At 43.0% G+C, this 245,257-nt stretch overlaps 10 protein-coding genes, 1 non-coding gene and 1 pseudogene across 32 annotated transcripts; 7 read left to right on the top strand and 5 right to left on the bottom strand.

The window, feature by feature from the left end:
- Positions 1-3,661: 3,661 nt before the first annotated feature.
- Cd79b (CD79b molecule) lies at positions 3,662-6,928 on the top strand. Its single transcript, XM_020185728.2, has 6 exons — positions 3,662-3,818; positions 4,446-4,496; positions 5,313-5,633; positions 5,814-5,932; positions 6,232-6,273; positions 6,350-6,928. Exons 1-6 carry the CDS (start codon positions 3,752-3,754, stop codon positions 6,446-6,448), a joined length of 699 nt encoding a protein of 232 aa, XP_020041317.1. The 5' UTR covers positions 3,662-3,751; the 3' UTR covers positions 6,449-6,928.
- Positions 6,929-13,347: 6,419 nt separating this feature from the next.
- On the top strand, positions 13,348-15,158 carry LOC109700526 (somatotropin). Its single transcript, XM_020185726.2, has 5 exons — positions 13,348-13,601; positions 13,801-13,961; positions 14,159-14,275; positions 14,441-14,602; positions 14,866-15,158. The coding sequence occupies exons 1-5, from the start codon at positions 13,592-13,594 to the stop codon at positions 15,064-15,066; spliced, it is 651 nt and encodes a 216-aa protein (XP_020041315.1). The 5' UTR covers positions 13,348-13,591; the 3' UTR covers positions 15,067-15,158.
- Positions 15,159-28,690: 13,532 nt separating this feature from the next.
- Positions 28,691-29,456, bottom strand: LOC109700530 (intercellular adhesion molecule 5-like; annotated as a pseudogene).
- Positions 29,457-50,283: 20,827 nt separating this feature from the next.
- On the top strand, positions 50,284-60,017 carry Smarcd2 (SWI/SNF related BAF chromatin remodeling complex subunit D2). Of its 2 annotated transcripts, XM_020185721.2 has the most exons (13): positions 50,288-50,849; positions 55,189-55,373; positions 55,532-55,574; positions 55,714-55,836; positions 56,712-56,867; positions 57,299-57,394; positions 57,531-57,632; positions 57,783-57,944; positions 58,116-58,213; positions 58,371-58,506; positions 58,678-58,800; positions 58,910-59,011; positions 59,085-60,017. In XM_020185721.2, the coding sequence occupies exons 1-13, from the start codon at positions 50,634-50,636 to the stop codon at positions 59,136-59,138; spliced, it is 1,596 nt and encodes a 531-aa protein (XP_020041310.1). In that variant the 5' UTR covers positions 50,288-50,633; the 3' UTR covers positions 59,139-60,017. The 2 variants fall into 2 exon arrangements, with proteins under 2 accessions (XP_073901509.1, XP_020041310.1); XM_074045408.1 differs by lacking the exon at positions 56,712-56,867 and having other exon boundaries at positions 50,284-50,849.
- Positions 60,018-60,074: 57 nt separating this feature from the next.
- Positions 60,075-64,524, bottom strand: Psmc5 (proteasome 26S subunit, ATPase 5). The gene is made up of 12 exons (XM_020185722.2): positions 64,378-64,524; positions 63,785-63,856; positions 62,476-62,545; positions 62,082-62,179; positions 61,862-61,918; positions 61,559-61,789; positions 61,148-61,274; positions 60,867-61,057; positions 60,687-60,785; positions 60,495-60,605; positions 60,296-60,382; positions 60,075-60,186 (listed from the first exon to the last, which is right to left on the bottom strand). The coding sequence occupies exons 1-12, from the start codon at positions 64,399-64,401 to the stop codon at positions 60,133-60,135; spliced, it is 1,221 nt and encodes a 406-aa protein (XP_020041311.1). The 5' UTR covers positions 64,402-64,524; the 3' UTR covers positions 60,075-60,132.
- An 87-nt stretch (positions 64,525-64,611) lies between these two features.
- Ftsj3 (FtsJ RNA 2'-O-methyltransferase 3) lies at positions 64,612-71,478 on the top strand. Of its 2 annotated transcripts, XM_020185724.2 has the most exons (21): positions 64,612-64,823; positions 64,913-65,000; positions 65,185-65,290; positions 65,618-65,664; positions 65,786-65,865; positions 66,282-66,381; positions 66,476-66,670; positions 66,748-66,863; positions 66,981-67,085; positions 67,174-67,274; positions 67,474-67,554; positions 67,641-67,781; positions 67,919-68,054; positions 69,055-69,236; positions 69,343-69,463; positions 69,540-69,808; positions 69,994-70,079; positions 70,165-70,264; positions 70,440-70,623; positions 70,705-70,799; positions 70,892-71,478. In XM_020185724.2, exons 2-21 carry the CDS (start codon positions 64,934-64,936, stop codon positions 71,082-71,084), a joined length of 2,505 nt encoding a protein of 834 aa, XP_020041313.1. In that variant the 5' UTR covers positions 64,612-64,823; positions 64,913-64,933; the 3' UTR covers positions 71,085-71,478. The 2 variants fall into 2 exon arrangements, with proteins under 2 accessions (XP_020041313.1, XP_073901508.1); XM_074045407.1 differs by lacking the exons at positions 64,612-64,823; positions 64,913-65,000; positions 65,185-65,290; positions 66,282-66,381 and having other exon boundaries at positions 65,617-65,664.
- A 6-nt stretch (positions 71,479-71,484) lies between these two features.
- Positions 71,485-108,687, bottom strand: Ddx42 (DEAD-box helicase 42). Its single transcript, XM_020185723.2, has 18 exons — positions 108,517-108,687; positions 98,035-98,271; positions 95,839-95,989; positions 93,072-93,133; positions 91,716-91,752; positions 90,738-90,887; positions 86,924-87,028; positions 85,147-85,266; positions 83,706-83,882; positions 83,088-83,216; positions 82,354-82,453; positions 81,732-81,779; positions 81,143-81,240; positions 79,364-79,640; positions 78,426-78,652; positions 76,580-76,690; positions 74,211-74,306; positions 71,485-73,148 (listed from the first exon to the last, which is right to left on the bottom strand). Exons 2-18 carry the CDS (start codon positions 98,253-98,255, stop codon positions 72,462-72,464), a joined length of 2,796 nt encoding a protein of 931 aa, XP_020041312.1. The 5' UTR covers positions 98,256-98,271; positions 108,517-108,687; the 3' UTR covers positions 71,485-72,461.
- A 565-nt stretch (positions 108,688-109,252) lies between these two features.
- Ccdc47 (coiled-coil domain containing 47) lies at positions 109,253-134,316 on the top strand. Its single transcript, XM_020185727.2, has 13 exons — positions 109,253-109,456; positions 112,992-113,260; positions 114,323-114,430; positions 114,856-115,030; positions 116,692-116,813; positions 117,060-117,125; positions 119,614-119,715; positions 119,925-120,035; positions 121,655-121,740; positions 123,601-123,659; positions 123,961-124,070; positions 124,284-124,451; positions 132,593-134,316. The coding sequence occupies exons 2-13, from the start codon at positions 112,997-112,999 to the stop codon at positions 132,671-132,673; spliced, it is 1,452 nt and encodes a 483-aa protein (XP_020041316.1). The 5' UTR covers positions 109,253-109,456; positions 112,992-112,996; the 3' UTR covers positions 132,674-134,316.
- A 4,182-nt stretch (positions 134,317-138,498) lies between these two features.
- Positions 138,499-178,913, top strand: Strada (STE20 related adaptor alpha). Of its 16 annotated transcripts, none has more exons than XM_074045396.1 (14): positions 138,523-138,624; positions 148,333-148,375; positions 148,851-148,906; positions 150,583-150,640; positions 154,292-154,341; positions 161,002-161,104; positions 161,491-161,612; positions 163,387-163,495; positions 163,598-163,721; positions 172,816-172,987; positions 173,516-173,620; positions 175,576-175,817; positions 176,103-176,145; positions 176,368-178,913. In XM_074045396.1, the coding sequence occupies exons 3-14, from the start codon at positions 148,895-148,897 to the stop codon at positions 176,518-176,520; spliced, it is 1,293 nt and encodes a 430-aa protein (XP_073901497.1). In that variant the 5' UTR covers positions 138,523-138,624; positions 148,333-148,375; positions 148,851-148,894; the 3' UTR covers positions 176,521-178,913. The 16 variants fall into 16 exon arrangements, with proteins under 16 accessions (XP_073901496.1, XP_073901498.1, XP_073901491.1 ...); XM_074045391.1 differs by having other exon boundaries at positions 148,851-148,930; XM_074045392.1 differs by lacking the exon at positions 148,333-148,375 and adding an exon at positions 138,974-139,021 and having other exon boundaries at positions 138,538-138,624; positions 148,851-148,930.
- LOC141414340 (U6 spliceosomal RNA) lies at positions 147,194-147,297 on the bottom strand. The gene has a single exon (XR_012439397.1). It is a non-coding gene; the product is annotated as a U6 spliceosomal RNA (small nuclear RNA).
- A 1,078-nt stretch (positions 178,914-179,991) lies between the features above and the next one.
- Positions 179,992-182,203, top strand: Limd2 (LIM domain containing 2). The gene is made up of 5 exons (XM_020188380.2): positions 179,992-180,123; positions 180,813-180,906; positions 181,053-181,097; positions 181,176-181,315; positions 181,392-182,203. Exons 2-5 carry the CDS (start codon positions 180,865-180,867, stop codon positions 181,549-181,551), a joined length of 387 nt encoding a protein of 128 aa, XP_020043969.1. The 5' UTR covers positions 179,992-180,123; positions 180,813-180,864; the 3' UTR covers positions 181,552-182,203.
- Positions 182,204-183,579: 1,376 nt separating this feature from the next.
- On the bottom strand, positions 183,580-245,042 carry Map3k3 (mitogen-activated protein kinase kinase kinase 3). 5 transcript variants are annotated; one of them, XM_020188353.2, is made up of 17 exons: positions 244,890-245,042; positions 234,220-234,341; positions 232,494-232,586; positions 223,050-223,090; positions 218,750-218,849; positions 216,491-216,604; positions 207,461-207,581; positions 197,604-197,737; positions 193,820-193,893; positions 191,594-191,661; positions 191,307-191,399; positions 190,495-190,686; positions 189,810-189,958; positions 189,100-189,231; positions 188,502-188,631; positions 187,647-187,824; positions 183,580-186,285 (listed from the first exon to the last, which is right to left on the bottom strand). In XM_020188353.2, exons 1-17 carry the CDS (start codon positions 244,891-244,893, stop codon positions 186,057-186,059), a joined length of 1,974 nt encoding a protein of 657 aa, XP_020043942.1. In that variant the 5' UTR covers positions 244,894-245,042; the 3' UTR covers positions 183,580-186,056. The 5 variants fall into 5 exon arrangements, with proteins under 5 accessions (XP_020043942.1, XP_020043946.1, XP_020043949.1 ...); XM_020188357.2 differs by having other exon boundaries at positions 193,832-193,893; XM_020188360.2 differs by lacking the exon at positions 232,494-232,586.
- Positions 245,043-245,257: the final 215 nt, after the last annotated feature.

The following is a 245,257-nucleotide window of genomic DNA, read 5'->3' as shown; positions in this document are numbered from 1 at the left end:
GCCCCCCTTAACCTCTCTGCCCTCTCAGACACCTCAAGGTGCCTCTGAGGCTCATAGGCAGTCCTTCCCTCTGCTCAGAGGTACCGTACCCCATGACTGACCCTGGTCCCTGGTTTCAGAGAGCCCAGAGTCACAGGGACCTGTGTGCAACAGAAAGTATTCTTTGTGGGGTTTTTTGTTTTTGTTTTTGTTTTTGTTTTGGCTGTATTGGGACTTGAACTCAGGGCCTCACATTTACTAGATAGGCACTCTACCACTTGAACTATTCAGCCAGCCCCAGAAACTATTCTTATATGTAAGAAACTCAGCTCACAAGGCCAGTAGTGACATGTAATTTTACACATAACTTAATTTTCTGTAATAATTTCTGACTGCCAGGGCTGAGGTCCTCCAAGTTTGTGAACCCTTCTTCCTTTCAGGGTTTCTGCACCCTTTCTCCTGGGTCCTGAGGTTACAAGGCATGGACAAGGGAAAGAAGGGTACTCATGGGCCTTGGTCCACAGGATGCCCTCAAGACATTCCTCAATTGTCTCTGCTCAGTTGTCTCACCTTGCCATTCTCTGCATGGTGGGAGAAGGCATCCAGCATCCCTAAGGTCCTCTGAGTCCACCAAGGTGCTCATCTCCTCCCAGGGGACTGGAGTCCTTGTCTCTTTACTTCTCCTCACCTCACCTGGGCCTCTCTGGCACCAGGACAGGAAGATTGCAGGGTGCCCTTGCACACCTTTCCTCTGAGCTCTGACTGGCAGAAGAAAAAAGGCAAAACCCTAGGTGGGAAACACCTATAACATAAACTCCCAATTCTGCCACCCCCTTCCTTTCACATCTCCAAGGACATAGGATGGCCGTGGGTCACACGGCACCCTATGAAGAATGCGTTATTGAGATCATTTCTGTTCTCACAAAGATGAGGAAGCTTGGTCTCTGAGGAGTTAGGAATGGGTGCTGTTGGCACGTGAGCCACAGAAATGCTGCTTCATGAATCACTGTCCCATCCTGGGCCTTTAACCCTTGGCTCTTGAATGGCCAGGGGCTAAATTATGGCATTGTGACCATCATTACTGCCTGACACATTTCCAAATGCTCCCAGGTAAAGGACACATTGAGAACCACCAGTAACTTGGAGAAACTTTGGCTGATACTTGCAGAGTTAGGATTTGAAGCTGAGTCATTCTTATTGTCCTTTTTAGTGGCCTCCTCCTGGTAAAAAGGTTTCTCTCCTCTCTCTCTCTCTCTCTCTCTCTCTCTCTCTCTCTCTCTCTCTCTCTCTCTTGGCAGTACTAGGATTTAAACCCAGGGCCTTGCCCTTGCTGGGCAGATACTCTACCACACTTCCAGCTCTTTTTCATTTTAATTATTTTTCAGATAAGGGTCTCTTTCTTTTGCCTGGGCTGACCTGGACCACAATCCTCTTACCTATGCCTCTCTCATGTACCAATAAGCATCCTGGTTTATTGATTGAGATGGGGGTCTTGCTTATTTTTTTGCCCAAACTGGCCTCCAACTTCTATCCTACCAATCTTTGCCTCCTGAGCAGCTGAGATTATAAATGTGTGCCACCATGCTTGGCTCAGCATCTCTTGTTTTGATCTATCTTCCTGGAAAGGTGAGAAAGCCACCAGATGTCACGGTGTGCAGTTCAGGACAGGTTGGAGGTGGTGGGGGTGGCTATGAGGCCTTCTGTTCTGGGAAAGAAAGGGCATCAGGAGCCCAGGATATTGTCACCAGCAAGGGAACAGCCCGGCCCTTGCCGTGACAAAGAACCCCATAGCAGTGGAGGCCCCACTGCCTCATCTCCCCTGAAAGCAAGTCCTGGCCTCTGATGAATGGGAATGAAGTCCAAAGGTCACATCTGCATCCCACCCACGGGTGATGCTAATGCAGTGAGTTTGGAGGACAGCAAGGCCCTCTGCCAACCTCCATGCCCCCATGGTTACCTGGGCCTCAGAACCAGCTTCTGAGCAGGCCCCGTGGCACATAGCCCAGACAACACATGGGTGAGTTCACACCCCACACACATTTACCCTAAGCCTTCCCTAGTAACCTCTTGACTTTGGGAGTCCCTAGCTCCTAGCAAACCAAGGCCCCCATCACCAGGGACTCAGGAGTGTAGAGTTTGCTAACAGGAGAGAGCCCCCCAGGCTTTGTCCCACTCCCTACACTGCTCACCCCATCAGCATGCGACCCCGTGGTCCCCATGTTGACCTCAGGTGATGTTCTTATTCCTGGGCTGTTTATTCTGTGTGCTGAACATCTAACACCTTTTCAGAGAAATGTTTTTCATTTGGAACATCTGGAAATAATCAAAAACATCTGGGACTGCCCAGAATGATCTGTTGCTCTGATGAAAACTTACCCCTCCCCTTCCGTCCCCAATTTCCATAGCTCAGGCACTGGCCTACACTCCTCCCCCACCCAGTTAGGTGAGGTGTAGGTCCAGGACAGAGATGAGGGGCCCAGACCCTCTATCTTACAACCCAACTGTGGGAAGAGGGTCCCCACCTCTCTAAACTCAGGCTGCTCTGCCAGCCACACAGGCTGCTTAGAAAGAGAAGGTCGTCGGGACAGTGAGATGTGGACAGAGGGCACTGAGGATCTAACATCTGTCTTCTCCTGGGAGTCAGGGGACAAGAGTGAGAAAGAAGGTGCCAGGAGACATGGCACAAAAAGGTTGTGCTGCAGGTCTGAGGCTTGCAAGCTTGTCACGTCCTTCTGTGCAGGTTGCACCCTATACAAGGACATCCCCCAAGAGGCGTTGTATGGGACCCTGGGACAGGGTACAGCTGAGCTTAGATGAACCTTGAATGCTACGGTTCCATCTCCTGCCCTGCTGGCCACGGGCTACAGCCAGAGAGTCTTTTAGTTTCAGAACCTCAGGGTTCCCTGACACTAGCCCTGTGCCCCAACCAGGACTGCTGGAGATTTGGACAACACTTTAGTGCCCACACAACCCCTTGGAGAAGCTCTCGGATTGTCTCTACCTAAGTTCAACCTCTTCAGCAGCCCACAATGTGAGGAAGGGAGCTTCTCACTAGGGCCTAGACCATGTCTTTTCCGAAGTGACCAACACATTCAGCCTGCTCTTGGCTCAAGAATCTCTGTGGCTCCCTTCCCCCACAGTACCAACTTCTGACATGGCTACCTGCACTCCACACAAGAAGTTCTGCTCTGGGTCCCTCCAGGTTCCTGGTGTGGATCCATCTATGGCTGACCCTGGCCCCTGAACTGGCCTTCCTCAGTGCTCCTCTTCCCACAGGGCAAGGTGGTCCAGGACAGAGGATCCCTGTCAGATTCAGTGGTACGACTAGTTTGTGTCTTGCTAAGTGCCAAGGAATGAAGACTGGCCAGGCACTGCTCTTCCAGGAACTGGTAGGCAGCAGATGAAAAGCTAGCAGGCCCAGGGAATGACCAGAGTGGGGTGGGGACAGAGGGAGAGAAACACAGGCTGTCCCAGGAAGATTCAGAAGCTCCCCTCCTAGGGGTTCTACTGAAGATCTTAGCTGTACTGACCAAGTCAGCAACCTTTAAGCCTTAGTGGCCCAGCTGATGAGAGCCCGCCCTCTCCCAGGGTCCCCAGGGTCCTTTGAGAGCTGGTGCCTCCCCTGGGTCCCAATTTGCATGGCAGGAAGGGGCCTGGGGGGGCGGGTAAGAGGCGGGGAAGGGACAGACTGTAACCAGGCAGTTACACGTTTTCCCCCCAAAACCTCAGATAGACTGGTGACGGGCTGGGATTTGGGGACAGAGCGGTGACTATGGCTGGTCTGGTGCCATCTCCTGTGCTCTACCACTGGCTGGTGGTTTTGCTGCTGTTTCTCTCAGGTATGGCTTCTGTGACAGACCTGCGGCTTTACTCAATCTCCCGTTCTCTATACTTCCTCCTGTGCCTCACTTTCTGCTTCTCCTCTCCCTCAGCCCACTCTGGGGCCTGCTTTGTGGGTTTCAGCCATGGTAAAGGGCTGACCATAGGCAGCCCAAGTCCTTCTTCTGCGTGGAGGGTGTCATGCTGAGCTGGCACAAGAGGCAAACCTGGGTGGCTGTGACTGGAGAAAAGCTAGGCCTGGGAGGAAGAGGGAGCAGTGCATGGCTTGCCACCACATGGGAGGAGGCAGGCAGGAGGCTGCCCCAACCAGATCCTGGAAGATGCATGTTCAAGAAATGGTCCCCTCTTTGTCTGGAAGGTGGGAGAGCCCTCCCAGCTTGACTTCCTGTCTCATTTAAATGCCTGCTCAAGGGTCAAGGGCAGAAGGGAGGCTGGAGGTGGGACTTCTAGAACCTCTACCCCATCCCTGCCTCCCCGGAACAGGGACAGGGAAGGCTGAGGGATCATAGAGCTGCAGTCCTTGGGGGAGGAATTGTCTCTGGGAATGCAAAGGGTGCAGGGGTAGGGCAGCCAATGGAGGGTGGAGAGGCCTGACATGGCCCCGCCCAATTCCTCCCACCCTGCAGGTGAGCTGGTGCCAGCAATGACAACAGGAGACCTGCTGCAGAATCCCCAAGGTCAGTCGCCTCAGCCACCCCTCCTGAGGGCAAGTATGTCTGTATTCAACGCTGGGCACCGTCCTGGTGGATACCTCTTGAACTGTCCTTTCCTGGGAGTCTCCATCCAGGACTCTCATCTCCAGGCCTCCTTTGGGTCTTCCCAGTGAGGCCTCACCCCCAGCCAGCTGTCATCCTCATGTGCTCTAGTCCTGGGTACTGGAGGCTAGGCTAATCTGGGGTCTCAGCAAGGTGGCCAGAGAGAATTCCACCAAGGTCTCAGGCCTGGCTCTATCCAGGTGGGGGGTTGGTTTTGCCTTGGAGTTAGTGAGTGAGCCCCTGGAGGCAGAAGCACAAAGTAGAACAGGTCCATGCAAGAGGGTAGAGGGGAGTGATAGAGGAAGGTCCTTAGTTTGCCAACTAAGGATTGGCCTCTATCCTCTGGGGCCTTGGGGAACCCTTGAGGATTTCAGGCAGAAGCAGGGCCAGCCCAGGGGAAGGAGAACTAGAAGCCAGGCCACAGGATGTAGTGGGTCTCCAGGCTTTGAGGTAAGGCCTGGGTCTGGCTGTTGTAATGGGCATGGAAAGAAATCAGAAGGTCCCAGAGCCCTTCTGAAGAAACTCAAATGGACAGACGGGTGGCTAGGAAGAGGCGGGGTCCACTGGGTTGGTTTGTGGCCTCTCACTTAACTCTGCCCCCTGACTGCCCCACACTTGAGAAGCAAGGACAGGAGAGGCAGCCTGAGCCTCCCAGGCACCACAGGGCAGGGGTCTGTGGGTGAGACTGACAGCAGAAGATGCCAGGTGGAATTCTGGATCTGGCCTTGGTACCCACAGGAAGTGCGTGTTCCCGGATCTGGCAGCACCCACGGTTCGTGGCCAAGAAACGGGGCTCTGTGGTGAAAGTACAGTGCTACATGGACAGCTCCAGCCCCTCCAGCATAGTGACCTGGTTATGGAAGCCGAGTATGGACATGGAGCCCCAGGAGGTGCCCCTGGAACAGGATCACATCTTACAGACCCAGAACGGCTCTATCCACACCCTCACCATTCAAGGCATCCAGTTTGAGGACAATGGCATCTACTTCTGCAAGCAGGAGTGCACCGGATCCAAGCCCAATGTTTCCCTGGGCTGCGGCACAGAACTTCGAGTCATGGGTGTGTGCAGGGTAGATGGGTGGTCATGTGGTCATCCACACCCACATTCCCCTCCCCTCCCCCAGCCCAGCCTGCCATGGCAGGAGAGCTGCTGGGGCCAAGCTCACAGGGTGGGCTCCATGCAACACCACCACCGCCAGCCCCAGCCTCACACTCCCCCCCACCCCACACCTCCCACAGGGTTCAGCACTTTGGCCCAGTTGAAGCGGCGGAACACGCTGAAAGACGGTATCATCATGATCCAGACCCTTCTTATCATCCTTTTCATCATTGTGCCCATCTTCCTGTTGCTGGACAAGGTGACCACTGAGGCTGAGGGAGCTTTGGGGAGCCAAGGAGGTGGCCACAGGGCAGACCAGACACGGGCAGGGTTTCCATCTCCCCAGCATCTGTGGCTGCCCTCTCAGCCCAGCCCAGCCCCAGAGCTTGTCCGTTGGCTTACTATTCAATCATTCACTCAGTTGTTGGTGGAGATACCTCGTTCCCCTCCCCTCCCCCACGCAGGCCCATGTCCCTGGCCCTCCCCAGCCTGGTCCATCCGGGGCTAGAAATAGGAGATGCTAACACTCTAATTCCCATCCCTCCACCTGCCATGCAGGATGACAGCAAGGCTGGAATGGACGAAGACCACACCTATGAGGTAAGCAAAGGGTGACTGCCATGTGTTGGGGTGGTCAGGGTGTAGTACAGATCTGAGCTCCATTTTGTGCTTCCAGGGTCTGAACATTGACCAGACGGCCACCTACGAGGACATAGTGACTCTGCGGACAGGGGAGGTAAAGTGGTCTGTTGGGGAGCACCCAGGCCAGGAGTAAGAAACTAGCCCCCCAGGCTCCAGCACAGCTCCTGGGCCTCACTACTGACTGCTTCAGAAATACCTGGCTCGTGGCCCATTCTTTGCTCCCTGGCTCCAAAGTTGGCCTCCGAAGCTAGCCCACCAGAGCCACCTCCCTGTCCAGCCCCTGGTTCCCAGCTCTTGCCAAAGAGCCTGGGGTAAAAGGACAACAGCGTAGTGATTTGGAGCAGGGAATTCTCTGGGAGTAGTCTGAACCCAGCCTTCTGGGGGTGCTAGGCACGATCTACCACCACATTTGGAACAGAAGAACAGAGACTCGTTAGAATTTGCGAGTGGACTCAGGGATGATGGGCTTCCTGCAGAACCCAGGAAGAGCCAGGACTTCCAACAGCCCCAGAAGGGCTTACAAGAACGTTCTTCCTCCTGTCCCCTGCCCCAGAGGGCACCTAGCCTGAAATGGGTTCTCCCCTGGAATAAACAATGCGTCTGATAACCCCTACCAGGCATTCTACATCTCATGAGTGGGTGGTGGGTGAGTGGGTGTGACTCTTCACAGTTATGGTATCTGAATGTGGCACCTGTGAGTCCATGAGATATGGGAGGGGACGACTGCCCTGGTCACCCTTCCCTTCTCCTTGAAGGCCCAGTTGAGGCCTGTGGTTACATCCCTGTGTCTTCTGCCCCTGGCTCTTGTTGGGCCTAGAGCAACTTGAAAGAGGGTATCCATTGGGTCCTTCGCTGGACCCTGGGGCCCTCACCCTGGGTTCCACTGAGCCAACCAGCAGCAGGTGAGTCCTGGCTGCTCCATAGGGTCAGCCCTAGAGGACCCTGCCCTTCTCCCCCACTGATCACAACCCTCCTGCCCTCCACCCTACACAAAGCCCTCCCAAAGCACCACAGGTGCTGGTGGAGTGGCTCAAGTGGTAGAATGCCTGCCTACCAAAGCACCACAGATGTTGCTGAGCCTCCTCAGACCAGCCTGTCCAGCTATGGCCCTGGGCTTGAGCCCCTCAAGCGGTCTTGTTCTCCAGTTAGACTAGAAGCTCCCTGAAGGCAGGGTTTCCTGCCTCTGTAGCACCTCCTACCCATCCTGCACCAAGTCTAGGACTTTTTCTTTTAAATCTATCCCAGAGCCATGAAGAGAGAAAGATTCCTAAAGGAAGCCCCATGTTGTAACATTTGGGGGTCCTTAGCCGGGTGATCCCTTTAGACCTTCTCAGCACCACATCAGAGGCTCCCTAGGGCCCTAAAAACTAGAGCCCAACCTACCAGCTGTGAGTAACTGGGAGCAGCTCAGAGCTGAGAGGTCAGGTGCAACTAACCTGTATGTGCAAAGCCTTCCTCCCTAGTCCAGCTGTTGACACTGAGGGAACCTTGAAACACCTCTCTGTAGTTCATGCTTTGGATTCAGGCAGGTAAATCCCTGAGGCAGCTGTCAGTTTATCTGAAGACCCATGGTAAGCATGTGGGAGTTAGCAAGAGAAGAACAGTTTTTAGCAGACACACCCTGGAGTTCTGGGTGAGCAGATGGGTAAGGCGTGCACACCTGGAGTTTCAGGGCAATCTGCCTGTCACTCTGTGGACCTGCTGTGGGCTTGGCTGGGCTGAGCTGGGCTGGCTGTCTCCTCCCTGGTCTGGGGTCCCAGAGGAACCGGCTTGTTTTGGCACCTACCTCCACTGAGCTGGAGCCCTCACTTTCCTGCTGCTTTGCATAGTGGCACTAATTCTGTACTCTCCACCAGGGACCTGGGTAGCCAGTCGAGGGGGCAGGGAGAGTCTTCACTTCTCCCCCAAGCAGGGGAAGACCCCTGCTTGGGGCTTCCCTGGGTCAGGGGGAGGTCTTGGCTTTACCAAAAGACTAACATCTTTCAATAGCTGGGGTTCCTGGAGGTTTTGAAATGCTTGTTGACAGAGAAGCAGACACCCCCAAAGGCTATAAGTCTTTTGAGTTATGACAGAGAAGCCCTCTGTCATCAAAAAAAGGGGCTGTTTTGCTATTTTAGAAGCTCTCATTTTGGGTGTCCCCGTGTCTGTCTTATGGGGCCCTGGTCCTTAGAACTTACTCAGGGAGAAACTTAGTGAATGAAAACCTAGCTGGGGGATGATGGTGGGGGTGATGAGTGTCCCAGGCCTCAGTTGCTTTATCTGTAAAATGGGAATCACAAAACCTATCTGAGGCCAGGTGTAGTGATGTGTGCCCACGACCTCAGCTACTCAGGAGGCTGAGGCAGGAGGACCTCGAATTCAGGCTAGCCTTAGCCCACTATGTAGCCTTGTGAGCCTCCTGCCTCATCTAAGTGCTGGGATTACAGGTATAGTCACCATGCCTTGCCTCAGATGTTTTTTTAATCAGATAATAAAATGAAGTTTATTTACTTTTCTTTGTACAGACATGGAAAGTTGTACAGTTCTATGAATTTTAGAACATGTATAGATTTGTATAACCACCTCCACAATCAGAAAACAGAATATAAACTTGAGTGAGCACATATTAGGCCCAAGAAACATATACGAAGCACCTCTTAAACGCTCATTTTTCCTTCATTGAGTACCTCATGCTCATTTACATTATCTTAGTAAGCCCTAGCATAACCCTGGAAGAGGATAAACTTATCCCTGTCTTACAAACAAGGAAATCGAGGCCCATGGAAACTACCAGCATGGCCAAGAGTCACATCCAGACCTCTCACTCAAATACAGCTTTCTTCCCATAAATCACAACTGCCTCCCCTCAAAGGGCTTGGCAGCAGGAAAACTTTGAAACCGGAGAAGGAAGGAAAGGAGTAGGAGCAGAGAATCCTGGGACAACTTTAGTTGTCTTTAAAGTTCTGTGCTTTAAAGAGGTCACTAATCCCTATTCATCCCAAGGTCTGGAGACCCACAAGCCCCACCCTTGTGAACAGGGTCTGAGTGGGCCTCCCAGACCCCTCCAGAGGAGCTCCTGGGCCATCCTTGAGGAGCCCAGCTCTTCCCAGCTTCCAGAATGCAACTCTGAAGTCCTCGGTGGGCACATGCCGCACAGCCCACTGGGGGAATCCAGCTGAGTCCCTTGGGACCCTGGTTTAAGCGCAGGCTGGTTCCTCCTCCGCTCTAGCTTGACTTCCGGCCCTCTTGCTGCAGGTGTTGCCTAGGCTGGGGTGATCTGACCCAAGGCTTTGAGTGTTTTTCCAGCAGAATCAGAGGTAAGAGAAAAACAAGACGCAAAAAGCCACCGCTGTTTGGGTAGCAATGGCAGGTAGTGTTTACGCCTAGCAGGTGTCTAGCCAGGCTGGGTCTCCCACACACGACCTCAAAGGCCATCTGGGAGCATCACATTTAGCATTCCCAGATTCTATCTACTCCCTTTAGTTCACATCAGAGCTGAGAAATTTCTGGGTGTGTCCCAGGTCTCTGAGCTGCCCTTGCTAGGACACCCTCTAGTCCCGTGTTGTCCTGCAAACAACAACAAACTTTCCACTTGAGATGTCCCACTGCCCTCCCCAATGCAAAAGTCTTTACTTGGAAACACGGGTGACTAAAAAATAATAAAAGTGAACAGCCATTGAGTCCTGAGTTCAATCTGAATATAGTCTGTTAAAAACACATTTTGACTGATCCTTTGCAATTTAAAAAAAAAAAGGCATCTTCCCATGGACCTAATCTGACTTTCTCTACTCAATAGGATGGGAAAGTGAGACACCTCTAGGGTACAGGTTCTGCAAGTTGTGAGTCTGTTCAGATTTTTTTTTTTTTTTTGTATTACTGGGGTTTGAACTCAGGGCCTACACCTGGAACCACTCCACCACCCACCAGCCCTTTTTTTGTGAAGAGTTTTTTAGAGAAGTTAGGGTTTCAGTAGCTATTTACCCAGGGCTGGCTTTGAACCCCAATCCTCCTGATCTCTGCCTTCTGAGTAGCTAGGATTACAGGTGTGAGCCACTGGTGCCTGGCTCTGTTTAAATTGTTTTTATTTTATTTATTTTTTTATTTATTTTTTATTGTTTTATTATTCATATGTGCATACAAGGCTTGGGTCATTTTTCCCCCCTGCCCCGTTTAGATTGTTGATGTGAACATGGACTCAACACATGCATATGACCCTGTCTATTTTTTCATTTAATTTTTTCACATATGTATTGTCATATATTCAAGTTCCTGCCCTTGTTATTTTAAAGTAACTGTACTGATAGAAGATGTCAAGACACAACATGTCTGCCTTGCCATTCCCAGTCAGCTGGAGCTACGAGCTTCTCTCTTGGTTCTGTTCTTCCGTGCATTTGCTCCTTTTGAATTCCCAGGCCTGGGACTGCGCCAGCTCTCCCACTCCCTCCATTCCCTCATGTATTCTGTCACCTCTGTAGCTCAGCTATTTTCCTTCATGGTAGCTTTCCCAACTTGAAAGTTGTCTATATTACACCGTTACATATTTATTTGTTTGGTGTTTTCTCTCTCCTTAGTAGACTGTTAGTTCCAGAAGAGAAAGGATTGTGTCTTTTGTTCACTTTAGGTGTGCCCAAACGTCTGGCATGGAGTATGGGCCACAAATACCAAATCAGTTAATGAATGAGCCAGATGTGGTGGTGGTGCACATCTGTAATTCCAGCACTTGGGAGGCCGGGGCAGGAGGATCTGGAGTTCAAGACCAGTGTAGGCTATATATTGAGTTTGAGGCCAGCCTGGTCTACATATTTGGACCCTGTTTCAAAAAAAAAAAAATATATATATATATACAAAGACAGAGAGACAAGGAGGGAAGGAAGGGAGAGAGAGAGAAGGGAAGGAGGGAGTGAATGAATGGATGAATGGACAGATGAAAGGCAAGAATTCTGTCTTAATGAGCTTACAATACAATAAGGGGAATATTATGGCTACCTCAGAACATAGTACTTCTTTTTCAGTGCGACTCTTTCCCTGGGGCATGATGCTCAAAGTGCAGGCCACTTAGCAAGTCCAGTTACTTAGATGGTCATGTACTTCTAGATTGTTCAGGGACCATCCCCCAATGTAAACAACATCCCCATGGACACACAAGAGTGCCTGTCCTGCACCACCCCCAGCCCTCCACGTCCTCCCTCCATGCTTGAGCTCTCTGTTGCATCGTGGGGCAAACTCAAGGGTCCAGGAGATACAGGAAGTGAAAACACATGCACACTGAAACGTGCAATACAAATAGGGGGAATGACATGACTTGGTTCACTAAATCAGGCGACATCATGTTGTTTTTTTTCTCCCCTTTTCTTAGTACCTATGGGCACCTCATTCTGGGGCTGATGTTCTCATGTTCAATTCCCCCACATTCATCAAATATCTCTTCGGGAACTTGATCTTGCCCTGCTATCTGTGCACTGAGGAAAGTCTTATTCATGCCAGATGTTACCACCATCTTTCCTAGATCAGGCTTCTAAAGCTGTCAGTGTGGTGGAAAGACTCAAGGCTTTGGGTAAACATCACCCAGCAACTGGGAGACCCTGGACAACCTACTTTATCTCTGAACCTCAGTGTCCTTGGCTAGGAAATGAAACTCATATATCCTATGGCCCAGTACAGTGTCTGGCACCTGGTAGGCTTTCAGAAACATACCTCCCCTGGAAAAGCCCTTGGGAATACCCATGTAATACTCTCTAAACTTTCGTGGGTTGAGTGACCAATGGTGCTGAGATGCATGTACTAGCCAGACATGGTGGTACACACCTACAATCCCAGCACTTGAAAGGCTGAGGCAGAAGGATCACAAGTTCAAGGCCACCCTGGGCTACATTCAAGATCCTGGCTAAAAAATAAAAGAAGCTTATAAAGAGTATTGGAAGCTAAGAGAAGGCAACTATGATTTCCTACAGGAAAGAAGGTCAGAGCTAGAGGTGGGCTTTAAATCACCAATGATGAGTAGAACAAGCTTCCACCAATCCTTCTGAGGCCATCTCTACAACCAGGGTGAGAAATATGGACTACTTCCGGTCCACAGACTTGAACCTTAGAGGGGCTCTCAAAGCCTGAAAGAAGCCACTTTAGGATCAAGAGCATAATCTTATAAACTTCCATGGTAAGTACGGAGAACACCAGAGATGGTCAAGTCTGGAAATATGAAGTACTTCCAAATATGCTAAGAAATTCATGGGTTCCAAGTTAGAAAGGGAGAGTTCTTTAAAGATTGCTGAAGGTTCATCCTGACCTTTGGAAACTATCATCAGAGGTTTTGACCACAGCCTCTCCCCATGGGCTCTCCTATCTAATCCACAGTGAATTAGCTTCTACTCACAAGGAACTAGTGAGGTGGTCCCTGTCATCAGAGGCCCTGAAAAGGCTCAGACTAGAGAAAAGGTCACAGACTTCTATCATCACACGTGTACCTGTAGTTTTTCCCTCTGGGTCCAGTGGTTTCCCTGGAAACCTTCTGTAAAGTGTATCTCCAGGAATCCCCAGAGTCGGCTGGGACAACCCAGTTCTGGGGTCACCTCAGTTCTTGGATGGTGAGAAAAGATGCTTCCCTCTCCTGATGGGTTCCACCTGTCCTGGGCAGTAACCGCCCTGGTGGGAAACCTTAACTGCATCTCCCTTGTGCCCATCTTGCATGGCCATCAGACAGTCCCCAATGCAGACTCCTACTGTCCTCACTCCTGGGGAAGACCAGAGGCTTCTCCCATGGTCCAAAGTCCATATACAAATCCCCAGCATTAGCTAAAATCCTCTGATACAGGGGCTCCATGTCAGTGTCCTAGGGGACACAGGAAGAAGAATGACAAGGGAGGCAGATGGCTATGTGGGCTCAGGGACCCTCCTCCACTTCCCACCTGGCTTCTTTTTTTTTTTTTCCAGTGGAGCCAGAAGGAGAGGAAAGGGTGTCTTTGTCTTCCTCAGAGCCTGTACCTTTGGTGACATCCCCTCTGGCCCTCTCTAGGCCTGCCTGAAAAACAGCCCCCAGGGTCCCAGTGGCTTCCCAGACAGTATCAGAGTACATGACCACAGGAGAGGAGCAGGAACAGGATGAGTAGGAGAAGTTCTACATTATCCATCAGCACAGGCGTCAGTGGCCCCATGCATAAATTTATAGAGAAATAGGCGGACGCCTTGGGGTGGGGAGGAAGGGGCTAGTGTATAAAAAGGGCCTGCAAGGTACGAACTCCAGGATCCTAGGGCCCAGCTCCCGAAACTGCTCAGGGTCCTGTGGAAAGCTCACCACACTGCAATGGCTGCAGGTAAGGACCTCTAAAATTCCTCTAGGTGTGGTATGGGTCAAAAGATGCAGGGACCCTGCAGATGGGATGGGGACATTAACGTGAGTACAGCCATCTAAGCCCAATGTTTGGCCATGTTGAAAATGTTCTCAGTTCCTGGGGGAGAGGGAGAGAATGGCTGCTGGTCTCCAGCCTCCCCCGGCCTCCTGACTCTCTCTAGGCTCTCGGAGCACCTGGCTGCTGACTTTTACCCTGCTCTGCCTGCCCTGGCCTCAAGAGGCTGGTGCCTTCCCAGCGATGCCCTTGTCCAGTCTGTTTGCCAATGCTGTGCTCCGAGCCCAACACTTGCACCAGCTGGCTGCTGACACCTACAAAGAGTTTGTAAGTTCACTGGGGATGAACACCCGGACCGGGTGGCAGAATAGGGCGAGGTTGCCTGTGGGAAGTCACGGGAGAAATCCGAGGGTCTCAAGGCTGCCTTGAGTGCTAACAGATGAGCAGAAAGTGAAGGGGTTCCCAATAGAGTAGGGATAAGAGTCAGTCACCAGCTCAGACCTCAGCTGCCGTGTTTCCCCCAGGAGCGCACCTACATACCTGAGGGACAGCGATATTCCATCCAGAACACTCAGGCTGTGTTCTGCTTCTCGGAGACCATCCCGGCCCCCACGGGCAAGGAAGAGGCCCAGCAGAGATCCGTGAGTGGCCTCTCAGGCTCTCTTTGGCCACAGTTCTCCCCTCCTTCCAGGAAGCTCTGCCTGCATCCCAGGCCAGGGGCTACCCTCTCCCCCAGGGCTGGGCAGTGCAGGAAGCCCAGGCAGAGCCTCCTGGCCACACACTCACTGTCTAGCCCTTCCCCTCAGGACATGGAGCTGCTCCGCTTCTCACTGCTGCTCATCCAGTCATGGCTGGCGCCCGTGCAGTTCCTCAGCAGGGTCTTCACCAACAGCCTGGTACTCGGCACCTCGGACCGCGTCTATGAGAAACTGAAGGACCTGGAGGAGGGCATCCAGGCCCTGATGCGGGTGAGGATGGCCCTGGGGCCCCCAGCTGTGGGGCCATGCCACCCTCTGCCAGGGCTAAGGGCCATGCCACCCCGGCTGAGGGCTGGGGAACTGCATGGGGCTGCTCACTTTTTACCAGTCAGGCCTTGACCCAAGGGAATGCAGCTTATCCTTACTTTCCCTTTTCAATCCTTCTTTTTCTAAGCCCTGGAGGAGAAGGAGGGAAATGAGGGTGAGGGACGACAGAGCTCCTAGAAATCCTCTGCCCTTCCTTCTCATTATAGGAGCTGGAGGATGGTAGTCCCCAGGCTGGGCAGATCCTCAAGCAAACCTATGACAAGTTTGACACCAACTTGCGCAGTGATGATGCACTGCTCAAGAACTATGGGCTGCTGTCCTGCTTCAAGAAAGACCTGCACAAGGCCGAGACCTACCTGCGGGTCATGAAGTGTCGCCGCTTTGTGGAAAACAGCTGTGCCTTCTAGTCACACAGTGTCCCTGTCACCCTCCCCTCACCCTGGAAAGCGCCACTTCAGTGCCCTCCATCCTTGACCTAATAAAATTAAGTTGCATTTTATTGTCTGACTAGGTGTTTTTCTATTATGGACTGGAGGGAGGCAGTGTGGGGCAAGGGTAGGATGGGTAGCCAACCTGCAGGGATCCTGTGGGGTCTGTGGGGAAACCAGGCTGCTGAAAGAGCAGGCCTGGCTCTTCCTGAGACAGAATCTCCATTATGTGCCAAGTCCACTCCCACTGGTGCTTTCTGGACAGTCTCATGGGTCAACAAAGTCATCTGTTCCCCCCATAAAGGACTTGGCTCCCTCCCTCACCAGCATCAGCAATACCAAACTTAGCTCCCCAAGAGTGGGAAGAAATGGAAAGAAGACAAGCAAGTGCAGAACAAAAATGCCCCTAAGTGAGAAAGTAAGAATGAAATCATAGAACGACTTTCGTGCCTAAGTGGCACTCTTACCTTTTAAACCACTCCACCAGCCCTTTTTTGTGATGGGTTTTTTGAGATAGGGTCTCATGAGTTATTTGTCCAGGTCTGGCTTCAAACCATGATCCTCCTGATCTCTGTCTCCTGAGTAGCTAGGATTATAGGTATGAGCCACCAGTGCCTTGCCGTGCCTAAGTTTTAAGATGAATATTCATTTGATCCAACTACCCTTGGGAAATGAAACAAGTCCAAAGATGGGTTTGGGACAAACAGAACCAGCATGCTTGAAGTTTGAATTGGGGTTTGCAAATACTATGCCAACATGCTCCAGGTGGATAACTACAGAAGTGATGAGGGCTGGATGGGATAAGTCACAACTGACACTCAATCTCCTTGTGAGGGATATAGCATGGAAAGTAGGGAGACGTAACCCGAAGAACTCAGGGCCCAGCTAAGGTGGAGGTGGCACTCATCCAACTTCACACCTGGAGGAACAGGTCTGCCAGACCTTCTGCTTCTTCAAGACATCTGAGACACCCAGACTTTTAAATGGAATCTAATTTTTTAACATTGGCAGTTTATATGTATCGAAAACACTTTAAGGGCTAAATTAACCTAGAAATATTTGGTCAATGAACAGTTTTGTTCTAAGAGCAGTGAGTTAAGCTAACTTGGTGTAAGGTGAAGAACCAGAAAGACATGGACTGTATGTAATTTGAGCTCTTGAACATTCCTTGACAGTCCTGAGATAAGAATGTGCTATTTTATGAGACTTATATGAGGATTAAATGAATGATGTTTATGAAGTGATTGCTATGTGACAGCACTCAATAAACTGTGCTGCTTTTGCATTGAATTTTGGGGTATCTCATGTCTTTTGACAGAAGATCTAAACACTTGTCATTAAATTATATTGTTTCTTAATGGCATCTCGGAGTTTCTTATTTCCAAAAGAGTTTAAAAGGGTGGTGGCTGATATTTTATAGGTTAGTCTCTCAAGCACCTTGGCTCAGTGACTAGTGACCTACATCCAAAAATGATTTTATGAGGCCATTAATTCTTTTATTATGCAAATAACAAGCTTCATAGTTCATTTTCTTGACAAGTTCAAATTTTTATGTGCCGTAATGAATTTTCTTTAAGTCAGGACCTACCTATATTTATTTTTGTGTATTTTACATTAATGATATAAATCTTTGGGGAGGAGGAGTTGAAGGCTGGAATAATCAGAACTCTGGAGCCCCATTTCTTAAGTCAGAAACCACTCCTCTGCTTGAAAATTATGGGACCTTGAAATGAGAGGGCCTCTTAGGGCATCCTGATTCCTTCTACGTTAGACATCTTATTCTATAGCATTCATTAGAGATGGCATTTCCACTACCACTTGTGTAACACTAACACCAAGGAAATCACTATTTCACAAGACAACTCATTCTTTTTTTTTTGTCACGTGATCTTTTATTGAAATATTTTCTTTCATACTACTTTTTTTTGGCAGTACTGGGGTTTGAACTCAGGGCCTCATGCTTGCTAGGCAGGAACTTTACCAACTGAGCCACCTTGCCAGCCCTTTTTTTATTGGTTATTTTTGAGGGAAGATCTCACTTTACACCTTTGCCTGGACTGTTTATGCTTCCCTGAGTAGCAGAGATAACAGGCACACCACCATGCCCAGCCATTGGTTGAGATGGGGTTGCACAAACATTTTACCCGAGCTGGCCTTTAACCTCAATCTTCCCAGTCTCTGCCTCCCAAGTAGCTATGATTACAGGCTTGAGGCACAGCACTCAGCTTCTGAACATCTTAACTATTTGTAGTCCTACTGCACTACAGATGAGTCATTTATGATATCATGAAGGTAGTTGTCATCAACATTGCAGTTCACACACTGTGTAGTGACCAGGATGATGTTTAGTGGTTCCAGAAAGTTCTCTGACGAAGATTCATACACCTATATCCTAGCTACTTGGGAAGCTGAGATCAGGAGGATCTCAGCCCAGGAAAATAGTTTGCTAGATCTTGTCTCCAAAATAACCAGAGCAAAATGGACTGGAAGCATTGCTCAATGGGAGAGGACTTTCTTTGCAAGTGTGAAGCCCTGAGTTCAAACCTCAGTCCCACCAAAAAAAAAAAAAGTTCTCTGGATAAAGATCAGGCAATGTTGATAATTTCATCAAAAGTGATATTTTCATTGTGTTGAGTGTTTTTGTGTCTTTCTGTGTCTTGTTGGTTCCTTGCAGGCTTTGATGACCAGGGCAGAGGCAGAAGGTACCACTTCAATCTGTATCTGTCTGTGCTGAACGGTCAGTTTCATTGTAATCTTTGGAACTCTGCAGTCACCAGTTGCCTTGATCATATCATCACCAACCTTTTTTGGAGACAGATACAGGGGGACTGTCCTCACCACCAGTCCACCTCAGATACACAACTTTGATATCATTGGGATTGGATTTAGGTGGTGTAATGTGGTGGCCAGTATCAGATGAACCTGGATTCAGGATGAACAAAGAAAGTTGCACCATGACTTTCTATGACAAATCATTCTATTAAACCATTCTGGTTCCAAGAGGAGTCATTTAATAGATACAGATGAAAAGCATTCTGGAGATGGATGGTAGTAAAACAGTCAGTGACCACCATAAGCTCTTGGTCCTTAATCCATAACCTGTTACCCACTGGGTGTGTAGTATGAGTCTTTCCCTCTTTCAACAATGAATTGTATATAGTGTGTGTCTTCCCTGAGCTTTCTACACTCATTGCAGGGTCCAGATCCACCAGGTGCACTGTAAAAACTAGGGCAACACCATGTCTCCAAGGACAAACTGTTGATCTGTGTCTTATACAAGACTTCTCAAAAGCTACCATATTCTTGCTGGGTGTCAGTGGCTCATCCCTTGCTACTCAGCAAGCAGAGATCAGGAGGAGGATCATGGTTTGAAGCCAGCCCAGGCACAAAAAAAGGGCTGGTGGAGTGGCTCAAGTGGTAGGACCATCTGCCGAGCAAGCATGAGGCCTTGAGTTCAAACCCCAGTATCACCAAAAAAATACCACATTTATGACCAATGAAAAATTACCAAACCCTAGCCCACACTGGCAACCCAATAAAAAGCTTGCTTCTTCCCTTGCTGGGGAACATTCTGGTCTCTCATCAGTTCTGTTTCCCTCTCATTGAGGAAAAGCCTCCTTTAAAGCTTTTCCTGTGTGTTCATGCTCTTTGGTTGCCAAGTCAGAAGTGCCCTTGTCTGGTATCACTGGTGCTGGTTGCAAAGCAATGTGAATGTGGGTGACATTACAGAGCTCTACACCTTAAACGGTTATGATGATAAATTTTATGTATATTTTGTCACAATTAATTTTTGTTGTTTTTTTATGAAACAAGGTCTTGCTAAGTAGTCCAGGCTGGCCTTGAACTCCTCCTGCCTCAGCCTCCTGAGCAGTAGGATTACAAGCATGTGCCACAATACCTGGCTCAAAATTTTCTAAATAAAGCTAGCACAAGAAAGGGTTCAGGTAGCAGAGCTCAAGTAATCCTTGATCTCATAGCCATGTCAGGACCTTCTGTAGATTTTGTTTGTGTTTGAGATGATATTAGAGTCATCTTTGTCCTTGATACTGGTTCCAGCCTGCCTCCAGCTGTTCCAGCAGTCACATGGCTTCTGCTGATGCAACAGCCTTTTGGTGTCATGCAGTTGCCTCTTTCCCTGTGCTATATCGCCTGCCTCATTCTACCCTCAGAGGTTGTCATCCCTTAATCTTAAGAATTATGGAAGGGCGGTGGTCTAGCTTTCAGAACTTCTCCCTACTGATGTTATAGTAGTTGACCCAGCTTGCCTTGGGGGTGGAAATCTCAGGCTGCTGATCTAAGGTAGTCAGAGACCCTGCAGGTGACTCTGAAGTTGGGATGGGCTGAAAACCTTGCAGGACCATGATATTGGTGTGAAACAATTGAAATCTAACCAAAGGGTCAAGAGAATAATTTGACTGGGCATGTATGGCCTTTCTAGGGATCCCCTGGTCTCAAATCTAGGGAGCAGATTTCTGGTGGAATTGTCTCCTGTCGTTTATCTTGCCAGGATGGTGTCAATATCATTAACAAGTGTCCTTGTGGGGTTTTGAAGTACAGGGTTGCCCCAAGAGAGGCAGGAACACCAACCCTAATAAAGGAGTGGGGTACCTGGACATCATCAAAAATTTGTGAACCAGCAGATAGTCTTCTATAGCTTCAGGTAAGGTGAAATATCACCTCTGGCATTCTGCCAACCCTGTTGTTACAGTTGTTGTGCAGCTTCAGGTGGACAGAGGTCCAAAGTGGCTGGTCAGAATAGAATATGAGTCCCCTGTGTTGATTAACAGATCAATTTCCTTACCCGCTACATCAAGGGTCACACAAGGTTCCTCATCAGTCATGAGTGTGCTTTGGTTAGAGCCATCAGAGAGAGACCTTGGGACACCTCAGTACTCTTTTATAAACATCACGGGTTTAGGAGTCCTTTGGAGCTGGGGACAGTCTCTCTTCCAGTGACCTTTTTGTTTGTAAAGATGACATGCACTGGGGAGACTGGGACATTTCTTTCTCCCATACTTGAAGCAACAACCATTTGCTGTTGGTCTTTTGCTGGACTGCTTAGGCTATTGCCTGGAGCTCCAAAACTGAAGTCACAGAGCTCTGCTTACAGTGACTGCTTTCATATGAACCTGCTGTCTGTCTCTCTGCCAGCCACATACACCCCTCTCCATTCCTCCGCCCCATCCCTTTAATTAAACATCCCAAAAGCTGTGTCCAGCAGCTGGTTCAATTCGCTAAGGTCTCATGCAGTTTCCTTCTGATATCAGGGGCTGACTAATAAAATGAGCTCCCAGGACAATTGTCCTTCTAGAGTACTGGGGCTGACATTAGTATACTTTTTGAGAGCCTCTATTAGTCATCCTTGAAATAATGCTGAGTTTTCCTCTTGACCTTGATCTTGTCATAGTTTTCAGGCATTACAATACACTTTTTCATGCCTTCCAAGAGGCAGGTTATCATGTAGTCTCTGTGTCCCAAGTCTGGTTGTCCTCTCTGACAATTCCAAGTGGGCCACTGTGTGTAGACTGTGGTTAGGCTTCCTAGCTGCCAAACTATTAGCAAAGGCCTGAGGCTCAGTCTGACACAGTGTTTTTCCTCCAGGGAACAAAAGGCAGATAGGATGATGTGAACACCCTCCCAAGTTAATTCAAAGGAAAGGGAGATAGGCTTGAATGTCATCCATAAATCCAGTGGTAATCTTTGAAAAGTAGCCTAGCTTTTGTTTACAGAGGACTAGGTCAGACATGGAAAAAGGTGTGTGTACCTAAATGGTTCCACCATCCTTATCAGCCACCTCTCAAAGAGGAAAGAGTCAAGAAGTAGGTTGGTAAAGGATTCCACTCCTGATGCTAGTGGGGCTAGGTTCCTCTGTAGAGGCGGATATCATGGTGGTGTCTCATAGAGTGCTGGAGTTCCAGGTACACTATTTAAGCCAAGTGGGCTTATTGGATGGAGATTGAGGACTACATAAGGCTGAGGAGACAGAGGGAAGGGACACTGAAGGAGAAACTGGAAATGCTATAGGTGACTGAGGGCTTGCTGGAGTTGCAGGTGGTGGGAAGACCACTGCTGTGGGCTGTGTGCCTCATTTAAGGGGTTTCAGCAAATCCCCCACAGAAGGGGATTATCTAGAACATTTAGTTGCCCAGTTGTCTCTACCAAGGGGTGTGGAAATAATAGACTCTACAACTTTTGCAAAGATCTGAGTTCTGACAGAAAGACATAAAAGTTTGTATTTGGGACCTCAGTCCACCTGTGTTGATTTTTACAAAAAAAAAAAATCCAACTGATAAAATGATATCATTTAAAGCCCTCTTCTCCAGCCATTTTTCTCCATCCCCTAATTTGTACTGAGGTCAAGCTCCACTGCAGAAAAAGATGAGTTGATAAATTTTTGAGAACCTCTGGCTTAAAGGTAGCCCAGTTTTTATACGGCCCAAGTGGGAGTCAGCAGATATGGAGGGAATGTTGCCTATGATGATAAGTTTACTTAATCTCAGAAGCCTAAAAGGAGACAAAGAGAAAGAAAGAAAGCAATCACTCCTAAGGAGGAGACTTACGTGACCTGATCTCTGCAATTGGCATCCCCAGTCCAAGGACCAGTCGTTTTGGCATCTAGGCATCTCCAGTCCCAAGGAGCAGTGCAGTGCATCTTTTGAAACTTAATCAGGGCTTCAGAAGAAGAAGGATGTTACTTTGGAGATAGCAATGATTGAGCAATGAACTTTGGGCACTGGATCTGATGACCAATTATTGAACATTTTGTAGCTAAGGGGTGGAGACCCACAGAGCAGGCATCAACATACAAGTGGAAGCATAGTGACTTCGATTTTGCCTCTCCACACAAAGACAGAGCAAAGCATTGACCAAGTTAGAAGGGATTAGAGGGCAATCCCCCTCAGGCATGAGCCATTAAATTTTGTGGGCCTTTCCCATGGTAAAACATGTCATTCAGGGTAACTTGAATCTGTGTTCCCGGGCCGTGGTCACTCATATTTGACTCAGAATAAACTATTTTCTTAAAGCAGAGTTGGTATTCTTGTGTCGATACTAGGAAAGGAGAAAAAGAGAACACCATGAGAAACAGAAAGGTTTGCTCTGTGTATTTGACTTTTTATGGCCCTCAGTGGTTGCCATGGATTTCTGACTCTTGAGTTTCAGATTATAATTAAGGGTATGATTACCACCAAGATTTTTAGTGTAACAACAAAAATCAACACTTGTGAATTCATGTGGACTGAGCCATGCTGGTGCTTTCCAAGTATGGTGTCATCTCTGTCTGACTATGATTATATAAGGTAAACAGGCCCTTCAGGAAGAAGTCTCACTGAAAATTCAACTTCTTCTTCCTCAGATCTTAAGAGAACGATGTCAAAAATCACTTTGGCCATCCTTAAGAAGACAAACTTCTGGAGTATTAAAGGTCACTCTACAGACTGGAGGAGTGGCTCAAGTGGTAGAGCACCTGCTTTGCAAGCACAGAGCCCTGAGTTCAAACTCCAGTACCACCAAAAAAAAAAAAAAGTCATTCTTCCTCTGGAGATAATCCAGGGTAGCACGGTAGTTACTCTACTGTTCAGAGAAAGAAAATGATCCAAACCTTTTAGGACATGGAGCCTCCTGGAAACAATGAAGGCATCTACCCTTAGAAGCTGGAAAAGAGAGAGACATAATGAAACTTTTGTGCTTTAAGAATTAGCAAGGAAGGCTGGAGGAGTGGCTCAAGTGGTAGAGAATCTTTCTAGCAAATATGAAGCCCTGAGTTCAAACCCCAGCATCAAAAAAAAAAAAAAAAAATTAGCAAGAAAGAGTTGCCTAACCTTGCCTAACCCCTGGTTATCTGAATTCCTGAGGGGAAAAAGGGAGCAGAGAGTCCAAGTCTACAAGAGGAAGAACCTAGGCCAACTCTGAAGACCCTTTGAGGTTGGCTAATCTAAAGCACTGGCTGGAGGGATAGCTCAGTGGCAGACACAAGGCCCTGGATTTGATCCCCAGCACTGGGGGGTAGGGAGGAGGGCTTGGTAGTGGGGACTGATCGCTGAGAAATGTTAAGCTGGGAAATCCAATCAAGGAGTCACCTGCAGCTGCACCAAGCCCCCCATAGAAACAGATGGTCCACCCTTGGAGATTTATGGCAGACAACCCAGAGACCTGGATCTATAGAACCATTTGTTTATGGGACTGTGTAGGACCATCTGTCAACAGTGACACCCTGTGGCAATGAGAAGCAAAGACTGGCTAGGCCTCCTTGCTGAAACTTGGAAGTTCCAATGACTCTCTTCCCTACTTTTTGGATTCACTGTGTCTCAGGACTCTGGGGCCTTGAGGTAGCATTTGCAGATATGGAACAACTCCAGGCCTGACACAGCTGATCCAGACACTAACCTGGCTGGAGACCCCTGGATTAGGCTCTTCTACATGCCCCTTTCTTAAAATTTTCTAATTTATTTTTCTACGTGCTCAACTTGAGAAAGAGACTATTTTACATTAAAGTCATATGTGAGAGGTACTATATTAGTGGAAAAACCAAGGTTGAGAAGGTCATTTTGGGGAAATGAGTTTGCTATTTTGTAAACTCTAAATATTTCCAGTCTCCCTCCAGGGAGCCTTCCTTAATCCTGAGTTAGACTTTCTCTTAACAATGCTTTTCTGATCAAAGAAGTTAATATGAAAATGTAATCTCCTACTCATTTTCCCTAAATCCCTGCTATGGTTTGGATAAAGGTCCCCCAAAAGCCCATGTCTTTTGTGTGTGTGTGTGTGGTTTTGGGGTTTGAACTCAGGGCCTACACCTGGAACCATTCCACCAGTCTTTTTGTGTATGTGTGTGTGTGTGTGAAAGTTTTTTTTTTTTTTTTCTCTCTCAAGATAGGGTCTCATGAACTATTTGCCCAGGCTGGCTTCAAACCATGATCCTCCTGATCTCTGTCTCCTGAGTAGCTAAAATTACAGGGTGAGCCACTGGTGCCCAGTGGGCCCTTGTCTTAAAGGGTCTCCCAGCCCATGGTACTACTGGGAGGTGGTGGAACCTTCAAGAAGTTTGGTCATTGATGAACATGCCTGTGAAGGGGATGATGGAACCCTTGACCCTTTCCTGACCCTCATTTGCTTCCTGGCTGCTGTGATGTAAGAAACTTCCTCCACTACCTGCTCCCACCATGTCATACTGCCTCACCACATGTCCAAAGACAATGGGGCCTAGTGACCAAGGACTGAAACCTCTGAAACCATAAGCCAAAACAGACTTTTCTTTCTTCTAGGCTGATTATCTCAGATTTAATAGAAAACTGACTAACCAACTATAAGCTTGTGGAAAGCAGGGAAAACGTTTTATTTACTACTGTGTCCCCATTACCTTGTATGTAGTGAAATCAAAGGGTTATTTTTATATCAAATCCCTAAACCCAGACTCCGGGAGGTTCAGAAAAAAATGGGAGAATTTTTCCTTTTGGTGTCTGATGCTGCATTCTTTCTGGCTAGCATCTGCAGTGTGGAAAACTTCTATCTGAAAATCTGAACTTTAGTTTTGAGTGCAGGTCAAGTAGGCTGCTGACCAGAGCTAATGCATCACCAGCTACCAAATTAGTAATCTTTCCTTAGAAATTGTACTCAACTTTCTAAAATGCAACCATTTGGCTTAATAAATGCTTTCAGTAATGATGCAAAAGATGAAGAAGTTCAGATATCATAAAATTAGTTCTGTTTTTAACATAGCCAACATGATATGTTGATATTAATACCCTGAAGATTTCATGACTGCTCTGGGACAAAATATCTGGTTTTATGATTCCTTCTCTAAGGGCAAATACACTCTTTTAAAGGAACAGAAAAGGAAGCTGAATTGCAAAATCATATGGTGAACACTGTCACAAGAGAACTGGTGTTTTTTTGTTTTGTTTTGTTTTTTGGTGATAGAGATGAAACTCTAGTACATGCTAAGCACACACTCTACCACTGAGCTACACCCCCAGCCTGACAGGATTCCTCTTGCAGCTTAAAGGAAATAGATTACAGATAGATAAAAAAAAGGTAATTCCTTACAGAAAGAGAATAAATTCTAATCTATTAGTCCATTAGGGAAATACATATTACAGATAGATAAAAAAGGTAATTCCTTACAGAAAGAGAATAAATTCTAAGCTATTAGTCCATTAGGGAAATACATATTACAGATAGATAAAAAAGGTAATTCCTTACAGAAAGAGAATAAATTCTAAGCTATTAGTCCATTAGGGAAATACATATGCCAAATGTGATCTCACAGATGACTACTCTGCAATGGCTTATGAAAAGGAATTCAGAAATGTTTAGAGGCCTTAATCTATGAAACCAATTTTATGGAAGAACTCTACTTTCTACTTTAGAGACAAATAAATAAATAAAGGTTAGTTAAGTTGATCATGGTGGCACCCACCTCTGGTTACAGCAATTGGGCGGCTGAGGCAGGAGGATCACAAGTTTGAGACCAGCCTGGACTGCATAGCAAGACCCTGTTTAATTTAAAAAAAAAAAAAAAAAAAAAAAGCAAGGTTAAGCTGCTTAGATGACCCAATTGGAATTTCTCCTTTTGTTTACTGAGTAGAAGCTCACTGCCACAAACCCTTCATGATGTTATCAAGCTCAGCTTGGGGAGCCAGGGGAGTGTGGGGATGGGGAAAGAGTTCTGATTCCTATGCCTCTGCTGGGGAACTATCCCCTTTGAAATCCTGTCCTGAACTAAGAAATTAGTTCCAGTTACTCATCAGAAAACAATGAGAAATGAGTTTTATTTTTAAGGTATTTTGGACTATCTCTGTAGTGTGATGTTTGAGAGAAAAGGGCTATGGGAATGAAGAGCCATGGGCAGGATCTTCTCTTCTGAATCTAAGCGTGGGCTTGCAAGGAGCAAGAGACTCTCTCACTAGTTGATGTTGAGACTGAAATTCCTAGTGACTGGAGTGAACTCTACAGAGAAAGGTGAGCCAGGCACCAGTGGCTCACACCTGTAATCCTAGCTACTTGGGAGGCAGAGATCAAGAGGATCAGTTTGAAGCCAGCAGGGGCAAAAAGTTCACAAGACCCTATCTCGAAAATACCCAACACAAAAAAAGGGCTGTGGATAGGCTCAAGTGATAGAACACCAGCCTAGCAAGTATGAGGCCCTGAATTCAAACCCCAGCACTGCAAGAAAGACGAAGGTGAGTTTCTGGGTAGATTGCACACGAGGCACATGGGGCTCCGAAACACTGTTTTGTGGGACAGGAGAACAGAGGGATGATGTAGCCTGACATCCTGTTTCTTTCTTTCTGCTTGATCCACTCTTCCCTTCCTGGGACATGCCAGGAGCAGAAGTCACATTCAACCAGAGCTGTTTCTAATCAACAATTATGGGAGTTGCACTTTTCTGCTTTTTGAACAGCAAACTAGCAACTAGCTTTCTTCCTCTTTGTTCTGCTCTTTCTGCCTGTAGGGTGATTTTTCTCCTCTTTAACAGTGCTATGGTGATTACAAAGGTGAAAGTAAAAATGCCAAAGACAGCAGAGCCAATTCCTTCATCCAGCCCTTCCCACACACAGAAGATATAGAGTTTGAGGGAGGGGGTGAATGCATGGGGCACTGAGGACAAGAAAATCACCCCACCCCAGTCCACTAAGTCCATTTCACAGCTCATGCTCCCCAATCCAGGAGAATCTTTTTTCATTCCATGCTTGCGTAAGAATCCCAAACCTGTGGGGGATTTCTATCCTGGGGTTGGCAGCAGGACAGGGGTGGTTACTTTGAACAGTGACAGAAATGTCTTTACTGACAGAGCCTTGCTGGTTAGTAGCCATGCAGCAGTAGGGCAGTAGGCCCCAATGTGGTTCTGGGTTGCCTTCTGTGGCACTTCCAGGCCAGAGATCACCTCATTTCAGGTACACATCAAAGCTGGAGCTGGGTTTCCTTCTGGGACTTAGGCAAGCATCTGTTCCACCCCTTCTTCTCATGTCTGTTTGCCAGAATTGTCTGCAAACAGGAGAGTCCCCAAAAGGGGCCAGCTCAGTGTGCCCTGTTCCCTCCTAATATCCATGCTCAGCCACCTTTCCCTCAACTCAAACGCTGCTCCCACCACTCACAACTTGCTTTCCCAAGGGTAAGAAGATCAGTTCCCTGCTTTGAGTCAACTCCACCCCCTTCCCAGTGGGCAAGTAGCCAGAGAATTTTTATGGATTCCTACGAAATGATAACATTGCTCTGTTTCCTGTCTTAGTTTCTCAGTGGGCAAGAGTTAGGAAGGGTGAGTGGAGAGGATTTCCCCACTTTTCAAAATACAAATTTTGGTATAGAATTTTCTGAAATTTCCCTCCTTAGCATCAGCTCTAACTATCCCTTTTTATGTTCTCAACCACTGCCTCTCAACCAATTGTGGCTGATCACTTGGACCACTTGCCTTTCTGGTCCCCATTTTCCTTTACCTTGCTCCCCATTCACTTTCCCAGAGACAAGACAAGCTTGGGAGAATTTTTATATCATTTTGATTTTTTTAATGAGGAAAAGCTACTAAACAAGACGATCTCTGGAAACAGAAAACTAATAATCCTCAGGGTTTTTTTTCTGTTTGTTTGTTTTTCCGGTACTGGGATTTGAACTAAATCTTGAGCCATTCCACCAGTTTTTTTTGCTGTTGTTGTTTTTGTTTTTGGTGATTGTTTTTTTTTGAGGTAGGTTCTTGCAAATATTTGCCCAGGATGGTTTCAAACTGTGATCCTCCTGATCTCTGCCTCCTGAGTAGCTAGGATTATAGGAGTGAGCCTCATTTTGACAAGAAAGATCAGGCCTCTACTCACATAAGACATGGAACAGGATCTCAGTGGTTTTGACCAATCATTGACTCTGCACCTTCAAAGAGGCTTCACAGGAGAAATTTAAGCCATCATATTTCTCTCTGGTTGTAAGTAGAAGCCAGGCAGACTCCCCAGGGGCAGAGAGGTTTGGAGTTCCCTAAAGCTGAAAAGTAGGGCTTTTATATTGACATTAATAAATTCCTTGAGCAGATCACAGTAACACCTGTCCCTGCCAGTAAACCTAAAAAGAAAGGAAAAAGAAAAGAAGCACATTTTTCAAAGCTGGCAGTCATGTCTGTACTCTTCCTGTGGGAGGTCTCCCTTGGGTAGGCAGATAGCTGGGGAAAGATACAGGATAGCACTACTGCTTCTGCAAAGGCTGATCAGAATGAACCACAAAGTGTTTTGAGGGGATTTGAGTTTTTCTTACAACAAGTGTTGTGTGCACACATTTATTTGGCTATGTACCTGTTGCAAGGACAGCAAGATGTCCTCTCATTTTACAGATTTCTTTTTTTTTTTTTTTTTTTTTTACAGATTTCTTCCTCACCTCAAACAAACTGTTCTAGAATGAAGTTCAAGCAGCCACAATTGCTCTGTAAGCAGGATGGCCTTAGGGTGAAGGCTGGATAGAACCACTGTCACAATGGGCGTCCCCAACCTGCCTGCGCTTACCAGAAAGAGCTAAAGGTTAATGCTCTCTTGAGAATGTATCTGACAAAGGTTAGCGGGAATATCTATGATTGACTCAACAACACATTACTTTGACACAGAGAATCCATATGGTTAACAGAAGAGGCAGGTCACTTACTATCAACATGTACTGGCTTCCTTGTTTTCTGTTCCATTGGACCTAGAAACACAGGACAGGACAGCTCCTGAACACCAGACTGCACAGCCCCAACAACAGCATTAGCCCACCCTGTGTCCCCCTTCCTAGAGAGGAAGAGGCTTAGCTCCTGGTCTCCCAGGAACACCTCTTTGGCCAGAAATACCCTAGCCACTTAACAGATCAGTTTTTACCATATCAACTTATAAAAACAAAGAGACCCAGATCTAGGGGCTCTGAGAGTATGCAGTCAAGAAATTTAGGAAAAGGAAAGAAAGAAGAGCCACAATAAATCACATGCCTTGTAGGACCCCACAATTTTGGAAGGAAGTAAGTAAATTACAGTACAGGAAGAGCTCAATCATAGTCACACCCTAAACCCTATGGGAGCTGTGTCCCAAAGACCAAGGCAAGATGGGTAAAATGAGTCCTGGGATTCCTTCCACACCCAGGCTCTGAATCACCAAAGATCCAGAATACCTTGATGGCTGAGCTACCACAAAAGTGTCCTCCATTTTATGAACTCAAGTCCAGTTCTGCATTGCAGGAGAAATTGCACCAGTCATTCTCCCTTTGGGCTCTGACACTAATGGCAACCTCAGCCCTTTGGGAGCCCACAACTAAGCTCACAAAGTTCTTTCTGTGCAGTTTTTGGTTGCCCTGGAGAAGGGTAAGGGTGAGGTTCACCAGGGGTGCCACATTGGGGGCACATGGCACTTCTCTATAGATACTTCATCCATGACCACCCATATAGGCTAATCTCCAGGATTAGCCTTTAAGAAAAAAAGGTAGGACTCTTTAAGAAAAAAAGGTAGGACTTGATGAGAGGCAACTACTTACTTCTCCAGAAAAAACAAATGGTACGAGACAGGAAGTCTGACAATCTGAATCATAGAAGGTGACTGCTCTTAAACATTTTGACTGGCAGTGTCAGCCCTTTGCTACCCTTGCCCTGGGTGGGATGAGTTAGCCTTCTGTTATTTACTTGGGCAGTACTGGGATTTGAACTCAGGGCTTCACACTTGTGAAGCAGGTAATCTACCACTTGAGCCACACCTCAGGCTCGAGTTAGCCTTCTGGCTCTTCTTCTGCCCGTCAAAGCCAAGAAATGTGGCCTTTGAGGAAAGGTCCCTTGCTTTGACTGTTGCTGCCATTCTGAAGAGCTTGTATTTCTTACCAGAGGTGCCTCAAAGGCATTAGCAGCTTTTGAGGGGACTCCTTACATTACACAAAAACTACACCCTCACTAACCAAGTTCTTCCCCCACAGAGATCCCACTTAGTCCATGGCCCTATCTTTGCCAATACAGATTGCCCTTTAAAGATCCTCTTCATCTGCCTGAACATCTCTAAGCCCACCCATTCTGCAGGAGGGCGGTTCAGGTGTCTCTTTCTCATAGGCTTCTCCAACTACTCTGGTTCAAAAAGACTCTCCTTTCTCCAACCCTTATGTATTCTAAGAACTTGGAGAAAATAAGACTTTTCTGACAATGCAGATGCTAGCATTATTAGCATCTTCTCTCTGTATTTGAGTATATTCTCCAGCAGAGATATCTGGACACCTGGTATAGTCTGATAATTATGTAGAACCCAAAAAAAAGCCTCTACCAAAAAGAAATAGAAGCAACTGGCTCCAGACTTCAGAAATCTTTATTGATGGTCCTAATTCTCTCCCTAAGAGAAATCCTTATCTAATTCTTTCTTAAATAAGACATATTCCTGTTTCCCCACTCTTCCCTTCCTCCACAGCCCTCCAACCCACTCCTGATACACAGTGATGTCAAGGCTGGAGTTCTCTGTGACATCCTCCAAGAAAAAACTCCTTCCACTGAGGCCCTTTACCCACCTAGGTTTTCTTTAAGAAAGGTCTTCTTTAAGAAGCTCTCGGTCCTACTAGATCCTGAATCTAGGCAGTTGACTTAGGGATTGTCTAAACTCCACCAGGGCCTGATTTGGTCAAACAGACACTTCATATAGCTCTTCTGAGGACTCTGGAATGGACCACATATGCCAAAAACTGGTGGAGACCACGAGACCAGACAAAATACAAAACCTGTTATATCTAGTTTGAGGTTAGAGAATAGGGAACATACACTGAGTGAAAAAGTTCAGAGAATTGGACAAGAAAAGATCTTTAATCAACAAATGAGAACCCTGAATCAACTAGTACTCCTTCTTCCCATCTTCTTTTTTGTGATATTGCTTCACCATGGAGTTCCCAAAAGCCAGGCCCAGGAAACCGTTCTTTTCCTAAGCTTTCAGAATTCTTGGAAGCTCCCCAGGACTGGCTGCTGAGGACCCTCATGGGGTTAGTAGACCCCTGAGCCAGAAGAGCTTTGTTGCTTACACCTCAAATTAGTATTTCTCTCAAATTATAGTTAAGGACTACTTTCACAAGAATCACCCAGAATGCTTGCAAAACTGCAGATTCAGCTTCAACCTAGACTGAGTGCTTACAGACTGATGAAGGTAGCACACAACAGAATGAGCTTCCTGGGAACCCTTCTGCACATCAAATTGTGAGACCCACTGACCTAAAGTAGGCTCACTTACTTCCCATGGAACTTTCCACCTCAGAGACTGTTTCATTTTTACTTTGATGCTAAAGCAATAGTTATTTTGGGGTACTTACAGGTTTAGTCTGTTTTGGTTTGGATCTTAAACGTCCCCCAGAGGCCCATATGCTAAAAACTTGGTTGCCAGTCTGTGCACTATTGGGAGGTGGGACATAGTGGAGGTCATTGGGAGCCTGGCCTTAAAGATATATTGGGGCTTCAGCCTCTCTTCTTTTGCTTCCTGGCTGCCATGAAGTAAGCAGCTCTGCTCCACCACAGGCTCCTGCCATGAGATTCTGCCTTACCACAAGCCCCAAAACAATGTGGCTAAGGGATCATGGACTGTAAGCCAAAATAAACCTTCTGTCCCAGAGACAGAAAACTAACCCAGTTAGGGAAATTATCTCAAGTGCAGTGAGAGAGAGAATTAGGTAGATTTTACACACCTTCCCTACAGGTCACCTTTAGCTAGCCCCTGTGCACCAGCCACTGTATCTACCAAATACCAGTCCTCTCTGGGAATGCACAACTTTTATAGCAATGTTAAGGGTTAAAGTTCCAGAATTCCTTTCTTGCCATTGGGAGAACTCCCATGTCACAACTGAGCTATGGGCCCCATCCTATCAAGATCTTATTGTAGTATGTCATGACACAAAGTACAACAAAGTAGTAAAAATATCTTTGAGAGGAAAAAGGACAGTCGTGGGACAGCAGGGAGCCAAGCAGAGAAGACATATTTCCTCGGGAGATTCTTACTGGAGTCGTCCCAATTACAATCCAGAGACACCTAAAGATTCTGTGTCCTTATCACCCAAGAAATAGGAAATCTCTCCCAAGGGTCCAGATGAATAAATACTGAAGTGTCACCTGATTTAGGACTTCCCATCCCCTTCCTCCACCCTTCTGTGTCTTTCCACATACTGGCTAATGATGCTTTTCCAAACAGCCTTACCTGGACAAGGCATCAAGGCCAGCAGGGCCCAAACATCAAACAAAAGCATTTCCATCTTTGGGAGAAAGAGCAAGACCTAGAGAAAAAGAAGAGATGGTAGTGCTAAAGAAAGTGACAAAAAAAAAAAAAAGGGACATAGAAAATCCATTTCTGATATAGGTAAGCCAGCCCCTTTCCTGAAACCTCAGATGGTCAGGAGAAATTGCAGCAAGAACGTCAACAGTGTGTGTTTACTAACTGAACTTCTCACATCTATTGATTTAAGTGTGGTTCATGCCCATAGGGGAAAGCTGGGGAAAACATGAGAAAGAATGACTGGAGTTTTGACTAGCAAGGTTTCCGTGGAAACTTACTATAGTTATCCTTTCACTAGTTTGCCTCTATTAGACTGAATCAATAGAAAGGTGCCAGCATGAAAATGTGAAAAACAGACTTCAGAGAGGTGAAATTTGACCATGTTTATCTGGCCCATCCAGTGGAAAGTAGCCTTGAGTCTAGAGAGCGTGAGCACAGGAGCCTTGTGTTCTGATGTTAAGGGGAAAATGGTTCATCAGGCCTTGCTCTTCAGGACCTCTGTGAAATATCCCTTAAGACAATTAATCTCTTTCTTTTCTTTTTGTTTTTTGGAGGTTTTTTTTTGACAGGGACTTATCATATAGCCCAGGCTGGCCTGGAACTTATGATCCTCCTGCCTCAGTCTCCCAAATGCTGGATTACAGGTGTGCACCACCAGGCCCTCCACCTTTTTCTAATTTGCCTCCACATTCACCAAGAAAACTTTGGATTACTGCTTTGGCTGACTTAAGTCTAAAGTGCTCACTTTTGTTTGCCACCAATCCATACCAAGTTGGTCCTTTCCTTTTTCCTTTTCTTTCTCCTTTCCCCTTTCCTTTCCTTTCTCCTTTTCTTTTTCCATTCCTTTCCTTTCTCCTTTCCTTTCCTCTCCTTCCTTCCTTCCTTCCCTTCCCTTCTTCTCTTCCCTTCCCATCCCTTCCATTCCCTTCCCTTTCCTTTCCTTCAAAACCCCATTCAGGCCCAGTGCCAGTGGCTCACACCTATAATCCTAGCTACCCATGAGGCAAAGATCAGGAGGATCACTGTTTGAGGCCAACCCCAGGCAAATGGAGGTACTGGATTTGAACACAGAACCTCATGCTTGCTAGTCAGGGTGCTCTACCATTTGAGTCACACCCCTAGGCCTTTGTGCTTTAGTTATTTTTAGGTAGGGTCTTGCTTTATGCCATGGCTGGCCTGGACCACGATTCTCTTGTTTATGCTTCCCTCACAGCTGGGTTGACAGGCATGCACCATCACGCACAGCCATTGGTTGAGATGGTGTCTTGTGAACTTTTAGCCTAGGTTGGTCTCAAACTGTAATCCTCCTGATCTCTGCCTCCCAAGTAGCTAGGATTATAGGCTTGAGCCACAGCACCCAGCTTTTGTTTTGCTTGATTTGTTGTTGTTGTTTGGCAGTACTGGGGTTTGAACACCTGCTCTCAAGGCAGATGTTTTACTGCCTGAGTCATACCTCCAGCCTCTGGCTTCTGTTTCGTTCTATATGGTGCTGGGGAGCAATCCCAGGTCCACTGAGCTACACTCTGAGCCAATGCTGCATAATTTTTTTAAAAAATCAGTCACATTAATTTGTACAACGTATAATCCAAATTAATTTTTGAGGTCTTTGAGGGTAAAATGTTTTCATAACACCTGCTTTGGGACCAAGTACACTACTGTTCTATATCTTACTTCAATGATTCCTTCTCAATCATATCTTACCTAATAATTTCCTACACTTAATAAGCATATGCTGTAGTCCAGGAACTGGACTGGATGTTTTATTTTTATTATCTTATACAAATCCTACGATTATTCCCAATTTTGCAGATGAGAAAATTGAGACTAGTAGAGGTAAACTAATTTACCTCACATCACACAATTAACATGAAGCCAGAATTTAAACCCAGGCATTTTGGCTACAGGCTAATGTGCTTAAGTCCTTCACTGCTTCCATGAATCTGTGCTTTGATGGAGCCATGGTGTCACGAACAACTTCCCAAAGGAAGAGTATTATAATACATTTCTTTGGCTTATTCTGTAGATTATAATAAACCATTTGAAAGTCTAGGCCCATGCTCCAGCCCTGGAGAGGGGCTGGCAGTAAGTGCAGCAGCAAACATTGATATGCTGTGGATTGCTATGACAGCATAGGGTACCCTGAACCTTGTATCCAAGTTTGGGATGCTCAACTTCCATTTATATACAGGTTTTATAAATATAAGCCACACTCCACTCTTTGCACTGTCTCTTTCCTGTGCCCGGGATTCGCTTGCTCCTCCCCTAACACTCTACCCAGTTCAATATATCTCTGCCATGAGGCCTTCCCTGACCACCCTCTGTTCAACTCTCAATCCATGCTACTGCTTTCTTTTCCAGTGACATACCATCACCCTGTAACACATTCAAGTTTACTTGTTAGGCCTGCAATTGTTACTGAGGAAAAACCTAAATAAAATCTGTACCTTCACTTGTTCTTAGTTGACTTAAAAAAAAATCTTTAATAGAGGTCACACGGCTGGTCAATACTTGTTAGTCTCCCACTGGCTTTGCTGTAGGTAACACCTCTGACATCCAGGTTAGGATGATGATGGTTGTCTGAGTTACTTTTCAAGGGCTTGAAGACTGCTTCTGCTGAAAACCCAGAGTCTTCAGTTATGACTGCAGATGTCTACAGGGTGACTGGAACAGAATGAAAAGATCTGACATCTCTGTTTTCACATTGTGTTCTTTTGTTGCCTTACCCTTTTGGTCAAATTTCTTTTCAGCTCTGCATGTAGACATGTTGATCATTTGAGAAAAATTTTGTCCAGAACTATAACTAGGGTTAACTTGACCTAGATTTTGCCTAGTCTCTCTTTCTCTTCCCCCTTCAATGCTGAAGACACCTACCAGCCACCAGACCATGAAAGAGGTAAAAAGAGGTGGCACTCAAGATCCTGGAAGATCCTGCCTGCTCCCAGAAAAGTCCTGAACATTCCTGTCTTTCATTGGCTTCTCTCCCTCATTATTCCTCTCCTATAATTCCACAACTCCCAGGAGTGGAGAAGCTGATTTGCAAGCGGAGCTCGAACTTCTCCGATCTTTGGCCGTGAAAGCTTTCTTTGTCTGTTTCTGTAGTCATTGGCCTTATCAGACAGCTGCAGAATTAGAAATTTTCTGGGTTACAGTCAGTGCCTCTCTCTCCCCACTGTACTAAGCACCACGCTGGATCCCAAGAGCCTAGAATGGTTATAGGCATTCAGCGACTGGGAATGAATGAACTAGATAAAGAATATACACATACTTGCGCAAGGGAGGGACTTTGTCCCCCGCCTGAATGTAGGACACAGGCCAGTTCTTGCTGGCAAGCAGCTATCTAGCTGCGAGAGGGGCGTGTACATACACAACTTGGCCATGAAGGCTTTTCAAGGTGCACAGTATTTAAAACATTAAAAAATACATGGAAAAAACACTTCAACGAGTGGTCTTCAGGGTTTCCAGCCCACTAAAAGTGTGAGTTTGGTGATGTTCCTCATGAGCCAGGCCTCTACAGATTTCACGAGGAAGCCTGGGTAGAAACCCGCATAAGCCCAAGCAAATAAGACCAAACTTCTCGCTGAGCCCAGGCTGTTCGCACCTCCCTCACCACACCGCTGCTCCTCGATGTGGCCACTCTGCGACCTCGCCGGCCCCACATACAAACCACACCACCCCCAGGTGGCGGCGCACTGTGGCACTCTGGGCAGGATTTTATGATCCGCCTAGAAACTCATGACGTCCACTCAAGATCTCAGCACGGTTGGCTGAGACAAGTGGGCAGGAAGCTTACACGACAGGAAGGGGTGCCCAGGGAAGACAAGGGGAGCCTGTATCCTGAGTGGGAGAGAGCTCGTATTTGAGTCAAGACAATCACTAAATCAAACAAATTGAAAACAAAAGTAAAATGGGTATTGCAGTAGAGAATGGCTATATAAAGAAAACAAGAGGCTGTTCTCCCCCTGTGCCTTGTCTTGTGGTTCTGCCTGGTCACGTGAGACGTCCCGCGGGGCCCGGAGCTGCGCGCGCAGCCAGAGCACTGCCGTGGATGGTGGGTCTTACTGGAGTTTATTTAGGTTTCCAGTTCTTGCTCCCTCAACGTCTCCCCGGGGCCAGTGTCAGCTGTTCCGGGGTGGTGGAGGGGCGCTGGGAGGTGGGTTCGTCCTGGCTTTGTCAGTGTTGGAAAAGTCTTTTTTTCGCCCCTGCCCCGTTTGTGTACCAGCTCTCCACATGCAGATAACACGCTTGGGCGAGCAGCGTTCCGTCCGCACTTCATCCGCTGTGCCTGAGCCATCAGTAAAGCCATAGATACGGGGGTGAGGAAGTAAATCCTCTTCAGTTACACCTCTCCACCTGGGCCCCTTTCCTCAACTTCCATGTCGTTTAGGCAGCAGCCGCTTTCCATTACCTGAGCCGGGCTCCAGCCCCAGCGTCTGCTAAAGTCTCTTGAGGGGCCTTTTTCAAAACATTTACCTTGAGGCCAAAGTTGGGCTGTTCTCATCCAGCATCCTGTTGTGTCATTTTGCGTCTTTGGCTCTACCTCAGACCTTTAAGCGTTCCTGGATGCAGGGAAATTTGAGGATTTGGGAGGTTTTGTTTTTGTTTTGTTTTAATCTGAAGAGTAATATGTGCATCCACCATCTCATTCGATATCACTACCCTCCGCGGAGGTACCGATACCCGTGTTAAAGGATTAGAGAACAGACCTGGAGAGGCTTCGCTATTCTGGATTTAGGAGTGGCAGGCAGAGGGTTATTTTTTACTTTATTTATTTTTTGCAGTGCGGGGGTTTGAACTCAGGGTTTCATGTTTGCCAGGCAGGCGCTCTATCGCTTGAGCCATTCTGCCAGCCCAGGCAGGGAGTTATTAGTTGGCCGTTTTGATGTTCAGTTGTGTTTTAAGAACTGTGTCTTCTTGCCCTGTAACGATCTAATGAGCTTTTAACTACCTAACCTTTATTTTCAGGCTACAACTAAGTGGCTTTTGTTTTTCTTTCTTCCTTTGTTTTTTAAATAGACAGGGTCTCATGTTGCCCAGGCTGGCTGAGCACTCCTGGGCCCAAGTGATCCTCCTGCTTCAACTTCCTGAGTAGCTGGGACTTAACTGGTGATTGCCACCATACCTGGCCTGAGTGGCTTCTTACTCTTCGGCCAGGGAGGTTGCCTTTCTTGTATGTACTTGTATCACTGCCTTGTCTCCTTTCATACTAACAGTTTGAGGAGGAAAGTTGAGGTAAATGTCCACAAATGTAAATATCCAGGTCGGCTAGCCCATCTCTTCCCAACTCTGCATTTAATGATACCACGTTGTTACTTTTTTTTTTGCCTTTTTTTGGTTTTTTTGGTGGTGGTGGTGATACTGGGGTTCAAACTCAGGGCCTACTGTTTGCTAGGCAAGAAGTACTCTACCACTTGAGCCACATCTCCAGCCTTCACTCTGTCACTTGAAAACAGCCACAGTGGAAATATTGGTATCACTGAAATTGTCAAAAGTTGCAAATCAGGGCTTCCTTTTAAAAACTGGTTGTTAAACATTTACCAGCACACCACTGTATAAATCTAGTTATCCATTGTTTTTGTTCTAGAATATATGTCACAAGGGCATGATTTTTGTCTGTCTTGTTAAATCATGAAGTCCTTAAGAAAATACAGTATGTGTCAAAATTTATCAAGTTGTATGTTTTTAACTCTGCAGTTGGAGTTGGGCACCAGTGGCTCCCACCTATAATCCTAGCTACTTGCGAGGCAGAGATCAGGAGGATCACAATTCAAGGCCAACCCAGATCAAATAGTTCTCAAGTCCCTATCTTGAAAATACCCCAGGGGGAAGGGGGAAGGAGGGGAGGGGGGTAGAAATGACCTAAACATTGTATGCACATATGAATAAAAGAAAAGAAAATACCCAACACAAAAAAGGCTGTGGAGTGGCCCAAGTGGTAGACACCTGCCTAGCAAATAAATGTGAGGTCCTGGGTTCAAACCCTAGTATCACCAAAAAAGAGAGTCTGTACAGTTGTATGTTAACTATATCTCAATACAGATAGTTTTTAAAACTCTTTATGGAAATGTTTAATATTCAGAAAGGTATTTTTTCAGTTTCAGTAACCAAAATTTCAGTTTCAGAGTGGCACACATGGTAGTGTGCCTGCCTAACAAGCATTAGGCTCTGAGTTCAAACCCCAGCAGCAAAAAAAGAAGACAAAATTTCAGTTTCATGTGAGATTTGTTTTTCATTTTCAGGAACTGTTTTTTTTTTTTTTTGCTAATTTTTAAATTTGTATATCACTTTAATGTGTTTCTTTTAGCAAAATTTGTGATGTGGTTGCTCCTGTTGCTTTCTGGTAAATTTCCTACTTTACCTCACTTTTAGCATGTCCATTTTTTGTATTATTTTATTCTTCACAAATTCATATTGCTGGTTAATGCATATCAAATCTAAGGCTAGTTCATAAGATATATCATAACAGACCACCCTCATTTCTCTTTTGTGTCTTTGACTGTTTTTAACCACTTACGTTAAAATGTTTCTTCAACATCCTGTCCACTCCTTGTCAGAAACCAAAATTTCTGCAGTTATGTTTGGCAGGATTTTTAGCTACTTTTGAATGCCATTTTTTGTGAAATGCTTATATTCCTATCCTGTTTCCAATTTCACAATGGCATATCAGCCATAACTTTCATTTTTTCTTGAAACTTAAATTTCAGGATCTTTAAGATATTAAATAATTCTATCTAATAAATATAACCATATCATGTAAAAAAAATTTTTAAGGTTCTGGGTCAAGTATGGTGGTACATGTCTATAATCCCAGCACTCAGGAGCTAAGGCAGAAGGATCACGAGTTCCTAGCCATCCTGTTCCACACAGGGAGAACCTATCTCCTGTCTCCCCCAAAAAATAAAAGTTCTGGTAATTTTATAAATTGGTCACTTAGTAAATCTCAGCAAATGGGATTGTTCTGACCTATTTCTTTATGTAACAGATATTTTCCTGGGAAGATAATTGTTCTGGCAAAGGTAGTCATGGTGGAGTTGGGTTTGTAGAAGCAGCTGATTATAACCTGTCAAAAGCAACAGAAACCCCAGCTAGAAAGCGGTCTTCTGAAGCTGCATCTCTCCTTTGATGATTTGTTTGGTGTCTGGGCTTCCCAAACCTGTGACTTCCCTGAGCCCTCTAGACTCTCTACACCTTACCCACTCTTTCTTCCTGGAGCTGTCAGTACCTGACCCAGTAGTCACTTGGGCTGAATAGTTCATTAAGAACAGTGCAGTCTTGTGCTGGGGAGGTGGGGGGTGAAGTGGAATGGCTCAAGTGGTAGCATACCTGCCTAAAGTACAAGGCCCTGAGTTCAGACTCCAGGAACACACACACAATCAGTGCAATCTTAATCAGAATTAGAATAAAGGGTTAAATGCAGGTGTTAGTACTGAGTGAATCAACCTTGGCCAGCCCTCAGAGTCAAGATAAAGATAAGGTCTGGGCTAAGGTAATAAACTGTAAAATCCAGGAATCCAGGTAGAAGGTCATAAATCAATTAGTGTAAAAGAGTGAGAACATAGAACTGAAGGATTTGGAAGCTCCAGTTAACTATTAAGGTTAAGCTTTCTGTCCTAGTGGGTTAACTGCTCATTAGGACTGATTTGGAACGGAGTTCTGGGGTGGGAAGTGGAGTTAGCTCTTACCAGAGTTATTTCCTGAACAGGCATTGTTTGTACTTGAGGGGTTGTGGATGGAGACGGAGTCCCAAACCAAAGCCATAGCACAGTTTATTGAGTATTTGTACAGAGCATTGGAAGAGTGCTATGAAAAACAGAAGACCGAAACAAAGTGATGATGGCAGCTGTTGAGTAGGGACAGGAAGTCACAGAAAGGTTCAGAGGCAGCAACATTTGTGTTGGCCTTAAAGAATAAACTGATGCTGACATAATGGCAGAGAAATGGGGAAGAACAAGTATTAATTTAGTAAATATGTATTAAGTACTTAACTTTGTACCAAGTATGGCTCCACGTAGTGGGGACACAGTGGCAAACAAGACAAAGCCCCTGTCTTTGAGGAGCTTACATCCTACTGACATCCTAGGCAGCAGGAAACCACAGCTGAGAAAGCACTTGGCATGTTCAGGAAGGTGAGTGCAGTGAGGCTTGATGGTAGGATATGTGGGCAGTTGATGTTGACCTTGCCAGCTGTGACAACAGATTGTAAGGAGCCAATTCACCATGCTCAGATGTTTAGACTTAGGCTCTTCTGTAGACCAGTGGCTTTTAAATCCTGCAAAGTCTCATTCAATATATAAAGCAAAGCAGAGATGCTTGGTTGGAGCAGATAAGGAGGGCAGGCTGGGGAAGAGCTCCTCACTCTACTCTTCTATCTCACTCTCTATCTCACTCTCAACTCTCCCAGAACTCCTGAGGTATTATTGAGAAACTCAAAGGGCCATAGTTTAAAGCCAACCAGTGAAGGTAATGGAGACACACAAACCTAGGTAAATGGAAAGTGTCTAATTGGCTGTGTTGGGATAAATTTGCCAGGAAGGATAGAGTAAGGGTAGCCAGTTATCCGGGAAGCCAGTTGGATGGGTTAGGGAAGAATTGCTAAGGACTTGACTTAGTGTGGGTAGAATGGATCCAAGGAAGATTTAGGAGGTAAAATCAACAGAACACAATGACTTAAGAATGAAGGGGAAAAGGAGAGAGAAGATTGAAAGATGATTTCAAGTGACAGCAGAATGACAGACCTCATTGTTGATTGTCTTTAGTTTGGGTTGCAGTTGCCCTGGGCATCGGTTAGGTCACTCCATCTTCCTTAGCTTTCAGTTACTTGTAAGGCCAGTGTGAATGTCTCAGCAAGGCATGCTTGGCCCTTTGCCATATCCTCATGCCCTTTACCAAGATAGCTACAGGAGAGGAATGGCAGACTAAAAGGACAATAAGACATTGATTTTGAGCAGAGGCATTTAAATGACTTGCAGAGCATTTATCAGGGGCTGGAAATACGGATCTGAAACTCAGGAGAGAGATATTTAGGATCATCAGAAAATAGTAACTGAAGAGACAGGAGAAAATAGATGTGTCTGGATAGATCAGGTACAGAGAACAGCTAAAGATAGAAACCCAGAGGGCAAGGACATTTAGGGACCAGAGGGGAGTGAGGATAATTCAGAGATCCCAAAGGGGCCCTTCCCTCGTTGTCCCTCTATAGTAGCAATCTGTTTAATTATACCAGTAGCTCTGGGTCCAAGGAGATCAGACTGGCATGCAGCTCAAGAAAGTAGAGCACTTGCCTAGACCCTGGCTTCAATTCCCAGTACCAAAAAGAGGAAAAAAAAAAAAAAAAGCCAGGAGGGCACAGCTGGAAGATCTAAGAAGTAACCACAAAGAGGCCTTGAGACCACTTGCCACCCAGGTCTCTACCTTGCATGGGGAGAGAACAAATGTAGAATTGTTCCCTAGACCTTGACTCCAGAGATTATGTTATAAACTGGCTGTAGCCCTAGAGATTGCTACTTTCCCCTTCTATTTTTAGACTTTATTATTTTTTAATTATTCATTTATTCACATTAGACTTTATTTTTTAAGACCAGTTTTAGATTTACAGAAAAAAGAGGGAATAATTCCAAAAAAAGAGGGAATAAGTCCATTATTAACACCTTATGTTAGTGTGTGGCATATTTGTTGCAACTAATGAACCAGTATTGATGCATTATTAGCTAACATTCATAGTTTACCCTGAAGGTCACTCTGTGTGTTAGGTAGGTCTGTGGATTTTGACATGCAGACTATCATGTAGTCACCATTATTGTGTCATACAGAATAGTTTCACTAACCTAAAATGCCCTTGATTTCACCTGTTTCTCTCCCTTCCCCAGCCCCTGGAAACCACTGATCTTCCTGTGTATATAATTTTGCGTTTTTTTTTTTTTTTGGTGGTACTGGGGTTTGAACTCAAGGCATTGTGTTCGCTAGACAGGTACACAACCACTTGAACCATGTCCTCAGCCTCTTTGTGTTTTAGTTACTTAGTTTTTCAAATAGGGTCTCCTGTTTTTTCTGGAGTCAGCCTTAGACTGCCATCCTCCTACGTTTGGCCTCCTGAGTAGCTGGGATCACAGGCTTATTGGTTGGGAAGGAGTTTTGGTAACTATTTGCCCAGGCTAGCCTGGAATCACAATCCTCCTGATCTCTGCTTCCCGAGTGGCTGGGATTATAGTAGTGAGCCACTATGCCCAGCCTAGTTTTGCTTTTTATAGCGTCTTTTTTATGAGTGCCTAACAGTGACTCATGTTGATTATCGATCCTCTGTTTACTTATGCTTCACATGACTTAAAAGACTAGAATGGTAATACCAACCCTTGGCTTTACAGAATAGCAAGTCACACTTTCCTGACCTGGCACAGATTTACTCGCTCATGTGCTTACTCTTGGCTATGTATACCTACTTTTCATTCTCTTTGGTTTGAGGAACCTTTTAAATGTGACACACTTGCTTAGAAACTAGAAGAAAACATCTGGCATTCACTCTAATGGAAGAACCAAAGCAAAGCTGTAAACACCATCTGTCAATTTTTCCTTCCAAAGGAGTCCTTCCAAATTTTGTAGGGTTTTCTTTGCCAACTCCTTGTCACAGCAGCACCAGATGCAAATGAAACCATTGAGGTTTCTCATGGTATTCTCAGATAGAGGCTGGGCTCCCAGGGCCTGAAGCCCACTTTTTGTATGCCAGCATCTTCTCCTGCCCTTAGAAGTCTCTTTGCTTCAGATGTTTTACCTGCTAGATTGTGTTGGCTGTAAAAGTGTGTGCTGAGAACTGTAATCACAGAAGAGCTCTCTGTCTTACAACACCACCAATTCTGATTCTCCTCACCCCATACTGCTTCATGCCTTTGAGACTCTGTCTTCTTTTGCTTCAGAATCTCTAAGAAGCCTTTTTTTTTTTTTTTTTGCGGTACTGGGGCTTGAACTCAGGGCCTATACCTTGAGCCACTCTACCAGTCCTTTTTTGTAATGAGTTTTTTTTTTTTTTTTGAGATAGGGTCTTGTGGACTATTTGCTTGGGCTGCCTTCAAACCACAATCCTCCTGATCTCTCCCTCCTGAATAGCTAGGATCACATGTGTGAGCCACTGGTGCCCGGCTTCTAAGAAGTCTTTGTTAATCCCCTTTCTCCGTCAAAGACCTTCTCTATTTCTCCGTGGTACCTTATAAATACCTTTAGCTGAGCAGTTGGTCACAGATAGTCACTTTTCATCACTACAATAAAATACTTGATAGTCATAGCAAGAAAAGTTCTATTTTGGCTCACAGTTTTGTAGATTTCAGTTCATAATCAATTGGCTTTGTTGCTTTGGGCCCGTGGCAACACAGCACATCATGGTGGCACTGTGTGGTGAAGCAAAACCACTTACATCAGAAGCCAGGGAGTAAAGAGGAAGAGGCAGAGGTCAGTGTCCCACAATTCCCTTTGAGGACATACTCTGAATGACCTAAGGACCTCCACTAAGCCTCACCTTTCAAAGTCTCTACCACCTCCCAATAGACCATCTTGGGGACCAAGCCTTTAACACATGGGCCTTTGGGGGACATTCAAGATCCAAACTATAGGGGCCAGAAGTGGTGGCATATTCCTGTAATCCCAGCTACTTGAGAAGCAGAGATCAGGAGGATTGCAGTTCTAGGCTAGGCCAGGCCAGGCAAAAAAAGCTATCAAGGCCCACAACTCAACCAGTAAGCTTGATAACAGAGACCAGCCCCAGGCAAAAATGTGAGACCATAAAGCAGAAAGGGATGAGGGTATGGCTCAAGTGGCAGAGCTCCTGCCTAGCAAGTTCAAGGCCCTGAGTTCAACCCCCAGTACTAAACAAAAAGGGGAAAAGTTCCAAACTATAGCATATGGGGAAATGACCTTTTGTGCATTTACCTTCTTTCCTAGCATATGTTAGGGATTGGCAATTAGAAGATGCTCAGTAAACGCTCTCACTGTGAGCACAGCATCTGTTGCTATATCCTAGCATCCAGTCCTTCTGCTACTCTGGCCAGTGCCCTGGGCCTGCCCTTGCCACTACATCCATGTGGGAGATGGAAACTTCACCTGTCTGGATGCTCCAGATAGGCTCCTGGTATAGCCCCAGAGGTGCTACCATTTTGATAAATGTTTCCTACCATGACCTATCTATATTGAATCTCCTGAAATTCTGACCTCCTAAGGGATATCCACACTGGGGAGTGATCCTTTTGCTGGGCAGCTCTAGGGAGGCACTGAGCCATCTTGTTCCAAGGGCCTTTCTCTTATGCTCTCCAAAAAGGTACTAGCTGGCCTACCAAACAGCTAGGCAAAAAACCCAGGGCCCAGGCTGGGATTTGTCCCTTTAGCTGTGGTTATTTTTAAATACTTTATTGTTCAGCTGGGTGCTAGTGGCTCACACCTGTAACTCTTACTACTTGGGAGGCTGAAATCTGGAGGATTGAGGTTCAAGTCAGCCCAGGCAAATAGTTTGCAAGGGCTGCAAACTATTTTGCATCTCCAGAATAACCAGATCAAAATGGACTGAAGGTGTGGCTCAAGACCTGAGATCAAACCCCACTCCCACCAGAGAATAAAAATACTTTATTATTAAATAGTTTATTGAATACATTGGTTCCATTCAGTCTCGCTCTCTCTCCCTCTCCCACCCCACCCCTCTCTCTCTCTCTCCAGGGTCTTACTATGTAGCCTAAGCTGGCCTCAAACTCATCAGTCTCCAAACTATATTACAAAGCAATAACAATAAAAACAGCATGGTACTGGCACAAAAACAGACATGAAGACCAGTGGACCCAGATAGGAAGCCACACAACTATAACCAACTTATCTTTGACAAAGGTGCTAAAAACATACGATGGAGAAAAGACAGCCTCTTCAACAAAAACTGCTGGGAAAACTGGTTAGCAGTCTGCAAAAAACTGAAACTAGATCCATGTTTATCACCCTATACCAATATTAACTCAAAATGGATCAAGGGTCTTAATATCAGACTGCAAACTCTAAAGTTGATACAGGAAAGAGTAGGAAATACTCTGGAGTTGGTAGGTATAGGTAAGAACTTTCTCAGTGGAACCCCAGCAGCACAGCAACTAAGAGATAGCATAGATAAATGGGACTTCATAAAACTAAAAAGCTTCTGCTCAACAAAAGAAATGGTCTCTAAAACTGAAGAGACCACCCTCAGAGTGGGAGAAAATATTTGCCAGCTAAACAGCAGACAAAGGACTGATAACCAGAATATATAGGGAACTTAAAAAACTAAATTCTCCTAAAATTAATGAACCAATAAAGAAATGGGCAAGTGAACTAAACAGAACTTTCTCAAAAGAAGAAATTCAAATGGCCAAAAAACACATGAAAAAATGCTCACCATCTCTAGCAATAAAGGAAATGCAAATTAAAACCACGCTAAGATTCCACCTCACCCCTGTTAGAATAGCCATCATTAGCAACACCACCAACAACAGGTGTTGGCGAGGATGCGGGGGAAAAAGGAACCCTCTTACACTGCTGGTAGGAATGCAAACTAGTACAACCACTCTGGAAAAAAATTTGGAGGCTACTTAAAAGCTAAACATTGATCTACCATATGATCCAGCAATACCACTCTTGGGTATATACCCAAAAGAATGTGACACAGGTTACTCCAGAGGCACCTGCACACCCATGTTTATTGCAGCACTATTCACAATAGCCAAGTTATGGAAACAGCCAAGATGCCCCACTACTGACAAATGGATTAAGAAAATGTGGTATCTATACACAATGGAATTTTATGCAGCCATGAAGAAGAATGAAATGTTATCATTCGCTGGTAAATGGATGGAATTGGAGAACATCATTCTGAGTGAGGTTAGCCTGGCCCAAAAGACCAAAAATCCTATGTTCTCCCTCATATGTGGACATTAGATCAAGGGCAAACACAACAAGGGGATTGGACATTGAGCACATGATAAAAGCGAGAGCACACAAGGGAGGGGTGAGGATAGGTAAGACACCTAAAAAACTAGCTAGCATTTGTTGCCCTTAACGTAGAGAAACTAAAGCAGATACCTTAAAGCAACTGAGGCCAATAGGAAAAGGGGAACAGGGACTAGAGAAAAGGTTAGATCAAAAAGAATTAACCTAGAAGGTAACACCCACGCACAGGAAATCAATGTGAGTCAACTCCCTGTATAGCTATCCTTATCTCAACCAGCAAAAACCCTTGTTCCTTCCTAATGTTGCTTATACTCTCTCTTCAACAAAATTAGAGATAAGGGCAAAATAGTTTCTGCCTGGTAGCGAGGGGGTGGGGGGGAGAGGGAGGGGGTGGGGTAGGATAAGGGAGGGGTGGGGGAAGGGGGGAGAAATGACCCAAACTTTGTATGCACATATGAATAAAATAAAAATTAAAAAAAAAAACCTCATCAGTCTCCAAGTACTAGGATCATAGGAATACATAATCCACAATCATGCCCACTACCATTCAGTCTCTTTGAGCATGTGTAGATGCAACAGGGTGCAGAGGTTATCAGGAAAGTTCCTCTTCTAGAATGTGAGGCTGGGATCACAGAAGGTCTCAAAAAAAAAATCCCTGAAAAGTAGGCCCTAAGCAGAATCAGCATCAGTATCAGGAGAATAAGGGAGGAAGAGAAAAAGGCATTCCAAGCTGAGGGAGGGAGGCAATGGGAATGCTTCCATGACCGCAAGTCCTGTAACTAGCTGCACATAGTCCTACAAGGGCGGCAGTGGGAATGCCCTTCCCATCTCTACTGATTCTTCACCATTAACTCAGCTCTCTTTTTACAAGGTCCTGTGTGTCCTGAAGTGAGGTATCAGACTCCATTTCCCTGTTGGGTGACCACTAGTAGTATCTTTTACTTTCAAACTAAAGTGTTCAGGAACTCTTTTCTGATTAATCAGGACCTACCAATCTCTGAAGCTCCAGGACACTTGATTTTTAGTTTGAACACTGTTTCCTTGCAAGTAATAACGGACCAGATACACAACTACCAACAAATTGTGGTCTCTAGTGGTTAAGTCCCTGCATTGTGAATTCTAGAGCCAGATGGGAGCCAGGTTTGAATCCCAGCACCATCACAGTGAGGGTGGGCAAGAGACCGATTCTCTCTGTTCTGATTTCTAAAATAGAAGTAAATGTAGTGTTTACCTCATGCAGTACCTATGTCATGTATTGTAACATTTCAGTGAGTGACAATGTGTAGTAAGTCCTTAATAAATGTTACTCTGCCAACTGTGTAGGAAATCTTCCTTTATCCCTACCATGTCTTAGATCTTTTTTTTTTCCCCTCTAAAACCTTGGGGATATTTTTATCATGGCAATTAACTCATTATTGACATTATTTGTTCATTATTCTCTCTCACTACACTCAACAATGATCAAGAGAGTGTATACCCAAAATGACTGAAGATGGGAACTCAAACAAATACAAGTACATAGGTGCTTATAGAAGCCCTGCTCACAATAGCCCAATAGCCAAGAAGTCGAAAAGCCCTATTGTCCACCAAAAGATAAAAGGAGAAATTGTAGTATAAACATACAAAGGAATACTATTTATCCATAAAGATAAATAAAATACTGATATATGTCATAACATGGATGAACCTCAAAAACATTATGCTAAGTGAAGAAAACCAAACAGAAAAGCCACATATTATGATCCTATTTATATAAAATATCCATAATTGGTAAATCCAAAAATAGACAAAATGCAGATTTTGGGTGGTGCCAGGGGTTGGAAGAAGAGAGAAATGGGGAACAAGTGCTTAATGAGTATGGGGTTTTCTTTTGGGGTGAGGAAAATATTTTGGAACTAGATAGAGGTGGTGGTTGTACAATGGTGCAAGTCACTCACTTTTAAATGATTTTATGCTACATGAATCATGAGAGAGACCCTGATAGAGTTTATATGTTAGAGAGCGAACCAGATCAGACCCTAAACCAGTATATACATAACTAATTATAGGCTGTAATAACCAGTTGGTGGAAGTAAAGGGAAAGAGGACAGTCACGGAAGAGCTGGGAGCAGAGAGGCTCTGAGGTGGGGCTTGGTGGATGGAGAAATTACAGACACCATCTGGACTGATGCCTTGAGAGTCTAAGGGAGTGAGCAGGAGCCAGGTCCTGCAGAGTCCTGTATCATGGAGGGAGTGTGACATTCAAAAGCAACAGGCAGGGCTGGTAGAGTGGCTCAAGTGGCAGAGCCCTTGCCTAGCAAGTGTGAGGCCCTGAGTTCATATCACAATACTGCCAAAAAAATAGCAATAGGGAGTACTTCAAGCAAAAGGGAACAGGACCCGATTTTGTTTAACTGTTGTACCTATTTTCAAGTGCACGCAATAGGACTAGAGGTATGGCTCAAGCGGCAGAGCACTTGTATTATAAGCATGAAGCCCTGAGTTCAAACCCCAGTTCTGAAAGAAAAACAAAAGGACAATGGAACTTCAGGCTTTTTAATGTTAAGAAGCACTGACTGTATCTCATGGGGGTGGGTTAAATCCATGAGCGGGTAAGTCCCTAGTACAGCTGAAGCACTTTATGTTGAGTATCTTCTGAAAAGGTACTGAATATTTGAAAATTAAGTGCTATAAACACTGGATAAAGAACTTACTTAACCACAGGGAGGTCTCACATCATGTAAGTTTCCTTCACCTAAAATCATTTTCTGTGGAGAAAAGTACCAGGCTCCCATAAAGTGAGATAGAGCCACGTTAAAGATGAGCTCCGGCTGGAGTCTGGAGACGTCAGTGTCCCTTGGCAGCTCTGAGCAACCAAGGATGGGCATTTAAGTCTAGTCGGAGCTGGGTGCTCACGCCTGTAATTCTAGCTACTTGGGAGGCTGAGATTGGGAGGATCGAGGTTTGAGGCCACACAGGCCAATAGTTTGTGAGACCCCATCTCCAAAATAACTAGAGCAAAATGGACTAGAGGTGTGGCTCAAGTGGTGGAGCGCCTGCTATCTAAAAGCCCTGAGTTCAAACTAAAAAAAAAAAAAAAATCCAGTTGGAGCAGGACATGGTGCCATATCCTGTAATCCCACCTACTCGGGAGGAATAGAGAGCTGGAGGTGAGCCTGGGAAAAATTAGACTACACCGTCTTTCAAAAACAAAATACAAGCCTGTCGCCAGTGGCTCACGCCTGTAATCTTAGCTACTCAGGAAGGAGAGATCAGGAGGATCGTGGTTCCAAGTCACCCCAGACAAATAGTTTGTGAGACCCTATCTCGAAAATACCCATCACAAAAAGGGCTGGTGGAGTGGCTCAAGGTGTAGGCTCTGAGTTCAAGTTCTAGTATCGCAAAAAAACCCAAACGAAACCGAAAACAAGCAAAAGGGCTGGGGAAAGGGTGAAGGAGGTGAATATGGTGGCTGTACTTTATATTCGTGTATGAAAACAGAACAATGAACGATGAAACCTGTTGAAATTATCCTAAGAAGGGGAGGAGGGAGGACCAGGCAGAAAGACTGAGGGGGATGAATCTAATTAACACATATGTCAACGTCACAATGTATCGCCCGTGTACAACTATTATATGCTAATAATTTTTTAAAGGCTAGGGGCGTAGCTCAAGTGGTAGAGCGCCTGCCTAGCATACACGAGGCCGAGTTCAGATCCCAGTACCGCAAAAATTAAATGTCCAATCGATAGTTTGATCTAAGTGGAATCTTTAACGCTAAAAATGAAGAAAGTCTTGACAAAACTATTTTGGGGAGTATAGCGAGTTATTTCCGTGGGGCCGCCACACCAGGGAGAAAGTAGCCACTAACCAGTCACAGCGCCTGCGTGACCTCCGACCTTTCACCCCGCGCCTTTCTTGGCGCTTTAGTACGCAACTTCCGCTTCCGCCCCTCCCGCCAAGGGCCGGCCTAAGGGATGTGGGCGTGGCTCTGAGGCAGGAGGTTAAAGATGGTGCCTTGTTGGGGGCGGGTCTCGCGAGGGGCGGGATTTGAGGCATTCTCAATTGGGCAGCTAGGTAGAAAGCTCGGCTGGGTTGGGCGGGGTTGAGGATTAGTAGCCGCCTCTGGGTAACTGGACTCTGGCTGCCAAATCTCTGGAGGCCGGGAGAGGCCGACCGGCCTACAGCAGATCCTGGATCAGGAACCTCCCAGGCAGGAGCGGAGTCAGGATCGGCCCAGGCCCAAAGCAGGTCTGTGAGGAACTCGCAAATTTGGAGTAGGAAATCCTGGAACCCGGATTGACAAACCCCGGAACCCGGAATTAAGATCGGAAAGTCCCGGATCGCGGAGCACCGCGAGTGGAGCGGACTCCTTGTGGAGCCCGGACACCGGATCGCTGCACCGCAGGACGGGACGGAGCGATGTCGGGTCGTGGCGCGGGCGGGTTCCCGCTGCCCCCGTTGAGTCCCGGCAGCGGCGCCGTTGCCGCGGCCCTGGGAGCGCCGCCTCCCCCAGCGGGACCCGGAATGCTTCCCAACCCGGCTCTCAGGGGCCCGGGGCCTGTTGGAGGCATGGGGGGGCCTGGGGCCGCCGCCTTCCGCCCCATGGGCCCCGCGGGCCCCGCGGCGCAGTACCAGGTGAGGAAGACAGGCAGCGCCTCGAGGGCTGCTGGGCAGGACTCCCTGGGGCCTTGAGTGTCCTGTGGACCCACTGTGTAGACTAGACGGCACAGGGACCTGCAGAGGGATCTGTCGGGAGCCAGCGGAGGGCCAGGCCGGAGACTCTGGGGCTAGTGACAGAGTTGGGGCATATGGGAGAGGGACTCTGCAGTGGAGGATTTGGAGCAGTTTGGAGAATCTGGCGCTTCCTGCACTGGGATTCTGAGTAACTGAGAAACGGAGCCGTCGCGGAGCTAGAGATTGCGGTTGTGGGCAATCGGGTTAAGAAGTCTACGGCAGGTCTTAGGGCGGGGGGTGGGGTCCTGGGAGGTGATGAGAAGTTTTGGAAAAGGGCCCTCACTGAGAAACCAGGGTTACCCTGCATTGGCCTCCGTCCCATTCCAAGTCTGCTTTTTTGTTTTTTTTTTTGTAGCTGGGACCTGGCAGAGCTCTAGCATGACTGAGATGGCTCCCAGCTGCTAGAGGAGGAAGGAGGTCTGGCTTCCCACGGCATGGGAGGCTAAAGAGAGGAATCAGGGATTGCAGCTTGTGCCTAGGAGCCTTGGCCTGCATGACTCTGGGTTAGACCAGAGACAGTGGTGGCCAGGCCTGAGGAAGGCCCAGCCCAGTAACACCATTCTGGGCAGACTCTTTCCTGGGCTTGCTGCCTGGTGTCAGTGTCCAGAAGTTGATGAGTCTGGAGATGCCAAACCACTCCTCTGAGCCCTTGCTGGTCTCAGGCTGGAGGAGTCTGCAGCTGCAGGAGTTGTTTCAAAGGGTACTGTCTGCCCCCTCTGGCTTTGAAGGGAGGGTCTCAGGTTGCAGCTTCAAAGGCAATGGAGAGGCAGAGACTTGATCCTTAGGGTGGCTTTGTGAGGAACTCAGCCTGACCCAACTGGTGGGGCTCATCGGTCTCCAAGTGCAGTTGTTTCAGGTTGCTCCAGAATTTGTTTTGCAATGCTGGGGCTTGAACGTAGGGAGTTGTGCATGCTCTGAGCTATGTCTCTCTCCCCATAATGCATGGGATCCTTTCCCTGCCCCCTTTTCACTTTTATTTAGCCTCCTGATTCTGGCAACAACATATCCCAGCCCATATGCCCCAAACTTTGACACTGGCTTCTTGCTAATGTCCCCAGGTGTGCATATGGCTTCCTTTGTTCTCTCCTGGTGTCTCCAGGTAGAGATTCCAGAAATAGATCTTCACGTAGTATATATATATATCCCACCGGAACCCCCAAGTGCTCATTTCCTAAAGAGATACTTAACTGAGATTAGTGGTTTTTCCCTTACTTCCCATTCCCCCTTCTTCCTCAGAAGAAAACAAAGGTTCTGAGTATCAAGAGACTGGCCTGGTCCCAAGGATTGCAGTTGGGGTCCATTTTTCCCATTTTGCTCTCCCTCTTGGATATTCATAGGCCCCGGGTGTTTCTGAGGGGTTCCTGCTTCAGAAGTTCCAGCCCCTGGGCCCGCTAACTGAGACTCATCAAACTTCTTGTGGGCCTTTGGACTTGGGAGGACCTGGAATAGTTTCTTTGACATGCAACCTACAGAAAATGAGCCCTAGGAAAGCTGTGGGGAGGATGGAGTCTACCTTGTTTTGTGAGCAGTGGTCTTGGGCCTGTGGTAAGGCCAAGCTGACTGGCTGGCTAGCCCCTGGCTACTAGGTGTGGGAAGCAGGAGAAGGTTCTGAGCCTAGGCTTTCCATCCCACCTGTTTAACATCATCATCATTTTCATCGTCTTTCTCCCCCACCCCAACTCCTTCCTCTAGGAAAGGGCTGAACAGATAGATGGGAAGAAGGAGAACCCAGCTAACTTTGGTTGAATTTCCAAGTCCAGTTGTATGACTTCCAGGAGAAGACTTGGGATCCAGGAAACGAAAGGATTTCTGTCTGTTAGGGTGAGCAGGAAGAGCAAGGATTTGAGGTGCAAGAAAGGGGAGACTGTTGAAAGAAGGAAAGTATAGAAAAAAAGAAAAACAAACAAACAAAAGAAGTGTAGCCCACCTTCTTTCAGAAAGTTGTTCTTTCTGGAGACTTTAAAAAAATGAAAACAAAACTTCATGCATTGCTGGGTTCACTCCAGAGAGTTCAAGAATACTTTCTCTTCATGGGGTAGAAGGGGTTCTGTTCTCCATCAGGGCCCTTAGCCTAGGTGCAGGAGTATCAGGGCTGCAGGCTTTGGGGCAGGGCAGAACACGCTCATCTAGATCCGCACCTGAAGCCGGCAGCATCAGGCCCAGCCTCCTGCCCTGCTCTCTTTGGTAGTGTAGAGTCAAGCCTAGGATTTTGCCTGATGCTTCACCACCTTCTGGGCTTCATGGACTGAACCAGGCTTACCTATCCCCGTTGAGAGTTTGGGAGTTATGGCTTTAGGTTTTTGTTTTTTTTTTTAAAAGAGTTACTGGCACTTCAAAGCCCAGGTATGGAGCTTGGCAAGGCTGAGCTGGATCTTGAACTGCAAAGAGTCTTCCCCTGGGGCTATTGGTAAGCTGGGGTCTTGGAGCCCAGCCTGAGGTCTGGAGCAGATGTCTGGTGGGGCCTGTTTCAGGCCCTGCCTGTGCTGCCTTGTCTTGGGTTTTCTTGTTATCTGAGCACCTGCCAGGAGGCCTGGGTGGTGCTGCAGGTTTTGTGAAACCTAGTGAGGAGCTTCTTGGAGACTACAGGGCCCTAACTCACACTCTGCAATTATTCCTTCCCTTCGTCTCAGGCACTGGGAAAAACTGGGATGTCTGGGCCAGGGCTTACAGCTGTGGTCACCCTGTTTTTGTTTTTGTTTTCCTTCTATAATCTCTGGTTGTGGTTGATTAAGTCAGAGAAACAGGCTGTCTTTTGCCTTTCAGCAGCTCTGATGAATCTCTTCCTGATGGGGAGAGCCTTGAGGCAGGACTCCCAAGGTCCCAGGGCCCACTTTTAACTTCTCATTCTCCAAACACTTCCCTTCCATCCTATCCCTTCCCCACATCTCTGGATCATGTTTCTTTCTCTCCATCTGGTCATGAATCTGATCCTCTGTGTTGGGAACATGAATTTGGTGCTAGATGAAGACGAGGGGGAAACTCACATCTCCAGGATGCTGGGATGGGGGAGGGTCTCTTGGTTTGATGAGAATCTCCACCCAGCCTGGCCTGGTTGGCTGGTTATGCTGGTTGCATAATTTGGACCCTGGGGCCAGCCCTGTGAAGCTGCCAGGGACAATGTGTGCAAGGCAGGGCTGCCAAACAGGCCTTGCAGGCAGCAGCCATGCAAGGGAGTTGGGGGTGGGGTTACTCCCAGAGGGGTGCCACAGAAATGTTGGGGAGCTGGGCCTCCTGTGGGAAATCCTTCTGCAGGCTTCTAAAGAAGCTACTCAATGTCACCCAGACTGCCTCTGTGACTCTGTGACCCCGTGACTCTGCTTCTTGCATCTCAGGCCAGTCTCATCCCCATTCTCTAGCTTGGGATGGCTAGGATTAGGTTGAGGCAGTAGCAGTGTGGCTGCCAGCTGGCTCCTGGACCCTGGGCAGAGTGCAGATGTCAGCTGCTGTCACTCCCATGGGCCACCCAGGAGCCATAGCTTCCCTTTTGGGGTCTTCTGGCATAGAGGGATAGAGATGTGGCAGTAGGGAGTTGAGAGAAGAATCCAGTTCTGGTTGTGGTAGGAGCCATATGGTGACCAGATGGTGTCTGTACTGTGCCTGAGGCCAACCTCCAGTTGGGACAAGTACAAGCTATCCTGTTCCAGTTGCTCACCTTGGGTGCTGTTGACTAATGGGCTTGCCAGCCCACCAACTGCCTCTCTTCCCCCAGTCACATCGTAAGACTGGTGACAGGGCATGGCATTGGAGCTCTGCCCCATCAGCCTGCTTATATACTCCTGAATCTCTCTGCCTGGCTGTGATATTACTCCTAGACCACCCCTGCCATGCTTCTTCCTCAGAATATGGAAGAAGGAAGTGGGTAGTGAGATGTCTGAGGGCCCAAGAGTGCCTCAAAGCTGGCTGGTCCCAGAGCAGGGCACAGCATACTAGGGCTGGAAGGTGACAATGGGCCCTGAAAAGGTACCCAGGCCCTTCCCTCTACAGGCAGCACTCCTCCCACCTCTGGGCTTTGGCAGCCTCATTTGCTGGCACGGCTGCCAGGGCGGTTGCAGGGGTGGGGTAGGTGTATTTTACACCTTTTCTTAGGCTCCTGCTCCCCTTTGTTCCAGGCCTCCAGTGGGGCTCCCCATGTGCTGCTCAGGGCCAGGCCTGTCTAAGGAAAGGGATGGAGGACATGGGTTATGGACCCCGCAGGGCACTGCCACTGACCTATGCACCCCCTTTCACTCACTTCTCCCAGCGACCTGGCATGTCACCAGGGAGCCGGATGCCCATGGCTGGTTTGCAGGTAGGACCCCCTGCTGGCTCCCCATTTGGCACAGCTGCTCCACTTCGACCTGGCATGCCACCTACCATGATGGATCCATTCCGAAAACGCCTGCTTGTGCCCCAGGCCCAGCCCCCGATGCCTGCCCAGCGCCGGGGGTAAGATCATCTGTTGCTTCCCCCAACCCACCAGCGTCTGGTGGTAGCAAAAGGGTTTTTCTATGAGCTTTGATGACTGGGAGATTCCTGACTCCCTAGGGGAGGGGACTGGAGGGATGGGATGGGTTAACCTCTTAAATGGGTTTTGTCCTTCCCAGGTTAAAGAGGAGGAAGATGGCAGATAAGGTTCTACCTCAGCGAGTAAGTGTTAGGAGGGAGGACTGCCCAGTGTCTGGCTGGCCAGAGTGGGAGGCTACCTTTCCCAGCTCTGGGATGGGGAATGAAGGGAGGAAAGAGCCAGAGCTGCCTGAAGCAAGCTATTGAATTCCTTCTCCCTCAGATTCGGGAGCTTGTCCCAGAGTCTCAGGCATACATGGATCTCTTGGCTTTTGAGCGGAAGCTGGACCAGACCATTGCTCGCAAGCGAATGGAGATCCAGGAGGCCATCAAAAAGCCTCTAACGGTGACCAACCCAGCCTTCTCAGTCTGCACTGTCCCTCTTTGGTAGTTTTCTAGGGCCAAGCAGGGTTGGCATTGGCTAGAGCAGCATTTTTCACCTGTAGGAAACAACCTAAAGTACAGTTGGAACTCAGTTTAATGTGTTGGGACCAGCATGGATTTTGGTGTTTTTTGAGAGGGATCTTGCACTCATCAATCTCCTGCCTGGATTTCCCAAGTCCTAGGATTATAGGTGTGCATTACCATGCTTTGCCCAGCATGTTTTAAATGAATGTAAAAGTAGTAGAAAATATAAAAAAGGACTTGATAGTAGTGAAAGTAATACTTCATGAAATATTTGTTTCACATGTATGTATGTATGTGGATTCTGGGTGATTTAAAATGCACATCTTTATGGATCATGGTCAGAAGTTTGAAAGCTGCCAGACAGAGGGTAGATATGGGTAGTTCCTTTCTCTTTTCCCATCCTTCTCTGTTAAGACAGTAATTTAGAATAGTACCCAGAGTGGTGAAGGCTTTCCAAGAGACTAGGGTATTTTGGAGCTATGGTGTGTGTTTGGCTTTCACTTAATATGAACCAGAGACTTTTCTTTTTTTCCTGATTGGATGGAGTCCAAGGGCCTTATACATGCTAGGTGACCTCTCTACCATTGAGCTACACCCTCAGCCCTAGAGGCTTCTGATTTGCTTGTCAGCATCCTGTATGTATATACCTGTCAAACCACCACCTCCACAGTTTGGCTTCTGATTCCCAGTGCCTACAAGGTAGAAGCCTGGCCCATAGCAGCCAGTATTATTGAATGAGTTCACAGGGGAAGATTGGGTAGCTTTTTCTAATCCGTCGGTCTACCCCTAGTTGATAGTTTTTCCTCTCTTCAGCAAAAGCGAAAGCTTCGGATCTACATTTCCAATACATTCAGTCCCAGCAAGGCAGATGGTGATAGTGCAGGAACTGCAGGGACACCAGGGGCAACCCCAGCAGCAGATAAGGTGGCATCCTGGGAACTCCGAGTGGAGGGAAAACTTCTGGATGATGTGAGTTGGGGAAGGTGTCTGGAGGGGAGGAGGCCTATGTGGATTTAAGACTGGGGCCAGTTAAGAAGTTTTTGGATTTGTTTAGTTTTTTTGGCTATGCTGGAAATCAAACCCAGGACTTCACATGTACTAGACAAATGCTCTAACTGCTACTGAGCTGTACCCCCAACCCAAGGTTGAAGATTTGTGAGGTTATTAAAACTTTACTGCAGACAGTGTTTGAGTGTCTTAATGTATTGTTCACTGGCTGGCAGTGGAGCTGCTTGGAGAGATTCTTTTCCTTGCTCCCATTTCTCACTTTTCCCAGTCTGACTGCTCCTCTGTGCCCTGAGCTCCAGGACTGAAATGTTGCTGCTTATTTGGGCCTAGTGAATAGCTTTTGGTTCAAGAAGTCAGCAGTACCCCCATCTCACACTCCTTTCCATCCCCAGCCTAGTAAACAGAAGAGGAAGTTTTCTTCATTCTTTAAGAGCCTAGTCATTGAGCTGGACAAGGAACTGTATGGACCTGACAACCACCTGGTGGAGGTGAGTGTGGCCCTGACACCTGGGAGTAACAAGCTGCCGGAGGACACCAAGCATAGGCTGATGTGTTGGTTGGGTGGAGTAATGGTCTTGATCCCCCCTCCCTTGGTAATAAGCTCTCCCCCCTCCTTTCTGACAGTGGCACCGGATGCCCACCACCCAGGAGACAGATGGCTTCCAGGTAAAACGACCTGGAGACCTCAATGTCAAGTGTACCCTCCTGCTTATGCTGGATCATCAGGTGACAGATGCCCTGGGGTCATGTCTGGTACCACAGGGACTTGTCAGGGGAGGGGAGCAGGTTTTTATAAACCCTTCCTGTCCCTGCCTTGTTCTTCTGTTTTGTTTTGCTTCACAAGAATCCCTCCTGACTCCCCCTGTCAATCCTTAGCCTCCCCAGTATAAATTGGATCCCCGACTGGCAAGGCTGCTGGGAGTGCACACACAGACAAGGGCTGCCATCATGCAGGCCCTGTGGCTTTACATCAAGCACAACCAGCTGCAGGATGGGCACGAGCGCGAGTACATCAATTGCAACCGTTACTTCCGTCAGGTTAGCAGGTGCCATCCTCCTCCTGTTCTCTCAGTCCCTGCCTTGGAGATTGCTCTAGAGCGCTAATGGGCTAGTTCTTGGCCAGTCTTCTTAACACCGTCCTTTCTGGTCCTGGAATAGTCCACTTCCCTATACCCTCAAGCATCACCAAGCCTTTGGTGCTTTTTCCAGATCTTCAGTTGTGGCCGACTTCGTTTCTCTGAGATTCCCATGAAGCTGGCTGGGTTGCTGCAACATCCAGACCCCATTGTCATCAACCATGTCATTAGGTAAATGGAAGGAGGGGGATCTTTAAAGAGCAGATTCACCCTTGGTTTTATCTAAAGCCAAAGAAGTTGCTTTCTTGCTATGAACAAGCACACAGAATGTGCCCCAAGTAGGAGGATGAACACAGCTTCCCCTTCCTTTCCTGTATGCTACCTATAGTGTGGACCCTAATGACCAGAAGAAGACAGCCTGTTATGACATTGATGTGGAGGTGGATGACCCACTGAAGGCCCAGATGAGCAATTTTCTGGCCTCTACTACCAACCAGCAGGAGATTGCCTCTCTTGATGTCAAGGTGGGTCCTCTGCCACCACAGCCTCCTCTAGGGGTAGTGTGAGGGGCTGGTTTGCCATCTTCATACTTATAGCATGTTAGGGATGAGACTTCTGGTTCAATCCTTTGGATTTTGGCCTGGGAACAGACTTTAAAGCTGGGGCACATCTGACACATACACCCTTTTTCACAGATCCATGAGACAATTGAGTCTATCAACCAGCTAAAGACCCAGAGGGATTTCATGCTCAGCTTTAGCACTGACCCTCAAGACTTCATTCAGGAATGGCTCCGTTCCCAGCGCCGAGACCTCAAGGTGTGAAGCTCTGGATGGTTCTTAACCCCAAGTACTCGTCTTCTAGTTCTGGGAAGACTGGTGCAGGGCTGGGGAATTACGCCTTGGCTTTCCCCCTGGCTCTTTGCAGATCATCACTGATGTGATTGGAAATCCTGAGGAAGAGAGACGAGCTGCTTTCTACCACCAGCCCTGGGCCCAGGAAGCAGTGGGGAGGCACATATTTGCCAAGGTGAGGCTCTACCCTGCTTGTCTTCCTTTGGTTGTGAGTAGCGGAGATTTAAGCCACGCTTTCCCTTCTCCAGGTGCAGCAGCGAAGGCAGGAACTGGAACAGGTGCTGGGAATTCGCCTGACCTAACTGCTCAGGGATCTCTTCCTTCCATCTCAGCCCTGGAGCCTTGCAGGGGACCACCCTCTGGGTCCTGGCTGAGGCAGTAGACACATAGGGGATGAGGGCTGTCTCCCATCCACCTTCTACTCCCCAGCGTTAGTTTCTTGTAGTGATAGGATTCCTGGTTGCTTGGTCCCCAAAGCCTTATTACTTACTTTTCGCATTGGCTTTAATTGGGTTCTCAAGATGCCTCTTCTGCCCCCTGCAGGCAGGCCCAAATAGAACTGCTGGAGGCTGTGCTTTGTGAGACATTTTGGAACCAAAGGCCTCTGGGTTTGCATGTTTACAGGCCCCAGCCTGGGGCCAGTGTCAGAGCTAGCTCTGGGGAGCTGGGTGAAGAAGAGGAAGCTTGGCCCAGACTCTTCTTAGCCTTTCGAAACCAAAGTTCTTTGCCATTCCTACAAGCCCAGCCTTGCTGCTGGTTTTTCTTTTCCTTTGGGTATTTGCACTATTTGGGGAGCAAGTTTTTCTATGTGGGAGCCACTTTTTTTGTACAAGGGTAAGTTGGGATTTTTCAGGGAGCCCTTTTTGGTGCCCTCCTTCCTTTTTTCTTTCCTCAATCTATGCAAGCGGCAATGGCCGCCATCATCTCCTGGGATGCCATGGGGCTGCCCCCCCACTAGATGCTTGGGCCAGGGGAGGTAGAGCCTCCTGTAGGGAGGGGTCATGCCAGTTTTCTAGCCGGGCCTGAGGTATAGGGGTGTGTGCATGGTGGAGGGCAGGGTAAGGTAAGGGGGGAGGCTGAGAGGACTGTTGTCCTTTGAAGTTCAGCAGAGGGTGGGCCTAGGGCTTGGCAAATACCACTTCTGGCAGGTTTGGAAATTTCCAAATAAATTCTTTTGTTTATTGGTGGTGTCCAGACCTGATCATTGAACAGTAGTACGGCCACTTATTAACAGACAGTTCTAGAGGGCTTGTCCCACAGACCTTTATTTTAGGAGTCCATACAAAAGACATTCCTTCACTTCCACAGTTTCTTAATTGACATGTTTTTCTCACTATCCTTCTGCATGACCTGGAGAGAAAAAGAGCATGTGAGTGCAAAGTTAGGAACTGTGTGAACACAAGCTTAGCCCGTGCTCCACAGCCACGCTCTGCAAAGGCAGACAGGTAGAGGCACATACCTTGGCTACTGCCATCTCAAAGTCCTCCTGGGTGACATGGACACGCCGTTCCCGCAGGGCATACATGCCAGCCTCTGTGCACACACCCTGAGCAGGAAAAGGAAGCTGAGGTCCTGCTGCTGTGCCCCCTCAGCCCTGAGTTAGCCCTTGTTGAAACCCACTTCCTGCCACTGTTCTGTTTCCCCAAGACTCCAATTACCTTTACTTCAGCCCCTGATGCTCCTGGCATCAGCTCAGCAATTTTTCTCAGGTTGATCCCCCGGGTCAGGTTCATTTTCCGAGAGTGGATCTTCAAAATGTCCAGCCGGGCCTTGAGATGGGAGAGGAAATGCTCTGAGCCCTGTGTCCACCCCCACAGACAGAGCCACTCCTAGCACCAGCCATTACAGACCTCCTCATTGGGGGGTGGGAATTCAATTTTTCTGTCGATGCGTCCTGGGCGAAGCAGGGCAGAGTCCAGGATATCAATCCTATTAGTAGCCATGATAACCTGAGCAGAGAAAGTGTGTGGTATCAGCTCCTCCTTGGCCTGCATGTTGCCCCAGGCCTTCCCTTGGCCTGCACCCCTCACCTTGATGTTCTTGGTGGCCTCAAAGCCATCCAGCTGGTTGAGAAGCTCCAGCATTGTGCGCTGCACTTCACTGTCCCCGCCAGAACCCCCCTCCAGCCGTGAGGAACCAATGGAGTCGATTTCATCCATAAAGATGATGGATGGAGCATGTTCTCGTGCCATGACAAACAGCTCCCTCACCATTCTTGCCCCTGTGCAGGGGCCAAGCTGGCATTAGGAGCTAATGAGCATCCAACCTACCACCCTTCCACCTGGGTTCTCATGTTCTTAGCCAGGATTACCTTCCCCGATGAATTTCTGTACCAATTCAGAGCCAGAGACACGAATAAAGGTACAGTCTGTATGATGAGCCACAGCCCGGGCCAGCAACGTCTTCCCGGTGCCTGGGGGTCCATACAACAGCACTCCCTAGGGAAAACAGCAGACTCAGGACAGAAAGCCAGCCTCATTTCATTCAGGGAACACTTAATGAGTGTTGGCTCTGTGCTAGAAGTTAAGGATGCATGAAACAAAACAAAACACCAGGGTCCCTTGTGGAGCTTATGTGCACACTAACTTAGTCCCTGGAAGCGCGTCTCCCTCAGTTACTCTTCATCAGAGAGGGCAGCTCAAACAGGTACAGCCTTGTGCGCTGCACTTCACTGTCCCCGCCAGAACCCCCCTCCTGTTCCTCAAAGAAGCCTGTTCCTCACCTTGGGCTGTGCAATGCCCAGAGCCTCAAAGAGCTCAGGGTGCTTCACAGGCAGCTCAATCACTTCTTTAATCTCCTTGATCTGCTTGTCCAGCCCACCAATCATCTCATAAGTTGAGTCTGGCACCTTCTCCACCATCATCAGTGACACCAGGGGGTCCACCTTGTTGGGTAGGATCTTATGCAGAGTGTAGCTGTCGTTTCTTAGAGCCACCCGGCAATTGGGTGTCACCTGGATGAAGGGAGTTTTAGGAAGTAGTGTGCAAAGAATGGACCCCACCCCCACCTTACATGCTGTACTCACATCATTGATGTCAATGTTCTTGTCCACATCTACGACAAACTTGCCCTCGGGATGGACCTGGAGAAACAAGGGCTCATGACCTTCCCTGCCAGCCACCAAACCACCAACCCCCAACCAGGAAGACCCATGGGAGTCACAGAATAACATGACAGAACCCAGTTTTCCTGAGGAGGAAATGTAGTGGATGACAGGCTGTCCCTGGAGTTAACGCTGCTTTTACCTTGACCAGCACTTTCTTCTTATCCATGGCCCGGACTACTTCCCCCACGTAGGAGCCCTGCTCCTGCAGCAGCTGCAGCTCCTCCCGCAGCAAGCGAACTAGTGGGCAAACAGACACAGTGGACACCTAACATCTCCTTTCAGATCCCCTCTCTGGCACTTATTCAACTTGCATGCACCGGCACTATTGTGATGAAATTTGGAAGGGAAGGTCTCCCTCACACAGGTCAAAGTTTGTGTCTTGAACAGGTTACACCGAAGCTGGTGAGCTGTGCATGGGAACCAACTACATAAAGACAGTGGGAAGGTAACTGTGGACTGGGAGGAGATGACGAGACCGCAGGTCAGGGGGACCAGGAGCAGCCACACACAGCTTCCCACCTTCTCCCCCTCACCTTTTGCATTTAGCTCGTTCCTCTGCGCCTGTAGCCGCCGGAGGTTTTGGCTCTTATCATTTACAATCAGCTGTGGAGGACAATAGACAAATTCCACTACTCAATATACAGTAGGAGCAGTACCTTAGGCAAGACGCTCACAGGCAGGTGTGAGGTGTAGGAAGAGTACCAGGGCATCTGCTCGTTGTATCAGGTTCTCCACTAGGATCCTAATGACCCTTTCCTGTCCTCCAAGAGTCCCTCAGGAGCCTAACGCAGCCACACAAAAGACTTTGTGTCCAATTTTGGTCCAGGAATAATAGAATCTAACGGAGGAATATTATAGCTGGCTCTTGTAGTGACTTTCTTACAGAAAAGCAACATGGTATAGTGGAAAGATTTTAGGTGAGAAACCTAAAGCTGAGCATGGTGTCTCACTCCTGAAATCCCAGCACTGGGAAGGCTGAGGCTGGAGGGAGGATCAACACATCCAAGAACACTGTTGTACATAGCAAGACTGTCTCAAAAAAAAGTAAAGCAAGACATTTAATAGATCAGTTACCGAACTGCACATGGGCACAGCATCACTACCCTGCTACATTTCAGGACTGAGATAAATAAAATCAGATATAGAAGCACTCAAAAATGGTACATTAAATATAATACCTGCAAATGCACCTGGAGTTCTGAAATCTCCCTTGTGGCTTTCCCTCATGGCACTTCATTTTTCTTAGTTCTGTGGTTTAGCTCTTTAAGCTAGAGCACTGGGTGGTCCAATTCTTAGGACTCAGCATTGGCCACCATTATCAGCATTGCCCAAATTCCTCAATGCTGTCCTCAGGCCTCATTTCACCCAGCCCAACCCCTTTCTGACAAATCTCATCTAGGCCTCTGCCTTCCCTGTTATGAAGAAACCACTGCATTCACACTTCTTCCAAAGGGCTATGATCTTGGGCTAGTGGCACCTTATGTTTTTACTTTTTGAGACAGTCTTGCTATGTAGCCCAGGCTGGCCTTCAACGCAAGATTGTCCTGCCTCACCCTCTTGAATGCTGGGATTACAGACACACAACCGTGGCTTGTGGTACTTTTTCTATTAAAATTTGATGCTGGAAGATGAATAACAAGCTGAATGCTACTGTCCTCAAAGGGGTGGGCCTTAAGGGATACAAGAAACTGTTTATATACATTATATTGTTTGTTACTTCTGACAAGCACTTTCCTAAAAACTAAAAAGAAACAAAATAGCAATAGTTTCTTCTACTGTGCTCCCAATGGAATTATATGGGTTTGTAGAAATGGCTTCCATCAATCCTCAGTCTGTCCTCACCTGGAGTTCCTCAATCTTGGACAGATAATATTGGCGGAGTCCGCTGCCTGCCTTCCCTTCTTCCAGCTCCATCTGAAGACACAGTGTTAATTATTAAACAAGAGACGGAAACACTGAAGGGGGTAAAGCCACTTCCAGGGCACTTCACCATCAGGCTTTCACCCCCAAGCAGCTTTGTGTGGTAAAAAGATCTGGGTTCAAATCACTCCTCTCACTTTTGACCCCTCCATTTCCCCAAGACTAAAATAAAAGGATGCAAATACCGCCTACCTCCTAAGACTTTTAGGAGGATCAAGAGCCCATAAACACGGGACGCTCTGCACAGTGGCAAGCGCCCTACAGACCCAGCCAGCACGCCCTGTCTCGGGTGCCAGGGCCCCTTTCACTCGGCTTCTACCCAGCCCTGCCCGGCTCGCCGGGGGCGGCACTGACACAGCAGATCCAGCCGCAGCCTCCGCCCAGTCCGGACGGGTCCACTGATCCCAGAACCACCCGACTCTCTCGCGGAGGCCCACTTCCCACCTCGCTTCACGCCCGCTCCGCGCCCCCCATCCCAGGTCTCTGCCCAGCTGCCCCCGCCGCCGCCGCCATACCTGCTCGGGCCCGTCAAGCGCCATCTTCCTTTTTCAGCGGAGACCTCCGGCATGGAAACCGCCTTAGCGCGCAGGCGCGGAAGCGGGGCCTGGGACCCGGCAGAGAAGAGTTCCAGGTCAATGGGCGGAGTGTACGGCGAGTCAAACATAAATAACAGTGGCCATGATGGGAGGGCGCCGACTCCAGGTCAGGAGCTTTGAGAGGGAATGCAGAGATAGTAGAATGCCTGATTGTTGCCTCCTAGGAGTTAGGTTCTTAGTTCTTGTAATCTGCCTTTTATTCTCAATTTGCAACTTCTAAAATCTGGGGACAGAGACATTTATGGCCACGCTCAAGATGGCGGAAATCTTGGTGCCAAGCACGCAGGAGACGCAAGCGGAAGCGGAAGTACGCTCGCCGTCTACATGTGCGGCTCCAAGTGTAGTGAAAACCGTGCTGGGTGGAGGTGAGTGTGTGGCCCCAGCCGCAGAGTGGGGTACCGAAGCGGCTTCTAGCGCTCGGAACATATGGTCCCAAGTTTTACTTTTTCCTCAGGCTGAGTGACATCCCCCCACCATGGGCAAGAAGGGCAAAGTGGGCAAGAGCCGGCGGGACAAATTCTATCACTTGGCCAAGGAGACCGGTGAGTCAGGGTTCGCGCTGAGAGCAAACGACGGAACAATTTTGGTCCGTTTTGCTTTTGCTTTCCCAATACTGGGTTCCTTTTCCGCAGAAGGGGTGGTGGGTTGTGAGGCTGGAGACGTCTGCTGGGGAAGCACCCCGAGGACGTCATTGTTTTGTGCCTCCCCGCCATCTTCACCGCTCAGGTTACCGTTCCCGCTCTGCTTTCAAGCTGATCCAACTCAATCGCCGTTTTCAGTTCCTGCAGAAAGCCCGAGCCTTGCTGGACCTGTGTGCTGCGCCAGGAGGATGGTAATACTGGGCACGAGTTGCTCTTACTGATTGATAGTCAGCTCCCTGTGTCTGGATAGCTTAAGAGTTGCTAGCGGAGGATGGCTTTTGGAATCTCTCCCTGTCCCCATTACAGTCTTAAAAGGATACATTTCTGAGCACGTTGGTCTCCCTTAAATCACCGAGGCCGGTTTCCTTCTCGATTGTGGAGAAAAGGCTTGGAATGGGTACATTATGACTTGTTCTGGCTGCCACACTTGACAGGTGCCCCGAATAGCAGAAGCGAGAGATCACATTGCCAAACGTGAGGAGACACTCTAGGTATTTTAATCTCTATTCCTTTCATAGGCTTCAGGTGGCTGCCAAGTTTATGCCTGTATCCAGTCTTATTGTGGGTGAGTGTCAGGTGGTTCTCTGGGTATTTTAGGGGTGTACTAAATTGTACTAACTTGTCCTTTATTCCCCTCCTCCCTGTTTGAGGCAGGCCTTAGAGTATTCTGACCTTATTTCTTCCAGGAGTGGACTTGGTTCCAATCAAGCCTCTCCCCAATGTAGTGACTCTCCAGGAAGACATCACAACAGAACGCTGTAGGCAGGTAATGGGAATTTCTTTCCTCCTGACCCTATTTACGTAAACATTCATACTTCCCAAATCACTGGCAAAACTTTTCTATTGACTATGCTTTAAATAAATGCACGCACAACATCTGTATGACAAGGCTCATGACAGTCTTGGTGACCACCCCAACTTTACTTAGAGTCCGAGATGGTGTTTGAACTTGAGAGAAGGATAGAGATCTTCAGTGAAGTCCTTTCCATTGGATTCATTATTACACAGAAAGCCTGTGTAGACAGAGATTTATTTATTTTGTTGCCTATTATATTCTAGCTTAGCATGTGGCCCATCCTGGGCACTCAACAAGTGACTGGATGGACAAATGACTGAACCAGGGACTTTATTCTTAGTCGTTTCTGTGTTTCTGTTGCCATAATCCCATTTCCTTCTCATTAGGCCCTGAGGAAGGAGCTAAAGACTTGGAAGGTTGATGTTGTACTCAATGATGGGGCCCCTAACGTTGGGGCTAGCTGGATTCATGATGCTTACTCACAAGGTTCAGGCAATATGGGGCTTGGAGGTGAGGGTGAGAGTGGAGGTGACATTCCCTCAGGCTGCAGAGGTCTTCACTGATTGTCTCTGTCCCGCAGCCCACTTGACACTGATGGCTCTGCGTTTGGCTTGTGATTTTTTGGCCCGTGGTGGCTGCTTCATCACAAAGGTTTTCCGTTCTCGTGACTATCAGCCCCTGCTATGGATCTTTCAGCAGCTGTTCCACCGTGTCCAGGCCACCAAGCCCCAAGCCTCTCGCCATGAATCAGCAGAAATCTTTGTAGTTTGCCAGGGTAGGCATTACTTTGTTTTTCTTGACTCAGCCTCTTAATTACCAAAGCACACTTCTAAATATGTCTTGTCATTTTAGGATTCCTGGCTCCTGACAAGGTTGATAGTAAATTCTTTGATCCTAAGTTTGCCTTTAAGGAGGTTGAAGTTCAGGCTAAGACTGTTTCTGAGTTGGTGACTAAGAAAAAGCCCAAGGTATGTTTAGGGAATGGAACTACCCTTGGATCCTGAAACTCTGGGGAGGCTGGGCCCCGTGGATCCTTCAAATACCCCAGAAGAGATTGTCCAACTGCCTTTATTTCCCTGCCTAAGGCTGAAGGATATGCTGAGGGTGACCTTACTCTCTATCACCGAACCTCAGTCACTGACTTCCTGCGAGCTGCCAACCCTGTTGACTTCCTCTCTAAGGCCAGCGAAGTGAGTACACAGACTTGAGGAATGTAAGGGAGTCCCACCCAGAAAAAGGACCTAAGGATCTTCCCTGATTCCTTTTCCTCTCAAATAGATCTCAATAGATGATGTAGAGTTGGCACAACATCCAGCTACCACTGAAGACGTAAGGGCATGTTGTCAGGACATTAAAGTACTGGGGCGCAAGGAGCTCAGGTATGCAGTGGAGTGGGTGTAAAGGCCAGGAGCCCTGAAGACAGGGAAAGGCCTTGAAGGTGGTGATGCTGGATCTCTGGAAATCAAAATTCTGTTGGACTAGAGATTTGTGGTTGAAGACTGAAATTTGGGGCTGAAAATAGCGCAGACAGGAACAAAGATAGAGATGGTAAGGTCAGTAATTGTATTTCTGGGGCAGGTCCCTACTGAACTGGAGAACAAAGCTTCGGCGATATATGGCCAAAAAGCTGAAAGAGCAAGCAAAGGCACTGGACATCAGGTGAAGAGCAAAGTAAACCAGGGTAGGTGAGACTGGGTGTTGGAGGAAGTGTCTGAGAAGATAGCTTACTGGATTGTTTTGTCCAGTCTTAGCTCGGGAGAGGAAGAAGAGGGTGATGAGGTATCAGCAGCTGGGACAAGACAGCCCTCTAAGGAGGAAGAGGAGGAGGAACAGCTGAACCAGACCCTAGCAGAAATGAAGGCCGAGGAGGTAGCAGAACTAAAGAGGTAAGGGGAGCTGGGGAGAAGTTTGGGGAACCCCCAGTGCAGAATTCCTAAGTATGCGATGGGAAAAGAGAATGAAAGGCACGGATAGGGAGTCTTAAGAACTGATCAGGTTGAATCACTCAACCCCATCCTTTCAGGAAGAAAAAAAAGCTGCTGCGCGAGCAGAGGAAGCAGCGAGAGCGTGTAGAGCTAAAGATGGATCTACCCGGGGTTTCCATCGCCGATGAGGGGGAAACTGGCATGTTTTCCTTGCGGGCCATCCAAGGTCACCAGGTGAGGGTACAGATTGAGAAGACAAGATCACTTTGGGCTATCTGGAGGTAGGGGGCATTGGATTGTGTGCTGAATGATCAGAGGGTTTAGTTGGTGTATTCACTCATAAAATGACTTAGCATGAGGGAGACTGGGTAATGTAGAGGCCTGTGACTTAAAAGATCAAAAAAGGGACATACACTTAATATGATGGAATTGGGAAAATTTTTAAAGTGTGATAATAGGCTTATTCTTGTAAAACTAGAATATTTGGACTGAGTTCAGGATATGGAAGATGCACCAGGGACCTGGGTTACTCTGGGTTACCTGGTGTGGGTAGAATGTCCTCAGTACACTGTTCTTCAGTTACCATCTCACATTAGGCTCCTGTGTGTTGAATACCAAAGAACATTCTTTTCCTGAGAACAGCAGTATCACAAGCAAAATGAGCTTTGTGGTTCTACTGTGGAGATGTCATTGCTAGGTCATCTTTGTTACATAGGAGGCAATAGAGCAGACAGACTCAGGCTTCAGTCCAAGCTAGGCGTTGTGTGACTCTGACTTACCACTTTCCCTCTCTGCTGGTTTTCTTATTAGTAAAACAGTAATAGACTTACCATTAGGGTTTTCATGGGAAATTTAAAATGATGGTTAGGTACAGTCTCTGGTATATTGTGATAAACACTCAAATAGTAGCTGTGCTTGATATCCTAAGAGTGGTTGAAGGGGGATCAGTTGTTAGATGTATGTTGTCTGGGCTGCTTTATTCAGTGGACTATCGCAGTATGGTATTCTCACGTGATTCTGATTCTTTTTGAGAGTGACTTTTAAACAACTAGTGGGACGGACAGATCAGTGCCCTGGCCTACAGTAGGATGTACATAGACCAGTCATTTCCCTGAGTCGTAACTGCTCTGTCTGTAGGAGGAGGTAATATTTGTTGAGAATAAGTGAATTGGGCATGGGAAAAAGCAGTGCATTTCCTTTAAGTTCTTTGTCTCTGTTTCTGTTAAAACTTCAGTTGTTAGAGAAAGTAACCCAAGGAGACATGAGTGCTGCAGACACATTTCTGTCTGATCTGCCAAGGGATGACATCTATGTGTCGGATGCTGAGGAGGATGACGATACTTCTCTGGACAGTGACCTGGATCCAGAGGAGCTGGCCGGAGTCATGGGACATCAGGGTTTAAAGGACCAAAAATGGTAAGGGGTGTGTGGGGGAGAGGCGGAGTCATTGTGGGTATTACCAGAGATGGGTACTGAGAGCTAAAGCCCTTGAGCCTCTCCCAGTTTTGCTTTGGTTCTACAGTGTGCAGTTTGCTCAAGTAGAAGATGAAAAAGAAGAGGAGGGGGAAGAGAATCCACTGCTGGTACCACTGGAGGAAAAAGCAGTGCTGCAGGAAGAACAAGCCAGTCTGTGGTTCTCAAAGGTAAGAGGAGACTAGGGCAGGACTGATCAGATTACTGGCATTCCCTGGGAGGACAGCTGAGATTCCCTCACCACAGGATGGCTTCAGTGGGATTGAAGATGATGCTGACGAGGCCCTGGAGATCAGTCAGGCCCAGCTGTTGTACAAGAACCGTCAGAAGGAGCAGCAGCAGCCAACAGCACCACCACTGCCACCATCACCACCACAACCACCTTCCAGTTTGAAGTCAGAGTCTCCCCAGGGCCAGGATGAGGCCCCTATGGGGACACAAGCTGCCATTGGCCCCAAAAGGGAAGACAGAGATGACAGCTCAGACAGTGATAGTAGCAGTGAGGATGAAGAAAGGTGAGTGTGTGCAGCTGATGAGAATGATGAAGAGGAAGCAGTGGTTTGAACCATTTCCCTAAGGTGGGGGGTTTCTCAACCTTGGCTGTAGAAACTTCTGGCAGTTCCTTAAGTAGTTAAATAGGAACCAGAATTGAGGTGAGATAGAGTAGAATATTCACTCATATGCCTGCCTTCTTTCACAGCTGGAAGCCATCCTGTGGTAAGAAGCGAAGCCGTGGAACTAAGTCAAATGATGATGGGTTTGAGGTGGTGCCTATTGAGGACCCAGGTGAGAGCTCTGTGGACAGTGGAAGGAAGAGACCAATGGAAGTTTCAGTGTTGGGAATTAGGCTTTGACTTGTCCTTCCCTCTAGCAAAACGTCGGATTCTGGACCCTGAAGGCCTTGCTCTAGGTGCAGTTATTGCTTCTTCCAAAAAGGCCGAGAGAGACCTGATAGATAACTCCTTTAATCGGTAAGGGGGGTTAAGTTGGTGATTTCTTCTTTAAGAAGCTTGGAGTGGGGGCTGGTAGATTGGCTCAAGCAATAAGAGTGCCTGCCTAGCAAGTATGAGAGTTCAAACCCCAGTGTTGCAAAAAAGAAAGAAGTTTGGAGTGGTTGGTTGTTACACTGGTGTCCTCCCCACCCAGGTATGCATTTAATGAAGATGAGGGGGAGCTTCCAGAGTGGTTTGTGCAGGAAGAGAAGCAGCACCGGATACGGCAATTGCCTGTTGACAAGAAGGAAGTGGAGTATTATCGGAAACGCTGGCGGGAAATCAATGCACGACCCATTAAGAAAGTGGCTGAGGCCAAAGCTAGAAAGAAACGGAGGGTAGGTGGTGAGGTTGCCTGAGGTTAGGCATGTGTGGGGTAGGGATGGGAAAGAGGTCACCTGACGGAGCTTCCCTCCCAGATGCTGAAGAAGCTGGAACAGACTAAGAAGAAGGCTGAAGCAGTGGTGAATACAGTGGACATCTCAGAACGAGAGAAGGTGGCACAGCTGCGAAGGTAATTGAGGGAGAACACCCACAAAGGCACACAAGGTTAGAAACAGCTTCAGCACGCAGGCCTTTAACCTGTGTTCTTTCTTCCTTTTACAGTCTGTACAGGAAGGCTGGGCTTGGCAAGGAGAAACGCCAAGTCACCTATGTTGTAGCCAAAAAAGGTGTGGGCCGCAAAGTGCGGCGGCCAGCTGGAGTCAGAGGTCATTTCAAAGTGGTAGACTCCAGGATGAAGAAGGACCAGAGAGCACAACAACGTAAGGACCGAAAGAAAAAAAACAAGAGGAAGTAGGCAGAGCTCCTGTGCCTGTGAGAAGTGAGAAGACCAAAGACTTGGAGGGAGAGTAGTTCACTGGCCTCCTTGGTACCAGCCCTGCTCTTGCTCACATCACAGCTGAGAAGACAGTTCCCAGGGAGCTGGTGGGTCTTTCTGATTCCACAACGGTCCTAAATAGCAAGAGGACGTCCTCTGCCTGAAGGACAGTTCCCCAGAAAAGATCTGAGGAACTGTCTTACTGTACTGACCGACCCCTCCCCAACCTTCCATGAAGAACTTAGGGTGCTGGATGAGAACAGTCAAATCTCTTTTTAAACCTTTATGTTGGGTGGTGCTTGTTGTAGCCTATTACAGGGCATGTGGTGTCATTCTATTCCATTATTAACTGAATAAAACAAATATGATAGAAGAGATGTCTTTTCTGACAGTTTAATAAAGAAGCACTTCCCCACATTTCATACCACTTTTGTGCTACACCGTTTGAAATCGTAACATACCAACTATGATAAGGCAGAAATGACAAAGAGTCCGCAGGTCCCAGCAGTAAAACATTTACTAGAGAGCAAGCAGAGAGGAATGCACATCTTAAAGAAACCTTCACAAAGTCACAAAATTCAAAGTTTGTATATTTCTTTTCCTTTTATAAACAAGATAGAACAAAAATCATCAAAATCATTTCAGCAAAAGACTTCTACCATTGAGGCAAGTTAAAAAAAAAATACAATGAAATAGACACTTTGAAAACTTGGGTTTTTTGTTTTTAAATTTTAAATTTAACAATACCTCAGACCTGGAACAATCCTGAAACTCTTGACAGGGTCTTTAGTTCCCTTCAATCACACTATCCCTGGGAATTTCAAAGCCTGTGGTCTGGAAGGCAATTTCTTCTACATGTCTCAGGGCTGGATACAAACCTGGCTAGGGAACCTGAGAGTTCGGACCTCCCTTCCCTTCAAATGTGTGAAAGCACCAAATTGCTTCCCAAATATTCCTAACAGCTCTATGGACTGGGTTTGCAGAAGCTGACTCCTAAAGGGGGACTGCCTTGCCAAACAAGAAAAAAACAATTCAATTTGTAGATGTTTATAAGGTGGTATTTTAGTAAAAAATATAAGCTACTTATAATATAAACCTAGAGTGAGTTTTGCGCCCCATATAAGGCCCCTTCTCCCAAAGTACCTTCCACTCACCCAGAGCCAGCAGAAGCTTCCTAAGAAAACATCTGAACAATTATTCAGATGCAGGAAGGCCTTATCTCCATGCTCTGGTTCTTGCTAGGAGCAGGGGGTCCTTATACCTTGGACCCCAACCCAGCCCTGAGACACCTAGTTACCAAAATCTTTCTAAAAATAAAATTAAAGACAACTGATTTCACACTGTAGCACATACCCTCTAACTGTCCCATCGGCTTTTTTTGCGTTTGGGTGGCTCTGGGACAGCAAAACCATCAGCTGTCTTATCTGTCTTGCTGTCCATCTTGCTGCTGTCCACTTTGGGGTCCATCTTGGCTTCACGATTACAACCTTCTTTCCTGCTTTCCCCATTCCGACCGTCATTTGCACTCCGGCTCTCACCATGCCGACCTGCACTTCCTCCATGCCTGTTCTCTCCATGCCGATGGCCATCAGTATGACGGCTACTGCTGCCTTCTGGGTAACGATATCCATCTCCATGGCGACCACCATCTCCATGACGTGGGAGATCGCCATGCCGATTGCCACTTTCTCCATGACTATGACGGCCACCACCCCGGTTCTCAGTGTATCTTTCTCTTTTCCCATTGCTACCCCCAATCCCTTCTCGGCTGTTATTCCCTGAAGCTGTGTTGTTGACTCCCTGGGCTCCAACAGAAGGGTAGGTCACTGGGGCGCTACTGACGTTCCCAGTATTGCTAAAACCTGGAATGCTCTTGGTGGTGCTGGCGATGGGGCTGTCAGGACTGTTGTGACCCTGTTGTGCTGAATTAGCTGGAACAGAATTCAAGCTCCCTGCACTAGTCCATCCACTTGCCCCAGCAGCAGAGCTTCCAGCCTTCTGATTACTTAAGCTGGCTGCAACAAAGTGACTCTTGTACTGTGACTGAAAGAAAGAAACCACCATGAGTACAATAGTAAGTTCAAGAAATCTGAGTGTACATAAGCTTGGCAGCAATAAAGTATACAAAGACTAGCTATTCTATCTTTGCACTGTGACTAATATCCAATGGCCCCACAGCACAGGCCTTTTTATTCTTGTACTATAAAGGAAAACTCAGAGATGGACCCCAGTGTACTGAAATTTAATGCACAGCAATTAAAAACATGTTTACAGTCTGTAATCTGTTAATTACAATTTAAAAATCCAAAAAGTTAGGAAAACTACAAATGTTTTAAAAAATTTTATAGTAATGGGGTGGGGGTCTAGCTCAGTAGTAAGAGTGCTTGCCTACCATGGGTTCAATCCCCAGCACTGGAATACAAAGAAGTACAGATAGCAAGACCCTGTCTCGAAAAAAAAAAAGTTTGACAGCAAAACCTAACTTGAATTGATAAAAGGCTATTATGATGTAGTCTCTAAATATATTTAACTTCAGCAGACTTTGCTGGGGTGTTACTACACTATCATCTTTCTCAAATCTGAAAAATAAATACTAAATTTCAAAACAATTTCTGAGTTCCTCTATTAGTGAAAAATAAAATCTTGGAACCATCAGTCTGGAGACAGATGAAATGTAAATTAAGGCCCAGCTAGTTAATTAGATGTCACCTAGGCAAGTGTGGAAAAAAGATAGGTTCAGAGTTCATAAAAGCTACAGAATCAAACCAATCTTAGCCAAAAAGATGGCAATTACTCTCAATCAAAATGTAATAGCTTTGGGGACAGGCAATACCAAAGAATGTAGTGACATTGATGGACACATTCTGCTAAATACAGCAGTCCCAGGCTGTGGCTGTGACTGATAACAGATGACTAGAACAAGGGTTTCTATACCTCTGTACTTGCATTTCCAGGCAAACTGTTAAGTTTATATGTGAATTCCAAGCAATGAGAAAGCCCAAAATCTAGCATGAAGCCTAGAAGCCCAACTACCAGCTCAGGAAGGCCCCCTTCCCTCACTGCCCAGGAGTTAACAGTTTTTTAAATGAAATGCTTATTTCAGACCTGAAAAGCTGCTTTCATTGCTGTCAGGCGATCTCCCATGGCTCCTGTGGAGGGCTTGTAAGCCTCGTAATTGCTCATTACATTATTTCCTCGGTCCTAAAAATAAACAGATCCATAAGGAAGGAAAACAAGTTGGAAAGCAACTGCATAGACTGGGCTTCATTCTGAAAACTCTCAAGGCAGAGCTACAATAGGAACTGAGTATCTTTTAGAAACTTACTTATTCTTGTAAAGATGCAATAATGGAAGTGTCATTTAAAAATGTTTGTACCAAATTCTAATCTCGGGAGTTAAATCTAATAATTGGAAATGCTGTCAGATTATGTCCAAGAAAATTAATGTGTTATACATATTTACCAGTGTGTAACTTTAAGCACTTCAGTTTTATTATCTGTACTTAGATTTTGGGTTAAAGATTGACTTAGTTTAAAACACAAATTTATGTTTAACTGAATTCCTAGTAATAAAATCAGAAAATTATAGTATTTACTCTTAATATGATTTATTATATAATTATTTGATATTATTATAGCTTATTACAAATAATCTATTAAAATATTCTGAATCTACTGAAGCCACATGAAAAAAATTAGTCACATCAACACTAAATGTTAGTATTATTGATGCGGACATCTTAATCTTCAATTTTACTTAAATTCATGTATATAAGCTTTTTTTTTTTTTTGGTGGGACTGGGGTTTGAACACAGGGCTTTTTGAGAGTTCCTGCTTACCTGCTTAGTAAGCACCGAACCCTGAGTTCAAACCCTGATCTCACCAAAAAACATCTTGCATCTTTTTATACATTATTGTAATAAAATTTGAGCTTTTATTTAACTTTTGCAGTTCCCCATGTTGAGTCAAACCTCTTGTTTAGTTTTAATCTGAGCCTGTATTTTACTCTTCTTTTTATCTGAAGCATTGTATATTACTGATATTTTCTTATAGAAATTTTTTACTTGGTATTTTTTTAAGTGGTAATAAACCCAATGTGATCCCAAAACTAAAAGCAATACATTTTCAAAATGGATTATCAATAGTAGAATTAAACTTAGTAATTTATCAATCTTTTCAAAGATATTTTGGAATTTCAAATTGTTTTCACAAAGTTTTAACACTATGGGAACATTAAGAATTATTTATAATGTCCTCACCTTAAATTATTTATCTATATTAACTCAGACATACAATGATATTTAATAAAACTGTAACAATTTCAAAAAGAATGAGTTAATATTTGGAATGGCCCTTGCACATATAAAATGCTCAATATTATTGCCTCTTTCACTGTCATCTGCATCACCATCATTACTGTAATGTGGGAACATTGTATATACCCACCAAAGACTCCAAGTTACCTACAATGTTCCAGAAAAGTATACTGGTAGCTTTGTTCCCTGACGTAGGAATCACTGAGCCCAGCAACAGGCAGTAAAGAAGCCAGTGAAGGGGTGCTTTTAGTTACGTGAATTGTAAGAAAAAGCAGTTCCACCTCTCTCAGATAAAATTTCCCAGCATGAAGGGATATTTCTGAGTTTAGTGACAAGACAGAGCTAAAGTTCCCCAAGCAGCAGGCTCTAGCTCAGTGTTGGAGGGCTTTTTAAAAATAGACTTCTTTAAAGAAGAGTAACATAAATGGGATGAATTAGGTCAAAGTACACTGTATGCATGTTGTAAATATCACAGTGAAACTATAGTTAATATATGCTAAACAAAAACAAACAAACAAAAACGACTGCTGAAGTTAGATACAGTGGCACATACCTGTAACACCAGCTACTTGAGAAGACTGCAAGTTTGATGCCTACTCAGGCAAAAAGTTAGTGAGATTCCTATCAACAAACAAACTGGGAATGGTGGTGCACATATGTAATCCCAGCTACACATAAGTGCAAGTGTAAGTGCAAGTAAGAGGATCATAGCCCAAAGCTGTGCCAGGCAAATAGCCTGAGACCCTATCTGAAAAATAACTAAAGCAAAAGGGCCCAAAGCACAAGGCCCTCAGTTCAAATCCCAGTACAGCCAAAAATAAAATAAAAAACAAATGGACTGCTGTTTTTAAATCCAGAATTTCTGATTTATCAAGTCTGAGGTGGGGGATCAGTTTGCATGTCCCATTGATCCAGGGATGTTTTGAGAAACCACTACAAATCTAACTTCTTGAACAAGCCTTGTCAGACAAATGCACAGATACTTCTTCAACAGCAAGTTTCGTTATGAACCATCAAAACACTGACTTGAATCAACAGACTAAATACACATTCCCTGCTAGACAGAGTTTAGGACCCATAGGTGGATCAGAATAACACTATCACCATCATTTTAAGACATAGGACCAATCTCAAGAGTACTACTGTGGTCTGAACTCACCGTATTTTCAGAGCCCAGGCCAGGCCGCTCCCTATAGCCCAAGCCTCCTCCACCAATGTTCAGTTTTTTGCCTTTCCCTCCTTTGAAGCGGGATTTCCGAAACCAGGCATTCTGCATTGAACACAATTCAAGGTTAAGCACAGTGGTGTAGAGAAGGCCAGAGGAAGAGGACAAGGTCAAAGAGGAAATTAAGTAGGAAGGAAAAACTTTTTGCTTCATCTTTAGCCAATGCTTTTATGGCAAAGGAGAGACTGTTAAAAAAAAAAAAACCCAGACTGCCTTCCTTTGGGTAGTAATCCACCAAATTTGTCAGAAGGCTTAAAGGCTATCTAAGGCTTCCCTTACTGTTCTCCTTCTCCAGGGTCTCCAAGGGAAGTGATTAGTAAGCTTCAAATGCAGACTAGTCACACTGGTTACTTCTAACCTCATGGAGGAAAATAAATTTATTTCCATTTCGCAATCCACCTACCCATACTATTGAACATAAACATTTTGAGCCAAACTTTAAAAGAACTAGTAGGTTCGGACATGAAGGAAAAAAGCTAGGTGAAGTGATCTTATCAGAATCGATTCTAGAAACTCCCAGGAAGTACTGGCAGCTATATTAACTGAAAATTTTATTTCCCCAAAGAGCCTAAAATTTTTCACTGAACTTGATTTATTCACATTGTCTTAAAAATGCAAATATCTTGGGCAGGTTTGGGAAAAGTGCTGAGCACAGAGAGCCTGGGGCACAAAAAATGTAAGAAGATTTCAAACTAAATTTATCTTGGTTAAAATTTTCATTTAGTTGCAGCTCCCTCTACCAAGGAAAGGGGAAACAAGCATCATTCTCTTCATTCTTGCAGTATAGTCTTCTACTCCTAGGATCAGAAATGAGGGTTCCAACACTACAACTGTATCACATATAGATTAACACAGCTGACCTATGAATCTGACAACCGTTCCTACTATTAGAACTTTTTCCGAATCCACTTGTAATTTGGAGACTGCATGTAGTAAGATGACTCAAAGTTCGATTTGGTTGAATACTTCAGTTTTGAACTGGGATACATTTCGAAGAGGGTAATCAGTGTGTGGTCAGAGACCTGAGATCTGTCTGTATAGAAAAAGCACTAACAAGTCAGGTGCCAGTGGCTGTAATCATAGTTACTCTGGAGGCAGAGTTGAGGAGGATTGCGGTGTAAGGCCAGCCCCGGCAAACAGTTTGTGAGACCCTATCTTGAAAATACTCAACACAAAACCAGAGGCCTTTGTGTTGCTCAAGCCTATAATCCTACTTAGTCAGGAGGACCACAGTTTGAAGCAGGCCCAGGCGAATAGTTTGTGAGACCCTATCAAGAAAACAAAAACAAACAAACAAACCAAAACCAACATCAACAACAAAAAAACCCATCAAAAAAAAAGTGCTGACAGAGTGGCCCAAATGATAGAGCACCAAGTGTGAGGCCCTGGGTTCAACCTCCAGTACTGGAGTGGGGAAGAATAAAAAGTACTATACAATAGTTTTCTTAAAGACACCACACAACATTAGCCTCCTAAAAGAGAAAACTTTGAGGGGAGAAGAGGAGTAGGGAGAATAATAGGCATCTCTTGAAATTAAATTTATAAGTGTGCTGGAGTGAGAAAGCAGAAATTACAGGGACAGATTTTAACACAAAAGAAGGATCAGCTTTTGAGAACAGAGCAGAGGAGTTTTAATATCCCAAGATACCAATCTATATCTCATAACCACCTTCCTCCCACCCCTTTCTTGTCAAATTTCTATTATTTCCTTCTTTGATTGGTAAAATTTCTTACTTGGTGGTATAATATGGAGTAATCTGTAAGTATGCCAGCCACTCACCTGCATTGCCAGATCTAGGAGTTCCTTAGACACATGTTGATTGGCTCCTTCCAAGTTTCGGACAAGGTCCCCAGCAAAATTGCTGTCCTTGGGGGTAAGTAAGGTATAGGCCACACCCTTCTCACCCGCTCTTCCTGTGCGGCCAATCCTATGAGTATGGGTATCAATGTCTCGTGCCACGTCATAGTTAATGACAGTCTTGATTGAAGGAATGTCCAGACCACGTGCTGAAATAAAAAGCAATCAAATTCTTTTATTCTTTATCTGCAGTCAGAAGATGAAAGTAACTAGAAATACTCCAGCTCTAAGAACCCACATTTCCCTTATCTGGACAAAGTGCATGGGTTTAATGAGCTTCAATGCAAGCACATAAGCTAGTCCTCTAGAATAAATGTCACCAACAAAGATTCTTTGATGCAGGGCTGCTTAGTATTAGGGACTTATTTTTTGTACCAACAAGCTGCCACATCCTCTTATTTTTTTAAACATAAAAAAGATATGTTTAAAAAAAATCAAAACTAGCATCAAATGTGTCATAGCTGAGAGGTTCTCTCCTTTCTGAGAAAAATACAAGTTTTTAAGGGTAGCTATTAAAACTCAGCAGAACAAAGCTCAAAATCATATTCTAAAAATTGTTCTGGTCTTGAGTGAAGTATGGCCAATCAATGTTGATATCCCCACTATATTCAGATATATAATAAGAACATAGTCTTTTTCCACAACAGCCCTGTAGGTGCGAGGATACTTTGAACAGAGAGAAACACTAGGTAGAAACTGGTATCTGGAGATACATGTTGAACTCCTGCTCCATGGGCTGTAGCCAGCCAGGTTAGCAGAATTGTTCAATCAGACTGCCCAGATGTTATAGGTCTTATTGTAGAGTAGGACAGCACCCTTAAAGCATAGATACTAAAGTTACTATGAAATTCATACTCTACCTGCAACATCTGTAGCCACTAGGACTGGGATGTCCTTTTTCTTAAAATCTGAAATGACCTTGTTTCTCTCACTCTGATCCATGTCTCCATGGAGCAGCCCAAGATTATGACCTTCCTGCTTAAGGTTATTGGCTAGCTCTTCAGCATTGGCTTTTTTAGTGACAAACAGAAGGACACTCCCAGAAGAGGTAAACTCTACCAGACGCCGGGTAAGCCAATTCCATTTACTAGGCCCAGAATGGAGGATCTCCACAATCTGTGTCACATCTTCATTGGCCTGAAAGGAAACAAAACAGGTAATTGTGACAATGGTGACACAGGACACTTGAAGGACCAGGCAATGTTTCTTACCTGCATCTGGAGGAACCCTGAAAAATCCTTATTCTCTTTAGGCCCTCTTTCATCATGTCAAGTACAGCTTGAAACTTACCGCTCATCTCAAATCATATTGTTCTCCACCTCCCCCTGCTATGTACACAGACCAATGTAATTTAATTTGTATGCCTTAATACTACTTTGCAATCCTATACCCGGTGTTTATTTTTTGCTGGTACTGGAGTTTGTTTTCAAGGTCTTACTTTTTTTTTTGGCCTGGGCTGCAATCCTATTTATGCCTCCCAAATAACTGGGGTCACAGGTGCACACTACCACACCTAGCTTATGACTGAAATGGGGTCATAACTTTTTGCTCAGGATGACCTAGAACACACATCTTTCCCGATCTCCACCTCCCAAGTAGCTGGGATTACAGGCATGAGCCCCCACCCAGCAGCAATACTTTTTATATGCCTATTTAGAGTAATCCTAATGGAGTAATCTCCTGTTCAGGGTCCTTTCCACTCACTGTTCCAAACACAATTCACACATGAACACAGACGCATTCATAAATGAAAACTGGATAACTACGTGGAAACATTTTATTTCAAAATAGCCAGTAGAGATTTTGAGTGTTCTCAACACAAAGAAATGGTAACATTACACAGTATATAATCTGTTGAAATGTCATACTATATACTATAAATATTTACAATTATTATGTGTCACAGTATAAAAAATATTTTTAAAAATGCAAAAAACCCCAACAACAAAAAACCCCATGGCAAATAACTTAAAAATTCTCTAAATGGCCTTAATTGAATTCCAAATTCCAATTCAGAGAATTTTTCCATATAGGACATATGTGTAGGTATGGAATTAAACCTTAACTTATTCTCACCAGGCCCTTCAACTTATGCCACTCCACCCTGAGCAGGCCTACTCACACAATTATTTAAAGTGTGTAGGTAACTGGTGGGTCACACCTGTAATCCTAGCTATTCAGGGAGGCAGTGATCAGGAAGATTATTGTTTGAGACCAGCCAAGGCAAAAATTGAGATCCTATCTCGAAAACACCCAACATAAAACAGGACTGGTGCAGTGGTGGAGTGCCTGCTCACCAACTGTGAGGCCCTAAGTTCAAAACCCAGTATCACCAAAAAAAAAAAAGTCTGCATCCCAACTCACTAGTAGTATTCTAAGACCTTTTTGTTTCTTTAACGCTTTTAAAAAAAACTTTTATTATGAATTTTTTCAAGTATTATAATCAACTACCCATCAATTTCAACAATTTGCTAAACTTGTTTCATCTACCCCCCAATATACAAATATTTTAAAGGAAATCTGAAACATGTTGCTCTCATCTATAAACAAAACATTTTATCTTTTATCTCAATAGTGAGGATGTCTCCATAATATGAGAAATAACCCACTGGGGGCCCATCAGTCTTGCTTAGGGTTACCTCTCCAATATCTCCCTGCACCACTCGGATGGGGTCAATCAGGATGTCTCTGGCCAATTTTTCAATCTTTTTCCGAAAAGTTGCACTGAATAAGAGAGCTAAAAAATAAAATAAATTCTGTTAAAGAAACAGTGCAAAACTTCTTAATTGAGTCAACCCACTAAGTTTTCTTGACATTCAGTATTACTCAGTTTTTTTTTTTTTTTACATAAACCCACCTGAACTTTAAATTTGGTTTAATAATTGATTCACTAAAGAAAAAAAAGACTTTCCTTTATTCTATTTTTATTACATTTTCAGCCAAGAAATGAATGGTTCAGGAAAAGGCTCTTGATTTCAAAGCGGATCTGTACTGTGCAATTCTTTTACCCACTGATAAAACTGAATAAATTGGACCACACTGAGCCTTTGTTTTGTCATCTAAAAGATGAACAGTTATATCTGATGACTGCTAGGGTCCTGTCCATTCCAAATAACCAGTCATTTTTACCCCTCTATGAATCATTTTTGCTGTCATAACTGTGAGTGCTTATAAAGTAAGTGTTTACTCTGAGCATGTGTTTTTATAATAAAGTTGCTTCATACATACTCTGTCTGTCAGGACGGACATGACTTGCTATGGATCGAACCTGGTATTCTGGAAGAAAAACAGTAAAATTAGTATTACAAATCCCTAATACAGAGTAACAGGCTTGGAAAAAGTCATTTTAGTAAAATACTCATGAGAAGGTATAAGGAAACTTTAAAACTCTTAAACATATCCATTGAGTATGAAATTCCAAGAAACTTCCCCTTCATGCAGCTGAGTTGTGCTGATGGTTAGTAAAGATGGTTATTTAGAAGTTTACACAGCTGAGTAAGTCAAAGAGCTCAGGAAAGCAAAGGACCTTGGATGATTTGATATTAACCTACCCAAGAATACAGACCGTGACTTTCACAATCAAAGGCACATGAACAAAAATAAAAGAACAGAGGAAATTTTCCTCCTATATATAAAACCACTTTCAAATTTCTTCAACCTAGTCAAGACTAACATAATTTTCCTAAGAAAACTCCTACAAATAATCAATGTCTTAATTATACTCTACAGTCTAACCCTATGTAGGAGTATTTTTAGTTTCTCTCATGCTGAAAAAAATTGGTTAAGTATAAAAAGACATGGAAGAAAAAATTAATATGAGGACAGGAACAGGCGAAACTGTAAAGCATACCAAATCCCATGTCAAACATTCGATCTGCTTCATCAAACACAAGGTAAGATACTCTTTGAAGATTGGTAGCTTTCTTCTTCACGTGATCAATCAGTCGACCCTATGACAGCCACAAAGTGAATAGTAAGCATAATTAAAGACATTTGTAAGGACTTTCTAATGCTGTACTCCTGGCAAAAGTGCTAATTCTTTAGCCTTGTACAGTAATACATACTGGTTTGACAGCTTTGAGTTTTATGAACTACAAAACCCAAGAGTAGAGAAATTTTGAAAGCTCAAATTCTTCATTTACATTAACTATAGTTTAAATTTTGTTGGCCAAGTGTCGGAATGCATATACATGCGTTATTATGCATTCTGAAATGACCTGACTTAAAACCTATTGATGTGTTTTAATGTTTACACTACTCTTCTGGACAGTACTGACCACACTTTGAATATCTTTCTGATTCTTGATGCTCTTGGCAATCACAGATGCATTTTCTAAGAGAGCATAAGAAAAACTATTTGAAATAGGGGGGAACTTGTAGCTGCTAATCGTATATGTCACAGACAGTATTACTGGTTTGCTATTTTAGTCACCAGTCATAACTAAACCAAAACCAGGGACTGTCATTCATCAGGTCATTCCCCATCCTGCTTTATCACACTTTGGGGGAAGCTCCCTTCAAAACCAACCATGTTTTCTATACCAAGAGAGGCTGAGAAGCCATTTAAGCATGAGATATACTTACTGGGGTACACACAACAATCTCTGCCCCTTCTTGAAGGGCCTTGGCCTGCTCCCACATGCTCCCTCCTCCATACACGGCCACTGAGCGAAGATTATATGCTTTCCCAAACCGTTTACATTCTGCATGGATCTACAAAGTTGTTAATAACATATTAACACATTAAAGCCCAACAAATGCTTTTATCACAACTCCAAAGGATTTCCTGAACAACATATCATGGAAAATCAAAACCTGTAAGATGGTTCAATCATGTTTATTCACAAAATCAGGCTAAAATCTTGCCTTGAATTTTTTTTTTTCATTTCTCTTCCTGATCCTGTCATTGCCTTTATACTGAGAAAAACACTGTGAACTTATAATACCATTTCCATACTACCCTCCACCCCAAACAGTAGACAAGTGTACTTGGTTACAAAGAAACTATGTAACATGTAACACTTTCCTGGCAACACAACAATGTGCACAAGCTTAATGTTCCTGAACTGTATGATTAAGATGGTCAAATCTGACTATGCTTTATTATAATTTAAAAAAGGCTTTCCTTTTCATTCTACCCAATGGACCGGGTAGTCCCTTGCTACCCCATGTGGAAAGGTACATTCTACACAAAGCACATACCTGTTGGCAAAGCTCCCGAGTAGGACACACAATCACTGCAATTGGTCCATCGCCTGGCTCTAATTCTTTCTGATCCATTATATGAATCAACATGGGCCAGATAAAGGCAGCAGTTTTTCCACTGCCTGTTTTGGCAATGCCAATCATATCTCTGCCACTTAATGCCACAGGTACACCCTGGAGGGAAAAAAAAAGTTTATCTACTCTAAAATTTCAATTCTGAAGATAAACTGAAGCAACTCATAGGGAAGGATAAAAGACTATTAATGACATTCATTTCCTGTGAACAAAAATGTCCTGGGCTATGCATATTAGCTGTGAAATAGTGAGAAAAATCTGACATTCCTGTAAGATTTTTTTTTCTGGCACTGGGGTTTGAACTCAAGGCCTCACGTTTGCAAGGCAGGCACTCTACCACTTGAGCTATTATTTATGTTGGGTATTTTGAGGTAAGGTCTTGCTTTTTGCCCGGGTTGGCCTCAAATTATAACCCTCTTGATCACCGCTTCATGAGTAGTTAGTATTACAGACGTGGGCCACTGGTGCCCAAGCTCATAAACTTCTTAATCTATAGGAAATACATCATTCTCTTCATATGGATCAGCTTCCATGTACAGAATATGAATGATTTTGTTATGCTTGACATGCACAAATAAAAAACTACAATTTATAAAGGAGCTAAAATTTAAAAACTGTTCTCCCTGTGAGAAGGAATAGACAATCATATTCATATGAGAAATAAACTCAAAATATGAATGGGAAACACAAGCTACTATTTTTAGTGATAAATGAAAAAATTCTGGTCATAGACAAAGAAATTCTAGTCATTGGTAGTGCTAAATTTGTCCATGCACAATTCTTGGATGTAGTTATTTTTTCCAACACAGGGGAATGAACCCAGGTCTCACACAAGGTAGGCAAGCGCTCTACCTCTTGAGCCACACCCCAACCCTAAAGATCTTGGCAGGATAGTTTTTTCATGTCCCTACAAATCTTTGTTAGGTTTAGGCGATAATATAGTTTCAGATCATATTTTCAAGGTCCTTAGCAGATACAAAAGAACATTTTCCAGTCACTTATCAACTTGGGTGAGAACTAATTCACATTTGCCCCCCGCCCCTTTTTTTTTTTTTAAATCTTTTAGCTTTTATTTTGTTTTAAACAAACCCTTGTGTTGAGGGCTGACTTTCAATAGATCATAGCGAGGGAGCTGCTCTGCTATGTATGAATGCCCTTTAATTTTTAAGTTTCAAAAATATTCTTGGATTTCATGTATTTTTTTTCCTCTCCCTTAATAAAAGGAAAGACAAAGAGAAAGTATTTGTACCGTCTATTCATGTCAATACAATTGTAAATTAAACAGCTTTACTGCTTTGACTTGCTTGTCAACTAGATATGAAGTATCTTTCTACTTTGTTTTCTTTCATTGTGTTTTACTTACCTGACACTGTATTGGGGTGGGCTGTGTGTATTCAGATTTCCGAATCTGGTGCATAAGTTGTTCATCAAATCCAAAATGAGCAAAACTACTTCCTGGTCTAGGAGGTGCAGCACCAGAGACCTAGAGACAGAGATAACTCCTAGGAATGACTTGTACTTCAACATAAACAGCATTTGAAGTTTGGCAATTCTTGCCTGGATCTAGCATTTTAGCTTGAGTATGAAGAAGTGAAAACATAAGTCTATGGCCAAAAGCACACACTGTAAAGGCAAAACCTCAAATAGTTTAAGGAACATGTAAAAAAACTCCACAATAAATATTCCTGACATAATTCTGTCATATGATTTTAAATGATTAAAGACCTAAAACAAGATTAATTTTCTCATCAGAATAAAAAAACTAATAAACTATTCAATGAATTGAGAAAAATCATTAATGCTCTTTTTCTGCCATTTTTCATGAATATTAGAACACATGGTAGGAAAAAAAAAGAACAAAATTTTCTTTGTGTTTGTATGTGTGTTACTGGGGCTTGATCTCAGGGCCTCCAAGTGCTCTGCAACTTGAGCCATGCCCACAGTTCTTTTGCTTTTTAGTATTTTTTAGAGAAGATCTTGCATTTTTCCAAGGGCTGGCCTTGGACCACGATCCTCTCTTCACTTTTTGAGTAGCTGAGGTTAGAGGCACGCACTACCATGCCCAGGACTGTTTTAGAGACACAGTCTCACTGACATTTTTGCTTGGGCTGGGTTGGAACCATGATCCTCCTGTCTTTGCCTCCTAAGTAGCTGGGATTATGAGCATGTACCACTATGCGTGATCAAAACTTAGTCTTGAAATAAATGAAAAATTCAAATGAGCTCTAACTAAGACCTATATTTACCAGTTACAAAGATAATCTACCACTGCCTAAAGAGTATCTTTCTCCTAGTGATAATGGTCCAGCCACTGTCAAGCACTATTCTAACTATGCCCAAGTGAACAATGGAGCTTATAATCTACTCTGTCTCCAACGATGGTAACCTTTCAATATTTTCCTAATGTTGCTAATTATTGCCAAACAGGGGCTCATTTTTTTTGAGGGATGGGCAACCTCCTGGAAAACAGGAGAGTAGAAACTCACATATTCATGTATAAATATATACATACAACGCTCTCCTAGAAAACAGTTTTCAAACATCATATATCAACTAATAAGGCAGACATAGGCCAGAAAGTCATTCACACCAGAGCAGATCAGTCATATTGTATCTGTGTGCTTTACTTAACTAACATCTAGCAGCACCCAAAACACTATGGCCAATGATCAACCCAAAACTTTGTGGTAGACAATTTAAACTACTATTCTGAAATTAGTGCACATGTATTTTAAAAAGGAGCTGATTTCTTATATTTTTAAAAAGTACATTGTATATAATTTGAGAAGCACGTATATCATTATTTCAAAATATTCTTAAGACTTTGTATGTTGTTCACGTCTATTAATCTTGTTTCCTCCCTGAAGGGCTTCCTACCCTTCACTGCTAGCCCACCCAACACAGAACATACAAACCTGACTAAATACACAAAACAAAAAATATCCTATCCTAGAGTATCATCTCGAAGACAGAAACAATAAAATCAAGACATACAAGCCCCAGGAATATAATTATTACCCTAGTAAAGATAGCTAAGGGACATTAGAAAAGAAATCCAAGGTTATTAAGCTTGAGTAAGCAACAAAACCAAACCTGGACTAACATTAGTAATATGAGAATATTTGCTTAATGATTCTTACCCGAAGATTGAGCTTATGTCGCAGGTCTATTAACTGCTGTGGGGTGAGGTTGGTTATCTCCTCATGCTCATTGTAAAAATTTTTTTCAAATGGTGGGTAGTCAATCTGCAGGTCCAATTATTCAAAGTTAGTCTAGAATTCAAGAGTCAATCCTGTAAGTTTGATTTTAATGCAAAATGATGTTTACAAATATTACAAAAACAAAGCCATTCCTGTTAGAAAGAACAAAGGAACTCATTTATTCTTCACACACATCCCCAAAAGTACAACTTAGGCCTTTTCCTATTTTCAGCATAAATACCAACCTACTTCCCAAAGACACCCCTAAGGACAGCTCAGATTTTAACAAACCTTGAAGCAAACTAAGGAATCTTTATAGTGCCCAAAGCCTCAGAAGACATGTGTTTTAAAAAGATATTTCACCAAATAAAATTTAAACATTTCCAATTCCATTATTTCTTTTAGAGATAGCTCTGTCTTTAAAAGTTCTTTTCTTTTTAAAAAACATGAAACTGGCATATATGAATATAATAAAAAAAGAAAAAAAGAAATGAAAACATGAAATTGGCTGCCACCAGCAATCCTAGCTACTAAGGAGGCAGAGACCAGGAGGATTGCGGTTCAAAGCCAGGCCCAGGCAAACAGTTCGAAAGATCCTATCTCAAAAATACACAACAAAAAAAAAGAGTTGGTAGAGCCACACATTGGTATATAGTAGGAAAAGAAAGAACATTTTCCTAGCCCTTTCAAGTACTTGTGGACTTCTTTTTTGATACCATACTAAAAACTTGATAATTTCTTAAGTTTATTTTCACTATGTAATCTTAAACCATGTCACTGAACTAGTTCTATACTCATTTACGTTACAAGCCACTATTGGTCTATTATGTATTTTGATGGAGCTTTTACTCAGGCATGACTTTGTACTATTATATATTGATCATTTGGAAAATATTGTTTCACTGAGGTTTATGCAGGTCATTGAAATGTAGACACAGCTTATTATATGTTATTTTAAAAAATCGTAATTAGGGGTTGGGGATTTAGCTCAGTGGATGAGCGCTTGCCTGGCAAGTGTAAGGCCCTGAGTTCAGTCCCCAGCACCGGGAAAAAAAAAAAAAAAGGAAAAAAATAGAAAAAAAAAAATCGTAATTATTGCCAGAAACAATGACTCAGGCCTATAATCCCAGCCCTGGGGATGCTGAAGCAGAAGGAATGGGAGTTTGAAGCCAGTCTGGACTATATAGTGAGATTCTAGTCTGTTTCAAAACAAAAACCAAGAGCTGGTAGAGTGGCTCAAGTAGTAGAGTGCTTGCCCAGCAAGCATGAGGCCCTGAGTTCAAACTCCAGTATCTTTAAAAACAAAAAAACAAAAAACACAAGTAACAAGAAAAACCCCACAATTATTAATATCATCATCAATTTTATCACCCAGTCTTTTTTGTTTCAGAAAAGGTCTTGCTATGTTGTTCAAGTTGGTCTTAAACTGGCAGGCTAAAGCAGGTAAGCAGCTTGACTCAGTTTTTAAGCATTGAGAAGCTGTCTAGTTCACTGCTATAACTGGATATAAGCTTCTTTGAAACAAACTTTCCAGTACTGGCAATAAACACTTTTAATTGTTTTCCTTGAAGTGTCATTCATTTTCTCAAGTGAAAATAGTGTTCCATAAAAACCCCCAGCTAGTTCAGGTTAAAAAACTCAAGTCTTTTCCTTGAGACAATTACCTTATATTGAGTGCAGCAGAAATGCTTAATGTGTTCTTCCCATGTGGTCACAAAGAATTTAAAAGACATGTAACTCAAAAAGTCAAGTTTAAAAAATAATTTTTTTTTACTGTTTCAAAAGAGCATTCTTAACTAAGACTGTTTTCCTTTTACTTTTTTTTTTTGAGACAGGGTCTCACTATATTGTCCAGGGTGGCCTGGAACTAATAATCCTGCTTTTGCCTCCTCTGCCTCCCAAGTGCTGAGATTACAGCTGTGAACCAACATACCCAGCTTTTTATTTATTTATTTTATTTTTTGTGTAGCTTTTTATTTTTATTTTATTTTGTGTGTGGGGGGTGGGGTTTGAGTTTAGGGCCTCACATTTGCTAGGCAGATGCTCTACCTCTTCAGTCATATGCTCAGACCTTTCTGCTTCAGTTATTTTTCAGGTAGTCTCATGTTTCTGCAATTCTTCTATGTTCAGCCTCCCATGTAGGTGGGACCACAGATGTGAATGAGATGGGGTCTCACTAACTTTTTGCCTGGGTTGGCCTTGAACCTTTATTCTCCCTATCTCTGCCTTCCAAGTAGCTGGGCTTAGAGATGAGCCACCAGGCTGACCCAACTTTTTATTCTTATTTTAACTGCATGATCTGGCAGGGAAGCTATAACAACTACTAGACCAATTTGGTGCCACTGCCTTAATTCTTACGAAGAATCAAAAGTTTTACTTACTATTGCTTTTACACTAGCAAAACAAATGCAAAGGCAAACAATCTTAGTACTATTATGAAAACTCTTGATTTTGTAGATACTCTGAAAGGATTCCTTCAGGGGGACCAGGTCTTGAGACCCACTACTCTAAATTTAGAGTAACTAGGGTAAGCAAGATCTAAATGGACATTTAACCTGGAAGAAATACTGTTATCTAGTTAGTTATACATTTATTTAGTCAGTACTAGGGTTAGCGCTCAGAGCCTCATGCTTGCTAGGCAGGTACTCCATTGCTTGAGCCCCTCCACTAGCCCTTTTTTGTGTTACATATTTTTGAGATAGGATTTCATGAACTATTTGCCAGGGCTGTCCTTGAACTGTGATCCTCCTGATCTCTGCCTCCTGAGTAGCTAGGATTACAAGTGTGAGCCATCAGCACCCAACTAATACTGGTATTTTTTTAAGTGAGTATAATGATGGCCTCAATTCCTTTAGCTGACTTAAGGAACCTATAATTCCTGGTTCTACTTGGAAGAAATGGCCTCTCATCTCCCCCAAATCTGGAAGCAATAGCAAAGATTTATAGCCATTCAAAAACAACAAATGCAGGTCCATTTGAAAGGATGGTCTTTGTTTTATAAAATAAGTACAATTAATCACGTGGGGGAAAAAAGAAAAACATTCTTAAAACTCCAAAATTTGATGTGAGCAAGTGATTCAGCTGTAACTCTCCTTAATAACACAGACTAAGAACACCTCATGGAAATTTTTTTTGGGGGTGGGGGGTGATTAAACCCAGGCCATGTGCATGCTAACCACAAGGGCTACATCTCCAATCCTTTGTTTTTTGAGACAAGGTCTCAATATGTAGCTCAAGCTGACTAGAAATCACTATGTACTTCAGGCTGGCCTCAAACTTTCGATCCTCTTGCTCCCTCCACCACATTCTGGGATTACAGGTGTGCACTACCAAGCCTGCCTCTCATGAAAGTTCCAACTGCTTAGCAGAAATGATATTCTCATGGCACAAGAATACTCATGGTGGAGGGCCCAGCACTGGTGGCTCATACCTATAATCCTAGCTACTCAAAAGTAGAGATCAGGAGGATTGGCATTCGAAGCCAGCCCAGGCAAATAGTTCATGAAACCCATCAAAAAAAAAAAAGGGCTAGTGGAGTGGCTCAAGGTGTAGGCCCTGAGTTCAAACCCCAGTATATCTCACATACACACACAGACAAAAGCTTGCCTAGCAAGTGCAAGCACCGAGCTATGAGTTCAAATCCCAGTACCAATTAAAAAAAAACAACACAGATTTGGGGAAAATCTAAATATTAAAGCTGAAGAAAACTGCATCAGAATGGAACAAGACTGAAACTCAGCAAGAAATATCATACCTCTGAATGATCAATGGGAGGAAGAGGATCAATAATTTTTTTAGAAGGAGCAATTGGATTTCCATCACTATCATATTCCAGATTGTCTTCCTCCTCTTCCTGAACCACACCAGCAGTTGGGTTCTCTGCCATGTATCGAAAGTAAGCTTCCTGCAGGAAAGCACAAGAACATAATCACAACCAGGTACAGCTGAGAATGTTTCTGCTCCTGTAATTACTGCACACATTGTACCAGAACACTTTATAGTTTAAATAAATACCTACCAAGTAAGGCAAAGCTTTCACTAGCAATGTTTCCTTTCACAATATCAGTACTTAGAGAAATAAACAAGGCAGTTAGTACTATGCTGTGACTTAACTTATTTAGCAGAAGATTTACAAAGCATCTGCTCCACAGCCTTTCTGGGTGTGTATGTGTGTGTGTAGGGGTCGACCTACCCTGTCCAGAGCTGCAGAACACATGCTTCAGCTTTAACAATCTAAGTTTGGAAGCTGACATTGATTAGAAAGGTCACAAACCTGGAAAGGGCTACTGCTCACTCTGGCTCTCACCATCCCACAACTGAACAATGGAAAAAAATACTAACGAATAGTCATTAATGTTTCATCTTGAAATAAAAGAATCCAAACAGAACCCTTAGAAAGAGGTACAAATTAGATGCTGCTAAAGACCATCAATAGATCCCACATTCTACTACTGATTTATCAGAATAAACATTAAGTTTGGATTTTTTTAAAAAAGCTGAATAAAGCTCATGTTTTTGAGGTCAGGTGATCAAAAGTTCCATCTTCAACATGGGGGAAAGCCATATGAATCTTTTTATTATATTACCAATTGTTCACACAGGGTAGAAAAGGAGCGAGTCAAATGACAGTCCCTGTTAAATAGCCATTTCAATAAAGGCAAGCTCTAGCTTGTCCCTAGTACAGACTTTGTGGGGTAAAAATAAAAGATAGAAATACTGCATAGGAACTCACTTGGTCATCTTCCTCTTCAATGTCATCTCGAATACCCCTGGAAAAACAAGCGGAGAAACAAACTTCCCTGCAAATGTTCCACATACCCAGCTCCATACTTACAGATTAGTGTTGAATTCCATACAGCATAGGAACTCTCAACACTAACAATCACAAAGCAGCAATAAGCACACTATTCACCCATCACATATGTGTGATTACACTCTATGAGCTGCACTTTGCATTTCTCTGGAATAGTATGATATGGTACCCTGAGAAACATCAATTACTAACATGGGTAGTATAAGGACTAAAAACTTTTTTCATGAAGATTAGATACCAGAGGATTCTAGCCTTGTCAACCCACACAACAAACAAAGTTGTGAGAAGTATTTCAGATTTAAAAAAAAAACCTTGCATTTGGTATACAACTTTGTTATTGTTCCCCAAAGTTTCTATCTCTAAAATAATTACTTTCAGCCAAAATCAAGTTACCGTGATGGGAACAGAAAGAAAAACTATTAACTCCTTTATGAGTTTAGAAATAAAACTCTTAAGTAGTTTACCTGGAGAAGGAACCACTGCCACTTGCTACATCTCTCGTGAGTTTAATGTAAAGTATATCTGCTTAGTTCCCACAGCCATCTCTTTCTAATCACTTTCCACCTAAGCTAGAGCACTTGCAATACCTAAGGCAATCAAGCAAGCAACACCACCAACATAGGGCAGCTGGAAGAGGGATGCAACACATAGTAAGCACCAAGAGGGCTGACTCCACATGGCACAGAAACCTTGGGAAGGGCCTGAATCACTGACTATCAAGCAGAGGGAGAAAAAAGTCCAATCATGCCTGGTAGGAAAAGCCTTAGGAATATATTCAGCAAGGGAAAGAGATTTCTCTTTCCCAGAAAATGAAATATTCAAGTTCTGACTATGGTTGCTAAAGCATGATGTCACTCTTTAAATGAAATCAACTTTTACTCCTAATAATATACAGCACTTATATAATTACTGTTACTTCTCATAATCAATCATAAGCATTAACCGACTTTACTTATGGGACAAAACTTGAGACAATAAATCCAAACTTTAATAATTATGCTCCCCTAGCCCCTATACTGCAATTCATTCCTTTTGTTTCCTAAATAACTATTTATAATTGAAGAGCAAATAACGTTCTACCAAACAGAATGGCTTTTAATTACCACAAATGCAATCTCTATACCTACAGAAATATTCAAGATACAGGGATATCCTCAAGTAAAGACATTTATGTACTTCAATTTTTTTTTTTTCCTCTATAAACTTTGGAGGGATACTCTACAATACTTCAGCAATTCTCATGTACCCTTTGTAAGGGAGAAGAAAACAACTTACTTTACGTTTTTTCTTTCCTTGTCCTTGTCTTCAAGCCTCTTCATGTCTCTAGCAGCCTGATCCTAATGAAACAAAATGCTATATGGAATCACATGAACTAAAACACTGAAAAATAAGCTTCTTTATAAAGAATTTGCAGATTGGAGCCAGGGGCTGGTAGCTCACACCTGTAATCCTAGCTACTTGGAGGCTGAAACAGGGAGGATTGTAATTCAAGGCCAGCCCAGGCAAGTACTTCTAGAGACCCTGTCTCCAAAATAACCAAAGCAAATGAACTGGAAGTGTGGCTCGAGAGGTAGAGTGCCTGCTTTGCAAGTGTGAAGCCAAGAGTTCAAATGGCAGTCCCACCAAAAAAATAATGTGCAGATAGCTTTTACTATGTGTTTTGATAATTGCACTTTTTTTTGGTGGGGGGCAGTACTGGGGTTTTAAACTCAGGGCCTCATGCTTGCTAAGCATGTAGCTCTACCACAAACTATTCCACCAGCCCCCTGTTTTATGTTGGGTAGTTTTAAGATAGGGTTTCTTGAACATTTGCCCAGGCTGGCCTCAAACCGCTATACTCTTGATCTCTGCCTCCTGAGTAGCTAGGATTATAAGCACGAGCCACTGGCGCTCAGCAATTATTGTACTGTGATGTAATCAGAGTGCATTTGACAATTATTCTTCCAAGAAAAATATCCAACTTAACATTCTATAAACATGGCTACACACTGATTGCATGACTTTATCTGTAATCCATATAACATACATGGAAAAATTCACAAAAAAATGCTTGATCAACAAATTTATCTTTGGTAAATTTTGTAAAGTAAATTATATAAAACTATGGCTGTAGAGACCCAGAAATCAAGCAAATAAGCCATTCTCTAAGTGTAGCTTAAGACAATTTACATTAGCTTATCAGTGGGTGTAGTTTTTGTCTGTTACTGAGTGAATTAGTTTCGGCCTTAGGTTTTTTTTTTTTTTTTTTGGCAGTACTGGGGTTTGAACACAGGGCCTACACCTTGAGCCCCTTCACCAGCCCTCTTTTTGTGATGGTTTTTTTCAAGATAGGGTCTTGCAAACTATTTGCCCAGGCTGGCTTCGAACCTCAATCCTCCTAATCAACTAGGATTATAGATGTGAGCCACTAGTGCCTGGCTTAGGGCTCAGTTTAATTTCCTTCTTTCCTGCCCCCTTCCATCTTCTTTTTGTTTGTTTGTTTGAGACATGTTCTCACTATGTAGCACCAACTGGCCTCGAATTCACAATTCTCCTGCCTCAAGCTCCTGAATGCTAGTATTTACAGGTATGAGCCACCATGCCTGGCAGGGTTCAGTTTTCCCATCAGTTAAAAAATTACATTTATATAATTTTTTTCTTCTCTGTGTCCATGGTTATACTGACGATTAAATAAAATAAAATGATTATGCTTGATAATTTGCTAAAAAGAAAAAGGGGGAGGTTAGGGAGAGAATCAGGCATGGTGGCTCATGCCAGTAATCCCAGCTACTTGGGATGAGGAGGATCAAGGTTAGAGGAATGCCCAGGCAAAAAGTTAGTGAGATACCATCTCAATCAATAAGCCAGGCATAATGGCATGCACCTGTGATCCCAGCTATTTGGGAGTACATAGGTAAGAGGATTGTGGTCTGAGGCCCAGCAAAAACATGAGACCCTATCTGAAAAACAACTGAAAGCAAAAAGGGGTTGGGACATGGCTCAAGAGGTAGAATGCCTGTCTAACAAGGGCAAAGCCCTGAATCCAAACCCCAGTATGCCAAAAAATAAATAAACTGTGTGAATACTAGTACCATTAACAGAAATAAAACAAAAGAATGAGCTGGTTGAAAAGGAAAAGATGATGACTTTGATTTAAGGTGCCAGTGGGACATACCAATATAAAACTGGTCAACATGCTTCTGGAAAAGTAGGGCTAATACCAAAGAGAAAGTGTAAGATTAAGGACATAGATTATGCACACAGAAGTTAAGTTTGGACTGGGAATGTACTTCAGTGCTAGGGTGCTTGCCTGGCATGTGCAAGGCATGGGGTTTGATCTTCAGTATCACCAAATAAAGAAAAAAAGTCAAGTTTTACAAATGGATGATGTAAAAATCAATGCGGAGAACTGTAAAGGGACCACCATGCTTGAGAAACTGGAATATTAATAAAAAAAAAAAATACTGATGGGTGAAACTATATGTCTGAGATTCACTTTAAAGTAATCCAAAAAAGAATTTGAGGTGGGAGGTGTCTGATAACACAATATTGATCAAAAGTTGTTAACAACAAAGTTAGGCGAAGGTTACATGGGCGTTTACTTTATTATTCTTCCCTTATGTATGTTCCAAATTTCCCTTAATATTAAGTAGATAAATTAAAAAGTCAGAGCTAGAAGGTAAAGAAATGCAATAATCACAAAAGCCTAATGAGAAGAGTTTCAAGGAAATGGTCATTAGTTTCTACAAGGAGGTCATACATACTAATCACAATGTTGATAATAAGAAACAACAAAACCACAGAATGCAGAAAATGTTAATTGTTCTATATAAATATATAAGTAATAAATGTTAGGTTAAATAAGATGACTATTCCATTTAAGAATATACTAAGATGATTTAAAACAAAATTGAGCAACTATGTTTAAGGGTCGCAGTTCACAATTCTAGCCACTGATCATCTGTGAAAATATTAAAGGGCAAGTGAAAGAATAGAGCATCATTTAAAAAAAAAAAAAAAGGCTGGAAAAATTCTGAACAAAGACAAAAAAGAAGATACTTACCTCCACTTCAGCCATGAATGCCTCCAAGGGATCATCGTCGCTGTCAGAATCTGTGGGCTTGGAATGGAACTGCTGGCGGGTAGGTGAGTTTTCAGCAGGAATGTAAGGTAAATCAACATTGCTAGAGTCTTCTTCTTCATCTTCAAAGTATCTGAAAATTAAAATGCAGACTGATGAAGTGCATACTTAAGACTAGAGACAGTGAAACCTTCATTTAGCACAAACGTTTACTATAGTAAAAGTATATACATATATATATATAAGAAACATATAGTAGTATATCTTACTACTAAGAGAGTTCTATACAGGTCAAATTAAAGACTAACAAAGGCTTTTGCTAAGGACCTTATTACTTGATATATACAGAAATTCTGACATTGCAAAAAAAAGTAGTCACAGCAAATTCTCCATTTCAATAGTGTCTGTTCAAATCACATTCGTAGTTCTGTTAAAAGGGATGAAATTTCAGTACAAATTTAGTATTAATTATTGGAATAAGTACAGCAAATATTAGATGTACTGTAATAAAAAATGAAACTCTTACATAAAATTAACTTAGCTCATTTTTTATAATCTTTAAGAACTAAAGAGGTATTTTCATAAGACTGAAGACTTTTTAAAGAAGTTATGAGCTATTTTCTGAAATTTGACAAAAAAATTTCTAGAATTAGAAATAAAATAAACATTCAACCAAAAATCATTTACCACAACTTAAGAGTTAACAAAGGACAGCTTCAAAGCTCGGAAGAATCAGTCTCCTTACAACAAACATTTCAGAAAAGGATGCCAATACAGCTCTTGATAAACTAAAATAAAAATAAAACACTGTTTAGACCTTACCTTAAAATTAAATAGTAATATAAGTTTAAATATATGCAGCTTGCCATCCCTACCATGACCTTTTCTCCCCTACTGGAGGGGATTGAGGGTGTAGAGCACAGATAACACCCTTTGACCAATAGAAAAAAAAGCATAGTGCAGCCAGGCTTACTATGTGTGCCTGTAGTCTAGGATGCTGGGAGTGGAGATGGGGGCAACATAGCAAACAAGACTTTATCTCCAAAAAAGTGGTAGAGTGCCTGCCTAGCCAAGTATAAGACCCTGAGTTCAAACCTCGCCACTGCAAATAAATATATAAACAGAACAGCATATACTATTTCACACAGTATATAATACTTGATAATACTAGTTTGTTTTTATTATACTATTTATTATTTTTTGAGCATACTCCTACTATTTTTTAAAAAGGTTAACACGAAAACAACCTCAGGCAGGTCTTTCAGGAGGTATTCCAGAAGAAGGCACTGTTACCATAAGATGCTAGCAACATGTGTGTTTTTGTCCCTGAAGACGTTCTACTAGGACAAGATGTGGAGTGAGAAGTCAGTGATATTAATGGTTCTTTCTGACCATCAATTAGTCAAGATTAGATGAATATGTGTGTTTGTGTCTTGCGGATTTCTTTGTGACTGGCCTTGAACGTCCAATCTTCCTGCTCACCTCTGAGTATTGGGATTACAAGCATGTGCCACTGCACCTAGCTAGGTTTTTAAGCTTTTTTTTTTTAACAAAAAGGCTTAAAAAAGTAAACTTTAAAAGTACAAAAAACTTACAGAATAAGGATATAAAGAAAAACTATTTTTGGATAGCTATGATGTGTTTGTGTCATAAATATTATTACAAAAAAATCAAAAAGTTTTAAACAATGAAAATTATAAAGTAAAAAAGTTATAAAAAACTTAAGTTTATTTACTTTTTTGGGGGGACGGGGAGGAGGGAGACAGGGGTTTGAACTCATAGCTTCATACTTGCAAAGCAGGCACTCTACTGCTTGAGCTATACCTCCAGTCCATTTTGTTCTGGTTATTTTGGAGATGGGATCTCAAAAACTATTTGCCCAGGCTGATCTCAAACCTTGGTCCTCCCAATCTCAGCCTCCCAAACAGGTAGGATTACAGGCATGAGCTATTGATGCCCAGCTTAATTCACTTTTTAATTTTTTTTTGTGGTACTGGGGATCAAACCCAGGGCTTTGTGCATGCTAGGCAAACACTTAACCACTGAGCTACATCCCCAGCCCACTATAAGTAATTTTTAAAATTTAATTTAAATTTTTTTGTGGTATTGGGGATTGAACATGATAGAGTAAGTAACTCAAAGCTCAACCTCTGCTAAATCATCAGGAATTACACTTACGCATTTTCTTCATCAAAGTTGGCCCGCTTAGATCCAATTTTGTAGAAAGAAGGAAGCTGTGGTGGAGCTGACTTTCCAAATCCAGAAGAAGAGCTGGTTGCCCCAAAGGCACTGTGGGACTGTTGTGGGAGTTTGGGTTCCTCCTTCTTCCCAGCACTAATGGCAAAGCCTCCAAAGCCAAATCCCCGCTTAGTGCCAGGGCCACCTTTATTCCAGTTCATGGTGCCAATAACTGATCTGTTAGGAACAAAATGCGTGAATATAAACATAACTTCATAAAAACCTCATTGACTTTTATGTCTTTTTCAATATTTTTACTTTAAACTTTTGTCTTTCAATTAAAACTACATTAATACTAGAGTATCGCTTAGTGGTGTGGAATACTTGCTTAACACGCACAAGGCGTGCAAGGTTCAATCTCCAGCACCACAAAATAAGTAAGTAAATATAAGTAATAAATAAAACCATAACACTGGCCTTCAGATACAACTATGACAACCTCAACAATGATTGTTTTCTCAAGTATTGAAGAAACTATTCACTTTATTGGGATCTCAAACTAAATAGAAACACAGTATTTAATATCATCCTTTTACAAAAGGATGTGATGGCTAATTAAGTTTCTTATTAAGTTGCCAAAAACATTTATAAGAAATACTTTTGGGAATTTAACATGGGCTAGGAATTGTACTAGAAAATCAAAGATATTAAGAAGATTTATTCTTTTAATTTTATTCTGAAGGATTTTCTACCAGGAAAAAGTAAAACAACTCACAATTATAATGCTTGCTGTAACAAAGACAAAGATGCAGTTAGCAAGATTATCTAAGACTATCCCAAACTAAAAATTATCTTCTGGTAATGACATCTGGCAGAATCAAAAAAATCAAGACTTAAAAGATCAAGTATTTGTAGATAGTTGCTATGCATGTGACTCAGGTACTTATAAACTATGCACTTATTGAATAAATGCCCACTAGAACACTCTCCAGGAAAAAAAAAACTGCAATTCACTAATATGTTGCTTTAAATATTCAGTTACCCTATGATTAAGAATTACAAAAAAATTTCCTGAGTATCAACAAAATTAGTTTGCAAATTGTATCTTATTAGTCTTTGTTCCAAAATAACTTTTAAAGTGACATTCCCTAGGTTTTACTGGAAAGCAACAAACTCAGAAAGTAGGAAGGAGCCAGGGGACAGTGGGTCACGCCAGTAAATCTAACTACTTAGGAGGCAGAGATCAGGAGGCTCACAGTTGGAAACCAGCCCCAGGCAAAGCAAATAGTTTGTAAGACCCTCTCTTGAAAAAAACTCATCATAAAAAAGGGCTGGCTGGCTCAGTGGACCAAGAGGTTAAGAGCCACTGCAAAGGTGAGGCTCTGAGTTCATCTGAGTTCAATCCCCAGTGCCACAAAAAAAGCAAGCAGAAAGGGACAAACTTGCAATTATCCCTCCATATGTATAGTTCTGTCTTTTGTTATTTTTTATGAATGTCTATTTATACACACAAAATTTAAAAACTGAAACCATGTTATATATTATTTTATATACTGATTTCCTCACATAATGATATACTATAATATCGTTCAATGTCAATAAATATGTTTCTGCTACTTGTTTATAACAAAGTAAAATATATCATTATAGCTATTTCTTTGTGCATACCCTTATTTCCTTATTTCCAATTTTTTAAATGTAAATGCTTAGTCAAGGGTCCCTAAGTCTTTAGAATTTTATAAATTACTTACCTTTCTGAATAAAATACAAAGGGCATTAAACAAAGTGGGTGGCATGATTCTATTTATGTAAAAACATGTTACATAAATAGAGATAGCTAGAAAGCTATTAAACTGCTAATAGTTATTTGAGTTTTCATTTTTTCTTTGATTTGGTGTTTACCATTAGTGAGAAATATGAAAAATGTTTACAGAGGGTTTTGAAGCCAATGTCGGAAGAGTTCCAAAGCCTGCTTTTACATTAACATTGCTGAAGGAACCAGGACTTCAACTGAAGGAACTGTACTTTTCGGGTTCTATGCCACTTGCCCATATACACTTTGTAGGTTTTGTTTCAACTATTACATAGAGTTTAGTTCAATTAGCTTGCTATGATTTGAATTACATGATGTCGTCTCTACCCATAGACCACTTAGAGAGGATAAGAGTATTTACAAGAAATAAATCTTAATATCTGATATCTAAAAAAATAATAATCTTTAAGCCTATCCTTACAAGTTGTTCCTAAGCAACCAAAATGATGGACTCTAAATTTTAACCTTATTTCACATATATTTCTACATATTGCATAATATATAATTTGTTAGATGAGCCCAAGAAGTCAAAATGCAGGTAAAGGATGGTGGAATTACATTTAGATTCAGGTTGATTTTAAGACTCACATGAAAATCTAGTCAAAAAAAAAAAAAAAACCCTTTCAAGCTAAGAGAAGGAACAGTCTATCAGTTGAATCACTTGAAAGATGAGGTGAATAGTGGAGGTGCCATGAATGAAATGGAAACCTTGAAGAGCTAGGTTTGGAAAAGCAGGCAGAAAGCAACATGAGTTTTCTATCTATGGAAGAGGTAAAGAGAGATGCCAAATAATCTATAACTACACAAAGTGCTTCTGGGGTGGAGCTATAGATTTAAGGTATTTGCATTTAAGGTTACTGATGCACATAAGCGAGCAGAGAGCACAGAGAGTAAGAAGAGGCAAGACAAATCTTAGATTATGTCAATATTTAGGAATGTGCAGGGGAAGAGAAGCTTGCATGGAATCTTGAAAATCCCGAGAAGGAACAGAGAGAAAGTAATCCAACATGACAAGAGGGCCGGACATGGGTAGCCCATGCCTATAATCTTAGCCACTTGGGAGAAAGAGATCAAGTGGATCATGGATCGAAGCCAACCAGGGCAAAGAAACCCTATCTCAAAAATACCCAAAACACGCAAACACACACACACAGGGCCAGTGGAGTGACTCAAGTGGTAGAGTGACTGTATAGAGGCCCGAAGTACAAACCTCAGTACCATCAAAAAAAAAAGAAAAAAAAAAAAGACATTAGGGATGTTTTACAGGCAGAAAGAAACTCCCAATGTCAAAAACTAAAGAGAAATCAGGTGTGGTGGCTCACACCTGTAATCCTAGCTGCTCAGGAGGCAGAGATCAGGAGGATAGAGGATTGTGGTTCGAGGACAGCCCTGGGCTAACAGTTCAAGATACCTTATCTCTAAAATACCCAACACAAGTCTTCCTTGGTGCTACTTACTGAGGTGGCTGCCATCTCCTACTCCAGACCATTGGTGAAGCCCAAGATCATCAAAAACAGGACCAAGAAGTTCATCTGGCGCCAGTCAGACCAGTATGTCAAACTTAAGCGTAACTGGAGGAAACTCAGGGGTACTGACACAAGGAAGACTCAAGGGCCAGATCTTAATGTCAATCACTGGTTATGGAAGCAACAAGAAAACAAAGTACATGCTGCCCAGTAGCCTTAGGAAGTTCCTGGTCCACTACTTCAAGCAGCTGGAAACACTCCTGGTATGCAACAAATCCTATTGTGCTGAGATGATCACAATGTTTCCTCCAAGAGCTGCAAATCCATTTTGGAAAGAGCAGCCCAGCTGGCCATTAAAGTCACCAATTCTAATGCCAGGCTGTGCAGTACAGAAAATTAATAGACAGCTAGCATGCATGTTTTATTTGTGCTTAAAATAAGCCCACAGAAACAACCAAAAATAAATAAATAAATATATATATATATAAACATACATATATATATATAAACATATATATATATAAACATATATATATATATATATATAAAAATAAACATATAGAACCAAACACAAAATAGGGCTGGCAGAGTGGCTCACATGGTACAGTGCCTGTCTAGCAAGCATGAGGCCCTGAGTTCAAACACCAGTACTGAAAATAAAACCAAACCAAAAATACCCAAAAACTAAAAAGGAGTTCTGCAACCAGGAGTCATGAGTGAAAGCAGTTTCAATGGAGTAACAGGGCTAGAGTTGAGGAGTGACCTGCATGTAAGGGGTAGAGGATGAAGACCAGGTGGAGAGTAAAGATTACTTTGTAGGCCACTTTCCAGTAATTGAAAGGAGAAAATGAGGTATTCTACATTTTAAGAAATATAAGCATGTTTATATGCTAAAGAGGAAACTTCAACAGAGCTGGGAAAACAGAAGATGTATAATGACAGAAAAAAAATTGTAGGAATGAGGTCCTAAATAGAGGAAACAAAACAAAACAAAACAAACAAACAAAAAAAAGAATGAGGTCCTGAGACCTAAAGAGACAAGACCAAAACTTTTAACAAGAGTAATAACTCTTCTCTCAGACTAATAGGAAGGACATGAAATTAATATCAATTAGTCTCACTAAACAATTGAAGGGCTCAACTTACAAAAGAAACAAATCAAACCCTTGGTTTTAAAAATTCAGCTTCTACCACAAACAGGCAAGTAGTGTGACCCTCTGAAGGTGAAAGTTGCTTAATGGTTTTGACTCTTCAAGATGCAAAAGCAATTCTTTGGCTAGTCATCCAGCATACAATACTCACTTGCCCTAATTTATTACCTCTAGCAATCCAAACAACAGTGCATTCTATTCAGCTTAGTGATTAGAATGTGAGTTCTATAAAGGCAGGAACGTCATCTGTCTCTTCCAACAGTGTATCTGTGGTGCCTAGCGTTTATGTAGTACTAAATTTTTCAAGGAGGAGCTAGGGATGTAACTCAGTGGTAGAGCACTTACCTAGCATGCACAAGGTAAGGATTTTCAATCCTCAGTACTGAAAAAAAATTTTTTGAATGAATAAGCATACATCCAGACTCTCCAAAATAACCACTATCTTCCATTATTAAAAATCTTGCTATGTAGCCATCTACCCTTCCTAACTAAATCTAAGCCAGATAATCCTAATACATTACTAATTACTTAGTTTCTTGACAAGCTTTTCCAATTATTAAACCACATATAATACTTGACCCTTGACAATCACAGAGGTTTGAGGGATTATAGCTAAAAGACTAAACAAGATATCCACCCTAATGGTTGAATAAGTTAAGAAAGACAGACAAGGGCTGGAGGTAGCTCAAGTGAGCCCTGAATTCAAACCCCAGTACAGTCAAAGAAAGACAAAAATGAATCAATTAATCAATCATGATTGCAATCATAACACTCAGGAGGCTGGGGCAGAGGATTGAGTTTGAGGCCAGCATGAGCTACATAGTCAATTCAAGGCCAACCTGGGCTACACAGCAACACCCTGTCTTAAATAAAATTAAAAATAAAAAAAAGAAAAGAAGATGAACACTTTTCTCCTTACGCTATTAAAATTAACCTGCATTTCCTAAGCAAACATTGTTTGAGGAGACATTCACTAGGGCTGGTGGACTGGTTTAAGGGATAGAATGCCTGTCTGGCAAACACCAGGCCCTGAGATTAACACCCAGTACCGCCACCAAAAAAAAAGAGAGAGAGAGAGAGAGAGAGAGAGAGCGCAAGATCTCTACTAAATAGTTAATAAAGAAGTTAAAGCATAGTAAGGATATTTAAAAATTAAATATACTCCAGCTATTTGTGGGTCTGTTCAAAGCATCTTTTTGAGTGTGTATATACAAGCACACATGCCTGAGCACAAAGCTTTCTCTCTGGTCACAATTAATATGCCTTGTATACCATCCTTCCACCAAGCTAGCAAACTCTTATCAAAGAGCTCTGACACCTCTCCTGTGCCTCCATAAACATTTCTCAAGTTGATGGCAAAATGGAAACAGTAGTTTCAGGGCATATATTCACCACATGGTTTCACATACCCAGGTACACTTCAAAGATTTCATTAAAAACAAGTTTAACAACAACAAATCCAGTTTAAAAAATGGGTAAAGAACTTGAATGGGGACTGGAGGTGTGGCTCAAGTAGAGTGCTCGCCATGAAGCCTTGAAACAAAACCAATGGAAGAACTTGAATAGACATTTCTCTAAAGACATACAAATGGCCAATAAGCATATGAAAAGAAGCTCTACATCACTAATAATTCAGGAAATGCAAATTAAACCACAATGAGATACCATCTCATATCCATTAGGATGGCAACTATTAAAAACAAAAAAATCCCAGAAAACAGCTCTTCATTAAGATATCCTAGAAGGCAAAGGAAGCTCCTGCCCCTGCCAAAGCTGAAGCCAAAGCAAAGGCTTTGAAGGCCAAGACAGTGCTGAAAGGTCTTCAAAGCCACATAAATATATCCATAAGATCTGCACACCAATCACTTACTGGTGGCCCCTAAATATTGCGGCTCTGGGGGCAGCACAAATATCTCATCCAGGAGAAGTATGCTTGATCACTATTGGCATCATCAAGTTCCCCTTGACAGAGCCTGTATGAGTAGAAGACAATACATTTGTATTTAGTGTGGATGGCAAGGCTGTGAAGTTCTATGACAAAAAGGTGGCCAAGCTTGACAACTTGAACAGGCCTGATGGAGACAAGGCTCCTGATTATGATGCTTTGAATGCTCCCAAGAAAACTAAGCTGAGTTGGGGGCTTAGTTCAGCAATAGAGTAAGTAAGCATGAGGTCCCGAGTTTGATCCCCAGCACCAAATGAAAAGAATGAGTCCAGGTGATCAATTTTAAATGTGTATTTTTATGTATTTTTACCGTAAAATATGTAATTTTACGGTAAAAATACCCAGACAGGCCAAACACTGGTGACTCATGCCTATCATCCTAGCTACTCAGGAGGCAGTGATCAGGAGGATCACGGTTCAAAGACAGCCCAGGCAAATGGTTTGAAAGAGACACCACTACAAGGGCTATCTCTCATGTACACCTTTCTTTCATCCATCTTCACATCCATCACTACAATAATTTCCTAACAAGTATCTCTGATGGTTATCCAGCCTCTGTATCACTACTATACTTACCATTAAATCAAAATATACTGTTTATTTTGTTTCAGCACTGTTCTAGGCTCTGAGAAGAGTGATGAAATTGGATATAGCACTCAGTGAAGTCACAATATGGCCGTGGGGAGAAAAAAAAATCATTTAATTTTAGGTAGTAAAAGTGCTATGAAGTGAAAGCAAGCAGGTAAGAGGTAAATTACTGCAGAAGTCAGACAAAGCATCTCTGAGGTAAACTGACATTTGACTGGTAACACGCCCCTAACTGTATCATTCCAAGAACGTCTATTTTACTGGAAAAGTCGTGGTGATATGTACCTAGAAACTGTATCTACAACTAACAAATATTCTGTAATATGCAAAAAGTGACTATATGGTAAAATGACAATGCAGTGGGATGACAAAAAGTGAAAAATGAAAATGAGTATACGCTGGTAGAGTGGCTCAAGTGGTAGAGCACCTGCCTGATAAGCGTGAGGCCCTGAGTTCAAGCCCCAGCACTGCCAAAAACAAAGAAAATGAATTGCTACTTTCTTTGGCAGAATAGCACTGTGTGTTAATACTGTGGAACTAAAGGAGGTCATGTCAAAGAGAAGTGAGCACTGAAGTACTCAGCAAAAACTCTTCTTTATAGATCCTGGCCTACATCTTCCAAATACGCATTTGTTTCTGATATTCCCTTCAATTCAGTAGCTCCCCACAGTTACTCAATTAGGCTGGAATGAGACCCTCCATATGGTAGCAAACTATTTTACCATTCATATTGCCCAAGATTTCCCTACATGTACTCAGTTTCCCAAGAAAACCAAGCACTATCATGAATGCTCTTCCCTCTACTAAATCTTTCCACTAAATCTCACTATTATCTACAACAAAGTCTAATTCTTCAAAGCCCCTGTCAAATATCAACTTCTAGAATATGATCTCCCCAGAGAAGCAGTATCTCCATCAAATTCCCTTTCTGATCTTAAAACACCTGACATTTAATCGTAACTATTTGTGTTCTTGTTTTATTTCTCAAAGTTCACAATATAGATTTCATGGGTGAAGATACAGATATTTTTTAATCTCTTATGCTATGTTTTGCAGAGTAGATACTCATTATTCACGCTTATTCAATATATGAGATTCAAGAGGATCTACAAAACTTGGCTAAGGAGAAAAATCCAGGATGGCATAAAGTCGTACTTGGTATGTTTCAGAGCACAGAAATGCTATGATTTACTAGAAAATCATAACAGACTAGTAAAATAAGACCAGCTACATTCAAACTCTAGCCTTACCAGTAAATTGATACCTCAAGGAAGCTATTTAGTTTCTCTGGGCCCCAGTTTCTCCATCTGTAAAATGTTAAGAATACCAACTACCTCAAGGGTTGGAGTTAAAAACTAAGTTCATACACAAAAATACATTTAACAAAGCCTGGTACATAGGCAGTGCTTCATACATGTCAGCTGACATTATGTTTACCATCTTCTCCAGAAATCAATTTCTTCATTGGTAAGCTGATAATATCAGATCTCTTTCAACTTAGAGATTCTTATCTAAGTGCCACAAAATACTGAAGATGTCAAGATCACTAGGAGTTGTCAACTGGGGCTAAACTTCACAGGAGAGCTAGAACCCAGTCTAGGTTCTGCAAGCTGGATAAAGATGTTTGAAGGAAGATGACATCCTAAGAACGAAAGAGAACTAGCAAAGGCTAAGAAGTGAGAATGGGAGTGGAACCTAAGGAAGACAATCTGGCTAGTTTGTGTTTTGGGTAACAATGGAAAATAAAATACGGTCTAAATGACTTTAAAAATAATGGACTAAAAACAAATGGTTATATAAACGACATTACAATATCACTTGAATTTTTGGAGATTCTAGGTAGAGGTATAGTGACAGTTGATTAGCATCTCCTCTACCTAATAAGCTGCCTATTTATCTATACTGGTCGGTTCTTTAATGAGAATATGTAATTGCTGGACTACCGTATTTTAGAAGCATCACTTGTCTGTTGGTTTAATGAAACCAAGGGCTGACTATGACTATGATAGATTTGAAGAACTGTACTGCTTCGTGAATTATACAACATTTTTACAAGTCAGTTCAGTTGGTTCCCATCTCCTGCAGAAGGTGAAATCCTCCTGATAGCCTATAGGCTCGGGCTGTTTAGCCCACCACTTATCCTTGTCTTTTCTGACCTTATCTCCTACTACTACCTCCTTTGCTCAGTGCTCCAAGCACATTGGTCTTATCACTGTTCCCCTAATGGGCCACCTTTGTTCTCTTCAGGGACTTTTTGCTTGCTGTTCCCTTGCTGGGAACATTCCTTTCTCTGATACTATCATGGCTCATTCCCTCACCTCCTCCTCTCTAAAAGAACTTCCCTGACAAATCTATTAAAACTGCAACACCTCACCATTCTCCTTTCCAGCTTTATTCCCCCCCTTAGGCAGTAATTATCATCTAGCCTACAGTATAATATATCTATATGTCTATCTCCCACTGGAAAGTTACGTTTCATAAGGGAGAAGCCAGAGACCTATTCCTAATATCTAAAACAGTGCCTAACACAGTAGGCACCAATAAAATTACTTGAGTGAATTACACACACACACACACACACACACACACACACACACACACACACACACACACACACACTGTCCCTTCTAGTTACTGGAAAAATAACCCCTTTTTTCGCTGCTGAAAACTTAAAAAAAATTTTTTTTTTAACTGAACAACTTACTGGTAATTTCCTACCCCAACTGAGCTGGGCTCTAGAAAGTTGAAGTGAATTAAGACACAGACCCAGTCTTTCAGTTGCTGTACACGGCGCAGGATACAGAAACATCCTTTACAAAAAGTAATATTCGAGAAGGCCATAGGGAGTTGAATGACAGCCTACAGGATTCAGTACAAAGAGGAAAATGCTCACAAAATGGTAAGAAAGCAATATAATCCAGTAGACTCTGACTTAAATGACAGCTTCTCCTTACGTTTTTGGTACGTGTGCTTGCAGTCCACATAAATTATTTACTCTCATCAGACAGGGTCCCAAGTACGCCACAAAAAAAGTTTGTAAGTATGGTGATGCTAATCGCTGGATCTACTCATGGTTTCACAAAGATGACCGCCTTTTACAACCTTCTAACTTCTCAACTTTTACTATCGGGAGCCCCTATTTGGGGGCCTGCAGCTCCCACCCGCTACCTCCTAGGGTCAGAATCCTCCCTGTGGCCATCCCTACCTCGCAGCCCGACACCGAGCAAATCCCTTCCCCTAGCCCAGCAGGCGCCGCCTCCGGAAAGCCGCCAAGAGGGCCTCGCTTAAGACCTGCGAGAAGCGGGAGCCGTGGGAAGGCAAAATAGTTCGGAAGGCTCCCTCAAAGCCTCGACCCGCACTCCCGTCCCTCCCAGACCCCTGGGCCGCCGGGAATAGGAGGCTCCGCCGAGTCTTTGTTAAGCAAGACCGCGGCTCCACGGCCCTCGCTAGGCCCCACGGTTGCCTGTAGTACCCTTAAGGGCTAGCGGGCCCGCATCTGGACATCTCCTTCACACAAACCTGCTGCTATGGCTGCAGCCGCAGCTGCTACAACCGCAGGCGCGGAGAGAGTCCCACGGACCAAAGTACGCGCGGTCCGGACACTGTCCCGCCGCGCTCCTCCTTCTCCGCCCCCTTCGCCGCCACCGCCGCCTCTCGGCCGGTTGCTGACGCTGGGAGGGAGACGCACACCTGACATGCGCAGTAGCGAGAGAGCAGGCGGAGGGGCGGGGCCTGAGCTACGGTTCCCGGGAGGCGCCGCCAGCGCCCACCCTTAGATTCTGAATCCCTCCCAGGCGCCTCAGACAAAATGACGGAAGCCTGCTTCTGGGGGGAGGTTGTTAAAGACTCGACTAGGAAGTGGGTTTCGAATGAAGAAAGAATGGCAGTGACAGGGAGCCGCCCAAAAATCCCAAGAGGAAAGGGGTTGGCCGGAAAGTACATTTGCGTTAAAATGCCGACTTCTCTCCCCAACTCTGGTCGTTGCAAATGTGACTTGAGCAACATGCCTTTGACCACATGGTTTCGTAGAGCATGGCCACCTTTAGCTTCCGGAGCACTAGTTGAGTGTGACGTCGACATGGACTACACCCTAATGAAGGACGGTATCAGCTAGTGCACTTCTGGCCCGGGGGCGGGGATTACATAATTTTCCCAGCATCCCAACCTCGCCTCAACTGGGCAGGGGAAGAGAGCCGGTCTCGCGCGTTCCGGAGACCGAGTCCCGCCCCCACGCCGTGCGCAGGCGCGGGGGAACCGCACGCATTCTACGTAACGGACGGCTGAGGCTACGTGAAGAGTGGGGCGGCGTGACTGAGCGAGCCTGTTCCTGCTGTGTCCAAGAGGCATCGCTGCGGTTGAAACCTTTGCGACCGTGAAGGCGGCGGCCAGGCTAGAGAGGCAGGCTGGGTAGAAGTGAGCGCCTGGAGCGCGCCGGGCCGGGTTGTAGCCTCGGGTGCAGGTAGGTAGCGGGTCTTGACTCGTTAGTCGGTAGGTCCAGGACGGCCCGAGCGGTGACTAAGTTGCGTGGCTTATAACCCGGTGCAGTTTCTCACTCAACCAACCTTTACTTAAGTCCGGGCGGTAGTGACTTACGTAAATCCCGGCGATTTCTCCTCTCTCCCTACTTTTAAAAAGAAAAATTTAAACCTCTCTCCACTCTTTCTTGGCCCTTTTTCTGTTGGTCTTTCGGGGGTTGAAGGTAATTTTAGTGGTTTTGGGATCTTCTCTGCAGAACTGTGAGCAAATGTCAATTAGACAATTATATTAGACAGGGTTAGAGGCTGTTTCTACGCGGAAGAACGGGGTTTGGAAATTGGGATGAATGGATTCTCCGTTGTGGAGAAAGACTAGATACTAGTGATTTCACAGAAGCAACTACTTCTGTAGTCAACCTTCTCTGAAGGTTCCTGACACAAAGCTTGCATTTAAACCAGTATTTTTTTTAGAAGACAGAGAAGTGCCTACATCGTTTCTAAAAATCTTATGTTTTGACGTTAACGTCATGAAGGCCTAATCTCAAATTAAAATAAGGAATGATTGCTCCACTAAGTCCCGGGTCAGTGGCTGAGACACTACTGGGTGAGCTTGCAGAAGGTAATCCAATCGGACATATTAGTGCTTGCACCCCACTTCGGTTCTGTGTTCCCGTCTTCAGGAGTCATAGAGGCTGGGTGGCTTGGCAGGGAGTTGAGCATTTGAGAAATGGGTTGACAGGTGCAGCAGAGACTTAAAAAAGAGGAAAGCCAATGCACAAATGGTTTGGATAATTTTAACCTAAATAACCTTCAAGGAGCCCTGCTACAGTGCTGATTTATCTTAGAAATGCTTCTACTGTATGAACATTTCAAGTAGAAATTCAGTTTCAGATGACCAGACCTTTTAGCAGTCAGTTAATCAAGTTGACTCTACCAAGTTGCCTCTGAAAATAGAAGCACTAAATTGGAAGCTTTTTAACTTCTAGAGTGTGTTCATAAACCACAGCAGTAGGAAGGGAACTAATGTTAATTGAGTAGTGCTGTCTGTGTGGTGGGTGCAGTAGGAGATGTGTGCCCTCTCTTAGCTGTTAGGATTTTTTAGGAAGATTTTGTTTTCTCTCCCTCTCTCCCCCGCCCTACCCTTCTTTCTCCTCTTCTCTCCCTCAACCTAACTCTTAATTCTTTCTGGGTAATCTTATTAATTCTAACACCATCTCTTTCCAGCTCAAGCCTGTATCCTGAACACTTTACTTATATTTCCAACTGCTTCCTTTTCTCCCTCTGTAAAATAGGCCTTTTGTGGATATTGTGAAAGTTACAAGATAAATGTTAATTCTTTAACATACTGCTTAAAACCTTGAACTTGCATTTTTTTGTTTTTTTTTGTGTGTGACTGTGGTTTAAACTCAGGGCTTCACTCAGGGCTTGCAAAGCAGGTGCTCTACTGCTTGCACCATGCCTTCAATACATTTTACTATGGTTATTTTGGAGATGAGGACTCTTGAATTATTTGCCCAGGTTGGCCTCCAACCTCAATCCTCCTGATCTCAGCCTCACAAAGTAGGTATGATCACAGACATGAATCACCAGTGCCCTGCTCCAAACTTTTAAAGTAAGAACTAAATTAAATTTATTACCTTCCCCCCCATTCATCCCCCTCTTTATTGTTCTTTGTCTCAATTAATGATGATTTTGTCCAGCTATTCATTTAAGTAAAACTTGGAATCACTGCAGTTCTCCCTTGCCCATGTTCCCTATAGCTGATTGTGTTGGCAAATATAATTCTTAAATAATCTGTCAAATCACTACCACTGCCAGTTAAATAGTGTTTTATCGAATTATCTTAGGCACTTCCTATCTTTCCCACTTCAAGTGGCCTTCTCCAGTTCATTCTACCTATAAACTGTTAGGGTTAACTTGCAAATCTGATAATGATACTTTTTTTGGGAGATAATATAATTTTCCTATTTAAAATGCTCTAGTAGCTTCTAGTTATCCAAACTTCTTAGTGTGGTATTTAGTAAAGATCATGATCTGGTCCTGGCTGGCCAGATCTGATGCCTACTTGGGTCTACAGACCCACTGCTCTATCAAACTGATATGTGTTATTTCAGGCCTCAGTGTATCTTCTTCATAAAAGCATGGTTTTATTTTATGTTTAAAGAATTGCTTTCATATTTTTAAAGTTTTTTTTAAAAATGTGAACATACTAGTATCTGTTCCACAAAGCCTAAAATATACCTGACTATTCAGAAAAAAAGATTTTGTAGGGCATCAAAATGGACCTGGTTTTTTTAGATAACAAATGATATAAGATTGGTGTTTAGACAAAAGGACAGGACTGAAAATACAGCCTAAGTGATTTTGATTGTTGAATTTGTGTGTGTGTGTGTGTGTGTGTGTGTGTTAAAATGATTGCATTGTTGTCCATGATTTCATATATTTTTGTCACAGGTATGGTTTCATTATATTTGTTCACAATCTTGTTCAGATATTGGAATACTTAGTGTTTTTTCCCAAAAGCTGTAAAATGCTGTTACTGAATTTCACCATACATTCTAGAAGCAGTTTGTAGTAGAAGATTAATAAGTAATCTTATTAAGAAAGTGATAAAAAGCCACAGCTTACATTTGAGAAGCTGCCTGAGAAATGGCTCGTAGCATGGCTTCTGAAAGCAAAAGTCTGGGATCAAATCTGTCACATGGTAGTTGTATTACTTAGCACCTCTGTGCCTCATTTTCCTTATCTGTGTTTTAAGTGTTCATCCTTGAGATGACAATGGCATTTGTTTAGAAGTGCATGTATGTACAGGGTAAACACAAAGATCTAAGGGTGAATCCCCGCCCCTCTCCCCTGCCAGGATCAAGTCTAGAGCCTTGCACATGTCACATAAAGGCTGTAGGAAACCTCCACCACCAATCTACATCCCCAGTTCTGAATGTCTTTCTTATTCATGGGTTACTTTTATAACTAATTAAAGATAAATATTTGCATCTTATTCCTTTATTATATCCCCTTCCCAGTTTCTTTAGGAAGCTTTTTATAGGTACTCAAAAATGCTCATTGAAAAGAAGGAAAAAATGCTTATGGAATATTCATTGTAAATGGAAAGGGAATGTTAGAGAGCCCAGCCTAAAGAAATTAAATGACTTGTCCAATATTTTACAGATAAGTAATGACAGGACCTTTTTTTGGAGGGGGGGGCAGTACTGGTGTTTGAACTCAGTGCCTCATGCTTGCTGGGCTGCTCTCTTATCACTTGAGCCACTCCAACAGTCTTTTGTGATGGTATTTTTGAGATAGGGCCTCACAAACTATTTGCCTGGGGCTGGATTTGAACAGGGTTCCTCCTGATCTCTGCCTCCTGAGTAGCTGGGATTCACAGGTGTGAACTATTGGTGCCCAACTGGGGTTTGTAGATTTTTATTAATAATTATTTATCTAACATGATCGTCCTATATGTAGAATGGCAGTTCATTTTGGGGCTCTCTTGTTCTCTTTTTTAAACTTATTTTTAAGGTACAATGAAAGCCTTCCATGCATTCTGTGTTGTCCTTTTGGTGTTTGGGAGTGTCTCTGAAGCCAAGTTTGATGATTTTGAGGATGAGGAAGACATAGTAGAGTACGATGATAATGACTTTGCTGAATTTGAGGATGTCATGGAAGACTCTATTACGGAATCTCCTCAACGGGTGATAACCACTGAAGATGATGAAGATGAAACCACTGTGGAGTTGGAAGGTCAGGATGAAAACCAAGAAGGAGATTTTGAAGATGCAGATGCCCAGGTGGGGTTCTTTTATTATTGATTTCTTGGGAAAGTCGAAGAATGGGAAAATTTGTAATCAGCGCTTTTCCAAACATTTTAACAGTAAGATCCAGGTATAGGGAGACCTTTACTCTCTATTAAATCTTCATTTTTGTTCAGTAGGTAGAGCTCTTCTAAATGTCTTATGGTATATTCCCACCTTTTACGTTTATAAAGTAAATTGTGTTTTTTCCTGTAGCAACCCTGGGTGGAGAGGGAATGGAGAATAATAGATAGTATATGTGGGTATAGAATGTTGTCACTTAAAACTTTGGGTTCTAAAGTATAAAGAGTCATCCTTTTGGTATTTTGGTGGTTTGTCTCAGCTTTATTGAAGTGTAAATGACAAGTAAAAATTAGGCACATTTTAGCTGCACACCAGTGGTTCACACCTGTAATCTTAGCTACTTGGGAGACTGAGATTCGGAGGATTGCAGTTTCAGGCCTGCCCAAGCAAATAGTTCACAAGACCCCATATCCAAAATAACCACAGCAAAAAATGGACTGGTGGTGTGGCTCAAGCTATAGAGTGCCTGCCTAGCATGCATGCATGAAGCCCTGAGATCAAACCCCAGTGCCACCAAAAAAAAAAAAAACAGATTATATATATTTAAGTTGTACAGCAAGGTATTTTTGTTTGTTTTTGAAACAAGGCCTGTAGAATTCCACTCAGTCAACATGGTATTCTGATATCTGTATACATTACCACAATCGAGTTGTGTAACATATTCATCACTTCATGTACTCCCTTTTTACATATATGTGGTGAGAGTCCTTAGAGTCTATTGTCTTAGCACATTTCAAGTATATAATACTTTATTAGTCACCATTACCATGCTCCACTGTACATTAGGTCTCTGGAACTCGTTTATCATGTAACTGAAAGTTTGGACTCTGTGATATTTTGTTAAAAGCATGTAATATTTCTGTTTTGTGCTTGCTGTTTACAAGTTGTGTTTTCCTCTACAAATGTTGCCCACAAAATGAGACACAACTGCTGGTGACATTTGTGCAGGAACACAGATTGTGCTTCACTTTGTAGGAGGGAGATACTGAGAGTGAGCCGTATGATGATGAAGAATTTGAAGGTTATGAAGACAAACCAGACGCTTCTTCTAGCAAAAATAAAGACCCAATAACAATTGTTGATGTAGGTATATCAGATTCTAAATTCCAAACCAACCAACAAAATTATCTTGATGCCACTAATCCCAGAAACATAATTATTATATGTGGTTGATGTTGATGTTACACTAGACACTAGGAAAGAGCTGGGCATCAGTTCTAAACATCCACACCTAGAGAAGCAACTCCTATGTATAAGTCCAGCTCTTTTAGTTTTACTGAATCAAGAAATAATAAGTGGGTAACATTGGACATATGTTGGGGTGGGACTCAGAACCAAGTTTAACAAAGCTGACCTAGAAAGCCAAAATGAGTATATTTTTCAAACTATAACCATATTCAGTAAGTTATCTAAAGTCTCCACTAATACAGGTTTTCTCATTTTTCATCTGATACGACTTCATCATTCAGCCTCAGCCAACATTAAATGGAATCACTTTACTTCTTTAGGTTCCTGCACACCTCCAGAACAGCTGGGAGAGTTATTATCTAGAAATTTTGATGGTGACTGGTCTGCTTGCCTATATTATGAACTACATCATTGGGAAGAATAAAAATAGTCGTCTTGCTCAGGCCTGGTTTAATACTCATAGAGAACTTTTAGAGAGCAACTTTACCTTAGTGGGTAAGTTAAGCCAAAAACGTGTCTAGCTGTCTGCTTGAAAACGGTGGTAAGAATGGTTTATTCCCTCAGAATAAGCACCTAACTGCTTCCATGGACTGCTGCAGAGGATGAATTTTTTTTTTCTTTCCAAGAAAGTCATTTTTTTTTTCTACTGAGTAAATTTCATTTATGTAATAATTCCTTCACCTTTCATTAATCAACAGTATAATTGCTAAACAGCTTTTGAATAATCAGTGTTATCAAAATAAGCTGATAAAGTTCTGATTAAAACCAAGAAATTTTGACATTTTAGATACCTCTATAAAATTCTTTCAATTAACTTTTTAGAAATTGGAAATCCCTCAGAATGCCCTCAAGTTCTGGGCACTTTTATTTGAATCCACTGATAAGGTACACACTGAAGAACTTAAGAGTAGTGTTTGTAGCTGTTTAATAGGCGTTGAGGGGACTTGCCTCACATTACCCACTACTTGGGATTTAGCACATTTTTCTCTTTAATTCTAAGTACCCAGCCTTCTTCTTTGCTCTTTAGCCAGCTACTTTGCATACATTGTTTCTTTTTTTTCTTTCTTTCAGGTGGTACTGAGGTTTGAGCTCAGAACCTCACCTTGCCAGTCAGGCACTGCCACTTGAACCACTCTGCCAGCCCACATTGTTTCCTATTCGCTTTTTGTAACAACTCTGTCAGTTGTATATATAGTAGTTTCTGTTTTTATAAGGAGAGAACTAATGTTAAAGCTTGTCTAAGCTGTTAAATTTCTTAAACCCATGACATTAGAACTATCTCCCTTTTTCCAAAGTCATGCTCTCTCCAATGCTCTCTCCTTTGTACAATATTATTTCACAGGACTTTTTGACCAGGGAATGAGAAAAAAATAAGCAGCCTTTGGCTTATTGTCCTCCCCTTGCTCATTTTCATATGGTACCAAAGCGTATAATTTTTAATGGGGATAATAAAGAGTTTTAAAAGTAAAGGGAAGCCCCAGTCCACTAGCCTGGACTGCAACCCTGGGCACCCCAGGACACATGGCCTACCAAATGGCAAGCCATCTGCCCACAGCATTGGTTCCTGCTGTGCACTAGTAGCTGAGGACAGGTGCCATCCTCTCTGCTCCCTGCACATAAATTCACAGTTAACATGGATGGATAACAACAGAAAATGGTAGAAGAGTAGAAATCAGCAATTTTGCACAGGAAACTTTGGGAGGTGTTTGCTGTAGTGTGCCTGCAGTTGGTACAAAATTGAAAAAACAAGATGAGTTTTGTGCTTTGGAAAGTATGAAAGCTGCTAGTGAACTCTGTTCTCTATCAGAAGTAACTGGAATTAATGAAGCTCTTACAGGAAATTTAAGACTTATCTATAAATCTTGTTATGAAGATGATTGGCTGATTAAGGTGACACTGAATAACTCTTAAACTAGTTGAGTGAAGAAATGCAAGAAAAATACATTGAAAATATTGAGTGAAAATTGAATCCTTAAAGTAGTATAAGATAATAAATAAAAGGAACGATGCCAATCTATTTTAATTCCTGTCCAAAGGAGATTCTATAAGATAGCAAAATATTCCTATCTTAAAGCTATGGTATTTTGGCATCAGAGTAGAGGAAGGTGTGTGATTAGACTTCCACATTTTCATTATATCAAGTGGTTTACTCCTAGGTGATGATGGAACTAACAAAGAAGCCACAAGTACAGGAAAGTTGAATCAGGAGAATGAGCACATCTATAACCTGTGGTGTTCAGGTCGAGTGTGCTGTGAAGGCATGCTTATCCAGCTGAGGGTAAGTAAAGAATTTCTAGACCAATATATATCTTCCCTTAAATTTTTTTCCAAATGTGATTCCTAATTGAAATTCAGTGCCTTTATCCCTTCATGCTTGATGTAAAGTGAAGTCTGAATATTATATTTGTTCTAACTGGCAAATGTGCTGTTGAGGATATTTGATGAATCATGTGTTTTCCCCCTCTGAGGCCATTTCTTATAATCAGAAGTTGCAGTTACATTAACTCACCTCTCATTTTTTCAGTTCCTCAAGAGACAAGACTTATTGAATGTCCTGGCTCGGATGATGAGGCCAGTGAGTGATCAAGTGGTATGTATTCTTGCTGGCTTTCTGTGTGCAGACCAAAGTCTTTAGTTAAAGCTTATTCCATTTCTGCCTGCGTTGTATTAGCATCTTGTGTCCCTTGCCAAAAAAAAAAATCGACCTTTTTCTTTTTGATGGTACAGGGGTTTGAGTTCAGGGCCTCATTCGGCACTCTACCACCTGAGCCTGACATTTTTCTATTTAGAGGGGCCATCTTCCACTAGTATCCAACTATTAGGAGGCTTTCATGTGCTCTTTTTGGAGGGAAGGAGATAATACTTTATCAGCTTCATTAGCCTTAATAGAAGGAAGATAGTTTGCCCTAGTATCCAGTTCTGCTCCTTGTGTCTGGTTTTTTTTCAATACTAGGGCTTGAACTTAGGACCTTAACTTTGAGCCACTCCACCAGCCCTTTTTGTGATGGGTATTTTTGAGATAGGGTCACACAAACTATTTGCTCAGGCTGGCTTTGAACCGTAATCCTCCTGTTCTTGGCCTCCTGAGTAGCTAGAATCACAGGCATGAGCCACCAGTGCTTGGCTAAAACTAGGCTAATTTTTTTTTTTTTTTTTTTTTTTGGCGGTACTGGGGTTCACACTTAGGGTCTCACTTGCTAGGAACTCTACCACTTGAGCCATTCCACCAGGCCATGTCTGCTTTTTATCTTTTGCCAAAATTGAGTTTCTCCTCAAATATTTTTTGCTTCACATAATTAATTTTGATGAAAGAACTTAAGTCACAATCCAGGAACCTTATTGTTAGGTGTACCTTCTTTCCTTTATTAAATTAATGGGTTAATCTGCAAATTGTGCTCTTAGAAATGCCACATCTTCTCCCCTCCCTGGAAAGAGATAATGTCAACAAAGACATTGACATTGGTAGCGAAGACGTTGTTTATATTTAGTTGCTTTTTTTTTTTTGGGCTGGATTCTGCTGAAGGTGTTGCTTTGTACAACTTCTTATAAATGATAGAAAAGCAGAAAACTTTTTCTTTTAAAGCTGCTATAGTGTCAGGTCTTTCCCTACTTTAGTATTTCCCTTCTACATACAAATAATTATTTAATCCAAACATTTAAAAATACAACTAACATGACAAATAGGACCACATTTTATCATATCAGATGCTTTAGGCTTACAACTTTATCTCCCTGGTCTAGTGCAGAATATTAATATCTACCTGCCTAAGGGTGTTTACCAATATCGACAACCAAGTCTTGGCTTCAGAGCCAAGTATCTAGCAATTCAATTTCAGCTTCAGATTCCACAGTCTGAAAGGTTCAGTCCAATAAGACTACCTCTCCAAATCCTAGGCACACACTAGTGTGTGCTACACACACTTCTGATTTATCAAATATAAACACAACCTCTTGCAGGGTTCAATAATTTGTTAGAATGGCTTACAGAACCCAGGAAAACACTTTACTATTAAGGGTACAACTCAGGAATGGCCAATAAAAGTGATGCAGTGAATTAGAGAGGGGTGTGTGTGGAATTCCCATGCCCACCCTAAGCATGCCACCCTTCTAGCACACTGATGAGTTTATCAATTTAGAAACTCTGTTCAAGAATTTTTGTAGAGCTCACGCTCCATCTTTCCTCTCTTCCTACTCAGCCCTCCCAGAGGTTCTGAGTAGGGTTGAAAGTAATTATATACTTAATTTTTCTGGTGTTCAACTCCATTCCTATGGCCACCTAAGCACCACCTTAAATCATTGCATTAGCATAAACTAAGTTTGATTGAAAGGGGTTTCTTATCAATAACAAAACACACAACATTCAGGAAAATTCTAAAGGTTTTAGGAGCTGTATGCTAAGAATCCGGGACAAAAACCAAATGTATTTTTTATTGCACCACTGTCCAATTTATACCTTGTTTATTGCTGATTCTTGTACTTGAGTACTCTTTACTAGTATTTTGTTGCTATATAATAAATCACAAATTTAGCAGCTTAAAACAATACTGGTACATTTATTATCTAACAGTTTCTGTAGATAAGGAGTCCTGCATGAGCTAGCTGAGTCCTCTGCTTTTGGGTCTTAAGAGGCTGAAATCAAGATGCCAGGCAGGCTAATTTCATTCTTGGGGTCTTTTCATTCATTTATTGTTGACAGAATTCAGTTCCTTAGAGTTGTAAGTTCCTGTTTTCTTGCTATCTGTCACCTGGTAACTGCTCTCACCTCCTGGAGGCCACTCAGAAGTCCTTATTACCCAACCCCCACCCCATAAGCCTATTCATTTTTCTTCTTTAGATAAGGCCCAATCCTTTTTAAGGACTTGATTGATTAGGTTACACACCCAAGGTTTATTCAGAGTCAACTGATTAGGGACCTTCTGCCTTACTACAACATAATTATGGAAGCGCTATCCTACCATATTCATAAATCCTACTGAAAAGAAGGTTGTTTATACCAGAAGGCTGGGCTTTTATGGATCATTTAGAAATCTACCTGCCACAGACACCAACAGGTAAATTTTGTTTTGTTTTTTTTAAAGCAAATAAAAGTAACCATGAATGATGAAGACATGGATACCTATGTGTTTGCTGTTGGCACACGGAAAGCTTTGGTGCGACTGCAGAAAGAGATGCAGGATCTGGTACGTCAGATTGTTCCAACTCAAATATGTGTAGAAACTGCCTCTTTGTTGCATAGATAGATGTTCAACCTCAGAGCATAATATAATCTTATCACTCAGATGTTATTCAGCATCACTTTGAAATAGGTCAGTACATAGTCTTTTCGGGGAAAAAGAGCTTAGTGCATCGTAAAATGTTGTGTCTTATTTTCAGTTTCCTCTTTCTCTAGAGTGAGTTTTGTAGTGATAAACCTAAGTCTGGAGCAAAGTATGGACTGCCAGACTCTTTGGCCATCCTGTCAGAGATGGGAGAAGTCACAGATGGAATGATGGATACAAAGGTAAATGCAATAGAAGGTTTACATCCAGGGCTAGGGATGTAGATCAGTGATAGAATACTTGTCTAGCATGTGCAGGGTCTTGAGCTCAGACCTCCGCACCACAAAAAAATAAATTAATTAAAAAATAAAATAGCATAAAAAGTTAATGTTTTAGCTATGTCCAGTAGTACGTGTGTATAATCCCAGCTCCTGGAGTTGAGACAGGAGGATCACAAGTTCCAAGCCAGCCAGGAAAACAGAGCAAGACCCCATCTCAAAAACAAAAATGAGCCACTTCTCAGACATATTTGGCTTTGAGAGGGCACTCTTCATAACAGTAAATTGTGTAAGTTCTTCACTTTGTCAATGCACTAATTATGTATTATTTTCTCACACAAATATTAAAATACTTAACTTAGACAATAGACTAACTTGTCAGAAAGACAATTTGATAACTCAGAAGTTCTCTAAATCAAGAAAAAATTTTCCTGGGATTCCTAATGGCATTCAGGTTTTCTGAAAAAGAAATGTAACTTTAATCCTTTCTCCGTGTCAGTTACTACATAGTGCACAGAGAGCCATTTCTTTCTATTGGTTGAGTGATGTTAGCATTTCTTAGTTACATAAAAAAATAAGGTCTGGAGGTGCTGCTCAAGTGCTAAAGCACCTGCCTAGCAAGTATGCAACCCTGAATTCAGACCCTAGAACTGCCAAAAAAAACCGATAGGATTAGATCTAAAATGTAAGTTCTAAGTAACATGCTTATAAAAAATTCTACTAAAAATTTTTTATGTGTCGGGGGGAGGGACTTACTAGGATTTGAATTCAGGGTCTTGTTCTTGCTGGGCAAGCTTTCTACTATTTGAGCCACACATCCATCCCTTTTCACTTTAGTTCATTTTTCGGGTACGGTCTCTTGTTTTTGCCCTGGCTGGCCACAGGCTCAAATCTTTTGCCTAGCTAGAATTACAGATTTGTACTACCATACCCAGCTTGATTTTTGAGATAAGGTCTTGCTAACATTTTTGTCCAGGTTGGCTTTGAACCATGATCTTCCCATTTCCTCTTGTGGATAGTTGGGATTACAGTTGTGTGCCACCATGCCTGACCTGGTGTGTGTGTGTGTGTATGTGTGTGTGTGTGTGTTGTTTGGTTTTGGCAGTACTGGGTTTTGAACTCAGGGTTTCACAGTGGCTAGCAGGCACTCTGCCACTTGAGCCATTCTTCCACTCTTTTTTGTGTGTTGGGTATTTTCGAGATAGAGTCTCATGAATTATTTGCCCGGGGCTGGCTTCAAACCAAATCCTCCTGATATCTGCCTCCTGATTAGCTAGGGTTACAGGCATAAGCAACTGATGCCCAGCCGTTCTGTGCATTTTTTGACAGGGTCTTGCCATACAGCCCAGGCTGGCCTCAAACTTGTAATCCTTGTAATCCTCTTGCCTCAGCACCCCCAAAGGCTTGGATTACAAGCCTCTGCCACCATGCCTGGCTAAGATTTTATCTTTGTGCCTTCATTATAATGTTTTGGTCTGAATTATATTGTACAAAAGTAACTAAGACTGAAGGGTGACTATCTTTATGAAAAAAGAAAAATCAAACCCTACTCTAAGAAAATAACTTTTCTTTCTTTGTTTCAGATGGTTCACTTTCTTACACATTATGCTGACAAGATTGAATCTGTTCATTTTTCAGACCAGTTCTCTGGTCCAAAAATTATGCAAGAGTACGTATGAAATAAAAATTTTGAAATTCATTTTCTGCAATAGCTTTATGTTGAAACACCCCGGGTGCTTCTGCAGTTTTCCTTACCATATGAGTAGGGGAAGTTGGTGACAGCCTCCTAATTTTCCTTTGCTTTGACAATTTGCATTATGAGAGGTCTTAAAAACCTACAGGAGACAATCAATCTAATGCTACTGTACTTTGCATGGGTCCCTGCATGTTTGCATCACCCACTTAGGACAATCTTATAGAATGACTGATACTAAGAAAATGCAACTGCTAGTCCCTTCCTCTCCCTGTCCCCTTTTTTTCTTTTTGGCAGCACTGGAGCTTGAACTCTGTTTCATGCTTGCTAAGCAGGCTACTAATCTGTTTATGATGTTTGACTACAAATCTGTGTATTTTATAATACCTTTTCTGGCCTTTGTCTTTTAAGAATTGGGTGATTATATCCTTTCCCAGGATATTATTAGGTAGTAGTTTCTAGCTTTACAGTAATATTGTTCAGGTGTGCATATTCAGGGCTTGAATTTGTTCTTTATATCAGTCTGTCTCAGGAGAGCATAAATTGAATTTACCCTCAATATAAAACTGGTTCTGACCTAAATGTTTAGTTACAGGGCTGCTGTCATAGGCTGTGGAGTTCAGTACAATTCTGGGGACCTTGGGTTCATTTCCCAGCTCCAAAATGATAACAGCAACAACAATCTATTCTGGATTTTAATTGTATGTTAAGATTACTCTGGTCTTTATGCTTATAGATAGTTTTGCATCATCCTTGCCTTGCTTAACTTGGTAACAACACTAGGGATAAAGTATCATGTTGTAGCATTGATCAAGCCTTTCTTTGTGTGTGTGTGTGTGTGTGTGTGTGTGTGTGTGTGTGCGTGTGCGCGTGCCTGCGCACGTGCGCGCGCACTGGTGCAAGCCTAGATGTATATAGGGGAGTGGTTGACAAAGGTCAAGGAATCTTTGGTGATAGAACTAAATTTAAATAATTATCCCTTCAGATCCATGGCAATCTATTCTAGGACTACCCCTCTCAAATACCAAAATCTCAGGATGCTCAAGTCCCTTATATAAAATGATGTGTTTGCATATACCCTATGCATAACCCTTCCTGTAAATACTTTAAACCATGTGTGGTTACATATAATACCTTATAGGAGGTAAATGCTGTGTAAGTACTTGTTACACTGTATTGTTCAGGAATAGAAGTAGGATTTTCCCCAAATAGTTCCTATCTGTGGTTGACTTAGGGCAGATGTAGAACCCATGAGATGCTTTATTATAGGAAGGTTGCCTAGGAGCTAGGAATAAAATCAAACTAGCAAAAATGTTATTTAAAATATGGGCCTTGGCGGAGCGTGATGTTGCATGCCTGTGATCTCAGCTACTTGGGAGCTGGCGGTAGGATTGTGATTGTAGACCTGCCCTGACAAAGTTAGTGCAATTCCCTCTCTGAAAAACAAAAGCAAAAGGACTGGAATCGTGGCTCAAGTGGTAGAATGAGGCCCTGAGTTCAGTCTCCAGTACTGGGAGAAAAATGAGTATGAGCTTCATACTGAAATTATAGGCTCATTTCTGCTCCCCAGATGAGATGGAGTATATTCTGCTTGTCAGAGACATCACTGGAGGTATTCAACTATAGACTAAAGGTTACTTGGGAATCCATCCCTAAGATAGACAAGTGGACCAGGTGACTCTAAAGTTCCTTCAGGCTCTGAGATTATATTTGACTTGGAATTGCCTAGATACATGCCACGCTGATTATTTGTCCATTTGAGTGAATTGGGTGACTTTCGTGCATGGAAAATGTCTTTCTTATGTTCCCTCTTAATAGACTTTTCTTTTATGACAGGGAAGGTCAGCCTTTAAAGCTACCTGACACTAAAAGGACACTATTGTTTACATTTAATGGTAAGTATTCTGGGTCCTATCTGGGTTCTTAGTTTTCTGTGAGATGATCTTAAGGAGGATATTGTTCATTCCCAAATGATAGCTGTAATACTGCATTAAAACTAGCTTCATGATTGCGTGTTGATTTCTGGGTGTCTTCAAGGATATAACCTTGAAATTTTAAATTTTAATTTCTTCTTTCTACTGCATTTTAACTGCTTAAGAAACTTAGAGAAAAGTCTACTAGCAGTTTTTAAAAATTGGCAACCCAGAAGTATTAATGCTATCATTAACTCAGTAGGAAAATGGCTTTGTTTTCCAGTGCCTGGCTCAGGTAACACTTACCCAAAGGATATGGAGGCTTTGCTACCCCTGATGAACATGGTGATTTATTCTATTGATAAAGCCAAAAAGTTCCGACTCAACAGAGAAGTAAGACCTAAAGCCTTTATTTTGAACTGGCATCTTTTATGTTTTTTCCCCCCCCCAGGGGGGAGCAGCTGTCAGTGATTTCAGTGATTGAATCTTTGCTAGTTTACTTGACAGTACCAAATGGGAGTGGTTTTATGAAAGAATGCTAAGTGAGATTTTCTTCTGTTGGATAGCAGTGGATTGCTTATGAAAGACTTTGTTTCTTGGGTAAAGGGCAAACAAAAAGCAGATAAGAACCGTGCACGAGTAGAAGAAAATTTCTTGAAACTGACACATGTGCAGAGACAGGAAGCTGCACAGTCTCGGCGTGAGGAGAAGAAAAGAGCAGAGAAGGAGCGAATCATGAATGAGGAAGATCCGGAGAAACAGCGCAGGCTGGAGGTAAGACAAACTCTCCTTATCTCTGGGATGAAATTGAAGTTTTTATTACCAGTATGCTATGTGTACATGGTACACAGGCTAAAAGTTTAGTATTTTCTCAGCATTTTGGATATTTTGTCAGTTGACAGCACTCTGAAAGGGAATAAATAATCCTTCCTTCCTGTTCAAACCACACTAGATTGAGTTTCTGAACCTCTAAAATGATGTTAGGTATCCTGTTCCACTTAACAGTCCCATTTCAAACCAAACAATACTGTAGAAAGAAATTAGGAATTTTTTTTTTTTTTTTTTTTTTTTTTTTTTTTTTGAAGAGTTTTATTTTTTTTTTTATTTTTTTTTTTTCATTTTTCTTTTATTATTCATATGTGCATACAAGGCTTGGTTCATTTCTCCCCCCTGCCCCCACCCCCTCCCTTACCACCCACTCCACCCCCTCCCGCTCCCCCCCTCAATACCCAGCAGAAACTATTTTGCCCTTATCTCTAATTTTGTTGTAGAGAGAGTATAAGCAATAATAGGAAGGAACAAGGGGTTTTGCTGGTTGAGATAAGGATAGCTATACAGGGCATTGACTCACATTGATTTCCTGTGTGTGGGTGTTACCTTCTAGGTTAATTCTTTTTGATCTAACCTTTTCTCTAGTTCCTGGTCCCCTTTTCCTATTGGCCTCAGTTGCTTTAAGGTATCTGCTTTAGTTTCTCTGTGTTAAGGGCAACAAATGCTAGCTAGTTTTTTAGGTGTCTTACCTATCCTCACCCCTCCCTTGTGTGCTCTCGCTTTTATCATGTGCTCATAGTCCAATCCCCTTGTTGTGTTTGCCCTTGATCTAATGTCCACATATGAGGGAGAACATACGATTTTTGGTCTTTTGAGCCAGGCTAACCTCACTCAGAATGATGTTCTCCAATTCCATCCATTTACCAGCGAATGATAACATTTCGTTCTTCTTCATGGCTGCATAAAATTCCATTGTGTATAGATACCACATTTTCTTAATCCATTCGTCAGTGCTGGGACATCTTGGCTGTTTCCATAACTTGGCTATTGTGAATAGTGCCGCAATAAACATGGATGTGCAGGTGCCTCTGGAGTAACAGTCTTTTGGGTATATCCCCAAGAGTGGTATTGCTGGATCAAATGGTAGATCGATGTCCATCTTTTTAAGTAGCCTCCAAATTTTTTTCCAGAGTGGTTGTACTAGTCTACATTCCCACCAACAGTGTAAAAGGGTTCCTTTTTCCCCACATCCTCGCCAACACCTGTTGTTGGTGGTGTTGCTGATGATGGCTATTCTAACAGGGGTGAGGTGGAATCTTAGTGTGGTTTTAATTTGCATTTCCTTTATTGCTAGAGATGGTGAGCATTTTTTCATGTGTTTTCTGGCCATTTGAATTTCTTCTTTTGAGAAAGTTCTGTTTAGTTCACATGCCCATTTCTTTATTGGTTCATTAGTTTTGGGAGAATTTAGTTTTTTAAGTTCCCTGTATATTCTGGTTATCAGTCCTTTGTCTGATGTATAATTGGCAAATATTTTCTCCCACTCTGTGGGTGTTCTCTTCAGTTTAGAGACCATTTCTTTTGATGAACAGAAGCTTTTTAGTTTTATGAGGTCCCATTTATCTATGCTATCTCTTAGTTGCTGTGCTGCTGGGGTTTCATTGAGAAAGTTCTTACCTATACCTACTAACTCCAGAGTATTTCCTACTCCTTCTTGTATCAACTTAAGAGTTTGGGGTCTGATATTAAGATCCTTGATCCACTTTGAGTTAATCTTGGTATAGGGTGATATACATGGATCTAGTTTCAGTTTTTTGCAGACTGCTAACCAGTTTTCCCAGCAGTTTTTGTTGAAGAGGCTGCTATTTCTCCATCGTATATTTTTAGCTCCTTTGTCAAAGATAAGTTGCTCATAGTTGTGTGGCTTCATATCTGGATCCTCTATTCTGTTCCACTGGTCTTCATGTCTGTTTTTGTGCCAGTACCATGCTGTTTTTATTGTTATTGCTTTGTAATATAGTTTGAAGTCAGGTATTGTGATACCTCCTGCATTGTTCTTTTGACTGAGTATTGCCTTGGCTATTCGTGGCCTCTTGTGTTTCCATATAAATTTCACAGTAGATTTTTCAATCTCTTTAATGAATGTCATTGGAATTTTGATGGGAATTGCATTAAACATGTAGATTACTTTGGGGAGTATCGACATTTTTACTATGTTGATTCTACCAATCCATGAGCATGGGAGATCTCTCCACTTTCTATAGTCTTCCTCAATCTCTTTCTTCAGAAGTGTATAGTTTTCCTTGTAGAGGTCTTTCACATCTTTTGTTAGGTTTACACCTAGGTATTTGATTTTTTTTGAGGCTATTGTAAATGGAATTGTTTTCATACATTCTTTTTCCGTTTGCTCATTGTTAGTGTATAGAAATGCTAATGATTTTTCTATGTTGATTTTATATCCTGCTACTTTGCTGTAGCTATTGATGATGTCTAGAAGCTTCTGAGTAGAGTTTTTTGGGTCTTTAAGGTATAGGATCATGTCGTCTGCAAATAGGGATATTTTGACAGTTTCTTTACCTATTTGTATTCCTTTTATTCCTTCTTCTTGCCTAATTGCTCTGGCTAGGAATTCCAGTACTATGTTGAATAGGAGTGGAGATAGTGGGCATCCTTGTCTGGTTCCTGATTTTAGAGGGAACGGTTTTAATTTTTCTCCGTTAAGTATAATGCTGGCTGTAGGTTTGTCATATATAGCTTTTATAATGTTGAGGAACTTTCCTTCTATTCCTAGTTTTCTTAGAGCTTTTATCATGAAATGATGTTGGATATTATCAAAGGCTTTTTCTGCGTCTATTGAGATGATCAAGTGGTTTTTGTCTTTGCTTCTGTTAATGTGGTTTATTACGTTTATTGATTTTCGTATGTTGAACCACCCCTGCATCCCTGGGATGAAGCCTACCTGGTCGTGGTGGATAATCTTTTTGATGTGTTGCTGAATTCGGTTTGCCATTATTTTGTTGAGGATTTTTGCATCAATGTTCATTAAGGAGATTGGCCTATAGTTCTCCTTTTTGGAGGTGTCTTTGCCTGGTTTTGGGATAAGTGTAATAGTGGCTTCATAAAATGTGTTTGGCAGTTTTCCTTCCCTTTCTATTTCATGGAACAGTTTAAGGAGGGTTGGTATCAGTTCTTCTTTAAAGGTCTGATAGAATTCAGCAGAGAATCCATCAGGTCCTGGACTTTTCTTTTTGGGGAGACTCTTGATTGCTGCTTCAATTTCATTTTGTGTTATAGGTCTATTCAGGTGATTAATTTCCTCTTGGTTCAGTTTTGGATGATCATATGTATCTAGAAATCTGTCCATTTCTTTTAGATTTTCAAATTTATTTGAATATAGGTTCTCAAAGTAGTCTCTGATGATTTCCTGGATTTCCATGGTGTTTGTTGTTATCTCCCCTTTTGCATTCCTGATTCTACTAATTTGGGTTTTTTCTCTCCTCATTTTAGTCAGGTTTGCCAGGGGTCTATCGATCTTGTTTATTTTTTCAAAGAACCAACTTTTTGTTTCATTAATTCTTTGTATGGTTTTTTTGGTTTCTATTTCGTTGATTTCAGCTCTTATTTTTATTATTTCTCTCCTTCTATTTGTTTTGGGATTTGCTTGTTCTTGTTTTTCTAGGAGTTTGAGATGTATCATTAGGTCATTGATTTGGGATCTTTCAATCTTTTTAATATATGCACTCATGGCTATAAACTTTCCTCTCAAGACTGCCTTAGCTGTGTCCCATAGGTTCCGGTAGGTTGTGTTTTCATTTTCATTGACTTCTAGGAACTTTTTAATTTCCTCTTTTATTGCATCGATGATCCATTCTTCATTAAGTAATGAGTTATTTAGTTTCCAGCTGTTTGCATGTTTTTTGTCTTTACTTTTGTTGTTGAGTTCTACTTTTACTGCATTGTGGTCAGATAGTATGCACGGTATTATTTCTATTTTCTTATATTTGCTGAGGCTTGCTTTGTGCCCTAGGATATGATCTATTTTGGAGAAGGTTCCATGGGCTGCTGAGAAGAATGTATATTGTGTAGAGGTTGGATGAAATGTTCTATAGACATCTACTAGGTCCACTTGATCTATTGCATATTTTAGATCTTGGATTTCTTTATTGAGTTTTTGTTTGGATGACCTATCTATTGATGATAATGGAGTGTTAAAGTCTCCCACAACCACTGTGTTGGCGTTTATATATGCTTTTAGGTCTTTTAGGGTATGTTTGATGAAATTGGGTGCGTTGACATTGGGTGCGTACAGATTGATGATTATTAGAAATTAGGAATTTTTAAGTCAGTTAAAATGGCAGCAGAAAATAGAAATTGAAAATTTTTACAACATAGGCCTTATGTTGTAAATCAACTTGTTATATAAAATTTAATATTTGTTTTTATAATTAGTGATTTTAATATTTTTTTGTGTGAATTCTATTTTTTTACCTAACTAGTATCTCAAACTTGAGCTTTTTAGGCTGCATTATGTTATGTTTAAAAGAGTAGCATGCTCTGTGAGAGGCCCTGAGTTCAAACCCCAGTACTGAAAAAAATAAAATCAGCATGTTCTGGTAGTTTGGTGAAATAAGCAGAGCAAAGCTCTGGAAGATGTGAATTTCATCTTCTAGAGTTATCTCAAGGATTGAAGAAAATTCTTCAAAGCAACAAAGTATGAGCTGCTATGAGGCCCTGTAGCACCAGCAGAATCATTAATACTGTTGGGGGAAGTGCCCAGGATATTGTAGTCCTTCCTCTCTCTTCCTCATCATGCTTTGTTTGATTGGTTTTGGCTAGTTAGTGGGCATTTTTCATATAAAAATTTAGCTGTGTTTATGCAATCTTCTCTATAAAATCAAAATAGCCTTTTAAAAATGTATGCACATGAAGAATCTACACAGGAATCATTAATATGTAATGCCTTTTATCTTTCTATGAAGTAAGAGGTTCTTCATTTATATCTAGGGTTTGCAGCTACGGTGAGTTAAAGGAAAGGGGGAAGCTGGAACTTAACTTGAGTCAGATTATAAGCTTTTTGTGAATGTAGCTAGGATTACAGATGTGAGCCACTGGTGCCTGGCATTATAGCCCAGGCTGGCCTCAAACTCGTGATCCTCCTGCCTCATCCTCTTCGCCTCGTTGATTATTGGTGTGCACCACCATGACCAGCTGTTTTCTTATATATTTAAAAACAAGCCAGGCACCCATGGTTCACTTCTGTAGTCCTAGATGCTCAGGAGGCAGAGATCAGGAAGATCAAGGTTCAAAGCCAGCCCAGACAAATAGTTCCTGAGACCCTGTCTGGAAAAACCCATCACAAAAAAAGGGCTGGTGAATAGAGGATCCAGATATGAAGCCACACAACTATAAGCAACTTATCTTTGACAAAGGAGCTAAAAATATACGATGGAGAAATAGCAGCCTCTTCAACAAAAACTGCTGGGAAAACTGGTTAGCAATCTGCAAAAAACTGAAACTAGATCCATGTATATCACCCTATACCAAGATTAACTCAAAATGGATTAAGGATCTTAATATCAGACCCCAAACTCTTAAATTGATACAAGAAAGAGTAGGAAATACTCTGGAGTTAGTAGGTACAGGTAAGAACTTTCTCAATGAAACCCCAGCAGCACAGCAACTAAGAGATAGCATAGATAAATGGGACCTCATAAAACTAAAAAGCTTCTGTTCATCAAAAGAAATGGTCTCTAAACTGAAGAGAACACCCACAGAGTGGGAGAAAATATTTGGCAACTATACATCAGACAAAGGACTGATAACCAGAATATACAGGGAACTTAAAAAACTAAATTCTCCCAAAACTAATGAACCAATAAAGAAATGGGCAAGTGAACTAAACAGAACTTTCTCAAAAGAAGAAATTCAAATGGCCAGAGAACACATGAAAAAATGCTCACCATCTCTAGCAATAAAGGAAATGCAAATTAAAACCATGCTAAGATTCCACCTCACCCCTGTTAGAATAGCCATCATCAGCAACACCACCAACAACAGGTGTTGGCGAGGATGCGGGGAAAAAGGAACCCTCTTACACTGTTGGTGGGAATGTAGACTAGTACAACCACTCTGGAAAGAAATTTGGAGGCTACTTAAAAAGCTGGACATCGATCTACCATTTGATCCAGCAATACCACTCTTGGGGATATACCCAAAGGCTGTTACTCCAGAGGCACCTGCACATCCATGTTTATTGCGGCACGATTCACAATAGCCAAGTTATGGAAACAGCCAAGATGCCCCACCACTGACGAATGGATTAAGAAAATGTGGTATCTATACACAATGGAATTTTATGCAGCCATGAAGAAGAACGAAATGTTATCATTCGCTGGTAAATGGATGGAATTGGAGAACATCATTCTGAGTGAGGTTAGCCTGGCTCAAAAAACCAAAAATCGTATGTTCTCCCTCATATGTGGACATTAGATCAAGGGCAAACACAACAAGGGGATTGGACTTTGAGCACATGATAAAAGCGAGAGCACACAAGGGAGGGGTGAGGATAGGTAAGACACCTAAAAAACTAGCTAGCATTTGTTGCCCTTAACGCAGAGAAACTAAAGCAGATACCTTAAAGCAACTGAGGCCAATAGGGAAAGGGGAACAGGTACTAGAGAAAAGGTTAGATCAAAAAGAATTAACCTAGAAGGTAACACCCACGCACAGGAAATCAATGTGAGTCAATGCCCTGTATAGCTATCCTTATCTCAACCAGCAAAACCCCTTGTTCCTTCCTATTATTGCTTATACTCTCTCTACAACAAAATTAGAGATAAGGGCAAAATAGTTTCTGCTGGGTATTGAGGGGGGGGAGCGGGAGGGGGCGGAGTGGGTGGTAAGGGAGGGGGTGGGGGCAGGGGGGAGAAATAAACCAAGCCTTGTATGCACATATGAATAATAAAAGAAAAAAAAACATAAAAAAAAAAAAAGGGCTGGTGGAGTGGCTCAAGGTGTGGGCCCTGAGTTCAAACTCTAGTACCACAAAAAAAAGAAAAAAAGAAAATTAAGTTTGAGATTATATCTGAAACAGGTTTTAATCAGATGTGACCACTAATAGTCAAAAGTGAGGTCATAATTTAATTTGCCTGGTAATAACCAGCCAAGTGGAATCTGCTTCTTTATATAGGCTCCAAATTTCTAATTAAAAAATACAATAAAAATTCCTAGTTGAACCTTATGAATTGAAGTATTGTGCTAAGTATGCTGTCTATACTAATAGGAAGAGATTTACACTAAATAACCTGATGAAACAAGATTCTTTTTTTTTTTTGGTGGGACTCAGATTTGGGCTTCAGGCTTGCAAAACAGGCATTCTACCACTGAGCTACACCTCCAGTCTCAATATAAGATTTCTGAAGTTTTTCTGAACTGAAATACAAACCTTAGCACATACATGTAAATAGTATGGTGAATGTTGGCCAGTGTTTTCATAAATATAGGAAAAATAAGACCAGAATCACAAAGCCTAGTTCAATGTAGTGGTTAGTTTCTGTCTAAATTGAGATTTTAATTTCCTTTGCCTTGTTTCAAATAAATTTAATTTTCACTCTCCAACAAAGATATTAGCAGTTTTTTTAATTTTCTTTTTTTTTCTTTCATTAGTATATATTAATTGTACAAAAAGGTTTCATCATGGTATTTCCACACGTTCCCATAATGTACTTTGATCAAATTCACCCCTTCTATTACTCTTTCGTATATATATATTCATTCCCCTCCCTTAGCAAATTTTATGAGTAACTTCCAGAATGTTATGTATGCTGCAAACCCAAGTTTTCAAACACTATTGCTTTTGATTTTTGAAAACATGTTCTTAGACCTTAGTTCTTTTTTTGGGGGGCGGGGAACTGGAGCTTGAACTCAGGGCCTTCACGTTGAGCCACTCCACCAGCCCTATTTTTGTGAAGGGTTTTTCGAGATATAGGGTCTCATGAACTATTTGCCCCGGGCTGGCTTCGAACCACAATCCTCCTGATCTCTGCCTCCTTAGTAGCTAGGATTACAGGTGTCAGCCACCTGCAGCTGGCTAGAGCTTAGTTTTGATTCTCTCTCTTCTTCCTTTCCCTGGCCCCCCTTTACAGGAAGCTGCTTTGAGGCGTGAGCAAAAGAAGTTGGAGAAGAAGCAAATGAAAATGAAACAAATCAAAGTGAAAGCCATGTAAAAATCATCCCAGAGATCTGAGTCTAATGCCACCTATAAGCTCTGAGTTCACAGCAAACAAAAAAAATATGAGTCCATTTCTCATCTTAAAGTTCACACACTCTTGGTGACTAAGAATCCTTATTTTATCATCTATTCTACTCTTGGTTTGGAGTTCTACAGAGGTTGTAGATACATTGAAAGGGCTCTGTTTGAGTAATTTTCTTCCAACTAATCAAATTATTTTAATTATTTTATAAAAAATAAAATATAAAATATGTGTAGTTTTAAAATATTTTTTAAATTATAACATTAATCATCAGTGCTTTTAGTACTCTGATGTTTGAAGAACTATCATGTAATTTTTAGGTAGATAATTAGGTTGTTGCTTTTTTGTTTAAACCAGGCAGTTGAAATAGCTATGGAGGCTGACTCTAAACCAAGATTCCACAATTAACTATTGAAACTGCACAATAAACATTGCTTGGTGTTTTCTTCTGTGTCTACATTAAACTTGTGAAAAAGTAATATTTAGAACGCTATGTGGAATTTCAGGAACTCAAAGCAATGCAGTATATGTTTTGTAGGTGGGAAGTGCTGATGACAGTATTATAGGAAATCTGTGGGTGTTAGGATGCTAATGTGTACATGGAAGATTGTAGGGATAGGTAGTTGAGCACAGTTTTCTCCTGATACTATGAGCTGATAATGTGAACGCTGAATTTAAAATTGCTGTATGTTTATTTTTCTTGAGTAACAAATGCATGAAAATTAACTGCTTCACCTAGATCAGATCAGCATCAGATCATTGGTCTCTGTGAGGTCACAGATGTTTTCTTTTTCGTTGCTGCCACATATTGGATGTTCACAGAGAAGCTCTATCCTCTGTGTAATGACTGTGTACCTTTACTTCTTCCTCTGCTTTTATCTCTTCCACAGTTGAGGTTGGGTATATTCTTTCAAAGAAATCGCCATGGATATGCATAAATATGCTTTAAAAAATGAGCTTTCCTAAACTATTGAGAGTTCTTTCTGCCTCTTGAAGAAGAAACTCTTGGGGGAGAGGCCCATATATCTGCACAAGTACTTAGCTTGTTCAGAGCTCTGCATTTTATAAATGCTTCCTACTAAGAAAGCATTTTTTTAAGTCACTTGTTGTACCAGGTAATTTTTGCTGGGGATGTGAAAGGGTTGGAGTTTTTTTTTTTGGTGGGAGTGGGTGGTTTTGTTTTTGGTTTGTTTTTTTGTTTTTTTGATGCTTTATGTGCAGGTCTGTTTTGAGGCAATAATAATGAGTTGCTGTGAACACAGCATGTGCTGCCATCTTTGTAACTACATGGGAACTTTTCACATGGGTTTTCTCTAGATTAATACAGAAACATCTAAACTGAGAGATGCAGATAGAATATTTTTTAACAGTTCACAAATTTAAATTATTAAAGTGACAGAAGTCACACATATTACTTTAATGCTATATAATTCTAGAATTAGCCTTGTATTCAAACTTTTAAAGTACATTTCAGAAATCAAAGTTGATATATATAGCTATCTTTGAGTAATATAAGGTTTCTTACAGTCCCACACATTTGGACCATAGCAGCTAATTTTGTAATTTAAACATTCATATGAATTAACTATGAACATATATTAAACTGATTGACAAAATCTCAGAGTGCCGCCTTGACTTTTCTGGAGTTATCCTACAAGACTTTATTGCCCATCATTAAAAGTTAGCACTGAACTTTTTTTTTCCTTCAAGAGTTGATCTTGAATATTCCCTTTGTTGCTATCACTTATTTTTAGAATGTCATATATTAGAGACCCCAGTGGTTTATTTTTATTTATTTAATTTACTTAGTTGTTTTCATTTATTTGTAGTTCTGAGGTTTGAACTCAGGGCTTCATGATTACAGGCACGAGTTCTACACCAGGCACCTGGACCACAGTCCCCAGTATAGTTGGGATGGCATGCATGTGCCATCATGCCAGGCTTTTTTCCGTTGAGGTGGGGTCTTGCAAACTTTTTTGCTGGGGCTGGCCTAGAACCATGATCCTACAGATCTCACCCTCCACACAGCTTAGAAGACAAACATGCATCATGCCCAGCTATTGATTGAGATGAAGTGTCAGAACTGTTTGCTTTGGCTGACCTTGGCCTACAGTCCTTCCAATCTCAGCCTCCCAGTTAGCTAAGATTACAGACCTGAGCCACTGATGCTCAGCTTGTTTTGTTTTTTGAGAAAGAGACTCACTACATAGCCCAGTCTGACCCCAAACTTTGTGATCCTCATACTTTAACTTCCCAAGTGCCAGAATACTAGTGCGTGCCACCACACCTGACCCCATGTTATTAATGGGCTCCTTCTGTAGTCCCTATATTAGCTTTCTGTTGCTATGACAAAGTATCTGAGGTAATCAACCTTAAGTAGGAAAGATTTCCTTTGGCTCATAATTTCAGAGGTTGTCCCTGTGGTGAGGCAGAACATCATGATGGGGATCTTGGGGTGGTTCAAAGCAGCTCACCTCATGGTGACCCAGAACTAGACAGAACAAGGAGGGTTTGGGGTCCCAATATCTTCAAGGGCATACCCTTAATGACCTAACTTATTTACCCCATCACCACCCAGTAGGGCCACAGGCTGGTGACCAAACAAACACATAGCTTTTGGGAGACATTTAAGATCTAAACCAGGCATGGTGGTAGAGTGTCTGACCTACCCAACAGTGAAACCAGAGTTCAAACCCCAGGACTGCCAAAAACCAAAAAAGATCTAAACTATCCTCTTGGATAGGCTATATCTCTTATGAATGAGAGGTAAAAAGAAAATGTTATTTATTGTCACACACTGGAAAACCACTAAGCCCTCCAATCTCCCTTGTCTGAGCACTTAGCAGTGCTGAAATAAGCACTGGACTGGCAAGACCCAGCTTTGGGTGCCACAAACACCAATTGCTGGTTGGGTGTGGTGGCTCCCACCTGGAATTAGCTACTTGGAAGCAAAGATTGGATGGATCACTAGCCTGGGCAAAAAGGAAGATCACCATCTCAACAAATAAACTGGGCATGGTGGTGCACACCTGTGATCCTAGCTAATATCAGAAGCCATGGAAAATCACAGTCTGAGGCAAAAATGTGAGACTCTACTTAAAAGATGACTGAAGCAAAAAAGGGACGGGAGGTGTGGCTCAAGTAGTGGAATACCTGCTTAGCAAGCACAAGGCCCTGAATTCAAACCCCAGTACTGCTAAGGAAAAAAAAAATGCTAATCATTTGACTTTAGGCAAGTCAATAAAGATTACTCTTTGAATGTGTTCATCTTTCTATAAAGTGATTTTCCCTACAAATTCACAGGTAGTTCAAAACCAAGAGATAATATATGTAAAACTGTAAACACTTAAGCATATTACAAAGGTATCATTTAGGACTGTTCTCAAAATGGTATATTTTTGCTTTACTCTCTTGTTTTTCCTTCTCCCAGTGGAAATCAAGCTGATCCTTTCAAAATTCTCTAACTTTACTGCCAAGATTGACGGTAGTTTTGGAGAAGAGTGGAATTGCTTACGATTGTGTTTGAACCTTTTCCTGTCAAATACCACTTGGGACAGAGACCCAAGTGCTATTCTACTTTATTTTTTTCAACAGTGCTGAGGATCAAACTCAGGACTTCATGCATGCTTGGCAAATGCTCTACTCCTGAGCTACACTCCCAACCCTGTCCTAATGCTTTAACAAGTCTCCTTCCTGAGCTGGCAGAGTGGCTCAAGTGACAGAGCACCTGCCTAGCAAGTATGAGGCCCCAAGGAAAAAAAAAAAAAAGAAAACCCCAGGGCCAGTAGAGTGGCTCAATTGGTAAAGTGCCTGCCTAGCAAGTGTGAGGCCCTAAGTTCAAACTTCAGTCCCACCAAAAAAAAAAAAATTTATTAGGGGCTGATGGAGTGCCTCAAGTAGAGCACTTCCTTAGCAAGTTGACTAGGATTATTTAACTTACACAGCATTTTCATATCTCAAAGAACTGCCCATTATTTTTTATTGTCTTCTAAACAATCATTTTAGAAAGGGGAGAGTCCATTTGTAAATGGGGAAATAAGACTTGTGGATTGTGTGTGTGTGGTTTTTTTTTTTTTTTTTGCAGTACTGGGGCCCCTTTTTTGCAATGGGTTTTTTGAGGTAGGATTTCAAGGACAATTTGCCAGGGCTGGCTCCGAACCGTGATCCTCCTGATATCTGCCTCCTGAGTAGCTAGGATTTCAGGTTTGAGCCACAGGCACCTGGCTAACCTTATTAATTAAACTTTCCAAGTCTTTTTTTTTTTTTTTTGGCAGTACAGTTTCAGAAAGCTCTAGAGGTTTTGAAAGTGTTCTAACCCTTAATAAGTAAAAAGTATTAAAGAGCTTGTGCAAGGAAAAGTAAAGCTAATTTACTGCTCCTTTATCAGGTAGTTAATGTTAGTCTGGATTTTATGATGTTTATATCTGTAATGTGTTGTCATTCAAATAAACACTTTTGCCAGGTGCTGGTGGCTCATGTCTGTAATCCTAGCTACTCAAGAAGATCACAGTTCAAAGCCAGCAGGAGCAAATAGTTCAAGAGACCCTATCTCGAAAAAAAAACCATCTCCAAAAAGGGCTGGTGGAGTGGCTTAAGGTGCAAGCCCTGAGTTCAAGCCCCATTACCGCAAAAAAAAAACAAAGCAAAAACACAGAAAACAAATGTTTCGGGGGCTGGTAGAATGGCTCAAATGGTAGAGGGTCTAGCAAACTTGAGGCTCTGAGTTCAGGTCCCAGTGGGAGTGGGGGTAGGAGCTCTAGCTCTTACAGGAGTTTTAGTCTACCAGGACTGCTTCATTTCTTTAGCCCCACATTCCTTGGCTTTGGCTAGATAGTTTCCCTATCAAGACAAATCTTATCACAGGTTTCTTCAAACAAGGTGCATCTGAGTTGTGGAAGAGGAAGGGGTAAATAGATCCAGAAGGAAAAAAAATTTTTGAAAGATATCAGTGGTGCTATTTTCCTCATTTCACAGATAAGGAACCTGGAGAACAGAGAAAGTGGGTTTCCCCTTTGCAGTTTGTTCCTCTGGTGCCCCGAGAGACCAAAGCAAGACACTGGAGATGTATTTAAAGAAAATTGTGAGATGTATTACTCCAGTTAAGCCCCATCACATTAAATGATTCGGAAAAAAAAAATCTTCAAGGTAGCCAAATGTGCAGCCAGCATTAGTTTGCCTTCATTGAGTGAGGTGTGTTTTATTTTAGCGGGGGGGTGGACTGGGGAATTGGACCTAGGTCCTTGGGCTAGCTGGGCAAGCATTCTACCACTTGAGCTATACCGCCACCCCAAAATCTCTCATTATTGAAATCACCCTACTTGCTTTTCTGCCATGGGGGCGGAGGCTATGGGGCCCTTTTCAACCCAGTCGTCCGCACCAGTGACAGACTAGGTCTTTGCCTCCACATTTTTGGGGAACCCGGCACCCTCGGAGAGAAAGAATGCCTGGCAGGTAGGCGCAGTGCGGAAAAGGGTAACCGACTAGAGGACAGCTCTTCCTGGCAGCTGCTGGGGTCTGCGGAGCAGCAGGAAACTTCGGAAGCAGACGGAGGTTCCCCACCCGCAAACGCGGGACGAGGCGGAGCATCCTCACACACTCACTGCAGGGCGGGGCTGGGAGGGACGGACCTTCCTCCGCGGTGCGGGGCGGAGCATCCTCACCTACGCGAGCGGGCAGGGGCGGGGAGGGGCGGAGGGGCGGGGCTTCCCCAGCGGGGTGGGGCGGAACATCCTCACCCACTCAAGGCGGAGCGGGGCGGGGCGGGGTTGAGAGGGCGGAGCTCGATCGGCCTCCTTGGTTCCCTCGACTGCGCATGGCACGTTGCGTCCCTCCCTCTCAGCAACCGGCCAGGCGGCGGCGCGGCCACAGAACTGTGGTGGCGGAGCCGAGACGGGGTCGGGACTGCGAGCTAACTCCACGACCAGGTACTGGGTGGTGGGGCCGCCTGGTGCGCTCCTCCGATCAGTCCCTCTCGCCCTGTCGCCGATTCCATCTCCTCAAGGGTGGGTCTTAGCGGCCATCCCGGCTCACCTTGTTTCTTAGGGATCCCCCTTTAACCCGCATCTTGGGTTCCCTCAATGAAGACTTGCAGCCCGGGAGCAGAATAGGCTTGGGCCTGGCGGGGAGACGCCGGAGACGACGCCTTCCCTCTCGATATCCTCCCGGAGCTTTCAGATGGGGACCTGGGGCCAAGTGTCATTTTGTTCCGCTCCAGCAAAGTAGCAGCAGAGCCTAATGCCGATCTCTCCTCCGCCCCCACCCTCATCTCATCAGATAAGGGACAGGCAACGGGTCAAGCCCCTAAAAGGACGCCAGATCCAGGTGACCCCTTAAATCGGTGTTCTTTCTGATAAGAATGTTTAAGTGCTCCCAGCAGATTTGGGGCTGGAGATGGGGGCGGGGAGTGAGCACGAGGGAGCGGAGTGAATAAATTAAAATGTTCATAGTTTCAGGAAATAGGGAACTAACCTGTCTGTCCAACCTTCTAAGATCCTAGCATACTTTAACCTAACCCCACACTCCCGCCTACAGAGGAAAAGCCGTTGGAATTAGTCTTCTTTTACCTAATATCTGTTCCAATATGTAGAGAGTTCTTCATGAACTCATTCATACCTTAGGGACCCCTGAGACTGCTTCTTGTTAAGAAAAACAAAACAAAACAAAAAACCCGAAATCAAATTTGAATATCTGTCTGAGACCAGGAGCCTGTTCATTTAGCCATTAGTTACAGTGCTGAACCCGTCAAATCTCTTTTCAACCCTTTAACCAGGCGTCAAGGTATCTTGGCTCAAATTCAGTGTTGTGACCTCAGACATGGAGGAAATTTAGAGTACTGGTGTTAAAGATAGAGGGGAGTGGAATCCGAGTAAATGAATTCTTCCCATACCATTTGGCATGGTAAGTGTCTTCTCAGTCATCCTTTTAACTTGGCACACCCAGACTTGAAACTTCTTCCTAGACTTCTGTAACACGCCAGGTTTGGATCCGATTTAATCAGTCCTTTACCACTTCCTTTCTGACATTGGGCATTTAACTTCCCTGAGCCTTAATTTCCTGAACTTTAAAACAGGGGATGATAATACTTACTGTGAAGTGATCTCTGTGAAGCATTTATCACAGTGCTTGGCACATAAATTTGTCATAAATGTTTGCCACTTTTATCATTTTTACCATTATTAACATTCCTGGAGGTATAGCAGCCCCTTGGGATGCAGCAATGAACAGGATTCATCCCAGGCCCTCAGGAATATCTATCTTAGTGGAAGAAGTAATCAGGCAATTAAGAGGGATTCATAGGTGTAAGAGTTGAATGAGGTGAGGATGGGGAGTCAGGGAGTGCTTTCCATAGCATTGGACACCTGATGTGAGTCCCAAAGTTAGCCTTGTCAACACTGGCAGTGGTCCAGGAGGAGAAACAGGGTCTCTCAAGAGTTTCCTTTGGGCTCCGTTTCTTACCTTTCAAGGGCGACACCCTAAATAAGGCTTGTTTCTCAGCGTTCTGCTTTTCTCTCTCTCAAAAAACGGTCTCACTGTGTAGCCCAGACTGGCTTCCAATTCATAATCCTCCTTCCTCAGCCTCCTGAGTGCTGAGATTATAGGTGTGTATCACCGTTCCCAACTCTCACCATTTTCTCTTTTAGTGGATTTGTTTTTTTTGGTGGCACTGTCAGGGCTTCACGTTTGCTAGGCAGGCCCTCTATTATTTGAGCCCCTCCACCAGTCTGATTTGTCACTTGTTAAGTGCATTTAAACTTTATCTACTTGACCCCCCCAAGTCCACATAGCCATCTCTAACCTCAAGCATTGGTTCTACTTTTCTAATTGAATGCTGTCTGTTTCTTCTTGGTATATATAACTGTCTTCCCAATCTTGGTATGATTTAAAAACTTGAAGTCCTGTGTCTACCAAAACCACTCCAGCCAGGAGCCTGTGGCTCATGCCTGTAATTTTAGCTACTTGGGAGGCTGAGATCAAGAGGATCAAGTTTCGAGGCCAGCCTGTGCAAATAGTTGGTGAGACTCAAATCTCCAAAATAACCAGAGCAAAATGGACTGGAGGTATGGCTCAAGCAGTAGAGCACCTGCTTTGCAAGCACAAAATCCTGCAAAAAACAAGACAAAACAAAAATGCCTCTGAGCTTTCCTGTCACTGTCATACTATTCTTTTCCTAATCATTTGGGCACACACACAAGTTGGAGCCATCAGTTACCCTCCGGTACAATGGGCTCCCTGACAATGTAGTAAGTCTGACATTTTGAAGCAGAGATTGGATAAGCACATATCTAGGAGTTTGTAAGATACTCTTCAAAGGGTGAAGAATGGGCTAGATGACTCCAATGTCCTTATTTTTGTGTGTGTGATATTTGGGCTTGAACTCAAGGCCTACACTTTGAGTCACTCCACCAGCCCTTTTTTGTGATGGGTTTTTTTCAAGATAGGGTCTGTTGAACTATTTGTCCAGGATGGCTTGGAACCAAGATCCTCCTGATCACTGCCTCCTGAGTAACTAGTATGACAGGCATGTGCCATGGTGCCCAGTCTAGTGTCCTTTCCAACACTTTGTAATTTCTTTATTCTTTCTCCCCAGCTCATCTATTTCTTTTTCTGAACATATATATATATATATATTTTTTTTTTTTTTTTTAAATAGTACTGGGGTTTAAACTAAGGGCTTCATGCTTGCTAGGCAGGTGCTTTACCACTTGAGCTACATCTCCAGGCCGCCTCTATTTCTTAATGTTCCCAATGTCACAGGCTCTTATCCCCACAAATGTGGCCCACTATAATTGTTGCCTAGTTGGCATTCCTTTCTCTGGGTTATTTTTTCTTCTTCCCTTCCCCATTCCTCTGTAGATTAACATTCCTTACAGTGTTCCTTCCAACAAGACTTCACAAATGTCAGTTCCTGTGATAGTCCACATATCAGCAACATCACCACTGGCTTGGAATTCTTTAAGTCCTGTTTGATATTCCAGGTCCACTGCCACTCATAGTAGTCTTCCTTTGCTGAGCTCTGTAAGAAGCTATTTATTGATATTTTTATGTTTCTGTTTTGCTATTTATCTATGTGTACCACTTTCACAACTAATTTATTTTTTGCCATACTGGGGCTTGAACTCAGGGCCTCACTTACTATGCCCTACCACTTGAGCCACTCCGCCAGCCCCCACAACTAGTTCATAAGGCACTTCCTTTCCAGCAATGTGTGATAGCTTATGCTTTTTCTTTTTCTTTTTCTGGCAGTACTGGGGTTTGAACTCAGTGCCTTGCCCTTGCTAAGCAAGTACTCTACCATTTGAGCCATGCTTTGATCCTTTTTTGCTCAAGTTTATTTTTCAGATTGGGTCTCCTACTTTTTGCCTGGAACCAGCCTCAGACATGGTACTCCCCCAACTCCTGTGTAGCTAGGATTACAGATTTTACACCTTTTTGTATTGCGAAGGCCAGACACCAGGGTCCTGTCAGACAGAGGAGGTACTCACAATTTGAGAATGACGAAAATGGCATGGTTATTCTTTGAGTGCTGGGCCCAGCCTACACTTTGGGTTTTTAAGATAAACTGGAAGTGCCACACCCTTTTCTAGTCTCAAATGTACAGAACTCTACAGAATAGTTATTCTCACTATCAGTGTTCTTCATGTAGTATCACATTATCCTAATGCTGATACATAGAGGCAGTTTGTGGAAAGTGTTTGTAGGATTTAGTCATTGATAGTCAAAACTAAGTCTCATTCTCACTTTTCAGAGTTTTAGTCATAGCCTCAAATAGTGGTAGATTTTGGTGATACTGGAGTTTGAACTCAGGGCCTTGTGCTTGCCAGGCAGGCACTCTCCACTTGAGCCACGCCTCCAGCCCTTTGTGCTTTGAAGTAGGGTCTCTCTTTCTGAGGGGAGGGACTCTTCCATGATGATCCTAGTTATGCCTTCCTGTAACTGAGATGACTGGTGTGCCCCGCCATACCCGGCTTTTTATTGGTTGAGATAGGGTATCTTGAACTTCTTGCATGGGTGGCCTTCAATCAGGATCTTCCTGATCTGTACCTCTCAGATAGCTGAGATTATAGGTCTGAGCTCCCTCGGTCATTCCTTGTGGAGTTTTTCTTACCCCGCAGTACTGGGGTTTGAACTGAGGGCTCTGCCCGTGCAAAGCAGGTACTCTAGCTCATGAGCCACACCTCCAGTCAGTTTTGCTCTGGTTATTTTGGAGAGGGGGTCTTGTGAACTTTTTGCCAGGACTGGCCTCGAACCTCCTGGTCACAGCTTCCTAAGTAAATAGGATTAAATGTGTGAGCCACTGGCGCCAGGTTTTTTTTGAGAGAGGGTACCATAGCCTAGACTGGCAAAAAAAGTCACTTTCTATCCTATCCCTGATGTTTTTCATATTTTACACTTAATTATGTATATTTTGTGAACTCATTTGATGTTTCACGACCACTAACTTTTCATTTTTTTTGGCAATACTGGGGTTTGAACACAGCCTTATGCTTACTAGGCCCGCTGGGCAGGTGCTCTTCCGCTTGAGCCACTCCTCCAAGCCCTTTCATTTTCCAATTTTGACTGATTCCTTTCTTAACCTGTTTCATAGCTGTCATCTTGATTTCTTTTCTTCTTTTTTTTTTCAGTACTGGGGTTTGAACTCAGGGCCTACAACTTGAGTCTCTCCACCAGCCCTTTTATCATTTTTTGTGAAGGGTTTTTGTGAGACAAGGTAACACGAACTATTTGCCCGGGGTTGACTTCGAACTATGATCCTCCTGAGTTGCTAGGATTACAAGTGTGAGTCACTGGTGCCCAGCTAACTTAATACCTTTTTTTTTCTTTTGGTGGGACTGGGGTTTGAACTCAGGGCTTTACACTTGCAAAGCAGGCACTCTACTGCTTGAGGCATACCTTCAGTCCTTGATTTCTTTTCAGTGGACTCACCATTTTTTGGATCTCCTTTTTCTGACAGTTTAAATTCATTTTTCTGGAATGCATGTATCTTCAAATAATTTCAGTAAAAACACATATAGGAGATAATTTTTTTCCTGTCTTGCAAATTATCTTGCTCTTATACTTTATGGTTGTTCATTTCAGCATAGAACTCTGTGTTCACACTGGGTATAATGGTACATGTCTGTAATCCCAGTTATTCAGAAGGTAAAAAACAGGAGGATAATGAATTCAAGGCCAGCCTGAGCAATTTATTGAGAACTGTCACCAAAAAAAAAACCCCAAACCTTATTCTTACTTCATTGTTTTCCTTCTTCTTTTTATAAGATTTTTCTCCATTTCATAGTATTCTTATAAGTTAGATATTATATCTGTTTGCTTGACCTTATATGCTGCTTACATTTTTTCCAGTATTTTTCATCTGTCATTGTACTTTATGATCTAGAAGAGTATTCTCTCTCTCTCTCTTTTTTTGTTTTTTTTGGTGATGCTGCAGCTCGAACCCCAGGCCTCAAACATGTTAAATGTGCTCTTTACCATTGAGTGACATCCCCACCCCTCAAAGAATATTCTCTTTATTGAATTTTTACTTCCAGTATTTATAATTTCCAAGAATTCTTCCTTTCTCTCTGATTGTGTTCTATGTCAACTTTTCTTTGGCTTTACAGAAGCAGTGTCTTCTGGAACCTCTGAAGATAATTAGTGGGTTTTTCAGTTCTCTTTCATGAATCATCGTCTTTTTTGGGGGTTGGTTTTTCTTGGGGGTGGAGAGAGGGAAAAGGAGAGACAATACTTCAAAATTTTCATGCATCCTTATTATTTTTGCATGGAGTGTTGTTCCTTTTATTTTTGTTTTTATAGTGGTACTGGGGTTTGAACTCAGGGCCTCATGCTTGCTAGGGAGACACTGCCACTTGGGCCACTCCTCCAGCCCCCAGTGTGGAGTGTTATGAGACAGCATCTAACTATGTAGCCTGGGGCTGTCCTCAAACTCGGTGCTCCTCCAACCTCAGCCTCCTGAGTGCTGAGATTATAGAAATGTACCGGCAGGTGTTCACTGTTTTCTTACATACGGCTGAAGTATACATTTGCTAAAGGCTGTTAGGATTAATTTTGACAACACAAATAAATTTAGCAGAATCTCAGAAAACACACAACTATTCCTGATTATTAATCTAGAATGTCATTTCTTCTGATTATTTTTACAAAGTGAGCACATTTAATGAAAATTTCTTCAGAAAGTGCCTTTTGGAAAGGACTTTTTTTCTTTTGCAGTACTGGGGCTTGAACTCAGGGCCTACACCTTGAGCCACTCCACCAGCCCATTTTTTGTGATGGATTTTTTTAGAGAGAAGGTCTCACAGAACTATTTGCTCGGTCTGGCTTTGAACCGTGATTCTCCTGATCTCTACCTCCTGAGTAGCTAGGATTACAGGTGTGAGCCACCAGTGCCCGGCTCCTAGGGCTTTTAATGTAAAATAAAGGCTGATGTTCAAGTGCAGTTTAGTAGAGGCAGTTTTGTCAGAGGCAAACAGAGTTAAGATCCAAGGCTTTACCTATCCATTGACCTGCTTTCATCAGAAATAGGTTGTGAATGTTTAGAACAATTTCCTTCAGGTAGCCCTTTGTGTCCCAAGGCCACCCTCAGATTTAATAATTCACTAAGAGGCCTCACAGGACTGAGCATATAATTGTACTTATGGCTATGATTTATTATGGCAGAAAGATGCAATGTAAAATGTTACAAATGGAAAAAAAATGCACATGGGGCAAAATCCAGGAGACCAGGTGCAGGCTTCCAGGGGCCTCCCCAGTCATCACACAGGATCCCAGCAAGGAGATGTGACCACGTGTGTGAAGTGAATCTAATGAATGAAAACTCAGTAGATACTCAGTGCCCAGGATGGTCATGTAGGCCCTCTTGCCTGGCATATCCTAAAAACTCCAGACTCCCAGAAAGAAAACAGGTGTTTAATATAAACCACATTGTTTGTACTCATAGTTTAGGCATAGTAAACCACCCCTATCACTTCTGGGAAGGATGGGAAACCTTCTGAAATCTAAGTTCTCAGATGCCAGACAAAGACTGAGCATGTAAGCAGACCTCTTTTAAGGGATAAGAATTGAAGCCAGCTATGTTAAACTTTTCTGCTGAAGTCCAAAATACAAGTATTATTTTTTCTTTCTTTCTTTTGTTTTTTTTTTTTTTGTTTTTTTTGGCGATACTGGGTTTTGAACTCAGGGCCTTGTGCTTGCTAGGCAGGCATTCTACCACTTGAGTCATGCCATAGCCCAAAATATTATTTCTTTAAAATTTCTTTTGAGAAAAAAAGAAATGGGAACAAGTTTAAGATTTTACTTTGACAAATACACTGTTGGTTTGTTGTCAGATACAACCCATGTGTCTTAACAAGCATCTGGTAGTGAAATTCAAAGAGCCTGACAAAGACTCATACCTGAATAGAAGGCCACTACTTCTTTGCAAGACAGTACCTAGGTGTGCCCAGTGGAAAATCTTTTAGAAACCTGTTTTTAATATCCCTCTATACATGTACACACATGACCCCTCATCCCTGCTCCCAGGTAACTAGTGGATCTCTTTTCTATTGTTACACTTTCCTTTCATGTAAATAGAAACAATCTGTAGATTTTTGTTTGACTTCTTTCACATCAATGTAATATACTTTGTGGTACTGGGGTTTGAACTCAGGGCCTCCCACTTGCTAGGTAGGCATTCTACCAATTGAGCTTCACCTCCAGCCTGACATTAACATAATACTCTTGAGATCCATCCATGTCATTGTATGTATCAGTAGTTTGTTCTTTTTATTAGTGAATAGTAGTCTATGGTCTGTATATCACATTTTATTTACCCATTTAGCAGCTGAAGGACATTTGGGTTGTTCCCTATTTGGGGTTGTCATGAATAATGTTATGCACATTCATGTACAAGTCTCTGTGAACATAAGTTTGCATTTCTCATCAATAGATAACTTAGGAGTAGGATTGTTTTTCTGGTTTGGATTTTTTTCCCCTGTGTTGAGGATTAAACCCAGAAGCTCACATATGCTAGGCAAACACTACCACTGAGCTATACTTAAATCAGCAGAAGTAGAATTGTTGAGTCTTGAGAAGCTACTAAACTCTTTTCTTTATTTTTATTTATTTATCTATTTACTTTTTGTGGCACTGGGGTTTGAACTGAGGGCCTCACGCTTGCTAGGCAGGCACTATACTGCTTGAGCCATTCTGCCAGCCCTTTTTTTGTGTTGGGTATTTTTAAGGATTGGCTTCAAATCATGATCCACCTGATCTCTGCCTCCTGAGTAGCTAGGATTACAGGTGTGAGCCATGGGCACCTGACCTATACTCTTTTCTAAAGTGCTATATTGTTCTTTTTCATAATTATTTTGACTATTTTAGGTGCCTTGGATTTTCATGTAAATTTTAGAATTGGCTTACCAATTTCCTTTAAAAAAATTCTAAAATTTTGTTTGGGATTAAATCTCTGAGTCAATTTGGAGAGAATCAGCATCTTAATAATATTGGGTATTCTTTTTTTAAAAAATGAACCGCTTCACAAATTTGCATGTCATCCTTGTGCAGAGAACATGCTAATCTCCATGTCGTTCCAGTTTTAGTGGATGTGCTATCAAAGTGAGCATAATACGGAGTATTCTAACCTGTGACTGTTGGGATTGGAGGAGTGGCTCAAGGGTAGAGCACCTGCCTAGCAAGTGTGAGGCCCTGAGTTCAAGCCCCAGTACCACCAAAAAAAGAGGTTACTAACCTGCGAATATGTTATAGCTTATCACATCCTCTTTAGTTCTTAGCAGTTGTTTATCATTTTAGGTGTATATTAAATTAAATTTATTAATATTAAATTAAAATTATTCCTAACCATTTTATTTTTTGTCGATATTGTAAATGGTATTGCTTTTATTATACAGAAATGGGGCTTTGTAATACACTTTTTTGTTTTTTTTCCATACAGGGTCTCACTATGTAGTTCAGGCTGGCCTTGCACCCTCAATTCTCTGCCTTAGCAGAAGAGGAATGCACTACAAGACCCAGCTTGGACCTTGTTTCTAAATTTATTTATTATATATTTATTTACTTTATTTTTGGTGGGATTGGGGTTTGAACTCAGGCCTATGTACTTGCAAAGCAGGTCTCGCAAAGCAGGTCTCACAAAGCGGATACTAGTGCCAGCTGCTGGTGGTGCACACCTATAATCCTAGCTACTCAGGAGGCAGAGATCTGGAAGATCACAGTGTGAAGCCAGCCCTGGGCTTAGTTCTCAAAGACCTAGCTCGAAAATTCCCAATACAAAAAAAGAGGTGTGAAGTGGTTGAGCGGTGGAGTACTTGCCTGAAAGTTTGAGGCTCTGAGTTCAAACCCCAGTACCACCAAAAAACCCAAAGTAGACTTTCTACCAATTGAATCATACTTCCAGTCTATTTTCTCTGTTTATTTTGGAGATGGGGGCCTTGCTAACTGCTCAGGCTGGCCTCGAACCACCATCCTCCTGATCTCAGCCTCCCAAGTAGCTCCTGACCTGTTTGGTTTTTTTTTGAGGCAGAGTATTGCTGTGTAGTGCAGGCTGGCCTTGAACTTGTGATCTTCCTGCCTCAGCCTCCTGAGTGCTGGGATTACATGTGCATGCCATCAAGCCTGACTCCAAACTTCTCTTTTCACAGAGAAATTGCAGTTTCAGAATGTACTTGGCCAAAGTATGTCCAGGTTTGTCATCAAAATTTCTCTAAAGGAATATTTAGTGCCTAGCCACTTAGAGGTCTAGTGTGAAACTTTGAATGGTAGACCCATAGTAAGTTTTGTTTTGTTTTGTTTTGTTTTTGTGGTGCTGGATCAAACCCAGGACCTTGTACATGCTAGATAAGTGCTTTACACTGAGCTAAACCCCCAGTCCATGGTAACTTTTTCTTTTTTTTTTTTTTTGGTGGTACTAGTGTTTGAACTCATGGCTTCATGCTTGTTAGGCAGGCATTCTGCCACTTGAGCCACTCCACTAGCCCTTTTTCATGCTGGGTATTTTCAAGATAGGGTCTTGGGAACTATTTGGCTGGACTGGCTTCGAACCATGATCCTCCTGAGTAGCTAGGATTACAGGTGTGAGCCACCAGCAGTATTTTTTTTCAAAAGCTATTTCTATAAAAAGAGATGTAACTAACCCAATCTATTTCTATTTTCCTCTTAGGTTTAAGTTTTTGAAATTGAATTAAGTCTACACATTACGAACTCATGTCTTTTCTTGTAAGTAAACCAGAGCGAATTAGGGTGAGTGTTTCCATTCTTCTGGCTTTACTTTTTATCTTTTCTGAAAACTAAAGTGTTTTTAATGTGATGCTCAGAATCGTGGAGAAGTAAGGGATATAGGAAGTAAGGCAGGTCCTGCAGCCTCTACTCCTAAGAAAAGAGCTTAGGCAGAGGCTGACTACAGACAAAGATGTATTTGTCTGATGGAAAAGAAACAAGAAGGTGGCTTATTTTATGAATGGGTATCAGTCATACATTAGATGAGTTGATGGCAAGTTTCAGTATAGATACATAGCTGCTAATGATCGCCCCACCTCTGCTTTGGATGAGTTTATGTTTTTTTAAAATCAGTATCAAATTAAAATTACTGGAACACTTTTTTCTAAATATAATCATTATATTAATTGGAGAGTTTTAAAAACTGGACATGAAACATTTATTATATCTCAATACTTAATTAGCCTAAATGACCTTAAGAACATATACTGAACTTAACTTCTTTTCAAACAGGTTTTTGTAAAAAAGTATCCTACTTTTTTTTTTACCAAGTGCTTAGTTTCTAAGTGCAGTAGTAATTATTTTAAGTTTTTACTAGTATGTAAATCCTATGAAACACAAATTTACCACTCCCTTCAAATGTTAAAGCACAAATTATATTTTGTGGTTTAATGCATGTAAGTTTTTATGTTAATTTTTTTTTTTATTTAAGCTGTTACTTCTTTTTGAATTTGGAAAAAAATTAGTACAGAAAAGGACAGACGATTTTATAGTTCCAATTTACAATTCATGTTATGCAACTTGTATTAGAATATTCCTTAATTTTCTTTTCCTGATATTGATGTATATAAGAACAGTTTATATTATGAAGAGTAAACTTCAGTGTTAATTAAGAGGAAACAGTGAATTTCTTCTTAGCCTAAACTTTGTTCATTGGAAAGAATGCCTCCGGCCAAACTTCAACACCATTCTTAAGTGAAACATAATCTTGATTCCCTTGCTTTTAAGTATGAGCTACTTTCCTATTTTAACTTAGCCTGATTCAGGTGAAACCAGACCACTGATCAGTATGATAGAAATGTAATCCTCTTTTGAAATGGGCCAGTAAAGTGAACTGTAGATTGATCCTGCTAGTCTGGTCCTTGTGAACTTGGTAGAAAAAGTAAGTGCTGATGTATTTAGAAACTCTTGTGGGTAAAACATTCAGCTTGCTGTGTTTCCTTTTAAAAACTAATGGAGGCTTGTAAAAAACTATTTCATTCCCATTTTCTGTGTTTTTATTCCAATAATACTTTTCAGATTGGCATTAATGATCAAAGGTATCTATAATCAATGGCTAGGGAATGAGTAAGATGGAACCAAAGGTAATTTTATGTAGGGAAATAAAAAACATTCTTTGTTATTAGGGCCAGTGCCATGTATTTCTCCTCTATGGTATTTAAGGATTAGTCATCCTTTTGCCTAAAGTTAGGTAAAGAGAAATAGAGAAAGGAATTAGTCTACTTTTAGTGGATTTTAAGATAGTTTTCAAAACTTTTCCATAGAAATAAATCCTAACTGTACTGCATGATTCTGGTTTTTTTAGTCATGGTTTTAATCTTTCTATCTAAAGGCTGATAGCTAATTCACTATGGCTTGGAAGAAATACTAATTCTCTTTGGGGTTTTCCTCTTTAGCGGTGGGTCTCGGAAAAGTTCATTGTTGAGGGCTTAAGAGATTTGGAACTATTTGGAGGTAAGTACAATATGGCACTCAGCCATCATTTTAGGATAATTATCACTATTCTTTTATTGACTAGATCAGTTTTAGAAATTAGTAATTTTAAAAGCAAGTGTAAACTACAATTGTTAGCTTTGGCTTCTTTTTTTAATCCATTGTTCCCCAAAGATTTGGGAAATAATCTAGCAGTTGTCCTTGGCTTGTGTTGATTTTTAGGAAGCCAATATACAGTGTTTACTTCTTAGTATTTGTCCAGTTGAAATACATATTGTTAAAGGAAAAAAAGCTAAGTGTTAAAAGTCTCTAGACTTGAAGATTTTAAGAATAAAATAATAGATCAAGACAAAGGTACTAATGATGTGAAAGTTCTGATTTTACTGATCCATCTACTTTTTTACTCATTTTGACTCATTTTTTTACATGGTAGAAATGAGACTTAAGAGAGCTAAGGAAAAATCCATCAGGGCAAAAATATTAACTTCCTATTGTAACATGTAGGTGTTCAATTCAGAAGTAAAGTAGCTTTACAACTTTGAGACTTAACAGGCCTAGGCATTTCTTTTCAGCCATTTTCACTTCTTTTTTTTGGTGGCATGGGGTTTGAACTTAGGGTCTCATGCTTGCTAGGCAGGTACTCTTAACTGCTTGAGCCACTATATCAGCCCTTTACAGCCATTTGTAAAGTGAGACTTTTTGGAAATGATGATCTTAATTCAGGACAAAGAAAATCCTTTCTATAAAAATAATAGTAGTAGGTCTGGATTCTTTGTGTCTGATATCATGCTAATCTCTTGGGACCCTATAGCTAAATAAATAGGTTATCAGGTAGAGTACATTGGTTGACTGATCACAGTATCCCCCAAACAGGCTAAGTAATTGAAAACTCAAACTTAACTAATTACTAGATGATATTGAATTTATTTTCCTTAATGCATCTCAAAGAAATTCTGTAGTTTATTTGTAAACAAATTAGAGTTTAGGAAAATGATCAGTTCTTTCTGTTTTAAAGAATAGAAATTAGCTGGACAGTAAAAATTAATGGAATAAAAATATTATGTTCTGTTCTTATTCTCATTTTCCCCATCATTAGGGAATAAAAGTAAACATTGCACTGGTAGAAAGTGAGTTGCAAGTATGGCTTACAGTTAATTCATTGCAAATATTTCAGGATATTTGAATTGAATGAGTAGGTTTTATATCTAGTGTTTTGACTATAATATCTCTAGCTATCTTTTGACAGTGCCCTAGTCTCTGATTGGAAGAGGGTGAAGAGGTTGTTTTGCATATTATTATTAATCTTTAACAATCTTTTTTTTTTTTTTTTGGTGGGACTGGGGTTTGAGTTCATGGCTTCACACTTGCAGAACTATTTTCCCAGGCTGGCCTAGAGTCTCGATCTTCCCGATCTCAGCCTCCCTAATACCTAGGATTATAGGCTTGAGACACTGGCACCTGGCTTGACAGACTGTCTTTCTGTCTATCAGAAAACTGATGTCCAAGGGAGAGCAATTCCTATTTTGATAAGTTGAGGCTTATTTACTGTGCAGTGTAGTTGCTAGCAATGTAGTTGAATGTTGAATGCTGTCAGGTCTTACAAGAAAACATTTTCCTTGGTGACTAGACTTACATCTGATTTTGTATAGTTTAAAATATTTAGAAAATATAAAGCCACCTCAGTACTTTATAGTTCAAAAGCTTCTCTTGAATGAATCACCTCTTGATGACTTTTTTCTTTGTTTGCTTGTTTCTGCTTGCCGAGAATCAACTCCAGGGTCACACATACTGAACAGGCCCTCTACCACTAAGCCACACACCCAAATTCCACTTTATGATTTTTATCACTTTTACATAGTGGGGAAAAGTGAAAGCATAGACAGAATTTGTGTGATCCAAGAACAGGAAATTTGCCTGGTGAAGTGGCTCAAGTGGTAGAGCATCTGCCTAGCAAGCATGAGGCCCTGAGTTCAAACCCCAGTACTGCCAAGACAAAGAAACAAAAAACAAAAACAGGCAGTTATTTCAGTTGTCCTGTGATTTGTTCATTTTCACTATGAATAGATGAGTGCCAAAAAGGCCTTGTTTATTTGCATTCAAAATAGAATGTACCTGACTTTGGAGAATCATATTAAGTAATGACCCCTTATGTGTACGTAGCTATGCTAAACACTTTTTGCCTTCAAAACAAAACAAAAGCACTCTTTTTTCCCCCTACACTCCCAGGGAAATAGCCAACAATCTCTATGATTTTAAAATGAATTTTGGGAGCTAGGGGTACAGCTCAGTGGTAGAGTGCTTGTCTAGCACATGCGAGGGTCTGGGTTTAATGGGGGGAGGGAGGGAGAACAGAAGGAAGGTAGGAGATGAACTTTTGGTTCACAAAGTATAAGAGTCCTGAAACATTGTATGTTGTGCTGATGACAAGTAAATGTTGGCCAGAACTACAGTGGTTGTGTCATGGGGCCATAAGTGGCTCATGGGGCCGTAAGTGGCTTTGGACTCTTGGTTAAAACTCCATCTAACTCCAGCATTTCACCATGGGTCTCTGTGCATGTGTTTATGTGTCGCACTGTAGGCAGCTTATTGCTGTAATGACTCTTAAGTGGTTTCTATTAATAAATGTAGTCAAAGTGTAATCATTGCTGTTCTGAATGTGGGTGTGTCTGCTGCTAAACAACAAAATGCCAACAATCAATTTCTCTACTCCAGAGCAGCCTCTGGGTGACACTCGGAGAAAAGTAAGTGACTTTCTAGGCTCTAGCACTGTGGCTGTTGCATGGAGATGACTTCTTGTGGAAATTTGTGTGTTTTGTTGGCTTATCATTTTATGTTTCTGCTTCTCTGTCATTGAGCTGTATTTGTAGTATAATTCTTTTACTCAAAGGGACTCAGGTTTCACCCTGGAAAGACTCTGATGTGTAGTTTGAAAAGCAAAAAGGTCTCAGGCACTTCTAATTTTCTTTTGAGGATGAAGGTCTCCTCCTCTTCTCAGCCTTCCTCAATTACCCACCATACTGTCTCTCCCCAAAATAAGTTTCACCAATCTGAAATGCAATTATCTTTTAATGGCTGGTGGTTCTAATTTCTCCTCCCTTAGTCTATTCATAATAGATTTTAGTCCACAGACATAATACAGATCTCTTTCCAGATCATAAGTCCTCAAGTCTGCTACCTAGAAAACAAAAGCAAAATTAAAAAGTACAAAACAGAGCCGAGTGTACTGATACACACTTGTAATCCCAGCATAAGGGAGATGGTGGCAGGAGGATGGCAAATTTGAGGCCAGCCTGGGCTACATAGCATGACTCTGTCTCAAAAAATCAAAATAAAAAAATAAGTAAATAAATAAAACACAGCACTTGGGAGGCTGAGGCAGGAGGAGCATAAACTTGAAGCCAGCCTGGGCTCCATCGCTGGATCCTTTCTGAAGCGCTACCTCTCACCCACCCCACCCCTAAAAATACAAAACAGAAAATTTACTTTTTCCATTATCAGAAGCCGCAAGACTCTTCCTGTGCTTCCTCCTCTTCTGGTTTATTTTACCTTAGTAAATAGCACCAGATGCACACAGTGTACCAAACTATTTTGGAAAATGTAAGTCTGTGTCTTATACAGAGAGAGGATGAGAACGGTTTTCTAAGTGGACTCCTCACTCTGTACCTTTTGCAGGCAGTCACAAGTCTGAGTGGAGTATGATGAGGGGGACTAGGAATTTCTCTGTGAGTAAAACCTTGACTGTGTTTATGTATTCTGCTAATCAAGAGCACTTCTTCATCAGATCCAAATGTTTTCCATTCAACAGACTGAAAACGTTTCCTAGATAGTCAACTAGTTTGTTTTTTTGGACTACAGTACCAATTACATAGAATTTTCATTTATTCACAGTTGTTGATGTTATACCAAAACTATCCTGTGTGAAACCTGTGGAAAGTTGAATGTGTTTATCTGGTAGCATTTCATAAATATCATCTTTGTATGCTTTATTGTATTTTGTTTGAAACTTTTTAAACAAAGTTATCATTTTATCGTCTTTTCTGGATGTCAGTAGCTTATGCATTTTTCAGTTGCTTCAAAATGAATGAAATGCTTTTCATGATGTGGGAAAGTAAGAAAAAACTTTAGTGGGATCAGTTTCTTTCCTTGAGCAATTTGAGATTATACATTACAGTAATAAAACTATGCCATTCTGTGTTTAAAGAAAATGGGCTAAATATTTTACTCTTTTCATCTAAATTTAGACTTTAAAAAATCTGAAGCAGTATATGGACTAACATCCCTTTCTTGTGTCAGTCTCAGACCAGACCTCTTCCTGTCAGTGTACTGCCTTTGTTTCCTGATTTGTTTGTTTGCTTTCCTAAATAAAAGTTGGTGTCTCAAGCTGGGTGCTAGTGGCTAGTGGCTCACGCCTGTAATGCTAGCTACTCAGGAACCAGATATCAGGAGACCAGCTCCGGCAACAAAAGCGAGACCCTATCTTGAAAATACCCAACACAAAAACGGCTGGCAGAGTGGCTAAACCCCAATACCACCAAAAAAAAAAAAAAAAGTTGGTGTCTCTGATCTGTAGAATTGCCACAGAGTAGAAAGCCTCCATTTTGGGGTTGTTTCCAGTGAGTTGGGGACAAAGTGATGGAGAAGCCCCAGCAACCACTGGGTTAAGTTCATTTCATGCAATTCCAGATTGCCCATGAGTTCATATTCCCAGTTACCTAAAGAATTGTTCTTTTCTTTTCTTTCTTGTTTTTTTTTCTTGCCAGTACTGGGATTTGAACTCAGGGCCTACACGTTGAGCCACTCCACCAGCCCTTTTTTGTGAAGGTTTTTTTTTTTTTTTTTAAGATAGGGTACCTCTCACTATTTACCAGGTCTGGCTTTGAACCTTGATCCTCCTGATCTCTGAATAGCTAGGATTATAGGCATGAGTCATTGATGCCCAGCTAAGAATTTTATTTTCTAAAACACACTTTGGAGCAGTTTTCTATACTATTAGATAGTTACTAAGCACATTAATAATTTAAAGAGCCATTGCCTACAACATGTCCTAGTGTAGGGAGACAGCACGTATGTTCTTCTGGCAAGGAAGAAGGACATATGTAGTAAGAGATGTCTGTTGTAGCATTTCTAAAGGGAGTTATTTAAAATGCATATAATAAACACTTTAATCTTAGGACTCAATTGTCCTTCCTCATCTCTCTTTCACTGTTTAAGGAGTTTGGAGATCAGAGGAGAGAAAACCTTTAAATGTTTGTATTTTGCAGTTACTTTTCTCTTGGGCCATATTGTTACCTGCTAAAGCATGTAGCGCTTTCTCACTCACAGGTATCAGATTCCATTTATAGATGCCCCTTGTGACAGGGCACTGGTGAATGTGTTACAGGAGTGCTGGCATTTTCCGTGTAGGCCATTGCATTGAGCCCTGCCTCCAAAGGAACTGGCATCTTCTTTCCTCCTCTTTAGCCTGTGGGAATGACAAGGTCCTGGCCAGAATACCTCACTTCAAACTTTGCTTACATGATTTTTTGTTTTTTAAGTATATACCAACATTGTTCTAGGCACTGGGTAATGCAGCAGTGAGTAAGACAGGAGCTTGCATTCTAGCAGACGAGAAGGGAAGTAGATAACCAAATGATAGTGAGGACTGCTATAAAGAAAGTAAAGCCAGAGGACATAGCAAAGTGACTGAAGCCTACTCTGCTTTGCTGGATAGTCTTCTTTCTGAAGAGATGATATTTGAGACCTCAATGACAATGAGAAGACAGAGATGAGGAAATGGTGAGGACAGAGGAGGGACTGGGGCAGGAGTGTTCCAAACAAAAGGATTAGTGCAGCCTTCCTGAGGTTAGATTGGGCTTGCTTGTATAGGGAAAGTAGCAAGTAGGAGAGTGGTGAAGGCGATGTGATCAGAGAAGTGGGCAGGGCCAGGGCATGTGGATGTTCACAGGCCAGAGTAGGGAGTTTGGATCTGACAGCAGCCCACTGAGCTTTCTGTAGTTGATAACATTGATTTTATTGACAGCAGGACTATGTGCAGGAGTTAGAGACCGAGAAGACAGAAGTAGCATCATGGCTGGATGTGGTGGCACACTTCTATAATCCCAGCACTCAGGAAACTGAGTAGTAGGCAGTAGGATTGCTAGGGCTACATATTGAGACCCTGTCTCAAAAAAAGACAAATAAAAAATAAAGTACCATTATAAATTCTAATTGAATGGGGAGTTGCCCCTCCAGAGCTTTGATTTTTGGTTTTGCTTCTTTGTTTTTTGTTTTTATTCAAATTGCTCCTCCATCTGTGCCTTCTTGTATATCTCTCTTACCTGCGGTGAGGTACCTGACAGCTAGTAACCAGCATCTTAAGATGTTCTGAAGACAAGATAATTTTTCAAGGAGCTACTGTGACAATCAAGTGATCCTAGAATTTGCTTTCAGAGATAAGTATAAAAACCAAAATAAATCAGCTAACTACTGATCAAGTTCTACTTGGGATTCTTCATTTCTTCCATTTTCTGTGTGTGTGTGTGTGTGTGTGTGTGCAAGTGTGTGTGTGTGTGTGTGTGTACGTGTGTGTGTGTGTGTGTGTGTGTGTGTTTATTTTGTTTTGTTTTTTGATACTGTTTAGGATTGAACCCATGGTCTCACGTATTAGGAAAGCACTCTACCACTGAACTCCAGCCCCAGTCCTTTTTTACTTTTATCTTTAGACAAGGTCTTGCTGAGTTGTCCAGGCTGGCCTCAAACTTTTGATCCTCTTTCCTTGACCTCAGCCTCTTGAGTAAATGAGGTTACAGATGTGTACCACCACACTTGGCCCTCTGTGTCATTTTGCTTGTTAAGCAGGAGTCACCAAAAAGTAGACAGCAGTATAGGGAGGAAGAGTAGATTAGAATTCACATGTGTCGAATACCTATTATACAGCAGGTGGATCTAAGTTCTTTACATATTTAGATCATCTTATAGTCACACACCACACCTGCAAGATGGGAATTATACCACTGCAGATAAGAGACCCAAAGAGGTTAGAGTGACTTGCCCAGGGTCACAGAGCAAGTGTCTATAAGTCTATGCATTACACCATATGTTTTACTTAAAGCAGCCTATCCAGGCTGGAAGTATGGCTCAAATTGTAGAGCACTTGCCTAGCAGTGGAAAAGCCCTGAATCCAAACTCCAGTACCACAAAACACGCAGGCATGCATGCATGCAAACAATATAGCTTTCCCAAAATTATCTTTTCCAACATTTAACAGATGATAGGCACAAATGTTTCCCAGGCAGGTATCATTGGGAATGCTGTGTTAAACAGAGTTGAGCAAGTTTCCTTACTAGAGAACTTCCCCATGCCTCTGATACGGGAGATACCTTGTCACTCGCCATGACACAGAGCATCTGCATATCCTAACTTAACTGGATGCAGGGACTTGTGGTGCATCAGCTGCCAGAATCAGTGTTCCATGGGGCCTGCTTTGGGGAAGTCCCATACTAGCCACAACTCAGCAGAAAATGGAACAAAGGCAGGAAGAAGCATTTCTTTTTCTTTTTCTTTCTTTTTTTTGGGGGAGTGGGACTGGTTTGAACTCAGGGCTTCACTCTTGCAAAGCAGGTGCTGTACCAATTGAGCCCCACCTCTAGTCCATTTTGCTCTGGTTATTTTGGAGGTAGGGTCTATTTGCTCAGGCTGGCCTTGAACTGCAGTCCTCCCCATCTCAGCCTCCCAAGTAGCTGGGATTGCAGTTGTAAACCCCTGGCACCCAGCATCACTTTTTTAACCCCTAGATATACACATATTTATTTCTGAAGAAAGAAATTTTAAGTAGTGCTAATTTAACCAATCAAGAAAATGCTTCTATCAAAATATATTCGTTCCACTTTAGACTAGAAGGCTAATATTAAAAAAAAGTTGTAAGCCAAAGTTTGCTTCTAAGATCTCATAAAAGATTGATGTAGGTCTGGGGGCATAGTAGAGAGCCTAGCAATCGTCAGGCTCTGAGTTCAATGTCCACTACCACAGGTGTGTACACGCACATGCACACAAAAGGAAGAAGCCTTTTCACCTTGAAGGAAACCCACATGGCCACTAAATATATGAAAACAGGGTCACTTTCATTAGGAATCGGGAAAATGTAAACCTAGCCCATAATGAGATTAGCAAAAATAAAAAATTGAAAAATACCGATCTTGGAGAAAAGAACACACATGCATTGCTGGTGGGAGTGCAAACTGGGGTAACCATTTTGGAGAACAGTATGCCACTGTCTCATAAAATTGTTCATGTACTCTGTTACCTAGCAATCCTATCCAGTCCTATACGCCACACTTTAGTCAGGAGACATTTCCAAACATGTCATAGCATCACAGTTCACCACAGCAGAACAGGAAAACAACTCACAAATTCCATCAGTGTTGAAAGGATAAATTGAAGTATGTTTCTGAAGTATAAAGGAATATTATACAGCAGTGAAAGTGGGTGAACTATAGCTAAATGTAATGTGACCGAATCTTAGAAAAAGTGGATTATATTAGAAATGGAGCTTGCTAACAGAGCTCACTTTGTTGACTGGGTTCCTCTTAGAGTCACTATACATTGGTGAAGAAGACAGAGCCCCACTTGTCTTTTTTCCCCATAGGCATTGCCAGCTGTTTTGAAATCAGATGCCTTTGAAATGTCAAGTGACAAAAGGGTATACTAACTTCCCTGTGTGGGACTGGGTCTATACTGTGGACCTGCAGCACTAGGTTTTGAACTCAGGGCCTCACACTTGCCAGGCAGGTGCTCTACAACTTGAGCTACTCCACCAGCCCTTTTTTGTGTTGGGTATTTCTGAGATAGGACTTCATGAATTATTTGCCTGGGCTGGCTTTGAACCTCACTCTTGATCTCTGCCTCCCAAGTAGCTGGTATTACAGGCATGAGCCACCAGCACCTGGCTAAACCCACATTCTGATTTTTGGCCAGTCATTTAATTGCCTTGGCCCTCATTTTTATTAGTGAAAGGTGGGGATATCTGCCCCATCTACTTCACTGAATTATGGGGAAGATCAGATGCAGTGTGGAAGTGCTCTGAAAAGCATCCATATTTAAATAACACATGTGGAACACCACATTTTTAAGAGCTCCTCTGCCACTTCCCTAATAGTTATTCGGGTACCATCTTGTCAGAATATTCTCAACTTGCACCCTTCTGGCTAGTGCTGAGCCAAGAGCCCTTCATGTGTTCACAAAGATTTCTTCTGACTAGAAGCCAAGTTTATGAACACAGCATATGACATATGAGCTATCCTTAGTTTTCTCTATTTTGGTTAGACACACATCTGAAGAAAGAGTGTCTGAAAGAGAGAGAAATATAGTCACTAAATCATGCATATAAATAAATTTAGGTCTAGAAGAAGGAAACCAATCCCATTCAGCTGAAACAAGAGCTATTGGTTTGTCATGTGTTTTTGCTTTCAATGCTCAGACATTGCTGCTGACCACCTTTCTTCAAGACCTCAAAAAAAAAAAAAAAGACCTCAAAGATCAGAGGCGTCATGCCCACATGTTAGCTGCTCTATTCCCAGTATGAGTGGATGGGAATGAATGAGCAGGTCTCTGCTGCCTGGGACATGGCAGAGACCTGCCAGCTTTGTTCCTGGCCTACATTGTTCTCACTCACTTGAAAACATCAGGAAAGCCAGGTGCTGGTGGTTCACACCTGTAATCCTAGCTTCTCAAGTGGCTGAGATTGGGATGATTGCAGTTCCATGCCAGCTCAGGCAAAACAGTTCATGAAACCCCATCTTCAAAATAACCAGAGCAAAATGGACTGGAGGTGTCACTCAAGTGGTAGAGCACCTGCTTTAGAACTGTGAAGCCCTTAGTTCAAATCCCAGCCCCACCAAAACAAACAAACAAAAACATCAGGGATGGTTTACTAAAAAGACAGGGGGCTTCTGGCCACATTTTCCCTAGAGCAAGACTTAGTGTTTGACCTTTTGCGAGCTTGCAGTCAGGACCTTAAAAATAGGATCCAATGAAGCAGGAAATTCAGGAGAACCCTCCACCTTTCTATCTCCCTTTTCTAAATGTACCTTTGTCCAGCCATCCTTTCCCCAAGAAAGAATTCTATAGATTTTAGCAAGTGAGTCAGTTGTTAGAAAGGAAAGCAGCTTAGTTAAGTAGAACAGGTACTTGTCATCTCCCCAGTTCGCAGATGTGTCCAACACGAGAGCTGATTGACACGAGTGCTCTGACACGGTGCAGATTCCCACACTGGACATCTGACGACTTTCTTCAGAGTCAGGGTGTGTGTTTAGATACCAGTCTCCTCATGGGTCCGAGATAATCACCTCTGCCCCACTCCCGTCCCACCCAGTTTTCCCGGCTAATCTACTTTTCTTTTTCTTTAGACCAATGAGGCGAGCTCAGAGTCGATAGCATCCTTCTCTAAACAAGAAATCATGAGCAGCTTTCTGCCAGAGGGAGGGTGTTATGAGCTGCTCACCATTATAGGTACTGTCCAGGGACCATCACTGCATTCCTGTGCTAAGGGACTGCTACAGGTTTCTCAGCTAGTTAGTAGGATTCATGGTGAGGAAACTGGCTTTTTGGGTCTTCTTTGCTTTTTTTTCTGCCAATTATGGGAAGAAATGAAGTTTCCAGGAGAGAGGCTTTTTTGCCAGAAATGGGGGAAATCCTTCATGGCTGATGTCTTGGACCATAGTCAGCTAAAATGGTTGGCAAAGAAGGGAAAAAAACTAAGATATGTCAGTCATGACGTAACAGTAGTGAAAATTTTAACTAAAATTTCCTGTTGCAATTGAGTCCCTTTTTGTTTAAAGATGATAGGAACCTTTGTGACTATTACCCTTGTTTATGGCATTCCTCTTTTCTTTTAGGCAAAGGATTTGAGGACCTGATGATAGTGAATCTAGCAAGGTACAAACCAACGGGAGAGTATGTAACAGTCCGAAGGATTAACCTAGAAGCTTGTTCCAATGAGATGGTGACGTTCTTACAGGTAATAAAACATGGATGTGACACTTGGAGGGTGGGCTCTTGGTTCCACAGTAATTGTGAGGCACCACTCATCTCAGTCCTCTGGCCATTCAGATATCATGGCAGCTTTCAGTGGAGGACCCCAGGCATTTGACACTGAGGATTTAGCTGCAGGTGTGGCTTAGCAAGCTTATATTGCCCTCTCCTTCAGATATTCCTCTCTGGCTCATTTATTCATTTATTATTCAGAGAGGCTAAGTAACTTGTCCCTGGTCACATGCAGTAGTTAAGTGGCAGAGACAGGATTTGGACCCAGGCAGTCTTATTGCAGATACAGGGCCACCTATCCAGCCACCAGTAACCATTTTTGGCTTGTAATATCCTGTTTGCCTGAGTTGTCTTCTATTCAGGTTTTGTTAAACTAAAGCATGGCTGGGGACTGACTGGAGGCTGGATTCTCTTGCCTGGCGCCTCTTGATTTGGGGCCCAGTTTGGTGTGTATTGAGAACAGTTGTTTGTAGCTCCTGACACTGATGCCCACCTGAGGGTGGTGTAGTCCTAGTTCACCTGCTCAGAGTGTTTCCTGGGGCTGAGAATGGAGCAAAAACCCATCCCAGCTTAGTTATTTGAGAAAAAAAAGCATCTGAGCTTGTTCTAGAGCATAATTGAACTATTTATGATTTTTGTGGATTTTATTCTCTGAAGCAGTGGAAAGGCAGAAGGTCCTTAGCTCATGTCCCAAAGGACCCTGGGTTCTGTAGTGTACATTTTGTACACTTCCTATAGCTGTTTCTAAAGAAAGGATTACTCAATCTGAGGTTGTTGGGAAAATATCTTCTAATATTTAGTAATTGTCATTTGTTCTTCAGTATTTTATTTGATTATATCAACTCTTACACTTTCATTTATAATAGGAATTTTTTTATTTTTGGCAGTTCTGGGGCTTGAACCCAGGGCCTCACGCTTGCCAGGCTTGCTAGATAGGCAGTCTTATCACTGGAGCCACTCCACCAGCCTATAATAGGAAATTTTTTTTTTTTTTTGTCTTTTCTTTTTTGGTGCTGGGATCGAACCCAGGGCCTCACGCATGCTAGGCAAGCGCTGTACCACCGAGCTACACATCCCAGCCCAATAGGAAATTTTTGTTTTAAAATCTTTTGTTTATTTTTTGAGACAGTGTGTCACCATGTAACCCATAAGACTGGCCTCGAGCTTTTTGAGGATTTGGGGTTTTCTATTTTTTTTTTTTTTTGTTGCAGTACTGGGGTTTGAACTCAGGGCATACACCTTGAGTCACTCCACCAGCCCTTTTTTTTGTGATGGGTTTTTTGAGATAGGTTCTGGTGAACTATTTCCTGGGGTTTTGGTTCAAATCCTAGTACTGCCAAAAAAAAAAACAAAAAACAAAAAAAACAAAAAATTCTGCACCTTGACCTTTGAAGTTGAGTTAAGCTTATAGCGTCCTAAGTCTTCAGTGAGCACTTTATTTTCATCATCTTTGAGGTGGCCACCCCTGAGTTGCAGCAGTTTCTCTGTGAAGGATTGTTCCTTGAGGCTCCAGAGGGTTGACTGGTGGGGCTACTGTGAGGCCTAAGTGGGCAAAGCAAGCTGGCTTCCTTGCAGGGACAGCAGGCCTAGTTTCTCTTCTATTGGAAGCACCCATGTAGGCTGCTCCTAGCACTCTGAGGCGAGTACCCAGAAATAACTAGGTCTCCATCTTAGCCACACTGCTGCCTTCATGATGGTGTCATTCTTCAGTACCACTTGATTCTGATTTCAGCTTTTACCTGTTTCAGGGGGAGCTTCATGTCTCTAAACTCTTCAACCATCCCAATATTGTGCCATATCGAGCCACCTTTATTGCAGACAATGAGCTGTGGGTTGTCACATCATTCATGGCATATGGTGAGTGGGACGAGATTCCTGGTAGAGAGGGTCCTAAGAACTCTGTTGGCAGATTGTTTATGTGCCATTTTCTTCCTTTGTACCTTTGCTCCCTTCCTTCAGGTTCTGCAAAGGATCTCATTGGTACACACTTCGTGGACGGCATGAATGAGCTGGCGATTGCTTACATCCTGCAGGGGGCGCTAAAGGCCTTGGACTACATCCACCACATGGGCTATGTGCACAGGTACGTTCTTTTTTTTTTTTTTTTTTTTTTCCCTTTTATTATTCACATGTGCATACAAGGCTTGGGTCATTTCTCCCCCCTGCCCCCACCCCCTCCCTTACCACCCACTCCACCCCTCCCTTTCCCCCCCACCCCCTCAATACTCAGCAGAAACTATTTTGCCCTTATCTCTAATTTTGTTGTAGAGAGAGTATAAGTCATAATAGGAAGGAACAAGGGTTTTTGCTGGTTGAGAAAAGGATAGCTATACAAGGCATTGACTCACATTGATTTCCTGTGCGTGTGTGTTACCTTCTAGGTTAATTCTTTTTGATCTCACCTTTTCTCTAGTTCCTGGTCCCCATCTCCTATTGCTTTTAAGGTATCTGCTTTAGTTTCTCTGCGTTAAGGGCAACAAATGCTAGCTAGTTTTTTAGGTGTCTTACCTATCCTCACCCCTCCCTTGTGTGCTCTCGCTTTTATCATGTGCTCAAAGTCCAATCCCCTTGTTGTGTTTGCCCTTGATCTAATGTCCACATATGAGGGAGAACGTATGATTTTTGGTCTTTTGGGCCAGGCTAACCTCACTCAGAATGATGTTCTCCAATTCCATCCATTTACCAGCGAATAATAACATTTCGTTCTTCTTCATGGCTGCATAAAATTCCATTGTATATAGATACCCCATTTTCTTAATCCATTCATCAGTGGTGGGGCATCTTGGCTGTTTCCATAACTTGGCTATTGTGAATAGTGCCGCAATAAACATGGGTGTGCAGGTGCCTCTGGAGTAACCTGTGTCACATTCTTTTGGGTATATCCCCAAGAGTGGTATTGCTGGATCAAATGGTAGATCAATGTCTAGCTTTTTAAGTAGCCTCCAAATTTTTTTTCCAGAGTGGTTGTACTAGTTTACATTCCCACCAACAGTGTAAGAGGGTTCCTTTTTCCCCCACATCCTCGCCAACACCTGTTGTTGGTGGTGTTGCTGATGATGGCTATTCTAACAGGGGTGAGGTGGAATCTTAGCGTGGTTTTCATTTGCATTTCCTTTATTGCTAGAGATGGTGAGCATTTTTTCATGTGTTTTTTGGCCATTTGAATTTCTTCTTTTGAGAAAGTTCTGTTTAGTTCACTTGCCCATTTCTTTATTGGTTCATTAGTTTTGGGAGAATTTAGTTTTTTAAGTTCCCTATATATTCTGGTTATCAGTCCTTTGATGTATAGCTGGCAAATATTTTCTCCCACTCTGTGGGTGTTCTCTTCAGTTTAGACACCATTTCTTTTGATGAACAGAAGCTTTTTAGCTTTATGAGGTCCCATTTATCTATGCTATCTCTTAGTTGCTGTGCTGCTGGGGTTCCATTGAGAAAGTGCTTATCTATACCTACTAACTCCAGAGTATTTCCTACTCTTTCCTGTATCAACTTTAGAGTTTGGGGTCTGATATTAAGATCCTTGATCCATTTTGAGTTAATCTTGGTATAGGGTGATATACATGGATCTAGTTTCAGTTTTTTGCAGACTGCTAACCAGTTTTCCCAGCAGTTTTTGTTGAAGAGGCTGCTATTTCTCCATCGTATATTTTTAGCTCCTTTGTGAAAGACAAGTTGGTTATAGTTGTGTGGCTTCATATCTGGGTCCTCTATTCTGTTCCACTGGTCTTCATGTCTGTTTTTGTGCCAGTACCATGCTGTTTTTATTGTTATTGCTTTGTAATATAGTTTGAAGTCAGGTATTGTGATACCTCCTGCATTGTTCTTTTGACTGAGTATTGCCTTGGCTATTCGTGGCCTCTTGTGTTTCCATATAAATTTAACAGTAGATTTTTCAATCTCTTTAATGAATGTCATTGGAATTTTGATGGGAATTGCATTAAACATGTAGATTACTTTTGGGAGTATTGACATTTTTACTATGTTGATTCTACCAATCCATGAGCATGGGAGATCTCTCCACTTTCTATAGTCTTCCTCAGTCTCTTTCTTCAGAAGTGTATAGTTTTCCTTGTAGAGGTCTTTCACATCTTTTGTTAGGTTTACACCTAGGTATTTGATTTTTTTTGAGGCTATTGTAAATGGAATTGTTTTCATACATCCTTTTTCAGTTTGCTCATTGTTAGTGTATAGAAATGCTAATGATTTTTCTATGTTGATTTTATATCCTGCTACCTTGCTATAGCTATTGATGATGTCTAGAAGCTTCTGAGTAGAGTTTTTTGGGTCTTTAAGGTATAGAATCATGTCGTCTGCAAATAGGGATATTTTGACAGTTTCTTTACCTATTTGTATTCCTTTTATTCCTTCTTCTTGCCTAATTACTCTGGCTAGGAATTCCAGTACTATGTTGAATAGGAGTGGAGATAGTGGGCATCCTTGTCTGGCTCCTGATTTTAGAGGGAATGGTTTCAATTTTTCTCCGTTAAGTATAATGCTGGCTGTAGGTTTGTCATATATAGCTTTTATAATGTTGAGGAACTTTCCTTCTATTCCTAGTTTTCTTAGAGCTTTTATCATGAAATGGTGTTGGATCTTATCAAAGGCTTTTCTGCATCTATTGAGATGATCAAGTGGTTTTTGTCTTTGCTTCTGTTAATGTGGTTTATTACGTTTATTGATTTTCGTATGTTGAACCACCCCTGCGTCCCTGGGATGAAGCCTACTTGGTCGTGGTAAATAATCTTTTTGATGTGTTGTTGAATTCGGTTTGCCATTATTTTGTTGAGGATTTTTGCGTCAATGTTCATTAAGGAGATTGTCCTATAGTTTTCCTTTTTGGAGGTGTCTTTGCCTGGTTTTGGGATAAGTGTAATACTGGCTTCATAAAATGTGTTTGGCAGTTTTCCTTCCCTTTCTATTTCATGGAACAGTTTAAGGAGAGTTGGTATCAGTTCTTCTTTAAAGGTCTGATAGAATTCAGCAGAGAATCCATCAGGTCCTGGACTTTTCTTTTTGGGGAGACTCTTGATTGCTGCTTCAATTTCATTTTGTGTTATAGGTCTATTCAGGTGATTAATTTCCTCTTGGTTCAGTTTTGGATGATCGTATGTATCTAGAAATCTGTCCATTTCTTTAAGATTTTCAAATTTATTTGAATATAGGTTCTCAAAGTAGTCTCTGATGATTTCCTGGACTTCCGTGGTGTTTGTTGTTATCTCCCCTTTTGCATTCCTAATTCTACTAATTTGGGTTTTTTCTCTCCTCATTTTAGTCAGGTTTGCCAGGGGTCTATCGATCTTGTTTATTTTTTCAAAGAACCAACTTTTTGTTTCATTAATTCTTTGTATGGTTTTTTTGGTTTCTATTTCATTGATTTCAGCTCTTCTTTTTATTATTTCTCTCCTTCTATTTGTTTTGGGATTTGCTTGTTCTTGTTTTTCTAGGAGTTTGAGATATATCATTAGGTCATTGATTTGGGATTGTTCAGTCTTTTTAATATATGCACTCATGGCTATAAACTTTCCTCTCAGGACTGCCTTAGCTGTGTCCCATAGGTTCTGGTAGGTTGTGTTTTCATTTTCATTGGCTTCCCGGAACTTTTTAATTTCCTCTTTTATTTCATCGATGATCCATTCTTCATTAAGTAATGAGTTATTTAGTTTACAGCTGTTTGCATGTTTTTTGTCTTTACTTTTGTTGTTGAGTTCTACTTTTACTGCATTGTGATCAGATAGTATGCATGGTATAATTTCTATTTTCTTATATTTGCTGAGACCTTGCTTTGTGACCTAGGATATGATCTATTTTGGAGAAGGTTCCATGGGCTGCTGAGAAGAATGTATATTGTGTAAAGGTTGGATGAAATGTTCTGTAGACATCCACTAGGTCCATTTGATCTATTGCATATTTTAGATCTTGGATTTCTTTATTGACTTTTTGTTTGGATGACCTATCTATTGATGATAATGGAGTGTTAAAGTCTCCCACAACCACTGTGTTGGTGTTTAGATATGCTTTTAGGTCTTTCAGGGTATGTTTGATGAAATTGGGTGCGTTGACATTGGGTGCATACAGATTAATGATTATTATTTCCTTTTGGTCTATTTCCCCTTTTATTAGTATGGAATGTCCTTCTTTAGCTCGTTTGATCAATGTAGGTTTGAAGTCTACTTTGTCAGAGATAAGTATTGCTACTCCTGCCTGTTTTCGGGGGCCATTGGCTTGGTAAATCTTCTTCCAGCCTTTCATCCTAAGCCTATGCTTATTACTGTCAGTGAGATGGGTCTCCTGTAAGCAACAAATTGTTGGATCTTCCTTTTTAATCCATTTCGTCAAGCGGTGCCTTTTGATGGGTGAATTAAGTCCGTTAACAGTAAGCGTTAGTACTGATAGGTATGTGGTGATTCCTGTCATTTAGTTGTCTTAGTTGTTTGAAGGTTTGATTGTGTGTACCTAAGTTGAGGTTACTCTCTACTTTCTTGCTTTTTCTTTTCCTGTAGTTTGGTGCTGCCTGCCCTCTCATGGTTATGTTGGGTTTCACTTTCTGTGTGCAGAATCCCTTGCAGAATCTTTTATAGTGGTGGCTTTGTGGTCACATATTGGTTTAGTTTCTGCTTATCATGGAAGACTTTTATTGCTCCATCTATTTTGAATGATAGTTTTGCTGGGTAGAGTATCCTGGGGTTGAAGTTATTTTCATTCAGTGCCTGGAAGATCTCACCCCACGCTCTTCTTGCTTTTAATGTTTCTGTTGAGAAGTCTGCTGTGATTTTGATGGGTTTACCTTTGTATGTTACTTGTTTTTTCTCTCTTACAGCCTTCAATATTCTTTCCCTAGTTTCTGTACTTGTTGTCTTAATGATGATATGTCATGGGGTAGTTCTATTTTGATCTGATCTGTTTGGTGTCCTGGAGGCCTCTTACATCTGTATGGGAATATCTTTCTCTAGATTTGGGAAATTTTCCGTTATTATTTTGTTGAATAGATTACAGATTCCCTTCGCTTGCACCTCTTCTCCTTCTTCGATGCCCATGATTCTCAAGTTTGGTCTTTTGATGGAGTCAGTGAGTTCTTGCATTTTCTTTTCACAGGTCTTGAGTTGTTTAATTAATAGTTCTTCGGTTTTTCCTTTAATTACCATTTCATCTTCAAGTTCTGAGATTCTGTCTTCTGTTTGTTCTATTCTGCTGGATTGGCCTTCCGTTTTGTTTTGCAGTTCTGTTTCGTTCTTTTTTCTGAGGTTTTCCATATCCTGGCTGTTTTCCTCTTTAATGTTGTCTATTTTTGTCCTGAGTTCATTTATCCGTTTATTCATCGTGTTCTCTGTTTCACTTTGGTGTTTATACAGTGCTTCTATGGTTTCCTTTATTTCTTCTTTTGCTTTTTCAAATTCTCTATTTTTGTTGTCTTGGAATTTCTTGAGTGTCTCCTGTACATTTTGGTTGACCCTATCCAGTATCATCTCTATAAAATTCTCATTGATTACCTGTAGTATGTCTTCTTTTAAATTATTCTTGTGGGCTTCATTGGGTCCTTTGGCATAGTTTATCTTCATTTTGTTGGAGTCTGGATCTGAGTTTCTGTTTTCTTCATTCCCCTCTGGTTCCTGTACTAATTTTTTGCTGTGGGGAAACTGGTTTCCCTGTTTTTTCTGTCTTCCCGTCATTGTCTTTGGTGTTGTTACTGTCCCTGTACTGTGTGCAATTAAGTATTTTCTAGCTTGTAATAATAACAATGGTAATATTTAGAATGGAAGAGTGAGCTGAGATGGAAAGCAAGAAGTTAAAGAAAAGGGGAAAACAAATACACAGACAAGAGGGAGAAAGCAGAGCAAGGTTTCAGACAAGAAAGTTTCAAAGGTATAAACAGGGAGCGTTAGTGTACTAATCGACAGTAAGCTGAACAGACATTAGAGAGACAGAGAGAGGATTGAAAATCAAAGATAAAAAAATAAAAAATAAGTAAATGAAAGAAATATCTATATATAAAAATGAATTAAAATAAAATGGAAAATAGAAAATTAAAAAAAAAAAAAACCAAAATACCTCCAAGTTCAAATGCAATGCAATGCAGTTTCAGTCTTAATAATTTGGGTGTCCGTCTCAGTCTCCAGTCCTGGAGATGTTCTGTAGTTGTCTCATCAAAGTGGATGCATAAAGTAGAACAAAACTACACACACACACACACACACACACACACACACACACACACACACACACAAAACCCCACCAAGTGTCCCAAGTTCAAATGCAATACAATTTCAGTAAGTTTTTCCACTTGCAGGTGTAATTCGGTTGTTCTCTCATCAAAGGTAGGGAGAGAGAGAAAAAAAAGAGTCTGTAGACAGTTCTGAGAATGGTATCTGCAGCTGTGGTTTGCCTGCCTGCTGCTCTCAGCCTGCTGTAGCTGGAGGCATTATTTATGCAGATCTCTGGGGTGAGCTTAGCACCCACCTGGCTCCGAAGTCTTTGTTTGCTCAGAGTTCTTTGTGCAGGAGCCTCTGCTACAAGCTTTCCCCTTTCCAAGCACACTGGGAAAGGTGACACTGCACCCACTTTCTCAGGCCTGCGTGTTTATTTACAGCTCATGTGGGAGGTGGGTCTTCCCCCCTCTCCTGTGCAGTTTTCCTCCCACCGCCACTCTCACCAGCTTTCCCGCTCCTGGTTGGTGGGAGGCACGTTCTTAAGTGACTTCACCTTTTAGTAAGAAGAGCAGGTATCTGTAACTGAGCCCTCAGGAAAACAGTTGAAGGTTTACTAGAGTTAAGAGAGTTTACAATCAGGGATCTGGATTCTGACCTTGCCACTGACTTGGGATCGTCACTTAGCCTGTCAGTGCTGAAACCACTGACTTTCTCTTTACTGAGCCATGTGGGCCTGAGTATTTTTTATTTGTTTACTTATTTTGATGGTATTGGGGTTTGAACTCAGGGTTTTACACTTGCTAGGCAGGCTCTCTACTGTCTGCCAGTCCAGTCATGAGTATTGTCTGAGATGAACATTTGGTACAGACTACTGTCCCTTGCTCCCCACCTCCTTCCTTGTGTGTTCCGGAGTCAGTCCTACATTGGGTGGCCAGGGCAAAGACAGATTGCTTAGTAGATGGTATTAGGAAAATTGGTTCATGGTAGGGAAGATCATAAACCCAGAGCCCACCTAACCACATACAAAGAGGACTCTGGATCGATTAAAGACCTGAATGTAAGATGTAAAACTCCAGACTAAATAGAAGGAAATGTGAGGAAATAGTTTTGTGATCTGAAACATAGAATTTTTAAACATTTAAGATGTACAAAGCATGAGGTAAAAAAAATGATGAATTTGATTATATCAAGATTAAATATTTCCAGATGTTACACAGTAAAAAAAAAGATTAAAGATTTCTATCCAATAAATAATACTAGGAACAAAGTGAACACAGGAGTAACAAGGTAGAAAAAAATGTTAGCTTCATCTAAAACACACAGGAGATTAGGAGCAAGAAAATGTTGCAAAGCAATGAGAAACAGGACAGCAAAGCGATAGGAAACTGGGCAAAGATACGAAGTTTATAAAAGAGGAAACTTTAATCACTAGTAGTTACAGGAACAGACACTAAAACCTAGCAATCAGAGCAAACCAAATGAGAACAAGATGTCACATTATACATGAGACTGAGGGTGGTTAGGAGGCTCATGGAGCTTCCTGTCCAGATAGAAGATGCCTCAATGCAGCCAGGCAGGGAAATGGAACAAGGACCTTCAATGCTGCCTCTAGGAGCATATCCCAAATAAACCCTCACAAAGGCCCATTGGGGCCATGTATGCAGCTGTCACTGGTCATATTTGTACTAAGTAGAGGCAGCATGAGTGTCCCTCCCTGGAGAATACATGAGTGAAGTGTTAGATCCCACCCTGGACTCAAGGTGGCGATTAGAAACAAAGATCAGATGTAGATAGTAGACAGATAAAAGATAAATAGTAGATAGATGACAGATAGTAGATAGATAGATCTAGAATAGATTTTTTGGGGGGGGTAGGTGGGGCAATTGAATTTAGGGCCTCATGCTTGCTAGACAGGCACTCTAACACTTGAGCCACTCCACCAACCCTTTTTTGTGTTAGTTATTTTCAAGATAGGGTCTTGTGAACTTTTTGCCCAGGCTGACCTTGAATGGCGATCCTCCTGATTTCTGCTTCCTGAGTAGCTAGGATTATAGGCATGAGCCACTGGCACCCTGCCTGAATAGATTTTTTTTTTTTTTTTGCAGTACTGGGGTTTGAACTCAGGGCCTATACCTTGAGCCACTCCACCAGTACCTTTTTTTTGAGATTGGGTCTCTGAAACTGTTTGCCCAAGCTGACTTCAAACTGCAATCCTCCTGATTTCTGCCTCCTCCTGAATAGCTAGGATTGCAGGCATAGCCCCCAGCACCTGCCTAGAATTGATCTTGAAAACATAGCACTGTGTGGGAAATGAAGAATGAATTGCATAACACAGAATCATTAGGTAAATTTAAAACATATGCATACAAAATAATTGTATATTTTACAAGAATGCCTACAAACAAAAGTGCAGATTAAAAGCATTTGTAGGCTTGGCTGGTGGTACATACCTGTAATCCCAGCCTTCAGAAAGCTGAAGCAGGAGAATCACAAGTTCAAGGCCTTCCAGCCTCACCTACATAGAGAGACTCTGTCTTTTTTTGGGGGGGTGGGGTGGTACTTGGGTTTGAACCTTGGTACTTGGTCTTATGCTTGCCAGGCAGGCACTCTACCACTTGAGCCACTGGGTATTTTCAAGATAGGGTTTTGCAGGCTGTTTGCCTGGACTGGCTTCAAACTGTGATCCTCCTGATCTCTTCAATCATCCTGATCTCTGCCTCCTGAGTAGCTAGGATTACAGGTGTGACCCACCAATGCCTGGCTAAAAGACCCTGTCTTAAAAGAAAAGCATTTATAGGAAGTAGTAGAGGGACATAAGTAAGTTTTAAAATCCGATAACATGTAAATGGATTGTTTTTCTCATTTTTGTGTGTTTGAAATTCTTCATAAAAATGTGGGGAGTTTTTTTATAAAATGCATATGTTTATGTATAATATACACCTGGGAGAGAGCTGAGCAGATCTAGAATGTGAAGACAGGTTTGTAGTGTGAGGAGCTCCTGCCACCCATGATACACTCCTGGCCTCCCCGCAGGAGTGTCAAAGCCAGCCACATTCTGATCTCTGTGGATGGGAAGGTCTACCTGTCTGGCTTACGCAGCAACCTCAGCATGATCAGCCATGGGCAGCGGCAGCGTGCGGTCCACGATTTCCCCAAGTACAGCATCAAGGTTCTGCCTTGGCTCAGCCCAGAGGTCCTCCAGCAGGTCTGTGCCCTGGGGCCCGAGGAGCCCCCCATCTCTCACCAACTCATGATTTCCCAAGGAAACCCTTATGAGTCTCTTGGGATAAGAGAGTAAAGGGATCCTGGTGGGAGGGGTTCCTGCTAGCCAGGTGTGCCTTGCACCACTCAGCATAGGTATTACCTGCCTACTGTGGATGGATGTGGTTTTTACTCACTGGGGTCCCAAACCATGCTTGACACTATTTCAACTCTCTTCAGGGATCTTCCCATCCTATGGATAGGGAACATTCTGGAAATACTTGGTGCTTTTTAGCTCCCCATGATGAGCAAGAGCACCAGCTCTGGCATATCTTCCTGCGTATTATATAGTAGTCTCAAACATTTGTTCCTTGTCAAATAGCAGCAATGATGAGGAGAGTCATTAGCAGCTGGTCCTGATTGTGGGACAGGCTTTCTTTTCCTCCTCAGTTTTTGTCATACCCTTCTTTTTATAAAGAAAGACTAGGACTGTGCCATGGAGTCATCTGTATCTTTTTTCTTCCTGACTCAGAATCTTCAGGGTTATGATGCCAAGTCTGACATCTACAGCGTGGGCATCACGGCCTGTGAACTGGCCAATGGCCATGTCCCCTTTAAGGATATGCCTGCCACTCAGGTGAGCTGCAGCCCAGTGGTTCCCTCTTGTCTGCCTGACTTCTACAAACGTTTATTCTTACCTGCCATACTCATGGATACTGACTTGGGTTACTAAGATGAAAGACACAGTCCTTTTCTTCGAGAAATTTATCCAACCCCCCTGCAGTGGAAGGTTGCTTATGAATATTCTCTGTGTGATAAATGCTGTGGTCAGAGCCTAGCCTGGGCAGGGGAGCAGAAAGAAGAGGGGAGCAGGAAGAAGAATGCAAATGGAGGCCCATGTACCACTTATCTCTGTAAAGTGTACAAATCAAGCTAAGCAATTTTTATAAATTTATCAGATATTTTCTGTCTTTCTACCTTGATAAATGTACCTAGAAAGTCATTTTCCAATTTCAAGTTCTCACACATCTCGGAGTTTTGTGCCACCACATTCTGGCACACACTTTTGAAACTTCCATTCTATAGTTCAGCTTCTGTTCATGCCCCTACATATCCCTTCCCTCTGGCCACCCCTCAGGGGTAAGGTACACAGCCAGCGGCACAGTCTGCGCTTGGGCAGACAGACTCAGGAAAGAGGTTTATCCAGGTCTCATCACGCACAGAAAGTGGAGTTGGGGTCATCTGGGCAGGGATTACCTGAGTTCCTGGTATCAGGAGCATAGTCTAGAGCTGGGAGGGGGTGAGCTGGGCTCTGAGCAAGCCTCTCCTACCAGCTGCACAAGCTTCTCCCACCAGCCTGCAGACTGCTTATGCTGTGGGGAGAGTGGCCAAAGGAGCCATCTAGAGCAGTGGCCCAGGGAGGGTTCTTGGTCAAGCCGTAAAGGCGAAGAGCAGTTCACAATATGAAGAGTGGGGACAAAAGCTGACTCTTTAAGGCCCAGAGCTAAGAAAGAACAGGGTCTTGAGCACATGAAAGAGTCGTAAATGTCTGGGGTATAGGTGCTTCTGAGAGTTGCTAGATTATAAGACTAGAGAAGGAAGTAAGGGTACCTCATGAAGAGTTTTGCATATCACCCTAGGGCATTTGGCTCCAGTCCCAAAGCATGCGAGAATTGCTGAAGAATTTTAGGCTCAGGAGTGATAGTATCAGGTAGAGTATAGATTTTTAGAAAGGTCATTCTAGCAGATGGATTAGATCTGGTAGACTAGTTAGAAATCTGAGAAAAATGATTCAGTAACAGAAGGATGCTCAGGAAAGAGTTAGAAGACTATTTAGTATGAACATGAAAAGGTTCAGATCTAGAAGCAGCACTGTCCAGCAGAACTCTGCAGTGATGGAAGTGTCTAGACCTGTGCTGTCCAGTATGGCGGCCAATAGCTACCTGTGGCTATTGAGTGTTAAATGTAGCCAGTGAGCCTGTGAGATTGACTTTTAAACCTAACTTAATTTAAAATAAATAGATACATGTGTCTAGTGGCTACAGCAGCCTGAGAGATTTCCAGATTTCGGGCTTGAACAGGACACCCATGAAAACAGCACTACTCACGGTCAGGCTGGTTTTACAGGTGCATGAATTTAAGGGCTTTGGAACAGCTGCCCAAGCCTGGGCTGCCACTGGGCACACTGCTCCTTTGCAGCATGACAGTGTCAACCCAGGATGTGGCAGGTGCTGCATTGTGGACCCCATCAGACCCACCTGGGCCTGACAAACTGCAGCCATCCCAGAGTGAGGGCTCTCTACAGTTAAAGGAATTCGAGGTCTTGTAAGGAAGGAGAGGAAATGACCCTTCCTTCCAGCCATAGCGAAGTGGTCCTTCTCACAGCCCCTCCTCTCCTCTTCCTCCTGTCAGCCTAGCTAGGGAGGAGCTGCCAAGCCAGTGGCCTGCATTCCTTTGGAAAAGATAGACTTATTCCACTTCCATTTTTACTCCCAAAAGATCACATTTGTTAGTGGGGAGGAGTGTATTTGTGAGGATTCTCTAGGTCTTCCAGGGCTTCTCCAGCCCAGGTCTTGGTTCTTTCCTCCCCAGATGCTGTTGGAGAAACTGAATGGCACAGTGCCCTGCCTGCTGGACACCAGCACCATCCCTGCTGAGGAGCTGACCATGAGCCCCTCACGCTCAGTGGCCAATCCTGGCCTGGGTGAGAGCTTGGCCACCAGCACCCCCCGGCCTTCCAACGGGGACTCACCTTTCCACCCTTACCACCGAACCTTCTCCCCCCACTTTCACCACTTTGTGGAGCAGTGCCTTCAGCGCAACCCTGATGCAAGGTATCCACTGGCCTGGGGTCGGGGTTGGGGGTGCAGAGGGACAGCTGGAGTTGGGGCAGGATTTGAGAGAATGCGCCTGTCTAAGGGTTTGGGCTCCCAGAAAGAATGTGGGGCCCCACAGCAAGAAGGACCAGCTTCTTATTCAGAAGCGTGCCTCAGTGGCTCTGGCTGTCATGTCTTAGTGAGCTAAGGGAAGGAGTAGAGGATGCCTGAGGATAGGTGTGAGGTGCAGGATTTGGAAAGCCAGTCACGGGGTGATGTGAATCTCTTCCCCTTTCTCTCCAGGCCCAGTGCCAGCACTCTCCTGAGCCACTCCTTCTTCAAGCAGGTACAGTAGCCTGTGGTTCTCGCTGTGAGGTCACAGGTATCCTTACTCCTCTGTTGCCCTAGAGAAATGGCCACGGTTCTGAAGCCCTACAAGGCACCACTCCTTCTCTCATTGTCTTCTAAGTGTGACAGCCTTCTGTGACTACAGTGTGTGGCTCCTGCCCTGGGGTGTTCGGGGACCTGAGCCACAGAACCCATCACCCAACTCTTTTCTTTTCCCCAGATCAAGCGACGTGCCTCAGAGGCTTTGCCTGAGTTACTTCGTCCTGTCACCCCCATCACCAATTTTGAGGGCAGCCAGTCTCAGGATCAGAGTGGAATCTTTGGCCTGGTGACAAACCTGGAAGAGCTGGAGGTGGATGACTGGGAGTTCTAAGCCTCTGTAGACTGTGTTCTCCAGCCCTGGAGCTGGAGCTCTGTGGGGGCTCTGTGGGCCCTCTCCGAGGGCTGGCATATGCCCACCATCCCTGGTGCAGACTGGGTAGAAAGGACATTCTGCCAGCAGAGCTGGCTGGAGGGGCATTCCTCCTGAAGAGACTTCTTTGCTGCTCCATGGCTTTTGAGTCACAAGGGAATTCCAGTCACGAGGGATCAGGAGGGGTTGGAAAGTTCACATGTCCTGTCCTACAAGCTCAGGGGACCTCCTCAGAAGAAAATGCTGCTCTGGCCCTGAGGCTGAAGTCCAAGCCCAGGGTTTGACTCATCGACCCAGGAAACTGTCACTTCCTTTTGTCACTGCTTGCTCTCCCGCCAGCCTAATTCCATTCTTTTCGTCTCCCAGATCTTAAAAGGTCCACGAAGGGGCAAGTCATAAGCAGCCTGCCTCCTTGCTCTCAGGCCTCTCCCTAATAATAATAGGGTATTTCTGTCTTTTAAGGACCAGGTTAAAGTTGAGGCAGGCCATTGTTATCCCTCTGATCTCTGTAGCTCATTTCCATAGCGTATTCCTTTCCCAACAATCCATCTTAACGCCTCCTACCAGCTATCTTGGTGCCTCCTCCAAGGGCCATACTGTCTTGCCTCGCCTGAGGGCTTAAGTAAGTCCTTATGCTGTATTAGTTTCATTGTCAGAACAAATTAAAATTTCCAGAAAATCTGGTGGGAGATGGCATCAGTGTGTGTTTGCCTGCATGCAGACGGCAGGCCTGCTTCCTAGTGTCTGTGTTTCCAAGGAATGGCCAGACAGGTTGACTCGTCATTCTGCCCCTGGTTCTCCACCAGAATGGCCCCGGCGCCTGTGGGAGCACAGCAGTGACCTCTTCCGAAGAAGACACGCCAGTTTCTTTTGTTTGTTTTTAGAGACAAGGTCTCACTAGGCAGCCCAGGCTGGCCTCGAATTCATGATCCTCCTGCCTCCCTCACCTCCTGAGTGCTGGGACTACAGGTGTGCACCATCACACCTAGCTCCATAGAAGTTTCTTTTAAAATCCATGATAGATAGTCTCTTAACTACTTAAAATTTCAAGGTTTTGCTTGTGTCATTCAAACCTCTTGGAGCTGGACCCGGGGCCAGGTGCTGAAAACAGGCCACTCCACAAAAAGGACCACTTCTGGGCCACTGGGGTCATCTTCGGCAGGAAAGGGTGGAAAGTGTTCCTTACTGAACAGTACCTGCTCAGTGTCCTTACCATTCATACTAATCCTTAGAGCCTTTCATCCTTCTGGCAGCCAGTGAGGTGGGAGTCTCCTCTTCAGGACTGCAGTCTTGTGCGTGTCCCTGTGCACGTGTCTGTGCACGCACACAGTCCCAGCCCACTGTCAGTCTCCTTGCCTCCACAGTCCCCAGGCCAGGTCCTTCAAATGCTGACTTAAGGAAGTGCCCCTCCCTCTTCTGAAGCTGCTCAGAACCATCAAACGCCCTCACTTTGCATTTTCTCAGAAATTTTAACACCTGTTTAAAGAAGAAAAATTAAAAACCTTCTACCCTGAGGTGGGGGACCTGAAAAGCCAAGTGAGTGAGAAGGCCGGGTTACGTCTATTTCCAGAGCCCCTCTTAAACCTGCCCAGCTCATTTTTTAAACTTTAAATTTCCTTCTTTGTCTTTCTCGCTCTCTCTCCTTCTTCTTTTTTTCTTGAGATGGGACTCTCAGTACGTTGTTATCCCAGGCTAAATGGATCCTCTGGCCACAGCCTTCCTAAGTAGCCAGGAACTAGGACTGTACACTGTGCACTTTTCAACACGTATTGCGGTATTAGTTTTGTTTTTTATTATTGAGACAATCTATGTTGTTGAGGCAGGCCTCGAATTTGAACTCCTTTGCCTTTGGAGTGCTGGGATTAGAGAGATAGGCCACCATGCCTGGGTCAATTTTCTCTCCTTCCCGCTGCCTCTATCTTGCAGTCTGCTCATCCTCAAGCCCACCCTGTTGACTCTGTGCTAGCTTGCTGCTGCTCAGCCCACAGGTGGTACCTGCAGGGCAAAGGGCCCTCCACCAGACTGCCCAGTGGGCTAGGGGCCTGCTCCTGGCGTCCCCTTCGGGAATCTGATGACAGGTGTGGACGTTTTTCCCCAGACAGAGCCACATACAGTAGTAGAAGGACTTCACACACCCTTCAGGACGCCTCAGCCCACAGCACAGGCAAAACTCATCCTCTAGAACAGAACTGGAGACTGAAGAAGAAAAGTGAGGTGCAGCGTGGGTGCAGCCAGCGCAAAGGACACAGTGGTGGTGGGGGGTTGCTTAAGCAGCTTGTTGTCGCCCTGCTCCTTGGCCAGGCAGGAGGCATGTTGCTATTCTGTTCCTGACAAGTGCGGGGGCGTCTCTGGAGCCACCAGTTCTATTCACGCACGGTGTGAGAACAGACTGTTTAGGGCTGTGTTTCCTGAAACAGCCTCTAGCCTGGCTTCAGCCAAAGCCAGAGTCACTGGGGCGCCGGAAGCCCGGGCCTCCCTGTAGAGGTCCATGTCCAGGAGGTCCGGGGTACCCCACTCTACTCCCCACGAGTAGCCATGATCACGGCAGACCTGCTGGACAGTGGGCGGGGGTGGAGCACACGGAGAAGCCCTGCACACTCCGTTGGCTGAAACGAGTCACCTCAAATCTGCAGACCTTGGCGCCTTTTTGCATAATGAGGCTTGGGTGCCGCGGTTTGCTCGCTGGAGGAATGGAAATCCTTTGAGGGCTTCTGCAGGGGCCGGGGTTAGTGGTCCCATAAAAATCGGACCTCCGGAACAATTGGGGTATGTGTAAGGGTCTGCTCTGGGAACCCGAGGGCTGCAGGGGCACTGGGGCGGTGACCCCGCAGGGCCCCTCGTGCCCCTGGGACCTCCCTACCACCTAGGCCTCGCAGCCTTGGGGCCCGGCTTGGCGGGACCGCGTGCTGCTTCCATCTTCCTTCGCGCGCTTTGTGGACATCGGGGACGGCCCCTGGAGGCTGGAAGACTCCGCAGGCAGGGAGCCAGGCGGGAACCTTAGCCCTCCTTCGGGGTCGCCCCAACGGGACCCCTTAGGTTGCAGGGGCTCCACAACCGGGCGGGACGAGGGCCAACGGGAGAAACTGAGGCATCTGTGCCCAGGCACAGTTCGCCGGAAGCGCCCTGTGTCCTGCGACCGCAACCTGAACTTGTCCACGCCGCGCGCTGAGCGGTGCGGGGCCTTGGGTTTCCATCCCTTCCCCACGCGCGGCCGCCCTGGACCTGGGCAGACAAGACGGTCGGTTTCCCAGAGGGAGGCCGACGAGCGCGGGGTCCGGGGGACGGCGCGGGGGGGCAGACAAAGGCGGGGGCCGGCGAGCGAGGGAAAGACAAAGCGCAGAGGGGGGTCGGCGGCGGCTCCGGGGCCCCGGAGGCGGCTCCCGGCGCGGCGGAGCCAATGGGCGGGCGCGGGGCGGGGGCCGGCGGGGGCGGTGCCGCGATAAGGCGGCGGCTGCCGCTCGGGGACCACTGGCGGCAGCGGCGGCAGCTCGCGCCCGCGCCCTTCTCGCACCCAAAGCGCCCCCCAGAGACTGACCCCCGCCCCGCGGCCCAGGCCGGGGCCCGGTGAGACCCCGGGGGGAGGGGCCGCATCGAGCGCACGAACCGAGGCGCCGAGGCGGGGGTGCGCGGGCCGGCTCCACCGCCTCCAGCCCGCCCGCGGGGTCCCGACGCCCGGCGGCTCCGCGCGTCGCCTTCGCCTGAGGCTCGCGTCCGTCGGTCAGGCGGGGCGGGCCCACGGCAGGGACGGAAGTCCCGGGTGCCGACCCCGCGGGCCTGGAGGCCGAGGAGGGGGCGCGGGCGGAGGCGCGGGCGGGCGGGGCGGAGCGCTGTCCGGGCTGGGCATCCGGGCCGGGCGCTGGGCACCGTGGGCGCAGGTCAGGCGGGGGCAGCGGGTTCTCTCCAGGGCCGCGCCCGGCCCCCGCCCTCGCCTGATCCCCTCCTCGCCCAGGCAGGGTCCCCGCTCGCGGGAGGCATTGGAGGCTGCGCGGAGCCCCTGGTCCCCCGCGGCTCCCGCTAACTTTGTTCTTCCCCCACACATGGTTCCACTCAGAGACCCCTGCCCCTTGGGGACTAGTGTAGGGGCGGGCAGACAAGGAGGGTGGGTGAGGGGCGGAAGTGGTAAGACCAAGAGCAACAGGAAATGACTTAGGGAAAGTCCCAACCACAGCCCCCCAGCCCCTTGCCTGTAAACACCCCCACCCTGCAGGCAGGGCAGGGCTCGTGGGGCCCCTCCGACTGACTTCCCCTTGCAGAACCCAGCGGGTGCAACGTCTCTGCTCGGGCCTCCATCACCTCGGACAAGCCATGTTCCAGGCTGCAGGAGCCTCCCAGGCCAACCCCTCTCATGTAGGTGACCAGCCAGGTGGGAGGGTGAAGGGGAGATCCCGGAGCAGCGTGTTTGCCTGGCACCCTTTGCCACCTTTTGAGTGCCCCTGAGATCTGGCCTAGGTCGCCCCAGAGCTGCCTCTGCCCTGACTGCCCCTCTCTCTCAGGACGCCAAAAGCAGCAGTGGCAGCAGCGCTGTGCAGCGCTCCAAGGTAGGGGCGGGAGGGTGGGTGTGGGTGGAGGAAGGGGTGAGCGCTGGCCAGGCTCCTGGCTAAGGGTCCCCTACACAGTCCTTCAGCCTGCGGGCCCAGGTGAAGGAGACCTGCGCAGCCTGCCAGAAGACTGTGTACCCCATGGAGCGGCTGGTGGCAGACAAGCTCATTTTCCACAACTCCTGTTTCTGCTGCAAGCACTGCCACACCAAGCTCAGGTGCGCCCTTGCCCTGCCTGCCCCCCCCTGCCTCCCAGCCCTGACCCGCCCTGACCTTCCTGTTCTGCTTCCGCAGCCTGGGCAGCTACGCGGCGCTCCACGGCGAATTTTACTGCAAACCCCACTTTCAGCAGCTGTTTAAGAGCAAAGGCAACTACGATGAGGGCTTTGGCCGTAAACAGCACAAGGAGCTTTGGGCCCACAAGGAGGTGGACCCCGGCACCAAGACAGCCTGAGGTCCCTCTGCCCCTCCACTCCCTCCCGCAGAGGGCCTGGAGCCCCCAAGCGCGGTGGGAAAGAGGTTGATCAGGGCTGTGGGAAGAAGCAAGGCTCTCAGGCAGAAGGTTCCAGAGCTCTGTCGCAGGATTCCTTCCATCTCCCTCAGTGGGTGGGGGGGGGGGTTGGGTGGGGGGTGGTTGGAAACCAGGATTGGATTTGCTTTACCACCCTGCTTCTTCCTCCTCCAGCCCACTCCACTTCACCCCCTGGCCCCCTGGGAGGCCGAGCCTAGCTTCCCTATCTAGGTGCCTTTTCTCCAGCAAGGAGTCAGCATGCTCCCCCTCAGGGTCCCAAGCTCCCTCACTGCCACCCGGGCCTTGTGCGGACCCCATGTCTCCCCATCTACCTCTACCCTTTGCCTGGTCCTGAGCCACGGAGACTGGGAGGAGAGCAAGAGTGCCACCTGCTGGGCCTCATGGATGCCACCACGCTGGTGGGGAAGAGGATGGGGAATTGACAATGCAAGGCCTGCTGCCTTGGGGTTTTGGGACCCCCTTGCGCCAGAGCTAAAGCCCCCACCAGGGAAGAGCCTCAGTGACTGGCAGGAGCCATGTTCCCCTCCCGTTTTGACTGTTGTGATCCACCCTGTTTTAAACATGTTTAAACAGATCGACTGTGTATTATGTGGCCTGATGGGGGTGCTGGTGGGGAAGCTTTGTGGCAGGAAGGATACAGAAGCACCATGATGGGGGAAAAGGGTCAATCAACTCAGAGCACTTCTGGCCTTGACTGGGGGAGAGGGTAATGGGTGTCAGGAAAGTGCTAGCCAGCTTGAGAAAATGGGGTCCTCCTCTTCTGGTGCAGCACACCACACCATCTTACCCCACCCTGAGTGTTAGGCAACTGAAACCCCACTCTGTCCTCCTTAGCTTTGGTTTGTTAAAAGACATCCCAGGCCCGCTGACTCACACAACCCCTTTCTGAAAAGGAGGGGAGCTAGACAGGCATTAATGGTGCCCCCTGCGGGAGGGGTGCAAGGCAGAACCCTTCAACTTTTGGCCTAGTCCTGGTTTGACCCCTTTCTTCTAGCTGGTCACAACTGTTCAGTTCCCTCCTAGCCCTCTGCCCTGCCGTGGAAATCTGCAAGGAATGGTGGGAACTTGCAGAACACGCAAGTGCCGCAGAAGGTTTTAGTGGCTACTGCCTTTCCCCTTCTAATTGCTGTCATCTTCCCTGTACCTTTTCAAGCTCGGGGGGTGTGGGGAAGCCACAGCTACTGTGCGAAATCATCCAGAGAGAAACCACCTCTGAGAGCCTGGGCACACTGAAGGACAAACAGTTCACAGCAGAAAAACAAGGCAAGTTTGGAGAACCTGAGGCCTACCTCTTCAGCAGAAGACTGGGTTGTTCTGCCTCAGACCCCGCTGTCCCACTTTCTGCAAACCATGGGACAGATGAGTTGGTAGAGCAAGAGGACAGAAACTCCCAGAGGATTTGCTGCCGCTGTTCCATCCAACTCAACTCCTTTGGTGATCTCCTGCTAGTGATCATAGGGAAGTGGGCCCCGGGCCCTGGTGGCAGATGACCCACTGTTGCCCTCTCCTTGAGGTAGGCATTCAGCAGGAATGGCACCAGAGGTCTCTGATAGAGACAAGGATGGTCTCGCCTGCTCAGAGTAAGGAACAGTGGCAAGTGGACCAGAGGGAGATGCTGGAGAGGTGGCTTCTGACTGCTGCCCTGAAAAGATGAGACCCAAGGGTGCCTTTGGGCCAGGCAGACCCTACTATATGCAAAAGTTCCCAAGAATTCAGCTACTGGTCTGGTCAAAAGGACTAATAGTGCCACCTTAGTGGATCAGGGGGTGGGGGTGGGGGGGAAGAAAAGTGGGGAACACCTGAGCTAACAGTGGTACCCTGCCAAGTCAGGCCAGGACCCTTCTTCAAGTTTCGAAGGGTCCAAGCTTATTGCCACATACCATACCTCACCCCTCCCTGACAAACACCTACCTCCACCTTCTCCAACCAAAAGCATGGCCACAGGACCCCTCTGGTATAAATGATCCCTTTTATTGTAAGTAATGTTCAACACTGGCCTGGCTTTGCACTGCAAGCCCTCGGTCAAGGTACAGTCAAATAACGATGGCTGCAGGTTCTGCACAATCTGTAGTTCAGACAGACACAGAGCTGAGTGGGCAAGAGGGGCAGGAGGGTGGCAGCATGGGCACTGACCCAGCCCTGGCCCTTCTGTGTAGGGCTAAGGCATATGCATCCCCATGGAATGATAAACTGGCAGCATAGCCCCTTCCCACAGCAAGCATTGGGCTGCTAGGAAACTGCCTTTCAGAACCTTTGGGCCCAGGTGATCCTAGAGACCCACAACTTTTCATCGGGCTTAGTTAATTTAAAAAAAAAGAATAAATTAAAATTAAGCAACAGCTTGGTCCTGAGGATGCTGAACCAGCATGTCCACAGTTTTTGGCACACACACAAAAAAAGTTAGGGACCTTTTGGTTGGTTGGTTTTGGACTGCAAGGTTTGTTGGCTTGTTTTTAAATTCATTTCTAAAACTCACTGCCTGTGAAGTAAGACTCTGGGAGTAGGGCTCTGTGAGAGCCTGAACCTGGGATACACAGAGTCATCTCATCTTGTCAGTGGCACTGTGATCTGTTTCCTCTTGGGAAATGGGGATGTGTGCGCTGAGGAGCGCTACAGCCATCAAGATGGTCGTGGAGAGGCTGAGCTGCCACTTGGCAGCTTTGGTCATGATGAGGGGCCACTCCCCACCCTGGACAAGCGCTGAGGTGGAGGCAGGAGCGAAAGCGTGTGCTCACTGGCCTCCAAGGGTGGTGGAGGATGGCCTGACAGAGGACCCTGGGTGAAAAGGGATGGAATAGAGGGGGCCCAGGCCCAATTGGCACCGTGTAACACACATTTCTGCAAAACCAGCTGCTTTCATTTTCTCTTCTCTTTTGAGGCGTCCATCACCTGTAACAGTCTAGAATTGATATATATAAAAACCATTCAAATATGATCTGAGATATAAATTAACAAGTACAAGGCCTCACATTACATGATGTGAAAAGGCTAAAAACAGCGATAGAAACTACATTCATAAAAGTGCATCGTCAACATACAACGAAGGCTTTGGCTTGTTCTGTGCCCATGGGGAAGTGGGCATGGCTGGCAATGAGCTGCCTGGTGCGCTAATCCCCAACTCTGGAGACACCCATCCCTGGGCACTGGCTTTTTTTTTTTTTTTTTTTTTCTCTTTCTTTAATGACAACTCCCAAGGAAACTGGGAGTTAGGAGGGAGGAGCTGTAGCAATAGGCACATTTTGGAGGGGAGGGGCCGGAAGAAAGGACCAGCGCCCAGGCTGAGGTAAATATGGCCAACTTTTAAGCTGCTTGGAGATACTGTTTCCCTGACCCCTGTTGCATTCCTCCCCCAAGGGAAGAGCAAGAAGGGAAAGAGGTGGAGAACTCAGATGGGCAAGGCTAAGGAAGAACAGAGCTGGTGGCTTTGGACAAAGCTGGTGGCAGCACATGGGTTTTCCCTTTTATCAGATGGACTGGGCTTGGGCCTGGAGGGGTCACAACTCAGATAGCCCGAGACAACTCCTGGGGCTCCCCTGAATGGCCCAGTGGGGCACAGGGCAGTTAGCCAGGCCAGATGCACTAAGGTCATTCCATCAGCTCTTTCTAGTCCAGCCCAAGGCCCAAGCCCAGCTGGGTTCTCAGAGGACACACAGCCTCCCAGTTTAGGAACTGGATACAGCATAAGGGTGACTCCAACTTGTAAAACAGAGACAATTAATTGCATTGACAAGACTGGGTCTCCCCGCTCAGGAGGGGCAGTTCCACATCTCAGGCCTCTGCTTGAGGGGTCAGGATCATGGGGGCAGGCAGAGCAGGCTCCTCCTTCCCTGAATAAGGCAGCATAATATTTGCTTCATTCATCTTTGGTAAAAGACAAGGACTGGCAAAGCTGACCTGGGGGCTCTAAGGGTGAGGGCAGCCTGGGCCTCTGCTTTCTGTTGCTTGGGGGATGCTGGGCTTTACCTCATGGTTGAATGGGCTCATTTAGCCCAGAGACACCCTGGTGGTCTCCGGACACTGGGAGGAGAAACAGAATAACACTCTGAATGAAAATAACACTATTCATACCCTTGTGTCAGTTCTATGCCCCCAGCCCCTCTGGGCTTCTGTGCTGACTGCGACATCAGGACATATCCCAAGAGTGGGTAGGGCCCATGGCCACCTCGAACACCGTTCCCAGCCCCTTCCCTTCCACACTGAGCTTAGGATGCTGGAGCTCTTTGGTCTGGCATGCTGGGGGCTCCCAGTCCTTGAGGCTACAGCCATCCCATCCTGGCTCTGAGCCCCAGTGCAGAAGGGGCACAGACAAACTCTGGCTGGACTGTATCTCCATCCACAGCCTTGCCTGAAGCAGCAACTTCACTGAGCCCCACAGCAGCTCCTTGCACATAGCAGGAGGTGGCCAGCAACAGTGTGGCCTTAAGAGCTCAGTACACGAGCTGTGCAAAGTGGTGTGTGAGCAGCTCCTCAGCTGAAGGTCTCTGGCGAGCCTCCACAAAAATGCGCCTCAGGAAGTCCCTGCCATGTTCAGAGATGTGGGAAGGCAGCTGAGGGTTGGTGGGCTGGGTGGCAATCTTGAAAATTGCAGCCATAGCTTCATACTCCGCCCAAGGTGGTTTCTCTGTCAACATCTCCACCACAGTGCAGCCCAGGCTCCTGGAGAAAGAACCTCATGTCACCCATCAGCCAGCTCTAGGCTTTCAAGAGGCCCACCCACTGTGGTGAAAGGTGCCTTCCTCAGATCACACTGAAGTACAAGATGGGCCAAGCTGAGGGCTGACAGCCCTTGAATCCTCAAGGCCAGAAAAATCTTCAAGGCACTCTTGGCCTTGGTCCACATGGGTATCATCAACCTATGTATCACCCCTTACCTGGGTGTTTCTTGAGACTAGGGAAAGCCAAGCCACTGAGCATTGACAGAAAGTCTCAAGATTAATTATATTAAGTTTTCTGTTGCTGTTGTGCTTTACAAATTTATAACCCAAATTTACTTTGTAGTTCTGGAGGCCAGTAATCTAAAATTAGTTTCCCTGGGCTAAAGTTGCCGCATCAGCAAGGATGATTTTTCTTCTACAGTCTTGTTTCTTTGCTTTTGTAGCTTCTAGAGGTCTCCTGCATTTCTTTCTCTCTTTGGTGGTGGTGGGTGCTGTTACTGGGGTTGAACTTAGGGGCCTCATGCTTGCTACACAGGTACTCTACCACTTGAGCCACTCCACAAACCCTTGTTTTTTGTTTTGTTTTGGTTTTTTTGGTGCTGGAGATGAAATCCAAGGTAGAACTGCTTAGGTGGAGCTAAGCATGTATGTGCTCTACCAATGAGCCCCACCATCATTTCTTAGTTCACGCTTCCCCTCATTGCCTTATTTGAGTCTCGTGCTTCTCCACTGCCATATCCCCCACTCTGGCCTTCTGCCTCTCTTTTGTAAGGGCCCTTGTGATTATACTAGGCCCACCTGGATAATGCAGGATAGCCTATCCATCACAAACTCCTTAGTTAAGCTGCAAAAGCCCTGCTGTCCTACAAAGTAACATTCCCAGTTTCCAGGGATTAGGATATAGATCTCTTTGGAGGACTACTATTCAGTTAACCACAGTAACTTTTCCAGGAGAAAAGTTCTCACAATTCCTGAATCCTGTCTGAGAATGGACATAGAGTTAGGCAGAGCAAATGCAAGTCATCTGGGTAACAGGAGAAAGGCCAGAAGTCTGCTCTTGCTTAGAGACAGATCTAGGCCTTTAGAGAAGATCCTGCTTCTTAAGGAGTAGGGGTTAGCAAACATGAGGGATTTTTCTCCATGACCTAAATTCTCAGCACTAACAGTTTGCTGTTTGGGGTTAAAACACCCCATTTGTCTTATATGCTGTTACACAACCCCCCACCCCCACTAACATGGAGTCCGGTCCCTGGGAACACCAATCCTCACTCCCTCTGCCACAACGTAGAGAGTCCCCAAGATAATTCAGACCACCTATAGACCAGGCCGGAAGATGGGGTCCCAACAGGTCCCAGTGCTCACCACACATCTGCCTTCCTTCCGTAGCCCTCACCACTGATAACCTCAGGGCTCATCCAGTAAGGTGTGCCAGTGACAGAGCGCATGCCAGTTCCCGACATGCAGATGGTCTGCAGGCGTTTGCTGGCCCCAAAGTCCCCAAGCTTGACATTCCCAGCAGAGTCTCGCAGGATGTTGGCACCTAGGGCATGAAAGGGCAGAAGCTACCACCTTGGACATGTTTGCCTTTTTCTTCCCACAGTACTGGGGTTCAAACTCAGGGCCTTGTGCTTGTCAGGCAGGTGCTCTGCCACCTGAACTACACCCTCAGCCCTTTTATGCTTTCAGTTATTTTTCAGACAGGGTCTTGTGTTTTTGTCTGGGCTGGCCTAGACTGCAATCCTCTGATTTATGTGTAGCTGGGATGACAGGCACATGCTACCACACACAGCTTATTAATTGAGATGGGGGTCTCACTAATTTTTTCCCTGGGCTGACCTCAAGCTGCAATCCTCCCAGTCTCCATCCCTGAATAGCTGATTGTAGGTGTGAGCCACCATGCCTGGCCTCACGTTTGCATTTTCCACCATTCCCCACTCCCAGGTCACTGAGAACTGCTGGGAGGGTGGGGCTATCAATGAATTAGTTATGAGCTGCACACAACAAACTGTCCAGTGAAGGGAAACTTTGGACCTATAGAATGAAGGGGTCAGCTCCATGACCAACATTTGTGTACCACTTCAGGGTATGTTCCCCAACTGTTCACACCTATCCCCAACTGGGAAAGTTCAGAATAGTTCCGCGATTGACCCACCAGTCACTAAACAGTAGACTTGAATCCAGGTTTTGAGGATTCTATGCAGCCTGACCCTTACTCACCCTTGATGTCCCGGTGAACAATCATGTTGCTGTGCAAGTAAGACATGCCCTCCAGAATCTGCCGGGTGTACTTGCGGGTCACACTCTCCGTCAGCGCCCCATAGGCCTTCAACTGGTCTTTTACTGAGCCCTGCCAGCCAAAGGAAGTCAGAAAGGGTTCCTTCAGGGGCTGGCTGTGAGAGGAGGCAAGACTATTTCCAGTCCCCAGCATCTAGCAAAGCAAAGCGATTCATCTAAGTCCCGTTTGCGATGTGTGAGGCACTTTGTCAGGAGTTGCCAGGCAGCTTGGAGAAAAGCATGAAAACAGTCCTTCCCAAGGGAGCACCCAAGTCCTAAAGAAGGGATTTACTGAACAAGGGACCAATCCTTAGTGCCAGGCTCAGGTTAGTTGGGACTGAGAAAATTCTCATCTCACACCCTCACTCCAGCCACAAGGCAGGGTTCTGCTGCCGTCAAGTATGCCACTACTTCTCCTGGCTTCCCAGAGCATCTGAAGCCTCAGGGAGTCAACCTCAGGTCAAGGGTGATCCTCCCCTGCAGCCCCAGCCCCAGGTCAAGCCCTCTTGCAAGTCTCACAAGCATTCAAGGGGCCACATACCCCTGGCATGTACTCCATGAAGATAGTCAGGATCTTCTCGGCACGGTCTCGCAGGCAGCCATAGTACTGCACAATGCGCTCGTGCTGTAAGTTCTTCAGCAACTGGATCTCACACTCCAGAGCACTCACCTCCTGGGGAGGGGTCACTGGTCACCTGGGCACTCAGGAAGATCAGCTCAGCTTGCCCTAGTCTGCACCTCACAGGGGGTCTGCCTTAAGAGACTTCAGCTGCAGAACAGGGGACTCTGACCTGTCTGGCCCTAGGCCACAATACTGGGCAGCCCTTGGGATGTGGCACTTCCCATCTGGAGGAAGGCAGACAGGGAGGAGGGGTTGTGGGAGCTTAGTTACAGTAACTACTGTTATTTGTTCACTCAAATTGAAGTATAGGCTACGAGACTCCTCCTTAAGCACCGGAGCAAGTGAGTGAACCCCATGGCTTCTTCCTGGGTTGAGGGTAAAGGGGTGCCCTTTGTAGCACTGACCATCACATTTTTGTCTGGGTTGCTTGGGACTTTGACATGGACTCAATCCCTCCTGTAAGTATTTGATCATTGTCCCTTCACCCTATGCCAGGACCAGGATAGACAGTGAGAGAGAGTGGGAGGAAGAGTAACCAGGAGGCACCTCCGGCAATTACTCTGTTCAATAAGACAGGCATTATGGTTGGAAGGGGAGAACTGGAGGTCAGAGAATGGAGAAGGAAGTACCTTGCTTGTCTCAGGACTGTCCGGGTCAAATTGGACCTGCTTGGAAGCAAGTTCACGTCCTGTGTCCACATCGTAGCACAAATAGACCCTGCCGAAAGCACCCTGGCCTAGGAGCTTCCCACGGCGCCAATTGATGGGGGCACTAGGAGCTACAGGAGAACAGCAGGAAAGTGTTATGTTATGCACGTTTTATGGGGACCTCCCTTGTTCTCCAGATGCTCAGTCACAGGACCTCTGGCTTAGCTCCTTCCACACCCAGTTCCATCCCCTCTCTCAGTACAGCATCTCCATCTCATCTGGAGTAGCCCCAGTGCCCTGGTCAATGGAGCCTTGAGGTCAGAGCCCTGAGAAGCAGAGGACTGGCTAAAGTTATGGTAAAATGCCCTTCTGCACTGATCAAGTATCTTCATGTCCACAGCTCCTAAGTAACTTAATATGGCAGGGACTGACAGTGTGCTCTGCAGCTCAAATATGGAAGAACTGAAGACCAGAGTCCTTGTCACAGTGGAGTTAGGACTACCACCTGGTGTGTGCTTGCCCTCTCCAAGGCTCTCCAAGTGTGGAGAGGGTGGGCTGCAGCAACTCATTGCTAAGCCTAAGTGCTGAATGATCTGGCTGTGTTCCTGCCCCTGAAGATTATCTCAGCACCCGTGGCAGTTTCCTCCTAGCCAGGGACACTCCTCACACTTGGTTGGTACACTCCTCTCTTGCACAGAGAGGGCATTCTCGCTGTCCGCACTCCGCAGGCGCCCACGAGGGTCCAGGTACTGTACAGCCAAACCCACGTTCTCGCCATTTGTGCTCAGGGAGCGGCTAGAAGGCACCAGAGTGAACAGGTTGCCTTGATGTCTCCGTATTCGGGGAAATGTTCTTCTGCCTGAAAGGGTGCAGGGAGCAAATAGAGCAAGTCAGAGGCCTAGCCACAAGGCCTAATGTGCAAACCAGTTAAAGTGACAACACCAACTTGAATCCATCCTATCTTTCCTCCCACCTGACTCATGGCAGAGAGGCTGCTGCCCCTTAATACCACAAGAATCAAGACAAAAGCAGGAATTAGGAAGTAGCCTGGATCAAGGAGCCGTGGCCACAGGGAAGGCACAGAGCAGACTCACAGGCCCTTCATAAGGCCAACCCACAGTTTAAGTCTATGTTCTACTTGGCATCCTTCTTCTAACCCCTCTGCAGCAGCTCTAGCCCATCTGCTGCTGCCACAGAAGACGTGTACTAAAGAGGCGGCACCTGAGAGTACAACCTGGATTCGGACAAAGAAAAAAGTTCCCAGTGGCAACATCTTGGTCTACCAATACCATCCTCCCTAGCTGGCTAGTTTCCTGTCTACCTTGCCTCAAGTCTGGGGCACAATTCCTCAGGAATAAAGAAAAACATGGAGCCTGGAGCATCTGGTTCTCTCCCGCCCCCAGTGGCTTTTCCAAGGCAGAATTCTAAACACAGCATTTCTCCAGAGAGCCAGCAGGGGCTGCATGGAGGTGCACTTACCATCATTGTAGTCTTTGTGGTGCACAGATACATGGTAGCGCCGGGGGTAGGTTCCACCTTTTACCCCTTTGTCATAGAGCTGAGTTTCCCGATCTGAGTAAGACAGGAGAGTTACTGGTTTCTAGGCCGGTCAATATGAATGAGCCATTTCATCCTCAAGGTCACCTGAGACCTTACAGCAGCAAATCCAGGAGCAGTACCATACAGTTCTGGCTTCCCAATTCAGAGCTGTCTGTGGTCCCACCAGATACCCCCTGCAGTGCCCACCCAAGTTATATGGAACTCACCTGAGTACTCCTGTCTGTTGTCTGGGAAGCTCTGGGCCCGGGACATTCGTGATTTCCTGAAGGATGGACTGGAGAAAAGAAAAAGAAGTCTCAAAACAGAGATCAGGGCACTTGCAGAACAGCCCAGACAGCAGAAGGCAAGGATCTAGATGGTCCCCCCCTTTCAACTGCCTTCTACATGTACAGTGGTGGGAAGCTGAGGCAGAGGGAAGCTGCCCTTTCCTGAGCCCCATCTCCTGCTTTTTCCACTCATCCTTCACTAGCCAGAGGCCCAATCTGACAACACCCTGAGTGGCAAAGCAGTCTGACCTACTGAACTCCACCCTGGCTATGAACCTTTCCTTTTTGATCTTTCTTCCCACATCTGTAGCAGGTGAAGATCTGCAAGAGAATCCCTGGCCCAGGCAGTACTGACAATAACATCATAGTTTACAGACTGCCACTTTCTCAGTTATTTGGCAAAGTGAGCTTTTTCTTATTTAATCCTCATAACTCTGTTGGGCAGGAAATATAATCATAATGTAGCAATTACTGAACAGCTGCTATGCTATTAGTCCTCACAGAAACCCTACAGGTTAGGTATAAACACCCCTATTTACTTGCCTAAGGACACAGGTAGGAAACTAACAGAGCCAGACTCAAGTCCAGGTCTATAACTCCAAAGTCTGTTCCTGCCACTAACCTGGGCATCTTCCTTTCAGACTAATTACTACCATCCCATTTTAGAGATGAGGAAACTGAGAAACAAAGTAGTTGAGGGACTTGGCTGAAATCACTCAAATATTCGCTGATCTAGAATTGGATCCATGTCAATCTGGCTCCAGATCTGCCCTTTCCCATGAAGGGAAGATAAATCCCCTGAGCTCAGATCAGATCAGGCCTCAAGGAAGGCAATTCTTACCACTGGGCTTCCTTCCCCAGGAGAAGAAAACAAAGCATTGTAGGGATGGAGGAGATACTCAAGAATAGGGACGTAGAAAACTTTAGCTATCTTTCCCAACATCTTCCTGATGGCCCTTTTCCCTGACATGAGAGTACCTTCTGAGAGGGGCACTGGTCAGAAACTCAAAGTAGTGACTATTTCCCAATTACTAGACCCTTTGTCCTTACTCTTCACCCCCAAGCTTAGGAGACATAATTTAAAGCCAGAGTTAGTCCCTGTCCTGGTAGAGGCTCAGCCTGTGGCAACACCTCCTGATACTCTTACCTGTGTCTTCTTGCTACCCTGATTGGACAGCAAACCCAAAACAAGGTTACATAATGAAATTAACAAGTAACTATGAGTGTATACTATAACACGTAGAGGGAAGACAATGCTTATCAGTGTCAAATCTATTAGGAAAGGTGTTATACAAATTTGGGCACAGCCATAAGATCAGTACCCACATTAACACAATCAGTTACACAAACTTTTTTTAAAAATAAAAAAAAAACAAAACCCAAACGAAAAAAAACCCTGCTCCCTAGCCTCTGACCATACCCCTAAGCACAGCCAGAGATGGTTAAAAGGAGGACAAACCTGCTTCAAATACCTTCACCAAGCCAGGCATGGTGGTGCAGGCCTATAATTCCAGCACTCGGAAGGCTGTGAGTCGGAAGCCAGCCTGGGCTACATAGTGAGTTCCAGGCTAGCCTGGGCTACCCTATCTCAAAACTCCCCAGTCACTGGGAGAACTACAGAGCCATTTGATATACAAAAAACAGTACTTGTTTCCTCCTAGAGTATAAGAAGAGGGTTTCACCAAGCAGGTATTGTGGCCTGTGAGGCAGTCTAGATAGTCTGTCTTCTAATTTTCATATCCCAGTTTCTTATTCCACCAGAAACATTTGGAGAAAAACAATGAAAGTAAACCCATGGGTGAAAATTCAGTTTCCCCAAAATGTGAACAGTTCATTGCTTCTTCTCAGCACATACCACAGCAATAGGTCCAAAAAAGAACAGCATATATTATGCAAAAAGTCAAAATATATAAAGTACTTAGAACAACACACAAGCACTTAATAAATGAGCTGCTATTTTAAAAGCCATTATTACATTTACTTTATTATGCAACTAAAACATTCTCATGGCATTTGGGAAATTAAGAAGAAGGCTTTTCCTGGAAGCATTATATTTTAACCCTGGGTTTGTGGAATTGGCTGGATCAAAGACACACATTAGTTAACCCTACTTCCTTAACCCATCAGCTCCAAAAATGCCTACTCAAACCACCCACAGCCCCATACCTGTCTGCTGACCTGTCCAAGGATTGGCAGCTTCCAGACAAGGAATTTTCAGCACTGCTTAGGGGATCCAGCATCTGTAAGGCAAGACATATAATAGAACCACAGTTCCAATGTAAATCTCAAGACAGATGATCCAGGCTTTATGAACCAGTCAGAGCTAGCACATGGTCCTTTTTGTCAAATATGAAAGTGTTCTTTTCTCATGAGAGGGAAAAACTGTTAGTAAGGTACTATCCTCTCCGTTAGCTTGAAAGGCAAGTTTCCAGGAGGGAGAAAAATGCTTGGCTGGCATTCCAAGGAACTCTGCCAGGAGAGCAATGCAGAGACGCTACTTCTCTTGTTGGCATTTTCTTGGCTCATCAACATTGGCGCCTGGTGCTGGAGATGGTACTACCCTGCGGAGGCATCCAGTGAGTTTTGATGGTGTTTTAATGCTTCTGTTTACATTCCATAATTCATAATTTATAAAGGCAAGTATTGTCTCACTTCACAGATGAGAACTACAGGCCAGGAAATGTTAGGAGACATGTCTAAAGTCATAAAACTAGTGAACAGCTGGCACTGTAACAAAAATTCCCAGTTCCTAGTTCTGATGCAGTGGTAAAAGTGGTAATAATCTATGCAAATCAAAATATTTATCTGACTCCTGGTCAAATGCAGTAATGTAAAGCTTTAGAATAGCTGTTTCTCCAACTAATTTCTGGAAGGTCACCCCACTTCATTTTCTCTATACAGGGTGGGGTGGGGTCTTCCATTTCAGAGTAGAGTTTCTCCATATCCATGGGGGATTGGCTCCAGAATTTCTGCAAATATCAAGATCTGTGCATGCTCAAGATCCTTAAATAAGATAGCACAGTGTTTGCAAATAACCCACATACATCCTCCCGTGTACTTGAAATCATCTTTAGGTTACATATAATACCTAATATAATATAAGTGCTATATAAATAGTTGCTGTATTGTATGGCTTAAGGAATGACAAAAACAAGTTCAGTACAGATACAATTTTTTCCTGAATATTTCCATCATAGTTGGTTGAATCTATAGACTTGAACCACAGACAGAAAGGGCCAACTGTATTCATTTTCTGAGCTCCAAAGCAAAGTGTCAGAATTATGAAATTCACTAACATAAAATTTCATGTAATTAGTTTCCAAGTCAAATTTGTTTTTCCATTTAATACCAGGGTCCGTTCCCACCCATAATTTTAAGTGCTTTAGGTCATATAGTCACATATGATTTTCAAAAATTGGCCAATCAAGGCAAATAAACTGCAAAGTAAAATTGCAAATCTTGCTAAGGATATCAGATTTCCCAAAGTAGATGAAACCAAGCTGTCAAGTGCGTATTTGGCAATGTTAGACCAGCTAACAGAAATGAGATACTGAAGGAGTATAACAACACAGCAGGCATGATGATGGAGGAAGAACACCAAAGGTTCAAGAGAGGCTCTGGGGAAAAAGCTGCCAAATCCCATGAATTGCTTTTGCAAAACATGACCCTCATTATGAGAGCACTGCAGAACTCAAAGGGGAAGTGAAGGAAGTGACATTGTGCTAACATAATTTGTCAGATAATTTAAGCCAAAAAATTAAGATGAATCATGCTTTGTTCATTCTAAAAGTTAGCAAATATATGCAACTATTACCTAAATCTGATTAAAGAAAAAAACAAACTTAGTTTCACTTTTTAAGAAACTTCCAGCGGGTTATTTTTTCACCACATACTATGCTATTTTAGTTTCTATGAAGGGGATTTATCTTGAATGGCCTGTCACCAGGAGCAATTCTCTTCAACTAAAGAGGTAGCCACTCAGGGAGTACCTTAGTAGTCTTTAGCTACCACTTCCTTGGCCTTCCTAAGAGTCAAATCCTCCCACATCTTCCAGGGCCTGGCAGGTAAAGTTTAAAAAGTGAAGGGTACAGGACCATGAGAAGAGATACAGACCAAAGGCAATCTAGCTCATGTGCACTCCCAGGGATCTCATGCCCCAGGACAGCAGGTGTCCAGAAACAGAAAGGATGGTGAGTAAAATGCCCAGGAAAGGAATCTGCAGCTAAAGGCACTCCAGGTCACTGTTCCAAATTCACATCCCCTTTGAGTCCTGCAGCACTCTCAATTTATGTAGAAGGCAGGAGTATAGAAGGGAGAAAGAACAGTATAAAGAGCTTTTCATAGCCTATTACAGTTTGAATAATGAAAGAAAAGTTACAGAAATAATTTTTGTTTGTTTTGTTTTATATAAAACCCCATATGCAATGGTGGTAGCTCTTCTGTTGGACATTTATTTTACCCTTAAGAAATTTCCCCTTATTGTGCTGAGCAAGGTGGCATATGCCTATAATTCCAGCTACTGGGGAGGCAAAAATTGGGAGGATTAAGGTTCAAGGCCAGCCCAGGCAAACAGTTAGCAAGACCCCATCTCAACAAATAAGTTGGGTATAGTGGTACATAATTCCAACCATGCAGGAGATGTAGGTAGAGGACTGCAGTCTAAGGACAGCCCCTGGCAAAAATGTGAGACCCTATCTGAAAAATACCTAAAGCATAAAGGGCTGGGGGTATGGCTCAAGTAGTAGAGGGCCTGCCTACCAAATGAGTTCAAACCCAAGTACCACCAAAGCAAAAAAAATAAAATAAAATAAATTTCCCCTTCTAAAACCAAATCTCAGAAACATAAAAACAAACCTTAACTCTTTGCAATCAAGGCAAATTCACTAAATAGACTAAAATGAAACCAGAGATCTCACCCTTGCTGCATTCACTAAGCCAAACTCTCATCTTTATGAAGGAAGCCACTGGTTAAAAGGTCAGACATTAAAATGGGTGAGCCACTGTAGTAGACACACTATAAAGTGACCAATGAGTCACTCCCCTTGAGTACAAGTAGAACCTAGGACTTGCTTTTATTCAATAGACTACAGTGAAGAGGAAAGGAATGCTCATTCCCGTTATTATGCTATGTTATAAAAGACTCCATCTTTGCAGAATGGAGCTGCAGAGTCTCCTGCTGGCCTATAAGAAGCTGTCATGCTGAGACAGCGTAGCAAGGAACTGCAGTTGGCCTCTATGAACTCAGAGCAGTCCTGAATGACATCCAGTGAAGAAACAGGACCACAGCTCTACAACCACAGGAACTGAATTTTGCTGAGAACCCTAAGCTCAGAAAAGGAATGCCGCCTGGCTAGTACCCTGATCGCAATCCTGTATGACCCTGAGCAAAAGACCCAGCTAAGCCATGCATGGACTCCTGACCCAAGGAAACTAAAATAATATATATTGTTTCAAGACTCTTAATTTTTGGTAACTTGTTATGTATCCATAACTAACATAACTGGCTGTTGGTTACTCTATTCAATCCTATAGTGTAATTGGGATATGGTTTACTCCCTGCCTTCATCAAGAAACAGCAAAAGTAAAATACAACCAGTGAAAAATACAACCTGTCAGTTTAGGATTGTTCATATGTTAAAACCACTGAAATGAAAATAGGCAGTTCTGAGAATTATGCAAAGAGTAGTTCTACAAGGGGACCACTGAGGGGCCTCAAAAGAGAAGCAGTTGTATGCTCACCCAATACAAAGAGGGCTAGGAAGTTTAGATCCCATCTTTGGCAGAAATTGATATTTGGCCACTAGAAAGGAATGACCTACATTTGGGGCGGCCTGGTTTATAAAAAGAGGTATGGGATGGCATTCAAGCCCCTCAGGTCTATACTGTGTCCACTAAGAATTCCAGTCATAACCTTGGTCTGACACAGGCCATGGGCATACCCCATACTCACGCACTGCTCGCTGGTCTCAGGGATGAATTCCCCCTCACTGTTGATGCTGGTGTAGGACCCCTGTCTGGCAATGTGCTGCTGCCGCTCAGGCACATAGCCAGGAGGAGGGGAGCTTCGACCAGGGTTCTGGGAGCCTAGAGCATAGAAACAAGGCTTTTAACAACAGAGTCCAGGATATGTGAAGAGAAGTATGTAGGGAGCTAAATGGAGATACTAGGCCCTAGAGGTCATGGATGTGAATCAGATGGGTACTGGCACCAAAGCCCAGCATGCTCTGGCTTCCTGAGGCCAGCAAAGTCCCTTCCTAGTAGGAAGGAAACTCCAGAGATGAAGCAACAGTAGAGCATATATCCTCAAGAACTTATTTAACTTAATCCTTTCAACAATCCTGAGATAGCATTTGCTTTACTTAACAGAGGAAGAAACTGAGACTCAAACAGATTGACATTTCTCAAAACAAAACAAAACAAAAAAACACTGCTGGTGGCTCAAGCCTATAATCCTAGCTACTCAGGAGGCAGAGATCGGAAGGATCATGGTTTGAAGCCAGCCCAGGCAAATAGTTCAAGAGACCCTATTTCAAGAAAACTCATCACAAAAAAGGCTGATGGAGTGACACAAGTGATAGAGTGTTTGCCTAGCAAGCATGAGGCCCTGAGTTCTAAACCCCAGTACTACCGAAAAAAAAAAAAAGCAACAGTTTTAAAAAGCAGGAGTTATCTCTATTTTACAGGTGAGAATACAAAGTCAAATTTATATGTATTTTCACCACATGAGCTTATAAAGATGGAATGGTTCATCATCCTAACATCACTGAATAACACAGATATACAAAGACGCTTTATAAAACCATTAAGAAATGCTGTGTGTGTGTGTGTGTGTGTGTGTCTGTCTGTCTGTCTGTCTGTCTACTGGGGATTGTACTCAGGGCCTCCAGCACGCTAGGCAAGCATGCTAGGTGGCACTTGAACCACACTCCCCAGTCCAGTATTTAGATTTTGAGATAGGGTCTTGCCAACTTTACCTAGGTTAGCCTTGAATGCTCTATCCTCCTGCCTCTGCCTCCTGAGTAGCTGGCATTATAGGTCTGAACCACTACACCTGGCTTTAAGCAATGCTTTTCTGTCATAGGAATTTTGAGTATAGGAAATCAGATATCTCTCCTCCTAGCATAGAGCTTTTCCTGACTGACTGCTACTTTCAATGACCACAGAAAGAGACAAAAGTGAGGCTTGAAGTTTGCAACTTTTCCCTTTTCTAAGCTTACCAGACAAACCAAGAGAGTCAACAGGTTTTAAAAAACTTTTAAAAAGTCCGCCTCTTCCCCACACAAATACTTATAGTAGTTTCAATACTTAAATATAGGGTTTTTATTCTGAGCCCCTTTCCTGTTCTGGGGGATGTTTATCCCACCATGAAGAAAACCAGAAACATGAGAGCCCTCCACACCCTTATCCTATATTACCCACAGAGCCCCACAGCCCAGCAATTCCTAGACACCGGCAAAATACCATCCCTCAACAAAGCAAGCTACTTTGTTCACTGGCTGGTTTCTCCAGTGTAGTTCAGGGCACACAGTATTAGGTTTCCTGAAATGGAACAGTAGGAAAGATGCTCCATGAGAATGGCTAAGGAAGAAAGATAGAACAAATTTGGTAGCTGGAAAATTGGGGAAGAACCCGACTCACTTCCCCTCGAGGATGGGAATAGCCAACGCCACTCCAACACCACCAACTCCCTCTTTCTTTTTTTTTTTCCTTTTCTTTTTGGTGGGACTGGGGTTTATACTCAGGGCTTCACACTTGCAAAGCAGGCACTCTACTGCTTGAGTCACACCTCCAGTCCATTTTTCTCTGGTTATTTTGGAGATAGGGTCTTGCAAACTATTTGCCCAGGATGGCCTCAAACTGCAATTCTCCTGACCTAAGCCTCACAAGTAGCTAGGATTATAGGTGTGAGCCATGAGTGCCTGGAAATTCCTTTTCTTGACAGAAACCAGTTTCAGAAAGAAAATATGGGATACAGTTTTAGTCTTGTGCATAAATCACTCAGCTGTGCTCTGGAAGGAGAGGTGGTATATCTACTGCAGAGGCTGCTGACAAGCCCAGTTGAGGCCATTTGAACATAAGTAAGAGGATGGGCCTAACAAATTACCGGGGCTCAACAAAACTCCCTGAGGCAGGGAAGCTTCTCCCACTGTTCCAAGGGCCACATAAGGAAGAAAAATACTCAGTGGAAAAAAGAATGGTGTAGAGAGCTGCTCTTTGAAAGACAGCTTCTAAAGAGTTTAAACTATTATTTTCAATGTCCTTCAAGAGACTGAGTCCTTCATTCTTCCACATGAAGTCAGTTGTTCAGAACACATGGCTCATTCAGTTGTCCAGAAAAGATTTGGTGAATTTACCACCAAGAACACTTCCAATCACTTTTTGGAGGCATCAACCCAAGGATATGTCTCAGATGTGAAGACTAACATAGGGTCCTCAGAAACCTGGCTTCTCCACCTGACTCCAGAGCAGAGAACACAAACACAATTATTACTCTGAAAACAGGCAAAGAACTTTGCTGAATTTTCTGTCTCAAAATCTCATTCACAGGGCAGAGGCTACTGGTTCTGAGGTAAACCAGTACCTAAGCTATGCATTTCAAATGATCTCAAACAGCCTGTGTAAGAAAGTCTGTCTATGTGTTCTTAAGCCCTGGCAGAAATTGGAAGCTACTCTGAGCACAAATTTAGGGATACTATATTGTGAACTAACAAAACAATGAAATTAGTCAAGATGATTTTTTTCTTCCTTTCCCTCTCCCTCAGTCCCTTCCCTTGGTGTGTCCAAACCATACAGTCTGCTTCTCTTACTTGCCCAATGGTTCCGTAAGACAGAATTGTGCACTAAATCTCTTTTTCCTGAAATGAGCTAGAGTAGGTTCTCTTCTGTTCAGCTGAACCCTGACCAATATGCTCTGGACCAATACACATCTTACCTAGAACAAATAAAAAAATCTCTTGCAATGGACTGAGAGAAAGAAGAACTCTTTCTTATTGATGAAGTCTGATGTTGGTCCAAAGTATTCACAGACAGGATGAACTGTCCCTATCTGTTACACAGAATGTCTTGGGTAAGACCTCCCTGGGATGAAATAGTCACAGCCCTCTGACAGCCATGGTCTTTGTTACCAGCTCCACAGAGCTCTGTCCTGGTTTTATAGGTGGGATGGGAGTAGCTTATGCAAGGCCAGTGCTGCAGACACAGCAGAGCCTAGGGGAAAATAGCAAAGGTTTTCTGAGCTTTTATTTTCAGCCAGAGACTTTCACTTTTTCCAGTCCACACTATGACCTACAGAGAGCCAGCCTTGTTATCTGATGGGCAACATGCCAGAGGCTATTGTGCACAGGCCCACTGCCTGGATCAGGAAAGGGAAGTCTCCCCAAACCAATGGCTATCAGAGGAAGCAAACAGAAAAACCAGGAGTTGGCAAAACTGCTCCAGGGTATTTTCAGTTTTGTTTCTGTCTTCATTTCAAAAATTGGGAGCCAATAAGAGGCACATCTGCAGTTGAGAACAAGTGAGGCAGAGAAAAGAACAGGCTCTAACACTGGACCACAAGACTCTGATGGTCACATATTTACTAGCAATGACAGCAGTGAGTCGGATGGCACAGAGCTCACTATGCAAAGTACAGCTTGTTCCACAGGTTTCAGGAAGCAGGCACAGGCAGGGAGTGAGGGTGGGGAGCATTCCTTGGGCTACCTTCCCTGGCATTCCAGCCTGATTTTGCAGCTCAAGATGTATCAGGTCATTTGTGCCAAGGGGCACATCTCAGCACCACCTGATACAGAAGAGCACATGGCATTCCTCTGTTCAGAGTAGCATGCAGCTTCCCCTGAAGGCATTCTACACTTGAGGAGAAATTTAAGCTATGAGCTGTCCAAATTTCTCCAGAGTGTTATTCTCTGCTGGCTTCCTAACCCAGAGAACCAGAGTCATGGATAAACTCTCCCTAGGATATGGCTGATTCATTTGCTCATACTCTGACTCAAAGCTGAAAGGCAGGTTCCTGGATTCTGGTCCTTCTCACAGGAGAACCTTCTTGAGGAACCTGATATAGTGAGGAAGTTGCCTCCACAGGGAGTTCTAGGGCTGTAGGTCAGTGTTAATGTACAGGAACAAGTACAGAGAACTATTTCTGAATCTCTTCTCTCTTGGGAAGACAGATGAAATGGGAGATAATCAAATCTTAGAAAATTATAAGCAATACTTCCCAAATTGTACACATGGGACCAGGCTATGCAGATAGTGATTCTCAACCTTTTCATCCCATAAAACCCTGAGAACATGCTATGTATTTCAACTTTCAAATTCTCATTTTACTTTCAAATTCTTATTTTCCTAGATGAGTTTCTGGTCTCATCTAATATCACAGAAGAAACGCTTTGGAAGTAAGTAAAAGAAGCTGATCATTTTGTTTCCATGAAATGTATGGCCACCACCTCTACAGTCTTGATTTCTACCCGTTCACCCTGTCCTAGTGTTAACAACGATGTAGTCTGTGATCAGAAGATTTCAAATTCTTTGTGTCCCACGTGGAAGAATCCATGGCAGGACATGTGGGTATAATGGCATTTATTAAAAGTTAGGGAGGGAAATTACAAAAGGGACCATGGTGGGACCAGGTAGAAGCTGGAAGCAGAGAGAGTTGTTTTCTTTTCCAGGTACTTTTAAAACTTATGCTAACCTGTGCAAAGGGAAGAACCTGGTGATTTGAAATCAATAACTGATGAGTGGAGAACGGCATGGGCCAGGTGAAGGTTGTTTTAGTTGTCTCTAAACTAGAGTGTGAATAACCTACACACATTTGCAATTGAAAAGAAGGCTCAGAGAAAGAGAGGAATGTACAATATGAAATACAGTATTAAGTAGTATTTTCTAAGAGTCCCAAACGTTCCCTAATTCTAACCTGCCTCACAAGGACTGAAAGATTATAATATGCACAGCACTCTGGTTCTCTACTACCAGTTTTGTTGCTATAATAAGTTATCTCCTCCTTTCAACACTCCATTTTTTCCCTTTGCATGAATTTTTCCTCCTCTCAGCCTCGTTTACTTGCCAAAGAGGTCCTGACAGTCCTCTTCCTGGACTCCCAGATCCACCCTTACGGAAGTCAGCTCAGCTATAGTCTCTTCGCCTTAGCTCTCTCTTTTTCAGCTCTCTTTATCCCTCCTTCACTTCCTGCGCAGATCTCTAGCCTAAACATATCCTGACCGAACTTCTGACACTCCCTTAAGCCATGAGTCCACCTCTTTCTACCAGAGGCCTTGAAAGGACTGATTGTCTCCACACATTTTAGAGGTTGCAGTGTGGCTTGCCTGAGGAAGAAATGGCAAGACAAGGAGAAAGATGGTGTAAAAAGAGAGGTAAAAGCACTTAACAATATACACTAGGAAAAACAGGATTAAGAATGTGCCTCCCTCTAAACACGTAAATTCAGACTTGGCTACATGACTGAAGGGCACCACCCAAGGTATTATGGAAGAATAGTGCTTGAGCTCAGCCTCAAAGGGGGTAGAATTTCCAAAAGCAAACATAGGAGGAAGGACATCTTCATGTAGGGAAATTCTATCACCTGCCTGATCTCACCACAGGGAGATTAACTCTTTTGGGTTAATTCATTATCCAGGAAGGTTTTTTTGTTTATTTGTTTATCATGAACTAATTTAACAGACCAACTGGCTTTAAAAAATGGGATTCAAGGTATGTATATTATGATGGGAAAAACAAAGGGCAAACGTAATAGCTATTTCAAATAGTAGAAAAACTGTCATGAAAGATTTTATCTGCAATACTGAGTTGGTCACGAGCAGCACTAAAATCAATTGGTAAAGTTAAGGAAGGCAGATTTTCAATTCAATACATGAAAAGTTTCAGAGAGGTCAGAAATTGACCTGGGCTACCATGCACTTTTCCATTTTTGTAAATGCTGCAGTGAGGGCTGAATAACCTGCATGCTGTAGTTTCTCACTGAATCATGGGTATGTTAATGTTAATAAAGGGCAGAATCTTCTTTTTTTTGCGGTACTAGGGCTTGAACCTAAGGGCCTGCTCCTTGAGCCACTCCAGCAGCTCTTTTTTGTGAACCATGATCCTCCTGATCTCTACCTCCTAAGTAGCTAGGATTATAGGTGTGAGCCACTGGTGTCCAGCATCCATTTCTACTTCTAAGATTTTTTCCTTGTCCTTCATGCTTTAACTTGACTCCTCTCTCTCTCTCTTCCTGTTTCCCTTTACTTTCAGAACGCCTTATACTGTACCAGCTCATAGCAAGCACTCAGACATTTGTGGATGAAAATGACAAGTTTGTGTCTCTTACCCTTCTGTTCTTTTCCAACCTGACTAGTTCCATTTAACCTCCTGCCCCCATATTCCTAGTTTCCTTCCTCCTCCTCTGATCACTCCTTTCCTATGCCCTTTGCAGGCTCATCCTTTCCTCTTCTGTCTACTAGGTGTTGGGTTTGTAAGGCTGTATCCTAGTCCTTTGTCTCTTCTCATTCTTCAGTATCTGCTTAGGCAGTCTCCTCTGGGCCCATGGTTTTAACTTGATGATTTCCATTTTTTTTTTTTCCTAGCCCTGACTTTCTAAAGACCTATTATAATCTAATTGCCCATTTGATATTTCTGCTTCGCTGTCTCAAAGGCACTTCAACATAAACAAGACTAAAACATTAAGTCAATCCTGCCTTATTGAAAAGCAGTGACATTTACTCAGCTCCATAAGCCCGCAATTTACCTCTCTCTCCCTTACCACCTATAAATTCAATTCAATACTGTAATACCTTTTTTTTTTTCAGTACTGGGGTTTGAACTTAGGGCCTTGCACTTGCTAGGAAGGTGCTCTACCACTTGAGCCACTCTGCCAGCCCTTTTTTTGTGTTGGATATTTTCAAGATAGGGTCTCCTTTAACTATTTACCTGGGCTGGCTTTGAACCGTGATCCTCCTATCTCTGCCTTCCAAGTAGCTAGGATTACAGGCATGAGCCACCGGTGCCCAGCTTACAGTACTTCTTAATAAGCCTTTTGGAGGTGGGGATAAACGAGAATGATAGAGGGGGTGAATTCAACTATGATATGTTGTAAGAACTTTTGTAAATGTCACAATGCACCCCCAATACAACAATATAATAAAAAAAATAAACCTTTTGTTTTTAGAACCTCTTTAACATTTTAAAATTTAGGACACTTAAGAGTTTTTACGTATGTAAGTTAAAATGAAGAGGCAGGAAAGATTAACACCTTCTCTTACCCTTCATGAGCGATGCAGGAGACAATCCTGTAACATAAGGCTGGATAACAAGGAAAAAGCATAAGAGCCTTCATAATGAAGATCGAAGGCCCAGTGAGGGCTAGGGGCATGGCTCAAGTGGTAGAGTGCCTGCCTAGCAAGTTCAAAGCCTGGAGTTCAAACCCCAGTACTACAAAACAAAACAAAACAAAACAAAACACCTATCCATTTTTACATTAGATATAGTATAGAGCTGTGATTACATATGTATATACATATATATATATAAATACCTAATGGTAACAGATTGAGGGAGAAAACCCAGCAAGGCCTATCTGTTTAGAGTCTTCTTGGCCTCTGTGTGCCATCATTTCCTTTTAGATATAGGGCAGTACCCATTCTGGAATGAGGGTCTTATGTTCAACTATCAGACAAGGTAGATCAGAGAATTTCTTTATGGCTAGCTCTCACACGGAAATGAGGGGAAAAGAGAGAATAATATCCAGGTTTTACAGCTGGTTTTAAGGGAAAGGTGTTCTACTTTCCATGAGTGGTCTTAGGGAAAAGAGAATTTTAGTTTCTATGGCCTGCCTTGACAAAGAGAGGAGAGCAAGAAGAAGAAAGTCAGAAAAGACTTTGCTTCTGAGGCCTTCCCAATGTCCTTTAGTGGAAAGTACTTAGCATGCCAAAAAATATACTCTAGAGTATTATTTTCTGAGCCCCAATAATATCAATTAGTATTTAATATATTAGAAATTAAAGCTCCAACATTTTAAAATACAATAAATAATACACCAGCACACATTCCATTAACCATCAGAGGGATGATATCAGCTTGAGCACATATCTCTGGAAAATTCCACATGCACTTGTGAGGAAATTAGTGTTGGGTCTTAGTGTGACTATGAAAATAATTTTGACCTCCTGGATCTCCTGAAAGAATCTCAAGGACTCACCTAGGTCCCCAGATCACATTTTGAAAACCACTGAAATGCCATGTTCTATCAGTTTTAGCTCTACATGTCTCAAATCCACCTGTTCCTACTTCTCTCCATTATCGTCATCAGCCTAATCCAAGCCTTTGTTCTTCTACCTGGACTACTGTACTAGCCTAATACAGTTCCCTGGATCCAGCCTTGCCCCCTCCAATCTGTTCTCCATACTTCACAAGAGCAATCTTTCAAAATGCAAATTTGAACATGTAACATCACCTCTTCCTCCTCATCTAAAAATTCTAAGTGGCTTTTCAAGGCCTTTTCCCCCCCTAGAATTCATGCCTCTACCACTTGAGAGATGCCCCAGTGCTTTTTTATTTTCAGTTTGTTTTTCAAATAGGGTCTCCCTAACTTTTGCCCATGCTGGTCTCAAACCATGATCCTCCTATCTCTGTCTTCTGAGTAGCTGGGATCATAGGCATAGGCATGTACCACCATACTTGGCTTCACAGCTTTCAATATAAGGATCAAAATAAAATCTTTATCATGGTCTGTAAGATTCTGCCACTTCTCTAGCCAAGTCCTGCCCTCTTTTCCCTTGTTCTAGATCTCCAGCCATCAGGACTGCTTTCTGTTTTTAAAACAATACACAGTCCCTCCTACCCTTAGGCCTCTGCATAGGTAACATCCTCTGCCAGTAACCCTCTTCTCTGCATTCCCTTTGTCCAGCTCCTTTTTGTACTTCAGATGGTAGTGTAAAGCTCTCCTGGCCCCAAGATCAGGTTCTATTCCTTAGTTAATACACTCACAGAAGCACATACCTTTCTGTCACAGCTTGTAATTGTACACTGATCACATCATAACAAGTAAATGTCCTTTGTTCCACAGTTATACAAGGCCTGCAGCAACATGGCCCTGTCACTTTGGCTTCTAGTAGATACTTTGATAATAAATAAAAATGCACTTTGATGAAGAAATAACAAGATGACATGGTAAGCTTCCCTTCCTATATTACAAGCTCACTACCTACCTTATCTCTTCAGACTCCAAAGGAACACTGTGTTATCTGGTATAATGCACCGATTAGACTTCTTTCCTTGGGAGGCCTAGCAACTGCTACATTGCTTTTTATATAGCCTTTCTACTAGCAAAGTTAGCTAATGGTACATACTATGTCAACATTCTATTCTTCCAGACAACTTAGTTTGACTTTTCAGGAGTTTCACTGGCTAGCATCTTCCTCAAAACACAAGGATCAGAAATCATAAGCAAGAAGTCCGAGGTCAAAACTCAGCCTTAGACCTGACCCCTAGCTTTACCAGTCCTTTGGGGAAAGAATGGTTTAAAATAAGTGTAGAGTCCAACTGGAAGTCTTCAAACAGATGTCTGAGGAGACTGCTTTCTTTGGGATGTTTAAAAGAAATTTAATCATGCCATTATGTCACTATATTGTAAGGTCCTTAAGACTCAGGATACTATCCCAGTCATTCCTCTACCCTTCCTCTCAATAAGGCATAGAGCATTACTCTGCACAGATTAGTAGTCAATACTCATTTGATGATTATTTAACAAGTAACTGTTGAAAGTCTAAAAAGTGAGCTGATACAATAGATGGGGGGAGGAGAAGAAATGGGTAAAATACTCACTGACAGAGAGGTGCCTGCTTCTGGGCTCAGGGGGTTGGTATATGGTATTTATATCCCCTGCAGACTGGGAAGTCTTGATCCGCATCTGTCTGGACACCCCAGAGTGGGGAGAGGAACTGGTCTGTAAGAGAAGAGCAAAAGGCTAAACTAGATCTTTATGTTATGTGGGCAGGTCTAAAAAGGCTCCCCTGGCCTTTTCTTAGAACTCACCACACTCTTAGCCACCTTCATACTTTTAACACATGAACTGCCTGGCTTCCCTCCAAATCTCACACCCCAATCTGTCTTGGCAAATCACTATTTGCTTGATGTAGTTTTTTTGTTTTGTTTTGGCAGTACTCAGGTTTGAACTCAGGGCCTTCGAAGACCTTGAGCCACTCTACCAGTACCTTTTTTTGTGAAGGGTTTTTAGAGATAGGGTCTTGCGAACTACTTGCCCAGGCTGGCTTCGAACCACAATCCTCCTGATCGCTACCTCCTGAGTAGCTAGGATTACAGGCATGAGCCACTGGCACCCACTGCTTGATGTAGTTTTATAGCTTCAGTGATACATGAGCACTGAAACCTAATGTCCTAGTTTAATGGGACATGATGACCCAGACATGGAGGAGTAACAGGCATTTCTGTAATGATCTGCCAAACAGAAGAGAGAGCTGTAAATACCCTCTCCTAAAATTCTCCAGAGAGCTTAGAAAGAATAGCAGGAAATTATTTCAGCAGCAAGATCACCTGCTGTGACAGGGACAGAACAGAGAATGATGGCAACTTCCCTGCAAAATTCTGGTTGCTAAATATGTCTTTTAAAAACATTTTTTCAAAGTCAGGTTTCTCTATGTAGCCCAGGCAGGTCTCAAACTTTTGATCCTCCTGCTTCAGCTTCCTGAGTGCTGAACTGCAGGCACGAACCACTATGCCTGGCTAAATATATATTTTTAAAAGTAGCTCCAGCTGGCTCCAGTGGCTCAGGCCTTTAATCCTAGCTACTTGGGAGGCTGAGATTGGGAGGATTAAGGTTTGAGGTCAGCCTGGGCAAATATTTCACAAGACCCAATTTCCAAAATAACCACAGCAAAATGGACTGGAGGTGTGGCTCAAGCCATAGACTGTCTGCTTTGCAAGTGTGAAACCCTAAGTTCAAACCCCAGGCCCAATCCCCCCTCAAAAAAAAAAAAAAAGAGCTCCAAATGTTGCTTCTTCCCAAACCATAATCACTCCCTAAAAATTACTGTAAGAAGATCTCAATTTACTTCAAACTGCCAGGGTTTACATGTAAATCATCTCAGGATCATACAAAACTGGGAAAAGCTATCACAGGCACTAAACTGCCAGAAGTCAAGGACCTCAGAATAGGGTCAGTAGGCTTTTGTACTCACCACCACTTTGCACCAGCCCAGTCAAGCCAGAAGGTGAGAAGTCAAAGCAACAAAGGGATACAAAGGGAGGCCTATGCACTAAAAAAGCTTAAAACTGAACCCTGGAGGTAAGCAAATGATGCCAGGAAGAAGCAAAGAATTACTGAGAGTGTGAATGGGAGTTCAGGATTTATCAAAAATTTGGGTCAAATTTCTACTGCTTCTCTATGTCCTCTACCTCTCATAAGGAAAAAAAAAAAAAGTCTCATGTAAACAATCTCTATATCCTGTCCTCCAGGAAAAGGCTTCCGGCTCCCAGGGGCAAGTTCAGCTGCCAAGCAGCCTTCTCTAGTTTCCCTACACTAGACTTTATCACATGCAGGACTGTCTTGACAAACTGTCTTGCTCTAACAGGAAGTCAGAACCAAGAGGAAGTGAATGTTCTTGCTAAAGCCTTCGATGTGTAATAGTTCTCTGCCAAGAGTCAGAAAGGAAAAAACAGCCAAAGTAACACACTGAGGAGGCAGGCTTGTGAACAGCAAGGAAGACCATAGTTCTGAAGTTAGAGAAAGAGCTGCATGATAGGTATCCAAGGTCACTTTTGGATGTAGGGCCTTCCACACTGCGGGAATTCATTGCATCCTGGCAGTACAAATTTGTTTTTGTTTTGTTTTGCTATTATTTTTGTTTTGCTTTGTTTTTTGAGACCTAGGCTGGATTCAAAATCACTCTGTAGCCCAGGCTGCCTCTAACTCATGATCCTTCTATCTTGGCCTTCCTAGTGTTGGGATTACAGGCTTGTACCATCACACCCAGCTAGCAGCATGAATTTGAAATGTACCAAAGAACATATACCCCAAACCCTCAGTTTTAAAATCTAAAAGCTGAGACAGGAAAGTATGTTTAACAACCAGCATAAGCTTAGGTTTGTAAATGGGAAGGCTGAAAGTGTAGCAATGTTGAAAAGCAGGTAAAGGTTTCAGAGGAGGACTTCTCACATTTTGGTGTACATACATAGGAATCCTTTGGAACCATATTAAAGTGCAGATTCTGATTGTAGGCCTGGAGGGGGACTCAAAGTCTGCATTTCTTTTTATTGTTGTTTCTGGGGTTTTTCTGTTTTTTTTTTTTGTGGGACTGGGGTTTGAACTCAAGGGCATTATGCTTACAAAACAGACTCTCAATACCTGAGCCACACCTCCAGTCCATTTTGCTCCATTTTGGAGATGAAGTCTCGCAAACTGCCCAGGCTGACCTTGAACCATAATCTTCCTGATCTCAGCCTCCCAAGTAGTTTGGATTATAGGCATGAGCCACTGGTACTCAGTTTTTTTTTTTTTTTGGACACAGGGTCTTGCTATGTTTACCAGACTATCCTCGAACTTGAGATCCTCCTGCCTCAGCTTCCTGAGTGCTGGACTGTCTGTATTTCTAATAAGTTCCTGGGTAACACTGATGCTGCTGGACCATAGGCCACACTGGGAATAATGAGCTCTTTGGAAGTGAAACATGTTTCAATTTCAAGTAATGGTTCTCCAACCTAGCTGTCCATTAGAACTGCCTATGGGGCTTTTGACATTCAGACCAATTACACTAGGATCTCTGAGGATAGGGCCCAAGCACTAACAATTTTTTAATCTCCTCAAGGGATTATAATATTCAGCCAAGTTTTGAAAACTGATTGCAGGGGACAAAGGAGAATGGCATAGAAAACAAAAATGAGGTTGCTGGAAAGATTCATAGAATCTTGAACAAGGCTCAGAAAAAAAGGGAAAAGCTGGAATACACCCAAAATTAAGGGAAGACGGGCATGGCTCAAGTAGTAGAGCACCTGCCTAGCAACCATGAAGCCATGAGTTCAAAAATCAGCACCACCAAAAAAATAAGTGGACTAATTGTAGAGTGAAAAAAGCTCACACCCATGAAGCATGCATTTATTTATTCTACATTTATTTATTTATTTATTTATTTATTTATTTATGTGTTGCTAGGGTTTGAACTCAGGGCCTCAAGCCACTCCACCAGCCCTTTTTTGTGATGGATTTTTTTCAAGATTGGGTCTTCAGGAACTATTTGCCCAGGCTGGCTTCGAACTTCAATCCCCTTGATCTCTGCCTCTTGAGTAGCTAGGATTACAGGTGTGAGGCACCAGTGCTGAGCAGTACATTCTAAACACAGTAGGGACCATTTGACCATTCTGAATATCTTACTGAAGGACTCTGTGGTTGACACAACAATATGAAAAATTACCAGAGAACCATGTGCATAAGAATTTGCAGTGACAGGAAGACAGGTGATCAGCAGAAAAATAATTTACAAAAGTCAACCCACAAATGATCTTAATGAAAGATTTGCTGATAGGATACAAAAAGAATAAGTAAATTCAATTATCCACAGGGAAAAGAGGGAGAGGAGTTGCTTTAGTTTGGTACATGAGGATGTAAGGTAAGAAACAGCACATAGGAGCTTACCAATAAGCACCCTGTTCAGGTCTCTGCTTTAATGGTGGTACCAAGAGATATTTGCATTGCACAGAAGACTGCTATAGTTACGACATTTGTGGAAGCGTCCAAGGTTAATTAAATTTACAACTTTAACTCGTTAAAAGTCTGTTCTGAAGCTATATATCTTCGGAATAATAGAGCCATGTTTGCTATTATACAAATTCTTATTTCCTCTTTGTTCTAAGATAACCCCCAAAAGTCAAGGGGTTCACCCAAATTGAGAATAGGTGAATAACAGGTGTTTTCATTATCTATACTCTTTGATGCTTTGAAGACTATGATTATATGTATGTTTAGACTATCTTTCATGACTAAAGACCTTTAAGCTTTTTACAATACTCACATACAATTGTGACACCAACCCCCTGAAATTTTTGTCTTCTCCATGACCTCTCCTAGCTCAGTTATCTTCTGAGCTGAGCTGAAGGAAACAGAATGACAAAACTCCTAAGTTTTTCTCACGGACAACATACTTTCTGCTCTGCTTCTAATGATAACCAACTGTGTAGGGACCTGGGTGAGGATTTCCAAGGATTACAGTAATTTCAAGATTCCTTCCCTAGATGGTAACTGATAGACAGAGAACTAGAAATCAGAACATCTGGATTCTAGACTAGCTCTCTCACTACATTTAACGCCTCACCTGGGGAAGTTACTTTAAGTTTCAATTTCCCAAGGTGTATACTGGAAAAAACAGATGTCTGCCCTTGACCTCTAAGAGTTGTAAAGGTGACACAAATGAAATGAAAGCACCTTTTATACATAAGCTGCTATATTTAAATAAGGACCAGACAGAAGCTACTGTACTCTGCCCAACCAGTTTTGTTTTATCTTCCTATACTTGTCCCATTATTTTAAGAGGACTGAAAATAATTACCTTTTAGGTTATACTTTAAGTTGACAAAATCATCAGTAGGAAACTTGAGAAGTGGGTAATAGTTCGGTGACATTAGAAGTTCACTTTTGTCAAAAAATCTGAGTTAACAAAGTAGCTGCGTGTTTAGTGACAAGTAAGTTTGAGATTACTAGATTATGATAGTGGAAGAGATGGGACTAAAAAGTTATAAGGTTAAGAGCAGAAGGATAAATTTAAGAGTTAAGATCTAGGGGCATGGTTCAAGTGGTAGAGTGCTTGCCTAAGAAGCATGAGGCTCTGAGTTCAAACTCCAGTACTCCAGTACTGACAAAGCAAAAAAAAAAGCTAGATGCGCACATGTTTAGAGAGAAAGTCTTTACTAGGAATAAGCTAGAGTTGATAGTTTGGGCTGACTGAGTGGCTCAAGTGGTACAGTGCCTGCCTAGCAAGTGTAAGTTCAAGCCCCACTACTGGGAAAAAAAAAAAGTTGATGGTTCAAGGCAAAGGCCTCAGGCAGCAAGAACTACTGAAAGAGATGATTAAGTATCTTAAAAGGACAGTAGGAATCAAGCTAGAGAGGCTCTTCCACAGAGGCATTTCTGTGATTAGCAAACCCAGGAGTTTTCAGGTAACAATACTGAAACCTAAAACATGATCTTGGCGAGGTTAAGGTGGGAGGGATTATATACTTGGTGAAGACAGAAGAAAGAGTAGAAGGAATCACAGAAGGGATCCAAAGAGAAAAAGAAATAACACATTTCAAAACACAAATAAGAAATGAAGTAAAGGGCTGACAGAGTGGCTCAAGTGGTAGAGCGCCTGCCTAGTAAGTGCGAGACCTTGAGTTCAAACCCCAGTGCCACACACACACAGAAATAACAAAAGCTAAATGAGGCAAATGCTAAAAATGGAGCAAATTCAAAGTGAAGAAAAAACAATTATCAGTAGTAGAAGCTGAAGACCAGATGATATAGTATCCTGGAGCAGTGTACTTCAAGTGTGATCTCAGGGTTGGTACCAGTCCATGAACTGTGATACACTAGTCCTCTACCAGGTAAGAACAGAGATAGAGAGTAACCCTTGGAAAACTTCAAAGCAACTTGGTAGAGTAACTTTAAATCTTTGAAATCTAACAATAAAAATTATGGACTTATATTTTATAAGACTCTCTCTCTGTTTTTAAAGCACTTTTTAGGGTTGAATCCAGGGCCTTGAACATGATGGACAAGTACTCTATCTACCACTCATGTATACCCTTAGTCCTTCTAATTTCTTTCTTTCTTTTTTTTGCAGTACTTTTTGTGATAGGTATTTTTTTTGAAATAGAGTTCCGTGAACTATTTGCCCGGGCTGGGTTTGAACCATGATCCTCCTGATCTTGGCCTCCTGAGTACTAGGATTACAGGCGTAAGCCATGAGTGCCCAGCTAGTTTATTTTTTTTTTTCTAATCACTTTTCAGTTTTTATATTTTAAAAAAAGAACTGGTCTGTGACAAACTGGAAACTAAAGGAACCAAACTGACACTTCATCACAGATAGAAATGCACTGCTCTGGAGGATTCCTGAGCACCTAGCAATTTTGTCCATGATTTTTCTGTTTATTAAGAAGTCTGGGATTGGGAGCATGGCTGAAGTCGTACAGCACCTGCCTAGCAAGCAAGAGGCCCTGAGTTCAAAACTCAGCACCACAAAAAAAAAAGAAAAAGTCCAAAATGTAACTGATGAAGTTCTTCAAGAAAGATTTTTACCACCATCATTACCACTGTTAGTCAGTCTTCGTTTTTTCAGAGTGTCTTACTATGTAGCCCAGGCTGGCCTAGAACTCACACTATAGTACGGGCTGGCCTCAAAACCTCAATCCTCCTGCCTCACCCTCCCAAGTACTGAGATTACAGGTGTACACCCACAGCCCACTGTTACTCTTAAATGTAAATCTCTATAAATAGTAGCAGTTTAAGTTTCCCAATAGTAGCAAAAAATGGCTATTTACATAATTATGATATATCCATTCAAGGGAATTATGCATCCTTATAAACTGTAATTTATAAAGATTAAGTGTTAACAAAGAAAAATATTCATGACAATCCTAAGTGAAAAAAAAATTAGAAACTTACATGTATACCATGAAAAAATTTACATAAAATATGTATACATATGACCAAAGACTGTAAAGGTATATGCAATAAAAAATCGATAATGTGTTATAGTGATAGGATTATGTAAAATAGTTCTTTAAAAAAATAAAACTTTATAAAAACTTATATTGACTTAATAATAATTTTTTAAAAAGATCCGCAGAGAGGCATTGATGTGGCATTTGTCCTACGCACTGCCATGAGTATCAGAGATCAGGTGGTCATCCTTCAAAGAGTTCTGGATGTTACAGTAGTATTTGCAACCATATATATCTCCTTTGTGATGGGAATGCTGATATAAAGAACCAGTTGTCTACAACTTCATATCAGGGAATTTCATCAGAGTAATGTAGGAATATTTTGACCTCTCAGTCAAAATATCACTCAATCAAACTCAAATTCTAGCTGCTTCTGTAAGGAAGGTGTTTGCTAAAAATGACAATTCAAGAAGTACTCTCTCTGTTTTGTTTACTGAATGGGTGGAATAAGTGGTCCCAAAACAATGACCTAGCTCCTGTTCTTGGGAAGCTTATAATCTTCTGGGGTACAATTTACAAACATGCAACAAGTAGAAGGCAATCACTAAGTAATCTATACACTAGTGTACAAACTACATACAATGATTAAAGGAATAAGGAATTTAAAAAAATGGCCTTAGGAAAAAAGCTGATCAAATTGTAGTACATAAATCAAACCAGATCCTTAATAAAAAAAAAAAAATAGCCATGGACTGGCGAAGAGGAAGAAGGAAGGGCTACAGGGCTGCAGAATTGGGAAATATGCTGAAGAATGTAGGAAGATAAGACCAGGAGCTAGAAGCAGGGACAGCTGGTAATGAATCCGGGATGCTAGGTTAGATTTATTTATCTATTTTTATTTCATTTTATTTATTTATTTAGGTGCTAGGGATCAAAGACAGGGTTTTATGCTAGGCTAGCACTCTACCACTGAGTTACACCCCTAGCCTCCCTCAGGCTAAACCTAGATTTTACATGATAGGCAGTAAGGAAGGATGATAAGGAGCAGTGAGTAACTTGAGCAGAGACATGAAATGATAAGGTATACATTTCACTTTAGAATACTTCCCAAACATATCCAGAAAAAGATATATTTAGGATCAAGAAGACCCCTCTTCATAATATTATACTTCTGTAATATTAAAAGATATCTTGTCATATGGTTTCCTAACTGCATCCTCCAGTACCTCCCTCAATCGACAGTTCAGCCCAACCCCTTCAGTCTCTTTAGAAAGTAAAGGGGCAATATGAGAAATAGTTCATCTAAACTCTATTCCAGTATGCTACATCCATAGTTCTCATGCTGCTATGTCAGTTCTCCATAGTAAGCAGTCCTCAGGCATAAAGAAAGGAAAGAATGCTAAAGAAACCATCAGGAACATGCATCTGAAGAAAACTAGTAAAGAGTTCGTGATTAAAGAACAGATTAAGATTGCAAGTGTTCTCATGAAAAGTAGGCCCCAAGGACCATTCAGAAAAGGAAACAAGGACTGGCACAGTGGCTCAAGTGGTAGAGCACCTGCCTAACAAGCCTAACAAGTGTGAGGCTGTGAGTTCAAACCCCAGTACCACCAAATTAGAAAGAAAAAAAAAAAAATAGAGGAAACTACGTAAGGGATAATTCCCACATAGACTGCTTGCCATTTTGGTAAAGCAGCTAGTAAATTACAAGAAGCCCTCTAACCCATGGTCCATTTTTTCCCACTAAACTATATCTAAAGAAGAAAAAGTTTGTTTCCTACATGTGTCCCAAGGGAAAAGCAAGTTGTGGGAGTTGCGTTAACAAAGCATGAGTCTCAGATCCCTGAGAGCCTTAGCTAACTAATCAGGACTCCTACACTAGTCAAATCTCTTTTGGTGGGGTCAAAATCTAATTGAAAAAACATAAATACAGAAAAAAAGAATTTTCTCTGTTATCATAAAGTGTTTTCCTTCCTTCCTTCCTCCCACACTATTAACCAAATAACTTTGACACTGACAATCTGGCTCTAAGTGAAATCAAATGCAGAAGGTTCACTGGCCACTGACACAGCAGGCTGGACTGAGCTTATGCTTTCACTTTGGCAGGGCCAACTGGGGAGCACAAAATTCTTTCAAGGAAGCAAGGCAAGAATAAAGGAATGCAAGCTTTGTCTGCAATTGCTGAGTCACGACAGGGCTACTTACATGGTTTCTGTCTTGAGACAGCAGCAATATCCTAAGACTTTTCATGCTTGAGCTTCTATCCAAAATGTCAACTGCTTTATCAAGATCATCTTGGTTTTTCAGCAGGATGGAGAGCTGTGACACAGGATAAAGAAAAAGGAAATCATACAAAATACAAATCTATCTCAATACTTCGGTTTGCAAAAATAAACAAAAACTAAAAATAAATTTGGAAGATCTGAGAGCGTGGCTCAAGTGGTAAAGTACCTGACTAGCAAGTACAAGGCCCTGACTTCAAACCCCAGAGGGCCAAAAAAAAAAGAAAGGATATTATGGGCTCTTACAAAAATGTAACTGCTGGCTTGGGATATGGCTCAAATGGTGAAGTGCCTATCTGCAAAGTGTGAGACCATGAGTTCAAATCCCAATACCAATAAGGAAAAACAATAAATGTACATATTTATATTTAGCTTTAAAACCGATATCTAAGCAAACAAATAAGGGAATGTTTAACATTCTGAGCTGTCGCTTTTCTGGCAAAAGAGTTTGAAACACATTTAATTTGAAAAAAAAATTCAAAATTTTTTTTTCTTGTTGTACTGGGGTTTGAACTCAGGATCTTGAGCTTGCCTGGCAGGAGCTCAACCACTTGAGCCACACTCCCAGTCCAGAAACTTGGAATTCTTTTTTTTTTTCTTTTCTTTGGCAGTACTGGGGTTTGAACTCAGGGTTTCAATGCTTGCTAGGCAGGTTGAGCCACATCTGAAGCCTTAATGGAAATATTAACTGAAAGAAAAAAGAATACTAAAAAAAAAAAAAAAAAGATATAATACACGAAAAAAGAAAAAATACTAATTTACCCAGATAAGTCTTTAGTAACTACAGAACATCTCTTAGTGCTGATAAATTAGCTGACTGTGGCCTTAGCTTCATATGCAATCACTAAAGCCTGAATTGTACTACATATAATTTTTTAAAGTTCTCTGGATTTGGGGAGTTCTCATATCCTATATCTAAAGTGTATTAGTTCTTGGGTGTGTGTTGGATGTATATAATCCCAGTACTGAAGAGGCTGATGTGGCAGGAGGATCTTGAGTCTAAAGCCAGCCTGTGCTACATATTAAGACCCTGTCTTAAAAAAACAAAATATAACTTCACATGATCTTATTTTAGTGAGGTATTTAAAAGCATATCCAATTTTGGTTGTTTATTATGTAGGAAGGGGACCACAGAGTGTTTAGACAAAAAAAAAAAAAAATCTCAGCTTCTAAAAGCAGGCATGGTGGTTCATACATGTAATCCCAACACTCAGGAGGTTGAGGCAGGAGCAGTTGGGATTGCAGGTTATGTGCCACCACACTAGGCTTGTTTTTGAAATAGAGTGTAGCTAATTTTTTGCCCAGGCTGGCTACCTACTTCTTCTTCCCCAATAGCTGGGATTATAGATGTGTACCATCATGCCTGGCTTGAGGTACATGCTCGTACTACACATAAATATATTGCCTTTCAGATTAATGCAAACCATCAGCCCGAGTCAGTTGTAGCCGTTATTGCGTTCTTGAGCTGGGAAAGTAGATGAGTAACTGACATTCAAAATAACTCCTTCCTGGGTAAAGATCAAAGCAAGAATAAATAAGGACTGCTGGGGTAGGGTAGGGAGTCATTAAAGTAATCAATGGAATACATGATAACTTTTGAAACAAATAAGCTTACAGTCAGAAGCTAAACTCTGGGAGAATAATCTAGCATTTATGACAGTAATAGAGGGTCTACCTACCAGTTTTTCCCTTACCTCCCCTGTCCCTACTGAATCCTCTGCATTTTTTTCAAATTGTTGTACTGGAGGTACATTGTGGCATTTACAAAATTTCTTAAAATATATCAACTATATCATACTTGAATTCACCTCCTCCATCATTCTCCTTTATCCCCACCCCCTCCTCTCCTCTACTTCTCATTAAGGCTGTACTGGAAGAAGATACTCCTAAAAAATTTTGTAAAGGAAACAAAATAACCCCTGACCCTGGTACCATATCTTATTCTACCATGAAATATAAGATCTACCTGCACTGAATGAGTAATGAGAACAAAAATAGCTGTGTAATCTCTCAGATAGAAATAAATAGAAATCTCAGAGTTGTTGAAATTAAGAAAAGGGGCTCCAGAAAACTAAAATCTGCAGATGATATTAGAGGAATAAACTAAAAAATGCTCAGTTAATCAGAGAGAAAACTTGTAAGCAGCTGTCCCTCTTGTCTCTACACCATCCATCTTTCTCACCTCATTGTTCATGTAATGTAGATCAAGAGGTTGCCCAAATACTGTTGTCACCTTGTGCTCCACATCTTCGTATCTCACAGGCCGGCTGAATGCTATAATTCTGAAAAGGAACAGGAAGGTTGGTTAGTTCTATATTTAAAATTTAGGTTTTAGAAAATAATGGGCTGAGTATATTTTCCTTTTCTTCTAACATAGGATTCTCTTTTTTTTTCTTTTATTCAGTTTGCCTATTATTTCTTTTTCTTCTCTTACCTACCTTTACCTTGTCACCCTCCATCTGGGCATCTCTCAGGTTTGACAATAGCTCTCACAAGCACTGCTCAATCACAACCATTTGTTCTATCACTTTAGCTTGGACCTTTCTGCCAATGGCAGTATCACAACAGGCTACCAGACTTAAAAAGTATGTTCCAAGGACTCTTTTTTTTTTTTTTTCCCAAATACTCTTGTTAGGAAATAAACTAGAAAGCTTGACAATCAAAGCAGCAGCCCTAAAAGAAAAGTCTCAATTCTTAAGTGACTCAACTCCAAGACTTGAAGACTCTTTTCCATTGTTCTTTTTTTTTTTTAATGAAAACTCAATTTATTTATTTTTTATTTTTTGGTGGTACTGGGGTTTGAACTCAGGGCCTCACACTTGCTAGGTAGTCACTCTACCACTTGAGCCACTCTGCAGCCCATTGTTCATTTTTGAGAACCAGAGGAAGAAGCAATAAGTCACAGGAAAGAAGGATCTAAGCTACCAGGTTCTAATAAAATCTGACCAGATAATTTCTTTAATGTTTTTCAGTCCTAGGTTAGCGCAAATAAATGAGCAGTATAAAAAGCCTTCATCAAGAACTGCGTTACTCAATATGGCAGCTACTAACCACATGTGGCTAACTAAATTTACAATTAAGGTTAGTAGACTGGCTCAAGTGGTAGAGTGCCTGACTAGTCCTGAGTTCAAACCACAATACTATTAAAAAAAAAAGAAAATGAACCGGATTCCGGTGTCTTACCCCTGAAATCCTAGCTACTCAGGAGGCAGAGATCAGGAGGCTCTCAGTTTGAAGCCAGTTCCAGGCAAATAGGTCAGGGGACCCTATCTCGAAAAAATCCACCATGCAAAAGGGCTGACAGAGTAGCTCAAACGGTAAGAATACCTGCCTCTTTGAGGCCCCAAGCTCAAACCTCAGTGCCACCAAAAATAACGATAATAATTAATTTTAAATTAGAATTTAATTCCTCATATGTACATAGGAAATATTCTATTGGATAGCACAGATATAGAACATTTCCATTATAACAGACAGTTCTACTGGACAACTTTAATAACACCATAAACCATCATTTATCCTTTGGAAGTTATATCATCAAAACTATATTGTCTCCATTAGGAAATCTATCCACACTATAGTAATCCTTATATTTTTTTTCTCTCAAATCAGCTGTCCCAAGCCGGTGATACTGTTATGTGCTATCTAGATGCTATGTAGATGGGTTATCTAAATAGAGATGTTTTCTGGAAACTTTGGAGAGAATAGACTTCCATTAATTCCCAGTAAATCATACCCTTCTCATCAGTGCCTTAGAAACAGTTCAAAAGGACAAGTCTTTTTGGATAAAATACTGTTAAGTCCCCTCAGATGACCCTATCACACTAACAGAAAAGGATCAAGCTCATAGATTAAGTTCTCCTGTACTTGGCCTGATGACGAACCATTAAAAACTCCTAAAAACTGCCTGAGCCTGATCAAGATAAAAAACCATGACTTCCACATTCAGTAAAGCCCATGCTTCTGTCATCACACTGACTAACAGACATTTTTAGGCAGTGCTTCAAAGAGGGCTCTAACATCCATGATCACCACCCCCATCAAGTGCCCTGTCATTAAGGTTTTCAAAGGGAAAGCAGTCCTAATCTATAGTCCTCCTCTTCTGCCACCCAGGGGCTAAGAGGGAGAAGGGTCAGGGGTCCAGTACCCACCTTTTTAAAACAAAGGAAAGGCCCACCCACCAGAATGCATACCTGGCATGGATGAACTGGAAATGTCATTTCTTTCATCTTTTCTGTTAAGTCTAATTCTAGAAGGGCTTACATTTAGAAAAATACTACCCATGTTCACTATAAGAAGTAAAGAAAGCCCACAATGACATTCTCTACAAAATCTTGAGACATGAAATTAGTGCAGATGCAGGGCAGCTTAAACTTGGCTTCTCTGTATCAACTTGCTAAAGTCCTCAATTCCACACATAGCACACAAACAGTGAAATGTAATGGTTCCTGAAAACAGCTCCATAAAAAGAGCATGCAGTTTTCAAAGACTTGATACCAACATTCTGCTGTTCAAGGCTTCAGAAGGCCATTCCTGCCTGACCACCTTAAATATCTGTGGTTTCAATCTGGCAGCTTCTCTGAAACCAAACACATACATTTTCTCAGTTTAAGTATGCTCAATGTAACTGCATACCACCTTGGGAAACAGAATTCAGGGGACTGTAAATAACTGCATAATTAAACTCCAACACAACTGAGCTTTTGAGTCCATATCTACTTTTGAAATTCACTGCTCCATTTTGGCCATATTTCCAAAACCCAGTCAGGTTAAAAAGTAAAAAAAGCAGCAACCACGAGGTGGTAATTTAACTTCCTTGCTTCTAGCAGGATGCAGGATGAGCAGCTAGGGACAGAGCTCAGAACTTACTTCCTTCAGGCCTGGAACAACCCCAACCTATATGGTAGCAAAAAGACCACACTTTTTTCCACAGTGTTTCCACCAGGCAGCCTCTGACAACTTTGTAGGCTTGTGAATGGATTTTTCTTTCTTTTTTTTGGCACTACCGGGGTTTGAAAGCAGGGCCTCACGCTAGGTAGGCAGGTATTCTACCACTTGATCTACACCCCCTAGACCTCCCCCTTTTTATTAAATTTCTGTTTTGCTTCAGTTAAAAAAGACAGGGTCTCATGTTTTTGATCAGGGCCAGACTCATACCATGATCCTCCTACCTATAGCCTCCAGTGTAGCTAGGATCACAGGCATGCCTATCACACCTGGCTTATTAATTGAGATAGGGTCTCAGTAACTTTTTGCCTGGGCTGGCCTTGTACTGGAATCTTCCCACACTCTCTGCCTCCTGACAGGTATGAGCCACTGTGACTGGCCCATGAGTGGATATTTTTAAAAGAGAACCACAGTCATCCATCTCCTCTGGATCTAGTTTCAAAGTGGGTTGAAAGCTGCCAGCTGCAGAGAACTCTGAGAACAGAGTGTGTGGTGGTACTAAGGTTCTGCAGTGAGAATCTTAAAGTAGGAAGACTTTCTGTGGGCACATTTTTTTTACCTCTCTAAACATACAAAGCAAAGGTGAAAAGAGAGAATAGCAGTGGGAGAGACAGGCAAAGAGTGGGAAACAAATACTCAACATTTGCACATGGGACACATACACACACTCAAGGAACCAGATATTCCATAACCAAAGAAATTAAATGGAGTCACATTTTTCTCCACTGAAAACTTTTCTACCTTGGCTTCCCATAATAATAATAACTAAAATATTGACACTAGAGAAAAAGAAGAATTTTGCAGGACCAGTGGAGTGGCTCAAGTGGTAGAGCACCTACCTAGCAAGTATGAGGCCCTGAGTTTAAATCCCAGTACCGCCCCCAAAAAAGTTTTGTAACATTACTTTTATTTCCCTAACAAGATAAGATTCTGCATACAGAATGAAAAACTCCCTCTTGTTATGTCCTCAAAGGAATTAAAATTTTTTAAAACTGATGGGCTTGGTACAGCTTCCCATGACCTAGAGAAATCAGGAAGAAACTTTCAATTCACCAACCCTGCCCCTCATGTGGACAAAATCAATGGCTATATAGGCTAGGGTTGTGTGGCTCAAGTGGTAGAGTGCCTGCCAGTCTAGCAGCTGTAAGGCCTGGAGTTCAAACCCCAGTACCACCCAAAATAAAACAAAACAAGGGCTATTCTACAGGGGGTAGAAATGGCATTATGTCACAGGAGCATCCTAATCTCCCTCTAATGCCCACAAGTGGCACAATGCCAGCTGTCTAGAAGTCAGGACCCCTCACTTCCTCTCCTAGCAAAATAGCAGACCACACAGTAGCAGAACAGAGCAGAACAGTAAAATATCAGCAGTTGAAACAGCTTCCAATTCAAAGACCAGAAGCAAGATTCAACTGGTAAACCAAAATAAGGTTAGGCTTTTCCCTTTACACCCAATCAACTCCATTCCCCAGCCAGTGGCTCCATAGAGATCATGACAGGGTACAGTTTCCTGAGCTGATCAGAAGGTAACTTACCGCCTCTCCCCATTGTGCTCAAATTTGATTCTGACGTCACTCTGCCAAAAGGAATGATAGATAGGTTAGAAGGTACTCTGACACATTTACTCCATCCATTCCCTGGTAAGCCTTAGGCAGTCCTTTAGTGATATTAGACAAACACCTGATGGCACCCAAAAAGGCTGCTTTCCTTTCCAATAAATTACAACTTCCAGTTCAAACCTCAGGGGCCACAAAGTTTTTGAGACAAGATTCCTAGGTGGCTGCTCCAGCCCCACTGTTATGCTTTGACATAACAACTTTGTAGCTTTAAACACTATTTCTACAACCAATGCTGGAACTGCTCTTACCATAAAACCTCCTAAGCAAAATACCTTTCCTTCTTGGCTGATGCTACTAAACAGAAAAAGAAATCTTGCTGCTGATCTTTCTAGCTACAGGCCACAGTCAAGTCTTAGTTTCTCCATCTGTAGAGTGGGGCTAAATACACCTTGCAGAATTGCTATAAGAAAATGTTAGTAAAATATCTGACACATGGTAAGCATGCAGTAAGTGGTTTTTGCTTCTGCAGCTGCTGCTGTTACTTCAAAGATCAATTTTTCACAACCTTCCCAAGGCTATCCCAGTGGGAATAAAGTAGGACCCTGGAAAAACTACCTTAGACATTGTCCCTAGCTTTATCCAAAGTGACCATCCTGGGCCGGGCTTGATGGATTAAACCCATAATTCCACCTACCCGGGAGGCAGAGATTAGGAGGATTAAAGATTGAGGTTCGAGGTTAGTCCCAGCAAAAAGTTAGCAAGACTCCATCTTTTTTTTTTTTTTCCCAGTACTGGGGTTTGAACTCAGGGCCTACACCTTAAGCCACTCTACCAGCACCCCACCACCACCTTTTTTTGTGATGGGGTTTTTCGAGATAAGTCTCGCAAACTATTTTGCAGGGGCTGACTTCGAACCATGATCTTCCTGATCTCTGCCTCCTCAGTGGCTAGGATTATAGGTGTGAAACACCGGCGCCCATCTTGAGGTTTTTTTTTTGTTGTTTTCTTTTTTTTGGTAGCACTGGGGTTTGAACTCAGAGCTTCATGCTTGCTAGGCAGGTGCTCTACCAACTGAGCCACTCCATCAGCCCATCTTAATCAATAAAGTTGAGTGTGATGCCGCACGCCTGTTACCCAAGGTATATCGGAGATGTAAGTAGGATTGTGGTTCAGGCCAGCTTGGGCAAAAACTCAAGACCCTATTAGAAAAATAACTAAAAAGCAAAAGAGCTGGGGGGTGTGACTCAAGTGGTAGAATGCAGGCCCTGAGTTCAAACCCCAGAACCACAAAAAAAAAAAAAGAAAATAAACAAAGTGACCATCCTGAATAGTCTGTAAACTGTAGGAGGGCAAAGATCATATTTATCTTGTTCCTTGTCCCCAGTGCCAAGCAAAAGGGATGATACAGAATATTTATACAATATAATACATATTATATAATATATTACATACTATTGGTGCTTAATAATTCTGTTACATGGATGAAGAACAGAACTGAGTGAAAATTCAGAAATAAGGGAAAGTAAGTGGGATGCAGTGCCTTGGTTTTATAGTCCAGCCAGGAGGCTAAGAGACCAGGAGTTTGAGGACAGCTTGGGCAGCATAGGAAGATCCCATTTCAAAATAAAATTTAAAATAGGAGTTGGGAATGGAGAGAGCAAGAAAGAGAGAGAAATACGGGGAAGCAGAAGTGTTACAATGTCAGAAAAGCAAATGGAAGGAGAAAGAGATACTGCAAAAGGGCAAATAAACAACTTGGAGTTTAGGAAAATAACAAGGAAGGGAAATGATATTTCAAAAGAAAAGAATAGGCAGAGAGGAAAAGAAAATAAGATTGTCAGGAAGGCAGTGAATAATGGAAAGAAGGAAAGAAAAAGCTCATAGTTAATGAATAAAAATTATACTGAGGAAACAAATTAATAGACTGGCTAGGAAGAAAGAAGATGGCTTCAGGCTGTCTAACTATGAAGAACACATAGCAGTAGGAGAATATGACAGAAAAGAGTTTGAAAGGAAGAGAGCTTGTGAAAAGTACTTTCTTTTCTCAAGGGATTAGGGAGCTACAATTCTCTTTTCAATCCACCGAATTGGAACAATGGTTATAATTTATGCTCTAAAAATTATTGAGGATTCTAAAGAGACTTCATGTATGTGAATTTTATCTATTATTACTTACCATTTTAGAAATTAAAAGAGAAAATTTACATTCATTCTATTCATTTAAAAACAGCATTTTAAGCAAGGCCCTCAGTTCAACCTCCAATAGCACAATATAAACATATATAGCAATTAAAGCCATAATGCCTGTAATCCCAGCACTTGGGAGGCTGAGTGAGGCAGGAAGAGCACAAATTTGAGGCCTGGAATACACAGCCCCAGACCCTAATCTCAAAAATCCCAAAACATAAATAAATAACCATTATATGTTAAAACAAATATTCTCATAAAAATAATTATATTTTTAAAGAATTTAGTGAGATAATTCAAATGTAATGCATGGCCTAAAACAACTAGATTCTCATGCCTGCTTCTGCTTTCAATGTTCTATAACACTTATGTAGTCTCTGGAAAACTCGACTGTACATTTTTAGAAGGATGAAAGTGAAAAGAGCAGATGACATAATAGTATTATGAAAACAGCAGGGCTGGGGGCATGACTCAAGTTGTACAGCATCTGCCCAGGCCCTGAGTTCAAATCCCAGTAGTGCCAAAAAAAAAAAAAAAAAAAAGAAAAAAGAAAAAGAAAAAAAACAAAACAAGTTTTTGACTTCATGTACCCCCATTCCTTAATGGTCTTACAAGAGTCATAGGGGCTCCCGAGACCACACCTTGAGAAATCACTGAATTAGAATATAAGAATATTATCTTCTAACTCATAAGACAAGGAAATGGAGGCTCAAAGAGCTTAGTGTCCTTGAAAAGTCCATGAACTGAACAGCAAACAGCATGGCTCACCTGAGCAACCAGGCCTGTGCTGTGATAACTTTCCAAAATGCAGCTCTGCTATGCTCCTTTTATCTTTTCATATAACATATGGACCTTTTGCCACTAATAACACAAAATAATAGCTAACATTGATTGAGCATTTACTATGTACCAAGTATTGTTCTCCACATGTTACATATATTAAACTAATCTTACAATAGGTATTATTATTGTTCTTATTTTACAGAGGAAACTGAGTTACAATGAGGTTAAGTTCCCCCAAGGTCACATCATACTTGGGGAAAATTAACCTCATTGTAACTCAGTTTCTTCTTCTCCTGGAAGAATCCTTCTTCTAGAATTTAAATCTTAGAAGCCTGGCTATTAATTAACATACTACGTTATAAATTAGTGTCATACAAGCAAACGAAATTTATTTCACTATCAAAGGATCTTATGTGACCTGACTTTTTGGAACAAATGAAGAAATGGAACACTCCCTATAACTAGGGTAATAGTGGAGTCAGAACCAGGAGACTAGTGTACTAATCATATAGCAAGCTGGAGAGCTAATAGAGGAGTCTTTGGCTGTTGTTATATGATGTAGGGTGTCCCATCTGATGTACATTCTAAGTAAGACACATACACAAGTGGAAAGGGAGGGCAGTGCTGTGGAGGGAGTTACTGTATGGATTCAAGGTTTATATATGAGCAACAGCAGATTTTTTGCCATCTTCTTTTTTTTCCTTTACCTGAGCTGCTATGCAGTTGCTGTAAGAACCCTCCAAAGCATGGTCCCTTAGAGATGCTGCCACACTCTGACATACTGCTTCCAGCTTGCCATACTCTATTCCCACGTAGGGCTCTGGTTTATCCCAAGTGTTCACCAAATTTCTAGTCTTGTCTGCTCTTACAGTTGGGTTACCAAATCTTTTCATTGTTCCTGTCTATATCCCAGCATAGTTGGTGTGGTTCTCATATTAGTTTTTACCCAATAGATTATACATGTATATAACATATAAATAAAAAAATTTTTTGGTGGTACTACAGTTTAAACTCAGAGTCTCGTGCTTGCTAGACAGGCAGTCTACCATTGGAGTCACTCCACTAGACCAGGTTTTTAACTAATAGATTTTTATAGCAGTTTTAGATTTATTATTAATTATTATTTATTTGGCAGTACTGGCATTTGAACTCAGGGCCTCACGCTTGCTAGGTAGGCTCTCTACCACTTAAGCCACTCTGGAAGCCCTTATAGCATAAAATTTGAGCAGAAAGAGCAGAATTCCAATAGGTCCTCCTCATCCCCTCTTTGTTTTTTGGAGATAGGATCTCATTATGTAGCCCAGGCTGGCTTCAAACTCCTGATTCTCCTGCTTCAGCCTCCCAAGTGCTGGGATTACAGGCATAATCACCACACCTGACAACAGCTTTCATTTCTTAACTGGGACTACATCATATTTATATACACAGATAAAGGAGTCTCCTCAGGCCCTGTATAGGATTAAAGGAACTAAATTTATGTCATGATAGACTATAACCCAAGCACTGTTCTATGTGAAGTTACTCAGAAAAGGAAGTGAACTTTTGCGCCAAATCATAAATTATTCCTACTCAAAGCCTAACCAGCAGTATAAACAAAGATGCCTTCTCTGATGCCATGACAGTTATTTCAGAACAGGATAAAAGCTTCCATACACCCATCAAAGTGTGCCTAAATCTGGCAAGTTCCAAAGTCTGAGTTTCTCCTATCAGGAAGGCTCAGATACAGATAATTTTATCCAATTTTTTCCTACCAACTATTCTCCTTGAACTCTTTGAGGCATTTCACACTGCTGGCCAAGTTGTATTCTGACCTCTCACTCTGCAACCACTCTCACCACTTCTGCTTCTTCACTGGTTCCCTCTTCTTCATGCCTTCTCCCACCCCTCCCCCCAACATGTGACCATACATTTTTGACTTCTGGCTTTCTCCTCCTCTCCTCACATCTTCTCAGTAGGGATGACCTTAATCAGTCAAGCTCTAAATAGAAGATTCTCAAATCTTTGTATGTAGCCCCCATCTATGAAACAGAGCTTCATTTATCTGCCACATATTTGAAACCAGGTATGTAGCTGTTAAGAATGTAGCATTAGGGTCAAAACTGTCTGCTTTGAAAGTTGAAAATCCTGGTTTCACAATTACCTAGCTATGTAACCCTAAACTTGTTAGTAACCTCTTGGTGACTCAGTTTCCTCTTCTGTAAAGTCAGAATAATTACTGTATTTATCTGACAGTCTTATCTAAGAATTAAATTATACAATGAGTGAAAAGACTAGAATGGTATCTAATACAGAAGTGCTCAACAAATGATATTATAGGTCCATTATCCTTTAGCCAAAGTCCTTGGGGTCAAAAGTATTTAGAATGCACATTTAGGACTTCAGAGAGGCAGGATGGTAAATACTATGCATATCACATGATGCCTCCCTCCTCACAGGGGTAGTGGCTAGGGCAGCAACCTAAGGCAGAGGCAAAATGCTTCCAAGTATTTCCTGCATTTCCTGAAGTTAGTTAGAGACTTTATGTCTAGTTCTGACCAAGAATGGGGGAGAGAACTGAGTTTTACTGAACTGAGTTCCCTGGCAGTTGCATGTCCCAAAACAGTGGGGCCCCTCCTCAACACAGATTAAGCAACTGTGGTGAATACTGTCCTTCCCCTCCTCGTACTGGACATACTATATTAAGTCACTGAGATTTGTGGTTAACACAATATAAGGCTTGTTTTGTTGCCAAATGAGTTTGCTGCAAATTAAAACAAACAAACAAAAACCCAACCCTTCAGTTTGCAGAACTCTGCATTTCAGAACTGAAGATAAGGACCTGTAGACCTGCAAAAAATCAAAGCACACACAGTTGTCCACACACATATACCTCAAGCATCCTCAGTCATTTTTCTACTGTAACCTCAGACTTAACCTAGCCATGTGTCTACATCAGCTCCCCATTTGTGTGTGTGGGGGGGTATGCAGATTGAATACTGGAGGTAAGGATCATTAAAAGGTCCTGAGTTAAAAGCTCCAGTACCACCAAAAAAAAAGAAAAAGAAAAAGAAAAAGATAATCAGTGATATTCTTCAGTTATGGAATTTCAATCTCTCTCTCTCAATCTCTCTCTCTGTCTCTCTCCCTCTCTCCTTCTTCACTCTCTCCCTCCGCCCCTCCACCCTTCAACCCCTTCCCGTTCCCTTCCTTCCTTCTTTTCATGCATTTCTCACTTCCTAGTAAGACTGCATGACTCCTATGGTATAGGGAATACGACTTACATTTTTGTGTGTGTACATTTAGCAAGATTTACTATAGGTGTATGTTGAACTTAATGGAAAGGTACCAGAGTTGCTGAGAAAGAAATTCCAGTACAAAAACTCGGACTTAAGCATGTTCAAGTCCTCTATCCACCACAGTTAATTGGTGAGAGGAACAGTGAGAGCCACGCTCAGAAGAGGGACAGAGCAAGCCTCAAGGCTGAATTTATGATTCGAAAAAAAAAAAATTCAGCAGGAGCAGCAAGAGTAACCAATGATAGCACCAAATTTAAGCAGAATGACCTTTTCAAAGTCTGGGCTCAGCAGTTGAATAGGTCATCCAAGAGTCCAAAAAAAAATCAAGAATCCACAAAAATCAAACAATGTTTATTAAACAAAGATTTGTAAACAAATTTGACCTGGCAAAGACCTCAGCCAGGGCTGGGGATGTGGCTAAAGTGGTAGAGTGCCTGCCCAGCAAGCACAAAGCCCAAGTTTAAATCCCAGTATCACCAGGGGGAAATAAGGCCTCAGCTATCATCTCTCTGATTCTGTATTGCTCCTTCTTCCTGTATTTGTTATATGCTTTTGATGGCTCCCCATGTCTTTGGAACTTATTTTGCCAATGATAGTAAATAAATGAAAGAAAAAGAAAAGGGCAATAAAAATAAGTTTTATTTATTTATTTTTTCTGTTTGGTTTGCAGTACTGGGGATTGAACCCAGGGCCTCACACATGCTATGCAAGCACTCTTTCACTGGGCTACATCCCCAGCCCCTAAAATTTTATTTGTGTGACTTAGGAAAGTAATGAGAAATCAATGGAAAGGACAATTATAAACCAACCTTCTTTAAAAAATAATGCCATACTTGTGTATTGCTACATGTCTTATTATCAAACTGGCCAGCCTGTCTTATCAATAACCCTTGAGAGAGAAGGGAAGTCCTGAAGAGCCAGGTCTATCACAGTAAAAGCAAAAGGCAGCCTGCTCAATCACTGACCCTGTGAGGGGACTAATTCCTAGAATTCTCTTCCTCTAGAACTGATAGCCAAGGCCCTTACCCTGCTTGTGCCCTGCATGACGAAAACAGCTTTTCCATTCTGAAGCACATACTGGTGAACAACTGGAGAGTCAGATCCAGACTCTGGTGCTATTTAAGCTACCTACCATTCAGATATGATTCAAGGAAAATAAGAATTCCTGGAAATAGGATTCCATTTCTTCCTCCACTAGGATATTCAGAAATCAGTCTAAATACGTAAGTTTGCAAAAGACCATCAGTCAGATAGTCTATAAAGACAATGCAATAAAGGCAGAAAAGCCTCACCTTTGTCGTTCCACAACACTATGAATAGTACTGGTAGAAGTTGTCTGAGTCTTCCCAAAGCTCATACTCACTGTGCCAGGACACAATAGAGGTTATATCATCACTATAACTTCACATTTGTTGAGTTTTTTTTAACAATACACAAGATATTTTACATTCTGTCCAGGATCTTACAATAATCATAAGAGGTAAACACTCTAGGTATCCATTATTTCTATATATCAGATAGAAAAACTGAGGTTCAGAAAGATTATATTCATATTATATTACTGAAATTATTGTGATGTGATTAGGCCTCAAGAAACCTGAGTTTGCTACCTGGTTCTTCTTAAGGGCTGGTGGCATGGCTCAAGTGGTAGAGTGCCTGCCTAGCAAGTGTGAGGCCCTGAGTTCAAACCCCAGTACTGGAAAAAAAAAAAAAATCTAAAATGTTTGGTCAGTTCTATGGTGTTGGCTTTCAGAAGAGAGAATACAAGAACTCAGAAACTACTTCCTGGCAAACAGTTCATAGCTAAGCACTCTAGCCCATGTACTTGCATAGCTGTTCAGTATCCTTATTTGTTTTCAAATGCATACTCTCTTTCAATTAGTTACCAAGCTTGTTTACTTTGGGAAGAGGATGTCTAAAGTCTTGCCAAAAAGAGATTTAAATTAGGTTCTTCAGTTCTTCTAGGCCTCAGCCCAAACAAATCTGTCAATGAACCCAGTTCCTTTGGCTTTCTTTGCTGTGCTGAGCTTGAGCCCCATGAGGCTGTGCCAATCTCAACTCAGCCTTGTAGCTAGCACTGCCATTCTCACACTGAAGAGCTGTTTGCCTCTGCCAACACCATTCCATCCTTGAATAAACAACCTTTCCCACTAGCCAAATAGCCAAAATACAAGATTATTTTCAACTATGACTCTGCAATATGAATTTTAGCCAAATTTGACATTTCTTAGTCCAATCTGACATTTCTTAGCCATTTAAATTAGGTTTGGTCTTTCATGCCTCTTTCCTCTTAAGCATGGGCCTTCTGGCAGAAGAACTGGCAATAAAAACTATTTCATCCTAGCCCAACAAAATTTAATGAAAACAATAATAATAATAAATGGTAATTCCCTCTATAAATTGTAAAGTTCCACCTCAGCAGATCATTAACATTGCCAGGCTCTTTTCAGTACACTAAACTGTTCCCCATGCATTCCCTTTACCTCCATCTCACCCTACCTCTTCTAGAAATGCAGTTGCTTTCAGTTTTCAGGATTTTGCTGAAGAGTACCTTTCCTGCTCAGAAGCTGCTACACTTCCCAGGAGAGATCATTCTACAATCTTGACTTCATTAAAGGGAAAAGCTATCTTGAGATTTTCATTGCCTTTGTATCCAATATTAGTATAAAATCTTGAGTTTCAGTTTTTAAAAAACCATGTTAGTTCTTCAGCTTCATCTTCCCCCCAAGAATAGAATCTTAGATAGGATTCCCATTGATAAATTTATTACAATGTGTAGAAGCTCATGACCTGTATAGAAGGAATGAATCCACCAATGAATCTCTGCACATATTTAAGCATACACTTAATTTCTTGACCAACAAATCAACAGTCCCTTACATGATTTATAAAGTGTGCTACTCAATACAATAGCCACTAGCCACATGTGTCTATTTAACTTAATTAAAATTAAAATTTATTTGCTCACTTACTCAACAGCCTCACATAGCTTGTGGCTAATGTATTGGACAGTATGAATACAGAACATCTCTATCAATCACATGGGTCATAAGCAACCAATGAACTCTACAAATCCACTAAAACAACTTGTCCAGGAAAATGAATTCCACTCTTCTAGTATGAGTAGCAGATTTAAAAGCACATTTCAGCTTTAACAGGTAATTTGGGTCCTTACCAAAAATTTCTTTTTCTCACTGGCCCCTGCACATGAGCTTGTTGTTACTGTGGGGCTGTTCAGAAGGGCTGAGCTGCTGCTGTTGTGTTTTTTCTTTAAAAACAAAAAAACTACGGTTAATAATTTGTATCCTCCATATCACAGGAAAAAAAAAAAAGTCTGACATTCGTCAAGTAAATTGTGGGTCCAAAGAGCCAGTATCTCGTTAAGATTACTTTCTAACAAGTTGTCAGTCCTTTTCACCTCCATAAACACTGACTTCACTCGAATAACAGCGGCAGGAACATTTAAAAAAACAAAAACAAAAACAAAAACACCACAGGACTTTTCTTATAGTCTTATAGTAGCTTTTAGGCTTTAAGCCTCCCTTTAAAGGAATTACAGGGACTACTTCTACGCCTTTTTTTTTTTCCCCCCATACTGGTCCCTTTAAGTCTTTTGAATCAAGAAAGCTTCCCCTTTTTTACCCACTAACTGCTATCCATGCTAATAATCCCACTTGGAGAAAGATCAGCTAACTGGAATGCATACTCCATAGGAAGACAGGAAGGAAAGTGAGGTCATTAGACTCACCCTGGGGGGGAAGGGCTCACTTCTGATAAAATGCTCCTTCCCAAAGTGGCTTTGAATACAAGTAAGTTACAGCAAGGGAAAACCCACACAATTAGACAGAATAATGTATGAAAATAGTACAAGAATGTGCTATAGTTCGTTGTTCACCGACTCTGTAAGATAATTATAACAATAAAAGCAACTTTCTAAACAAATCTTTCCATTATAACATGGAACAAAACCACTCCCCCTATCACTAGGGTACCTACAATTCCTAAAGGCAGGAAATATTCTGGAAGCTATATCTAGCAGATCATGGATAGGAAAAGTTCTAGAGACTTGGTAGACAAAATGCAAATGAGAAGAAAGGAGGCTGGCTAATAAGAGAAAGAAACACAAGGGAAAATGTCAGCACTGGATACCCACTAGACAGAAAAGCTTCCCATACATCCACCCTTCTTTGCAGGCCAAAGTACTCAGGAAACAGGACAATAAATGACACCAGAGGTAAGAAGGAGATTCTCAACAGTATACAAGTTTAAGTAACAGCAAAAATAGGAAATGTTTTTCTAAAGAAGCATGTGAGTCAATAAAACAAGCTCTCTCAACTACCTAAGTCCATAATGGGAAATAGTAACAACAACAAAGTCAACCATTATTGCCCTTAGAGTATATCATATGGCATTTTATTAAAGAAATTTCTCTTCATAATTGTATTTTATGCAAGCTAATACCAAAATTAGTTAATTTTTCCTGAGGACATACTGTTTGTTTTTTGTGGTGCTGGGGACCAAACCCAGGACCTTGTACATGCTAGGCAAGCATTCTATCACTGTGCTACATCCCCAGTCTCCTGAGTATATACTGTAAGGTAATTAAAAACCTGAGTTAGGGATATAAATCTAGTCTGCCAAATAATCAGTAAAGGTTAAAACTTTATATGCATATTGGCTGCGTAACAAGTGAAGGAATTATTTTTCCCCACACAGATGAAATGCTATGCTCAAGGCCTTGAAATTCCAGATTGTGGATCCACACTGGTTGGGTCCCTATACCACTTACCATATAACAGAATTCAGGACTAGTATTGGAAAAGTTTTGGGTTCTCATATAGTTCCCATTTGAAAACACCTCCCCAACAAATCTAGTTAAGCTTTATGAGAGCCATACACACCTGCCTATTTGAGTGACCTGTGTCCTTATTCTTCATGGTCTCATATCCAGATACCCGGGGCCGTCGGCTCATCTGGAGGGCCACCAGGTCCTTCATGATCGAATCCAATGCCTCCTGTTCATCTGCATTGAAAGAAAGCACATAGGCTAAGATACTTAAATTAAGACCAGCAAAGCACTTCCACAAAGTATACCACTATACTCAGGGAGTTCTGCTCAGATAAAATGACAGACCCTGTGACTATTATCACATACAGTGAATGTCTCTCAAAAGAAGATACGGAGGGTCAGACTACAGAAATTTAAGTTTTTACTGGAGACTTAACAGGCTTCCAATCAGATTTCTGATAGTAATATGTACCAACCGACTGCCACTAAGGGAGGCCACTCAAAACAGAGCAGTTTATGCAGTGCCAGAGAAACTGATGAAAAGCTGGAGTGGGACTGGAGGTATGGCTCAAACAGTAGAACATCTGCTTTGCAAGCACAGAAGCCTTGGGTTCAAACCCCAGTCCCTACAAATAAAGAAACAGGAAAGAAAGAAAGAGAGAGAGAGAGACAGAGAGAGACAAAGAGAGGGAGATAGAAAGAAGAAAACTTAAAAAAAAAGAAAAAAAGCAAAAACAAACTCAAACCCCAATCCCACCAAAAATAAAATTAAAAATAAATGGAAGGTTGGTGATGGGTCACAGGGTCACTCTCTGATAGGTGTTCTGCCTATCTCTTGTTTGACATTTGGGCTGGTGGAATAGCTTAAGTGGTAGAGTGCCTGCCTAGCAAGCATGAGGCCCTCAGTTCAAAAAAAAAAAACCTAGCATGAAGAACAACCCAGCACAGTGTATTAGGGTAGTAAATGAAAAGAAAAAATTCAGAGAGCTCATTATGGGACAGAGTCCATGACCCAGGGACTTATACTTGCTAGGCAAGCACTCTATTAATTAAGCTCATGTCCTCCATGGTCTTGTTTTTATTTTTGAATGGGATCTGGCTAAATTTGCCCAGGCTGGCCTCCAGCTCATAATTCTCCTGCCTCCATTTTCTGAGTTGCTGGGATTACAGCTGTGTTCATCATGCCTGGCTTTTTTTTTTAAAAGACAGAGTCTCATTATATAGCCCAGGCTGGCCTCAAACTTGAAATCTTCCTACCTCAACTTCCCAAGTACTGGGATTACAAGTGGGAGCCACCACACCCGTCAGACCTGTTCTTAAAGCATCATGTGGCTCTGGCAGAGTGGCTCAAGTGGTAGAGTGTCTGCTTAACAAGTGTGAGGCCCTAAGTTCAAGGGCCCATACTGCCAAAAAATTAAAAATTAAAAAAATTGAAGCACCATGTATAGGAAAGCACACCTTAAAAAGTGTGCTTCAAATAGCTACTTTGAACAGAAGTTTGTTTTACAAGTGAAGCCTTTGAACATGGCCCCCAATTCTTCACAAATTTATGGGCTTCTGCTTCCGATGGGGAAGTCAAAGGGGCAGTTCTATTGTTTTTCTTCCCTATCTGACCAAGCAATGCATTGTCTCTACCTTACTGGCTTTACTTTTAATCCCCTTCTCTTGAAACAGCATGTAATACTACAGTTCTCATAAACCAAAGCCCATGGACCAAAACCCAGAACACAAACCAGCCCAATCCCAAGCTCTGCAAAAATTTTCCCAGGTCTTTTAAGAAATCTTTTTCCATTTAAATAACATTTAGTGGCTGAAAATAAATAAATCTGCTGATCTGGAAGGGAACTTCTAGATGAGTTGTTATACTTGCTTTAATGACAAGTGTCCCCCAAAGTTATTACACTTAGGGACTTAGGTCACACCTTTAAAAGAAATGAGTACAGAAGACTCCACCCAAAAAGAGAGCCTATCTTCTCCCCTTTATCTTTGTCTCTTGGAAATATTCTAATATTCTGTGGAAAGGACAGCACAGCATAAACCTAGTTCCTTCTTCTCTCCTCTTTCTACACCAATCTACTCAGATGCCCACCATGCCCTCTGAAGAGATACAGGGAAAACAAAGGTGCCTATAAAGACATTTTTGGTTGGGGGCATGGCTTGAGTGGTAGAGCACCTGCCTAACAAGCATGAGGCCCTGAGTTCAAACCCCAGTAATGCCAAAATAGAGAGGAGGGGAAGGGAGGGGAAGGGAGGGGAAGGGAGGGGAGGGGAGGGGAGGGAGAGATTGAGATTTTTGTCTGTTTGGAAAAGTAAAATTAGATTTGAAACTTGCAGGGGAGAGGAGAGAGAGACTGAGATTTTTGTGTTTGGAAAAGTAAAATTAGATTTGAAACTTTCAGGGAAAACATCACAATAGCTTCCCATGTGATTCCACTCTAAAAAAAAAAAAAAAGATTCCACTCTAAAACATATACAGAAATATTAGCCCCATGAGGTAGTACACACCTGGAATCACAGCACTTGGGGACTAGGGCAGGAAGATCATAAGTTTGAAGCCAGCCTGGACTACATATTAAGACCTTGTCCCACAAAAGCAAAACAAAGTATGTGTATGCATAGGGCAACATAGTTATAATACTGAAAGAATTCAGAAAAAGGGATAACAGATAAGGAAGACGAGGATATCTCCAAAAAGACAGTAGTCAGAACTAAAACACATCAATTCCAACAATTACTTGGTATTTTCTAGCAATTTCCCTATAAGTTCCCTAAAAAAATATATAACTTAGGGCTGTAGGTATAGCTCAGTGGTAGGGGTGAAGGTGGGAAGAAAATTTGCTTGCTTTGTTTTTTATTCTCAGAATCAAGATTTAAAAACTAGTGTTGGGGGTATGGCTCAAGTGGCAGAATGCCTGCCTAACAAGTGCTGAAATCTAGTACTGTCAAAAACAAATCCAAAATAAAAAAACTAGAGCATAGGGCTGGGGGTATAGCTCAGTGGTAGAGTGCTTGCCTAACATGTGCAAAGCCCTGGGTTCAATCTCTGGCATCACCAAACCAAAAAAATTAGAACATAACATCTAAGCTAGGAAAGTTGGCTTACAGACAATATGTAAAGGTTTATATATAAAGTTGGCTTATATTATTAACTACAGCATATATAACTAATTGAAGTCAACTGTAACAATAAATTGGGATCAGTACAAAGAGGATTAGGACTAGGTAAGTGTCATCTGAAGAGCATCAAGTAATAATCCCAAAAGCAGAATGCATACATGGAGTTTTTCTGAATGCTACCACCCTAAGAATTGAAAACATCCCCTTTTGCAGCCATTGCGAAGCTGCAGCAGCCAAAATGAAGTTCAATCCCTTTGCAACTTCTGACTGAAGCAAGAACGGTAAAAGGCATTTTAGCGCACTATCCCACATTTGCAGGAAGATCATGTCTTCCCCGAGTTCCAAGCTGAGACAGAAGTATAATATTCGATCCGTGCCCATCCAAAAGGATGATGAGGTTCAGGTTGCGCAGGGGCACTACAAAGGTCAACAGACTGGCAAAGCAGTCCAGGTTTCCTGGAAGAAATATGTCATCTACACTGACTGGGTACAGTGGGAAAAGGCTAATGGCACAACTGTCCATGTGGGTATTCACCCCAGCCAGGTGGTTATCATCAGGATAAAATTAGACCAAGACTGCAAAAAGATCCTGGAAAGAAAAAGGGCAAATGTAAGGAGGAAACAAATTGAGAAGATGCCAGAATAAAGTACTCTTATATACAACTTTTATTAAAAACTGCCTTAACAGAGCCTGTAATCCTAGTTACTCAGGAGGCAGAAATCAGAAGGATCCCAGTTCAAAGCTAAACCAGGCAAATAATTCAAGAGACCTTATCTCAAAAAACCCTTCACAAAAAATAGGCTGGTGTAGTAGCTCAAGGTGAAGGCCCTGAATTCAAGCCCCAGTACCGAAAAAAAAAAAAAAAAAAAGAATTGAGAATTTCAGCCGTGAGCAGTGGTTTACACCTGTAATCTCAGCTCCTCAGAGGCAGAGATCAGGAGGATCTCAGTTCAAGGACAGCCACAGCAAAAAGTTAACGAAACCCCATCTTAACCAATAAGCTAGGCACCATAGTATATGCCTGTGATCCCAGCTATTTGGGAAGTATAAAAATAGGAGGATTGAAGTTTAGGCCAACCATGGACAAAAAAGCAAGACCCTGTTTAAGAAAATAAATAAATAAAGCAAAAAAGGAATGAGGAGCCAGATGCTGGTGGCTCACATCTGTAATGCTAACTACTTTAGGAATTGAGGATGGAGGTCTGAGGCCAGCACAGACAAATAGTTCTTAAGACCGCATCCCCAAAATAACCAAAGCAAAAAAAATAGACTGAAGGGGTGGCTCAAGCGGTACAGCACCTGCTTTGCAAGCATGAAGACCTGAGTTCAAGTCTTAGTTCCACAAGAAAAACAAAGGAATGAGAACATGGCTCAAATAGGAGAACACTTTCCTAGCAAGCGCAAGGCCCTGAGTTTAAACTCCACTACCATCACCAAGGGAAGAAAAAAAGAACTGAAAATTTCACAGTTGTAAGTGTGGCTCAGTGGTAGAGCAACTGACTAGCATGCACAAGGCCCTGGTTTCCATTGGGCGAAGGGGGAAAGAATTTCAGTTGTCTCAACTCAGCTATTAAACTAACATGGATATAATACACACACACTTTTCACGTCAAATACACAAGATGATGCTATTATAAGAGCAGGTTTATCAGGTTGACAAATTCTGCTTCTAGGAAGCTAACCAATTCCCAACATTACTTAATGGATAAATTTGTTTGGCAGTTCTACTACTGAGAATACACTATCGCCTAAAATCTGGGACAACTGACACAAGTGAATCAGGGTCACGAATCTGATTATGTGTCAAACTCGAACATATAACTAGACACAGACAAGCTCTTCAACTGATACTTCAAATTGAGGATATAGATAAAGTCAGGATATAGATCAAGCGGCTCTTTAGGCATGTATTCCTGAATTGACATTTTAACTAAATTGTCAGCCCTCTCTCTGTTTGGTACTCCTTAACAAACAAACAAAACAACAAAAAAGCAACATTCTGAAAATGTAGCAATCAGTAAAATGCACTTTGAGTCAGAAAGACCTGACTTTAAGGAGGCCTCAAGCAAATCACTTTCTCTTTAAACCTCAATTTCTTCATCCATAAAAATGGAGGTAAAAAAGCATTATTCAGAGTTGCTGTGAGAACAAGAGAAAAGGAAGGAAGGAAAGAAAGGAAAGAAGGAAGAAAGGGAAGGAGGGAGGGGAAGGAAGAAAAGGGTAGAAAGAAGGGAGGGAGGGATGAGGAAAAGAAAGAAGAAAAAAAGGAAAAGAAAGAAAATTTACAAATTAATTCTTAAGGCACCCAACACAGTAATGCTAAAAAAAAAAAAAAAAAAAATGCTGGCTATTTTATCATCAATAAGAAAAAGCCAATGGAAAAAGACTAGAGGCTACCTAATCTACCCTAATAGTTAATTTTATTCCTAAATTTTTATTAATCATTAACAACAACCATATACTGAATACTTACCACATATTATATATTAGAAAGTTTTAAAAGGCTACTTTGAGATGTTCAAATTCCTTGGCTACAAACCAGAATACATAAACACAAATGTATAAAATGTTTTAAATGTACAAAAAATACATTTAAAAAAATGTGAATAGCAACAAGTTATATATATGTTTACTTAAGTATTAACAGAATAAAGATTCTTTCAGAAAAGCAAGCTGTTTCAGCTATGCCAGAGAGCTTACAAAGTGAACTAAGTAGAAAAGAAATGAAGAATAAAGTAAGGAAGGGATGGGGGGAGAAACGAGGATCAGGGACTGACAGTGAGTAATTCTAATCAAGTAGAGTGGAAAGAAGGGAAGCTGGCAAAGAATCCTTGAAGAGGACTGGAACAAACAAGAATGATACCACCAAGGCCAAGACCAAAGAAAGATGGTATCAGGCATAAGCCAGGCAAGTCCAACACAATGACAGAGAAATGAAACAAATTTTAAAGGGAAGCAAGAAGCGGAGATGACAAGAAAACTGGAGTAACAGAAGTCAACTGCTTACCTGTGACCTTTACATGTGAACAAGCTAAGGTAGAGGTAACAGTGTGCTATATAACCCTGAAAAAGATTTCCTGAGAATGGGGGTGGTCTGATACTCTTAAAAATCACCAGGAAGAAGCACGAAGAGAAAGAAATTAATTCTAGACATTAAGAAATGAGGAATCTAGGAAGGGGAGGTGTATTCATAGAAAAGGAGTGATCTATAAAACAAGCATTAGAGTTCAGACTTTAATAAAAAATTGAAGCTCTTAAGAAGTTTTAAACCCCAGAAACATGTATCTTTTCTTTCCCCTTACCCTAACCTATGGGATGGGGGCTGCCAGGTAACACTCCTCTCTCTTTAGCTCCAGCAGGAAATTGCCTTTCCAGACTAACTTGTTACTTCTATCTAAAAGAGGGGTCTTAATGAGTTCCCTTGCTAAAAACCCAGAAGTTTCCAAAAGCACCATGTCCTCCAATAAACACTGTCATTCTGCAAGATGTCTGTTTACTATGCCACATACTCTGTTTTTTCTATATATACAAATCCCCAAAGTAATATTTTAATCTTTGTTTTCACTTAACTAATGATGTTATTTCTTCATCTTGCCAAGGCTCTATCCAGCTCTGCCAGATCATCTGATCACACTGCTCACCCAGGAAAGACTGTGCTTCAGTGTTTCTGTCAGATTTTATTCTTTCTCTTTATGACATTTCACATACTTCCACTGCCTCCACCCTGACCATACCCAGGCCAAAATCTTTTTACAATAAGGATGTTCAATAAGGCAAAATCTTCAATTCACAAGAAAATGTACTCCTTCAAGAACATGGTTGAAAAAGCTGGGTGTGGTGGTTCAGGCCTGTAATCCCAATGCTTTCGAGGTAGAAACAGCAGGATCTTGATTTACAATACCATTTTATTTATTTATTTATTTACTTACTTACTTACTCATTTTTGGTGGAACTGGGATTTGAGCTCAGGGCTTCATGCTTGCAAAGCCAGAGCTCTACTCCTTTAGCCACACCTCCAGCCCAAACATTGTTTATATGTGATGAAACTAACTTAAAGGACTGGAGACCATAGGTTATATGTCACCTCTAAAATGCAGTATTGTTCTCTTCTTTCTGTATACCTTTACACACTTGACAAAGCATCTCCAATCCCTTGTTGCGTCTACAAGACTGAGCAACCCTAATCTGAAAATTTAAAATCAGAAACAGATTACAGATGTTCAACTAGTAAAGTCTATGCAAATATTTCAAATTCTAAAACCTACATATGCTGAAACTCTTCTGAGTTTCAAAGGAAACTCAGCTTGTATTTGTTTACATATTTCTGCTTTACCTTACTTAACTGAAACTTCTTGGGACAGGATGATGCTGATACAGCGCTTAATACTACACATGGAACATAGGAAGCACTTGACAAATGGCAAAGACTAAATGGATAACTTACATAGAACCAGAAAAACTGCTTCTTATCCTCTGTGCATTGCCCTAAGTAATGCTCGGTTGGGTGGATATTTACCTTTTACAAATGCCTAAAATTCAGTTTTAAAATCCAACTGTGATTTCTTTCTTTTTCAAAATTTTTTAACTATCATTTTAAAAAGTATCAGAAATTTGCTCATGATATATAGATATGCTGATTCATTAAACCATTGAATTAATTCAAATCAACCAAAACAGTTACTAACCTTTCCGAGTCTACACAGGTGATTAGATTCTACCCTAACTGAATTGAGACTGGTTTTAAGGCTCCCAAGAGCCTTGGAACCCTAGAGACCAGACCTCTTTCTGTAAGTCACAACAATTCTGACTTTAAACCAAGTTGTCAACCCAGAACCAGACCATTCTTTAATCCTGTACTCAGTTCTTGATAAGATTCCTGTAACATTTCCAAATCATTACATATTTTTCGATAATATATCCCACTAAGTTTCAGACTGCATTTATACCAAACATAAGCAAATTAGTCTCAGATATTATTGACAGCATTTGCCACTATAATTACTAAAGTTGGGAAGGAACTCTAGAGTGACCAGGAAAAAAATAACCAGGCAATCCCAATTTTAATAGTCACATAGTACCAAAGCCAAAAAAAGAAAAAAACAAAAAAAGAGTATTTCCTATTATTTACAGGGTAAGTGTAGTTTCCACCAGAAATTTACTGGGGCTAACAGCCAATATAAAATTTGACCTGTTTTATTAACAACCCAACTTGTCAAACAGGTTAAATCTCCAGCATAAAACAGCTCAGGAAAATACAGTTTATGAGCTGCAGGGCAGGGACTCAATTAGTTTTAGCCCTTTCCTCACTGGGCTGTAGCTTAAGTGTAACCAAAATAGTAAGTAGTCTATGTTTGTCTTTTATCAAACCCTTGAGTTTGTTTATTAGGAACTGGGGTCTAAGCCCAGGGCCTCCTGCTTGCTGGTTAAATTTATTTAGAGCTACAGCAACCAAAGCAAACTAACTAAACTGGAGATGTGAAGTTTCATAATTTACAGCACCAAAATGAAACTAATATTTCAGAGATTGTGGATCTGTGTATCCATATATCCTCAATGAGCTCTGTAAAGGTGTTTGAGAAAATTATTAATAATTACCAATAATTATCAACATTAGCTCTAATTGTGTGTCAAGATCATCTACAGCAAACAGAAGGAATAGTATGGGGAGAAAGTTCTAAAGAAAATCAGGGCAGTAGTTCTTAAACTAGCTTGCCTAACATATTGGAGCCACCAAGAATGTTAATTTCCCTCTCACCGTCTCAGTTTTTTTCATGCAAAAGTGACATAGGGACAAATGAGACGATATAGAGTTTCTGGTCCTTTTTTGTTTGGGACTCTAGATCTACCTATACAATTCTTTCCTCTCCAGCACTGTCTCTCTATATGCTCACACACTGAAACTATCCCGAAATGTGAAAACAGGCTCACATCTATTTTCATGTTAGATAATGAGATGTAGCGCTCCTATCTGGGCACTTTTACTGGTCTTGCAGTCAAAGCGGGAGGTGGGAGTTCTGCACACCCTCAAGTATCTCTCACTCCCATTGGGACTTAGGCTGCTCTCAAAGGACAAGAGGAAAGACATACTAGAAACACTTATCACAATATATGTCCACAATTCAATTCAAAGATGTGGTGCAAATTCTGTAACACAAGATAAATGTTTGAAGCCTGGGGAGGACAAAAAAAAAAAAAAAAAAAAGAACTCTGTGCCCCATTTACAGTGAATGCTCAATAAATATTTGTAGAACTATATATTTAAATACCAGGACTTACTGGGTTCCTTTTATGCCTAACTCTGATGACAGACCTTTCCCACAGAACACTTGTGAAGTACAGCATGGGAAGGAAACAGTAAAACCCAGCAGATGAATAAACCCTTCCCAGACTGTATGAGAGACAGCATGAACTACAACAAGGCAATTCATTTAAAGCCAGAGTGTGGAGATGGGTCACAAACGATCATCTAGCCAATGAAACTGAGCACACACATAATCTCTTACAAAAATGAGTTGACCTTGCTATAATGTTTGCAAAACAAACATTAACGTTCCCCTCTTCACGAGGGGACTTCACAGAAGCAATGAATACTTTTGCAAAGAATTCATCCTTTCACTTAAGTGTATCCCTTTATCATTTAGGTCAATACCAAATATTTTGCAAAACCTGTGATTAGGGACAACAACATCACAATCCTGCTGACAGGAGGAGCAAAGTACATTTAAAATGTTACATGCTCCTTAATCCAATCCAACAGAATATAATTCAGTTCAAATGCTGCGGGTGAAACACATTAAAAGCTTTTCTTAGATTACATCTTCACAGCAGAAATTGCAAAAGTTGACAAAAAGGAAATGATTTCAGAGAGATTCTTTTGTGCAGCCAATATTTCCTTCAAAAGTTACATAATTTCAGGGATCCCGCAAGATTAAAAAAAAAAAAGGTGTAAAACACTGCAACCGGATCTTTCCATAAGTAGCATCTAAACTCTAACCAGAAGCACCCAATCATTCCTAACCTCCAGCAATCTGCGTGCAGCGCAACTCACACTCCCCACCGAGGGCTCCATAACCGAGATTGCGTTTAATCACCAAGCAGCGGATTCCTGCACGCCCTCCCCCCTGCTCTGGGGCGCGCACGGCGCTCCCGAGCTTGCAAGCCCCGGGAACTCTCACAGGCCGGCCTGTGTGAGCAAAGGGAAGGAAATGACACAGGCAGGAAAAAAAAAAAAAAAAAAAGCAAATCAAGGAAAAGACACAGCAGCAGCTGGGCCTGCACCAGGCTCCGGCCCGGGCCCCACACTGAGCTCTGGCTGCCCCCGCCCTCTAGCTCGAGGGCCGGTTCGCTGGGCCCGGTGCGGGCGGCCCAGCCAGCCGAGCACGGGCCCTCGGTCCCGCCGCCTGCCTGGGATGCTCCCGCCGCGCCACCCGGAAAGCAGGCTGCCGAGTGGGAGCGATCCGCGAGACCGCCAGGGAGAGGACTCGGGTAGCCAGAACCCCCGCCCGACCGCGACGCCGCGAACCGGAGGCCGACGGTCCTCAGCCCCCGGCCGGGCCGTACTGTCCATGCCTGTCAGGCGGCCACCCAGGGTCCTCCTCCTTTCAGCCCGGGGCGGGGCGTCGCAAGGCAGCGCGGGCACAGGCCGGGGCGGTGGCGATACTCACCCATGGTGGCGATGGCGGCGGCAGCGGTGGGGGCCCAGCAGTGTCACCTCCGCAGCCGGGGCTGCATGCCGGGGGCCCGGGCGGCGGGGACGGCAGCGGGCCTGGCTCCGCGCGGGGGCCGCTGGCTGCGCTCGGGGCCCCCGCCGCCTCCCCAGGCTCCGGCTCCGGCTCCGCCCGCAGCCGGGCGCTGTGGCATGGGCAGGGTGGCCCGCTACATCCCCGGCGCTCCCGGGCTCGGCCCAGCCCGGCCTCGGCGGCGCCGCTAGGCCCGCCCGCCCGCCAGTCCCTCAGTCCCGCAGTCGCTCCGTCGGGCCACCGTTCTCCACCTCAGGAACGCTCAGAAAAACAAACCGCTGGTTGCGGAGCTC

Source organism: Castor canadensis, chromosome 11 (assembly GCF_047511655.1).
Source record: "Castor canadensis chromosome 11, mCasCan1.hap1v2, whole genome shotgun sequence".
NCBI lineage: Eukaryota > Metazoa > Chordata > Mammalia > Rodentia > Castoridae > Castor > Castor canadensis.
This window is presented reverse-complemented; position numbering and strand designations above follow the sequence as displayed.

Coding starts and splice junctions, on each gene's coding strand:
- Cd79b (XM_020185728.2), top strand. CDS start 3,752: ATGGCTGGTCTGGTGCCATCTCCTGTGCTCTACCACTGGCTGGTGGTT. Junction 4,497..5,312: donor CCTGCTGCAGAATCCCCAAG/GTCAGTCGCCTC, acceptor TGGTACCCACAG/GAAGTGCGTGTTCCCGGATC. Junction 5,933..6,231: donor TCTTCCTGTTGCTGGACAAG/GTGACCACTGAG, acceptor CCTGCCATGCAG/GATGACAGCAAGGCTGGAAT.
- LOC109700526 (XM_020185726.2), top strand. Junction 14,276..14,440: donor AAGAGGCCCAGCAGAGATCC/GTGAGTGGCCTC, acceptor CCTTCCCCTCAG/GACATGGAGCTGCTCCGCTT. Junction 14,603..14,865: donor GCATCCAGGCCCTGATGCGG/GTGAGGATGGCC, acceptor TTCTCATTATAG/GAGCTGGAGGATGGTAGTCC.
- Smarcd2 (XM_020185721.2), top strand. CDS start 50,634: ATGTCGGGTCGTGGCGCGGGCGGGTTCCCGCTGCCCCCGTTGAGTCCC. Junction 55,837..56,711: donor CCATCAAAAAGCCTCTAACG/GTGACCAACCCA, acceptor TCCTCTCTTCAG/CAAAAGCGAAAGCTTCGGAT. Junction 57,633..57,782: donor TGCTTATGCTGGATCATCAG/GTGACAGATGCC, acceptor GTCAATCCTTAG/CCTCCCCAGTATAAATTGGA.
- Psmc5 (XM_020185722.2), bottom strand. CDS start 64,401: ATGGCGCTTGACGGGCCCGAGCAG. Junction 61,275..61,558: donor TGGGCATTGCACAGCCCAAG/GTGAGGAACAGG, acceptor TGTTTTCCCTAG/GGAGTGCTGTTGTATGGACC. Junction 61,058..61,147: donor ACAGAAATTCATCGGGGAAG/GTAATCCTGGCT, acceptor GCCCCTGCACAG/GGGCAAGAATGGTGAGGGAG.
- Ftsj3 (XM_020185724.2), top strand. CDS start 64,934: ATGGGCAAGAAGGGCAAAGTGGGCAAGAGCCGGCGGGACAAATTCTAT. Junction 67,782..67,918: donor GAGGTAGCAGAACTAAAGAG/GTAAGGGGAGCT, acceptor CCATCCTTTCAG/GAAGAAAAAAAAGCTGCTGC. Junction 69,809..69,993: donor AGCAGTGAGGATGAAGAAAG/GTGAGTGTGTGC, acceptor CTTCTTTCACAG/CTGGAAGCCATCCTGTGGTA.
- Ddx42 (XM_020185723.2), bottom strand. CDS start 98,255: ATGAACTGGAATAAAGGTGGCCCTGGCACTAAGCGGGGATTTGGCTTT. Junction 83,217..83,705: donor CTCGGGAGCTTTGCCAACAG/GTATGTGCTTTG, acceptor ACAACTTTGTAG/ATCCATGCAGAATGTAAACG. Junction 81,780..82,353: donor AATGTTTGACATGGGATTTG/GTATGCTTTACA, acceptor TTTTTCTTCCAG/AATACCAGGTTCGATCCATA.
- Ccdc47 (XM_020185727.2), top strand. CDS start 112,997: ATGAAAGCCTTCCATGCATTCTGTGTTGTCCTTTTGGTGTTTGGGAGT. Junction 114,431..114,855: donor ACCCAATAACAATTGTTGAT/GTAGGTATATCA, acceptor TTACTTCTTTAG/GTTCCTGCACACCTCCAGAA. Junction 124,452..132,592: donor AGAAACAGCGCAGGCTGGAG/GTAAGACAAACT, acceptor CCCCCTTTACAG/GAAGCTGCTTTGAGGCGTGA.
- Strada (XM_074045390.1), top strand. CDS start 148,895: ATGTCTTTTCTTGTAAGTAAACCAGAGCGAATTAGG. Junction 172,988..173,515: donor GCCCAGAGGTCCTCCAGCAG/GTCTGTGCCCTG, acceptor TTCCTGACTCAG/AATCTTCAGGGTTATGATGC. Junction 175,818..176,102: donor CAGCGCAACCCTGATGCAAG/GTATCCACTGGC, acceptor CTTTCTCTCCAG/GCCCAGTGCCAGCACTCTCC.
- Limd2 (XM_020188380.2), top strand. CDS start 180,865: ATGTTCCAGGCTGCAGGAGCCTCCCAGGCCAACCCCTCTCAT. Junction 181,098..181,175: donor GCGCTGTGCAGCGCTCCAAG/GTAGGGGCGGGA, acceptor TCCCCTACACAG/TCCTTCAGCCTGCGGGCCCA. Junction 181,316..181,391: donor CACTGCCACACCAAGCTCAG/GTGCGCCCTTGC, acceptor CTGCTTCCGCAG/CCTGGGCAGCTACGCGGCGC.
- Map3k3 (XM_020188353.2), bottom strand. Junction 207,582..216,490: donor TGTCTCAAGACAGAAACCAT/GTAAGTAGCCCT, acceptor CTTCTCTTACAG/ACCAGTTCCTCTCCCCACTC. Junction 189,232..189,809: donor ACAGTCCTGAGACAAGCAAG/GTACTTCCTTCT, acceptor ACCCCTCCCCAG/GAGGTGAGTGCTCTGGAGTG.